Genomic DNA, 288,358 nt, shown 5'->3' on the forward strand with positions numbered 1-288,358 from the left:
AAAACAAAGGGGCATGATCTCCCTGATATATGACTGTTAACAAAGGGAGATGGAGAGACAGTAGAGACCAAGTCTGTGAACACTGTATATGTGCTTGATACATTGTATACTGCATATGGGTCTACCTGACCTAGACAAGGGATGGGAAAACAGGTTGTAAGATATCACAAGAAATGTACACACTGCCCTACTATGTAACTGCACCCTCTTTGCACAGCACCTTGTAAAAAAAAATTTATGTTCAATTGATAATAAAAAAAATTAAAAAAAAAAAAGGGGGGGAGAAGACTGTTTCCACTTATTTTCCTAAGCTATTATTCTCCTCTCTCTGGACCTGAGAAGCAAAAAATCTAGAATACAAAGGAGTAGCTTCTTTTTATCTCTTCTGGGTTAGCAAATGCTTCCCTTTCTCTGGAGTAGTGAAAGCCAAGGGTTAGCCTGATAGGAGGAGGGGGGAGTGTTTTAAGGTAGCCATATTAATGTCTTCTCTCTGCCCTTCACTATCTCTATGTGGTGCTTTCCCCCAAACAACTAATCTATCACAGAAATTTCTCAAACTCTCTAGTGCTTTGTTTCCACTTATAAATCTCTGACTGCCATTTGTGGTCCATATAACAAGTTTTTGGACTAGATTAAGAAAGTAAGCAGTGGAGGAAGCCTACTGGGTACTGTGGTAGGTCTTGAGCTGGTAATAACATTCACAGTCTCTGGTCCCTACAGGAGTTTAAAGTCTGATGAAAAGCCTCATTCATACCTGCCCTAAACTAAGTCTTTCTCCTGTGTTCTTTCATGGTAATGCCACTAATAACTACCTATGGGCAACTCCAGAAATTTGCAAGCCTTCTTCCTCCTTTTACTAACTCCTCCATACCAAGTCTACTGTTGTTGCCTCTCCAGTACATCTCAAAGGCATTCTTCTTCTCCATTCTAGTTGTCAAAAGTCTGGCTCTGGATACTCTCATTCTTCCTCTAGTCCTTGACTTTCCAGCCACTATATCATCTATCTCAATCGAACCCAATAAATTCCCTCAATCCCCATAATCTACAGAAAACTACTAGCTGACACTATTTCTTTGCATCTAACCTTGCTCACTTTCAGCCTTAACTCTTTTTTTCTTTACTTTTTTTTTCCTTTATTGTCAAAGTGTGGGACAGGGAGGCTACAAATTCATATGAAAGGCAGTGCTCTTGCCACCCATTTCTTCTACTTTAGCAAGGCCCTCCGTGTGGCTCTTCTATAGGCTACTATGTTGTTCCATGCCACTGACCTCTCCTAGCTGACTCCAGTTACTGTTTGGGAAACATCTACCCCAGCCCTGATGCATCCACAAATATACTGGTATCTTGGCTGTGTGTTTGTATTCTCTCATGGTGGGTAACTTCTTGCCTCTTTTACTAGTCTGCAAATTCCTTAAAGGCCCAAACCAGGCCTTGTTCATCTCTGTGTCCTGTGTGCCTAGAACAGAGTAGGAGCATGGCTTGTGTCAGGTGCTATTTTAAGACCTTTCACATATCAGCTTAGTCCTCATGATATTGTATGAGGAAAGCATTTCTATGGTGTCCATTTCACAGTTAAAGACAGAAAGGAATTAAGAAGCTTGCCCAAAGATATTCCTGGCAGAAAGTAGCAGAACTGAGATTGAAACTCAAGCAATCAAGCTCCAAGTATGGCTCTTAATCACAGTGTTCGTTTGTCAGATTTGCTCCTTTCCTCTCCAATTACTACCATCCTGTCTGGCACTCATATCTTCCTTCAGGCCAGATGACCATAGCCGCTTCCTGACTTGCATCTTTGATTTTATTATCTCTCTCCTTTGGGGGGTCTCAAGGTTTACCTACTAGATATTATTGTTATTATTATTATTATTTTTTTTTTTTTTGGCCAGTCCTGGGGCTTGGCTCAGGGCCTGAACACTGTCCCTGGCTTCTTTGCTCAAGGCTAGCACTCTGCCACTCCAGCCACAGAGCCACTTCTGGCTGCTTTCTGTATATGTGGTGCTGGGGAATTGAACCCAGGGCTTCATGAATACGAGGCAAGCACTCTTGCCACTAGGCCATATCCCCAGCCCTACCTACTAGATATTATTGCTTACATTTAAAAGACAGGAATAATGCAGGTTCCAATGAGGTATGTCCAACTTTGAGGACTCTGCCAGCTCTATAGAGCCTGGTGATCTTGGGCAAGTCACTTAAATCCCTCCTACCCGCAAGTGTCAGATTCCTCATTCATAAAATGCAGATAATAAATAATAGTAGTTAACTCATGGTGAGAGCTACTTTGATAACACAACCTTGCTTAACACACATTAAGTGCTCAATGATTATGAGCAATTAAAGTTTACAATTCACATCCAGGAAAGCTACAGCATATCTAACACAAGTTGGCTAATCACCTTGGACAAAATGCTTTCTGGAAGTTCTTGAATCATTGCTGAGAGGAATTTACCATACCTAGCTCCTTATTTGTTCCTCTGAGGTGTTCTCTATTGGGAAACATACAGTGTGAAAAAACTGAGCAATCATTTGCAGAATGTTCTGCAAAAGAAAAATATACTTCATCTAGTGTTAGGTGTACAGAATCTTGAGGCTGTGCTCTGTCCAAGCTGTGTGGTCACTCACAGGGGATCATGAAACCTCTCTGAACTCATTTTCTCACTTACAAAATAGGATGGATATAAATGACTTTCCCACAGGGGTATGGAGAGGATGCACCAACACCTTTCAACACAGGCCTTGACCAAAAGTTGTGTAGCCACTTCAAGATCAGATAACATGTGTGAATTGCTATACTCTAAATCGAGGGTAAGATTTATAAATCAAGTACTAAAAGAAAAGGATTATGCAAACCAGGCAAGAACACTTACTTTCCCAAAAAGCTCATTGTCCTCCTACCTTGGATTGAATCAGCTCCAACTTCTTCAGGCTCAAGGGGCAGGCAAGACCCGACCGGCCCAACCACCCCGGGGCCCCGCCCATGGGCCAGAGCCCCGCCCCATTATCCCTAGAGCCCCGCCCCCAACGTCGCGCGACTCCTTGCCCAAGTCCCGCCGGCGAGGGGGAGGGCCCAGCCTCGATCACGTGAGCGCAGGTGCGGAAGTAGAGCTGCGGGTCGCGTGCGTGATTGGTGAAGACAGTGAGCCCGTAGGCGGAATCAGACCTACGAACGTGCTGGGAGGAGCCGAGGGTGGAGGCTGCCGCTGGGGCCGGGCGCTGGAGTCCGGGGCTCGGCCTGCTGTGCTGACCGAGTGCTGGACCTTCGGTTCTCCGGACAGCCCCGCTGCGTGCGCCAGCTGCTCACCGTCTCCTAAGCCGAGGCGCCGGCTGCTGTAGGAGGCCGGTGGGCAGGCCGAGGGAGGCTAGGAGGGCGCGGGCGCCCCGAGCTCGGAGCAGCGGAGGCGGCCGGGGGCCGGGACGCCATGTCCATGGAGGACCCATTCTTTGTGGTGAAAGGGTGAGCGTGGGTCGTGGGCTCCTGCTTGAGGAGGAGGCGGCAGTCGGGGGAGGAGAGGCAAGTTGAGGCTGGGAAGGGGACCGGGGAGAAGGCTTATGCTTGAGGGCCACGACCCTGCGCCCGGCGACCTCCAGTCCTACCTGGGCCGTGACACCCGTGCCTCATCCAAACCCTTGGGGTCGGCGCGCCGCGAACTACTTATTTGGGGGCCGAGAGGGGTGTTCCGCAGCTCTGCAGGTGGGGGGGTAGGGCTGGGGCTGCCTTCGAGCCAGGGACCCGCTTCGAAGGAGGGCTAGCAGCCTCTGGGCAGGAAAAGGGAAATGACCCTCCTGAGCTTTGTAGTTGGCGTGGATAGGGGTGCGTTCCATTGTCCATTGAGTTGGGAGCGCTCGCCCAGGGACTGGCGAGACCACAACATGCCCGGAGGCGTCGGAGCGCGTTTGCAGGGAGTCGCGCGGGGGCGGGTGTGGATCCGGGGAGACCCGGGCACAGGGCACCCAGGGCCGGCTCGGTCCAGCGGGGGAGTTTTCAACTGAGTAATGTGAGGGGAGGAAAGCAAGCCCTTCCTTCATACTCGGTGCTGATGTTGGAAGGAAAACAAAATGAACCCAGCCAAGCCAAACTTACCTCGGCTTTCCACGAGCAGCCGGGATTTTCCCACAGTGCCAAAGGAAATGAGTTGTTTCTCTTTTAACTCCTTGATTTCAGACACAAATATGGGACAGTTTTTCGCCACTTCTTATTTTACCTTTCAGAATGGAACTGTCATAATTTTCCTTGGGAACTCTCCCTGACTCCATCTTTGATTGCCCGATTGTTGGAAACTTCATTAGGATTTAGTTCTATCAGCTTTGTAGCCATTACACACAAATGCCATGAAAATTAATTTTGATACTGCCACTCAACTTCTACTAACTTGTCAGTTTTGAATGTCAAACCAATGTCAATAATCTGAAAACACCCAAGTTCCCAGAAGATAAGTACTAATAAACGATAAGATGTCCCTTGCTTTCAGAGCTAGTTACCACTCACTAGCTTCTTCGTGTAGGAGTAAAATCTGAACAGTTGTAAGGGTGTTTATTTTTATAGTTAAGGGTTTGTAGTAAAACATTTCCCTAGAAAAGCTTTTATCTTTATCTTGTAGATTTACTAGTAATGTGTGGTTCCTCATCTGGAAAAATGTGGCATTTATTAGAAGCATGATCTAGCAGTTAATTTTTTAGATCAAAAGTTGTATGTTTTCCTTTTGAATGCAAGGGCTTATTTTGTTTTGTTTTTGGTGTGTGTGCATGCACATGTGCAAGCCAGTATTGGAACTTGAATACAAGGCCTATCACTTTTGCTCCTCTTTTGTCCATTCAGCTGAGGCTCCACCACTTGAGCCATACCTCCAATTCTTGCTTTTTGGTGGTTAATTGGAGATAAGAATTTTGCCTATTTGTCTGCCCAAGCTGTCTTCCAATGTAGATACTCAGATTTCAGCCTCCTAGGTAACTAGGATTATAGATGCTAGAACTGAACTGAATGGAATGTCTTTAAAAAAAAAATTGCTTACAAAGGTAATCTTAGGTAGAGGTGAACAGAGATACCAAAACATTTTTTGTTTGACTTGGAGTGGAATTTGTGAAAACCCTCTGCCATCTTCACATTATTTTTCCTGATAGTGTCCAGCACAGTCAGTCTACTAATGCTTGCTTACTGATTAGGTATCACTGCAGCATAGGGACACTTAATGGTGTTTTAGTTGACTTTTATGTTGTTTTACCTCATGTCTCTTAAGATGCCTGAAGGAAGAAATTTTCATTATTTTTTTGCTGTAGAAAGGTAAAATTAGCTTCGTTGGTGTCTTCAGCTGTTTGTATGATGGCATATTTGGAGAAGACATGTACTTCAGTTTATTAAAAGTATTGGAAACTCATTGTACAATGTAGACAAAAATAAAGTGCCTAAATATGGCCTTAAGCTAGGAATTTATTGTCTATGATCTGAAAAAAAGACTCAGAATTAAGTAGAAAGGACAAGCAGTAAATAAGTGCTGTAGTGAATGCTATAGATGGTAAACATCCCAGGAGTTAAGAGCAAGGCAGCTCCTTAGGAATTTGTTATGATGGGGAAAGCTTTGGGAGCTGGTAATAGGTTTTGAAGATAGACAAAATAAAAAGAAATGGATGAAATTAATTTTAAAGTTTTCAGTAGGTTCACAATTTATTTCAAGTAGAGATTACTACTGGAGGTATGTATCAGTGGCTCAGCCTGTAATCCTAGCTACTCAGAAGGCTGAGATCTGGAGGATGGTGGTAGGAAAAAGCCAAGAAGCCGGTCTAGGCAGAAAACTTTACTAGATTAGCAAAAAGCTTGGCTGGAGGTGTGGCTCAAGTGGTAGAATGCTAGCTGAGCAAGTGTGAATCCCTGAGTTCAAACTCTGGAACCCACCCCCTTAAAATAAACTATTAATGAATAGTGATTTTGTGCCAACTTTTCAAAATCTATTATGTTATTTTACACTTACATTTCCTTTTAATTTATATGTTAGAATTCAGAATGCATTGATCTGTACTTAAGAGTTCATCAAACTTAACAGTTGAAAAGGCCAATTCATATACCCCAATTGTTGTAAATGTAATGATTTCCTGGCCACTAAATTCTGCGTCAACTTTTAAGTTAAATTCTAGTTTCTTAGTCACATTAGCCACATTTTAAGTCAGTAGTGGTATGTAGCTTCCCATGGTACAGCATAGTGTAGATCCAAGCAGGTATCACCTGCTTAATACTATGGTTGCCTGTTGCCTAAGGAGTAAAATGCAAGCACTTCATTACTTCCCCATGAAGCACCTTCCTAGGCCTAAACGTTCTTCTCATTGTACCTGCCCTGGCTTCAGTGCTCCAGCATTGCCAGTCTCCACTCAGTGATTTTGCCTATGGTGCTGAATGGGTCTTCATGGACCTACACTGTGTAATTCGCCTCAGTCTTCAGGAAGCTGTGTAAAGCCCCTCCATTGCCTGCAGGAAGCACTTCCTGGGGCACCTGTAACACATTTTTGTGCTGCTTCCTTTGTTGTCTTTCATTATTAGACTATAAGCTATTTGTTTTTCCTGCATTTCTAGCCTAATGCCTTGAGTGTATTGTGCAAACATTGAACACTCACTGTAGATTATAGTGATAAAGGAGATGCTTAGTGGGTGGGACCACCATCAGCAGAGACTATGGACATTGGGTGTTTAGAAATCACGAAGGAGAGCAGCCCAGGGGAGCAAGTTTACTGGGGGAAGCCAGAATAATAGGTAAAGGGATTAATCTCCTGGACCAGGCTTTGTGTGCTAAGGAAATACTTTATATGGAGTTTCATGTTGTGTGGACAGCCAGATGATGTGAAGAACACTATACAGATAGGTGAAGAGTTATGTGATTTGGCACATAAGGATACTTGAATAAAACTAGCAGGGCTTCAATCTGGTCCTTAAGGCAAGTATCTTCTCATTACAGTGGTATAAGATAAGGGCTCTATCAGGTAGGGGAACAGCTGACCCGAAGACTAGAACCAGGAATGAGTAAAGTGAGGATGGGAAGAAGACCTGGCAACTGAAACAGAATTTGTTTTAGTGGGAAATCAGGTTGGATATTGAAGTTGGCCAATTTGGGCTGCAGAAAGCATGAGGAGGGATTGGAAAGACTGGTCTAAGAGTTTAAATTTAATCAGGGTCTTACTGTTAGACTTATTTTAAATAGTCACATGAGGACTCAAACCCAAATCTTCTGATTTCACAAAGAAAATGGATTTGTCTGGAGATTGCAAAAGTGAGGTTAAATGGATCTTGGTCATAGAAAGCTTCTGATAGTCAGGGTCAGAAGAACTTGAGGTAAGCTGTTAAGATGTATGAACCCCAGGTCTTTCTTCTGTGTTGTGAGTATAGTCGAGATTATATTGAAAGTTTCTTCACATCTAAAAATCCAGTGACTGAGCTTAAGTAGGGGTTGTGCAAGATGGGAAGTAGAAAATGGAGTCAAAGATGACTTGTCTGCACAAGTTTTGAAACTTGGGAATTAGCAGTATTGGCTAAAATGAAGAAGAGAAGGAAGCATGTTTTCTTTTATGTTTGTTTGCTTATTTGAACACTACCTTACTTGTAGAAAGGATGTGGCTAGCTTGATCTTAGGTAAATGGAAAGTTCCTATAGGCAACCTGGAAGATAAAGGAAATAATCCTGTGTGAGTGATTAACATTGGAAATGCAGTTGTGGAGTCATTTACTTTTAAAGGTATTTGAAACCTGTGAATGCTCATGAGCCCAGGAAGAATGCAGGGGAAGTATTGGGATCAAGTGGAGGGAAAGAAAAAAAAATGGTAGGAAACTAGAATAAAACAGTGTCACAGAAAGAGAGGAAGTTAAAAAAAAAACAACAGATGTGATGAGTATTATGTCATGTACACAAGTTAAATGTCATTTGTGGCTGTAGTGTACTTTGTGGAAGCAGAGGGAAGCAGGGGTCAAAATTACATGATAATGTAGGTAATTAAGTAGAGACAAATCTGTTTTTTTTTTTTTGTTTGTTTTCCCTGACCATAGGAATACCTACCAAAAAATACCATAGTATAGTTAAATTTGGAAATGGTGGTAATATCGACAGAAAGGTATGTGTGTGTGGGGGGGGTTCTCTTTAAATAACAAAAATGTGAGATGAGGCATGGATGGGCTGTGGGTTAAATTTGTGAGGTAGGAGCCAGCCTTGGTGGATTGAGTGGAGGATGATGTGGTTGCAGAGGCTTGCAAAGCCTGGGTCTTTCAGGTTTCATCATTAGATTAGGAACCATCTGCCTCTACTAGCCTCTTAGATATCTGAGGACTAAGCCTCTAATATGAACCTTTAGGGGATCACACAACCATATCCAAACATAGTGGATGAGCTACTCCTTCCTGCTCTTCTTGGCAAACTTGATTAAATACAAAACTGATTTCATGGACATTTGCATATTGTCCTAGTGGCTAGTTAGGGCATGATGGAAAAGAGCAGTCACAGTGATTTTACCAAGACAGTGGCTCACTAGGAAAGCAGGTCTGTGTTACAAGTGATTCTGTGGGAATCGTGGTGGATCACATTGAAGGGCCTTCATTCTGATATTTAGTCTTTTAGAACACGTTGACTCTTGTAATTTTGACAGAGAGTGTTAAACTCCCTTGGAGTATTAACACTGGGACTCTTGTTAGCTGTGAAATGCTATAGGATTAAGACTGACTTTGGGCACATGTACAACAGAAAACCTGCTTGATTTAGTAATCTCTCCTTTAAGGACATGTAGGTCTATCTGGGTCAGGAGCTAAAACTATTTCCTCAAAAAGTGATTAGCAACCTCTCAATGAAATTTTCAAGATGTTAGTGGATAGATTCCTTATCAAGTTTTCTGACCTGAACTCTGCTCCTACATTTACTTCTGAATATCAGACTTTCATCATTTCTAGTACATTGTTGGAAGCAAAATGTACCCTATAGGGTGAAGAGGGACTAGCTTGAGATTTTAGCCTTTCTGGAACAACAGACAAATGGAAGCTGTTAAGTAACCAGCAGCTGCAGTTATTCACTTAGACTGAAGTGCTCCTCACAGAATGAAGTGCTCACATGGGCTGCCTGTGTGGGACAGAAAACAAAGATGGTGTGCATTTGTGGGAAATGTCTAACCAGTTTCAGGAGTATCTAGCTCCTGAAACACTTCCCTTGCCTTTCCTGAAAAAGTAGTGAAATGGAAATTGTGTTCACTCTCACAATTTCAAACAGATGGTCCAATTATATACTGTCATGTTTCGTGAATTGACTTATTTGAAATGTGATCCTCAGTGTTTATTCCAGGTGCTCACGGGTGGTTCTGAGTAGAGAAGAGTCTGGCACATTAGGTATGTCTTGTGGCTTCACACTCTACAGAATATTTGCTGTTGATCTTAGAGGTCCCTGATTGCTTCTGTCTGAACCCAGTGTATATCATCACTCTAACATTCAGCCTTTGAGGGCTCACCAATATGTCAGAAACTGAAAGGTTTCTTCTTTTTCTTTATTTTGGGACTTTAACTTGCTATTTGATGCTTTTGCTCATAGGCTGGTGCTCTACCACCAGAGCCATGCCTCCAATAACTTTTCTTCATTTTTATTAGTGTTCTTTTTTTCTTTTCTGGTACTTGAAATGTTGGAAGGAATAAGATGCCTGCAATTTCTATTTTAGAGCCATAGGCAGAACACACCTTGATCAGCTAGAACACATTTTTGTCCTTGCTATTTCAGAAGCATTGGTTAATATGTACGTGCATGTGTGCGCGTGCAAGTGTGTGTGTGTGTGCGTGTGCAGTTCTCTTAGTTTGGGAACAGTGAACATACTACCTTTATGGCCTAGCGGTAAGGGGAATGTTCTTAAGACCTTATAACTATATCAAATCTAAAAGCTTGTTAGATCATAGCACTCACAGGCCTTGTCTCATACTTTAAAAATATGATTTTATTATTATTTAGGTATTATACAGAGGGTTTCCATTTCATAAAGCAAATAATGAGTACATTTCCTTGCTTTTCCCCCGTTTCCCCACTCATCCTCACCCACAAGTTACACATTTCATTTTCTACATGGTATATACTGTGTCCATATAGCCCCCCCCAAGCAAAAACAAACACCACCACCACCACCAACAACAACAACAAAAGACCCCATGCTTTCATTTCTTGGAATTTGTTTTGATAATAGTATTTTAAATGTTCAGAGGAGTTACACCTTTGTGTTCCTCCTGTGAGGTATCCTCCTTTGTCTCTCTGTGTGCGAATGCCTAGAGTCCTATATAGGTTATCATGTCCAGTTATATTTTAGATCTAGCTTCCATGTATGAGAGCAAACGTGTTGTTTCTCTGAACTTGGCTTACCTCACTTAACATGATTTGTTCTAGGTCCACCCATTTTCCTGCAAATGACATAATCCTATTCTTTCTAGTGGATAAGTAAAATTTCATCGTGTATATGTACACATTTTATTGATCCATTCATCTATTGTAGGGTGTCTGGGCTGTTTCTATAACTTGACTATTGTGAATAGTGCAGTAGTAAACATGGATGTGCAAGTGTTTTTTTATAGTATCCTGATACATAATGTTCTGGGTAGATGCCCAAGTTTGTCTTAAAAAATAAAAATGTTAATCAGTTATATAGCATTGCTTAATCCAGGAAAGTAGATATATTTAAGGCTAAAAATATAAAATGTAAATAGATTTAGAACCCTAAATCTTCTAGATTAAAATGTCTCAGATTAAAGTATTTAATCTATAAACACAAGCTATATAAGAGTCATTTTCCTTTTACCTTTCACACCCCAAGAAAAGAATGGTAGTACTAGGGCATTTTCCTCAAAATATAAATTATCAATTCAAAAAATTTAAAGTTATTTTAAAGATGTGGTACAGAGGCATTATAGTTACATCAGTCAGGTAAAGAGTACATTTCTTTTTGGACATTGTCACCCCTTCCCTCACTTTCTCCCAGTTTTCCCCTTCCATCCCCACCCACAAGTTGCATAGTTCATTATCAGTTTAATGTCTAATGAGTACCACTGATGCATTTGTTCACCCTGAATATAAATTTTTATCAACACTAAATGGAAGCAATGGGAATGTTAAGTGCCCTTTAGTTAATTTGTAGAATTGTTTCTTTGTATTTTAAAAATATATAGTCCAGTCATAGAAAAATTAAGTTTGTCTTTAAATAAATGTTATATTATGGCTACTTAAATAATGATTCCCCTCACTCCCAGGTACTGGTGTTTGAACTCAGGCCTCTAGCTTGCTAGTACTTCAGCTTCACCTCCAGCTGAGAATATAATAGTCTGTGTATTTGAATTTTCATACTTGTCCATGGTGAACTTTCTTCTGTGGGAATGGTGGTTGCTGAGGGTGGTGTATGACTATAATGTTAGCTTAAGTCATGCACTAACTGATTGGGAATTGTCATGTGTGACTTCTCCTTTTCTTCACTTTGATTGCAGAGAGGTACAGAAGGCAGTCAACACTGCCCAGGGACTGTTTCAGAGATGGACGGAGCTCCTCCAGGACCCCTCTGTGGCAACAAGGGAAGAAATCGACTGGACCACAAACGAATTGAGAAACAATCTGCGTAGCATAGAGTGGGATCTGGAGGACCTTGATGAAACTATCAATATCCTTTTCTGTGCCTGTCTGTGCTGCTTGGGGTATATACCAAATGAACAAGCTTTACCCATAGGTCTCAAGTACATAGATGATGCATTTCCTTTTTTACTCTCTTGCTGTTGCTCCTATTTGCATCATGGCACACGCACAAATTTTTTCCAGTGAGCTAAGATAGCGTAGCCTATTTCCACAGTGCATGACACATCCTCCAGTACAGAGGCAGCATAGTTGGTGGTCTGACTTTGACCATGGAGAATAGACAATTGATGTTCAGATGCTGACTCTAACACCAACAGGTAAAAACAGTTTTTCTCTCTACTTACAGTCAGAAAAGTTTTTCTGATAGCACATGTGTGTGACTATATACCCCCACCTCCCCAAGCAGACACCAGGTGGGAGTCCTACAATTCAATTTCATTTTGGCACTGGCTTCCTGGAGATAGCATCAGATTCCATAGGAGCCAAGACTACTCCCAATTTAAATGCTACTTACAAGTCCTAGGGTCAGAACTCATGCTTTTCATCTTCTTCCCTCAGATTTGATTGATTTGCTAGAACAGCTCACAGAACTCAGGGAGACACATTATTGATGTTCCCATTTATTATAAAGGCAGATAAAAGAGATGCTTAGGATAAGGTGTGGGAAAATAGACAAAGGTAATGCCTTTTGAAGTACCATCATCTACCATCTTCACAAGTTCAGCTAGCTATCTTGAAGCTCCTATTATATTACTCTATCCATTTGGGGTTTTATGGGAACTTTATTACTTAGGCATGATTGATTTTTATCATTGGGCATTTAACCCCTTCCCTCCCTAGAGGTAGGAAGTAGGCTGAGGCTAAAAGTTCCTACCCTCCAATCACATGGTTGATTCCTCTGGTGAGCAGACCCCATCTTGAGGTGCTCTATGAGGTCCTAGGCCACAGTTGTTACCTCATTAGCATATAGAATGACCCTTACCACTTAGAGATTCCAAGTGTTTTAGGAACTATGTACCTGGAACAGGGACTGGAACCAAATACACATTTATTACAGAATCACAACCAGTTACTATGTGGCTTTGAGCACATTGCTGGACCTCTCTACTTCAGTAGAAAATTAGGATAACCAGAGTACCTACTCCATAGGTATTCTTGTACTCTCTTGTTCATGGGTACAGAGAGTTACATATGTAAAGAGCTTAGAATGGTGGCATGGCACATAATAAACTTCTAGAAAACTTTCAGCAGTTGTGCTGGGGTGTAGCTCAGTGGTACAGCATTTATCCAGCCTAATATACAAGGCCCTGTAGTCCATCCCCAGTATTAGTCATTATCACATAGATTAATATTATACATACTGATATACTATTGACCAGTGTTATCCATAGTTAGAGAACAAACAAAAATATTTTGGGTGTTAAGAAGTGATGTTAAAATTCTACTCCATTGGAGAGTTATCTTGTACTGGGAAACTATTGAGTAAAAGTGAGTTATGCTATTGACTTTTTAAATAAAGTCCAGTAACCTTACTGACGAATTAGATCTGTTGGAAGCAGAATTATGTGGGCTCTTTTCAACTAAAAAATTAACCAAAACATTAAATGGAAGATATGCCAATTGCACGTCTGCCTTGTGTCATTGTTTTCCATAAATGAAACAAAACATCAAGGAACCCACTAGTTAGCACAGGTTAATATGCAGTTGATGGCTAGCGCTTACTTGCTAAAGGTACCCCAAGTACCTTCTAGGTTATTAAAAGCAAGTGTGTTACATAAAACATAGGAGGTGATAGATCAAAATCAGTTATGTTCAGATACTCCCCTTGAGACAGAAGGGAATTAATCAAGATTGGGGAAGATAAAAAACAAAACTGTGAGGACCAAGTATGGTGGTATAAGCCCATTGTCTCAGCAGTCAGGAGGATGTGGCACGAGGATCACAAGCTCCAAGCCAGTCTGAATTATGTAGTTATTTGTCACAAACAAAAGAAATGATGAGCTAAAGTTTTAAGAGATACTCATTTATTCACTAAACATTTTTTTTTTTGTTGGTTGTAGGGCCTGAACTCAGGTCCTGAGTATATAGTCCCTGAGCTCCCCTGAGCTCCTCTGCTCAAGGTTGCCTCTCTATCAGTTTTAGCCGCAGCTCCATTTCTGCTTTTTGAGTGGTTAATTGGAGATAAATGTCTCATGGGGACTTTTCTGCCTGGGCTGGCTTTGGACTGCGATCCTCAGATCTCAGCCTCCTGAGTAGCTAGGCTTATAGGTGTGAGTGACCAGTGCCTGGCAAACATTTCTTTAGTGTACTATTTGCCAGGTTTTTTGCTGGATTACTAAGATTAGGTTAGTAAATTACATAGTATACTAGATGTCATGGAACTTAGGGTGGAAAAGAGATATTAAGTAGTAATACATATATAACTGTAGACTATGCAGTTTTTCTAGTATCTTACTACCTAAAGTTCAGACTAGGATTGAAGATAGCTTCCCTGAAGGTTTGATGTTTCTGGTGGAAGGGAGTATTTCGAAATGAAAATTGAAAATGGCTTGTAAACACTGTCATGAATCAGAAGACAAGTGTTGGTAGGTCAGGGAGAACCTGACTTTCCTGTGACCAGAGGCCATGACTTTGTAATAAATACAGTAAGTAGGAGCATGTGTGTGTGTATATGTGTTGGGGATTTAACTCAGGGCTTTGGGTATGTTAGGCAAGCAATCTACCACTGAGCTATATCCTGACCACCACCCCCTTCTCTCTTTTTATTTATTTTTCTGTTGGTTGTCGCACGCTTGAACTCAGGGCCTAGGCCCTGTCCATGAACCTCTTTGTACTCAAGGCTAACGTTCTACCACTTGAGCCACAGAGCCACTTCCAGTTTTTGAGTGGTTAATTGGTGATAAGAGTCTCATGGGGACTTTTCTGCCTGGACTGACTTTGAACCTCAATCCTCAGATCTCAGCCCCCTGAGTAGCTAGGATTATGGGCATGAGTCACCAGTGCCTAGCTACCCTTGGTTTTTTGAGACAAGGTCTTGCCCTGTAGCTCAGGCTAGCCTAGAACTTGCTGTCCTTCCTCTGAATCCTAAGTACTGGAATTACAGGTGTATGCCATCACGCCTGGCTAGCTAGCAGAAGCTATTTCTTAACTGGGAAGACTATCTCCTTTGTCTTGGAGTGAAGGAATTTTCACATTGTTTTGGGCAGAGAAAGTTTGGAAATGTTTAGTGTCAAATGCCTTTGTTTTCAGAAAGTTTGGGCCAGCTTTTACTGAAGGCATGTAAAACATTCTGTGGTTTAATTATTTGTTGTTAGGCTTTTGATTGTGGAATTGCTTAGCCTTGACTTTTGACCCACGCATAGTTGAAGCAAATCCTAGAAAATTCAACCTTGATGCAACTGAATTGAGTATAAGAAAAGCCTTCATTACAAGTACTCGACAAATCGTCAGGGTAAGAAATATGATCTTACTGTGTTACCTGTGTAAGAAAAGGCCAAATTTCTTAGAATTCTTTCCTGTAATGGTAAACTAGTAGGTCAAGTTCCAGGCCACATTTTAGTATGAATTGAATGCCAGTTTTCCACAAACAACTCTGATTGAAAAAAACAAAAAGAATGTTTTTAGTATTGTCTGGCGTATTAAGAGAAAAAATAAAACAAACTACTGGCTGTGGAAAGCTCGTTATAGTGTATGATTTCTTGAACGAGTAAGTAATCTTTTCCTTGGTATACTTTATTTCTGGATAAAATGAAGAATTGCTGTTGCAGAAGACATTTGATTGATGGATAGATGGATGCTGTGTTCTGAACAGTGCAGCCCTCCTGGTATGGATAGTGGGTGCTTCTCCCATCTGAGTTGCTTCTGGAACTCTTGCAATCTATGTTATTGCCACTGTCATATACAACTTGACAGCTTCTCAGAACTTATCTAGAACAAGCATCTATCAATATGGGAAAAACCCAACACACACACATAAAACATTGTAGTTGATAGAATCTTTAGTCCCCAATTTAAAAAAAATGCATTTATTATTAAAAATATATGAGAATATAGTTTAAATAAAATCTTGCATCATTAAGATATGTTTTGTATTCTGAAATTATATGGCCAAGCTATTTGATTAGCATAACTAGATGTAAGAGAACCAGATGTCTTTAACATATGTACTAGAAAGCAGCCTCTTTGAATAAAAAGACTTGGGATCAGACCAGTGCTAACATATGGCAGGAACCTTGGTATGTACTTGCCAAAGATTTGCTATCGTGTGATTTCCTCTTGAAGTATTTAAAATGCTAGGTTATCATTGAACTTTACACATTGTTTGTTTAATTCAGTAGTTGTATTTCTGTGTACTTGCACCTAAATTGTTTATAACTAAACCCACATGACAGAAACCTTTCTGACTTCTGGTACCCTCATCTAGGAAGTGAGTGTTTGGATTAGACTCTCCTAATATTTAGCCAGTTCAAAATGCTGGTCTGGTAAGCCCTGTTGTTAGATGACACCTTTTGTACAGTGACTAATTTCCTGGGGTTGTTTTTGATGAATATGGTTTTCTTTCCTTCCTCTTTGTAATAAGTTTTCAGAAAGATGCCACTGTCAGTTGTAATATTTAGTGGTGACTTGCAGTCTATGCAAATACTCTTTTCCCTTCCTGCCTGCCTTCCTTTCTTTCTTGTGCCAGTTCTGGGCTTGAACTCAGGGTTGGGGTGCTGTTATTGCACTTTTGTGCTCAAGGCTAGCACTGTACCACTTGAGCCACAGTTCTACTTCTAGTTTTTGGGTGGTTAAATGGTGATAAGATTCTCAGACTTTCCTGCTCAGGCTGCCTTTGAAACACAATCCTCAGACCTCAGTCTCCTGGTTAGCTAGGATTACAGGTCACTAGTGCCTGGCTTGAAAAGGTTTCAAAAGTCCATTTGTAATAAGGAAACAGCAATGGAACGGTGTCACATTTCTTCTAGAAATCTTGGTTGTGATGACAGAGGTATTGGTGATCATGGCAAAGAAGCAAGATTTCCTTTTCTGGATGAAAATGCCCTACCACTGTGGGTAAAGGCCTGTGGAATTGGTGAAAAATTATTTCTACGTCTTACAGGTTTGGAACTTGGTCTTACAGCCTCCACTTTTATGCCAAAATGGGCCATGCAGTTTGGATCCAGAATTGCAAAAGTGGCAAAAAACAAACAAAACAAAACGAAAAAGCATCTGATAAATGTAGAAGGTTCCAGATTGCTTTTGAGAAAACTTTTCCTTTGAAATGTTATTAAACCATACTATGATCTGAATATCAGTTATATAAAAATAAAGTACTCTTTTCTTATTATTGTTTAAAAAATACATTCATAGAAATATATATATATATATATATATATATATATATATTTTTTTTTTTTTTTTTTGGCCAGTCCTGGGGCTTGGACTCAGGGCCTGAGCGCTGTCCTTGGCTTCTTTTTGCTCAAGGCTAGTACTCTGCCACTTGAGCCACAGCGTCACTTCTGGCCGTTTTCTGTATATATGTGGTGCTGAGGAATTGAACCCAGGGCCTCATGTAAACGAGGCAAGCACTCTTGCCACTAGGCCATATCCCCAGCCCCTCATAGAAATATTTTAACTCAAGTCATTACATAAAAATTTTGCTATATTTCTAGACTGGCCACTACTGGCCAGTTATGAGGTAATAGTATTTAACAACTCTTGCTGATTTGACTTAAATAAATTTTAATTGAAAGTGCAATAAAAGAAAAGAAAGTAGCAGTGATGCTAATGCGATTAAAAATAAAAAGAAGAAAATACCATCTACTGACTGCAGTGTTGCTTCATTCAGCTGAACAGTGTTTGTACAGGTAGCTCTAGGTTCTAGATGGAGGTGATTGATAGGAGAGGGGTCAGGAAGTTAGCAGCTGTGGAAAATAAGACAATCCAAATTCAAATTTGGTTTTTAAACTTTGCAGGTTTATATAAACCCTCTCATTTAATACTGTTTCAGAATTTTTTTTTTTTTTGTCAATTGTGAGGCTTGAACTCAGGGCCTGGGCACTATCCCTGAGCCTCTTTGTGCTTAAGGCTGGAGCTGTACCACTTGAGCCACAGCACCACTCTGGTTTTTGTGTGGTTAATTCGAGATAAGACTCTCACGAGGACTTTTCTGCCCAGGCTACCTTCAAACTGTGATCCTCAGATCTCAGTTTTCTGAGTAGCTAGGATTACAGGTGTGAGCCACCAGTGCCTGGCATTGCTTCAGAATTTTGATCTACTGTATTTTGAAAATATTATATGCCAACTGTGAGCTGTTAGGCAAAGAAATAAATCATCCTCTAGTGTGACCACCATTTTTGTGTGTGACAGTATTGGGGTTTGAACTAAGAGCTTTACACACTTGCTAAGCAGGTATTCTACTGCTTGCATCACACCTCCAGACCTTTTTGCTGTAGTTACTTTTGATCTAAGGTCTTTCCTCTTGCCGGGTGAGCCTGGACTGTGGATCTCCTATTTATGTTTCCCACAACAGGTAGGATACAGTTATATGCCCCATATTCATCTTGTTTTGTTGATATGGAAGTGGGGGAAGTGTCTCTCAAACTTTTGCACCAGTTGGCCTGGAACTTCTATTCTCCTGTTCTCAGCCTCCCAGGAAAGTGGGATGACAGGTGTGTGCCACTACATCTAGCTCTTGGTTGAGATGGCATCTCAGATGTTTTGCCTGGACTGGCCTTGAACCAAGATCCTCTTCATCTCCATTTCCCAAGTAGTTAGGATTATGGGCCTGGTGGCTGGTTTTTTGTGATTTCTTGATTAATACTAATTGGCCGTGGGCTTAGTAAGCCTCACTTGTTTAAAGAGCCTTCTGTTCTGTGTGTTTTTCTAAGAATCTTTTAAGATGTACAGTTTATATGAAATTTTGCTGGAAGTTTACTGAAGAAAGCAAAATATTCTAGTTTTGTGTAAATGGAGCTATAGAACCAAAAATCAAGAAGTCGCCATAAAATACGACTCTTCTGCCAAAAGGACAGCAAATGTTCTAACCAGGACATTTATACTTTACCTCCATCTTCCATGCACACACACACACACGTAATACGTATATGTGTATAATATATATAGAGATAGCTGGGTATCTCTCTTCTATCTTATCTACCCATAAATAAATCAAACACAGGGCATTGCATGTGCTAGGCAAACATGCTACCATGAAGCAGAACAATGAATAAGGAAGCAGGAAAGCTGAGTTACAGATTTAGCTATGACCCTAAGAAATTTCAATCCATGACAAGTCATTTATCCTCCCTGGATGTTTGTTTTGTCAATGAAATTTTTCTTGTTAACATTCTTTCTCTTTATTTTAACTTCCAAAATAAATCAAACTATACCTACATCTCCCTACAAAACCAAACTGTTTCACATCAAAACTTTTTTTTTTATTAGTGGTACTGGGTTTGAACTCAGCCTCAAGTTTGCTAGACTGGTACTCTACCACTTGAACCATGTCCCCAGCACTTTGGTTTTAGTTATTTTGGGGATAGGGTCTGGCATTTGTGCTTGGCTACTGCTGGCAGAGATAGGTCTCTCAAACTTTTTGCCTGGGCTGGCCTTAAATCTTGATCCTCTTATTTTTGCCTTGCAAGTAGCTGGGAGTTATAGGTGTGAGCTAGCATTTCCAACCACACACACGCGCGTACAGAGAGGTTACAGTTTCATACGTTAGGCATTGGATAAGAATAAACGTTTTATTAAAGTAATGCATGCTCATTAAGCAATTAGTAAAATTCTATAAGATGAAAAAAGAAACTAATATCCAAATATAATGCTTTGTTGTAATTTTTTAGTCATTTTCCTCTCGGTACAATCAGGGCATGCTTGACAGGCTACTCTGAAGCTACAGCTGTAGGTCACCTTTATATTTTCTTTTTTGCTGATATGAGAGTTTGAACTCAGGGCTTCACCACTTGAGCAAGTGCTCTAGCTCTGTTTTATGCAGGTTATTTTGGAGATGGTTCGTGGACTTTTCTGCCTCGGCTGGCTTTAAACTGTGATCCTCTGGGTCTCAGCCTCCTGAGTAGCTAGGATTATTTAATTATATGCCTTTCTAAATTTTTTTAATGAAAAATAATTTATACTTACTATTTTTTAAAATGCTGAAAATTGTAATGTGTTTGAAAGGTGTCCCTCTATTCTGTAATTTGCTCCCTAAAAATAATCACTGTCAATGCATTTCGAACTATTTTGTGGACATTGAAATAACATCAATTCTTAAAAAGAAGTGACATGATATTCTATAATTTTTTTCCTGTGAAAATGCATATGGTAAACTATGGGAGGCTGAGGTAGGAGAATACTGAGCTTCAGGCTATTCTTGGCTATGTAGTTGAGACCCCCATCTCAAAAATAAAAAATGTATTTTGAACATGGTCTTATATTCATACAGATATATACAGAGCAACACTCAATAGTAGAAAGTGTGAACCATTTATGTTTTGTAAAAATTTCTAATATTCACATAAAAATAGAAATAAATGAATCAAATATAATTTATTTGACCTAATATATCCAAACAATTATCTGAACATTCAGACAGCATAAGAAATATTGATGAGAAGCTAAAATTTGTTTTGGCCCTTTAAGGATTCTAGGAACCAGGCGCCAGTGGTTCACACCTGTAATCCTAGCTATTCAGGAAGCTGAGGGTCCCAGTTCAAAGTCAGCCCCGGCAAAAAAGTCCTTTTGTCTCCAGTTAACCACCAGAAAACTAGAAGTGGTGCTGTGGCCTAAAGTAGTAGAGTGTTGTTAGCCCTGAGCAAAAGGGCTCAGGGACAGCACCCCTGCCTAGTTTAAGCACTATAACTGACAAAAATAAATAAATAAATAAATTCTAGGGGCTGGAGATATGGCTCAAATAGAATACTAGCCTTGCATACACAAAGTCCTGATTTCAAACACCAGTATTCAGGGAAAACAACAACAACAAAAATGTAAAGTCTGGCATGTGTTTTACACTTAAGCACACCTGAATTCAGATGTGAATTTTTCACTGGAAATATTTAACCTATATTTAGAATCATAAGACAATTGAAAAAGTTGGTTTACAAACTCAATTTTCTTAGCTACACTTAAAATTTTTTAGTAAGTGAATATATGTTTCAGCTAATTAAAATAAATGGATTCAGTTCCTTGGTTGTACTGACCCTATTCTAAGTGCTCAGTAGCTATGGTTGTTTGTTGTGGCTGTTCTTGGGCCTGGAAGCTTTAGGTATACTTCCATATGATGTTTGCTTGCCTGGTTTCTGTGTTGTTGACTGCTGTTAATCATTCTTTATGTACTATCTCTTAATCACCACTGTGCTTCTATGAGATACTACCTAAATGTGTAGAAGTAATAGAGAAATGGGATCATTTTGTCCATCTTAACACAGCTATTAAAAAATGTTGTGAAGTCTTGAACCTAGACTGTATGAATGACCCTAATGGCGTGAAGTCTTTTACAAGAAAGACCATATGAATGATCCTAATGGCTTCTCTAATCTGGGTCTGCTATGATTTAGTTATTGACCTAGCAGTCAAAAACTGTACTTCAGCCAGGTGCCAGTGGCTTGTGGCTATCATCCTAGTGATATCAGTAAGAGGCAGAGATCTGAGGTTAGTCTCTTATATCCAGTTAACCAGCAAGAATCTGGAACTGGAGTGTGGCCCAAGTGTTAGAATGCCAGGAAGGAGCAAAAAGCCAACCAAGTGTGCAAGCCCCTGTACTATAAATAAATAAATCCATACTTCAGTGACCAACTTTGAGTGTAATCTAGATTTTTCTAAGTATCTAGCAAGTCGCTGTGTGCTGTCTGTCTTTATAGAGCTTGTCCCTAAACCATAGTATCTAATAGGTATCATGTTGTTCGGTTTTTACTATAAATTGTTATTCCTTTATTTTGGCATGGTGTTTATTGCTACTTTTCTTGTATATTTTAAATGGCAGAAGGTTTTGTTAATTGCATCATAAAAAGTTAGTCCCAGACTGGGGTGCCTGTAGCTCATACCTGTAATACTAACTATTCAGGGAGCTGAGTTGTGAGGATTGAGGTTCAAAGCCAGCCAGAGAGGAAATGTTCATGAGATTTTTATCTTCAATCATCTACCAAAATGTCAGAAATAGAGCTGCGGCTCAAATGGTAGAGTGCTAGATTTGAACAATAAATCTCAAGAGTCAGTATGAACCCTAGGATTGTCATAAACTAAAAACAATCTTGGTGGGTCTAAATGAGGCCTAGAGAGTGTGGCATTTTTAACAGCTCCTCACGTGTCTTGACTCAGGTAAATCATCATGTGGGCTCTAAGGGGACTGGTACTATACTATCTTTCACTGCTGTGTACCTGGCATATAATAGACACAGGAAGTATTTGCTAATTGAGTGATTGAGTGCTTTGAAAGTAGAAGCAAAGGGGCTGGGAATATGGCCTAGTGGCAAGAGTGCTTGCTTCATATACATGAAGCCCTGGGTTTGATTCCTCAGCAACACCTATATAGAAAAGGCCAGAAGTAGCGTTGTGGCTCAAGTGATAGAGTGCTAGCTTTGAGCAAAAAAAAAAGCCAGGGACAGTGCTCAGGCCCTGAGTCCTCCAAGCCCCAGGACTGGCAAAAAAAAAAAAAAAAAGTAGTAGCAAAGTGTTTATTATTCAGACTTACCACAAAAGGAATTATAAAAGTCACCATACTGTCTGACCTTGCATTCACTTGTCATGGATCTTGGAAGTCCAAAAATTGAGTATCTTAACATTTGCATTGATAAAAATATAGAGTCCTTGCCAACAAAATGGGGCAAAGTATCTCAGTACCTTTTTATTTAAAGAAAACAATTGCATTGGAATTATGTACTTTAAATCATTTTCTAGTATATCAGATTGTGATTAAATGTGAGAAGCTAAATAGCTATAATACTCTAGAAAGTGTTTGCTTCAGATTATGTAATAGAACTGTTCCTATAAAACTTTTTTCTGGATACCTCTGGAAATCTTTTTGTTTAAAAGGAGAAAATAGTAAATGATATATATTTTGCTATTGTATGAATATTAGCCATGGTTTTCTTCTAAGGATTTTTTTTTTTACTTGTTTTCTGGTCTTGTTTGTCTACTAGGACATGAAGGACCAGATGTCAACTTCATCCGTACAGGCATTAACTGAAAGGAAAAATAGACAGGTAAGAAAACATTGCAATAGTGGTAGTTACAAAACCAATTGGTGTAAACCAACCATACAACTCGTGGGGGGAGGGAACTGAAGAAGGGGGAAAAATGAGGGAGGAGGTAACAACCTGGATAAGAAATGTACTTGCCTTACATATGAAACTGTAACTGCTCTATACTTCACTTTGACAAGAAGAGAAAAATAAATTTTAAAAAATGAAAACAGTATCTGCCAAACCTCCCTCCCTCCTTCCTTCTCTCCCTTCCTCCCTTCCTTCTTTTCTCTTTCTCTCTCTTTTGATCTCTTTTCCGGTCTCTTTCTCTCTTTCATCCTCTCTCTCTCCTTCACCCCTCCCTCCTTCCCTCCCTCTCTCCCTCCCTTCCTTTCCCTTCCCTTCGTCCCTCCCTCCCTCCCTCCCTCCCTCCCTCCCTCCCTCCCTCCCTCCCTCCCTCCCTCCCTCCCTCCCTCCCTCCCTTCCTTTCTTTCATAGGGCATTGCTGTGTATCCCAGGCTGGTCTTAAAGTGGTCATATTCCTGCTGCAGCTTTGATTATAGGTGTGCAGTACATGTCTGGCCCAGAATATAAATATCTGTCCGAATAAATACATAGCTAGGTATTTGGAGTTTTAAAATGCTGACCATTTTACTGGTGTTTGACCCAGGGCCTAGACACTGTTCCTTGAGCTTTTTTTTTTTTTCCTTGTCAGTCATGGGGCTTGAACTCTGGGCCTGGATGCTGTCCCTAAGTGCTCTTGCTCCAAGCTTTACTACTTTAACCTGCAGCTCCACTTCTGGTTTTTTAGTGGTTAATTGGAGATAAGAATCTTCTTATCTACCTCTTTTGCTTTTATTGTTTTGAACAGTACAGCTAGGAAGAGCCATTGGCTAGCTCATCCTATGTGGCTCTTACTCTTGAAGGTAAGTAGTAAATGCCTGTAGCTGGCTGGTTTGGGAATTTCTTTGTTGTTTGCATTTGACCACTAAAGTAGTTATGACAGTAAGGTAGGTAACATTTGTCCTCTATTACTAATAATATGGATGCTTTATTCTCTAGATGGTGTAGTTAAGGTAACAAGGAAAGTAAGTATATACATTGCCCTTCCAAGTTTAGCTTGGAATCTCATTTTAGGCCATGAAGGAAATATCATAGAGCCTCAAGTTTCAAGGAGTAGTAGGACCCAGGGTTCTCTAGACATTCAAGAGGGCAGAGTTGTTTTAGTGCCAGGTCTCAGGTGCTGGTAGTCTAGCATGCAGTATCCTCTCTTCCATTGTGACAGATGCTTAGAGTCATACTGATAACTTCTAAGCAATTTCACTATAAAATCTAGGTGATTCTTAAAAGCGTAATACATGTCCCCCATAAGTGTACACCTGGCTGAGATAGGGACACATAGACTTTGAAGGAGCCCCAGTTTGCTATCAGCATCCTAACTCTACCTTCTTTTTGACCCTGAAGAAAGTGTCATGAGGCCCCTGTGTTCATCATGAAGTCCTTGGACTTCAGCAGGATCTTTTCAGTTTTGACACAAACAAAGGCTAAATCAGGGTAGAGCTGCCCACAAAAAGCTTGGATCTGTTTTTCCCAAGAGATAGTTTCATCTAGCCTTTTGACAGGACTGAGGCCCAGAGCTGCTTGGAGCTCTCATTAAGAAGAACTTCTGGGCTGGGAATATGGCCTAGTGGCAAGAGTGCTTGCCCGTATACATGAAGCCCTAGGTTTGATTCCTCAACACCACGTATAGAGAGAAAGGCCCGAAGTGGCACTGTGGCTCAAGTCGGCAGAGTGCTAGCCTTGAGCAAAAACAAGCCAAGTTGGTCAGGCTTTTAAATGTACCAGAGATAAACATGCTTGGGCCAGGCATGGTGGCTCACACCTGTCCTCCCAGGAGGAGTTATAGATAGGAAGATTGCAGTCCAAGGCCAGGCTTTGGCAAAAACACAAGACCCTGTTTGAAAAGTGACTGAATCTAAGAAGGATAGGGAGTGTGGCTCATGGGGTAGAGCATCTGCTTGGCAAGTGTGAGGCTCTGAGTTAAAACCCCAGTACCACTACCACCAACAAAAGGAAAGCTGTGCCTTTACTTTGTTGAGTTTTGGGAAACTGTACAGCAAAGAGTCTTGAACAAGAGTCTTCTTGATCTTGTCTTGGTACAGGACTGCCATGAGCAATCATTTGGCCAGTTAGAAAGGTGGGATCCTACTTCAGATCATTTGCCAGCACTGAGCGTTCACATGTTGGTCTGCCTCTTATATGAAGAAAATGGTCAAAAACCTGACTTCTGAGTTCATGTTTAGGAACCCCAGGCTTAGCCTGTGGGATCTCTGATGGAAATACGTGATATCAAGGCTGGCCCAGTTCTTCAGATCAGGCACTAATGGTCTTACCTGACTGGGATAGCAATCCTCTTTTAACTCTAGGAAGCCTGTAGCCTTCACTTTTTCCCTTGCATGAGGGGCTATTAATGAACCTTGCCATTCTAGGAATACTTCTGCCCACCCCAGAACCTTCAAACTTTGCTGGATCTTCCTTCAGTAAGACTCCAGATCTGTTTGACTAGGCCCTTGGGTCCCTGACCTGCGTTCAAGGGTTCTAGGAAGAGCTATTCTAAGGAGTGAGTACTTTTAAATTGTTAAGTGACATATAGGTCAGTGTTTGTTGATTAATATAAACATTCATTTGCATTTTAAGAGGACAAAGCCATTGGGAGGGCCTAGAGAAGGCCCTTCCTGGCATTCCTTAAGTTGGACCATCCAGTGTACCAACCTACACTTCCACATAGCCTGCTGGTCAGGTTATGAGAAGTGTGAGCACTGTTTGCGTCAGTTCAGAGATCATACCTGTTTGTTGCCCCTGTTTCTGTTTGCCCTTTCTCACACAGGCACTGCTGGGAGACAGTAGCAACCAGAACTGGAGCACTGGAATGACACATCAGTATGGACACCTTGATCGCGAACTGCAGCTAGCCAATTCCCATTTCATCGAGGAGCAGCAGGCACAGCAGCAGGTACCCTGAGAATAGCTAGCCAAGGATGGGAGGTGGGGTGGGATACCTCCTCTCATTCCTTCTCTAGCTGGGGGATTCATTGCCTAATGACAGTGAGTTAGGTCAGAGCTTATGCATTACAATGATTACTGTATAATGATTACATACATGAAAAGTTTTAAAATGTTTAGAAAAAAACACATTTGATGATAATCTCAGAAAAAGCAGAGCTGACATCAAAAGTGACAGACAATGCTAAGAATGATTTTTAAAATGCAAACAGTATTTTTTCTCCAACATCTTATTTGTATGCCCTGTTGTTTTTTTTCCAACATAGATACTCTCAGAAAGATTGAGTCCTTGTTCATTTTGTTGAAAATCATTATTTTAGTCAGTTACATGTAAAAATGATTGCTTTGTAGAGGTTGAGTTGTAAAAGGAAAGTGAAGGTATTATGTGCTACTACTTTTAATGTGAAATCATAATAGTAAAAGGAGCTAGTGATAATATCTCTGAGGATTTGAAGTCAGCTGCTTGTTGAAACTCCTTAGATTCTGTCCTTTATGTATATATACAGGTTATGGGTTCTTTTGTTCTAGTTCTTTAACATGTCTGCCTAAGAAATTGTTGGTTCAAATTGCTGTTAACCAAGCAAAAAAAAAAATATAGAAAATGAGTGAGATGCAACACAATGAAAAATAAACATTTATTTAATAGTAGTTGTCTTTGAGGTCACCTATTACCATGGGGCCTCCTAGGTTGTCCTTGAGAAAGAAGAAAAAGACCCTTATGTGTATAATTTTCCCATACAACCAGAAATTTGCCAGGCTCTCCTGCATTTAAACTGTGGCACTGTTTATGGACTGAGACCTTGACCTTGGCAGTAGGCTTTCCTCTTCCCAAACATCCCCGTGACTCAGTCATCTGCATGTGTGCTTTCAGCCATTGTCTGCTCCCTCATTGGACCTCAGCCAACCAGAGTAAATCTCTCTTGGTGGTTCCAAGTCCTGCTGACTGTTCACAAGTTGGATCAGCAGGAGATATTGGTAGCTTGACAGTCCAGCCTTTTGAGCAGTGTGTTCGCAGAGGCAACGGTCTGGTCCTTTGATTTCTGGGCTTTGCTTCTGAATGTGAATTGTCCCAAGCTGGCAAAGAAACTAGCAGCTGCTAAAATGCTGGGCTTGGAACCAGGTAAGATGGATTTTAATTGCTTATTTCCGTCTCTCTGGCACCAGTTGATTGTGGAACAGCAGGATGAGCAGTTGGAGCTGGTCTCTGGCAGCATTGGGGTGCTGAAGAACATGTCCCAGCGCATTGGAGGGGAGCTGGAGGAACAGGCAGTGTGAGTATTGAGATGCCCTTCTCTCTGCAGTACATCTGAGGAGAAAAATCACCTCAAGACCCCTAAAAGCCTTAGTAGTTACATGGCTAGTAAAACTCAAAACTATTTTATGTGTGGCTGCAGTTTTTATTCTGATATATAGACTAGCCTCCCCAAACGAGCAGATGTATTGAATAAAATTCACAACAGGGTTTAGGCAAGGTTTTCTTAGTATTTTTGAATACCTCCTAGAACAGATAGAAAACTCCTCTAAGACAATAGTGAAGCATAATTAAGAATGAAAATGTGCTGAATGCTAGTGGCTTATACCTATAATCCTAGTTCTTCAGGAGGATAACATCTGAAAATTGTGGTTTGACCCCAGAAAGTGCATGAGACTCTTCCTTCCAACTAACTACCAAAAAGCCAGAAGTAGAGCTATGGCTTAAGTAGTAGAATTCCAACCTTGAGTGAAAAAAAAAGCTAAGGGACAGACAGTGCCCAAGCCCTGAGTTCAAGTTCCATTGCTGGCACATAAAATTTTTGCCCTAAGAGAATAGACGGGCATAGAACCTGTGAAGCTCATGCTAGGAGCTACCTTAACTGTATCATCCCATAAGTCCTGCTACATTCAATAGAACTCTGCTTTTATCTTTAATTATAGCTTTATGAAAAAGCTTAGAAATTTAAAATTTATCTTCCTTTATGCTCTAAAGTATGATAGCAAAAGTTGTTTTTTTTAAACTTGGTTGCTGGAACTGAAATTCAGTTCAGTATTTCTCATTCATGCTTGGCTTACTTGCTCATGGCTGGTGCTCTACCAACTGAATCATGCCTCCAGTCTATCATTTTATTTTTTAGAGTTGGGGTCTCACAAACTTGCCTGGACTGTCTTGGAATCATGATCTTTCAAGTCGCAACCTTCTCAATAGCTAGTATTAGAGGTAATTGGATATTTGCTTAAGGCTAGCACTCTATTACTTGAGGGACAGCGCTGCTTCTGACTTTCTGTGTATGTGGTACCGAGGAATTGAACCCAGTGCTTCATGCATGCTAGGCAAGCATTCTACCACTAAAGCCATATTCCCAACCCAAAACAGAATCCTTTTATTTTTTTCCAAAGCTGAGTACGGAACTCGGGGCTTTGCGCTTGTCAGGCAGGCGCTCTTCCACTGAGCTAAATCCCCAGCCCCAGATTTCTTAAATGCTGCCATACAATATTATCTTACAGCTTTTTTTTTCTGGAAAAAATATGGTAGTTCACCAGTATTGTTCAGAAACTCCCCTGTCCAATCTTATATTCATTGTTACACATTTATTTACTCATTAAATTTTATTGACAAGGTGATTTACAGAGGGGGTGCAGTTTCATAATAAGGTAGTGAGTACATTTCTTGTCGTATTTGTTACACCCTTCCTCATTTTTCTTTTCCCTCCCTAGTTCAGATAAGCATATATACAATATCTAGTGTACCAAAATTATATACAGTGACCACAGGGGGTATGTCAAAGGAAATTCACTTGTACATTAAACATAACAACAACAATAAAATCCTCCTGTTTCCATTTCTTGGAGTTCATTTTGCTTAGCCTCATCTTATATAATCAAATGTACATGGCTGTTGAGCTATTGTGATTGTCTGACAGGTCTATCCTAGACCTTTTTGTGTTTATTTAGTAATTGTTTGGTTTTAGAGACATAATGTAAAGTCACTGACCAAAACATTTGGAAATACCATTTGAAAAGAAGTTTGTTATTTTACAGACATGATCTCTACTATTCTACACACACACACACACACACACACCCAACAACATATCAGGGAGACCATGCACCTTTGTTCTCTGACATATTCATTTATTATAAATTCTTACTGGATATATGTTCTACATTAGCCCTGGGGATATAGAAATAGGGTAGACACTGTCTCTGCCATTCATAGAATTCACCATTTAGTGGGTAGAGTAGACATTATAGAAATGAAGGCTAGTGGTTACATGATAATGAAGCTGAGGGCCACTGTCTCTATGGTAGAAGAAGTGCTGCTGCCTGGAGAGCTCTGACTTGCCTAGGTTCCCCAAGAAAGGGAGATTTAACTGAAGCCTGCAGGAAGTGTAGGAGATAGCCAGGAGACAAGAGCCAGTATTTGTGTAAGGAGGTAGTCATGGGATGGATACCAGGAGGGAGAAAGAGTACCTGTGAAGACCTGTGAGTGCAGAAGTACACAGAGCAGAAAAGCCCATGTGTCTCTAGCATGGGAGCCAAGGGTCAGACAGAAGTCCAAGTAAGGAGGCAGAGAACAGACCATGTGAAAGGCCTTGTCAATATGGGTAAGGAGGCAGGACTTTTTCTTCTAAGTGTGATGAGAGACCAGGAAAGGTGGTATAAGGGGTAATGGCATGATCAGGTATTGAAAAGGCCTATTCTGGCTGGTTTGAGATTGTTTACAAGAGTAGATCTAGGCAAAGATACCAAGTAAGAAGCTGTATAGCAGATGTGCAGGTTTAGTTTCTGTCTAAAATGAGTTCTGTTCATGCTGAGATAGGAAGTAATTAAAGGCTTGTTATACTCTAGGCAAAGCAGCCAGATCATAGAGAAAGGCTAAGTGACTGGCAGTGGTAAATTGAGCTTGGTGCAGTGACTTACATCTGTAATCCTAGCTACTTGGGAGGTGGAAGACAGAGGATCACAGTTCAAGGCCAGCCTAAGTGAAAAGTTCACAAGACTATCTCAGCCAATAAAAGCTAGGTGAGGAAGCATGTGCCTGTCATCCTATGTGGGAAGTGTAAATAGGCCAGGCTAGATGTAAATTCAGTACCCTACCAAAAAAATAAAACAAAATGGGCAGGGAGTGTGACTCAGTCTGTCTAGAAAGGACAGGCCTGAATTCAAATATCAGTACTGCGAAAGAAAGAAAAAGAAGGGAGGGAGGGAGGGAGGGAGGGAGGGAGGGAGGGAGGGAGGGAGGGAGGGAGGGAGGGAGGGAGTGAGGGAGGGAAAGAAAAAAGAAAACTCAATATCTTTATCTTCACTTCCTCTAAAACCTAAAGGGATTTTTTTTAAGGCATAAAACTTATGAGGACATAGATCATGGAATAAAAAACAATGCTTGCAACATTTTAGATTCTGGAAAGCAGGTAGATGACTGATTATGGACTCAACAGGCCAAAAAAAGCTGAATTTTCAACCAGCAGTTGACCAATGAACTCTGCTTTACACCACGAATGCCCTTACCTGTGGCTAGCTCTTCTTCAGTTCTCTTAAAGTAAATGCTGAATAATTGATCTAGTCTATATCAGAGGGAAGTGGGAAGGATGCAGAGGTAGGAATCAGTGCTGCATTACTGGGTTAAGTCTAGATAAAAGTTGAGGTGCTGAGTTGCAAGTGGTACTTCTAAAAATGGAGAAAGTACTCCTGAAAGAACATTTCATGGAAAAAAAAAAGAGCACTTGCTCTAAGGAACAGAAAACAGCTATGGTTTTTCATAAAAAGTGTTGTAGAACAATTTCTCTTGTTAAACTAGGTGTATATATAAAAAGGAAAGGAAAAAGTATGAGTCTTTTATCTACACCCTTGCTGACCAGTATAAATCGCCACTAGTCACATGGGACTGTTGAGCAAGTGGAGTGTGGCCAATCTGAGCGAGGGTGTGCCTCAGAAGTACAATGCACACTGAGGCTAGTTGCCAGTGGCTCACTCCTGCAATCCTGGCTGCTCAGAGGGTGAGATCTGAGGTTCAGAGCCGGTCTGGGCAGCAAGTTGTGTAACACTCTTATCTCCAGTCACCAAAAGTTGGAAGAGGAGCTGTGTGTGTGTGTGTGTGTGTGTGTGTGTGTGTGTGTGTGTGTGTGTGTTCAAGTGGTAGAACACTAGACTAGCCTGGAGTGAAAAATCTCAGGGACAGCACCCAGGCCCTCAGTTCAAGCCCCAGGACCAGCACATACACACACACACACACAATTTAGATGTGATAAAAGATTCAAGGGCAGCTTATTAATAATTTTTGTATTTACATTAAAACATTTTTTATATATTGAACCAAATAAATTGAAATGTTAATTTTCACCTTTTGTTTTAAATGCAGCTGCTAGAAAATATAAAATGGTGTATGTGTGCATTGTCTTCTTGTTGTTCAGTGCTGAATTAGAATGGGCTTGGGAGCTTGGTTTTAACGTGGGTGTCCTTGGCTAAGGTTGAGTGACATGCCTGTTTTGTCCTCAGTAAGAAAAGTCATAGCCAGCACACAAAGGTAGCTCTTGTTCATAGTGTTTGGCCCTGCCTGTGGAGGCCCGCCAGCTGCAGGCCCAAAATGCTGCCAAGATCTCAGATGAACTAAAGATATTTTAATTTGAAAACTCAGGTAAGGAACAAAGATTTATTTATGTAGTTGTCAGTGTGGAGTTTATTTAATAATTGGAGGGTCCAAATCCTGTGAGACTATCACGTGTCCTTTGTGGGCACACATCAAGACCAGCAGTTTTTGGCTGACAGTGACACTATCAGAGTGAATAAAGCCATTGTTTGTAGTAAGACCCTGGTACTAATTGGTGTGTTAATTCTAGCTCCAAAGTAATCACGCATTACTGAAAAGTTGCAAAGTCTAGAATGTGCAGTGATTTATGAAACCAGCACTGCTGGAATGCTAGTACAGTATTTTGGTGTTTTCTTTCCCAACTGTGTACTAGGCAGCAAACAGTGGAAGCTGCCTGAGGCAGATCTCAAAGAAACGTTGCTTCTGAGATGAGGAGATGCACACACACTCAGGCTTTTCCTAGAGGATAAACCTAGAGACTGAATCTGTTAAAGTACTTTCCTAACTCGCATTTGCAGAGTGCTTTTCTCTTAAGGCTCACCCCACGAAGGGAGTTGAGCTCATAGGCTTGCCCTACTTGACAAGGAGTTGTAGGGTGCTTTGTTCAAGGAAGCAAGTGGCAAAGCCAGTCTGTCTGTCTTCAGTGCTTACTTTCTGTTGAGCTTCACTACCACTGCATTGGTTATATGTTGCAATCCTGAAGTCTAGGAGGCTCTGTGACCTGAGTTATATTGTTAATTTGCAGCAAACTCGTGTTGGAGTAAAAAGTGTTGGAGTAAAAACCACTTGAACTGACTGCAGCTCAATTCTTCATAGGTCTTCCTGCAGGACTATAAATATGTTTGACATTTGATTGTCCCAGGTTTTACTGTGGATATTAATGCATAGCGTGTGTAACTTAAAAAATGTCCAGAATCCCAAAACCAAAAACATATCTTGTCCTATGATGTTTGGTTAAGAGATGAGGCTCTGAATCCAATGTTACTTCTTTTATGTTTGCTAAAATAGAGGCCTAGATCCTGACTTACTCTCATAGCCAGTGCATTGCTGAGGCTCTTCTTACCACCTTCCTTCCCTGTCTGCTTCTCTTTCTAGCATGCTGGACGATTTCTCTCATGAGTTGGAGAGCACTCAGTCCCGGCTGGACAGTGTGATGAAGAAACTTGCGAAAGTCTCTCACATGACCAGTGGTATGTATGTTAACTGTTGAGAATTTGTACATAGGTCTGAAACACCACAGGGTCCTTGCCTGTGGGACATTTGTTTGAGCTGTGTCAGGATTCGAGAATGGAGGACTGGTGTGTAGACACCTGAATTTCTGCCTGCAGCCTTGACTTGGAAAGGGTCTGTGTTCCCACCATATTTGGTAGTTTTTCTCCCAGTGGAGCAACTCTCTTTGCGACTGTAACATCTCTTTTTACTTTTTTTTCCTGTTTCTTTGCCAAAATAACTTACTTAAAGCAATAATTAAGAAGCTAATTGTTTTTTTTCCTTCAAAATAAGATAGCTTTGTAGGTTTATTTTAAATTGTTCTATTCAAACCCACAGTGCAATGTCTTAACAAATTTGTACTAGACTAAGGGTGAAGAAGTAACAATTTTCAGATTACTGTATGGAAAGATATGTTCCATTGACTCCTTTCCCTCTGGCTGGTTGTTTCACATAATCAGTCAAGGTTCAACCCAAAACACAATGTTTTTGTCATTTTCCTACCATAAGAATGTTAAGAATTTTAGTTACAATATACTACCTCCCCTATTACATGGAAATTAATAGTGGTGGGGTGGTGTATGTGTATATGTATGTGTGTATGCTAATCCTGGGGCTTGAACTCTGGGCTTGGACACTGTTTCTGAGCTTTTATGCTTAAGGCTAGCACTCTGCCACTTGAACCACAGCTCCACTTCCTGTTTTTTGCTGGTTGATTAGAGATAAGAATCTCATGAACTTTCTTGCTGAGGCTGGCTTGATCCTCAGATTTTCTGAGTAACTAGGATTACAGAAGTGAGCCACCAAAGCCCAGCATTTTTAAATTTTAAAAATATTTTTCTTCCTGCCAGGCATTATTGACTAAGGCCTATAATCCTAGCTATTCAGGATGTGAGATCTGAGGATCACTGTTCACAGCCAGCCAGGACAGATAAATTTGAGAACCTTTCAACTCACAAAAAGCTGGAAATGGAGGTGTAACTCAAGTGGTATAATGCTGCCTGGAGCAGAAAAAAAACCTAAGGGACAGTCCCCAGGCCCTGAGTTCAGGCCCTAGTACCTTCACCAAAAAAAAAAAAAAAAAAAGCAAAACAAAAATAAGAAAAACAACAAAAGTCCCACCCTCATATCTCTTCTCCCTTTAGTGGTGGTGGTTTGATGGAATGAGGAACTGAAATTGCCCTTGAGGTAATTTGAGTGTTCTTAAACTTAACATAGACCTCCTCTTCCCATTGAGAGTTCCCCTTCCTTCCTTCCTTCCTTCCTTCCTTCCTTCCTTCCTTCCTTCCTTCCTTCCTTCCTTCCTTCCTTCCTTCCTTCCTTTTCCTTCCTTCCTCTCTTTTTCTTTTTTTTTTTTTGCCAGTCCTGGGCCTTGGACTGAGGGCCTGAGCACTCTCCCTGGCTTCTTTTTGCTCAAAGCTAGCACTCTGTCACTTGAGCCACAGTGCCATTTCTGGCCGTTTTCTGTAAATGTGGTGCTGGGGAATCGAACCCAGGGCTTCATGTATATGAGGCAAGCACTCTTGCCACTAGGCCGTATTCCCAGCCCGAGAGTTCCCATTTCTTGACCCTCATTCTTCTGCTCTGCTCCTACCATCAGGTGTACATAACATGCAAGATTTAAATAGAATTGCACTTTTTTTTCCAGTCCTGGGACTTGAACTCAGGAAGGACCTGGGCACTGTCCAAGCTTCTTTTGCTCAGGGTTAGCCCTCTACCACTTGAACCACAGCATAACTGCTTATGTGGGAGAGGAATCGAACCCAGGGCCTCATGCATGCTATGCAAGCACTCTACCACTAAGCCACATTCCCAGCCCTTTTTCAGCATGACTAGATGGGTAAGGCTCTGGGTTCATAAGCTGGGGAAAAACCTCTCATCGATTCCTACCTTGAGAGGTCCTTGGAACTTCATAAATATTTTAAAAATATTGTAAAGCAACAAATGGCCTGACCAGACAAAGGACACATCAAATCCAAAAGCAAGGGAAGCTTATATCTAGAGCTAGTTCCTTATTTCCAGGGCAGGTAGCTCTTTGCTTTAGCAGACTTCCTTTCCTGAAACTACAACAGTATGGGAAGCAGGCACCAGCTTAGCTCATCTTTCACATGCTTGCAAAAAGGTTTGCTAGGTCTTCTGTCTGGTTCCTTGTGTTCTTTCTCTTTCATCCAACCCCTGTACCTTAAAAGAAATGTTTTGATGAAGTATTGTTTATGTAATCTTGTTAAACAGCAAGCTTCTCACTAGAGTCTGTATCCTTCGTGAAGTCAAGTATCTACTTCATCACCAGTTGTGTTGAAGACCAAGGGAACAAAGATATATTGTGTCTGTTTCCCAGCATTTGAGTGTGAATGATTTAGGAAAGTACTTGCATTGTGATAAGCACCTCCATGTGTGTAAGTAGCACTGAGGCTTGCTTATGCTTTATTCTACTTTCTCCTAAAGGAAGTTTGGAGAGCAAAGTAAGAACTTTGCTTACATTTGTTTATGAGAAAGAGCCAGGAAACCGCAGTTAGCCTGAAAGGCCCGCATTTGGGACAGGTTGCCTATGTTTTCATTTTGCTACCTAAAAGAATAATGCTTTGTGCCTCTTCCTGTTGGGAGTATCTGCTTCAATCTGTTGACCAGGCTGTTTATTGTTGTCTCTGTTCTACTTCTTGTTTAAAAAACTAGTATTTTTAATCTTTTAAGTAGTAGATGCCATTCATCAAAGTAATACATGAATACAATGAATCTTGATCAGTGTCGCCCCTTTCATCATTTTCCCCTTTCCTCCCAACCATACACTTTCCTCCCATCTCCACCCTTCCCTCAGTTTTCTCCGCCCCCCCCCTTTGGTCTTGAGAGGGGTTGACATTTCATAAGTCAGATAATGAGCACATTTCTTTTTGGTCCATATCACCCCCTCCTTTGTTCCTTCAATTTTCTTAATTTTGTAGGATATGCACTGAATTCTATGATTGCATTCTCTCCTTCCCCCTCTTGATTGTCCTCTCTAACTTTTGATTAAGTTCACTGCTTTGTCCTCAGACCTGTGCTTAAAGGAAGGCTGTGCAAACACCAGAGTTTGATTAAGCAGTAATAAGCACACACCACAGCGATTGAGTGGCAGGGCCTTCTTTCCTCCTTTTCCCTTGGCTGGCTGCTTCAGTAAAAATCAATAAAGACTTCTGTGAATAACCCAAGAGACACTAATTTTTTATTATTATTAATTTACTTTATAGAGGTGATCTGCAGAGGGATTCATGTGTCAGGTAATGAGTACATTTCCTTTCGTATGCCTTCTGTTCCCTCATTTTCTCCCAGTCCCTACTTCTTATTTCTACCCACAAGTTGTATAGTTCACTTTCATCAGTGTCAAGTGAGCTCTACTACTGCACTTTTCCACCCTTTTCCCCTTGAGTTCTGTACCCTCCCCCCAACCCTTCTGGTGATGTACACTTGAATACACCATATGTAAGATGAAGAAGACAGAACTATCAAAAACTAAAATCTGAAAAAAGCAAGCAAGCAAGGAAGAAAAAAGAGGTCTCTTGCTTCCATATTTTAGAATTCATTTTAGTATGTATATTTTTTATATAAATATGAAGAGGCACTTAGGCATTGTGCCTTTGTGTTTCTAAGAGTATTCTCTTTTGGAAGAGACACTAATTTTGTCATTTTTTTCTAAGAAATATTCTTTTAGGGTTACTGATACATTGTTTTAAATCCTCTTTCCCACATTCTGTGGCTCTTTTCTTTTTAGGGAACAAATATATTTTGAGAGGGAGAAGATGGGGAAGGGAAGATGGGAAAGGGGAGAGGGGAAAGAGAGAGAGAGTTATGACTACTGCAGTTCTTTGGTACCCCTCTGACTTTTTGAGGTAGCTCCTGAGCTTAGAAAGGTGGTTTAAACCTGGGAATATAGCATGTGTTTACTATGCAATAGGCCCTGGGTTCTATCCCTGACACCAAAACAAAATTAATTAAACAGAAAACACCTGTTTAAAGCTTTTCACAAAAGCCTTGTGGTTAGTACTCATTTCTTCCATGCTTGATACAGGAAGTACTGGGGAGGAGCCTGCTAAGGCACACCTTCAGGCTTCCTAGTTCATGCCTCTCAGAAGCAGCTTACTACTTCCTAGGAAAATGGCTTTTAAAGGCACCCCCCCCCCCCGCCCATGCTGTGCTTGATTGTGCAACACTGGGTTCCACTTGACGAACCCCTCCTAAAGCAAGTTGCAGAAGACAAATGCCGGGGGGTAGTAGTAGATTTGTAGAGGCTGACAGAAAGCCTAAAAGTAGACATTTAAATCAGTACTGGAAATCGCACTTGAGAATGGTGGGATGTGCAGAAATATTGGTGGGGAGGCAGGGTCAGGGATGTATATGAAGTATGTGTGAGGTTGGGGGAGAGAGGGAAGGAAGTAATTAATTACCTTCTCTCTTTTTGCCTAGAGGAATATGAACTGTTTTAATGAGTGTTTTTAAATTACTGAAAATGCTTTTAAAAAACATTTGGTTCTGGTCCTGGAGCTTGAACTCAGGGCCTGGGTATTGTCCCTGAACTTTTGTGCTCAAGACTAGTGGTCTACCACTTGAGCCACAGCTCCACTTCTGCCTTTTTGGTGGTTAATTACAGATAAGAGTCTCATTGACTTTCCTGTCTAGGCTGCCTTTGAACCATGATACCCCAGATCTCAGCCTCTTGAGTAGCTAGGATTTTAGACACTAGAATTATAGCTGATGGTACCTGGCTTGCTTGGCTTCCCTGGCTTTCCTCCCTCCCTCCCTGTCTCCTTCCCTCCTTTCCTTCCTTCTTTTTCTCTTTCCTTCCCTCTCTCCCTCCCTCCCCCCTCTTTTTTTCACTTTATTGTTTTAGAGCATTTTTAGATTGATAGCAAAACTAAGGAGGAAAGCACAGGACTTCCCATATAACTCCTCTCCTCATTGTCACCCCTACTTGTCTCCTCCAGTTGACATCTAACACTGCAGTTAAAGTCTGTACTTTAGGGTTCATTCTTAGTGTTCATTCTGTAGGTTTTGACAAAAAATTGACTATGTCTTCCATCATACTATAATACAGAATAGGCTCTTAAGAATTCTTTTTCTCTTAATTTTTTTGGATTGATGTATATTGTTTGTACATATTGGTAAAGTATAGATGCTTTGATTCACTTTACCTAGTGATCAACTCAGGGAGGGTAATTAGCATATTCAGTACCTTAAAGGTTTATCTTTTTTTTATGGTGAGTACATTCAGAATCTTCTCCTGACTGTTTTGACATATGTAATTCTTTTTATTAATTATATTCACCTCCAATGTAACCTAAAACAGCAGAACTTAATTCCTGGCTGCAAGCTACGATTGTCCCTCTTTACCAATCTCTTCCTGTCCTTTTCTCTCTCCCCTTCTTTCTTCCTACTTTCTCCTCTTTCCTATCTCCTTTCCTCCAGTTGCTAGTAACCCCCGTTCTCTGTTCAGCTTTTCTGAGATTAGCTCTTAAAAACTCTACATATGAGGAGATCATGTGGTGGTTACCTTTCTGTGCCTAACTTAACAGAATGTCCTCTTTCACTGACACTGTTGAAAATGACAGGATTTCCTGTCTTTATGGCTGAATAGTAATCCACCATGCACATGTGCCACATTTTCTTTGTATTTCAGTTGGTGGAGATTTAAACTCAGTCTATATCTTACTTTTGAACATTGCCACAATGAACATGGGAATATGTGTCTTTTTTACCATGTTGATTTCATTTCCTTTCTACCCACAAGTGTGATTACTGGGTTATAGAGGTTGTGTGTTTGTCATTGTTTTCAGAACCTCAACTATTTTGCATGGTTGCTCTACTCATTTATATCCTGCAAAGTAGCCTTGGTTCTTGTTGATCTTTCTGATCACAGCTGTCCCCATTGGGGTGTGGTGGGACAACAGGAATAGGTCAGCCCACCTCATTGTGAAGTCATTTGTTGTTTTGGGGGTTGTTTTTTTAAAAATTATAGCTTGAATTTCATTTTTGTTCATCCCTCCCTTTCTAAGCCCTGGCAACCACTGATCCAAACATGTTACTCTTTCTGTAGTTTTTTTTTTTTTTGTCTTTTCCAATATGCATATAGTTGGAGTCATAGAATGTGGAGTCTTTTCAAATTGGCTTATCTCAGTAGTGCATGTGAGTTACCTCCAAACTTTCTCTTGGCTTGGTAGCTGATTTCTCTTCTAGTACTGAATAATATTCCATTATCTGAATATACTAGTTTGTCAGTCATTTTCCCATATCTCTGAGTTCTAAGACCTTTACTAGATAGGACCAAATCCTATGTATTCTGCAATTTACAGTACACATATACCTCTTAGAATGTTTATTAGTTATAGTGAAAGATCAACAACAGTCAGTAGAACAATTATAACTATATTCAGCAATGAAAGTTGTATGAATGCAGTCTCAAAATATTCCTCAAGACGTATTACTGTACTGTTTGTTGTCTTTCTTATGCTTACATGAGAAGATGAAGTGAGGTAGATGACATCGGCATTGTGAAGTATGACTTGTCTCCTGTGCAGGGGTTACTTGAACATGTGTTGTGATACCGTTGGGTCCCATCACCAAAGTGGCACTCAAGTGACTTAGGGTGATTAGCACATACAGGGTAGATACAGTAGATAAAGGATGATTCACATTCTAAACTGGATGGAGTAGGATGGTGTGAGATTTCATCATGTCACTCAGAACAGTGTTCATTTTTGGAATCTTCTGTTGAGCATTTTCAGACCCCAGTGGACTTTAGTTATCTGAAACTAGAGGAACAGAGAGGAAAGCCATGGATGAGTAGGGCTGCTCTATTTATCCATTCTCCCACCAGAGGACATCTTGATTACTTTCAAGTTTTGGCAATTCTGAACAAAGCTGCTATCAATGTCCATGTGCGTATTTTTGTTCATTTGATTAACAGGAAACATGACTGCTTGATGGTTATGATTAGGATATGTAGTTTCATAAGAAAGCACTGAATTGTTTTCTCAAATGGCCACACCAGTTTGCATTTCCATTAGGAGTTTCTGTCACTGTACTTCCTTCACCAGAATTTAGCATCTCAGTGTTTTTGTCTTTAGCTATTCTATTTACTCAAGGCTGGCACTCTACCTCTTGAGCTACTTCCTCTAAGACATATGATATGGAACTTTTTTTTGTTTGTCTACTTGACATCTGTTTACCTTTGATGAGGTATTTGTTAGGCCTTTTGCTCATTTTATTAATGTTGAATTTTTAAAGTTCTTTGTGTAATTTAGGTAAGTCGTTTATCAGATGTATCTTTTGCAAATAGTTTATCTGAATGTGGTGTGTGTGTGTGTGTGTGTAGCGATGGTATCAGTTATTACTTTTGTGAATAGTGTCTTTGGTGCTATCTTAACAGTCCTCACTAATACCCATACAGGGGAGTCAGAATGTGGCAGGGTGGTTATTTCTCATCTCCCAGACTAATTAGGCTCAGATTAAACCCATACACTTACACGGTAGTAAAATTGTTTCCCTGGCAGGTTGGTCTTGTTAGGAGCAGAATGCCCTGGCATAGACCTGTCCACACTGAGCCTCCAGTAGTTCACCAATTACCGTTTAGGTTTCCCTAACCCAGCACTGGTTCTGAGTTGTTTTTTGTTTTTTGTTTTTGCCAGTCCTGGCTTGGACTCCAGGCCTGAACACTGTCTCTGGCTTCTTTTGTTCAAGGCTAGCACTCGACCACTTGGACCACAGCGCCACTTGTGGCCGTTTTCTGTATATGTGGTGCTGGAGAATTGAACCTAGGGCTTCATGTATATGAGGTAGGCACTCTTTGCCACTAGGCCATATCCCCAGCCCCAGCACTGGATCTGGTTGGGTTTTTTTGTTTTTTTTTTGTTTGTTTGTTTGTTTTTTGCCAGTCCTGGTCCTTGGACTCAGGGCCTGAGCACTGTCCCTGGCTTCTTTTTGCTCAAGGCTAGCACTCTGCCACTTGAGCCACAGTGCCACTTCTGGCCATTTTCTGTGTATGTGGTGCTGGGGAATCAAGTATATGAGGCAGGCACTCTTGCCACTAGGCCATATCCCCAGCCCCCCAGCACTGGATCTGAAAGGTGGGAGTTGTTTGGGTGTTGGGGGTTCACCAGTTGTTTTCTCCATTATTAAAGACAACAGTTCATCCTGTGGCCTTCCTTCTTTGATGGCTCTAAGAGGAATTTGTTAGGTTTTTTGTTTACTTAGCTTTTTATTTGTTAAGATAGAGTGATAACTTCCTAAGATCTTTCCATGCCAAGCAGGAAACTAGAAGTCCAGTTTATTTATTTAAATATTTTTATTATCTTTAAGTAATTGTACAAATGTGTTGCCATTCACTGAAGCAGTTTATGAATACATTGCATCTTGATCAGTGTCACCCCTTTTAACATTCTCATACACCCCTCTCACTCCACCCCTTCCCTCACTTTTCTTAAGTTTTAGGTTATGCATCGATTTTTTTTTGCCATTTAGCAAAGCAATTTATGTATATAATACATCTCAATCTGTGTCATCCCTTTAACATCTTCACCCTGCTTCTACCCACCCAAGTCCAGTATAGTTAAAGAAATGAAACAATGCTAGACATAAAAATTCTTGACCACTGAAGTTACACTTAGTTGGACCAGCAGCAAATGTTATCTGTGGTAGGGTTCTCTGCCTTCCCACACCCTTTGCAGCCGTCCTACTTCAGAAAAGGGAGGGAAAGACTTGGGATCTGATTCCTAGCCACAAAGTTACTAGAAGAAATTCTGGTGTCCCTGAAACAGACAAGATCATCTCATTACTGCAATTTGGAGGCCATTCTCTTGGCCAGTTTGAAGAATTTGATAATCCATTTATGAAGTCCACGTTTTGCTTTATGGAGAGTTTTACTATCATTTTGTTTTTTTTTTGTTTTTGTTTTTGTTTTTTTTTTTTTGGCCAGTCCTGGGCCTTGGACTCAGGGCCTAAGCACTGTCCCTGGCTTCTTCCCGCTCAAGGCTAGCACTCTGCCACTTGAGCCACAGCGCCGCTTCTGGCCGTTTTCTGTATATGTGGTGCTGGGGAATCGAACCTAGGGCCTCGTGTATCCGAGGCAGGCACTCTTGCCACTAGGCTATATCCCCAGCCCCCATTTTGTTTTTTTTTTTTTTTATGCCAGACCTTCTTACAGTATGGCAGTAAAAGGTCTAAAATCTGTGGACTTCCAATAATGAATGAGTCCGCATTCCTTAATGCTTCTATTTAAATAGGTCTGCTATTCCTAGTAGTTCAACTTCATTTTCATAAGCTAGTGAAACTCTTCTATCAGTCTGTCCTTAGAGAAGACACTAGGATTCACCTGTAGGAATACTGCTTGTCTTTTCTATGTCTTCCCCGAGTTAAAGAGGCATCTTGCTGATTGCTGGTGTTCTCTGTGCATCAAGCTTGGGGTCTGTGTTATCTGACTCAAACCATAGTCATTTGAGGTGGCCTTGGAGTTAAGGGACTGCTGTCAGGATTGTGGGCTGAAGCAAGTTTCCCCAGGGCCTGTCTATGCCCTTCTGGCCTGTGGGGTCTCCCTACTGTCAGCCATTCAAAGGGACTCTTGCCATATTGTGTCCCTGTGCCTGCTGTTCGAAATCATTGGTAGACAGAAGGTTTCAGAAATGGCATTTGGCTTTCAGTTACAGATGAGCTGTATAAATCACTTTCACACTGTTACTGGTTAAGTCATCTTACCTGACCAGGTGTGACGTGGAATTGGCTCTCTCACTGGAGCTCCCCCTGCTGTTCATATCCTGAAGTGACCAGCAGTGGCTTTCATCTCTTTTCCACCTTTTTGTAGTGCCCATTGAGAAAAGAATGTGATCCTTGTTGAATTAAATGACTTGACTTTGGTGGGAGGTTAATGCAGACAGACTTTGATCTGTACTTCTAATGCCAGCACCTTTTCTTGGGGTTTACTAACAACCAGCAGAAAGCTGAGTTGCCTGGATTTTGATGAAAGCCTTGGGACTGAAAGCATGCACTTCGTATGAGGCACTTTTGTGGGGGGAACTGGTAGTTGGAAAAGTAAATGACAAGCAGACCAAGGGTAGAACAGTAGAGTACCAGGCATTGGCAGACTCAAGACCCTCTCTGCCCCTGTCATTTGCATTCTCTGTCCTTTTCTGCATCAGACATCTTGTGTGAGATCCCAAGTATCTATGTGTCTGGGAGTGCAGAGTCCTGGGAGGGTAAATCTTCATGTCTTGCCTTCCAGATCGCCGCCAGTGGTGTGCCATAGCCGTCCTCCTTGCAGTCCTGTTGGTCGTGGTGATTCTCTTCCTCACACTGTGACGTGCCTGCTGCGGGCTTCTGCGCGTGGACGGAGGGAAGAGGAGCAGCAAGCACACTCCATCCTCACATTCCTCTCGGAAATGTGCCTCCGTGCTGACCTTCCACAGTTGAGGCCACTCTTCTCTCCCAGTGCTGGAAGGGACGGCAGGAAGTGGAGAGATGACTGCACTCCTGCTTGCGTGACAGAGACAGCCTGCCACCTGCCTTGTCTTGAGGAAGACAACCTGCCACCTGCCTTGTCTTGAGGAAGACAGCCAGCCACTGCTTAGTCTTGCTGGACCTCCAGCCCTGAGGAGGGACTCTGAGTCATCCAGGTGAATTAGACCCACTAGTGTTCTGTTGCTCATCCTTTTGTTTCTGGCAGCTCTTTTCTTCTGTTCAGACAGGCGCTGCGGTCCCCTCAAACTTATCAAGAATTGGGGAGGCTGGGCATGTTCAGTTCCTTTTGCTGTAGGCTTCTTAGCTGGTCATTGGTGAGGACGAAGGCTCCTCACCAATTCTTGACAGGAAATGCAGTGTTCAGTTTTCAGGGATAAGAGCAGAGATTAAATTGCTTTTCCATGTGCACTTTTTTGGTGGTAGGAATGGCTACTGGGAAATGGTGAAGCACTGTGGGGCTCGGCACTGGCCACCTATGGCAATAATGGCCTGGAACCATGGAGAAGACGAGCAGAACCTGCAGTGACATAGTTCAGGGGAAGTTGGGGAAGTTGCTGGAGGTCAAGGCCAGACCTGCAGACTTCATGTTACTGTCCCAAGGCATTCCCCCCCAGTGGTGCGGCCTGTGGTTTAAGGTTGACCCTTAATTGTACCATTGCTGAACCGTGCAGTAGCACAGCAGATAGGTTGGGATCCTAGATCTCTCTCCTCTATACGCATTCCTGTGGCCCTGTGCAAGGGGGAGTGGTTAATGAGTTTACTGCATTTTTACAAATTCTTTCCTGACACAAAAAGGCTGATCTGGAGCAGACTTCACTTCTCCTGTGAGTAATGGCAAGGATGCATAAGTGAACTTGATTTTTTTGTTTCCTAAGATGACAGCTTGACCTTACCATCCATTCAAATAACTGAGCCAGTCTAAATTCAATGATAGATGCTTTAATTCAGTTTTGAGTAGTTGAAACTGCTGAGACACTGAACTTCAAGCTTCTGATGATTTGTAAATGCCTCAGATGTGCACATGTATATACGATATTTTTATAACTTCCCTGATACTAATGTAGTAGTTGGACCCAGAGCCAGAGCACGGCGATGAAGGCTGCCGTCTCTCCTCACCATCGTCTTTTGCACTTGGAAAGAGCAGCAATATCTGGACAGAGTTGGAATTTTGATTTTTCCTATCCTTGTCCTTTGTGTATTCCTTTAGCACGCTAACCTTTTTTTGTTGTTTTGTTGGTATTTCCTGTGGTTTTGTTTCTGGGTTTTGTTTTATTTTTTTTTCCAGTTTTTGTGATTTGCAATGATGTGCTTGCCTAGCTAACTTTCGAATTGCACTTTTTAATAAATATTTGTAACAATTTTTTTAAGAAGGATATTTTATCTTGCTTAGGATCATGGTAGGTAAGGAAATCTGCCTGTTGATGAAGGCGAAAGCAGATTTGTAAAACTGAAAGGATGGTTGACATCCATGTTTACACTGATGTTTGATACATAAATAAGTTATTTCTTTTCAAATCAGAAATAAAGTGAATACTCCAAAGGGCTTCAAATGTAGAGTACTAGGTTCTTTATGTTTTACAATGTCTATAGACATATACACACATGTATATATACATATATATATATAATATACGTATGTATGTTATTGTCTTCTATAAATTTAGACCAGAAATAGTCCTTAGATTTGCATTTAAAGTATAGACATCTTTTGTTACAGATAAATGTGGACCATATCTAAGTACTGTAATTCACACTCTACATTACAAGAAACAGTTTACCAGATCTCAAAGGATTAAAATTATCCCATTTAAAAGCCATGCTATTGTCCTGCCATTACCAGATTGTGTGTCATGTCGGCCTGTTTAGAATATGTCTAGTGATTACTGAGAAGATTCTCTCACCAGCTCACAGTCTAATTTTTGTGGCCCCCCTCCCAACCCCAGGCTGAATTTGTTTGAACTGTTTTGAATCTCATGTTCCTCTCATTTAAGGTATTTGCTAAATAGTGGCTGTTGTAGACTGGGCCAAAGCTAAACAGGGAACTATTCAGAGAAAGTCAGCTTCAAACATAGGTGTCCTTCCTATGGCCATCCCACTCCTGCCTGGGGCTGACTTAGTCCCGGCGTCTCCGTAGAGGGAGGGTTCATTTGAAGGCCCTTCCCCACTTGGGTTCAAGACTGGCAGCCAGAGAGAACATGCCAGGGGCCTACATTTATTTTTCAGGACAAATCCTTATTCCTCTGTGATCCAGAGGATATAAGTGGCCCCTTCACCCGCTGTGTCCTGGAATGGGGAGAAAGGAGAGACGACCCATACTGTTTCAGATTGCTCCTGATACCAGCTGCATTTTCCCCTGCCACCTTCTGTGCTGAGTCTCCTGTTCATCATTTTTAAAGAACTGGCAGAAACGGATGGATGACAGAGAGAGCTCAATGTATGTTTACTAGAACATTTTAACTGGTTGGGGTGGGGTGGGCAAGATAAGAAATGATCCATTGAGAGACTTTTGCCAGAGACTGAATCCAACTGGAAAACGAAAATACCTTTAGTTTTCAATCCTATATTTGGTTTTGTCTTTGTTTGGACTGAAAAAATCACAATGCTATGTATGCTTTGGACTTTTTGGCAAAAGGAATTACATTGTGTGTGTGTGTGTGTGTGTGTGTGTGTGTGTGTGTGTATAGAGAAAGATAGAGCTAGATAGGAGTATCTAACATAATTTCAGAATTTGTGCCAGTACTGGAGGGGAAACTTGGTAACTTGCCCATTATTCTCTGCTTTTAGCCAGAGTTAAACAGACTGATGGGTCTGGTAGCCAACAACTTGGCAACTTGCACTCCTTCTCACCTCGTGAGATTAAGGGCTGTGAAAAGAAATCTAGTCTTAACTCCAACAGAAATCTGTCTCTGTTAAGTGTCTTACCTTCTGTAAGTAAAGGTGGCAGAGCCAAAATTTTTCTTTCAGTTGTTTCCCTGGCTATAAAGTAAAACCATAGGGGCACCTATTTCCTCTTACTTTTTAAAAAAATTCATAGTATTTGAGTGATAGATAGGAATGTGTTTCAACTTAGTGGACTTCATATTGTTTACATCACAAGATGAATTTGTAAACAAAAGTAGGCTATCTGAAAAGCAAATTCTAAAATATGAAATGAACGACTTCTCATTTTTCTTGTCTTCCTCTTGCTGGCATCTCCTTCCCTTCCAAGTTATTAAAAAAGAATGTTCTGCCTGTGCCGGTGGCACATGCTAGAATCCTAGCTATCCTGAGGCCGAGACGTGGAGGATCTTGATACAAAGCCAGCCTGGGCAAGAAAAACCCATGAGTCTCTGCCAGATAACTAGAAAAAAGCAGGGCTAGCAGAATGGTTCAAGTGGTGGAGTACCAGTCGAGCAAGCATGAGGCTCTGAGTTAAAAGCATATTCTTTGCTCATCAAGAGTGGAGAGAAATAAAACCAAGGGATCCTACATGTATCAGCCTTCCTGTCACTGTGCACCCTCCCTAGGATCAGTTCCTGAAATCAGACCTCAGTCAGGGCCTTGCCAGGTTAGAGGAGAGAGTACTCACTCCTCTGGGAATTTTGCTTTGAGTAGGGTAAATGAGTTGACCTGGCTGGCCTGGTAAGAGCAGGTGGTCTTGCTTTAATGCTGAGCTATCCTTAGTCAGTTCCTACCCTTCAAAACATTCACTTACACTTAAAGTGGTCTTATTCCATGATGAGGACCACATTGGTCTCTTGTATGTAAACATGGATACCACTGTCCCATTTATTTGGTAATGCTCTCTGAGAAACTGCTCTCTGGTGTTGATGTAAAAAAAGAGTTAAGAGTGGAGTAGAACCACTCTTTGGGGCTGAATAGCACAGTATGGCAATGAGAGTCTCATGACTGAAACTTGGTGCTTGGTGATAGAGTGGGTAAAAGTCCGTAAGAGCAGGCCCGTGGTGAATCACCTTGTCAGGCTAGGACTCACCTCGTGTGGGCAGGCCTCTAGTTGGACAGGTATTCTGGACTTGGCCATTGGGAGCCACACATACTGTCACACATGTTAAGGTGCTTAAAGCTCTGACTTCTGTTATAGAACAAAGGTAGGTAGTTGCTAACTTGTGCTTAGCTCCTCACTACAGCTTGTGATGCTTCAAAACATTTTTTAATTGTTATTATAAAGGTGAAGTACAGAGGGATTACAGTTAAATAAATCAGGTAAAGAGTGCATTTCTTTTTTGACAGTATTACCTCTCCCCTCGTGCTCTCCTAGTTTTTCTCTCCCATTTTCCACCTTTATGATGTTTTTTGTTTTTTGTCTTTTTTTTTTTTTTTTTTTTACAAATCCCAAGGCTCTAAAAGTTACATGACACCCTGGTTAGGTTACTAACTGAATAGCCTTGGAAGTTCTTCATGTATTAGTCTTATCACTAACTTGGCTATCTAGGGAGGGCTGGAAAACAAAGAAAATGTTTCGCTCTGCTCTGAACTGACACCTTGGTGCCATTTGCATTTTGATAAAAGCTTTGTCCAGGAATGTTCTTCGCATGGCTGTGTAAATGTATATATATATATGCCCAGTGATGTTCCTGTTTGCCTGCCCTGCAAGAACATTTTGTGGACATGGTCTGCCAGTTGTAGCCAGGTCTTTATGTATTTTACCAATTTGTGTGTGTGTGTGTGCACGTACACTTGCCTGTGTATGCCAGTTCTGGGGCTTGAACTTGGGGCCTGGGCACTGTTCCTGAACTTATTTTGCTCAAGGGTAGAACTCTACTACTTGAGCCACATTTCCATCTCTGGCTTATTTTTGGTAGTGGGGATTAGAGTCTCACAGACTTTTCCACCCAAGCTGGCTTTAAGCTGTGATCCTCAGGTCTCAGCCTCCTGGGTAGCTAGGATTACAGGTGTGAGCCACTGGTGCCATGCTATTTTTTTACCACTTTTTAGGAGTGTGAGTCATTAAATCCAGAGGCTACTCATTTGTTCAGAGGATGCTGGGAATGTGATTGCCCAGCCTTGTTGTTTTCTGACCAAAACCTTGGGCCCTGTTCTCTGGCCTTGATGGCAGTCTAGAACCTGGCCTCAGTTAAGCTTTTTGTCAGCCTCAGGGTGGGACCAAGTCTGGTCTGTTCTTTCTAGCACAGCAGAAAGTAGACTGAGCTGAAGTTTTACCAGTGAGTAGCAAATGTCCCCCTGCAGCTGATGTCTGTCCTGGAAAGAATGGCTGTGGGATAAAGCAAGGAACACCAAAAGAGTCCTGCCAAGGAAATTTTGGGATTGCTTTTTTTTTTTTGGTGGGGGGGGGTGAGGTGGGGAGAGTGGGCATACTGGAAATTGAACCTAGAGCTTCACTGTTGCCAAGCACACACTCTGTCACATGCAGCCTCTGAAATTGCTTTTCTTCTTATTATTTTTTTATTTTAAAGCTCCCTGTAATTCTTAACTGCCCTGGGCTGGGCTCCCACTTTGCCCATCCCCATGTGAGGGGTGGCCTAGAAGCCATCTGCAAAGGGATAAAGCACCCAAACTGGAAGGGTTTTTTTGTTTGTTTGTTTTTTCCAGTGGAAGTAGGCTTTCCCTGGCTATTTATCAGAAATTAGTAAAATTCAGAAGTAGAATGTATGATACATAGCAAAACTCAGCAGGGATAAAGTGTCCTGCATATTTTTTTAAGGATAAACTTTACTGTACTAATTTTAAAGGGCACACTGACAGGATTAGGATTAAAACCGACACCTGGGTGACTTCCAGTGGTTCTTCTGCTCTACTTGTGAAGAATAGACAAAAGACCTAGAACTAGGAGTGCTGGCTGCAGTTGACTTTTGTTGACTTTATTTGTGGCTCATGGCTGTCCAGGGGTGTGTGGAACTAGGGGCAGCCACGTCATCATTTGGGAACTTGTTAGAACTGCACTCTGTCTTAAGGGTTCCAGTGTATGCTCAAGTTTGAGAACCACTGCTGCATTGTGATGACAGGAAAACATTACTTAAAAATGAAGTGTCCTCAAACTTGAAGACAACATACATTTGAAAACTTAAAAAAATACTTGTGTAGGGATTGGGGAAAGGATCCAAATGATAGAGCTCGTACTTAACAAGCATGAAGCCCTGAGTTCAAACTCCAGTAGTCGCCCCCCTCAAAAAAACAAAACATAAAACAAAACACCTACCCATCCTCAAAGTGGTCATTTTAGGCCCTGAATGCTTTTGGTAATGTTTCTTACTTTTGCTCTTGAAATCAAGTTACTACTGTATAAAAGAAGAATGTTCAGTATTAAAAAGAAACAGAGATCGTAAGTGTTGTCCTGGGTACTTTGTTGGTGCTTCTCATTCTTGTATTTAGTTGTTTTCACACCTCTTCCTATCCCCAGTTCACCCCCACTAATAAATTTTGACATATACATCTGCCTGGGGGTGGGAAAATTAACAGCTGCTGGAAGATCAGGATTGTGAATTGTTCTTTCTCTGGCTACAAGCTACCAGCTACAAGCTATTTATTTGAGTACAGAGGTTTGAACTCCAGGTTGTGAACTTGGTAGGCAGACTATACCACTTGCACCATTCCCCTAAGCCTTCTTGCTTTATTTTTTTCAAAGTCTCAAGGGTTATGCCTGGGGCTGGCCTTGGACTGTGTTCCTCTTAAATTCTACCTCCCACATAGCTTGGATTATAAACGGGTGCCAAAACACCTGACCAGCTACATGAATTCTTAAACCCCAAACGAAACATATCACATATTGAAAATAGCTTACAGGCCAGAGTTTCCCTTGGGACAAGGAGGGAGAGGGAGCAGAGTGACTAGGACAAAAGGGAATCTGTTCTACCTTTCACTAACAAACTGGCCTTTGGGAAGAGCTCATCAGCTTGTACAAGGTGTAGTCTTTTCAAAATTTGGATCTAGCTTTTTTTATTTTCAGTCATGGGACTTGAACTCAGGGCCTGGGCATTGTCCCTGAGCTCTTTTGTTCAAGACTAGTGCTCTACCACTTTGAGCCACAGTTCCATTTCTGGTTTTCTGATGGCTGATTGGAAATAAAAGTCTCACAGACTTTTCTGCCCAGGCTGGCTTCGAACCATGGTCCTCAGAGCTTAGCCTCCTGAGTAGCTAGGATTACAGACATGAGCCACCAGCACCCAGCTTCTAGCTAATGTTCATTGAGAATCTAATTTGCTGGCAGGTGTTTAACCAGGACTGTGGGGAGATCAGTTTTCTAGAACTGTGGATCCATGTCTGACTCAGCTCCCTGAAGAGAATAAAGATGCTAGTCTGACTTCAGTGTTGGCAGTGAGCTCAGTGTGTCACTGAGATTTCCTCCTCACCTGAGACAGGAAAGCACACACCGAGGAGAGGAAGGGCATCACAACAGCTCTGAGGATGAGTTGAAGATGGAGACCTTGGACTAGAAGTGTCTAAGATAAAGCATGGGCATGGGTTGCTTTGGACTTGACCGTGTTTGAAACCCTTTAAGCCAACTGCAGAATCAAGAAATCTAGTCCAGGAACAGACTGGCCTCACTGGTAACATATTTTTAGAAACTTTGTTTATAAGCAGGCTTTTTATTCAGTAAGCCAAGAAAGGCCTGGAGACGGAGGCACCCAACATGGAAGCTTCTACCATGGCCTGCATTCCTTGTCCCTAATTTAGTGCCAGACTTGGAGGTTGGTGAGCTCCAGGAGCACAGGCCTGGGACTGGCTCTCCTGAAAAGGCTTTCTTGTCCCTAGGTGGAGTAGGGCCTCCTTCTGTGGGCTTTCATTGTGACCACTGGCACACTGACTCATCTTTCTTCACAGCTATAGCTCTCTGTATTCTGGGGATATGGCCACCCTAAGGGCTATATCCTAAGGGCCTGGCCAGAGCTATAAGGACAGATCTGTGTGGTGAATGGGAGCCTAGGCCTAGGCTGCAGAAGGGGAGACAATGACAGGCCTAGTGGACAGCTGAGCATCCACAGGAGGACCCCCTGAATGCCCTCCAGGATTAGAGGGCAGCTGGTAAGCCCTGGCTCTGTGGGCCTAGTATCTGAGCCAGTCCCAGCAGTCCCTTCCTCAGGGCCCAACACTGCGACCTGGCCAAAGCCACAGCCTGGGAGAGCTGGGCAGAGCTGCTTGCCAAGGAAGGCGGTTGCCACTTCTAAGCAGGTGCTCTGGCTCCATGAGAAAGAAGAGGGAGGAATGGACTTGGACAGCACCAGAACTGGCCTGGGGGCTCAGGGTGGGAAATGACTTGTGCTGATGCACTGGGTGGCTGTTTTTTTTTTTTGTTTGTTTGTTTTGTTTTTTAATGTAGGATTTTGTTTTGTTTTGTTTTGCCAGTCCTGGAGCTTGAACTCAGGGCCTGAGCACTGTCCCTGGCTTCTTTTTGCTCCAGGCTAGCACTCTACCACTTGAGCCACAGTGCCACTTCTGGCTTTTTCTATATATGTGGTGCCAAGGAATCAAACCCAGGGCTTCATGTATATGAGGTGAGCACTTTACCACTAGGCCATACTCCCAGCCCCCATGGGATGGTTATTGCCAGGTAAGTCTGATGGATAATTCAGGCTCCACACCCTTATCTCACATACCTTTCTGCATGCCCCTTACAATATTGGGATAACCTACAAATGGGTTGGAAATAATGCTATGATCTGCCTTGGGCCAGGATGGTGGGAGCTCCCACCCCATTTTCTTGGGCAGCGGCTGAGGGCAAAGTGCCGAAGGACCCTTAAGAACGGGAGAGTGCAGGCTGGGAGTCTCAGACTGCTGGGTCTGAATCCTGCTTCTTGTATCCTGTGCATCCCAGACTCCTCACTGGACCCTGGAGGTAAGTACTGTAGTGTACCCCCAGATGCAGGGACTCCAACAGCGCCTGGGAATCTGTGCAGAGCAGGTAAGCAGCAAGGGTGGGCACAACTTAGGTATTCCTGAATTTCCAGCTTAACCTTGATTTCCCAAATTCAAGTGGTGCCTGCTATCTCAAGTCTGGGGATGCTTGCTAGGAGCCACTACCCCCACCTTCCACTTCCTCTGCCCATGTGGGCGGGGCTCCAGGGGTCATCCTTCCAACTTTACCCTTCAGGCCAGCTGCAGCCCCTGTGCAGAGCATGCCCGTTTCCTGCACCTTTTAGCACTGCAGGGGCAGTATTTGCTGTTCTTCCCAGAGAAAGTGGGGCGTTTTCATCTGAGCCTCTGCCTCCAAATTGTGTGTGTTGAGCACCCAGGTCCCCAGGACCTTCTGTCTGACCTCAGGCTCTAACCAGCCCTATGTCAGAGTAATGACCTTGGCACCAAGACCCAAGCTCAGGGAAGCAGGAGCCCTCCCACCACCCCGCCTGGTGGTGGTGGGGCAGCACCCACCTAACACCCGCCTCCTGAGAATGGGGGAGGTACAGCCTGGGACCTGCCCTACCCACAGAGCTCCCCCCCACCTTGGAGTGCAGCACAGACTTGTAGCTTGCTGAGAACTTGCTCCTGGCAGGGTACAGTCATCCGCAGGTCCCAGCTAGGTCCCAGCACCCGCCATCCTGCAGACTGTCCTCCCACAGATCGGCTGTATCTGGCACATGGAGGCGCTCTCCCCTTTCTCCTGCCCCTCCACGACTGAAGAGAGGTGGTTTAAAAGTGGCATCAGACCATGATAACCCCAATTCTGTAGGTAGCTTTGAACTCTTTCCTCCCTTTCCTCCCAAGGATCTGAGATTGACGCACCCTTGTTCAAAGCTAGTACTTTGCTGCCCATGTGGATCCAGTGTCAGGTGCCTTCTATAAGGAAGCCCGCGCCTTTGCATGGGCTGTGTATTTCCTGTGCCCAAGTGTCCTCGCTGTTGTTCCAGGCCCCTCATTCTACAAAACCTGGCGCAGCCACCCCCCTTCTCCCTCTAACCAACACCACCTCCCTCTGGCCCCCACAGCTGGGCGGGTTGCCCCAGTCCCTCTGCTGCACAGCCCTGGAGGGATATGTTGCTGTTAGGTTGTGTGCGTGTGCGTGAGTGCGTGTGTGTGTGTGTGTGTGTAGCCAGTCTTCCTCATACCCTCCAGTGCTTGCACATCTTCCGGCCTTAGGACTCTCCCCAGGCTTCTGCCTTTTTACCCCAGCCATGACGCCAACCCCCGAGTTCTCCCAGCCTCCCCCTGCCCGGTCCCAGGCCTCCAAGGACTAGTGAAGTGCAAGTGAACCCACAATTCAGCAACTCACACTGGGAGAAGGTTCGGCTTTGCATTTTAATAACTTAAGACTGACACATGGCCGTGCACTTGTGCAGCGTCCCGGGCCCTGGTCAGTGTCCAAGCAGGATGGCCGTCCCCATTCTCTTGTGGCCTCCCTGCTGCCTGCCTGCCCACCCACAGCTGCCACCAGGGAGGTCTGGACAGGAATCTGCAGCTGGGGCTCAACCAGACACCAGCTGCAGCTCTGTCTCCATGCTGGACAGGAGAACAAAGGCCAGGCTAGGCTGTGGCAGCCCCGGCCTCCACAGGGGCAGAGGCACAGCGCAGGGCTGGGCTGACCTCCCACCGCCTTGGACCTGGCCACCTCCGCTGTGCTCCCCTGAAACCAGCTAGAGTTTCTCCCCTACCCCCACATCTTTACACAGCACAAAAATTTCCTAGAAATTCTTAAAATTCTGGCCACCACATCAGGTCTCTTAGACGTTCTCACTGCCGGAAGGAGCACAAAACTCTAGTCGGGCCACACATCCTGATGTGTGCTTCCTGTGACTAAGGGCTGAGGACACAATGCCCCATCTGAAAAAAGGTGTCAAGGAGGTGTGTGGGAGGGAGGAGAGCCATGGCTCGGGTTCTGGAGTGCTGGAGGCCCAGGGCCTTTTTAAAGTAGGGGGGAGGACATACAGGTGAGGATCAGCCAAAGGACCTGCTGGACCCTTCCTCCAGCGAGAAAGAGGTAACTCAATGTCACAACCTGGGTCATCTGAGGAGCAGAGTTGTTTTCTCCCCTTTCCCCTGTTCTGCATAAATTAATGCTCTCTGGTGATCAATCAACAACGCTGTCAACAGCCTTAGAGCCTGGATGCCAGGCTCTGCGTTTCTGGCCCACAAAGCAGCAGTGCGCAGGGTGTTCCCCAGGCAACCTCCCACCCTGGGGGCAGGGGCAGGGGTAACAGTGAGGGGAGGCCACCCCTGGGTCACCGAGGGCCAGGCCTGTGTCTAAGGACGCGGATTGACAAGCTCTCTGAGTGGGCCAGGAGCTCCTTAATGTGAGCCAGACCCAGCCCGGCCACCTTGGCCCCATTCACCTCCAGGATCTCGTCCCCCACCCCGAGCAGTCCGGAGTACAGCTTGGCAGTGTCCAGGTCAGCCATCTCCTGCACGTAGAGCCCTGGGAAAGAGGGGAATGGGAGTGAGACCCGCAGCAGAGCCGCCAGCTTTGCAGCTGGGAGCCAGGGCTGGGGAGGGGGGCAGTGCGAGGGGAAGGGGGGAGGAGAGTGCACTTAGGGCACAATCACATGCCACAGCTGGCCTTGGAGAGGTAGCATGTCTCCAATCTTACCTCCTCCTGAGATGAGCTTTTATTGTACTACAGAAAGAAAAAAATGTGTGTGTGTGTTGGTGCTAGGGCTTGAACTTGGAGCCCGGACACTGTCCCTTAGCATTTTGGCTCTAGGCTAGCACTCTATCACTGGAGCTACTGCTTTTCTTCTGTCCTTTTGGTGGTTAGTTGGAGATAAGAGTCTCACAGGTTTTCCTGCTTGGCCTAGCTCTGAACTGGGACCCACACATCTCAGTCTGAGTAGCTTGGATTACATACACGAACCAATAGCACCTGACTGAAAAACCATGTTTAAAAATGAAGAAAAAGGGCTGGGTGCTGGTAGATCACACTGGTAATCCTAGCTACTCAGGAGGCTGAGATCTGAGGATCATAGTTCAAAGCCAGCCTAGGCAGGAAAGTCTATGAGACTCTCAAATTAACCACTAGAAAACTGGAAGGGGCGCTGTGCTTAAGTGGTAGAGCATTAGCCTTGAGCTGAAGAGTTCAGAGGCAGCGCCCAGGCCCAGGGTTCAAGCCCCACGACAAACTAGAGGAGGAGGAAGAGGGTGGGCTGGGGTCTGTGTCTTTGGAGTAGAGGGAAGTGGCTGAAGTCATGTAGTTTACCTCACAGAATTGTGCAGAACTGGCCCTCACCCTAACCTTCTTCCCATATGTAGGTCCTTACTTGGGATTTGGAAGCATCTACACTAAAGCCAAGGAAAAATAAAAATTCTGCCCGCCTATGTGAAGGTGGCTAATGTTCTTTCACTCCACCTCCCCACCCCAGGTGGAGAAAGTGCTGAGCAAGTCTGTTTCTCAGTGTCAGGCTCCCAGGGAGCCCTTGTCTGTGGGGTACTGGGCTGGCTTCCCCAGGTCACTGCTGGCTGCTGCCTGCCAGCCGCTCCTCCTGGCACAGGCTCGTCCAGGGCCAGCGGGAGCCCTGCTGCCACGTTGCCATGCCCCCTGCTGAATGAGCACCAGGGTCTGGAAGTGGAAGGCACCTGCTACAGGGCTGTAGAGAAAGGTGTGTGTGGCCAACCTTCCTGTGGCCACATTACTGGGAGATCCCAGGGACAGCTTGGTGCAACACCTCACTACCTTCCAGGTTCTCTGGCTGAGAGAGCTGAAGCAGCTTCCCCCACAGCACTCCCCCCTCCCCCCCCCCCCCCCCCCCCCGTGCTTAGCAAGGACCCAAAAGGCTCTTCTCTGGGGACTCCACCTCTCTGGCCTGAAAGCACTCCTGGGCCTTGGATAGGGCAGTTTATCCTTGTTCGCCTGCCCCCAGAGCCCAGTTCAGCTCAGCCCTGGTCCTGACAGAAAGCAGGCTTCTTGGAACTTGGGGTCTGCAAGTGAAGTGGAATATGAGCCCCCTTCACTGAGGCATCTGAAGCTTTGTGCCCATTGGGCAAATCTGGGCTGTGTAGGCATTTCCTGCTCTGGTCTGAGGTGTGGACCTCCCTTCCTTTGTTTCTTGGCCAAGCCAAGCCCATTGAGCAAGTCTTAGTCACCCCCTGACCAAGCCTGCCTTTCACCCTGGCTGCACAGGGCTCTTGTGCAGGCCTTGCCCTGTCCTTTCCTCCTCCCTCTCATGTGTCAGCTGCCAGTCTGTGCTGGTGGTATGGGGGGGAAAGGGAAGGGAGCAAGAAAGGAAGGTGGGAATAATGATGAAATCTCAAAGAATGCAGCCAGCCAGACCAGACACTGACGTCACTGGGGCCATTCTGAGGAGACCTGGGTGGGTTTTTCAGCCGAAAGTCATGGCAGGAATGTGACAGCAAGAGTGCTCTTGTATGCACTGATTGTGTGCTGGAGATGGCCTTCAGGAAGGATGCACCTTCTCTGTGTTGTAGTAAACTAAAAGGCAAAGCCTGCTGTTCTCATAGTTTGCTCAGACTCACTTGGATGTGATGGCCTACACAGTCCAACATTTCAGCAGAGCCAGGAGACATGAGCTTGGCTGCGGGAGGACAGCGTGTGAGGGACAGTAGCAATGCCGCTCCATGTGGGGGACCCTGTATGATATTGGGAGTGCCACCTGGGCAGGGCCAACCCAGTGAGAAGTGGCCAGGGAGGAAGATGAGGACAGAACCCAAGAAGCCCTTGGTCATTACAAATGCCACATATCAGAGTCCGTGACAGGTGTGGGGAAGGGGCCCACTACATACAAAGGGAATATCGAGGGGTGTTAGGGGACATGGGGCAATGCCACATTGTGTTTGGCATCATGCCAGATGAATGCAGATCACACTGGTCCCTGCCTGGAGTTCTGTTCCTCAAGTACACCTTCTCCTTCCTCTGCACCTTGCCTCAGAGGCGCTGGGACACACACCTGCCATCTCTCTCTGACTCCAGAGGGCCAGGCTGCCTTGGCCTTCGAGAAGGCTAAAGGAGGAGGCAGTGGCTGACTCCCTGGGGAGCACTGGACAACATTCCCAGTGCCGTCTCCCTGCACAGACTGACATGTAGCCCTCCCCAGCCCCAGGCCAGGGAGACCCTACCTTCCTCTCTCACTCATTTCCAGCCCATCTGCAAGCTCAATCAAAACCATGTGGAGAAGAGCCAGAATGTACCCCCCTCCCCACCTCCTCAGCCACCCCGTCCAGACCACCATCAGCTCTCCTGGATTTGGCAGTCACCTTAGAACCAGTCCTTGATGCCATCTTTGTCCCATTGTGTATAATCTATACAGCAGCCCACATCCCTGTTCCACTGTAAACAAGAGAATGCCACGGCCCTGCTGTTGAGCCCTCCCGTGGCCCCCATGGCTCTGAGAAGGTCACAGTCCCCAAGGAGAGCACAGAGTGCTGCCTTTCTGAGCTCCACTCCCGGCCTGAGCTCCACTCCCGGCCTGACCTCTATGCACTTCCTCCAGCAGAACAAGCCCATCTCTCTCAGGGCCTTTGCACTTGCTGTTCCCTCTACCGGAACCACTCTCCCCATCTCCCATGACTCCTCCCTTCCTCCTTCCATCTCCATCTCTGCTCAAGCGTCACCTTGAAAAATACTGTTTCTACCATTTGCCATACCTGCTTTATTTATATTCAATTTTTGTATTGTTTACACTCTTTCATATATGTGTTGTATAATACATAAGGCAAATGTGTTGTAGAGATAGCTTAGGCACCGTTGCTGGATGTATGTTCTGCTCTATATGCTGCAGTAACCCTCAATATCTACAACATGCAGTGGGTGCTCAGTATATGTATTTGCAGAGACAATGAGTGATTGGACAGACTTGCCAATTCCTGCTGTGGTCTGCAGACCTGACACCAAGCAGGACTAATTCTAAGCTAAACAACTTTGGCCTAGTAGAGAAAATCATAGGACTCAGCCCCTAGGTCTGGTTGCACAGGCTCCAGAGGAGTCCTTCTGTGTCTTTTCTCCTGCTACCACCCCAGCAAACCCCAAACCTGCCTTCCTTCCCTACTCATCCTGACAATGGGTGGGGTTTCTTGTCTTCGGTTGCATTCTTGGCCACAACCCTGAGTAAAAGCCAGGAAAGTGAGAGTGTCCAGACAGGGCAGGAATGAGAACTGGCTAAGGTATAGAATAAGGAGAAGAGCTAACTCCTCTTCCCTACCACTGCCAAACCCCGAGCAGGGAGCCATGTGAACATAACTCCCTGAGCTGACTGAGGGAGGAAGCAGGGCTGTGGCCAGGTCACACAGACAGGCAGGCACACTCGACATGCCCAGACAGAGAAGCTGGAGGAAGGAACCTTTGCAACACATGGACCACATCAAAGGGAAAGCCAAGAGGCAAGCACAGACAATTTCTCTCTGCTTCCCTCAGAAAAGGTGGCCTTCCCAGATTCTGATTTCAAGATGTCATCCGTCAGCAGGAGAGCACTGGAGTCCAACCTGCCAACTCTGCCTCTCCACCCGCCCTCGCCTCCCACAGCTGCAGTGGCCTGGGGCAAAGTCTGGCTGCTGCAGGTATGGGCTTCTGTGTCTTGATACCTGGGGAAAAGCCTGCTCCCTGGGAGTTGGGAGATGGGTGAGGGGAGAAGGCTAGTGCTGCAACTGAGAGGCTGGCCCATAGCTCAGCCAGAGATCAGAACAAACTAAGCATGTTCCAGAGGCTCTGCTGGGCTTTGCTGAGGAAGGGGAGGGCATACCTGAGTCTCCATGCCCGTTCCCATAAGCCACGCAGAAGCCAAAAGTGCCCTCACGGGGGCGCTGCAACTGCAACTGGTTCGTGCCATCTGGGAACACCTCTGCCACCCGGCCCACTGTGCGAGCCAGGCTGGGGGCGCCCACATCCTCCACGCTGAGGGTTCTCCGGGGAGGGCCCTTGGCTGACCTGTGGAGGAAACCAGAGAGAGACATATTGAGGACACAGGATTGGGCATCAGATCTAGCCTTTTCCTGGCTTTAAGACAATGATGCCTCAGACTTAAGAGTCTGGTGCCAGAGTTGGGGTTCTGACAGCCAGCAAAAACAACACCCTGGGGTGCAGAGGGGTGCATTTGCTTAAGGCTTCTCCACTCTGCTACAGGACCAGAGCACTCCCCCCCACCAAGAGCAGTAGTTCTTCAATTTTATTTTACTTTTTAGTAAGATCTGAGGGAAACTCTAATGTCTTATAACATTTCCAAGGAATGGCTGTTCTGAAGTTGATCCATGGAGCGCTGGATAAGAGCAACTAAGAGGGGCTCTGAAAAGAGCTGACAGGTCAAGGGGATCCTTGGGGGTGGGGGTGGGGGTCTTAATGTTGATTTCAAGATGTATCAGCCATCAAAAGGAGAGCACAGCAAACCTGCTAGCTCTTCCCTCTCTGGCAACCTCACACCTTCTCAATGCTCACCACACAGGCAAGGGCAGCTCCTGTGCCATCTTGTGTATCCATACATGGGATTTATTGAAGGAGCGGCCCAGGTGGCCTCACTCTTAAAGGGACCTGTTTAGGGCCAGATGCTATGGTTGGAGTTATAGCGCTACTGCTATTCTGAGTTTCGCCTTCATGCTATTTGTGCCCACACTTACCTGACAGGTGTGTTGGGGTCCCCTGACTCCTCTACCAGGTAGACACTGGACCGGTCTCCCTTGCTGCTCAGCAGAGAATGGAAGTTCTGAAAAGAGGGCGTTTTATGATGTTTGTGTGAGGGTGACACCTGGTGGCCACAGTTCAGTATTGCAGGGGAGAAAAGCCCCATTGGGAAGGGGTTGACTGAAGACCATGAACCTGAGAGCCCTCTAAGAGATCAAAAGTGCAAGCTCTGGTCACCAAATCTGAGTGCTTGGCAGGACTAACTCCACAAGATAAGACTACAGAGGTTATCCAAAATATCAGGCACTGGGGGTCTCACACTACCTAGGCTGGGGGTCTACTGCTAAGATACACTTTCAACTCCATTTTTTACTATTTATTTTTAGTATAGTGTCTCTCTCTTCTGGCCTGAGTAGGCTTCCTGTTGTTGCTGGGATCATAGGCATACCATGGTGTCTGCTACCTGTTGGGGACTCTGTTTTGGCCTTGGTGGGGGAAGGGCGCCAAGAGTGAAACGCTGCCCTTCCCCCAGCCCTGGGACAATGTGGGAGGGAGCCCCTCCCACCTTCCGGCCTCAACCGGAAAAGAAGCCCCCCGCCCCTGGGGAGCGAACACGTGCATGCCACCATGATGGGGTTGTCCCGCCCACAAAGGAAGTTTCATGACATCACCTGATGGACATGGTCTTTAGCCTATGACTGGCCCTTTGGCCAGCCCCCTTTCTTTCCCGCCATTACCTCTATATAAGTCCCTTTCCCTATTAAAGATTTTGAGACGCATTCCACCATTGCGGCATTTCCCTGAAGTCTTCTTCCTGCGTCAGTAGGGGCTGGCAGGGAAGGGGATTTCGGCATCCCACTCCAGCTTAGAGCAGTCTGGTAATGGCTCAGGCATTTCCCTGGGAGATGAAGGGGAAAGGGTCCTCAGAGGCCCGACACATTCTCCCTGGGAAATTGGGGAGAAGGGGATCCATCAGATCCCGACAGCTACCTTTCTACTGGAGACAGAATTTCCGACTTTTCTGCCCACACTGGCCTAGAACCGAAATTCTCCATATCTCAGCTTCCATGCAGCTAGGATTACAAGCACAAAGCACCAACTCCTCACTCTTAGCCTCTCTTGGGTGGTGGCTTTCTGTCTGTTTACTTAGCTTAAACTGCCAATAAGCCTCTGTATGACATGGACAGTGTCACTTTCCTCAATATGTTTATGGTGAATAAATGCATCTGAAGCTCTAATGGCAATAAGTCAAGGTGCCACTGCTCAGACAATAGACAAACCTAAGTCCATGAGAAGACTGGATCTCAAGGTCAGCATGCTGCCTTTTTCCCTAGCTTGCCATCTGCATCTGCTTCTTCACCTTCCACTCATTGGCTGCCAGGTATTTATTGAGCACCAACCATATTGTAGGTGCTATCCTTTGTAAAGGCAAGCACTGACTTTCACTGCGTTTTATTCCCTCTGCATCCTGAGAAATGAAAAGCTACTATACCCCAGGCCACAGTCACCTGCCTTATTCTTCCCAGGGCAGGGGCCAATATCAGAAGAGACACAGGACTTGGAAACTGCTGAAACCGAACAGGGTTTCCAGAGGCCTAGTTGAGTTGGTTGGTTGGCTTGCTAGCCCTGGCACAGTGGGGGAAGAACTTTAGCTTCTAGCATTCACCTACTCATTCATTCAGTGTGTACTGAGTGCTCACTGTACTAAATGTAGCTACTGTAATAGGTGTTACAAGTATAACAATCTCACTCCAGTGAGGGGAGAGAGATGAAGTCAATTAAAATGTTGTGACAGGCTCCACAAAGGAGGGAAGCACAGGGTGAGATAGTATTACAGTAGAGAGGGGCCATGATAGAGGTCAGAGGGTAGAGTGGTGGGAGACCCATTCAGGGCAAGATCCACTTGGGTAGTGATAACTGATTGTATAACTGCAGGGAAGTCTACCATAACCAAGGTTGAGAGTAACAGAGTGATGAGAGATGAAAGCAGATAGATCCTAGAACTCTGGCAATACCAGTCTCAACTTGATTCTGAGTGTGCTAAATGACTAAGGACTGGCATCTAGCATGGATTCAGCCAGATTTACAGATCAGAAAGAATGTGGTGGCAAGGAAGCCTGTCAACAGTCACTGAAGTAATCTAGGTATAAAGTGACTTGTTCCTGGACTGAGAGCGGCACTATGGCGATAGAGAGGAAGCATTCTCCAGGGACTTGGCTGAGGTAGCAAAGTTGGAGGAGGGGAGGGAGGATGAGCCCAGGCCTAAGAACAGAACTGAGGGGAACTTCCTCCTGGTCCTGGATCCAGGGAGCCTGTCTCATGGGTCAACTCTGATCAGCACTGCCTCTCTTTTCACCCTTTCTCCCATGGGCTACACAATTGCTGGCATCACCACCCCTAGCCTGGGGCCCTGAGGACTCACCAGATGCAAGGATTGTAATGATGGGACCCTCTTCACTTTAGGGGTGCTGGTATGTGACACTGGGCCCGGCGCCATGGGCTGCAGCTGCTCCATACTGTGGCTCCGAGCTCTGCCAATCTTGGGCTGGGAAGTGTGGCCCAAGGCTGAGAAAAGTTTTTTCAGCCCCAGGGCAGAGACAATGCTGTTGCTCCTTTTCTTTTTCCCATCAGAAGGAACAGCTGAGGGTGGTCTGGACTCTGCTCTGGCCCCTGGTGGTGTTCTGTAACACAAGGGTGGTTATGAGGTGGCTGGAGACTGCCAGGAGGGAGGTAAGAGAAGACTGCATCCATTGGGCCTCAGACGAGCCCGTGCCAATGCCTCCTGGGAGGATCTGCAAGCAGGCTGGGGATGTGGACTCTGCCAGGTGCTCTCTTCTAGGGAGAATAGCTCAGCAAGTCCCTTCCAAATACACAGCCAGGAGGTCACTCACTCATTCACTCACTCATTCATCCAGTATTTTTCAAGAGCCTGTTGTATGCCAGGCCTAGGTATGTGGTATCAAGGACAAATAAGGTTATTATCCTCGGGAACTTAACAACACACCAGTACACAGAGGAGGAAAAGCATCCGTGACTGGCAGGTGAGGTGAAGCAGAGACTGACCAGGCATTTGTTGTACATAATGACCAAGGAAGGCAATCTTTTAGCTAAGGGCCTAGTGACAAGCAGGATCCAGGCTGGGAAGCCTGCAGTTAAGACCTGCAGATGCAGGGAGCAGCCTGTGGTGCCTTGGCCAGAGCAGGCTGGGCCAGGCCACAGGGCCTTGTACATGGAAGGAAGAGGGACAGAGGCACAAGATGAGACAAGACAGGCAGGTAGAGGTGGGCAGATTACATGGAATGCAGGCAGCCACAGTATAAGGGCTTTAAATTCTACTTGGAGTAGAAAACTCATTGCAGGGCTGTATGCAGGAGAATGCCATTGCTTACTTAAGGTGACACCATTCACTATTGAATGGGGAAGGAATGAAGAAATGAATGGGGAAATGAGTGAAGGCAGGGGCAACAGGGGAGTGAAGATGGGGGGTGGTGGCAATGGATGAGAGCAGAGGCAGGAGAGGACTTGCCAGTGGAGAGTAGAGGGAGCAGGTCTGGGGCCCGAGTACCATGAGGACCATGGTGTAGGGAGGAGACATGGGAGAAGCACTCTAGAGCTTGTGTTGTTGATACCCACGGGAGATGTCCAGTCTGCACTGGCCAGATGAACCTGGAGTTGTGGTGAGCACACAAGGCTGGAGAGAAGCTAGCTGGTGGCACAGGAGGCCGTGGGCAACATCTGGTCACTGGGCGTGTTATATGGCAGGAGCGAGAAGGCCCTGGCCAGAGCACTGGGCTCTCTGTGGCTGAGGTCAGCTGAAGGAGGTCATCAGGGCAAAGTCTCAGGTTCCCCCCACCCCCACATGTCCCCTGGGGAATGAAGCAGAAGGGAAACAGTCTTCTTTATGACTGTTGTACATTTCCAAGCCCAGAATCAGGAGCAGGTCCTCCCATTAGGAAATCTCCCTGGAGCACCTTGGGTTCTGAGACCAGTGGCTGAGGCTTCAGTGACTGAGTAACTAGTCACATCAGATACAAAGAACTAGGAAAGGGGTGTTGGAGTACCTAGACATTGTCTAATAGCCTTTAGAAGAGGGATCTAGGGGGGTCTTTCCCCACCCAGAACAGTCCACTGTGGTTTGGGCTCTTCTGTCACTTACCCAGGTGGCACATGTCCTCCAGAGCTAGGCTCCAACCTCTGCAGAACTCCTTCCAGTTCCTGACTGGACGCAGGCTCCTCTGGGGCCAGGGAGAGGGAGAGGGTGATGCCTGTGGAGTTGATGGTGGCAACATCTGAGCCTGGAGCACCCTGGAGTCCTCCTGCAACAGCCACAGCATCCCTCCTGTGTCAGACTGACCATCTGCACAGGCCATGGTGGGGGAAAGGGACATTCTCAGATTCAGAAGCAGGAGAGCAGGGAAATTTGGAGAAGGTGGCAGCCCCAAGAAGCAGTGGATGATGGTGGGTAGCCTCAGATGATCAAGGCTAAGGGCCTATCCCTGAGTGTCCTGCTCTCTGCACTGAAAACCAACAACTGATCAGCTCTTCTGGACTGCAGGAACCCTATCACCCAGCACGACACAGTGGATCAATAAGCTGCTGGTATTGCTCGTAATAACCCGTGCCCACTAGGATTAAGGGACAATTGGGAACAGAAGAAAATTTGGTGAGCCTGGGAAAGGAAGCCAATGTTGATTCTTCAGAGCTTTAACAACAACCACGACTTTGGGAACACTTGTGTATGCTAGACGATGAGTTAAACCCCTGCAGAGATGGCCAACTACATTCCTGTGGGACAGGTGCTAAGATGGTCCTCACTCACAGAGGGAGTTGGTGACTCACCCCCAGCCTCTCAGCTAAGGAGAGAAATCTTACCTATGCTCTGTCCCAGGCCTCAACTGCCCATTATCACCTGGTGTCAGAATAGAAGCCGTGCAGGAAGTGCTTAAGGGCAAGCCAGCTTCCAATCCCATTTAGGAATCCTAGCTGAGGTTGGAACAGGAAGAGACCACCACTGAAGTCTCTTCAAGGCTTATGTGACCATACACTGTGTGTGTGTGTGTGTGTGTGTGTGTGTGTGTGTGTGTGTGTGTGTGTGTGTGGGGGGGAGAGGGGACATCCACATCCTTCCCAAGCCATTTATGAGCTATCATTTCTCTATCTTCTCCCCCTCCACAGTTCCCAAGAAGCAAGAACCAAGGCCCACTAAGCAAGAATGTGTGGGGTGGGGCAGCTGTGTCTGTCCCGGAGGTCACCTGAGATACAGCAGTGGAAAGCAAAGTCTGGATCTGCCAGTCCCTAGAGTCTGCCCATAACATGAGGATCCTTTCCAAGCATAAAGAGCTTAGAAATATTCTACCCCATCAGCAGCTTTGTTTGCTGGAACCTTCCAGCAGCCAGCAAGGAGGGAATTCTGGGAGGGCTCAGACCATAGAGCAGCTCCTTTCTTTAGAAGTTCTGCCTCTGTGCTTTCTAGGCAGCAGGTCTGTTTAGCTACCAGAAAGTCTCAAGGGCAAGGTTGCTACTAAAGTAATTCACTTATGCCATTGCCCACAGAACCGGAAACAAGGCTCTCAATCAATACTGAAAGCATAAGTGCATGGCACAAACTGAAGATGTTGGAGGGGAAAGGCCCTAGCTATGTGATGACTGAGCATTTATAGTAGATCCTGGAGTTGCTGCATCTCCTAATTTATAGGAGTCAAATCCCCATAAAGCCAGTCTTCCAGCAGCCATTAAAGTTGGCATTTGCCTATATACTTCAGTAGGAGGGCATCACCTGGCCTTCCCTACTATAGCCCTACCTGCTCCAGGGGGGAATCAGTTAATCTGGCTGGCTGAGTCTGAATCATATATCCAGACTGCCTCCACTGGCTCCCTGACAGCTGTCAATGCTCTGAGGGCTCCTAGGGGCTGCTGGGAATGGTGTGTGGCCGTGGGTGAGGGCCAGTGGTAATCGTTACCATTAACACTGCTCTCCAGGGGCAGCTGGGGATCCTGGCTGCAGGGGCTCCTCTCTGCCCTGCTTTTATGGACAGCTGTTTTCTGGGGCTGAGGAAGGTGGTTGTTGGTAGATGGGTCCAGTCGTGGGTGCTTGACCTGAGGTCTGCAGGCCTGAGCCTGAGTCAGACTGAGAACCACAGTTCCTGGAGGAGACTGAGACAGGGTGAGATCCACAGGCTGTGCTTGGCCCCTTGGCCTGCGGGGTCCAGCCAGGGCTGACTTCCTGTGAGACACAGGGCAGGTGGTTTTCCTTGGAGGGGGAGGGGTTGGCATCCAGCCTTCAGGAGAGAGGAAAGCAGTTAGCTGCTGGGCTGGCAGCGGGGCAGAGGACTGTGTGTGGCTCTGTGACAGGGAAGAAGCAGAGACAATTTCCAGAGACTTGTGACTTTCTGTACCTTGGTCTGGTCTGCCCGGCCCTGAGGGCCCAAGGTTCATGGAAAGTGTTCTTGTGGCACAGGCTGTCTTGCATGGAGTCTGGTCCACAGGGTTTGTTCGGTGATTTCCAAGCTGTGGTTTAGGTCTCTCAGACCCCAGGGAAGCCTTCTGAGGTTTCAGAACAGGGGGCTTAGAAACAGCATCTTCTCTCAGAAACTCAGTCCCCTTCAGAGTGTGACCTCTCTCTCCTTCCACCTCATCTCCCTTCTCTACATCATCAATCTCAGGCAGGTGAGGTTGGGCCTGAAGGTCCCAGGGCAGCTCCATCTTCACCTTCCTGGGCCACCTGTGACTTTGCTGCCTGGGACTATTACTTTGGCTCAGCCCACCTGTCCTGCTGAGCTGAGAGGTCCCCACCTCTTTGCTGTCCAGGGCACAGTCTCCCTCCTCAGGGCAGGTGGCAGTGTCCCCAATGTGTGTTTCCCGGATCCATTCTGTGTGGATCCCTGGCTGGGCAGGGATGAATGAGAATGGGGAGCTCAAGCCATGGGAATTTGGGGGCTCTGGCAGCATTCCCTGCACCCCCTCAGCAACCTGGACCCCCTGGGGTCTCCTCAAGTTGGAGGCTGCCTTCGCCTCAGCCGAGTGACCCTCTTGAAGACAGCTGCCACAGGCTGGACACTTCCTGTCACTGTCCCACACAGGTGGTGGCCCTGGGTGGTGAGTGACATCCAAGTCCCGGCGAACATAGTGGGCGAGGTCAGGCTTGGAGCGCAGGGGTCCCTGGCCCACCTTCTGCAGCACGGTGCTCAGCGCCCGCCGCTGGCGCTGCTGTAGCCGCTCCAGGTAGCGGACCTCGGCCTCGTTGGCAGACTCATCCTCGAATCGGACATGCGATACGGGGCTGCCCCGCCTGGGCCCCTGCCCACCGCTGGACGCCTCGCTGGAGGAGTCACTCACAGTCCCATTCTGGAGGCCATCGCTGCAGGTCACCCTGGGGTCCTGGGCTGGGCTTCTCAGGTCATCCCTGAAGAAGAGACAGAAAGATGTGAAGCAGGCGCGCCCTCTCCTGGGACTCATCCTGCTCTGCCCTCCCCATCCTGGGATCCACTCTCTCAGGGTGCTGTGTGGCAGCCACACAGTTACCCCAAATCAGGCTCTTGGGGAGACACATGGTAAACCACAGTGGCTTACAAGCCCACCACAACTCCCAGGCTCAGCAAAACAAACATGAACTATGGTGTGGGCTTCCCTGTGCTACCTGGCTCAGCATGCTACGGTAAAATACTATGCTATGGCCAGAAGGAAGACACCAAAGACCCTACATGTTAGGAGTGTGTGTTGTGCTGTGTGTGTGGTGTCTGCAAGTGATGTGTGTGATATGTTCATGTGTGCTGTTTGTTCATTGTGTAGATTGTTGTGTGGTGTCTGATGTGTGCCATATGTGGTGTATGGGGTATGTTTATATTGCATATATTATGTGTGTATACAATGTATGGGGTACAGTGTGTGCTGTGTGTATGTGTGTTATGTGCAGTACATAATGTGTGTTGTGTGTCATGAATTGTGTGTAGTGTGTGTGGCATGTGTGAGATGTGTGAGTGTTAGAGAAAAGTGATCAGAACATCTTACATTTCTGGACACATCAGCCCTCTCCCCGGATACACATCTATGGATTCAACCAACTAAGAAGTGAAAATATTTGAGAAAGAAATTGCATCTGTACTGACCACGTAGGCTTCAGTCTTGGCATTCTTCTCTAAACAACACCATACAGCAACTAGTACATGGCATTTATGTTGTATCAGTTTGAGCAATCTGGCAGTGATTCAACTGATATGGGAGGATGTGCACAGCTTATAGGCAAATACTACACCCTGATTATATCAGGAGCTTAAACACATGGGTCTTGGTGTCTAAGTAACAACTGTTGGTGCTAGATAGCCCTCATAAGAGGAGGGTATTTGAATGCTCACAGGGGGCTTTGTGAGCCTTGAAGTCAGGGTTTCTGAGTATTCTTGACCTACAGTTTCCACCCAGGACTCCTAATCACCTTACTTAGACAGAAATTCAGACTAAAGGACATTCAGCAGTCACCCTTGGACTTGAAGCGTGTGTGTGTGTGTGTGTGTGTGTGTGTGTGTGTGTGTGTGTGTGTGTCCATATGTGATCATATGGACACATAATCTCACTGTACAGGCTGTCCTCAAACTTGGAATCCTCTGGATTTTCCTCTTAAATGCTTTAAAATTATAGGCATGTACAACTGTGTCCAGCTTTGAACTCTGAGTCTTAATTGGCCCAACCTCCACCACCACCACCATTACCCATACACAGCCTGCTTCACACATTCGCATCCTCTGGCTATAAGGGCATTGCTGTGCTGGGGAACTTCACATCCACCATTAGCTTTTGCTCAGGGGCACACAAGTCCTCCTTAGCTCCAGAAGCCTCTTCCCACTCACAAACCACACACCAGGAGCCTTGGAGCCAGGAGGCAGGAGTTTCAGGCCACTACACAAGTAGGTCCAGGCTATAGACCATGTCCTGTCAGAGGCCACCTAAACAAGGCCCATACTTCTCTACTCCTTTCTCTCCAGCAAGCTCCCCACCACTCTACTAGGAAATGTGTGGATTCACATTGTTTCCCTCATTTATCTACCTGCCTCCAGTCTGTGGGTTCTCCTGGGACCCAGCTGGCATCAACTTCCCCTCCTCCCTGCAAGAGAGCACAGGATTGCAGTGATGGGTTTTGAGGTGATAATGCAGGCCCTCCACATGCCTCTCCAGCTATGTGTTCCCTCACCCAACACTCACTCACTCAAAGGCCCCAGGCTTCTGACTCCATCCCCTTTATGGTAACCCTCCTGTCATCATTTCTTGAAATCTTCCTTCATAACCTGCCTGCCTTGGATGCCCACTTATTAAAACTTAGCTGCGTGTGATGGTTAATGTTATGTATCAACACCACACAGACTATCAAACATTATTCAGGATGTTTCTACACAGATGCTATTTTTAGACAAGATTAACATTTAAATGGGTGGAGTCTGAATATAGCAGACTACCCTTCATAATATGCTGAGCCTCATTCTATCAGTTGAAGGCCTTAAAGAGAACAAAGACTGACACCACTGAGCAGAATAGAATTCTGTCAGCCGATGTGTTAGGACTTGAACTTTTTCTTGAGCCTCCTGACTTACCCTACAGGGTTTGGATTTGCCACATCTCCACAAGTGTGTGAGCCAATTTCTTAAAATAGGACTCTATATATCCTATTGATTATGTATAGATTTTGTGTGTATGTTTCCCTGGATGCCCTAACTAATGCCCTACAACCGGGTCTTCCCTCCTCTGAACACCTGCACCGTGCATCTGTCATCATAGACTCAGATGTTAGGGCTGAGGGGCCACTCAGAAGTAGTCACTATGCTCCTAGGAAGAAGAAATACTCTGTTAAGCAGAAGCTTAGGTCCCTGTCACCAGCCAGGATCACCCAACACAAGTGGGAGGTGTCCCACAGAAGAGGGGACAGTTGCCAGCCAGGATCACCCAACACCAGCCCAATGGGACATGACTCAGAAGCCCAGCTGGAGGGCTAGGTGATAAGAATAAGAAAAAATAAATCTCCGTTTTCAAGGTGGTCCACTAACAGAATCTAGTCCCATGGGCTGCAGCAGTACCCTTAGCAAGATGGTGAATTGAGCCATCCCAGAAAGTACTCCAAAGGGAGAAATAACATATTGTCCTAAAAATAGAAGTAAAGGGAAGCTAAGCATATAAGGTGTCTTCAACCCAATAACCCAGACCAAAACACTGTCGTCCCCCCCCCCCCCTCCTAACAGTGTTGGCAAGAGTGGAAAGGAGCAGGGAGGGGGAACTTTGGAGACCGAGTGTAGGAGGCAGCTAAGCAGCCCACGGCTCCCAGAGCTGCTGAACTTCTCAAGAGAGGCCTGGCAGAGGCCCCAGGAGCCACCCCTGGAGGACAGATTCTTCTCTGAGTTAGGGCCTTTTCTATAGCCCTGAAGTTGTGTGGCCTTCACCAGGAGCCTCCTTTCTAAAGCCTCTCTTTCCATGACAAGGCTGTATGTGCATGAGCTCTGCAATCTCACACAGCCACTAGGCACACACAACAATATCACTTACTGCCACTCTCCCAGGCTTATTCTGACCATAGATAGGTGCTGCCCCGTGGTGATTAGGAGCACCAATTTAAGCATGCTCATCCCCCAAATGGCAAGATCTCACACTTGTTGGAGCTGCTGGGTTCCTAATGTTTATTTGTGATTCACTTCTAGAAAACATAGCTACCTCTACTTCCACTTGTATTCAGGCTTGCTCAGCTGCTTCCAATAAGGCCGAGAATAAAGAGGGCCTTCCAGAGCCTGCTTCCCTCATAGCTCTATAACCTGCTCTTTGGAAGGCAGGATGCATCGGAGATGGGGTAGAGGCTCTTGCATTGAGCAGAAAGGCCTGCATGATATCACCATACTAACTCTGCCTGGCTCTCCAGGGTGATTTGATGGGGCATAACCTTTAGAGGCAGCTGCAGCAAGCCATCTGCTGTGAATTTCTCAGCTATACTCTCTGAGGATTCACCAGGGCTGCCAAGTCATAGTAATTCTTTTCTGGACACAGCAGCTGTTAAAGTGGGTCACCTTGCATTTTTACAGCATTTCTACAACCAGGAAGAAAGGAACCTATTTTGCCATAGTGACTAGAGTAGTGGTGAGATGCTGGACTGATTTAGAGGAGAGGGAGAGAAAGCCTGAGAGGACACTGATTCAAAGGAAGTCTGTTTTGTAGATCATCTTTATGTGTGGATCCCCAGTCAGTCTCATAGCATGAGAGGGGACATGAGAGTTCCTTGGAAGTCTAAGGCTTCTAGCCATGCATATGTGAAGAAGAGCAGTCCACACGCCTCAAGGAAGCCATGCCATTGCAAGCCAGTTCACTCTGTCCAGAGAGAGAGAGAGAGAGAGAGAGAGAGAGAGAGAGAGAGAGAGAACAAAAGAAAGGATTTAGGGTCTCCTGAACCCCTCCTCTTAAGGGTTACAGTGACACCGAACATAGACCTCTGTTTAAATGGAGTCATATCAAGGGTTAAATATAGGTCCTTAGCCTTTAGTGAGTAGGCTCAGGGCAGGGAATGGTGGTACATGCCTATAATCCCAGCCACTTGGCAGAAAGAGGGATAAAAATCACAGACTGAGCCCAACCCTGGCAAAAGCACAAAATCCTTCCTGAAAAGAAAAAACAATTGAAAATAAAGCTGGAGCCCTGGCTTGAATCACAGAGCACTTGGTCTATGCACATGCACCATGCACAAGACCCTAGTACCCCCCAAAAAAAGCTCAGCATCCCCTATAAAAGAGCATATGGTCCAGTTTTACTAAGTCCAGTTTTACCTGTGCCACGTAGTGATGGCAACAGGCAGCTCTAGCCTGTTCACTGTGCCTAAGAGCCACAGGCCTTGCTAGCTACAAAGGTGGACCTGCTCAGGCCTGGAAAGATCTGAAATGGTCCAGCAGCCTTACCTCAAGGCCCAGGAGTGTGACCAGAGCTCTGTGTGCTGGAGAACTCTTTCATAAGTGGCTCTCTAGGTGTATACAGAGGGGGCAGGTGATGAGGGCAGGGTGTCTTCTCAAGGGCAGTCATGTGACGTGCTGGTCTGAAGGCTCTTGAACCTGTTCTCTGTCCTTTCATCCCTGATGACTCAGCCTTGTGGCTCCAGCATCATACAATTAGGGTAAGACTCAGTCTCCATCTCTGATGTCACTCTGAAGCCCTGATTCCAATGACCTGGTGGGTACCTACAGGGGCTGCTCTGGGGCTTCTCTCCTCCAAAGCCTGTCCCTCTCGTAGGCATCATCCTTTGGCCAGGGCTCCACTAGACACCCTGATGCAAGTTGGAACCTCGGTCTCTGTTCTGGATGCTCCCGGATGCTTCTGGCTGCTCTATTTCTCATGTTCCCCCACAGATGGATAATGAAATGCTGCATAACTAGAGCTGACAGTACTACCACACTCATAATGTCCAGAGTACTGTTCTAAGTACCTTTCATATATTAGATTATATAAACATCATGATGGCTCTGTAAAATGGGCACTATCATAGTCCCTATTCTGTGGATAAGGAAAAGGGGAGCACAAAGACTTCTGGAAGGCATACAGCTAATGAGATACACAGCCAGAAGTAAACCCAGACAGACTGAGTCCAGGTCTCAGTCCTTCTTGGCTATCTTGTTCTTGGTTTGGGGGGCTCTCTGAGAAGTTCCCACATCCCCTTACTTGTACCTTTCACCAGGACATGACAACAACCTCCTCCCACCCCATTCTTCTGGATTCAACACAACCTGCAGCCAGAATAGCTTTATGGAAATGCAGATGTGATTATGCAGTCAACCTGTCTCATGGGGAGTCTTCTGTGGCTCCAGACGATTACAGGAGACATCTAAGTGGTCTAGAAGAGGCTGCCATTAGCTCCAGCCTCCACTCCCCTCATCCTGTGATGCTGCTTCTCATGGCTTTCATCTCTAGGATGCTCACTGCCTCCAGGTGTCCGTGGATATGCACATCTTTTTCAAGCTCCAACTGAGAAGCCACCTCCTTTTGGGATCCCCACCTATCCTTTCCAGGCAGCATGATAGGTTTCTATGTGTGGTCTTCCCCTCATACAACACAATCCACAGAGCCACATAGTTGTCTTCCTAGACACCAGGATCTCTATGCCCCCTAGGAACTCAGATGACATTTCATCTTTGGATCTCAATTCCTAACACCTAACAGTCCCCTTTGTAAAGGGCTGTTGATGGATTAAATGATCACAGCAAGTGCTTGACATGGAAAACATATATAAACACCGAAGGAAGAAGAGAACAGCGGCATTTTGGCTAGATTTCACCTATTTCCTGCTACTGGTCCTTCCCTGCCCTGGCCCTTCCAGGCCAGCCTGGCTCAGGCCTAACTCACCGGATGCCCTGAGCAACGGTGGGCACAAGGTCATGGCTGGCACGGAGGGGCCGGGTCTTGGCCTTCATGCGGGCATGTTGCAGCAGATGCTTAGCTTCTTTATGCTTGGCGCTCAGCACGGGCTCCGGCTTGGAACCAAAGGTCCTGCAGGGTGGTGCACAGGCCAGGGAGGGAGGGGAAAGGATTAGAAGAAAATAACATGGATTAGAAGGGCTTTAACAGTGTCAGTCATGGGCTATGCCAGGAAAAGCCCTGCATGTGCAGTCTTCCCCTCTGGCTCGTGCTCTAAAGGGTCCCCAAATGGGGTCTGGGGCCTAGAGAATGGAGGGAGGAGCTGGTCCTGCCTTGCACATCTGCTAAAGGACTAGAGGGGAGACCCCAGGAGGATCTAGAGAGGGTAGAGGAGTCTCCAGATTATTCTATTGTTCCTTCCCTGGGCAGACAGTGGGAGTTACCTGGGAGGAGGAGGAAGGGAAGGGCCTAGGGTTATGGGGCTGGGCCTGTGCCCAGACAGATGGTCTTTCAGTGTAGACCTCCCTGCCTCCTTCTGTCTCTCGGCACCCACAATCCCACTCCAGCAACACACTGCCACCCCTGGCTCCCATTGCAGAAGGAATCTGGGAGCTGCCCATCAAACTTCCCATCTTTGCAGGGAATGACATTTTTATAAATCCTGGTGCTTTCTTGCCTGAGTCCCCATCCAAACCTGTCAGGCACCAGCTCAGGGCTCACAGGCTCAGCGCTGAGAGAAATGAAGCTGGACCCAACCCAAGTGAGCAAATGGCTCGATTTTCATAATAATAAGGGTCCTCTAGCAACCCGAACAGATGCGCTGCCTCCCTGGCCAGGCCAGAGCTACAGAAATGACAGTGCCCCTTTCCAAAGCTGTCTACCGGACGGTGCCACACCACCTGCACTGGGCTACGGCAACAATGCCGCCCGTGCCTCCCTCTAATGGGCAGTGCTCTCTGTGGAGCTCGCTCTCCCTGGCCAGGCTGGCCAAGGGCAGGTGTTCGCTCCGCTTGACAGATGAGGGTGTCCAGTGCTGAGAGGAATGTTGGCACACTGCTCAAGGTCGAACATCAGTTGAGAGCACAGCAGAGCAGATAACAGCCAGCCCTGCCGCCTCCAGCATCACCCCATGGCCTCTCCCCTCCCTCCCTGCCTCCCGGCAAAGGCAGAGGATGTCAGGTACACTCTTTGATGTAACCATACAGTTTTTGCTGTCACCTAGGCTGGGCTGTCAGGTACCAGAGACTCAATACAGCCTGGATCTCAGATCTGTGACCTCTACCAACTCCTCCCACCCCATCCCACTCCATACGCTCTTTGGGTGAAGGGGCCTTGGATGACCAGAAAATAAAGTACCAGGAAGCTTCCTAATGTCAGAGATGGATGTCAGTGGATAAGGGCACAACGCCGAGGCCTCCAGGGACAAGGGCTCCTTGAGACATCCTTGGACCCGCGCTGGGCAAGCAATTTTCTCTTTTATTTTCTTCTCATCATTTGCATCAAGCTGTGCTTTGTGCCAGAGTGGGGAAGGCTGCTAGCATAAAGGCACCATCTGTGCCTACAAACCCTGGCAGAGCCAGGCCTGGCTGAGGAAAGAGGAGGACTTGGTGAGGTGATGCAAAAGTGCATCTCCAGGCCCACTGCCGTTCCCCCTCCCCCCTCCAGGCCTCTTTGGCAGGAGAGGGTCCCCCACTCCCCCCACCCCACAGCTTCCAGAGCTCCTCCAAGAAGGCAGAGAACAGCTGTGCTCCCTGGGGCTCCGGCTCTCACAGCAGAGATAATGAGGTTACCAGCCCGGGAGAGGTGGCCCGGCAGCCGCGGGCCTCTGGCTGCTCGCCCTCACACTCAGAACCTTCCGGTGACAGCTGTGCTTCCCTGGCTGTCGCAGGGCATTTGTCACAAGGTCTGATGGGCAGGCAGGAGGGCCCCTAGGCAGCTGGCCAGATGCTGCCACCATCAGCCTTGCCTCAGGTTTTAAAGCCATTTTGCAGCTTTGCTGTTTCCTTTCCATTCCTTCTACTTAGAGCAGGGTTTTTTTTTTTTTTCTTCCTCATCAGCTTCTCTGCTTCAGTTTCTGGCAGAGAAAGCTGGTTTCTCCACTGATTAGAAAAGCAGGGTTTTTAAGTGCCTGGAGGCATCCACGTGGTAGCACACTGAGCAGGGAGGACAGTGGCAGTCCCCTTCACAGACTGCAGACAAGGCCAGCAGAGCACCACTCTAGTCATTGTGGCTCTGTTGGAAGGCTGAGGAGGGCCTGTAATTCTTCCAGGAAGAAGTGAATGTACTGTCATGGGATGCTGAGCCTGTCACTTCCCACCTTCCATCTGAGAAAGTCCAATCTGACCCTGGTCTCTGCCAAGGATAGAAAGCCCCAGATCTAGTCCCTACCTATCACAGATTACAATCCCACAATTCTAGCTTTCACAATTCCTCTGGAAATTTCCTAGAAGAGGTAGAGCAGGCACTGTACCATCAGGCAAAGGCAATTCCTACCTAAGAACAAACAATTCCTACTGCTATCTTGAAATCCTGCACTTCTGGGGCCCATTTGCTCTAGTGGGTGAGTGGCTCAGTGCTTTTCCTTCCCAGGCCTCAGTTTCCCCATCCGTAAGCAGGGGCCTTAGAAAGGGGAGAAGACTCTCACTTTCATCCTAGAAGGCTCAGTTTGGGGCCAGACAGCCTCTGGTGGAGGGTGGGGGGACTCAGAGGTTCCTACCTTGGGACTTCACACCACACAAGTCTGGCTCTCATGGGGTTGCAGATCCTACAAAGAGCTAATTGTTAAGGGAAACTAGAGGGCCACTTGCATGCACAAGCCATTCTTCTGCCTACCAGCCACCAGCATCCTAAGGACAAAGGGCAGAGTGTGTCCCCTCCCTCTCTGATCTCTCCATCAGTTCCTGGAGAAGGGACAGGCTTAACTCTGACTTCATTTCCCCTCACAGCCATGCAGGTCAGGAGAGCCATCATCCCTCTCCTAGCCGGGGGGGGGGGGGGGGGGGGGAGGGGTGGTCAAGGGGACAGAGTGAACTTTTCTGCAGACATCATAATCCTGGATTAAAACAATGAACTCCAGAAACTCTGAGTTTAACCCTTTCATCTTAGGTACAGCATTTGGGAAATGGGGAATAGGAGATATGTCTTTGATTCTACTATGCAGACAATTAAGAGAAAACAGATAGTATATAGAACACATGTGAGCCTCTTTCCTTAGCATTTGTCCCTTGTCTGTATATTTGAAAGCTGTATCTTTGTTGTTTGTCATGATTATTAAAGTAGTTGCACAAAGGGGTTACAATTCCATAAGTCAGGTTATGAGTACAATATAGAAGCTGTATATTTAAAGGACAAAGTTGCTGGGTGCTGGTGGCTCACACCTGTAATCCTACCTACTCAGGAAACTGAGATCTGAGGATCATGGTTCAAGGCCAAGCCAGGCAGTAAAGTCTATGAGACTCTTATCCACAATTAACCACCAGAAAACTGGAAGTGGAGCTGTGGCTCAAAGTGGTAGAGGGCTAACCTTGAGCAGAAAAAATTTAGGGACAGTGCCCAGGCCCCAGGTTCAAGTTCTACAACTCACAAAAAGAAAAGAAAAAGAGGAAAGTAAGAGGACAAAGTCCTCTTCCTGTCATATGGTGTGCAGCTTCCTGAGGGAAGGAAGAGAAGAAGTTGTGCCAGTAGTGCATTGTGGACCTGGGCTCACTGTAGTGCTTCTTTTCTTATGCACTGTCTTCCCAGGTCTGCAGACACTGGCAGGACAAAACTCAGAGTGGTGGTGCAGGGACAGCCTGCCTGAGTTCTGATCCCAGGGTGGTCACTTCCGAGCTGTGTTGCTCTGGCAGGTAACCACTTGACGATTAAGCCTCAGTTTCTTCATCTTCTAAATAAAGGCTGAGTTGTTAAGGTAAGAAGATGCCCTTAAAGGGCTTACTTAGCACAGCATTGGTCACTTTCTGAGCTTCTGTACCTGCTAGCATTTTAACTTATCACCAGTACTTTCACCCGTGCTCTGTTACATCACCCTTATCCTGTTAGTTAGAGCAAATGAGTTCCTACACATGAACTACAATCACTCCCTCAAATGACCAGACCATTCTGTTGTCTGCAAGGGGGAGGCATGTTTGGAAGTGACAAACTCTTCTGTTCAGCTAAAGAAAGCTTGCTAGGCTATCTGGAAAAGAGCCTTTTAAACGCCTTCATGGAAAAGGTGATTTCCACAGAACAGGGAAGGGAGCAGCCCAGCTGGAAGCAGAGGGAAATGGATGCCCAGCTGTAAACAACCCTTCTTTCTTCCTGGAGAAGGAAGACAGCAACCTTAGTAAGGGCTGCCAATAGGATCCAGCATTTAACGCCAGGTCTGGAGCCTTCTAAGGAAAGCAGAACAGCTTTGTCCCACCTTCCTAAAGAAGGCTGAGGAAGTCCTTGCTCAGAATCGGAGCTCAGTGTGTGGTGGAAGTGAGAGGTGGAAGCAGGTATCTGGGTGAGGGGGCAGAGGCCTGCTCAGCTCTGGAGGGGCAGGGGGAAGGCTTTTTCTTGGATTTCAGCCTAGTTGGGCCAGGGGAATGGCCTTCAGTAAATTAGCTTTCTTGAGTTACTTAACTGGTAAAGACTGGATGATGATTAAATGTATATGTGTGGTTTGAGTGTGAGTGTATCAGGGATGTGGCATAGGACATCTGAATGTTCCAAGTGGCACTGACTTTGTGTAGGGCTCGGGGTTAGCTTCCTTCTTTGTTAGGGCTCAGAACACTAGACATTGTAGGAACAAGTTAAGGCTAAATGTGATGTTTGTCTGGGAAAGGATAACAAGATTTCTTTTGTAGCTGCATAAAGGAAAGCTGTAGTGGGGCAGGATGGGGTAAGTGGGGGGTACCAGGACACGCGGGGCTCAGCCACTCTTATTTCGCCTTCCCTGGAGGCTGTTCAGTGATCTCTCTCACCTTGGGAATCCTAGAGCAGGGCGGGAGTGTTTCTCCTCATGTAGCCTAATACTAGATAATACCAGAAAATCCAGAACCTAACCAGTACCACAGAGTGGCCTCCAACCCCCATCACTGGGCTCCTTGACGCCATGGCAGCCCCCATTCCCAGAAAATATGATAATCCTGCAACGGGGAGGCTTGGGGAAGAAGGAAGACCATGTAAATATCAAATATACTCAAGTGTAGATTTCAACCTAAATCCCAGTGCTCTCCATAAGTGGCCTCAGGCCACCTTCCACCCTGTATCCTGTAGGACCATGCCTATATTCCTCCTCAGCTCTCCCGAGCACTTTTGCAGCTCTCACTCATCTGGAATGTCCTGTCTTGCTTCCATTCAGACCCTCACAAGCCCATACAGGCCCCAGCCCTTGGCGAACCCTCACCAGCTTCTTCCTGCCTTCCTGTGCCAGACCATTCCTCAGCTCCTGTTCCATGACCTGCACAGTTCCTCCCCGAGGAGGTCAAGGAGAAGAACTAGCTAAATAGGAACAGCATGGCTGTGGCCTGGCCAGCAGTGGGAATTGACACCAAAATTCCCATCTAACATTACATTCACACTTGTACACAGTGGAAGGTTCACATGAGAGCTCCAATTCGATACTGTGATATAACTGACATGCATTGGGTCTCTTTCTCCTCCTCTTCCCTTCAGGACACACAGCTCCTAAGACCCTTAGACTCTGTAGAGTGATCAACAAATCTTTTATATGCTAGGGAGGAAGGTAACTCAGCCACAGATGGCATGTTCTGTTTTTTCTTCGTCACTAGCATAGCACAGCACATCCTAAAAACCCTCTCCTCTCATTCCTCCCTACAGGCACACTCCAGGGTCTGAGGCTTCCCAGATCAGAATGGCCCAAGGCACGCGGTACAGCCTCTCAGTGGAGACTGCTAGCCTCAGGCTGCTCTGCATGCCTGGTATGCTACAACTGCAGGGTGTTCTATAGCTTCAGGGTGTCCCATAGCCACAGGGTTGTCCTATAGCTGTCTGTGTGTCTCATATAGCTGGAGCCAGCACTCTGATGACTTCTGCAGCTCATCTGGTTTCAAAGATTTTTTTGATCACGTCAAATCAATGTGGGATGCTACCACACTCTAATCCCAACATGGTTTCCAGAGCCTCAGGAAGGAAAGAGGCTGAGATAGCTATGGCCATTTTATCGAGATGAAAATTCTAGATCCAGAGCACCTGCACATAAGAAACAGCCACATGCTGTCGACAGTAGATGAGGACAGATGTGATCCAAGTATGATGCCCACTTCCTGGTCTTCCTGCTTGTCTCTCATGAGCTCAGTCCAGGCATCAACCAGATATCTTGTATGAGGACCTACCTCTTACATCATCCCCCCATCCCAAGCCCCACTGCCTGAGTTTCTTCAGAGACTTAGAATGAACTTTCCCCATGGAGTCTATCACCTACCCTTCACTGCCTATATCTAAAAATAAACTAGGCTGGGGAATGCAGTGGACCCCCCCACCCAGGTCCTCAGCCCAAGATGGGGAGAGGGATGGAAAGGACAGATTGTGGCACTGCAACATGATAATCAGAGCACAGGTTTTGAAGCCAGGTAGCCCCAAGTTTAAGTCCTGGCTCCAAATACCAGCCAAATCATGAGATCTCCCCCTAAAGAGGTTTCTGTCAGTGAACCAGGACCAACACATAAAGTTTGCCATTAGGATAAAATCAGAATGCAGGAACAGCACTTAGCACAGCAGCTGGCATATAATAAAAGCATAAATGAGCATGAAACCAGCAGCTGCATTTGTGACACTGGGAAGTACTGATCCTCTAGGGCTTTTTCTGCCCCTAAACAAGGAAGTCCCTGGGGGTTGAGAGTAGAGGTCTCCTCTGCCTCTGACCCTTAGCATGTAAGGTCCTGGATTCTCAATGGCTCCCAATGACAGCTGACTCCATGGGATCACCACAGGGCAAGCCCAAGGATTGGGCTTGCAGTCAGTGTCATTTCATAAACTTGTTACATTGCTGCATTACTATGTTGCAGAGCAGTAACAATCATGGGCATAATTAAGTACATGTTGAGTTAACTTGCTTATGATGGTTAGTTTTTTGCAACGTTCAATCACATAGATGCTAAGCTTAAATGAATGTAATACAACTATTTACCCCTCAAGCCCTGAGAAATTCTTCAGAGCTCACTTCCCCATGGAGAAGGCGCTGCCAGTGGCTGGACATAGCCGTAGAGCACTCCTCTGCCCTGGATCCCACCACCCCTTAGTACAGAGTCTAATTCAGGACCCTAGCCTCAAGTGGATCTCCCAGGGCATGCTTTACTCACAGATCTCTTGGGAAGTCGAGCTCTATAGAAGTAGCACCCCAAAATCATACCACTTACAGGAAAAACAGAGTCCCACAGGGTTCTGGGGCATTGTGGCATGGCTGTTACCTGAATCTGCCTATGTTATCTGTCTAACAGGGACCTGACCCTCACACTGACCTTATGTCTTTCTGTGCTGGTCATTCTAGGTGGGTATTTCGCTACATCTTTGAACCAAGATATCTCTCCTCTCTCCACATACATTCTTCTCTCTGTCTGTCTGTCTGTCTGTCTGTCTCTCTCTCTCTCTCTCACACACACACACACACACACACACACTACTTAATCTCTATGATGCAGCATCTGGCTTCTGATGGCTGGAAGTTTAGCTCATAGCCTAGAAGTCCCTGTCCTGAGGATTCTGCAGCAATGCTGTCTCATCATATGACTACAGGAAAGCCCCTTCCACCCTTACTTGAGGTCTCCTCTTTTAAAATGAGTGATTTTATTATTATTTTATTATCCAACATATAAGTCAGGCTTCTCCTTTCAACAGTGACCTCTGAACAAAGGCTGCACCTTCCTGAAGAGCCTTTTCCCCAAGGGATGGAGTAGGTAGGAGTGGGCAAAGCAACTTCAGGGCATGGGTCCCATCTCACAGCACACAGCCTCTGCCCAGGCCTCCACAGGGCAGGAGGTGGAGAGAGGACAGCTAGAGGGCCAAAATGGAATATCACTGCGGACCATGGTCCTTTCTGCAGTCAAATTCCTCCACAGTGGCAGAGTGAGAAAAGGACAAGAAATAATGAAAACAGTGGCTAAGGAGACAAGAGAGGAGACCAGATCAGAAATAAATAGAGACGAACATCCTTTTCTCCACCAGACCCTTAGCCAGTCAGAAGCTGAATTGCCTGACTCTGGGCAGCCCTAGCTTTGTTAAAGCAGGCTGTGGGATTGAAGCTGCCATAGTCTGAATGCTTATGTTCCCCCAAATTCACATGATAATATTAGGAGGAGGGGCTGGGGAAGCAACTTTCAACTTCATAAAAGGGACCCCAAAGAGTTTCCTTGCCCTTCCCACCATGTGAAGACAAGGTAAAAAAAATACCCTCTGTGTACCAGGAAACAGACTCTCACCAAACAAGGAATCTGTCCAGACATCAGCTTCCAGAACTGTGAGAATCACATTTCTGCTGCTTGTAAACACCCAACTATTGTATTTTGTCACAGCAGCCCAAGTATATTAGAACAGAGGCCTGCCCATGTTTTCTGGAGGGTAGGTCAAACAGAGTAGAATTTATGCAGGGAGCAGTTTGATCACAGAAAAGCAGCAATGTTGACCTCTGCTCTCAGCAGAAATCACAAGACTGTACAGAGGCTGACATCACCATGCAGCTGGGAAAGGGAGCCAGCTCCAGCCTCAGGGCCTCCTTCAGGCTTGTATAATAAGAGCTAAGAAAAGATGGAAGCTGCAGCTAACTTCTGTGTGGGTACCTGGGGTGGCTCAGGCCACCATAGTACCTTGAGTTTACTTCTCTTTCTTGTCTGGTTCAGTACAATGCCCAGGAAAAATAAGTGTCCTCTTCCTGTCCCTACACAGCCTGTCCAACTTCCCCAGACAGTGGTGGAGGAGCTAGGAGAAAGTCTATGGGTGTTACTGTAAGACTGCAGGTAAAATCCTTGGCTCTGACTCCAGCGCATGATTCTGATTACGGAAGTAATATGTGAAGCAAAACTTTACATTCATTCTCTTGTTTTAGCCTCATAACAATTCTATGTCATAACCAGACAGCTATTTTCAAATTTCAAGATAAAGAGACAGAAACCTAGGCAGAGGAGCAGGAAGTTGCAAGGCCCTTGGCACACCTCTGTGCCTGGTGGTTTTGCTCAAATAGCAGCAGCCTGGGGCACTGGGGTATCTGCTACTTTCTACAGGGTTTCAGGGTGATGATCTACAGTGGTCCTGTGCCCACCAACATAGAGTTTGCCTGTTTTGTGGCTTTTCAAGGTCTACTATTGTTCTGGTAAGGAGTGATTTTTAATATGAGGCAAGGAAGGAGGAAGAGAAAATGTGGCTCTGATCCCTTACCTGTTCAGGTCTGAGTCCTGTGGGGAGCGTCCTGAATCCCAGTCCCTGTCCCCTGCTGGTCGCTCTAGGGTCCAGAAAGAGACATCAAATGACATCAGAAACTAGGCTCTCAGCTGCCACTTAATGACCATCAAGTGAAGTTTGGGCCGCCATTTATTTTCCAGATAAATCCAACACCTTGCTGTGTCTCAGTCTGAGAAGTGCAGGCATAAGCTGTTACAATGGCTGAAATAGCTCTCAGGAGAGGAGTGATGAGTGAGCTCTTGAAGGAGGGCTGTCTCTTGAGAGTCTTTCTGGACACTCACACCTCCCAGCAGGGCCATGGTGGAGCATGGCCCAGCAGCCAGGACTGTCAGCATAATAGGATGCTCAGCCTCTGAAGAGAAGGGCTCTCTTCTGCTTGCATGCCAGAGGGTGATGAGGGCCACAGAGGGACAGGGGGGAAGAATACAAAACACCATTCTGGAAAGGGCTACAAAAAAAAAAAAAACCAGCACAGGAAAGAAGTCTTGGCAGCCTTTTCTTCAAAGTAGAGTCACCTCACACTGATCTGGAGGAATTAGTGTCTTTATGGCAGGCCTGCCTGTAAGGGGAGTCAATAACTTTGCCAGTGCCAACAATAAAAGGATACTCTGGTTATTTTGGTGACAGAGGACTCCTTTCTTGTTCCCCACCATAAGTGCCTCCTTCCCCTCTTTCCCTCCCCCTAGACCTTTGCTCGCCACCTCAGCTGGACTATAGTAAGCCTCACCTGATATACTTCCATCCAGGGAAGGAGTCCAGGCTGGGGTTGCCACCTTGGGGCAACTCTGTCCAGAGACCTTAAGCATCTCCTGCAGCAGAAGACGGTTCTTCTCTACTTGGTCAGACAGGGACAAGGCATTATCCCCTGGGCCCAGAGCCTGCAGCTCTCCAGCTCTCCAGAGTGTCCCCTGTGGGACTGTCCTGAGGTTTAAGTCCTTCTCAGAGGTCAAAGGTGTGCTGTCCAGATCTAGTGCCATAGACAGATGGTCTTCCAGGTGGTGCACCCTTCCTTTTGTCAGGTTGGGTATGCAGGAGACTTTACAAGGACTAGACCCTTCTGGCTGAGCTGGAGTAGTTCTGTGGATGAGGCTCTCTTGCAAAGAGCTGGGCCCTGAAAGCAGACTCTTCTCATGTTCACACAACATCCATACTGCTTCTGGAGGCCACGGACTCTGCCCATTCTGGCACTCAAGCCCAGGGGTGAGTGACCTGGATGGCCTAAGCACCCCATTCCTGGTGGGTTGGTTTTCATTGACACTGCTGTCAAGCTGCCCATCACTGGGGTTCTCGGCATGGGGGACCAGCACAGCATCTGGCAAGGGAGAGCCTTCGGGAAGGCTCTGGACTCCCCTGGCCTTGCCTTGTGGGCATTTGGATTTCTTAGGGGATGAACACTCATGGGAAAGGGGGCAGGGGCTGTCCCCCTGTTTATTTGCTGTCATCTCCTTCAAAGCTCTCACTTTAGACTCCAGAACAGAGGGCTTTTGCAGCTCCTGTGTTCTGGGAGGCTGAGGACTCATCCAGGTGGGAGTTCTGTCTTCCTGAGGGCATGGCCAGGGTCTTGGGAGGGCTCCATTATCCAGCTGTGGTACAGCTGATGTTACCTGCATGGGGCTGGCTGTTCTGCTCCAAGGCTTGGATTTTCTGCAGGAGAAAACAAAGATCCTGAGACTCCAGCACAAGCACCCAGGTGGCTTTAGCAACTTGCTTGGTTCCCAAAGTGCCTTGGTGTGGAACCATGCCCAGATGAGAGTAACCTGGAGATGGCAGTCTTCTAACTAATGTGAATGCAACTTTGAGAAGTCCTAATCATAGAGCAGTGCAAATATGTTATTATTAAATTTATTCTTCTGAATCTCTGTAGTGTTCTAGTCTCCTGTCTCTGCTTTACAGATGAGCAAAATGTATTCTCAACCATCAACCTGATGTCTGTAGGGACAAGAGTGAAAGTTAGGGTGGTTCTCCAATCCCTGGCCTCTTGCTTTGCTAGCCACTGCTCTGAGGAGGCTGTTACCATCCACTAATGGCTAACATGCTCTCTCTTGTTCTGGAGGGACTGTAGGAAAGGATCAGGCCACTTCTGTCCCTCCAGGGTCACCAGGCCCTGGCTGAACAAGCCTTAGAAGTCAGCATTATGGGTTGTGCTCAAAGGGAAATCACAATCAGTTACCAAGTCCTATCAGCTCTCTTGCTGGGCAGTCCTTTCACATGCTTTCAGTCTTTGTCAAATAATCCTGACACAACTCTGTCAGAGTGGCATTATTACCATCATTTTTCCAGATGGAAAAACAAATTTACAGAGATTGTGTCACAGGTGCTAAGGAGAAGCCCTGTGTGGAATAAAAAGCTTATAATAACCCCAGGGCTCTTGCAAAACACTCATGACTCCTCAGTCCCACCACCTCATTTAGAAGATGGGGCTGCTCAGTTCACATGGAGTAAGTGACTCCCCAGTATCACACAGCTTCTTCAGTAGCACAGCTGATATTAATGGCTTTGGAGAGGAGGAAAAGCTTGGCTTTTTACTCACCACAGTGTTGTTTGCCTGTATATCTACATGCTAGTGTTTTTCTTGTGCCACCTCTGAGGCTTGAACTCAGGGCCTGGGCACTGTGCCTTAGCTTTTTCACTGAAGGCTGGCACTCTACCACTTGAACAGCACCTCCACTTCCATCTTTTTGGTGGTTAGTTGGAGATAAGAATCTCACTAGCTTTGAACTCTGTTCTCAGCTTTCAGCCTCTTGAGTAGCTAGGTGGGGTGCTCCAGCATCTTAATACTTCCTCTTGTTCCCAAAGAAAGGGCTACTTAACATCACACACAGCTAGAAATGTCTCACTCACTTCAAGGAAACTCAGTATATTAACTACAAATTAGGAATTAATTATTCCCTTCACACAGTCATAAAGATTCACCATAAAATGTTTGGAAATGCCAAGTCCCTCTACAGTTGCTTGTTACAACTCAACTTATACATAATGTTTCAAGATAAAGCAAAACACACATATAATACAAAGTGTCACAGTCGTTTTAAGCCTGTGAAGTTTAAGAACTATCATTAGGATAGAAATCTTTTCCTTCATCAGTTAACCTAGGATGTACTGGGTTTCTCTTTGCTGTCCAGCTACCTCTTCCTCTCTTCCAAGATCCAAGCCAGAAAACAGGGCTAGGATGTAATAGGAGCATTTCAGTGATGGCTAAGCCCCTGTCCTGAGACCTTCAGGAATGAGATCGTCCCTTTAAAGTCCCCTGGGCAGTCTTCCCGGAAGACAGTTCTGATGGGCGCTTTCAGCTCCTATGATCCGGGCTGTAACTCAGAGTGGGAATGAAGATGGACGTGAAGGGCGGGCCTCCTCCTTGCCGTTTGGTGACCCGAGGAGGTCGGGTCCCCAGCAGCCGAGGTGCCTCCCTCCGCCCGGTAGCATGGCATACTCACGGAGGGCTGTGGCGGGCAGCTTCGGCCTCCATCCCCTCCATCCCTCTGAGAGGTGAGGCCGTCCTCCACCCTTCCCCTCTTGGGCCTGCGGAAGACTTCGGGGAGGGACTTCCAGCCCGGGATCCGGGTGGGTGAGAGTGAGGTCCGCAGGCCTCGCCCCTTGCCTGCCCGACACGGGGTCGCGATCTGGGGAGAGCGATGTGCGCAGCTTGGAGCGGGAGCGCACTGCTTTGCGTGGAAGAGGGAAACGCCGGCGGGGCGCCCTCCCGGGCCATCGCAGAGGAGTGGCGGAGCAAGAGGAGGGGCAGCGGAAGGGGCTGGAGGAACCAGGACCTCAGCCTCCCCACCCCCAGCCTCCTGGAGCTGTTTCTCCCCGACCGCCCCGGGGACAACCTAGCTACCCGCCCAGAGTTTGCGCCCAGCCTGGCCAGCCGCCCGGCGGGTGCCAGGGGATGGAGCTCAGCGGATCACCGGAGTTAGGCAGAAGTTAAGGCCGCCCTTTGTTTATACTAGTTTTCCGGAGGAGTCTAAAGATTTCTCTGTGGGGCTGTCCCCATGCTTTCCTCCAAATCAAGGTCACTGGCTCCCGTGGTGAGGTGGCACTTAGGGTAACCCTGAGTGAACAAGGGTCCCCCCATCCTGTCTGCCAAACCGAGAGCCCACCCCTCATTTAGGGTAGCTAGGAACTAGTTTTCAAGATCCCGGCGAGTCTGGAGCTGGGAGGATAAGTAAAAGGCTTTACCTGTAGCAGTGGTCCAAACCAATGTGTCTTTATTCACCCGAGATGTGGCCAAGTCTATTTCCAAACCTATTTTCCCACAAAAGACAGCGAAAATAAGAGAGGAGTCAGAACATTTCAGACAGCTCTGCAGAGACTATGCCTTCTTTTCTTCTGCAAGTGAGCCTCACACAAAGCAAAGGGTAGTTGTGCTCCTGCACCAAGATCATCCTCAAGATGGCCAGGTTAGCAACCGAAAGTGCTCTGTCTGTGTAGTGCATGGAGCAAAAGGTGCTTCCAGAAGGGTTTGGCTTTCCTTGAGTGAGAAGGCTTGCTCTGCAGAAGGTGCAAGGGGACATTCTGGTAGGTCTGAAGACTTGAAAACTGCCAGTAGCCTCACCTGAGATGATCTAGGCAAGCCTGGTGTAAGGGAACAGATCCAAAGTCACATAGCTCTGGGGACTGGTGGTCTAGAGTCTGGGTACTTTCCTTTGTGTGCCCAAAGCAAGTAGTTCTCCAACAGAGTATGTAGGCTGTGTTTATCAGTACTGACATATCATGGCCTAACAACAGTACCATCCTCGGCAGGCATTCCAACACCTTTGTTATCTCATTGCACTTCACTCTATGGGCAGGCGCTGTGGTCTCTCTCCTTCCTATAGATGAGGAAGCTGAATTTAGGTCAGCACTTCAGAACACAGTTAGTAAGCTCCATGTCTGCCAGACAGTGCTTTTCCCCAGCAGCTGCATATCCTACAAGAAAGGTTTAGGTAAGTTTTGTTGTTTGTCTTAAATAAAATAATTTGTGAAAGGGGCTGGGAATATGGCCTAGTGGCAAGAGTGCTTGCCTCATATACATGAAGCCCTGGGTTCAATTCCCCAGCACCACATATATAAAAAATGGCCAGAAGTGGCGCTGTGGGTCAAGTGGTAGAGTGCCAGCCTTGAGCGAAAAGAAGCCAGGGACAGTGCTCAGGCCCTGAGTCCAAGGCCCAGGACTGGCAAAAAAAAAATAATAATAATTTGTGAAAAAAACATGAAGTACTGTGACACTCAAAATATCAGGCTGGCCCTTTCTTTCTGGATCCTGCCAGTCTCTCCTCTTCTGTAAAATCCTGAAAAAAAAAAAAAAAAGATCCTTCCTGTCCCCCAGGGGCAAACATCAGACCTTTGGACAAAGCTGCTGCTGCTGGGGTGGGGGGTGGGGGGCTCCAAAGCACCTCATATCAGATCTCAAATCTTTACAACCCTGAAAACTATGAACCCTATTGCTTCACTTTAGAGTAAAGAAATCTGGATTACAGAGAGGTGAAATGACTAGCCCAAAGCCACGTTGCTAGTACAGCTAGACTCTGAATCAAATTCTGCCTGACTCCAAGGTTCTGTCTTGCTTTTTTTCAGAAGCAGCTCTGAACGCAGATTTCTCCATGACCCCAGTAGTCACTCTTCCCAGAAGTTAATGATCTGTAAGGCAGGTTTCTGAAAATTCCAGCAGAGGTTTAATGTTTAAACCTCCAAAGGTCCCTCCCCACATCTTATGAGATACAAATAATCACCTTCAGTTTACTCATTGAATTTGTGACTTTGTGTGGAGGGACAGGAAGTACCCTTAAGAGACACCAAAAGCAAATCCCTAAGAAGCATCTTAACATATATTATAACTACCATGACACCTATATGTCAGAGGGACTAACTTCTATTTTTTTCTCCCCCTCCCCCCTACTAACTTCTATTTTGTTCCACAGATATTTGCTGAACTCTTTGATATCAGGGATAGGAAAAGGTGTGTGTGTGTGTGTGTGTGTGTGTGTGTGTGTGTGTGTGTATTTCAACTCAGAGCCTTGTGTTCTTGATTGGCCTTTTAAGCTCAAAGCTGGTGCTCTACCACTTAAGACATACCTCCACTTCCATGGGGAACAAAAATTAATACATAGGCCCTGCCCTTAACATTCTGACCAAAGTTGAACAGGGCTTGGCAGACACATAAACCTGGTATGTTCCCTCTTGACCAGGTAGTCTAGGGAGGTGTACCTTGGTCATAGGAAGAGCTGAATTGAAGAGTATGTGTTGGATGGGAAGAGGCAGAGGGGGTGGGAGGCATTTCAGGCTGATAATAGCATCAGCTCAACAAGGTAAAGCTCATCTACACAGCATGGAGAGAAGCTGCCTTGTGAAACTGAAACTCACAAAGTTCTGGTGAGAGCAGAGGCTGCAGCAGGAGTGCTGTGGGCCTTATTGAGTGCCTCAGGGGTCTGGTGGAGGGGCCTGCTGAAGGAACCTGGACTCCATCCTGAGGAGAAAGTCCCTGGTGGGTGGCCTTTCCCATAGCCTGGTACATTTCTGGACTAGAACATTACTTTTAATCTGTTTCATTACTACGTTTGGGCAAAAATCTAGGAGGGAAAAAAAAAATCCCGTGATAAATAGTGATGATGTAGCCCTTTCCTCCATTTGAATTCGAACAACTAAGGAAAGTCATGATTCCCAGAAGCTTCTTTGACTTTCTCTGGATGACGCACAACCCCTCTCTCCCAGCTTCCCTACTGGGCTCTGATCCCTCAGAGTAGGATATGAAATTGGGTTTCACATAGGATGAAAGGAGAGGTGAGAGTTCACATGTAGAGTCAGGTGAGACAGCAAGGGGTGGGATGGACACCTCTTTCAGGTCAGCACAGACTGCTGGCACTCATCCAACCCAAACCCCACATTTCCCTTTAGTTCCGGTCTTGATGAAGCAAGGAGGCAGCTGACCCCAGCAGTAGCTCCGGAAGTGATTCACAGCCCCACAGCCTTCCCTCCGGCCTTCATCTTTTCTTTGTGGCTATGGAGCAAGAGATGTTGGGTCCCATCACTGCCAGGGCTTTGTGCCTGGATTTGTCCCCTCTCTCCCTCTCCTTCCTTGGGATTGATTGCTAGGCCTGAATGGATCCTTGAGATGCAGGCAACAGGACAATTTCAAGATCTTCCCCCACAGTGGAGACTCTTAGGCCTTAAGATGTGGGAGGGTTCAGGCATCTGTTTCCTAACAAGCTTGCCAGGTGGTATGAGGCAGGCAGTTTGGGAAGCACAGGTCCTCAGTTCAGAAACTCCTTCCTGAGATGCCTGGATCTTATTAATTTTTCATGAACACTGACACTGCACCACACACATATATCATACCTAGTTGTTTCTGGCTCCCTGCACATGATTCTGGTTTATTATCACTGTGGCCCAGGCCATGAGAGACCCTCCTTCTCTCCATACACATTGATACCCTGTGTCTACTGCATCCTACTCTATTCACATGGTGAAACATTCACTGCTAATGTGATGGGTTAGGAATGGGGTCGTGGGATGTAACTGGGTCATGAGAAAGCCTTCTCCCCCATGATGGTGTTAGTGGCTTTGTCAGAAGAGACACCAGAGGGCTTTCTCTCTCCCAGAATCCCCATCCTAGTTGTGAAGGCAGAGCGGGAAGTTTGCTGCCTTCAAGCCAGGAAGAATTCTCACTACCCTGACTGCCTGGCACACGGTGTTGGAGTTCAGTTTCCTGAACTGTGGAAAAGGTATGTCTGCTGGTCAAACCCCTCTGAGCCTGTGGTATCTTTTGTATTGGCTATTTGAGCTGCAGAAAACACCTCCCCGCTGCAGTGAGGCATGTCTTCCCAGAGGTTCTGCACTCAGTTCTCATGTGCCCTTCTCTCAGGGATGTCAGCCACCACCCCAGCCAGCCTTCATGGCAGATACCATGGTCCCCTATATACCAGAGGCTTCTTGAGAGCAGCACTACACCTGAGTCTGTGTCTCTGGTTGCTAACTTGTGCCAGGTGCACAAAGGTATTGAGCAAATGTCAAATGGGTAAATGAAGGACAAACTCCACACTGGGTAAGGATGAGACTTTACTAAACTACTAAGGGAAGAGGAGGCCCTGCTTGCTAAAAGAATTCAAATTACCTCCAAAGGTTTTGGTTTAGCCTGCCCCAGGCCCGGTGAGAAAGGCAGTCCATGGCAGAGCTGGGGCTAGTGCTAGGTATCCTGACTAACCCCAGCATACACCTGGATGAACATCAAGGCTTCCTACTCTTGCTCCACCTTCTTTTCCCCCCAAATATTACCGATCATGGATGATGATGTGAGCCATTCCCACTAGCTCTGAGCCTAGAAATTCGGAGGTAAAATAGCTATTAGATACCATGAGAAAGGGTGGGGGAGCAAAGAGAACACAGAGAGAGTTGCAGTCAGCAACTTGACAACTGGGCACCTTCATGAAGTCAGCAGCTACTATTTTCTTATTACACCTTCCTACATACCCCATGTCCATGGGGCTCTCCCATTCTACAGGGGCTGGATTCTGCAAAGACCCAAGGAAAACAGAAATGTAGTTTTTACCTGCTCAGGGCCGGCTTGCTCTGCCCCCCGGGCTGCCAGGCAGGGAGCCCACTGGAATAGCACCGGACCTACCGCGATTTTAACCCCCTGCCTTTCATGCTGCTCAACCTGATGGACAAGGGCTGCCAGGCCTCTGTTTCGGTGGGGGACTTTTCATGTCATAATCCTAATCAGAGGGAAATGCCTGGGATTAGGAAAACATGTTAATACTCTTCCTCTTATCCTAGCAGCTGCTCAGTGTGAGGCTGCTGGCAATATGAAGAGAGGGTGTCTGACCTTCAGTTGTCTGACAATAAGATTTTGGTGGAGAATGGTAAAGACTAAAGTCACTTTTGGATCTTGAGAGAAGACAGGAATGTTCAGTATTATATTGATAGATATGAGAAACTATGAAAAGCTATATCAATGTGATTCACATACTAGTAAAACACTATAAATATTTCAAGGGAAGTAAAAATGATTCAATTTTTGAACAAAATTAAACAGTGCCAATAAGTCTTTCTTTCTTTCTTTTTTTGGCCAGTCCTGGGCCTTGAACTCAGGGCCTGAGCACTGTCCTGGCTTCTTTTTGCTCAAGGCTAGCACTCTGCCACTTGAGCCACAGCGCCACTTCTGGCCATTTTCTATATATGTGGTGCTGAGGAATTGAACCCAGGGCCTCATGTATATGAGGCAAGCACTCTTGCCACTAGGCCATATTCCTAGTACCAAGTCTCTCTTAACATAATAAAATACATTCTCTCAAACCCAGCAATTAACATGTTTAAAATGGTACAACTCTAGTACAATCCCATCAAAGATAAGGATGGAATAGGGATGATTTATATCACCTTACCTGCAACCATCTATGGATTACATTATTAAATTATTGTTATATTATTTTTTATATATTATTATTAAAAAGGATTTTGCAGATTTTGACCAAAACCTATGGTTTTCACCAAACATGGTCAATAAGTAAATGTTTCATAAACAATGAACTTAAATTCCTACCTGCATACATGCAGCCATGTGGGTATGAAGAAACTCTTAGTTCTGCATTATCATGTGTTAAAATCATTGTGTGATCATGCAGTGTTTCCCTGCTCTTCATTTTGTGCCAACCTGATTCCCCAAAAGTAAATGATGCCCTCAAAGTCAGGTAAAAGTTAAGTTACATTTAAGTAATAAAGTGAAAGTTTTAGGTTTGCTAGAGGGCAGCTTGTCTTACGCAAATGTTGGGTATATGTTTTATATCTTTACACAAAACATTAAAAAATACTTGGAGCCATGTGCTAGTGGCTTATGCTAATAATCCTAGCTACTCAGGAGTCTGCGATCTGAAAATGGAGGTTCAGAGGCAGCCTGGGCAGACAGACAAATCCAAGAGACTCTTATCTCCAGTTAACCAGTACAAACCTGAAAATGGAGGTGTGGCTCAAGTGGTTGAGGGCCAGCTGCAAGCAAGGGCATAAAGCCCTCAGTCCAAGTCCTAGTACCAGCACAAACAAACATAGAAACCATGTTCAGAAAAGGAAAACAAAACAAAACAACTCTATCATATATACAACCTCTCTCAGCTGGTGTTCTTCCTCACCTCTGACTTCTCATCTTTTCTGCCTTCCCATCTGCCCTCAGGGCTCTGACTCCAGCTCCCAAAGCGCAGATTCCTGGAGGAACATTGTCTAATTACAGGATGTTTGTGCCACCATCCCTGCATGCGGAAGGCTCCTACTCTACTGCCTCAGGCTTCTTCTCAGTGGCGCCTCCATGCCTGGGGTTACTCAACTGAATATTTCTATGTGTTTGGGCACACTGACATATTAGAAAGTGAAGTGGTCTTCTTCCCCTCTCCATGAACGGTGTCATCCAACACCCAAAGCCACACCCAAAACTCCCTCCCTCAGCCTTTATAGAGCGTGAGTGATGTTGCCCCTTTCAGTTAGGAGCCCGGGCTTCAGTTCAGAGTTCAGTTCAGATCCTCCACAGTGCTGACTCTGCCTCCTACATGTTCTTTCAGCCTTCAGAATGCTCTGTCCTGATGCTGTTAGCCTTTCTGTTCTTCGTGTGGTGTTGGGTTGGAACCAGTCTCAGACATCCTAAGCAAACATTCTGTCACTGAACTACATCTCTACCCTCCCAACTCCCACACCATCTCCTAAAACCTCAGGCTGGTGAAAGCCTTCCTAGCTCATAGTCATGGCCACTGAAATGCCTTCTCCACTTAAACTCACAACACTGAAACCTCAGTCTGGTTTCCCTAATTCCCACCCTTTTACACCTTGAGTTCACCCCATGCTCCATTCTCATCAGCTGCTTGCATACTTGGGGATAGTGTGGGTTTGGTTCCAGGTTACAGCAATAAAGCAAATGTCAAAGTAAGGTAAGTCACACAATCTTCCTGGCTTCCCAGTACACATAAACATTTTGTATTAACTCTCCATAAGCTTATTAAATCTGCAATAGCATTATGTCTAAAAGTGTGCATACCTTCACATTGCAGTGCTAAACAATGCAATAATCGTTAGGAAGCTGTGATGTTTTTGCTGCCTTGATGTGGTCTGCTATTAAATGGGTGGTTGTAGCAATTTCTGCAGACAACAGTGAAGTTTGCTGCAACTGGCTTCCTTTCACAAAAATATTCTCTATAGCGTGAGATAACTGCAGTTCTAAAGGTGAAATCAGAGCACTGGTGGCTCATGCCTGTAAGCCTACTCAGGAGGCTGAGATCTGAAGCACAGTGGTTTGAAATCAACCTGGGCAGACAAATCTGAGAAATTCTTCTTTCCAACTAACCAGCAAAAAGCCAACAGTGGAGGTGCATGTACCTCAGTTGGGTTGAGCACCAGCCTTGAATGAAAAGGAAAGCAAGATTGTGAAGTCCAGATTTTAAGCCCCAGTACTGTCACTAAGTAAATAAATGGAACCAATTGTCTCAAATTTTGCATTTACTGCCCAAATTGTGTAATATTATAAACTCTTTGTTGTCATTTAAACAATGTTCACAGTATCTTCACCAGGAATGGAGTCTCTTAATAAATGGATTTCTTTCCTCATCCTTTCATTCATCCGTTGAACAGGAAACTACAGCAATGCAGCCACAACTTTGGGCTTCACTTCAAATTCTAGTTCTCTTGCTGTTTCCACCACATCTTTTTTTTTTTTTTTTTTTTGCCAGTCCTGGGCCTTGGACTCAGGGCCTGAGCACCATCCCTGGCTTCTTCCCGCTCAAGGCTAGCACTCAGCCACCTGAGCCACAGAGCCCCTTCTGGCCGTTTTCCATATATTTGGTGCTGGGGAATTGAACCGAGAGCTTCATGTGTAGGAGGCAAGCACTCTTGCCACTAGGCCATATTCCCAGCCCTGTTTCCACCACATCTGCAGTGACTTCTCTTCCTCATCCTCTTGTCACCAAGAGGTTTAAACTGAGGACTGAGTTCAAACAAGGGTTTGAACTAAGGACTTTCCACTTGCTAGACAGGTTTACACTTGTACACACTCCAATCCATGCAATGACTTCTTCTACTAGGTCTTGAACCCTTCAAAGTCATCCACAAAGGGGGCAGGGAGATCAACTGCTTCCTAAATCTTGCCCAGGTTGCTACTTGGACCTCCGCCTATGAATGTACTTCACGGTATTGAGATGAAGGATTCTTCCCAGAGGTTTAATTTTCTCTGCTCAGGTCCTTCAGACTATGGATGGCAGCTGTAGCCATATGAAATGTTTCTTAAATAACAAGGCTGGAAAGGATAGGTTAGTTCCTAATTCATAATTCATGTGATGTTGAACAGAAGCATAAAAGCAACATTCTTTTTTGCACATTTCCATGAGAGCTCTTGGGCAACCAGCTGTGTCAACAAGAGGCCATCTTTGGAATCCTTTGAGGTGCAGTCTCAGCAGTGGGCTTAAAATAGTAAAGCATGTTGTAGACAGATGTGGTACTATTCAGGCTTTGGTGATCCACTGACAGAACATAGGCAGACGAGGAGGCTGAGGGTCTTTCCTAAGGGCTGTGGGACTGTCAGGCTGCTCAGAGAGCCTTGATTTCAATTTAAATTCACAGGGTGCTTTTACCATTAATACAAGAGCCTCTGTCCTCTGAAGCTTTAAGCTAAACATTGACTTCTCTTCTCTAGGTATGAAAGCAGCAACATCTGCTCTTCTCTCCCAGATGCTGGGAAATATATGTGTATATACATCTTCTTCACCCATTCTTTAGTTGATGGGCAGCTAGGCTGATTTTTTTTAACTTAACTGTCATGGATAATGCTGCTATAAACATGATTGTTCAGGTATCTCTATTGTATGCTGACTCTTGATTAGGTCAAGTGTATCCCTAGGAGTGGTATAGCCAGACTTACATTTACTTTTTTTTTTTTTTTTTTTTTTTTTTTTGCCAGTCCTGGGCTTTGGACTCAGGGCCTGAGCACTGTCCCTGGCTTCTTCCTGCTCAAGGCTAGCACTCCGCCACTTGAGCCACAGCGCCGCTTCTGGCCGTTTTCTGTATATGTGGTGCTGGGGAATCGAACCTAGGGCCTCGTGTATCCGAGGCAGGCACTCTTGCCACTAGGCTATATCCCCAGCCCCTACATTTACTTTTTTGAGGAAACTTTGTACTCATTTCAATAGTGGCTAGTTTGCATTTTTACCAACTGTCTAGTGGATTCCTTTCCCCCTACATGCTCACCATCATTTGCTAGTTTTTGTTTCCTCAATGATAGCCATTCTGACTGGGGTGAGACGGAATCTCAGTATTAACTTTTTTTTTCATTGCGCTGATGGATAAAAAGGCTAAACATTTGAAAATGTATTTCTTGACTTTTCATACTTCTTTTGAGATCTGCCTATTCAGTTCATTTGCCCATTTATTAATTGGGTTATTTTTTCTTCAGATGTTCAGTTTTTTAGTTCTTTATTTATTCTGGGTATTAATCCTTGAGTAAAATCTAACTCTGCAGTCTGAATTTCTGTCTGATCTGTCCACTGATGAAGTGTGGATGGATGTAAAAGTCCCCAGCTATTATAGTATTGGAGCATATCTCTCTTTCCCTGTTGGCTTATTCATATTTGCTTTTAATATCTGGGTGGTCTAATATTGGGCACATATTTAGACTTTCTTTTTGAGGTGACCCTTTATCATTATAGACTTTCTTCTCTACTTTTATTGCTTCTGTTTAAAGTATACTTTAAATATGGCTATTCTTGCTTTCTTTTGTATTCCATTTGCATAAAATAACTTAATATATCTTATATCTTTTTTTTTTTTTTTGGCCAGTCCTGGGCCTTGGACTCAGGGCCTGAGCACTGTCCCTGGCTTCCTTTTGCTCAAGGCTAGTACTCTGCCACTTGAGCCACAGCACCACTTCTGGCCATTTTCTGTATATGTGGTGCTGGGGAATCGAACCCAGGGCCTCATGTATACGAGGCAAGCTCTCTTGCCACTAGGCCATATCCACAGCCCCTATATCTTATATCTTAAGCCAATGTGTATTCTTAGAGTTGAAGCCAGTTTCTTGTAAGCACCATATAGTCAGGTCTTGTTTTTGTTTTTCTTTAAAAATATTCAGTCACCTGGTGCCTATTAATTGGAGAACTTAATATGTTGATGTTCAAGGTAATGCTATGGTCTACTGCATCCATTAAGTAATTTGTTTTCTAGTTTTATTATATCTTTTCTTTCTTTCCCCTTCTGTGGTTAAGACCTTTTGTGGTTAAGGAATTTACTCCAGTAGTTTGGTTCATTATTCCTATTATACATTTTTCTTGGTGGTTATCATGCAATTACAAAAACATTTGGATTACAAAACCATTTTGAAATAATATCAATTTAACATGATCATAAAAATAATAAAAACAAAAGAAAATGAGAAGTTATATCTAAAATCTCTTCACTTAGTCTCCATGCCACCTCTCAGAATTTTTGATGTCCCATTTTACATCTTTCCATATTGGATAGCTGTCCAACATATTTATCTTAATTTTCATATCATGCTATTAACTAATGCACCATATTTTGAATATTGTAACATTCTTAAGTTTTGTTTTTGCACTGACCCTGAACTTTTCTGCTCAAGGCTAGTGTTCTCCCATTCTGAGCCAGAGCTCCACTCTAGTGGTTGATTGGAAAAAAGAATCTCACAGACTTTCCTGTCTGGGCTGGCTTTGAACATCAGCCCTCAGATCTCAGCCTCTTGATTAGCTAGGATGACAGGTGTGAGCTTCTGGCACCCAGCTGGCATTTCTTGAACAATAGGTCTGGTAGAGATATGGTCTCTCAGTTATTGCATGGGAATATTTAATACCTACTTCATTTCATTTGTAATTCCAGCTTTGTTAAATATAGCAAAAAGGAAAAAAATTCATCTGCCATGTAGATAAGGCTAGCTTTAAACTTGTGATCCTTCTGCTTCAGCTTTCTGAGAATGCAGATGTGTACCACATGACTGACTGCATCCATTTATTTCTCCAATACTGTGAAAACCTTATGGCACTATCTCCTAGACTGTAAAGCTACTGCTGAAAAGTCTGCCATCAGCTGAACTAGAACCAGTCTTGTTTCTGTTCTCTGGTAGGCTTGAGAATCTTTTTTTTTTTGGCCAGTCCTGGGGCTTGGACTCAGGGCCTAAGCACTGTCCCTGGCTTCTTTTTGCTCAAGGCTAGCACTCTGCCACTCGAATCACAGCGCCATTTTCTATATATGTGGTGCTGGGGAATTGAACCCAGGGCCTCATGTATACGGGGCAAGCACTCTTGCCACTAGGCCATATCCCCAGCTCAGGCTTGAGAATCTTCATTCTTCTCCTTTGATAGCCTGATTTTGCCTTGGGGTAGATTTGGTTACTTTGATTGGTGACCTTAGACTTCCTTTAATCTAGATATCTGTACCCTTTTCTGGGTTTGGAGGAATTTTCTGTTATTTCTGGTTTTTGGTTTTTTTTTTTTTTTTTGCCAGTCCTGGGGCTTGAACTCAGGGCCTGAGCACTGTCCCTGGCTTTTTGCTCAAATCTAGCACTCTACCACTTGAGCCACAGTGCCACTTCTGGCTTTTTTCTATATATGTGGTACTGAGGAATCGAATCCAGGGCTTCATGTATACGAGGCGAGAACCTTAGCTATAACTGGCCCGATATGTTTTAGAAATTAGTTTTTTTTTTTTTGGCTAGTCATGGGGCTTGGACTCAGGGCCTGAGCACTGGTCCCTGGCTTCTTTTTGCTCAAGGCTAGCACTCTGCCACTTGAGCCACAGCGCCACTTCTGGCCATTTTCTGTATATGTGGTGCTGGGGAATCGAACCCAGGGCCTCATGTTTACGAGGCAAGCTCTCTTGCCACTAGGCCATATCCCCAGCCCCTCACAAATTTTTTTGTTTGATTTGCTCTAGCATTAATGCCTTTTTAAAATTCTGCAAAATGTATTTTTCAGCTCAAGAATTTCTCTGATCTTTCTTTATGCTTCACTGTTAAGAGTACTGAACATCCCACTGTTTTATTAAAACAGCCATTTAAAATTGTGATCTGTTTTTCTCAAACTGATTATGCTTAGGTCCATTTTTGCCAGCTTATTAGTTAAGGTCATGTTTTCCTGAAAGCTTGTCATACTTGCTGTGATGTCATGTGGGTAATGAAAGATCAGGTATTTATTCCAGTTTTTTTCTTTTTTTCTTTTTGCCAGTCCTATGGCTTGAACTCAGGGCCTGGGTGCTATCTTTGAGCTGAGCCGCTTTGTGCTAAGGCTACCACTCTATCCCTTGAAACACAGCACTTCCAGCTTTTTCTGGATAGTTTACTGGAGACGAGTCTTACAGACTTCTCTACTCTGGCTGGCTTTGAACAGCAATCCTCAGATCTCAGCCTCCTGAGTAGCTAGGATTGCATGTGAACTGGCTCCCAACTATTCATTTTCTTAATCTGGCTCCCTGCTTGTCTTTTCTTAATTTCTAAAGTGATTGCTTATTTTCTCCAGGCCTGTAGTCAGTTACATTCATTATTTAGTTTCATTCATTTCTGAGTTAGTGTCCAGGTCTGGATTTATAGGAAGTCAGCTGCTGGTGTGTTCCCACTGTGTAAGTACCAGAAGGTACTTTAAGCCCAGATTGATCCCAGTACAAATCTGTTGGTGTATTGTTCAGAAAGAATTAGGAGAGTATGGAGGAAGAATTAGTCTTCCCTCTCAAGCCTCTTCTTGGGCATGGGGTAGGTTCATATGCTTCTTCCAGTTACCAGCTCGTGGCATTCTGTCCAACTGTGGGGGGACACTATGAGTGGAACAGAGGCATTTTTATGTGGCATTTGATACCAATACCATTTGTTGTCACCTTTGCCCAAAACACCAAGGTCGTATTGATAAAGGATGTCTACTACTGAGATGGACTTGTGGTCCAAGGCCTCTGCAATCTGCAACTGTGATGGTCTCTGGAATATTAATGCATCAGGACTGGGGCCACATATCTTGCTCTGGCACTCGGGAAGTTCCTGAGGCTCTGTATGCAGATAGGTCTGGATATAGGGTAGTAGGATTTGGTTTCAGTAGCCCAGCACTTAGTTCTTCAGGCAGATTTGTTTATGCAACCCTGTTATTTCCACAACAGGGTCTTTTGAAATACTATCAGGTTGAGGTAGGGAGAAGGTAGTCATTTTGTTTAAGCTGAGTCACATAGCTAAGGAGACTAACAGTTCAGAAGTCCAGACTGTAGTTGACAGTAACGTAGACCATCACAAGTCCATTCAGTTGTGACGCATGTCTGTCAGGTGCTGGGGCAGTTCTAGAATTCTATCTGTGAGCACTTGCCTGTGATAGTGTGCTTGAGGTTTGGGGTGGCAAGACACCGCAACACCAAGGCTGAAGCTAAGTTGGGCTAAGTTGAGCTATCTCTGAGTCTGTACATCTTGTGAGGAGGGTGGTGTGCCTGGGACTCACTCCAGGCTGAGAGACTATGTAGGCAAAAACTTGAGTCTGCTCTTCTGGTACACAGGCCTCTAGCCAAAATTGGAGCAGACTACGAGGATCTGTCTTTTGAGTTGTGGCTGGTGTATACAGCCTTCAGTTGCTACCAAGGGTAGGGTCTCATTGCAGTGGGCTTGCATTAAGCTCTGAGACACAGCAATGTATTAGCTTTTGTGCTTTGTTCCTCAGAAAGTAGTCTTACTCTCTGCTCCTTGAAATTAAGAGGGTGGACACCCTCTGAGCAGTGGCAGTTTCAGTGGCTTTGTCCATGGGCACTGATGCAGTGGAAAGGCTTGTAGGGCTCTGCCCAGCACTGGATTTCACTGTGGCAGGCCTGCCACTGAATTATAGGCCTAAATCCCAGACATAACAGGACTTAAGAAAAGGTTCCCTCCCCCAACTTCATGAGTCCAAGGCCAGTCTATGATATGTAGCAAGACAAAAATCAATCAATGAGTGGATCAAAAAATGTGGTACCTATAAACAATGGAATTTTATACCACCACTAGAAAGAATTATGTCATTTGCAGGGAAGTGGATGGACCTAAACAAATTACGTTAAGTGAGGTAGGCCAAGTTCAGATAGAGAAACAGCACATGTTTTCTCTCATATGTAGAAGATAGACCTAAAATATACTAGGACATGATAAATTATAAAGGACTCTAGACATTCATACACAGTGAGACCAAAGGAGGATACTCTTAGGGGAGAAAATCATAAAGGCACAATGTCTATGTGCCTCTGATCACACAAAATAGTATTTATTGAAATGAACTCCAGGAAATGGAAACAAGAAGTTATTTCTCTTGGTTACTATTTTTGCTTTCCTTTTTATCCTGTTTTTAATTTACCTGTCTTTGGGAGGGTAAAGGGCAGGCACAGAAATGGAGGGACAAAGGGTAAACAAATGCGAAAGTGGTACTTAAGATAGGCACTATATTGAAAATGAACTATACAACTTCTGGGTAGGGATGGGAGGGAAGAACTGAGAACAAGTGAAGGAAGGAGTGACTGTCCAAACAGAAATGTACTCTGTGTAATTGTAACCTCTCTATACATTGCCTTGATAATAAAAATGAAGCAAAAACAAACCCAAAAACTAAAACAAAAAATCAAAAAGAAAATGGAGAAATCAGAATACACTTTAATATCTGATTTGGAAGGGGTGGTTGTATCTAACTTGATAAAGAAAAATCAGCTTGCCTTGGGGTGCTGACACCTATAGGATCTGGCTTTTTACTTGCCAGTGTTTCAGAAAATTTGCCAGTACTTTAGAAAAACTTACATTCTTGTTGCTCTGAAATTAGTGATAATGAAAACAAATTCAAGTAAAAACTTAAAGTAATTTACACAGTAAATTAAGAAAAAAATACCAGAACTTCACAATTAGCTTAAGGGAAAAAGTGGGAAACTAGAAGTAGTTGATCAGATAGTATAAGATTGGCCATTATTTTCATAACCTCTGAAAAAATTCTGTTACTCATAAAAGGATTATTAAAAGTCATGCACCAGTGGCTCATGCCTGTAATCTTAGGAGATCTGAGGGTTGCAGTTCAAAGCTAGTCCAGGCAGGAAAGTTTGTGAGACTTTTGTCTCTAATTAAACACCAAAAAAGGTGAAAGTAGAGTTGTGGCCCAAATGGTAAAGCACTAGCCTTGAGCACAAGAAGTCAGGGACAGCATCCAGACTCTGAGTTCAAAGCTCTAGGATTGCCGAGTGTATACACACACACACACACACACACACACACACAATATTATTCAAAGTCCAAGAAGTCTGGATATATCTAAGGTAAGAAGGGAATGGGCTCCAAAGACATGTAGGACTGTGATAGCTTTAAGTTGTTGTTTCTGGTTGATGTTTTTGTTTTGTTTTTGCCAGTCCTGGGGCTTGGAATCAGGACCTGAGCACTCTCCCTGGCTTCTTTTTTGCTCAAGGCTAGCACTCTACCCCTTGAGCCACAGCACCACTTCCAGCTTTTCTGTTTGTGTTACCGAGGAATCAAACCCAGGGTTTTATGCATGCTAGGCAAGCACTCTACCGCTGTCACATTCCCAGCCCCTAAGTTTTTTTGTTTTTTTGTTTTTAAATAAACAAAATGAGATGGCTCACAGACTCACCTGTAATTGTAATACCATTTGCTCATGCCTGTAAATCCCAAATGTTCAGGAAGCTGAAATCTGGAAGATAATGGTTCAAAATCAGCCTGAGCAGAAAAGTCCACTAGACTCCATCTCCAAAATAACCAACAAGAAGTAGGGCTGGAAGATTGGCTCTGGCAGTACAGTGCTACCTGAATAGGTGTAAGGCCCTGAGTTCAAACTCCAGTAAGGCAAAAAACCAAACCAAAACACAAAAAAACACAGGCCTGAAAATGTTGTGTTAACAAATTATAGATAGAGGTGTTGAGCATCTATTGACTCATATATATTTATAGCCTATCTTGACTTTGGCTTGTTTAGCCTACACAGAACAGACATCATGGCATTAAAATACAGTAAAAAGGCTTTAATGCTTTAGCGAATAAACTACTTTTCTCTTTTCATTTCTAGTCAGCCCTGCTCTCCAACATGTAATGAGAAACATCATTTCTAAAATCTGAGATTCTTTGTGTGCGAAAAATACAAAGGATTTGCTACATCTATCTCACTACTTTAAATTCACACCTCAGGTGTAACCTACAGAAAAAGGTCACTTATTTTTTTAACTTAGTGAAATAATCTGAAAAATTTACTTCTGTACTCTATTTGTGCTAGACCCATATACTAGGTTAGTTCTAAGGGGAATCAAGTCCAGGAACCCAAGAAACTCAGAGAAGAAAAAACACACAAACCATTCACCAGTGACAAAAGAGCCAGCAAACTGTTGGAAAACAGAGAGCTTATAATAATGAAAAAAGGACAGTTTTGTAATCAATCACTTGTTTTCTTTTAAAAACACATAACCACATTAACTTTTTGCTTTATACAACCATCTAGAAACTATAAAACAGTACCACATTGTGCATTTAGCCTACTCATCAAGAAGGGAACTCCACGTCATAAGAATTCTACCCATATTAAGAAGGAAGGAGACAGCGAATAGCATAGTCACAGATACAACATAAGTCCAAGCAAAATTATCAGTTCTTTGACGTCATCTTTTCCATTTATCAGAGTGGAGAGTAAGAAAGCCAGGGAGAAAAAAGGGGGAAAGAATCACCCACAGAGGACTAAACACAATCCATAGTTACTTTCCACAACTATAGCGCAGTTTCATAGCATAGTATTATTTGACCAACACAGTGTGAAGGGGCGTATGTGTGTGAAGGAAACTTGAGCAGAGGGAGAGAGTTTGAAAAGAAAAAATGGCTTCACCCTATTCCCTCCTAAATACTCTTCAATGATACAAGCTTCTGTGCTAGTCCATAAAATGGCAAGAAACTAATATTCACAATGTGATAAAGCTAAAGAGATTTGTTCTTTTTGTAGCTGAAATGCAGTTCACAACTGTATCTTATAGTTCAAAAGAATTGCAATGTCAGGAGCAATTACTCCTTAGAGATTTCCCCACAATCCTTCCCTACTCTTTGCTTGGTGGCACTGCTATGGACAATCTGGAAATTACAGACTGGGAATTCAGTGATAAATATTAAGGGACAGTGAGATGGAATCCTGCTTTTTCTAAAAGTCCACATCTTTTTGGTAGTACTGAAGGCTGTACTAATGATTTCTGGTGGTAGAAAGGAAATAGTGTTTAGTCAAGTAACTGGTTTGAAGGTGTTTAAGATGACACTGTAGTTAGCACACATAGTGAATTCAAGGCAAACAATAGGTTAGTTTTGATTGTCCTCCTCAAGTGGATGGCACCATACAGAAAACTGAAGGTAGCACTTAATTGATAAAAGTAAGTCAAAGGTTGCTACAAGGAAACATACTGCAGTTGAAATTTAGTGTAATGACTCTCCTTGCTTCAGGGAAAACTCATCTTGTTCCTCTCACTTCCTCTTCCACTTTTAGGAAGAAAATATATTCTAGGTTGTTTCAGAGACACAACTCACTGCCAAGAGTCTGACAGTTTATCATGAGTAATATCAATCAGCAGGCCCTTCTCCATTGACAAAAAAGCTTATTTATATTACCTTTAGTTCTCCCAAAACTAATGAGATTCTTCAATTTTCTAGTATTTAATGATCATGATTAATGTTGGTTAGACTGTTGATGTGTAATAATGAAGAACATAAAACTTCTTATGCTATATTATAATCAACTCTAACCCACATTGCCATGTGCTCTCACACGGTATAGACTTAAAATTGCAATGCAGAAAGTTGGAACCTTTTTAAGATTTAGTATCAAGGCTGATATTTGGAAGTTATGTACGTTATGTATATACCTTCTATGCGCATACATATGTACTTTCTATGAAGTAGAAAGGTATATCTGTTACAGTAATTTACAAAACCACTGCCTATGATTTAGCAAACGACAGGCAAAAAGAGAAAGAGGAGGAGGAGGAGGAGGAAGAGGAGGAGGGGAGGGAAGAAAGGAGGGAGGGAGGAAGGGAGAGGGAGGGAGGGAGGAAGGGAGGAAGAAAGGGAGGGAATCAAGTAGATGTGATTCATCCTCCTTTACCCAACTTTTCCAAATGTCCTACCAGAATTTCTATTTTGACCTGAACATTACTGATCTCTGTAATGACACTGGCTTGTTACATTCAGGAAAAGTATGGTGATTTTTGTAGTTAAGAAAACTAAAGGGGCTGGGGATATGGCCTAGTGGCAAGAGTGCTCACCTTGTATACATGAGGCCCTGGGTTCAATTCCCCAGCACCACATATACAGAAAATGGCCAGAAGTGGCGCTGTGGCTCAAGTGGCAGAGTGCTAGCCTTGAGCAAGAAGAAGCCAGGGACAGTGCTCAAGCCCTGAGTCCAAGCACCAGGACTGGCCAAAAAAAAAAAAAAAAGAAAACTAAAAATTGAATTTTTTTAAAATCTAAGAAGCCATTTTAATTTTTAAAATCTAAATGTTACGTAATAAGTACATACTTTTTGAGTTAGGTAAATTTTATGCAAACTAGTAAAAGAATAACAACTTGATATATGATTAAAAAATAAAAGTGCAATCACTTTAGAGAATCCTAAGCTTCTAAATAAAATGTTAGAGATATACTCTTTTCTTTAGAATGTAAGGTAAAGTAGTGGGGAAAAAATGATCGGAACATCAAGGCAGCTTTCTCCACAACATAATGAGGGAGAGCGGTCTGGAGAGGCATCACTGACATGTCACTGAGCTCACATACTTTTCTAATGGCCCTGCATCTATTTCTCAAGGTCCAATGTCTTCCACTCTTCTCTGTTATGTCCAAAATTATCTTTTTACTTTTCAACCATGTGTCTGCCAATTTCCTGCCTGTGAGTCAGTACTATTCTTACCTTAGTTACCTGTTCAGAAATGAGTGAGCTTGTAAATGTACTTGATCTAATGATGGCAGAAAGCTATCATATATGAACAAGTTCAGTAGGAGCTCAGTTGAAACAACAGAAAAGCTATTTTGAGTCATGGATCCTAGGCCTCAATTTTCCTTCTTTGATGGCTAGTATAGGTTACAATGACTGCTGGTTTCTGAGTCTGAAGTGAAGTTTGCCTAAAGAGTCTAATGACAGGCAGTCTTAAATGTGTCTTAAAAAAATAATGCCTAGCCTCCCCAAAAATCATTTTCTAATTTCTCTGCATATACAAGTGCTTTCATACTAACATGAAGCTAAAAAACAAATTTTATTCTTTGTTTAGACTTTCTTATTCCTCTGGGGATATGTATTTGTCTTTTCTTTTTTGGTAGTGGGGATCGAACCCAGGATGTTGCACTTGCTATGCAAGTGCTTTGCCACTGAGCTACATCCCAGCCCTTGGGGGATACTTTAACTGGTATTAAAAATGGAGTAGTTCTCAAAAACACTAAATTTCTATACCTAAAATGAGATAGTTTATACTTTTTTTTTTTTTTGGCCAGTCCTGGGCCTTGGACTCAGGGCCTGAGCACTGTCCCTGGCTTCTTCCCGCTCAAGGCTAGCACTCTGCCACTTGAGCCACAGCGCCGCTTCTGGCCGTTTCCTGTATATGTGGTGCTGGGGAATCGAACCTAGGGCCTCGGGTATACCGAGGCAGGCACTCTTGCCACTAGGCTATATCCCCAGCCCTATACTTTTAATTAAACTGTAAGAATAGAACTATTAAGAGTTTCAGTATAGAGGAGTCTCCAGTAAAATTTTAGGCAGGCTGTAACATTCACAAGTACTAGGCACAGAAAAGCTGGAAAAGATGTATTACTTTTTTTTATGAGGGAAAAATGTAAATGTATTACTTTGTCTTCCAAACACTTTTGATGAAGAAAGCCATTTTTCTCATTAGTTTTAAGAGGAAAGAAATGGATGTTTAAATAGGCATTTGAGCCTTTGTGGTAAGCTGAAAGTTCATAAGCCTTATTTCTGGGCAGCCTATATGGCAACAGGACAAATACACCAGAAAAATTTTTTATTATTCATGAAAAAAGAATACTGATGGGGCCTAGAGGAGAAAGACCAAACTAGCCATTACTAAAGTAAAAATCAAAGGAGTTGGAATACCAGCAGTTACAGCTGTAAGACCCTGTCTGGGCTATTATCTAGATTCACTAACAGAGAATGGAGATGGCTCTAGATACACAGTACCAGCAATTTTGTTCAAGAAATGACTGGCCACTGGACCACTCCATATACTAATAATTACTGCTACTAGACTAGTGATATCTCCCCCATATAGTTTTTTTTTTTTTTTTTTTTTGGCCAGTCCTGGGCCTTGGACTCAGGGCCTGAGCACCATCCCTGGCTTCTTCCCGCTCAAGGCTAGCACTCTGCTACCTGAGCCACAGCACCCCTTCTGACCATTTTCCATATATGTGGTGCTGGGGAATCGAACCGAGAGCCTCATGTGTAAGAGGCAAGCACTCTTGCCACTAGGCCATATTCCCAGCCTCCCCCATATAGTTTTAAAATTAAAAAAACTGGAACAGTTAGGGGAAAAATTCTGAAGTAGAAATAATGTAACTTTTTATCTACTAAAGGTTTTGTAGTAGACTGTCACCACTGATTATTAGATAGGGTTCAATTTATTTAAAATGAAGAAAAAGTAAACATTTGCTCTTCTGTTTTGAGAAAGGGATTACTTGGTAAAACAAATGATGGCAAAGAAGCCATAAAGTTGTATGATTTTTCAAGAAAAAGAACATTTCAGTTCATAAAGGGAACAAGTTTTAGAAGCTTATCAGAATAAAAATGTACAAAACTCCTTTTAAAAAATAAAAATTCATCAGTAACAGGGAATGAAGTTTTATGATATGCAGGAGGTCTGATGACAAAAAGCCTTAATAGGTATCTTTCTAGTTAGTTGTTCCTTTGTCTAAAAATAAATGTAAATGTCAGAAGTAAATTTTACTTTCATGAATCTACTGATGTTTGACTTAGGAACTTCATTTGGGTCTTGAGTGGGAAATAAAAGGCTACTTTTTCTGAATATTTTAATTTTGGTAGATTATATATTTCTCAGCATTTGAGACTGTACCTAGGGCCTTGAATTTTCTTGGCAAATCTTTCCACTACTGAACTACACTCCACCATGAAATGCTAAATTTCATGGACATCTTAGGAGGAAAAGGAATGAGAAAAGGAAGTGAGAAATGGCATTGCATACAGACCATAACTGTCTGATGAATATATGTATGTGACTATATGTATGTATGTATGTATGTATATGTTTTTATGTATGACCAAGTTTAGATGGCAACATTTTAATTCAGGTTTCTACTATGCCAGGACATAAAACTCAACGTTCATCTCTCAAAACTGCTGGCAAAAACTGCTAAAAGGTCTTTTGTATTATTATAATATGAAGGAGGACGGACTAGACTTGTTATACACACTCAACAATATATGGTTCCCCACAATGGACTTTAAATTTGATCAAATTCTGGCTTCAGTGGGTAAGAGCAAAGGAAAAACTACCTACTATGAGTGTGAAGAATCTCCGAAATAGCTTTGTCATTCAACTCAGAGTTAGTATTATATTACAATTCCCTACATGCTGAAGCATAGTAAGGCATAATTTTAGTTGTTATGGCTGGAATGTGGGCAAACATAGTCCACATCTATTTCTAAAAACACTAAGTACCAGAACCTCTTACATGAATTTCAACTAGTAGTATAGAAGCATGAGGGATGCTTTATTATGAGAGATGCTCAGGACTCTAAAGCAGCAGCAACTTAAAAATTTAGTAATAACACTTTGGCTTAAAATTAGAAAAAGTCAAACTGGTGCAGGTTGTATCCTGAAAGAGGTATGTGGGACTCATAAATGCCATCCAACAGTAGTTTCCCCCATCTTCTTTCATTGTTATCACTATCATTGCACAGGAGTTTTATCATTCTTTTATGGTTAAGTTTCATAAATAATGAGAAAACCATATGTAACAAATACATCATATTTTTCACCCCCCAACAACCCTCCCCCAAATAAGAAAAGTTAAATCAAATTAAAAAGTAGCTTCATGAATGAAGGTACTGCTCTAAGTTGCACTTTTCCTGCAAGTGCAGCCAGTGCCTTTGTGCTGGGTATGAAGGAAAGGAAAGGAAAAAATTCTCCACATAAACTGACAAAAAATTAAAAACCAATGTCCGGTTTCAACCAGTCAAAACTGGCCAAGCAGAAGCTGAAAGACATCTCCACACTATCCCATCAGAGGGTCCTTTCAATGCCTGTTCTGTTCTTCATCTTGATAGATATCTGTGTCCTTGTGATTGTAAACAATCCATAAGATACTATGTTTTTGTTTCTTAAAACATCCTCTAATTGGCAAAATGAAGTAAATATTTGTTTTAAAAATAGAAAATTAAGATTAAACCAGAAGAAAAGAAAAGAAACACAGTGAGCTTGTTTGGAGTCCATAGGATCCGATCTGGAAGAGCTCGGAAAATGTGTTTTGTTTTTTCTCCTGTTTTCAGCTGGAAAAAGGTACTAGAGGTTGCATTGGTCGAGGAAAGAATTGTAGAGTAGGAAAACCAAGATGTTAATCTAGACTTCAGAGAATTCAAGTGTTAGCTTCATCATCTGTGTCTTCTATCAATACCTTAGTGTCACGAGTCTTGGATCTAGGGGTAATAAGAGGGAAAAAACACAGTTCATTACTAAAATATAAACATCTTCATAGAAGTAGGTATATTTCCAATCTTACAACCATCAAACATTCTAAACAAGCATTATCTACTACACCAGATTAACTATTTCTGGAGTTTATACTCAATTTCAGGTATCACCAGAAAAACTCTATGGGGAAGGTAACAAGCATAAGTCAAGTTTAACAGAATAGTAATCTGGAATAGGAAGATTTGCATTGCTGCAGGCATAGCTCAATCAGTAAAGTGCTTACTTAAAAAGCATAGGGCCTGAATTTGAACCTAAATATCACCAAAAAAAGATGTAAATTAGAGTACTGACTTTGACTGATGTATCACTCTTGGAATACCCATTTCCATACCTGTAAAGAAGGAATACCTATTTCACTTACTTATCCTTTCACCTTACAGACTGTGCCTATCAATCAAGTGAGGAAATGGGTACAAAAAGCATCAATAAGGCATAAAGCAAACATAAGGAATTATGATGAACAAAACAACACTACTGGAACTATGCCGGAAAACTAGGGGAGAGTTAGCAAATATAAGTTCTAAGGAGAGGTATGACAGTTGTCTATCTTCAAATAGTTGGCAAAGCATAATAAAGAAGAGGAGGCTCATTACAATTTAATGAAAAAGCATGAGTATATAATAAAATTATTAATTAAATCACAATAGGGTATATTTAAGCCAACAACAGAACTTACTACCACTGTATCCGACAATAAAAATTCAGTAGGTGTCTCATATAGTTACAGACTTCATTATTACTGTTAATTGGCCATAAGAACAAAATGATCATCTGTGGAAAGATGCTGTGAAAGACATTCTTGTACTGGATAAAAAATGAGATTAGGCACCTTCCTATGTTTGTACCTACAGAATCTCTGTAATCTTATCTGAGTATATTGGAAACCGTGTTTACTGGTATTGGAAGTAGGAAATTCAAAGGGAATACCATATTCGAGAGACACAGGGTAAAAAAAGAGAAATAACTACAAAAGCAATACTTGCAAAACTCTTTGGCGTAAGTGAACTGAACACCTGGGGGGGGAGGGAAAGGGGGGGAGGGAGGGAGGCATGAGGGACAAGGCAACAAACAGTACAAGAAATGTATCCAATGCCCAACGTATGATACTGTAACCACTCTGTACGTCAGTTTGATAATAAAAATTTGAGAAAGAAAAAAAAAAAATTGATGTAGAAAAAGAAAAAAAATGTTAAAGGAAATATATTTTAATATCATGAAAAGTGCAATGGTATATTTAAAAGAAGAATGGGTCTGAAAAAAAGCTATAAAGTATTGTTTCCTTTTCATTTCACGAAGATGATAATTTATTATCAGATAAATTCTAATGTACATGTGATTTGCTTACATATTGTTAACTTAGAAAGGAAAGCTGTCACTAACATATTGTGTGTCAGATATAATTTCCGGTATTTTATAAAATAAAAATAGCAATATACAAGAAAAAAAAAATGAGATTAGGTAATGTTAACATATCCTGCAACTTATGAGCCCCATGAGATGAAAGCAGTATTTCATGAGATGGGAATCATTATTCTTGACAGAAGGGGGAAGCTGACATTCACAGAGTTAAAGGATGTGCTAAAGGTTGCATAAATCATAAAGTTAGAGCTCAGAGTCAACTCTTCTCATTTTAGATTTCTTTACTACCTTTGTTACAACTTGCTCTACTCTAAATATTTTCTTTTGGTTGCAGTCAGTTATCCAGTATTTTTACTAAACACCTGAAATTGAAGATAATTGCTTAAAAACCTCCTAGTTTCTAAAACAGAAAGTGTGATTAGACTTCCCTCTGCTGGTAAGTCACAAAGATTGCACTTTGAAAATCAAGAGCTAAGAGATTGCACATCATGTAAAACATTTTCTTTCAGGCCTTTGTGGTACCTTGATGAGCCTTACAGAAATAGAAGCTATACATATCCACCTGTGTTTTTCTACCCCAACCCTTTTACCCTTTTAAACTTTACTTCCTACGTATAAAGCAGCTTTGACTCTCTTCCTACTGATTTTCTTGATCACCCTGCCTTTTATTTATGTGTTTATCTCTTTGCAAGGTTCCTGCTCTTTGCTTTTATTTTCAGAGAACTTCGAAATTTCTAAGGCTTTGGAAAATTTTATTCTATTAAAAAAGAGGAGCAGCTGGGTGCTGGTGGCTCATGCCTGAAATCACAGCTACTCAGGAGGCTGAGATCTGAGGATCACAGTTTGAAGCCAGCCTGAGCAGGAACATCATTGAGACTCTCATCTCCATTTAATCACAGAAAAGAACCAGAAATGGAGCTGTAACTCAAGTGGTAGAGCCCTAGACTTCAGCAAAAGGTGCTCAGGGAAAGCACCTAGGCCTAAAGTTCAAGCCCTAGGTCTGGCAAAACAACAACAGAGCTTCCCCCCCCCCCACACCCCCCCACACCTTTTAAATGCCTCTTTAGACTAATCTGAATGTTTACTGTCCCATACTACAATCATTTTCCAACTAGTCTCAGGCCTTCCATTTTCCCTCTTAACATATTTTTCACAGTGCCAGTAAAACTACTTCCTGTCTACAAGAATAAGTTTATACTTCTCATTCTTTGGCAATCATACTTCATCTACCCAACCAACTTTTTCTCACTATAGCTCTAATCACATGAATTTCCTTTTTGCCTTTCATTTCCACCTTTATAGTCTTTACTGAGCTTCTGGCCTAATAATTCCTTCAAAAAACTGCTCATGTCCAACTGAAGCCTCCTCCTTTATTCCTATTAGGCTAGCCATTGTTTTTAAATTTCAAATGAGGTTAGCATATACTCTACATTTATTATTAATTTTAAAAACAGATAGTCAACATTGTTATATATTATTATATTAATATCTATAATAAAATGTTATAGGTACTTAATAATACTCAGTAATACAAGCTCTTTTTGTAAAGGAACTGGCATGATCTGATACAATAATGAATTTAGTCCTGCTAATCATTCTATGAGGAGGAGCTATATTAATTTTAATTTCCAGAAGAGGGATAGAATTTAAGAGAATTGTCAACGATTACATAGATGACCGGATTTCTAAAGTTAATAACTTGAAGACTATTTTCAGTGAAACATATTCAAGCAAATCATCCAATAAATATTTTCCCCAGTGTAAACTTTTAATGCCCAATTAGTAAGTAATGACTTGAATGACATTTATTTTATGTATTCATTAAAGTGTAAATTGGATCATATGAAATTTCTGTTTCTTACATAGGTAAATAATGGTGAAAAAAAACAGCAATTGCGTTTGGTTCAATCTAAAAGCTTCTTGGATTAAATGTTACTAAATATAAAAACCCTTAGAGAATTAGAAGCTATACACACTGAGAAGCAAGGCGAGGCCGGCGCAGGGATATGCTCTGGTTATACTTCCATGACCGATTCTTCTGGCGGTTTCGAACCCCATCTTCTTGGTCCATCATCTGCTCAAGAAGTGTCTGATCATCTGCATTCAGTGGGGCCACAGAGATGTCCCGCACAGCACGGAATTCACCACAGTTATTTAGATGTTCATTCTCCAGGCGGAAGAAGTTCCACACAAAACGCCTTGTAGAGCAAACACACTCATCAGAACTATGAATATACAATTAGTATTATCTATGAACCTCCCAGAGTATCAGATTTCAATTCATGGAAACACAAGCAATTAAAGTCTAGAATATGAAAATGAAATAGAGAAAGATGAAGTAGGGATGAGGGTAGGAAAACAAAAGTGGACTCATAGAATGTGGTTTTATAAAGTTCTATTATTTCACCTTATCCAATAAGTATTTACTGAATATCTACTGCAAGGGAAGAAAGCACTGCATGAAACAGACAAAGCCTTCTTTGCCTTTATTTTTGTGGTAGAGACAATAAGAAATAACTTATTTGATGTAAAGTGTTCTGAAGAAATAAATCTGGAAAGGGCAGAGAGTATGCTATCATAAGACTGGTTGGGGAAAGTGTCTCTGAAAAGATGGCATCTAGCAAAAATCTGAATGATACAAAGAAATAAGTCAGGTAAAACCCCTGGAGAAAAATAGAAAAGAAAATATTGAGAAAAAAACAGAAGACAAAAATGACTTGGTATCTTGAAAACCAAGGCGATGGGGCTGGAGTAAAACAAGTGAGGTTAAAATCCAGAAGATGGATAGACAGAGGAGGGTCCATCTACAGGGGCTTCTAAACCATATATTTCAAGTGTGATGGAAAACAATGGAAATGAAGAATTTTGATTTACATTAAAAAGATCATTCTATCGACTAAACAGTGAATAGATAAAAGGAGAAAAGAACAGTTGAAGATGAATTAGAAGGGTGGTATAGTAGTCTGGACAAGTATGGTGACCAAGCCAAACATGATTTTAAAGAGGTAATAAGAAGCCAAGAGAAACTAGAGATTTACTTATGAAGATGAAGCTGACAGAATTTACTCACATGGGATGTCAGTGGCCTTCAGGTTTTTAGTCTGAGTGAACGGTGATACCATTTACTAAACTGGAGCCGTAAGGGTTGTACCCTATTAGATATCTAAGTAGAGAAGTCAGTATTGATGGACATTATGAGTCTGCAAGTTCAAGGGAGAAAGAGTTTGATGCTGCAGACAGCATAAGGACAATATTTTGAGTCGATTTATGGATAACGTAATTGGAAAAGAGGAGAGAAAGGTTAGGCCACGGAGTGCTCCAACACGTAAAAGTTGGGAAGAAGAAGAATTAAAGGAATTGAAAAGGAAAAGCTGGTGAGATAGGAAAATGTAGTTTCTGATGAGTCAAGTGAAAAAAGTGGTTTGTTGAGAGATAAAGGAAGGTAACTCTAGAGACCTGAACACAGGATTTAGTAAAACAGACAACATAAAATAAGAGCTTTATCTCCGGGAGACTGTCTAGATTCAATTCATGAATTCATCACTTATGAGCTGAAAAGACCATGAATGAGTTACTTAGCTTATACTTCAGTGTCATCAGTAACACAGAATAATGGAATGTTCATCATATATAATAAAATTGTTATGAGAATTCAATAACTTAAAAATAACTATAGTTTTAGGACAGTGATACATACATAAATAGTAGTATGTAGTATTTATTCTATTATGATTATAGACTATGAATAAGATGATACAGTTTGAGTATCAGTAACAAATACTATTTCTAAACAGTATTTCTGAATAGTATTCCTACGGAAAATAGGGGACAAACATTAAAGAGAGTGAGAGATAGCAAGTGTAGACAATTTTGGAAAAGGTCTGCTATAAAGGACAGCATAAAGATATCTGGGCAATAGTTTGAGGGGAAAGTCGTTTCAAAGTAAGAAGTTTTTTTTTATGACAGAACATTTGATTCTATCATTAAGCAAATTATTTGCTTAAAAAAGTAAAAACCAAGCTTTTTTTAAAACTAGGATTTATTTTTCCTTCCTCTTCTCTTTTTTGAAATTTATAGAGTAGTACATTAAAGAGAAGGAAGTGGATGGGAAATGCTGGTGGATGGAGGGACTAGGTCCTAGATCAGGATGTTCAGAAAAGTAAAGTGAAGAAGGGGTACAAGTGGTCTAGAGAGAGTATGGCTAACAAGTATGTTGTGTTCTAGGGTCATTCTTTACTTTTTATGGTTATATTTATAGCTTCTTTCATATTTTATAAAGGAGTGTTTCCTCATTTTGACTAAAGAAGAATACTATATATCTACTGGAAAATATTTATCATTTCATTTGTGAGATATTTGCAATGGATTAAGAGTTCTAAGTAGGCTGTCATTTCTTTCATTAAGATTTCATTTTAAGGGGCTGGGGATATAGCCTAGTGGCAAGAGTGCCTGCCTCGGATACACGAGGCCCTAGGTTCGATTCCCCAGCACCACATATACAGAAAACGGCCAGAAGCGGCGCTGTGGCTCAAGTGGCAGAGTGCTAGCCTTGAGCGGGAAGAAGCCAGGGACAGTGCTCAGGCCCTGAGTCCAAGGCCCAGGACTGGCCAAAAAAAAAAAAAAAAAAAAAAGATTTCATTTTAAATTGCTGTTGTGAAGTCACTGTCAGGGAAACTTCTTTCTTGCTTAAAAAATAAGCATTTTAATTAATTATAACATACATATGGTAAAAGAAAATCTTAAGTATAGAATTTCATAAGGTATCATATGATGAACACCTTGTATGGCTACAACCCAGACATAGGAAATATACGATCATATGCTGAAAGCTACCTTTTGGGACCCATCCCGAGAGTTTATTGATTTACCTCTAATATTTAGTTCTTTAATCCACCTGGACTTGATTTTGCATATGGTATTCAGAAGGAGCTGTAAGTTTTACGTTTTCATATGGATGCAGTTGACTCATGTTCTCTCCACTGTTATTTCTGTCATGAATTAGGCAATGTCAACATATATGTAGGCCTGTTTCTAGGGTATTTTGTCTATTCTCTTACTAACCAGTACACTAATGGTATGATCAGTCTGTGTTGTTTAAATCTTTCAACTTTGTTATTTTCAGGATAGTTTTTGACTGTTTTCTTTCTTTCTTTGGGGGGAGAGTGCACCAATCCTGGGGCTTGAACTCAGAGCCTTGGCACTTACCTTGAGCTTTTTTGCTCAAGGCTGGTGCTTTACCACTTCAGCCACAGTTCCACTTTCAGCTTTTTGGTGGCTAACTGGAGGTAAGAGGCTCATGGACTTTCTTGTCCACTCTGGCTTTGAATCGTGATCCTCAGATCTCAGCCTCCCGAGGAGCCAGGATTAGTCAGCAAGGACAAGACTTATTCTCAGACTCTTGCGCACATTGTGATAGGTAACAAAGCATTAGTTCTGAGAGCCTCAGAATCACTTTGAGAATTTGATAAGCACAGATTGCTGAGCCTGCATCCTGACTGTGCTGGATTAGTTAGGGCTGAGTTGGGCTTGTGGATTTGCATTTCAAGTCTCCAAGTGACATTGGTGCCATTCTTCTAGGCTCCTCACTTTGAGTCTCATGGGTGCTCTTGCCTGGGCTGGCTTCCTGAGGAACTACGATTACAGGTATGAGACACTAGTGCTTTTTAGTTTTGGCTAGTCTTGCTCTTTTATGTTTCCATAGAAAAGTATTCTTTATGTTTCAATAGAACACGGAACTGGCTTTTTGATTTTTACACACATATACATATATCTTTCATTAGATTTATTCCCAGGTATTTGATATAGTCTGGTGCTACTCAAAATACATTTTTTAAAATTTCCTTTTCTACTTGTGACTGTTTTAAAACAATTTATAGTTATATCCATCTTATAACCATCAATCAAAGTATTTGTAAAATCTTCTTTCTTTTGGTGGTATTGAGGTTTGAACTTGGAGCTACTAGGCAGGTGCTCTACTGCTTGTGCCATGTACCAGCCCTTTTTTTGCTATGCTTTTTGAACAGGGTCTCACATTTTTTGCTTTGGCTAGCCTTGGATCACAATCTCCCTCCTTTACAGCTTTCTATGTAGCTGGGAGTATAGTTGTGCTATACAAGCCTGGTTTGTTGAGCTGAAGGGTCTTTTGCTAGGGTTGGCCTTAGGCTGTAGTTAAAGAATTAGGCTACCATGCCTGGCCTGTTAAAAAAAAAAAAAAGGAAACAAAAGGAAGAAAAGAAAGAGGAAGATGAGGAAGAAATCTTTTAAAATTTGAGACTTTGTGTACAGCTCAACATATAAGTAGCAGTTTATGGATGCAGTGCTTCACATATATGTCTGAATCTTTCAAATTTTATGCATATGCAATCATATATCATCAGTGAATAGTTTTATTTTTCCTCTCTAATCACATTTTCCCCCTCACTGAACCAGCTATACTTTGTATCATGATGCTAAATACAAGAGAGCAGAAATTTTTGCCAATCTTTATCCTAATCTCAAGCAATCTTCCTGCTTCAGTCTGCAGATGAAGATTATAGGTATGTAACACCTTGCCTGACCAGGCACAGAATTTTAACAATGGCCTTTGCTACAAACATTAAAGTCCTTCCCTTTATTAATTAATGTGGTAAATTATACAAATTAATTTATGAATGTTAAATTTTGTATTTCTAGAATGAATCCAACTTGTGATACAGCTAGATTCACTGGCTAATGTTTTGCTGAGGATTTTTTTTGTTTCTTTTAGTTATAAAACTTTTATTATTTTAGCAACCATATGTGTGTACATTGTAGGAGTATGGAAAATACAAACAAGTAGAAGAAAAAAATCATTCATAATCCCACCACTGAGATTGTACTTTTTGTCTTTCATTCTTCACAAAGTTTTACATGTATAGATGTAATATTTATACAAATGTACTATTAACTTTCAAAAATATGGTATTTACATATTTCTTAGTAACTTCATTTTAAATCCTATCAGAAACCACTTTTTTTTCTTACAAATCAGTAAAGCTCTCCTTTGAAAAGATTTGTAGATTGATTCCAACTACAATAAACAATGAACTGTAGGTAACAAGAGGTACATCTAAAACTACTAAGAATAAGAGGTTAAAAAGATGGGCAAAGGGCTGGGATATAGCCTAGTGGCAAGAGTGCCTGCCTCGGATACACGAGGCCCTAGGTTCGATTCCCCAGCACCACATATACAGAAAACGGCCAGAAGCGGCGCTGTGGCTCAAGTGGCAGAGTGCTAGCCTTGAGCGGGAAGAAGCCAGGGACAGTGCTCAGGCCCTGAGTCCAAGGCCCAGGACTGGCAAAAAAAAAAAAAAAAAAAGATGGGCAAAGATTTATCAGGAAAATGCTAAAAAAAAGAGAGAAAAAAGCTATATGGCAATGTTAATACCAGATAAAATAGACATCAAGGTAAGCTACATTAAGTAGGGGTGAGGATGGTTTCGATTAACCTTCCAATGCATCACAATAAGTTTGTTTCTCACTCTCCTTATCTCATCTATCTCATCCACTTCTCTAAACATATCTTCATTGCTTAAATGCCTGTTACGTATGTCTTCTTTAAACTCCTGGAGAGATTTAATTAGCCTTTCTCTAAAGGTTTCTTCTGCATTCTCCTCCTTCTCTGGCTCTTCCTCCTCTTCTGGCTTCTCCTCAGGCTTTGGCTCATTCTCATTTTCTGGATTTCCTTCCACTTCTTTTTTTTTTTTTTTTTTTTTTTTTTTTTTTTTTTGCCAGTCCTGGGCCTTGGACTCAGGGCCTGAGCACTGTCCCTGGCTTCCTTTTGCTCAAGGCTAGCACTCTGCCACTTGAGCCACAGCGCCACTTCTGGCCGTTTTCCATATATGTGGTACTGGGGAATTGAACCCAGGGCTTCATGTATATGAGGCAAGCTCTTTTGCCACTAGGCCATATTCCCAGCCCTCCTTCCACTTCTTGACAGGGTTTTATATTGTCTCTGCTTTTTATCTTTTTTTCCTGTCTAATCGTTGCAAATACATGTAGTGATCTGAGCGGTTTCCCAGCCGTTTCTTTCTCTTACTTTCCTATTTCCCAGCCTTGGGCAGTGCTAAGCACAGACCTGTAAAATCCCAGCAAGCTGACTCCTCCTTCCTCTGGTTTCCCCCACCTCCACCTCCAACTGCCTGGCTAAAGAAACCTGGTACCCAGACAGGAACAAGGACCAGACTCTGCTGAGGATTTTTGTAACTATGTTACAAGACAGATTGGTTTTCTTGGCATGTCCTTGTAGGTTTAGGTAACAAAGTCATGCTAACCATATAAAACTGGGAAATGTTCCTTGCTCTTGAACTGTTCTGGGAAATAAATAATAATTAGACTTGAAAAATGTGGAAGAATTTCCAAGACCTAGAGTTTCTTTTTTGTGGAAAGTATTTTAATATGGATTTACTTTATTTTATTCTGTCTTTACTGGCTTGGTATACCAGACTATTTGGGAATTTGACTATTCCATCTACAAACTTAAATTTACTGGCATAAAGCTGTTTAGAAATTGTCTCTGTGATTTAAAAACATAGTGGTGTGTGTGTGTCTGTGTGCGCGCGCACTTGAACTCAGGGCCTGTACACTGTGAGCTTTTTCGCTCAAGGCTAGTAACACTGAGCCACAGTTCTACTTCTGGTTTTTTGGAGGTAATAAGTCTCATGAACTACCTGGGCTGGCTTCACCTCAATCCTCATATTTCAGCCTTCTGAGTAGCTAGGATTTACAGGCATGAGCCAATAGCATCCAGCATCTTTAGGTTTTATTTGTTTTGGTGTCAGGGAGAGGTCTTGTGTATGCTGGCCAAATACTTTACAACTGAGCTAGAATGTCCTACCTTCTTTAGGATTCTTTTTTTTTTTTGTCAGTCGTGGGGCTTGGACTCAGGCCTGGGCACTGTCCCTGAGCTTCTTTTTGCTCAAGGCTAGCATTCTACCACTTGAGCCACAGTGCCACTTCTGGATTTTCCTGTGTATGTGGTACTGAGGAATGGAACCCAGGGCTTCATGCATGCTAGGCAAGCACTCTACCACTAAACCATATTCCCAGCCTGGTTTTGTCAGTTTTCTCTATTGTATGTTTATTTTCTATTCCATAAATTTCTGTTCTTTTATTTTCTTCTTTCTTTTAGGTTTAATTTTCTATTCTAAAAATCTTTTTTAATTTATTGAGCTATATACTTTTTTAGTATGAACATTTAGGGTTAAATGTTTCTCATGGCATTTAGCTACATTCTACATTTTCTTTTCACCCTACTTTCAACTGCACTGGAATCTCAAATTTAACTTAGGAGTTATTAGACATATATTGACTATATTTTAAGTATGTGGGAATTTTTAGTTTATCTTTCTTGATTTTAATCCTATGAAATTTGTTGGGACTAGTATGATACAATATATGGTAAATTTTAGTGTTCTGTATGTATTTAAAATAATGTGTTTGTTTATGGATGCAATGCTCTACAAAGGTAAATTAGGTCAAATTGGTTAGATATTTGTTGACCTATTACTAAAGGAAATGTTAAAACCTTCCACTAAAAGTGTGAATTAATCTACTTTTAGCATTGTTAACTTTTGCTTTACATAGTTTCAAGGTATGTTACTGGATGCATAAAGAACTGGCAATAACTACTGAACCTTCCATGGTGGGTAAATTACTGTAGTAAAGAAGTAGCTTTAGGATGCTGTTCATCTTGGGATTCCTGCTTTCCCTTCGATTTTATGTTGATAAGTCAAGCTGTTGATACTTTTAGGAAGACTTTAAATACAAAAATAGGAACAAAATTGCAACAATTAATTCTTACAAGGTTTTAATTTTGGTACCTAGATTTCTTTTTGATAGTATTAGAATTGAATTCAGTACTTCAGGCTTGTTAGGCTGGTACTCTACTGCTCAAACTATACCTCTAGCCCCTTTCTGTTTTGGTTATTTTTAAGGACTCACTTTATGGTTAGGCCTTTCCTGGCTGGAACCTCCCACTTGCTCTTTCCCAAGTCACTAGGGTTAACAGGAATGTAACACCGCCTAGCCATTGGTTGAGTAAAGTCTCCTGAACTTTTATGTTTGGGCTAGCCTTGAAAATGCAGCCTTCCAAGTAGGTAGGACTATCAGCCTGAATGTTCCAAGCCTTTTTAACTCTCAATTTCCTCTTATAATTCTCAATGGTTCCCCTTTCTTAAAAACTTAGAAATCATTAATAGTTATTTTAACTTTGCAAGCATTAATTTCCAAGTCATTTAAGTAAGATTTTCTAACTCAAAGACTGATGAGAAGTTTGAGGAAAATTTAAGCTTATCAACTATGTTGTAATTTATTATAATTAAAGGATTGAGTATGTTTTAGGTAAAAAGAATATGATAAACTTTTCAATGCTTTACTTACCGGAAAACTTCAAGGGGGGCAAAGACAGTTGCAATGATGTCCCCAACGTGAGACAACTTAGTCGTAGAGGTAATTGAGATTTGGATAGTCCAAGCAAAGCGCAATATGATGTCCTCTATGATGGCACAGTAGTAGTAAGCCTAAGGAACAATAAATAAATTGAGTATGCTTCCCATCACTTTTCTCACAAATAAACTTATCTATAAACAGTAAGATACACATGTCCCATCAAGTGAATCAAGAGGGAAAAAGCTACATTCTAGCTTTACAGAGTATATATATTTTAGGAAGATATAAAATTATTTCTTTTAATGGTCCAACATTCAAAATGAAGAAATACTGTCAGTAATTATTTAACATATATACTTCAGTCTTATATTGTATATGAAATTCTCTTCTAGGGCCCAGAAATACAAGCTAAAAGAGAACCTTGATCACTTTAGATTACATTTTAGCAGGAACATGATATGCTAATGACTAAATAACATTAGTGAATATTAACAGATTTACTGACTGTACTATTTGCACTCATTTTTTCAAATTGCCTTACGCTTGCCCTTTGATGTTAGTATTAAGCAAAGCTTAGATTTCCGGGGGGGGGGGGGGAGGAGGAATGAAGAAGGTAACAAATTGTACAAGAAATGTATCCACTGCCTTATGTATAAACTGTAACTCCTCTGTACACTTTGACAATAAATAGTAATTATTCAGAAAAAAGCTTAGATTTCACAAATATGGTTGGAATTAAGAAATATTCTAAATATATATATGTATATATATATATATATATTTTAACAGAGGAAGAAGGCACTCAACAAATACTTGCAGGGACTAGATCCAGGATTTAGTAATACAGTTAGTTTACTTGGCTTCTCACCCCAGTCCTGGGGCTTGGACTCAGGGCCTGGGCACTGTCCCTAGCTTCTTTTTGTTCAAGGCTAGCACTCTGCCACTTAAGCCACAGCGCCACTTCTGGCCATTTTCTATATATGTGGTGCTGCGGAATTGAACCCAGGGCCTCATGTATACAAGGCAAGCACTCTTGCCACTAGGCTATATGCCCAGCCCGGCTTCTCACTCTTAAACATACAAACTGCCAATTGACCTTGAGATTCAAGGATATGCTCATGAAAAATTCTACCCTTCTCTTCCCTTCCCTTTTTCCTTTCCAGAGGGGAGGAATGAACTCTGAACTAAACCCCCAATCCCCCCAAAATTATTTCTTTAATAAACATTTAAATGCTGAGACAATTCTAGGAACTAGAACTGTTGTATACTACTATGTACTAAGATTTAACATTTAAGTGAACAATGTATTAGTCATTTTTAGAAAGCTATTAAGAGAAAAGCAACAATATTCTTGTGATCTTTTCTTCATTGCCTAGAAACATTTTCAAAATTTGTACTTACTATACTATTTATCCTCCATATTTTAAATAATATGTTCTGTCCTATTTTTATTAGTCAATTTTAGACAACAGCCTGACTGATTACTATAGATTTTGTGAATACTGAATAGATTTTAATACACACAAAGACTTGACTGCTCCCTTCTCTCATCCTTTCAATATAATGATAATGCATTTTTAGAAAAATCCATGTTTAGTGTACTTATTATAAGTCCGAAGTGAAGAACTACAACTTTTTAAGTCTATCCATAGTTAACTAGCATGGAAGCTGTCAAAAAAATCCCAGGAGGAATACATATGACTTAAAATCAAGAGAAAGAGAAAATGTTGTTCAAATATGGAGTAACAAAAATGGCTAATTAACCTGAGATGTAGTGGTCAATATCATGAACTACCAATTTCTAGGAACTGATCCTAAGGTTCATACTGCTATACAACTACTTTTGAATGAAGTAACTGAACTCCAAAAATTTTTCACTTTAAAAAAATTATCTTTAAGCAGTTGTCCAAAGGAATTGCCATTTAACAAAGTAGTTAAAGAATACCATGTATCTAGATCAATATTATCCATTTCCACATGTTCATCCATCCCTCTCCAACCCACAATTTCCTTTACTCTTCAACATATACTGAATTCTTGACTGCATTCTCCCTCTCTTCTCCTTTTCTTACTTTTTAAACTGGATGATTTCCCCCTCACCTCCAATATTTCCCTCTTTAAAACTCAGTGATGCAGTGATTCAGCAAAACATTTTTCTTATAAATTTGAAAATTATAAGGTAGGAAAGTATGTACTTTATTTCTGAGGTCCATGATAATATGTAGCAAAAAAGAAACTGACTAAAATATCCTTTTATTATCATTATGTAGAAATCAATAAATCTGAAGTGTTTAAAAGATAATGGATTAACATTTACAGTTACAAAAAATTCACCTAAGCATATCATAATTAGAAACAAATATATTACAGCTTTCAATGTAGCGAGAATACAATAAGGAACAATAAAAAACATATTTTGTGGTAAGTACAAAAGGCCGTTTTTAACTTAACTCATGCCTACTCTTTATTGATGCTGTATTTCATTCTTTGTATTCACTTTATTACTTTTCTTCAGTCTTCAAACTTGGAAAGAGCTTTCTCTACCTAACAAGTAAGCATTACCAAGTTACATATTGCCAAATATAATTTTAAGTTGGGCAATGGTGGCTTACACCTATGACCCTAGTTATTTAGGAGGCTGAGATCTAATGCTGCAGTTTGAAGATAGTCTAGGCAAGGAAGTCTTGTGAGACTTATCTCCAATTACCCAACAAAAAAGCTGGAAGTGGAGGTGTGGTTCAAGTGCTAGAGTGCCAACTTTGAATGAAAAAGCTAAGGGACAATGTCCAGGCACTGAGTTCAAGCTCTAGTAAGGAACAATCAATCAATCAAAATATAATTTTAAGGTACTAGGGACATTTTGATATAATATATAAAATATTAACTAATTACCAATCCATACTTTATTACCCATAATACAATTTAGATCTCAGAATATATTATGACAATCTAGTCTGACATCTTTAACCTTTTAGAATCCGCCATAGTCTGGCTGCCTACAGACACATAGCTAGTTAGAGACACAGCAGACTAAATTTACATATTAGAATTCTTAGTTCATTGTTTCTTTCAAAGTCTAGTCACAAAATGTATCCTTTATTAATGCATCTGAAAGTACAGACACTTTTAATCTTTTGACTTTAAATTCAGCCTCTATCCTTTTAGTTACAGGAAGAAAAATTCTAAAATAATTATTACCTATAATTTATAATTATATAATCTATATTTTCTGGTTGGCACTTGATTGTAACAAATACTGGTTGAATTAAACAAAAGCAGAAACCCATGTACACAAGCAGTCAGGTATTCTCTTTCCATTAGTCAAATAGGTGTGCATTCATTCCATATTCATTAACCACTACTTAACTATGCCCAAACAGACCATTACAACTTAGGAATTGCAGTAATGGAAACTTGCATAGGTAAAAAGGACTAATAGGAATGGCAAATGTGCTGAAAAAATTTAGAAAGATTTCTTAAAAATATATTATTCTTCTAGTTTTTTTTTTGTTAATTAACTTCTATTTGTTATAGAGGAAGATTTCACTGTTACTTTTCCACATGTTTACAATATATTCCAATCAATGTCACTGACTGTTCTAGTTTTTTTTTATTATACTGTATTGGAATTCATTTATCTATTTAGAATATAATTTATGACCTCCTGGAGAAACACAATTTATTTTGCTTATATTTCAAATAATACCTATACATATTATATACCTAATACATTTTTGCTGATCTGATTCTGTGGGCAAATATTCTTCTAATTTTACTAGGTTAATATAATTAGGAACTAGAGACAAATAAGTTTTTTTTTGTTTTTGCCTTTTTTTTCCCCCCCTGGTCATGAGGCTTGAACTCCGGGCCTGGGCTGTGTCCCTGAGCTCTTCAGCACAAGGCTATTGCTCTACCACTTTTGAGTCATAGCGCCACTTCCAGTTTTCTAGTGGTTAACTGGAGTTAAGAGTTTCAAGGACTTTGCTGCCGGGGCTAGCTTTGAATCATGATCCTCCAATCTCAGCCTCCTTTGTAGCTAGGATTACAGGTGTGAGCCACCAGTGCCCAGCTGTGTTTGTTTTTTAAATGCAAACATCTTATACATACTTTTTGAGGGTATACAATCTCTTCCCGGAGGAAAGTGTTTTCTCCAGCATTCTTATCGAATAGACCCCAGTCCATCTTTAGATCCCAGATGAGGGTATAGCAGGAACTGATGACACAAAAGACGATCCACAAGTAAAAGAACACGTTAGTGTCAGAGTGTTTTTGTTCTGAAGAAAAGGGAAAAGGAAAAGAGAAAGTTACTAGACTTAGGTGAAATTCTTCATTAAATAAAACTAATTTAAAATGCTTTTTAAACAATGGTCCACAAGAGAAATAAGGCTTTTCTAAAACAAATCCTTCTAAGGATCATTATCTAAAAGGTTAAATAATGAATATGATTTCCTTGAGATCTAAAATAATCATCAAACTTAAATTGAAACAAGAAATGTAATCCCTACCACATATATGTAATGGTAACCCCTCTGTATATCACCTTCACAATGAAATTAAAATAAACTTTTATTGAATATATGATATTTTTACAAATGTGAATTTACAATTTTAGAGGTGCTATATCGAATACATAAACATCTAAACAACTTTAATGGATGTTTTCTGAACATTCTAAGAAATGTCATTAAAATTTCCACCATCAGGTGGCAGCTTAGGGTAAAAGATGGTAAAATTGTGGAACCATCACTAACAAAGAATGTGGTGTATTTGCTTCATTCAAGAAATTTTTGAGATGTTTTTAGTTTATAACAACATTTTCTTCATGCACTTAGATATTCTCAGTATTAATTGTGAAGACAATCCAACAATTGTAGATAGAATGCCAGAAAACAGCAGACACATGAGGAATTTAGTTTTAATGAAAGATGTAACTCATAAACTGACATGCTGAATTGAAGCCCCTTATGAGACTAAAGATAATACAAAGAAATTTTAAAAACTGAATTAAAAAGTAAAATAAAAAGCAAATTTCTTGAGTTCACAAAATAAAGCATGATATTTTACTTCTTTTAGAAGGTGTTTATTGATACAAAGGTCTAAGTTTGTTTTATGCTGAGAACACATATTTCTGGCTTCCTTTTGAGAACACATTAAGTACAAATAAAAACTGTAAATGTAGTTATAGATTTGTACATTATACTCTAGTGAACTATAAAGTATCTATAATTATAAAGTAATAAATATATAACTACATTTATTATAAATGATTTTAAATAAATAATTATTGATTACCAATGTGGCTATATATGTGCTCTGGTTATAAGTGCTTCATATAGTCTCTGAAATTCATCTCTCATAAGTTTCAGACTCATTATAATAAGTGCTCTAAGTGGAAGATATAGGTATCACTGTTGAAATTACCTGTACTGTAAGGGAAAAATGGTATACAACATCTAATACAAAAAAAATTTATGTTTTGGTTAGTTTTTCAAATGTACTAAAAGGGAGGGCCATCTCAGACACCATTTATACCTTTCCTATTAATATAAACAAGTGCTCATCACTTTGAGATTATTAGCATGTTAAAGGGCAATATGATTCAAAGGTAATTGCCATGTATAATCTAATGAGATTCATGATGATAAATCTGAACTCAAAGTGAAGTATAAACAAAGAGGTATAAGGACATCAAGGAGAATGGGATCGTTCCCAGAAATAGGAAATAATATTTGAGTTAGTTATAGAAAAAGAAATAGTACTGCAAAAGACAGGCAGATGAGGTGAGGTCATACAAGGCTGAAATAAAATAATGAAAAGGTGTGAGTTGGAAAGCATAAGGTATGTTGGAAAAGCTGTAAATCATCTATACCTAGAAGAAGTGACATACAGAGTAAGGATACCGAGGTAATGAGGCTGGAAAGGACATTTTAGATCTTACTGTGGAATGCCTTTTTGGGTCTCAGGATCAAATCTGTGTTTTGGAATGTTGACTGGTTGGCAGGTTATTTAATCAGAATTTCTTAGTTTGTTGCAAAAAGTAGATAGTGCTGGGTACCAGTGGCTCATCCCTGTAATCCTAGGCTACCTAGGCGGCTGAGATCTGAAGATCATGGTTCAAGCCAGTCCAGGCAGGAAAGTCCAGGAGACTCTGATCTGATAAAGTGCTACCCTTGAGCAAAAAATATCAGGGACAGAGCCTAGATCCTGAGTTCAAGTCCTAGGACTGTGAGTACACACATACACAATATACAACACACACACACACACACACACACACACACACACACGATAATTCAGAACTCCAGTATCAATTAAACTACACAAATATATAACTATAATTTATATGTTTATATATATTCATCTTATCTTTATGATGTGTACTATATATACTTATTTTTTCAACTCTAAACTCAATGTTATCATTTTATTATCCTAAAATTGGCTAACAGGTATATGATTCAGCAAAAACTACAAATCAGTGGTGCCTCTACCCATACATGAGAAATGGTTTTTAAGCATACATCACTTAAAAGCATATTCTCTTAGAAAGTCGATGGGAGGAAAATGCCACTGGTATTTTTTTAAATGGCCCACAAGTCCAAAAAAATTCTTTATCAAAAGCTTACTGGAGCTGAGTGATGGTGGCTCATACTTGTAATCCTAGCTACTCAGGAGGCTTAAATCTGATGAGGATTGTGGTCCAAAGCCAGTCAAAGCAGAAAAATCTGTGAGACCTACCTCCAATTAATCAGCAAAAAGTCAGAAGTGGAGGTGTGGTTCAAGTGGTAGAGTGGCTTCCCTGAGTAAAAAAAAATCTAAAAAACAGTGCAAGGCTCTAAATTCAAGTCCTATTACCAGACAATAAAAAAGCATATTGGGTTGAATATTTATATTAAAACATCAGATACTAAGTCTGAGTAAATAGCATCATTCAGTAATGAGCATCATGGTTGTTACATTCTAATGCAATGAGTAAATTTTACAAAAAAAAGGATTTTCAGCAATTTATTAATAATTCATTCTTTACAGTGTTGGAAATGTAACTCTGTGAAAAGCCCTTGCCCAACATGCCTAAGACTCTTGGGTTTGAATCCCAGCTCTCCCCTCTCCTTTCTCCCTTCCCTCTTCTCTTTTTCTTTTCTTTCTTCCCCTCCCAAACAAAATCCACTCTTCTCATTTCTGAAAACAAGCTAACTGAACTGTTAATATTAGCAACATTCAGAATGTTTATATATGTAATCTATTCTACATATATGACTTGAACTTTCTAATATATTGTTTGCTAGTAAAAGTAAGATTACAAGAACAGAGCAATATAAACATTCTATAGGAGTTAACAAAGTAAATATTTCTCAGGAGAATAGGTAATACAAAATCTTAATTCTGAAAGCTAATTTTCTTTTCTCCTTTCCTGATCACTGAATAATTGAGTGTAAATGAACATATAAAAGGAGATGGTAAAAAGTCAAATAAAAAGTTAATAATGCATATTTTCTAGTATTCCTAGACTAAGTCTTGTTCTTAAAATGATACAAGTGTTTCCCTCTTTACTCAGCCTATATTATCTGTATTATTCTACAAAATTTCTATGAAACATGTATGAAGATGTATTGAAGTTTAAGTAAATAATAAATATTCTTATAGAATAATTCAGTGATATTTTATCTTATGGAACCCAATGACTAGCAAATATCTGGCATATCATGTACAATTAGGTCTCATTTTAATTACTACCCTCATTTGATCTTTCCCAGCTCCCAAATGAAGAAAATGCCTTCTTGCTGAAATCATTTGCTTCATTGGTATTCTGAGGATAGACTGAAAAGATATTATCACTTTAGGCAAGCAATTATATCTTATTCTCTCTTGGCTAACCTCAGTAGTCTACTTTAGTGATGTTCAGAATCACAGAAAATCAAGTGATTATTATTCTACCCTAACCTTCTATGTATCATGCATCTGCCAGCCACATTAGAAGCATAATTCATACTGAACATGTTTACGGTAATGACGTCTACTGAATCTAAAACAAAGAAAAATACACTCCTTAAGAGTTTTATACAGTATGTTTCTTTCAGGAAAGCTATCTTAAAAAGGAAAAAAGTCAGGAGAGAAAGTGAACAATTTTCACCTAAATTGTTTTCTTTTCACATAAAATAGTTCAACTGCTAATTATTTGCTAGTTTTTAATTTAAATTTAAATAACAAAATAAAAAATAGAGTGAACGCTGTTCTCAAGGTCCAAACCTATAGAGTAAGCTGAATTATGACTGAGCTTAGCATCTAGCAAATATACAGGTGCTCTCCAGTGTATGATTCTTTAACTTACAGATTTATTTATTTATTGATTGATTGATTGATTGCCAGTCTTGGGCCTTGGACTCAGGGCCTGAGCACTGTCGCTGGCTTCCTTTTGCTCAAGGCTAGCACTCTGCCACTTGAGCCATAGTGCCACTTCTGGCTTTTTCTATCTATGTGGTGTTGAGGAGCTGAACCCAGGGCTTCATGTATATGAGGCAAGCACTCATGCCACTAGGCCGTAATCCCAGTCCTTTTTTAAACTTTACAATAATGTAAAAGCCATATGCATTCAAAAGAAACCTATACTTTGAATTTTGATCTGTTCTCTGATGAGCAATATGCAATATAATACTCTAGTGGTGATAGGCTATAGCAGCAAGCATGTCAGTCATGAGCTTACAAATTTAAACAGTGTGCTGTACTGCTAAGCTTATCACATTTGATAGGTTAAGTGTATTAAACACATTAAAAAAATTGACAGTCCTTGGGACTGGCCGTGGCCTTGTGCTTGCTAGGCAGGTACTGTACCACCTGAGTCATACCTCTAACTCTCTTATGGGTTGGTTATTTATAAGCAGTCTTGCTCGGATGAGCTACAATCCTTCTAACTTGTGCTTCTGTGTCACTAGGCATGACAAGTATATGCCTCTAGGACCAGACAGTGGTTGAGATATAGGGGTCTCATAAACTTCCTTTGCCTGAGCTGGCTTCAAACTATGATTTCTCCAATCTCAGGTTCCCAAGGAGCTAATTATCGGCTTTGGGCCACCCTGTCTAGCCTTCAATTTTTGCTTAGCATATTTTTAACGTACGGGATTTATCAGGATGAAGCCCTATCCTAAGTCAAGGTGCATCAGTAAATATTCCCTTGACCTTATTTTAGCTAGCATGCAAAATCATATGTATTACCCCTCCTAGGTGATTACCATCTTTACCCTGAGGGTAGGCACTGCAGACATTATTATTCCCATTTTACTGAATACTGGATACTGAAGGTCAGAGAGATAGAAAAAATACCAGATTTGAAGTGAGAGGATCTGACCTTGGATGTAGATTATGCCACTTTTCCAACTTACGCTTACGAAAAATCCACTCTCTTAAAATTTCGAGCCCAAATGGAACTCATTAGATTTTAAGAGAAAGGAAGAACCAGAAGAAATAGGAATAGTCATCCAGGAAAGGCTTTTGTTTGTCTGTTGGTCATGAGGCTTGAACTCGGGGCCTGAGTGCTGTCCCTGAGATTTTTTGCTCAAGACTAGCACTCTACTACTTTGAGTCTCAGTGCCACTTCCGGTTTTCCAGTGGTAAATTGGAAATGAGTCTCATGGCTATCCCTGTCAGGCAGGCTTCTAACTATGATCCTCAGATCTCTGCATCCTTGCTAGGATTACAGTACAGGTGTGAGCCACTGGAACCTGGCCCAGGAAAGTGTTTGTAGTGATGTTTCTGAGTACATCTTAACTTTAAAAAGAAAGAGTTTCATAAAATTCCATGAAATAAGCAAGACATGTAAACTTACAGATCCAAAAAGTTGAGCAAACCCCAAACAGTATAAATTCAAAGACATCATTGCCAAAATACATTATGATTAAACTTCTGAAAAGTTTAAAATACATTATGATAAAACTTCTGAATTTCCTCTTTTAAAAAATGTGCCTGTGGGGTTTGAACTCAGGGCTTTTCATTCTTCCTTAGTTTTTTTTGCTAAAGGTTGATGCCCTACCATGTGAGCCATATTTGCACTTCTGGCTTATTACTGGTTCACTGGAGATTGAAGAGTCTGTCTGTCCAGGCTGGCTCAGAACATAGCCTACTGAGTAGGTAGGATTTTTGACCTTCTTACACTGGAACTCAGTGCCTGGCTTGGAAAAACATCTTGAAAGCATCTAAAAACCCTCCACCTTACCTGTTTGGTAAAACAGTTTGAATCATAGGAGATTTCACATCAGAAATACTTTGGAGGCAATAAGGAAGTAGTACAATATTTATTAAGTGCTGGGGAAAAAGAACTATTAATTCTAGGACCTCATAACAAGAGAAAGTGACCTAAGACAGTCTCAGATAAAGGAAACTGAGATAATTTCCCAAAAAACTTACTGTGAAACAATTGTGAAAGTTTTCTCAATGGAAAAAGATAAAATAAGAAAGATTGGGAAATTTAGAAGGGGGAAAAACAGGGTTGTGACTAAACTGGCACTGCCTAAGAAACATGAGACCTTGAATTTAAGCCCTAGTACCAAAAGTAAAAAGGACATAGTAAGCAAATGTATGAGTAAATCCAATGGGATTTTCTTCGTTCAATTCTAGTTGCTTTGTTTTTTGTTTTTTTCCAGACTTGAGGACGGAACTCCAAGCCTTGCATTTGCCAGGCAAATGCTTTTCTTCTGAGCTAAATACCCAATACCTCCATTCTAAATTATGCTTAATTATTGAAGTGAAAATTGTAATACTTCCTGATAGAATTGTTTTATTTTTTGAGACAGGGTCTACTAAGTTTAGCCCAGGCTGGCACTGAATTCATGATTCTTGGGCCTCAGCCTCAGGAGTGCTAGAGTTGTACGCAAGTATCAACATGCACAACTTAATATGATTTTAATGTATATAGAGAAAATATTTAATGTAAAAATATTATAAATGGGGATAAAGGTGATATCAGTCACCCAAACTGATAAAATGATGATACTAGGAGACTGGTTATGTATATACAACATAATATTTATAACAGCCACTAGGAAAGCTACATGAAACAATCTACTAAAAACATTATATAAAATCAAAACAGAACTATACATATTTAAGCAAAACATTAAATCAAATAAAAAGAAAATAAAAGAACAAATAAGAAAAGTGATGTATCTAAGACCTAACATTCAATAATTATATTAAATGTCAATGGTCTTAGTATGCAAGTTAAAAGACAGAAATTTGGGAAGCACAGGTAGAAAGATTGTAACCCAGGTTGGCCTGGGAAAAACCAGAAGCCTTTATTTGAAAAATAAAACAAAAAACAACTGGGAGCATACCTCAGGTGGTAGAGTTCCTTACCTACTAGTAAGAGCAAGGCCCTGAATTCAAATTCAAGAATTGGGGCTGGGGATATGGCCTAGTGGCAAGAGAGCCTGCCTCGTATACATGAGGCCCTGGGTTCGATTCCCCAGCACCACATATACAGAAAACGGCCAGAAGTGGCGCTGTGGCTCAAGTGGCAGAGTGCTAGCCTTGAGCAAAAGGAAGCCAGGGACAGTGCTCAGGCCCTGAGTCCAAGGCCCAGGACTGGCCAAAAAAAAAAAAAAAAAAAGAATTGGCTTCCCCACTCAAGGCAAGAAACTGATCAAGTGAATTACAAAATAATACAGAACTGGGGATATAGCTTAGTGGTAAAACTCTGGCCTTCCATGTAGAGGGCCTTGAGTTTGACCCAGCACTGGAAAAAGAAAAAGAAAAAAAAAAAAGCCCAAACTTTAGAAACTACATTCTGCCTATATAGCATAAGTTGAAAGCAAAAGAATTAAAAAAAATAGGTACAATGCAAATGTACTACTAAAGTATCCTTCTGAGAGAAGAAAAATTACTAGAGACAGAAAGGGATATGATAACAAAGAGCCAATTCATAAAGATGCAGCAATTATAGTTTGTGTGTACCAGAACAACAGGGCAGCAAAATATATAAAGAAAAACCAATAGAAGTCAAAGGAAAAACAGACAAATCTATAGTGAGGGTTGTAGATATCTACACTCCTCTTCAATAATTAGTAGAAGTAAAAATAAGCGAAACAAGAAACATGATACTACAACCCAATAGCATCTAATCAATACTCACAGATCATTCTATGGAACAACAGCAGAATATACTTGTCAGATACTGATGAAGCATATACTGAGTTAGAACAAATCACTGACAACAAATTAAAATAATTCAAATCAGAATCTCTTTGACCATACAGTGGGCTTAAATTAGATATACAAAAAGATGGCAAGGAAAAATCCACACAACTGAGAAGTAGCCAACACTGTTTTCTAAATAATTCATAGACCAATAAAAAAGAGATAAGAAAATATTGAATTGAATGAAAAGAAATCATATCTTCAAAATTTGTGGGGCATAACCAAAGTAATGCTAAGTGGAACACTTATAGAATTAAATGATTATATTAAAAGAGAAGTCGCAAAGAACTGAAGTCCTCATCTTAAAGAAAAATCTAGGAATAAAGACCAAAATTAAACCAAAACAAGCAAGAGGAAGGAGATAATAGAGAACAGATATCAATAAAATTGAAAAACTGAAAAATTGAAAAATAAAACAATGAAACAGAAAGCTGAATCCTTGTGGTGATAAAATTGACAAAACTCCAGCAAGTTTGAGAGAGAAAACATGTAAGGTTGGATACCAGTGGTTCATATCTATAATCCTAGCTACTGGGGAGGCAGAGACAGATCTGTGTTAAAAGCCAGCCTATGGGGACTGGGAATATGGCCTAGTGGTAAAGTACTTGCCTTGTATACTTGAAGCCCTGGGTTTGATTTCTCAGCACCAAACATATAGAAAAAGCTGGAAGTGGTGCTGTGGCTCAAGTGGTAGAGTGCTAGCCTTGAGCAAAAAGAAGCCAGGGACAGTGCTCAGGCCCTGAGTTCAAGCCCCAGGACTGGGAAAGAAAGAAAGAAAAAGAAAAGAAAAGAAAAGAAAAGCCGGCCTAGATAGAAAAGTTCATGAGGTCTTTTCTCAACCCATAGTTGGGTGCAGTGGTGTGCATCTACCATCTTAAAAGCTATATGGGAGGTGCAGGTTGGGGAGATTGTGGTTCTAGGCTAGCATGGGCAGGTAAGTGTATGAAACTCCATCTCTAAAATAAGCAGCAAAAAACAGCAGGTAGGGCTGGGAATATGGCCTAGTGGCAAGAGTGCTTGCCTGGTATACATGAGTCCCTGGGTTCAATTCCCCAGTGCCACATATACAGAAAACGGCCAGAAGTGGCACTGTGGCTCAAGTGGCAGAGTGCTAGCCTTGAGCAAAAAGAAGCCAGGGACAGAGTCCAAGGCCCAGGACTGGCAAAAAAACCCAAAATCAAACCAAACAACAACAACAAAACAGCAGGTAGCAGCCAGTATCCTATCCTACCTTCGATACTTCCTTATAGTCATTTTCTGTTCTATGCTTCTCAGCCAACCTCTGGGCTATAAACTCTCACTTGCTCATGCTATATTTGGAATTGTGCTCACTTCTATACTGAGGTCACTTTTCTTCAATTGCAATATTACTGAATAAATAAATGCCATCCTAAACTAGCTCTGGTTTTAATACCTCTGATGCTGCGAATAACAATAACAATAATTTGTGTTAAATGCTTAAAATAGTATCTGACCCATAGAAATATCCCATATTTATTAGGTTTTGATAATACTATAATTCTTTAATTTTATAGATATTTTACATTACTTTTTGGCAAGCTACTATATACTATTTACTATAAGCAAACTGCTTTTCTATTTCTGGATACTCATTAGATTTCAGTTTTTCACTGTGTAATGCCATGAAAAAAGTTATAGAAAAGTCTAAAGATATGAATGATTTTAAGATTTTTAACAAAATTACCAAATTGATGAGTTGTCCCTTCATTAACAATTAACAATTCCTTCAATAAATACTATTTTAATTTGAATTTATATTAATGAAGTGAAATATTGTCCATGTTTATCACTTATTTTTACTTATCTTCAAAATTATGTTTATGTCCACCACCAATTAAAAAAATATTCATTGTTTCTTGGCTTCCATGGCAAGAGTTATTACTTCTTTTCCTTACTGATGCTGGGTTTGGTTATCTGCTTTAGATTCTAAAAGGGCAAACTTCTTCGTGAGCTGATCATGTGACTTGCTTTGGTTGAGAAGCTAGCAGTTACGAAACAAGCAGAGGCTTTAAATGGGGTCCCGGAATGAACTCACATGGCACAGACTCAAACCCAATCTGCAATGAAGAACCAAACCTGGCTAAAATAGAGGACAGAAACAGTGCTATCCACATGAGTCCAGTCTAGTTCAATCAATTCCCAAATGACCTGAGGTAAATAAATAAGAATAAACTACCATTGTTTTAAATTACTGAGTTTTATACTGATTTACTTTGTAGCAATAGTTGACTGTATAGCTTATTGTATTATAAGCTATAAAACTGATGGAACGATTCAATATTAAGCTCTTTAGAGAACCATAATGGCTCTTAGCAGAATTTTAAGGCCTGAGAGTACATTTGCCTGAACATTGTTTTCTTCTTTTTGCTGAAAATGTCCACATGCAATAATGTTTGCTTCTTTTCATCATTCTGATATAAAACTATATATAAGTTAAAAACTTTAAAAATTTTAAGCAACTGTCTTCAATTTTCTTTCCAATCAAATTATTCTTTAAGTTGAATTCACAAGTAATTTTAGACTTCATTTCTTTTAAGAATCACAAATGCTCTCCTAACTTTGCAGTAATAAAACAGTAGACTCTTAGCTGAGTACCACTGGCTCATGCCTGTAATCTTAGTTACTTGGGAGGCTGTGATCAGAAAGATTAAAGTTTGAGGTCAGCCAGGCATACACAAAAACACCCTTTTCAACCAATAGCTAGACACACTGGTGAATGCCTGATACTCTAGCCATGTGGGAGGCTGAGATCAAGAGGATCACAATTTTAGGCCAGTTGGAGCAGAAAAGTCTGCAAGATTCAACCTCAATGAAAGAAGCTGGCTGCGGTGGTACATGCCTGACATCCAGGTATAGTAGCAAGTGAAAAATAAGGATCATGATCCAGGTGCCATTAAGGAAGGAAAGGATACCATGCCTCAAAAATAGCACTCATGGGGGCTGGGGATATAGCCTAGTGGCAAGAGTGCCTGCCTCGGATACACGAGGCCCTAGGTTCGATTCCCCAGCACCACATATACAGAAAACGGCCAGAAGCGGCGCTGTGGCTCAAGTGGCAGAGTGCTAGCCTTGAGCAGGAAGAAGCCAGGGACAGTGCTCAGGCCCTGAGTCCAAGGCCCAGGACTGGCCAAAAAAAAAAAAAAAAAAATAGCACTCATGGCATTTAGTTATGTGAAAAATGACCTATGTAACTGTGGGCAGGGATGAGATGGGGAAACTGAGGGAAAGCAAAGAAAAGGGTGACATAGTCCCAAAACAGATATGTTCTCATTGCTTGACTTATGAAATAGTAACTACTCTGTAAAATATCTTAATAATAACAATAAAATTATTTAACAATAACAACTAGTACAAGCTGTGCATGGTGCTTCACACTGTAATCCAAGCTACTTAAGAGGATGAGATATAGGCATTGTGGTTCAAAGCCAGCCCAGGCAAGAAAGTCTGACACTTATTTCCAATAAACTACTACTACTACTACAAAAAAAAAAGCCTGTACAGGCAGAAAAGTATGTGAGACTGTTACTGTCAATTAGCCAGCAAAAAGCCAGAAGTGGAGGTGTGGTTCAAGTGGTAGAGCTTCAGCCTTGCTTGAGTAAGAGTCTCAAACCCTGAAAGGGCTAGAAGTATGGCTGAACAGCAGAGGTCCTGAACACAAACCCCAATACTGTAAAAAACAACAATAAAACAAAGTAGATTTTCTTTAAACTTCATAGATTTTTGTGCATGAGTGTTTCAAAAGGAACAGGAGTTATACAGAAATGCTGATCACATCTTCTTGTTGGAAGAGCAATTGAGAAATCAAAGGTGACTAGAGAAAAGAAAACAAAAATGCTATCAGAGAGAAAAGTATATATGCTACTTTTTCCAAGTTACTTTCTTCAAGTAACAAAGGAGATAAGAAGAAAATTTAACTTTTTAAGAACTACTTAAGGTTAGATACAATTTAAAATTAGCATAATGCCAAGCAGATAAAAGCCACTCAAGAAAATTTACTGAATTAAAGTTAAATTAAAAATTAGAAAAACTCAGTATCTGACTTTTGGCTGTATAGTATCAGCAAGTTGTAAATCAATACTGTGAAAAAAATTTTTTTGGTGCCAGTCATGGGGGCTTAAATTCTGGGCCCGGGCGCTGTCCTTGAGCTTTTTTGCTCAGGGTTAATGCACTTTCACTTGAGCCACAGCTCCACTTCTGGCTTTTGGTGGTTAATTAGACGTAAGAGTCTCACAAACTTTCCCATACAGGCTGGCTTCAAACTGCAATCCTCAGATTGTAGCCTCCTAAGTAGTTAGGATTATTAACTAGCATGAGTCATTGGGGCCAGCTTTCAAAATCAGTCTTAAAAGAATCAATTTTATCTGCATTATTAGGTTATGATAATTATAGCAGAACATATCAAGTAGAAACAGTTAAAGTTTTAAACTATTTTCTATAGTAAGGCAAAAATGGGAACATTTATCCAAATGAGTTTTTTTAAATTATACATACTATCTTTTAATGTTAACAGGGCAAAAATTTCTCCAGAGCATTACAAAACAATTGCCATTCCATTATAATGTAAAAATATAAAATTTGGAATTGCGTCTATTATACGGAGTAGAAAGGAAGCACATCAGTACTACATGTACTTCCTTGAAACGATGCAACTATTGCATTGGAGGCACTGAACTACTGCTGAGAAAACCTCATTAGAAAGCACAGCACACTCCTTACTGAATATTAAGGAAGAAGGGATCTAGAAGGGATCTGGGCACCAACCACTTAGACAAATGAATTCTAAGTGCACAGAATCTGTTTTTATCCAAGCATTTAAAAAACTTTAATAGTGAATGCTTTTTAGCAAATGCTACCAAAACAACCTAAAGGAAAATACAGAGCATTTTTAAAATGAATTTTCACCCTCCATATAGTAAAGAGAATAGCATAGTGCTAAATCCACTAAGAAAAAAATGAAAAGTAGAAAATCTAGTGATTTTCTTTCCCTCAACAACTGGTTAGAAACAACAACATAATGGACCTTTTCTGTTATTGTACCTCCCACCAGCTTTTCCTTGCCAAAGCCAAAACACCTCAAGGGCAAAAAAAACACCGCTTAAAACACTTTCCTGCCTCCTGTGATCCTAATGCCAACAAAATACTTATAGGAGTTGGCTTCAAATTTAGCCCTGTAATGAAATACAAATTCTTAAATAAAAGGCTGGATATAAGCTAAAACCTGTTTCTAAAAATCAATGATATAAAATAAAATATATTGAAATGTTTTAAATGAGCTGTTCTTTCAGTACAACCAACAAGGGTTGGCTGCAATGTTATCATGCTTAGTATAACATGGGTTGGCTAAACCTCTTCCCTAGCCTTCCAAAAAAAGTATTCCAGGTGTAGAGTTAACTCTTTTTTTTTTTTTTCTTGCCAGTCCTGGGGCTTGGACTCAGGGCCTGAGCACTATCCCTGGCTTCTTTTTGCTCAAGGCTAGCACTCTGCCACTTGAGCCACAGCGCCACTTCTGGCCATATTCTGTATATGTGATGCTGGGACTCATGTATACCAGGCAAGCACTCTTGCCACTAGGCCATATCTGCAGCCCCCTTGGAGTTAACTCTTATGCTTCCATTTTAATGTACAGCAGCATAATATAATACCAAATTTGAGAGACACAGGGTAAAAAAAGACAAACAACTACAAAAGCAATACTTGCAAAACTGGTGTAAGTGAACTGAACACCTGGGGGGGGGGGGGAGGGAAAGGGGGAGGAGGGAGGGGGGTATGAGGGACAAGGTAACAAACAGTACAAGAAATGTATCCAATGCCTAATGTATGAAACTGTAACCTCTCTGTACATCAGTTTGATGATAAAAATTTGGAAAAAAAATCATGCAGCATAATATAACAATCTGTAACACATATTGAGAATGTCTTTTAATGTAATGCTGTTACTATGGTAACCCTTGCAGGTTAGTTCTTTGAAAAGACTCAGCCTGGGGGGGGAAGGGAAGGGGGGAGGGGGGGTATGAGCGACAAGGTAACAAACAGTACAAGAAATGTATCCAATGCCTAACTTATGAAACTGTAACCTCTCTGTACATCAGTTTGATAATAAAAATTTGAAAATTTTTAAAAAAAGACTCAGATCTCTGAATCTGACAAGGTTATCTTACTTTTATTGTCTTCCTTATAAAATTTATCCTTTGCAATTTCATACACATTCAGTTTAAGAAAGAACCTACCTAGTTAACCATATGGAATTTATTCTTTTGATTCAGTGGTTATTTCTCAACTGTGTTAACTAGTATCTTTTCTATTGGAATCCTGTCCAAAAATAATTTGTACAACTCGGGGGAAGGTAGGAGAAAAACAGAGGAGGAGGTAACATGATAAGAAATGTACTCAATGCCTTATATATGAAACTGTAACCCCTCTGTACATTACTTTGACAATAAATAAATAAATAAATAGAAATAAATTTGTTTTATCACTCAATGTCATGTTTTCTACCAATAGTCCCTCTTGAGTTCTTTCTCATTTTTCTTCTGTCCTAAGCTTTTTGATAGAAAAATTTGTGATATATGTAATATGTGCAACATTTAAAAAATTTTAGGGACATAATTGAAATATAAAACTAATGAACCCTTTAAAATTTTTTCTGACCATGAGTACATGCATTGTGTTTTTTTGTTTTGTTTTGTTTTTGGCCAGTCCTAGGCCATAAACTCAGGGCCTGAGCACTGTCCCTGGCTTCTTTTTGGCTCAAGGCTAGCACTCTGCCACTTGAGCCACAGCGCCACTTCTGGCCATTTTCTGTATATGTGGTGCTGAGGAACCGAACCCAGGGCCTCATGTATACGAGGCAAGCACTCTTGCCACTAGGCCATATTCCCAGCCCATGCATTGTGTTTAATAGGTAAGCAATTATATTTCTTGAGCAAAAAGGCCAAACCATTTCTTTTTCCTTTGTCTTCCTCCTTTTTCCTTTTCTCTGGCAGAACTGGGCCCTGACCTCAGGGCTTCACACACTCACTTAAGACTTTCTGCTGAAGGCTGAAGCTCTAAAACTTGATCCACACCTTCACTTCTGGCTTTTTGCTGGTTAACTGGAGATAAGAGTCTCTCAGATTTATGTGCCCTGGCTAAATTTGAACCTTGATCTTAGATCTCAGTATCTCAAGTAGGGAGGATTATAGGCATGAGACAAATGTGCTGGTCCAAAAACATTTCCAATTGAACATTCCTAACAGATACTTGCATTATACAACCTCCAACCCTCAGTGATCATAACAGTTTCTCTTAAAGACTCATCAACAAAGGAAACTATTTAATTTCAGTATACATTCCATTTAGTAGCACATTAGAATCAACAAGGTGATTTCATTTGCACTCCTTTACTTAATCATTACAACATATCTGTGAAGTAAACAAACAGGTACTGGTATCCCCACTTTTTAAGATGTGGCTTTGTGTGAAGCATACGCAACAACAAAAGAGCTCCAGGGTGAAAGATGTGGGAAATGTGGTCACTTCTACCACTCAAATTATATAGGTAGGCTATAACTCAGTTACGTATAGTAACTGCCTGGCATGCACAAAGGTTCTGAGATCCCTCTTCCAGTGCTGTATGTATACATATACAGACATGCACATGCATGTGTGTACTGCAAAGTCTTGAACAAGGAATATAATGAGATAACCAGAACCTTTCTGGACCTAATTATTACAATAGGAGGTAGTATAGATGTCATCCCTTGGAAATCTTCTCTAAACCCTTCGTCCTGTGGCCTGAAGATTGGATTAGAAACTTACTTGTGCTGTGGGCCTTTTTTTTTTTTTTGCCAGTCCTAGGGCTTGGGAATCACGGCCTGAGCACTGTCCCTAGCTTCTTTTTGCTCAAGGCTAGCACTCTACCTCTTGAGCCACGACACCATTTTTGGCCTTTTCTGTTTATTTGGTGTTGAGGAATGTGGGCTTCCTGCATGCTAGGCAAGCACTCTACCTGCTAAATCACATTCCAAGCTCCAAGCTCTGTGGGCCTTTTTGATATCTTGCTTTTTTCTTTGTATTCTATTTTAAAGCCCTTTGTAAAAATGTAAAAAAAAAAAAAGCACATAAATAAAATTTACTTTGCACCCATATCTAAGTGTGTGGTTCACTATCCACATTGTTCTACAACCAATTAAAATAGTTTACTTGTCTGTTTTCTCTATTAACTTATAAATTTGTGAAGGCAAGAACTATTTTGGGACATACTGAGAAAGAAATCAGAAAACAATCCCATTCACAACAGCCGCAAAAGCAAGTCAAACCCAAAACAAAAACAAAAAAGTAGGAATAAATTTAACCAAGGAGCTCAGAGACCTTTATAATAGAAACTATGTAAATAACCATGAAGAAATTCAAGACACCAGGGCTTTCTATGTTCTTAGATCTGGCAGAATTAATATTGTGAAATGGCCACATTACCAAAGCAAACTACAAATTTAATACAATCTCCATCCAAATTCTAATGACATTCTTTATATAAATAGAAAAAAATCCTAAAATTCATGTGTTCTACTGGACCAAATCTCAATGCTTACTAAAATGCCTTGATCTTTCATGACCAACAGACACATTTTATATAATTAAAAAATTTTGTAACAATAAGACTCCTGTAAAACTAAAACATTCCTTTTACAAAAATTACTGAAATTTCAACTCAACTATTTAAAAATAACTAAACAATGACTTCAGTTAGTAACATTTCTTTATCAACTACAGATGAGCAAGTTATGTCTAAGGGGTGGGCTGATATCCTCTATAAAACAAAGAAGGAATGCATTTTAGAAAAAGGAAGTGTGATTATTGATTGACAGTTCATGGAAAAAGGTTAAAAATTCAAAAGGGGTGACTGCATGTGGCCCAGAACTTAAAAGCTTTTTTTCTTTCCAATAGAAGAGCACTTGCAAGTAATAACAGGTTGCCATGGAGATGAGAACCTAGAGGGATCAGAGAACTGAATTTGCAGTTAAATGGGCTGGAAACAACCCTTACTAGTTGGTAAAGGAAAGAGATTAAAAATATACTTGATGCCAGAGGGAATCTTGTTCACCTAGCTATTTCCCAACCCTATTAATGAACAAAGAAGTCTAAAAATGGAAATGAAAACCCAAAGCATACATAGACTGAACTCACTGAACATAATTCCAGATTTCAAACATTATCATAATCCTTCCTATTATGGATTATGCTTCTTTTCAAAATACTTGCCAGTATTCTGAGACTACATTGTTTTCAAGAAAAAACTGAGCAGACTCAAATTTTAGTGGAAGACCATGACAAATGAAAAATAACGAGGGTAAGAACAGCCTGAAGTAATACCAATCTAGGTGGTAAAAAAAAAATCTCTTCATAGTCAGTCATAGGATACCTTTGTGAGTGCTGTAAAGAGCTGCAAACGTCACCATGAAGAAAGTTGTGGAATATTTCCCAGCATTAACTAAATGAGGAAAGGCCCTTTTTGTGTCACGGTATCGGCGCAGGCACTGGATGAACCGAAGCCAAGCAGGAATGCACTGAACAATGGCTCGCACACCATACGTATATTTGTTGCAAATTTTTGTTTCTGTGAAGATTTCAAAGAAAGAAGAAAAAAACACAAACAAACACACTTGGGTTTACATTACGTAAGTCACAAGTATAACTGTTAGCAACTCTTAAGAGGCCTGTATTTTAGACTTTCTTTCTTGCAAATACTTGTATTCACAAGCTTTTGAATGGTTGACAAGCTATTAATAAAGAGTAAGTTAAAAGAAACTAGTTGGAAAAAAATTCCTTAGAATTCTGAATAGATGTCCTAGAATCACTTTTTTTTGGGGGGGGCAGTCCTGGGACTTGGACTCAGGGCCTGAACACTGTCCCTGGCTTCTTTTTGCTCAAGGCTAGCACTCTACCTCTTGAGCCACAGCGCCACTTCTGGCTTTTTCTGTTTATGTGGTGCAAAGGAATCAAACCCAGGGCTTTGTGCATGCTAGGCAAGCACTCTACCACTAAGTCACATTCTCAGCCCCATAGAATCACTTTCTTTTGAATATGATAAGACTATAAGCAAAAGAAAATGAGCATGCTAATCAAAGGAGAATAGAATTGGTTTGTTCCATAATTTAAAGCACCTGAAAAATCTACAAATATAACATTACAATTTCATTAGTTCCAAATTACTATAATATACCGAAGAAAGTATTTAAGTTCCTTTCTTTTTCTTAAACCAAGCATAGTTTACTTTCTTTGAACTCTGGTTATATATCATGACAAATCTAAACAGAGTTGTGATCCACTGGCACTCATTCAAAATGTACCAGCACAGGCTTTAATGGTTTTTTTTTTTTTTTTGGCCAGTCCTGGGCCTTGGACTCAGGGCCTGAGCACTGTCCCTGGCTTCCTTTTGCTCAAGGCTAGCACTCTGCCACTTGAGCCACAGTGCCACTTCTGGCCGTTTTCTGTATATGTGGTGCTGGGGAATCGAACCCAGGGCCTCATGTATACGAGGCAAGCTCTCTTGCCACTAGGCCATATCCCCAGCCCGGCTTTAATGTATTTTGAGACAGGATCTTGATTTGTAGCCCAGGCTGGCCTGGAACTTCTGACTCCTTCTGCTTTAGTCTCTAAAGTGCTTGGATTACCAATGAGTTGCCATTCTGCCTAGCTTATCATTAACTTTTGCTAGTCAGATGATATAGTATCTATATTAAATTGCTGTCACAAAGGCAATATTACTTAATAATATAATTCCAGGCATAAAGTAAAGGTGGGACAAAGAACTAAAAACAAAAGGTCTCAATCAAGTAAGTATTAAAAGGAACCTTTCATGACTTTCACAAAGTACTTGATCTGAACTAAACTGTACATATGATCATTATATTTATATAATACTGCAGAAAAATTCTGTGATGATAAATTACTGGCATTATAGCATTGCACTATAACTACTAGATATTTTGTTTCAAATTTTTATTATCAAACTGATGTACAGAGAGGTTACAGTTTCATACGTTAGGCATTGGATACATTTCTTGTACTGTTTGTTACCTTGTCCCTCATACCCCCCTCTAGATATTTTTTTTTTTAAAGTGTTAGAATCTTTTTTAAGTTAAGTTGTAAAGCTCTTGGCAAATGGATGGCTAAACTCATAACATGATTTAAAAGTCAAATTTCAGAATCAGATTGTTAACAGAATGCCAAGCATTCTGTAATGTAATATTATTGGATGAATTTTCACCATGACTTTAACTTTCCTAGTTATCATTCTCAATATTTCTTGGTTTACACTGACAATTTAGTAGTGTGAATGCAAATTTATACTCTACCTGCATTTGGCAACAGGTCCTTATTTTCATCCCATTTGAGCTCAAAACTGTAGAAGCAGATCATATATTCCAGGTCCATTAGTATCACTGACAGGCTGTTTAGCTGATCAGCTAGCCAGAAATCAGCAAAGCCTACTTTATGGAATGGGGCTGTAAATACTCGAAACTGAAAGAAAAAGTCAGCCAACACAGAAACAAAAGAAGTTATACTATTTGTATATTTTGTGTCTGATCATTCAGCATGATTGCCTTTGGGAGTAAAATGAGACTAATGAGCTAATCATTGACAAAAACAAGCAACAGTGGCTAGGTTGAGAATTAATAGTGAAGGAAGTTGAATGTGTAAATAAGGAAATAAAGTAAGGTGATAGGAATAACTGCAGTTGAAAAAATAGAAAGATGAGAGGAGAGAAGACTTAAAGACAAGAGCAAAAGAAGAGTAAGCACTGAAGGGAGAACTACTGAAAGGAAATCTAATTTAGGCTGTAAATTGGCTAGACACAAGAGTATTATGATCTAGATATTCTAGAATATTTTCCTATCATAGTTAACTAAACACAAAGCTTGTGTTTGTCTGCAAAGAAAAGCTAAGAATGATATATCATCTCATACATTTTATTCTAAAAAACTGGCTTCTGTTTCACTAATGTCATGATAATAATTTCTTCCTGTTGTTCTGAAAACAATAATAAATATATTAAAGTTGAATGTAATGACCACTATTTCATGTAGTATATTTTTCTTAGGGCTCAAGTATGCTTTAACTCAATTGTTAGAATTCTAAATGTAGGTACTATACATATTTCCCTTGTAAATAAACTCATCCCTAGCTATTCAGTGGAAGTCTAAGAACAGAAATCCTGACACTGCAAAGAAAACCAGATTAGAGTCTAATGTTATCATCATAAATATACTTAAGATGTGAAGATTGTCTTGATAAACCTGTGTGAAGATGGTATGAAAGCAGCTTTTATTTTCACTCTATCAGACTCCCTCATATTATACGAGAAATGTACTGAAAGAATTTTGTCTAAGGAGTAGCGTGTCATTGAGTATACTCAGTGGACAAATTTAATTTGAGAGTCTATAAAAACTCTCCTTTTAGACTTGACTTGTTCTTTCTATTCTTTCACTAAATGGTTTTCTGGGTGAAAGTGTGTCTTTGATCTCTGAAAGTGACACAATGAAGGCTCTGAGACATTGTTTTTCTACAGGCAGTATATTTTGGCTCCATGCTTCATTCTATTGATAACTCTCATACTCTTTCTGTGGGTCCAACAAGCCAGAGAGTTAAGTTCTGGATAATGCATACTTTTTTGGGTAGAGAAGGAGGGGGAATGGCTACAGTAGGATGTTAATCAATAAATGTAAGTGAATACAGATAAACAGTCAAGATAACCTTTAAATTTCTACTTTTTAGACTTGTGAATAAATATATCTTTTCCAAAATCAACTTTTATATTTTACTAATTTGATCCACTAGATCAAAGTTAAATATTTAAAATAAAGTGACCAACAAGCCTAACTGATAATTATTAGAGCTTAAAAGTATAGTTTATTGAAATCAGGTACCAGTAGCTTATGCCTAGATACTTGGGGGGCTGAGAGTTGGAGGACTGAGGTTTGAGGCCAAACCCACAGAGAAAAATTCTTGGGACCTTCTCTCAACCAATCTGGGTACAGTGACATGAGCCTGTCAACCAAAGCTGGATAGGAGGCTGAGAAAGGGAGGATTGCAGCTGTAGGTCAACAAGGTCAGAAAAGTCCATAAGATCCCATCTCAATGGAGGGAAGATAGATGTATTAGCATGATGCTGTCATCTTAGCAATGATGAGAAGCCTTAAATAGGCATAAAGTAGCCCAGGTCTTACCACTAAGCAGGAAGCAAAACTCTAATTTAAAAATAACCAGCATAAAACAGGACTTAAGAGGCATGACTTAGGGGTAGAGTACTTGCTTAGCAAGTGCAAGGCCCTCAATTCAAACATATACTATTAGGTAAAATGAAGGAAGAAATGGGATTTATTACAGTCAAGAACAAAAATTAAGCTCCAAATTAAACTCAGAGATATAGCAAGATATTTCTACCACTTTCCTAAAATAAAATGTTATAATCTGCATAACAAAATAATGGGTGATGTAAAACTCACTTTATTTCCTGGCCACTTTATAGGTCATTTTAAGAGGGAAAATGCTACACAAAAGTTTCTGGACTTACCAGCAGCTTAAGGAGCCAAAACCGAGACTTATAATAAAAGGTTTTGGTGGGGTTGATAAGAAAGAAGACCATAAATCCATAAAGGGCAAGTGGATACACATATGTGGGGATGACACTAATTGGAGCAAAGAAGCATGCCAAAAGGCTCAGGCACCACAATATCCCCAGGAATCCAGCAATCTGGTAAAGGATAGGGAAGTAAAAAGAAGAAAGAAAATTAGTTTTATTTTTATCACTAAGGAGTTTCGTTAATAAACAAAGATAAGCAAAATGATTAGTAATAAGTCAATAATTCTCTTCTAGTAGTTCAATTTCAGTACTTATTAAACCTACTATACAACTAAGGCAAACAATATTCATAGGATTTTATGTCTTGCTTTGGTTACCTCAAAAAGATGTTGATGAGACAAATTGCTTCTTGGATTAAGTTCAAAGATGAGCACATGATTTACTCCAGCCTGTCTCCAACCATATGTGTTGATGCCCAGTAGAAAAAGGAATTCAATCAGAAGAAAGCCACCACGATAGATTCTTATCAAGGGCCATATACTTCTATCTGTTTCAAGTTTAAAGACAGCTGAAAGAAAATTTATGGGTTAGTTATAAAATTCATGATATTACTTTTAATTACTTTCTCATTTTCTAAGACCTGGCCCTGGCATAGTATTTTTCATAAATTAAACCTATAGGGCTGGGATATGGCCTAGTGGCAAGAGTGCTTGCCTCGTATACATGAGGCCCTGGGTTCAATTCTCCAGCACCACATATACAGAAAACGGCCAGAAGTGGCACTGTGGCTCAAGTGGCAGAGTGCTAGCCTTGAGCAAAAAGAAGCCAGGGACAGTGCTCAGGCCCTGAGTCCAAGGCCCAGGACTGGCCAAAAAAAAACAACCTATACCTATATTATTTCAACTTGCCTCCAGATTCTTTTTGCATTTACTCTGCAGAATGTCATTAGAGCAATTTTCCTCAAACTTGGCTTTTAGCATGTTATTCCACTGCTCTATTTTTTCTTAGATTATAGTGAAGAATGCTGAAATGGCTTAAGATCACAATGTTTGACAAGAAATGTACTCACTGCTTTATGTATGTAACTGTAACCCCTCTGCACATCACCTTGACAATAGAATTCAATTAAAAAAAGATCAGTTATGTCAGCTGGGGATTTCTGAAATAATACAATCTCTTTGGTTGTTTTCTTTTCCATTAAACTAGATACAACAGTATCTAATTCACAGAGGTGTAAAAATTAAGAGAGAAAAATAAGCCAATGTGAAAACGTAAGTGTCACACAAATAGCAACAGTTATTTATAGTAAGCTTACAATGTGCTAAACATTATTCTAAGTGTTGCTTATAATTCATTTAATTAATAAAATTACTGTGTGAACTAAAAAATATTGTCTATTTTGATTCATAAGGAAACTAAAGCACAGAGGTTTAGTAACTTGCCCAGTTAGCTACCTACTACAGGGCTAAGTCAGACAGTTTTGCTCCAAAGTTCATATTATCAAGTATTGTTTTGGATGCAACTGTTCACTAGCACCATCATTCTATGGCTCTACTATAATAATAATTTTTTTGAGATATTGTTTCATCTTCTGCCCATACTAGCCTGGACCAGAATCTTCTGGCTCTCAGACACCCAAGTAGTTAGGATTACAGTGAAAAGCCACCCATACCAGGCTTAGCTTTCCTATAATTAAAATGTTCAAATACCTTAGCTTCACAAATTCAAGTTCTTGACAATCTAATCTCTAGTAATTTTAAATTTAATTAAAAATTATTTAAATTAATTTTTTACTTTATTATTTTTAATTAATCTTAATTTTCCCCCTTTTGGTGCCTTTACTAGAATTTGAATTCAAGGCCTCATGTTCTTCCCAGGCTTTCTCTGCTCAAGGTTGGTGCTGTACCAGTGAGCCACACCTCCAATTCTGCCTTTTCACTAGACAGATGAAAATAAAAGTCTCCTGGATCTGTCTGTCCAGGATGGCTTTGAAGTGGGATTCTCAGATCTCAACTTCCTGAGTAGCTAGGATTACAGGGGTGAGCCATCAGTGCCTGATTGTGATTTATCTTCTATTTCCTGTGTTTTGCTAGGACTTACAATATTTCTTATTGGAATATGCAAGCTCTTAGGCATAGGAACCAGGTCTTCCTGTATTGCTATACTCTTCCTTCCCTCCCTTTTTTTAATAAGAAAAAGAAAGAACATATACCAAATGCCTAAACTAATGTTTGGCCAATTATGAGTATTAAGCATATTTAGGTCACATGATCAGGAAAAACTTTCAGGAAACACATTTGCTAAGATCTCAGGGAAACAGAAACAAAACCACTGGAATATTAGAAGACCCTAGGTAGACAGAAAGTACAAAGGGCCCTAGGAAAGAAGGTCAAGGTCATTATGACTAGAATGGCCAAGAGGTAAATTGGGAGAGCTTTCCAGTTGCAGATTAGATAGGATTTTTATAGTACTTCTTTAAGATTTAAGCTTTTATTGTGATGTATAACTCAGTGGAAAGAAGTACTTTCCATTATTACAGCTGGATTTAAACTTAATGTGTTCAGATTTGGAAAGCATGTCAAATGAAAGTGCTCTCCAAATCACTGTACCCGATTTTACTTCTATCTTCCCATCCATTTTAATATTTACATGGTATTCTGTTGTATAGGGGTAATTAAAAATACATATGCATATATATTTACAACTATGGTCAAGGATGTCTATAGATAAAATTGTTTAAAGTGATATTTAACATTTTTATATATATTACTAAATTATTTTCAAAAAAGCTTGCAACCGTATTCTTACCTTTAGTTTGTATAAGTGCCTATGTCTCACCTTTAACCAACTGTAAATGACTAAAGACAGTGCAATATGATATAGATAGATAGATAGATAGATAGATAGATAGATAGATAGATAGATAGATAGATAGATAAAAGAATCTATAAGATAGCCAAGTTAAAAATCTTCATGAAGGGGCTGGGGATATGGCCTAGTGGCAAGAGTGCTTGCCTCGTATACATGAGGCCCTGGTTCGATTCCCCAGCACCACATATACAGAAAATGGCTAGAAGTGGCGCTGTGGCTCAAGTGGTAGAGTGCTAGCCTTGAGCAAGAAGAAGCCAGGGACAGTGCTCAGGCCCTGAGTCCAAGCCCCAGGACTGGCCAAAAAAAAAAAAAAAAACTTCATGAAATTAAATTATGGAATACACAATTTATCAGACAAATTACTAGACACTGGGCCATGTCTCCTGAGAAACCAAAGCAATTAAACACATAACTTTTTATGTGAATGCTCAAAAAAAAATCATGCTTGTACATGTATTAATTAGTACTGCTGCATTCCTCCTCACCCTCAACACTGAGGCCCTGCTGGGACATAAATAAGGGTCTGCTGGGTTTAATGGTATTGACCCTACCCCTCCATAACAGGCAAAAAGATAAAACAAAAAAGGTTCGGAGGTAAGAAAATCCCATGCATAACATTAAACACATAAATCACACACATAAAAAAATCCACCAGTGTATCACAAAATAGTCTATACTAAACAAAACCCTTTGCGCTGAATAAAAAAAAAGACCTTTTTTATTAATTCACGTGAAAATATAGTTTATATTTTTCTGATTTTTTAATGAAGGTGATGATGTTATTACTTGTAATTAAATGATATGTAGAAAACACAAATAGCAAAAAATAGAAACAAAAATCAAAAAAACAAATATTTAAAATCTCAGGTTCCTCCAGGCAAATAGTTTCAACTAGAGAGCTAGTAACCAAAATATCCTTCAACAATCTATTTAATTATAATTATAACTGTGTAATAATTTATTATAAAACTAAACTGTTCATTGGAGTTTGCAAAGGAGTATGATTTAGAAATAGGTATTATGTTTTAGACTTTCAGTGTAATCATAATGAATGCACAAGATGCTGTCTTCGATTGTATTATTTTTTTATTTCATGTTCCTTAACAGGGCCAGGTATGTATAACGGATGATCAAGAAATAATTTTCACAACTCATGATAGTTCATAATTGTTCTCCACACTTGTCTTGGAAATTAAAGAATGCCACTGACAAATGAGTAAGAGTGTTTTTCATACAGAATAACCTCTACTACCTTACACCACATATTCACAACTACATATATGCTTTACTTATACTTCTCATATGATTCTATGAGCTGGTCTCAAAGCTAGCTTTTTCCATAACACCTATTTCACTCCAGGTAAATTTACCACCTTACTCTTTCATAAGCCACTCCTTCCCTCCTTAAAGCTTACCCTTACCCTAGGCTCACTAAAATTTCTTTGCTCATCTGTTTCCTTTTCAGAAAATACATTTCATTCCATTAATATCTAGCTTAAACATCATTTCTTGCATCAAGTCTTCCCTGATAGTCTCATTTAAAAGTGCTTGGCTGCAACTGGGTACCAGTGGCTCATGCTTGTAATCTTAGCTACTGAGGAGGCCGAGATTTAAGAATCATGATTTGAAGCCAGGCCAAGGCAGAAAAGTCTGAGAGACGCTTATCTCCAATAAACTACTTAGAAAAAGCCAGAAGTGGTGCTGTAGCACAACTGGTAGAGCACAGCCCTGAGCAAAAAGAGGCTCAGAGTACCCAGGCCCTGAGTTCAAGCAGCAGGGCAGAGCAGGGGAGGGGAGAGAAAGGGAGGGAAGGAAGGGAGGGAAGGCAAAAGGGAAGGGAAGGAAAGGCAAAAGGGAAGGGAAGAGGAGGGGATGGAGGGGAAAGAAAGGAAAAAGGAAAGGGAAGGGAAAGGGTGGGGAGGGGTTGGGAGGGGAGGGAGGAGAGGAAAGGAAAGGAAAAGAAAAAAGTGCTAAGTTGTTCCTTTGAACTGCTTAAAACATTTAATACCTTCTACTTCAAAGTATATCATTATTATTATTATTATTGTGTTAATCTTCCTAATATAATACTTTGTAAGAAAAGAAATTTTCTTTTCTATCTTTTTTTTCTTTTGGCCAGTCCTGGGCCTTGGACTCAGGGCCTGAGCACTGTCCCTGGCCTCTTCTTGCTCAAGGCTAGCACTCTGCCACTTGAGCCACAGCGCCCCCTGGCCGTTTTCCATATATGTGGTGCTGGGGAATCGAACCGAGAGCTTCATGTGTAGGAGGCTCCCAGCCCCTTTCTTTTCTATCTTAATGCTCAGCAGCTAGCTCAATAATGTAGATCTATCTTTGTGCTGTAGTCTATGAATTCTATATCAGTATGCTATATTTACCCTAAAGAAACAGAGCTAGATTAATATCCATCCGATCACAGATTACGTATAAAAATGTTGTATCATAAGCTTAGGGTAGATAATATATTAGAGTTAATTCTTAACAACTCATGGGAAGGAGAACTATGACACAAAAACATACTTTGTTGATAGGTAAAGTTCATATACTCTCTGAAAGCTATCACAACTTGGGTTATAGTTTCATAATACATAACTGAAACTGTTAGGGAGAATAATTATGAAATTTAATGAGTTGTGAAAATTTTTTCTTGATCATCTGTTATACATACCTGGCCCTGTTAAGGAACATGAAATATAAAATAATACAATTGAAGACAGCATCTTGTGCATTCATTATGATTACACTGAAAGTCTAAAACATAATACCTATTTCTAAATCATACTCCTTTGCAAACTCCAATGAACAGTTTAATTTTATAATAAATTATTACACAGTTATAATTATAATTAGATAGATTGTTGAAGGATATTTTGGTTACTGGCTCTCTAGTTGAAAGTATTTGCCTGGAGGAATATGAGATTTTAGATAATATTTGTTTTTTGATTTTTGTTTCTATTTTTTATTTTTTGCTATTTGTGTTTTCTACATATCATTTAATTTCATCTTTCTTCTTTTCCATCTATTTAAATGTCCCTAACATTTTCTGAGTTTTTGTGTTCCATACAGTGTTCTAACAATGAAGATGGACTGGGGAACAGAAAAGACAAAAGCCTAAGCAGCAAAATTTACACTGTAGTAGGAAAACAGAGATAAATATGTAATTTATTTTAATTATTTTAGGGTAGGGTATCAGTTGACCAGGTAAGGTCTACTGAAAAAGCAGTATATGAAGAGGGAATCTAAATGAATGGACAAAGTAAGCTACTTAGAGAGCTTGGGAAAGATACCACTGCAAGTACCTTAGATAAAAAAGAACTTGGAATTTTCAAAGAACAGTAGGTAAAACTGAGTGAGTGTAGGGGAGGATGACAGGTTATAAAGCAAGAAAGGCCCATGGGGACAATATCCTACCATATTTTATAGGCCATTGTAAAATATTTGGATTGTATTGTAAGAGAAACTGGGAATGGATTTCAAACAGAAGAGTAACATGATCTAATTTACATTAAAACAAACAAAACACCATAGGTTTATGGTTATACAAGGAAGTAACAGTAGATTCAAGGAAATAAGCTCAGGGGAAAAAAAAAAACTTTGCTTAGAGGTACTAGTGGAGGTAGCGAGAAGCAGTTAGATTTAGATAATTTGAATAGACAGCAACAGGATTTGCCTGTGGATTAGTGATGAGTGAGGTTTTAGGTTAAATCTTAAATGTTCCCTAAAAGCTCATGTGTTAAAAACTTTGTTCTCAGATGATGGTTCCATTAGCATATTTAGAAACTTTAGCAGGAAGTAGGGTCTAGTTGGAAAAGTAGGTCATTGGGGATATGCCATAATATGGTTTAATGTGAACCAAACTCCTTCCTAATTTTCTCTTTTCCAGCCACCATGAGTTTGGCTCCACCATTTGCTCCCCATTACAATGTTCTGGCCACACCTAACATGACAGGACCAAGCCATGGGCTGAAACCTTGAGTCAAAATAAACATTTCCTCCTTTAAGATGCTAATCTCAGATATTTTGTCACAGTGATGGAAATCTGACTAACATCAGGGAAAACAGAAGCTAAAAGGTTTCAGCCTAAGAAACTGGGCAACAGGTGATAGCACAGAAAAAGGGCCTGTTTGGGGTTAGAAAATGAAGAGTTGGGGCTGGGAATATGGCCTAGTGGCAAGAGTGCTTGCCTTGTATACACAAAGCCCTGGGTTCGATCCCTACCACCACATATATAGAAAACGGACATAAGTGGCGCTGTGGCTCAAGTGGCAGAGTGCTAGCCGCCTTGAGCAAAAAGAAGCCAGGGGCAGTGCTCAGGCCCTGAGTTTAAGGCCCGGGAATGGCCAAAAAAGAAAGAAAATAAAGAGTTCTTTTTTTCCATGTAAGTGTGGGGTGCCTACTGAATAGTCACATAGCCAATTAGTCCTTAACATATCAATGGTATTCATAGCAATAGGTTAAAGTAAGACTACCTACACAGGAAATAAATAATAGTAGAGATGTAAGGACTGAATCTAATGGGACTCCTCAACATTTCTTTATCACAAAAAAAGAGTATAGCTAGTGAAAGACACTGGAAAAAATCCACAGGCAAAATTTACTAGGAAAGCCAACTTAAGAAAATATTTTAAGAAGCAGTGATAAACAATGTAAAATGCTATTGCGAGGTTGGTAAAAATTTTTTAGAGAAATTTAGTAAGACTATACTTTCCTTACCATTTCATTATTTCTTGGTATTGAGACTATCACTGCGCTTAGCACTCTTTTCTACCCTCTTTCTAAAGTTTTAACTTGTATATTACATAAACAAGTTTCTTAAAACTATGTATCAAAGCAGTTATAAATAGTTCTGGAAAAGGCTAAGAGGATTTCCAATAAGCAAAGTAAATGAGTTTTGGCAAATGAGTTTTGGTGAATAAATTGCATAAGGTTTATTTATCATCATCTATGATTAAAATGCCTAAAATTCTTGAATTCAAAGAAGTCTGAAGAAACTGAAGTTAAAACTAAAAAATGAAGAATAAGAGGTCAATGATTAAAAGTGTAATTATACTCAAAGGCAAAAGAGAAAAATAGCTGGGTACTGGTGGCTCATTCTGTAATGCTAGCTACTCAGGAGGCTGAGATCTGATGATCATGGTTCAAAGCCAGAACAGGTAGGAAACTCTATGAGACTCTTATGTCCAATAAGCTACTCAGAAAAATACAGAAGTAAAACTGTGGCTCAAGTGGTAGAGTGCTAGCCTTGAGCAAAAAGAAGCTCAAGGACAGACCCCAGGCCTTGAGTTCAAGCCCCAGGACCAGCACAAAAACAAAACAAGTAAGAGACAAATAACCAACCTACAAACAAAAAAATTAGCCCTGACAAATTTCTTTCAATATTTTTGGTAGAAGAATGCTTGATTTTTTTGTACCCTGGGGCAGAATATGACACAGGCTATTAATTAGGATAAATTATTTCAAAAAATTTAAACTACTTACCTGCAAGCACAAGGGTAATATTTAGTACAATGAATATTCCACAAAATAGGCCAACTCTAAAAGTAGTCCATGCTGGTGCAGGCTGTGGACCAAAACACAGCATTTTGAGTATAAGGCAATATCAACTACATCTAGCATATGCTATGATAAGCAGTATAAGCTTCAACAATCCATAAAAATAGCCAGTGGAAGAAAAAAAATGGGGCTGAATACACAATTTGCAACAGTGAGAACAGAACAAGGAAACCTCTTAGGGATGCTGTTTTAAATGGAAGGAGGAAGAGTATGATATGTGAAATTGAAGTGTAAACTGTATAGGTAAGTGACAACTCCTCCCCTGTGTAACGATTATAAGCCAATAAAAATAAATACAAAAGGAACCTATGAAACTGTAATAGTGTTTCATGATCCAAAAACTCTTTTTTTGGTGACAGGGTCTTGTTTATTTCTAAGTAGTCCAGGATATCTATGTAGTCCAGGCTGTCCTTGAACTTGTGATCTTCTTGTTCAGTCTCCCCAGTGCTGGGATTCTGCCACCATGTCTTGCAATGATCTGGATGTTTATAAGTCTGAATCACAGAATTATCCATGAACTATATCCTATAAACTAGAATAGAGTTGCCAGTTATTTTATAAAAATCTAACCTGAATCATGAAATAAATAGGATTATAAACTTTTTTTTTTTTTTTTTTGGCCAGTCCTGGGCCTTGGACTCAGGGCCCGAGCACCATCCCTGGCTTCTTCCCACTCAAGGCTAGCACTCTGCCACTTGAGCCACAGCGCCGCTTCTGGCCGTTTTCTGTATATGTGGTACTGGGGAATCGAACCTAGGGCCTCGTGTATCTGAGGCAGGCACTCTTGCCACTAGGCTATATCCCCAGCCCAGGATTATAATCTTAAGACATCTAATTGTGCATACATTAATGACTTTTTTATAGCAGAGAATTTAAAAAAATTTTATTAATTAAATTTTGTTGACAAGGTGTTGTGCAAAAGGGGCACAGTTACATGATAAAGCAGTAAGTACATTTCTTGTGATATCTTACACCCTCGTTTTTCTTTCCCTTCCCTAGTCAGGTAGGCATATATACAATACCCAGTGTACCAAAATCATATACAGTAACCATGTAGCGTAAGCCAAAGGAGATTCACCTAGTACTTTAAATGTAACGTCAACAGTAGAATCCCCCTTTTTCTCTTGGAGTTGTTTTTGCTTCTCCTCATCTTATATGATCATATGTACATAGCTGTTGAGCTATTATAGCAGAGAATTTAAATGCAATTTTACCTTTTACAACATATACATCTCTAATTTTTATTTTACTTTCCTGCCTGGGCTAGCTTCAAGCCACAACACACCTGCAGCCTTCTGAGTAGTTAGGATTACAGGTGTTAACCAATGATACATCTTCCCCTCTCCTCTTTCCCCCCAATTCCTGGGGCTTGAACTCTGGACCTTCTTTGGTGCTGACCGTGAGCCTCTTTGTGCTCAAGGATAGCACTCTATCACTTGAGCCATAGTGCCATTCCCGGCTTTTTCTGAGTAGTTTATTGGAGATAATAGTCTGATGGAGTTTCCTGACTGGGCCAGCTTTGAACTGTAATCCTCAGATGTCAGTTTTCTAAGTAGCTAAGACTACAGGTTTACTGGGGCCTGGACATCTATACATTTTTAAGTAAATATTTAATTGGAGTTTATATGTTTGGTATTATGAATAATTAGACACAATGGTAAAAATAACATTTCTTTTCTGATACTGCCTATGATATTATACTGGGATGATTTAAATGAATTTTTCAAGATATACTAATGTACCTTTAGTATAATATGCTACAATTTTTAGAGTTTGAGGCCAGCCTGGGCATAAAAGTTTGTTAGACTTCATCACAACCAATGGCTAGGCATGGTGGTGTATGCCTGTCACCCCAAGCTACAGGAGAAGCACAATGGCTGGCTGCAATAGCATGTGCCTGTAATCCAAGAAATAAAGGGAAGAACAAAATGGGAAGAACAAGAGTCCCTATTTAAAAAATAACCAACACAAAAAGGTGCTGGAAAAGGTGCTGGAGGCATGGCTCCAGTGGTAAAGGTTATTGGAATCATATGGTACATACTTTTTTTTTGTGATACTGGGGTTTGAACTCAGAACCTCACATTCACATTGGTTAGGCTGGGGCTCTATTACTTAAGCCATGCCTTAGCCCTGCTTTTTTTTGTCGGTTGTTGGTTGTGGGACTTGAACTCAAGGGCGTGGGTACTGTGTCTCTGAGCCTCGTTGTGCTCAAGGCTAGTGCTCTACCACTTGAGCCATAGCATCACTTCCAGTTTTTGAATGGTTAACTGGAGACAGAGTCTCAGGGAGACTTTTCTGCCTCAGCTGGCTTTGAACCATGATCTTCAGATCTCAGCTTCCTGAGTAGCTAGGATTACAGGAATAAGCCATCAGCACCAGCTTCAGCCCTGCTTTTTGTTGGTTATTTTAGAGATGGAGTCTAGTAAACTATTTTGCCTGAACTGGCCTTGCACAATAATACTCTGGATTACAGCCTTCTAATTAGTTAAGATACAAGCAAGAAAAACTGGTATTTGGTTTAATATGCACTGTTTGATTTTGTTGTTGTTTTCTTTTTAAAATCTGCCTCAGGGTAAATATTTTACAAGACATCTGGGCTGTTGCATGTATTTACAGATACTGCCGAGTAGTATTTCATTGTACAGATATACTGCAAATATTTTATCCCTTTCCTACAATGGACATTTAAGTTATTTTTAGTTGTACACTATTATGAATAAAATTGCTTTAAACCTTATATGGATATATGCTGAAATGGTCTTGGTAAATAGCTGGGAATGTGATAGCTAGTCATATAGTAGGTGCATATTTAACTTTTTAGGAAACTTCCTACCTATTTACTAATGTGGACATTTCATTTTATATGTTACAAGTAGTGCAGGAAATAAGAGTTCCAATTCCTTCAACAGTTAGCATGATGAATCATTCAAATCTGTCTCACTGTGTTTTTCATTCGCATGCCTCTACTGTTTAATGATATTAAATACCTAAGTTGCATGCTGAGTTTCCATCTGTACATTTTTCATGAAGCTCAAGTCCTTCCCATTGTTAAATTGGGTCATTTTTTGAGTAACAGAATTCTTTATAAAGTCATTTGTCAGATATTTTTTGTAATATTTTCTCCTAACCCAACGTTTTCTTCTCACTCTCTTAACAGGACCTTTCAACTAGATGTTTTTAATTTGGATGAAGTGATTCTGATAAAGTTATTTCTAAGAAATCTCCAAATAATCCAAAGATAGTGATGACTTCCATATTTTCTTCTTGAAAATGTTAGCTTTAGATTTTACTTAGATATATGATGTGAGAAATATGGAAAAGCTTTTTTTTTGGAATATGGAATTTAATTGTTCCAGCACCATTTTTAAAAGTGTTCTTCTTTCTTTACCTACTTGTTTTGTATATATGTATTGAAAAACAAGTGTCCAAAAATACTTAAATACTTTAGACTGTTATTGGACTCTATTCCACAGAAATATCTGCCTATTTTATACTAATATCACACTGTCTTTATTAGCTTTAATAATAACCTAGATAATGTTAACTTTTAAAGTTAGCTGTTCCAAAATTGTTTGGGCCTATTCTTGGTCCTTTTCATTTCCATGTAAATATTTTTAGTTTTCTTTTTTTATGCCAGTCCTGGGGCTTGGACTCAGGACCTAGGCACTGTCCCTGAGCTTCTTTTTTGCTCAAGGCTAGCACTCTACCACTTGAGCCAGAGTGCCAATTCCAGCTTTTTCTGTTTATGTGGTACTGAGGAATCAAACCCAGGGCTTCATGCATGTTAGGCAAGCACTCTACCACTAAGCCACATTCCCAGCCCCTACTTTACACGTCACGCATGCACATGTGCACGCACGTGCACAGGCACACACACACACACACACAAAATGGTTGAGAATTTTTAATAGGACTGCGTTGTAGCTATAAATCAACTTTAGAAATAAAGTATTATAAATATTGGATTAACAATACACCATGAACATGATGAGTCTTATTTATGTAGTCATTAATTTATTTTAGCAATATTTATTTTTCATTGTCTTTCATGTGTTGTCAGAATTATTACTAAACATTTCATATTTTGATGGTCTTATGAGCAGCATTATTGAAAAGGTTTTGATTTCTAATTGTTCTTGCTGAAATACAGGTATACAAATAATTTTGTAAACTTACACTCTAATTTGATTGGCAACCCTACCAGACCTCTTATCTTAATGGCTCAATGAATTTTCTCCATAGATCATCAGTACATAGGCAGATAAATCTCATAGTTTTGTACTTTACAATAAATAAGATAAATAATATTTTTAGACAGTCTTGTTATGTAGCTCAGTCTGACCTTGAACTCTTGATCTTCCTAACTCAAGTTTCCTGAGTACTAATATTATAAGCACTTGCCACTACATTTGGTTCTTGACATCTAGTTAAAAAAAAACCAACAACTAGACTAATAATAGTAGCAAGTACTTATAAATTTTGGCTTAATTTTTTATGATAATGAAGTTGGCCACCAGCTAGATTGTGTTATTATGTAAGTAAAATTATTAAGTAGAGAAAAGCCAAGAAACCTATATAATCAAACACTAACCTGAGCAGCTCCCAGAGGGGGTACACGTAATCGTTTCATAGCCTTTTGTCTGTCACCATCTTCAAGTTCATTGGTCACCACAGCCTAGAAAACAAATTATTAAATTCTGATATTATAAATAACTCTATACTAAAAAGGTATATACGTATATGCATATAATTTATATGTATATACATAGCTTTTACATATATGTATACATATATGCCCTAAATATAAATGTATATAAAAACAAAAAAATCATGAATTCAAAGATATCACCTATTTACAAAAGGTAAACAGAAAGGAAGATCTTTGTCTTTAAAAATAATATATTAGTATGAAATATATGGTAAATAGAATATACCATAAATAAATAGTTACTGTACCTCAGTTTCAGAGATGAGCTGATTGATTTTCTTGCACGTATAGAATGGGGCCACTTCTACATGAGCCACTCTCCAATCTGCTCCACGAGATGTTTCCAGAATCTTGTCATGCTTTTTAAGGATTTTTCGAAACCCTGTAAAATTCAGATTCTATAGAAAGAAAAGAGAAAAACATTATTAATTTCTACCATCATTAAAGAGGATGAAACACAATAAGCACTAAGCCTTGACAAAGCTGAATAAAGACTCAGTACCTAAGAAAACAACAGAATTTTTACAAAAGAATTCACTGTTGAACAGACAAAACTCTTGTTATCACTCAGAACATTTCCATTTCCATTTTATTATTACACTCTTCCAAAAATAGCTTCTATTATTGTACTGCATTAGTCAAAAGAACTTTTATGTATATCTTTTTGCATTTACAATGCACTAACACATTTATGTGGTTCTTTCCTTTGGGGAGGTAATCATGTATGTACCTGCAAGAAAACTTCAGTTTGGTTAACTTTCATTTCCTTTCCATTCATCTAAGTTTGGAGATAGGATCATGAAAGAGAGTCAATAGAAGTGATCATATCTGCAAGGTCAGCTAAAAATGAAAAGTATGTTTTTCTTCAATGATTCCATTTTTTTAGGAAGTTTTACTATTGATTAGGAGTTCTTACATGGCCAACAATGGTTTAGTAGACACATACGTTTTATCTTTATCCAAAACTACCACAGCTTCTTTTAAAAATAGGAAGCAAAACAGTACAAGAAATGTATCAAATGCCCAACGTATGAAACTGTAACCTCTCTGTACATCAGTTTGATAATAAAAATTTGAGAAAAAAAATACCTTAAGAGTAAAAAAAAGGAAGCAAACTGTTACTTCCTGAGTCAAAGGATAGCCCTTGAATACTGTACAAACTAATCTCCAAAAATAGAAGTTTTTTGCATATTGGCAACTCACACCTGTAAACCTATCAAAGTTGAGATCCAGAGGATCATATTCAAAGCCAGCATGAGAAAAAAAAGTCTATGAGATTCCATAACCCTAGCTACTTAGGAGGCTGAGATTTGAGGATCACAGTTCCAAATCAGCGTGGGCAGGAAAGTCTGTGAGACTCATATCTTCACTAAACTACCAAAAAAGTTGGAAATGGAGTTGGAGTGGTAGAGCAATAGCCTGGAGCAAAAGAAGCTCAGGGCCAGTGCGCCCAGGCCCTGGGGAAAAAAAAACAAAACACAAAACACAAGAAAAACCCAACAATTAAAAAAAACAACCACAGTGAAAAGCTAGGCTGGAGGTGTGCCTCAAGTATAGAGTACCAACAGAGCAAGTAAACAGAGCCAGCAAAAAGCACTGAGTTCAAAATCTCATACCAATCACCCCTCCATCAACCCCAAAATATTGACAGGGCACAGAGGCTGAAAACATCCTAGCTACTTGAGAAGTGGAGATGTGGAAGACCAACTTGAGCAAAAAATGTTGCCAAGTTTTTGGTTTTTTTTTTCCTTTTTGCTGTTTTTTGCTCTTTCCTTTTCATTCTGTTTGTTCATTTTTATGTCGTTGGAAGCTTAAGGGGAGGCACAGAAATGGGGCAAAGGGTGAACAAATGTAGCAATGGTACTCACAAATGAACTATACAACCTATGGGTGAGGATGAGAGTGAAAAACTGGGGAAAGCAAGGGAAGGGGTGACACTGTCCAAAAAGAAATGTACTCTTTACTTGACTTATGTAATTGTAACCATTCTGTACATCACTTTTATAATAACAATTAAAAAAAGAAGACTGACTCTCAACCAATGGCTGGGTAAAGTGCTATATGCCTAAAATTCTGACTATGCAGGGACTCACATTGAAAAAAGGGGGATCATGGTCAAGACCAGCCCCAGAAAAATGTTGATGAAACTGTATTTAAAACAATGGCTAAGTGTACTGGCATATGACTACCATCCTAGCTAAGGGAAAGCACAAATAAGAAAATCATAAACAGGTTAGCCCAGGCATGAAGCCAGACTCTTCTCTTAAGAAAGACCAACGCAAGCTAGGTGCCAGTGGTCCATGTTTGTAATCCTAGCTACTCAGGAGGCTGAGATCTGAAGGTCCTGGTTTAAAGCCAGCCTGGGCCAGAAAGTCTGTGAGATTCTTATCTCCAATTAATCACCAGAAAACTGGAAGCAGCACTGTGGCTGAAATGGAAGAGCAATAGCCTTGAGCTGGAGTTCAGGGATAGCACCCAGACCAAGAGTTCAAGACCCATGACTGACAAAAAAAAATAATAATAAAGAAAGAAAGAAAATGAAAGACCAATGCAAAAGGAGCTGATGGGGTGGCTCAAGTGAAATAGAGGATTTTGCCTAGCAAGCATGAGGCATGGAGTTTAAACTTTAGTACTGCCAAAAATAAAAAATAATAAACAAAAAATTAAACACTTGTCAAATTTGGTGCATAGTTTTGGCCAATTAAAAAAAACACAAAAGGCCCCAAGAACCCCAACACTAAAATACAGACTCCAAGAATAAAGATATGTTAGCTTCTTTTTCCTTTTGAAACACTTGGGCTCCTTGGCACAGGACGGAAACTCTTAATATATTTCAAGATAATTCTACTTCTTAGAATTTCTCTATTATTTTAAAAGAACACTGTTTAGGTTAAGTACCTGATAGTTCTGCAGCAGGATAAGACTGAGGTAGAACTCACTGAATGCCAGTTTAAGGTCTTTAATATTCCTATGTTGGACACGTTCTTCATGTGACAGGTGGAAGACTGGCTTTCTGCGTTGTCGCAATGTAGTAACACCAGTGGTTTCTTTCTGTGCATCCAGTGACGACTGAAGCTCATTCTGAAGTGTAGCAAACCTGCGTTGAGCCTCTGCAAGCTTTTCTATAAGAAATAAAAAAATAGGAGCACCAAAAAAGTTAAAAAAAAGAAAGAAAAAAACAACAAAAAAGCTAGTAAAAAGATATGAGGGCATGGTCAAGTGGTAGAACAACTGCCTAGCAAGCACAGGGCCTGAGTTCAAATACTACAACTGAGAAAAAAAAAAAGATATAAGCTGATAATGAGTTCTTACTAACTTCTGAGTGTTTACTAATTATGCTAGTTTGCTATTCTAGAATTTCTAGGAAGAATGTTACATGTACTATTCAGAACCCCACAAGACTATTAGCCTAGGTTTGAATAGCAGAAAGTTGGTTTATAGACTCACCCTACAGCAAATTTCTTAGTTCCAGAATGTAGTAGGCCAAAGTAGGAGAACAAAACTGATTCTGACCCTGAGGTAAGGAACAGGGATAAGTGGAAGGTGCTGTTCCTTTTCATTATCAAATGAATGGTGGTAATGGTATTTTGTTTTGTTTTTCTTTTGGACATTTTTTGTCTTTTGGGAGGAGCAAAGAGAAATACAGAAAGGGAGGGAAGAAGGATGAACAAATGCAGTCATGGCATTCAGTATACATGATTTGGGAAATGAAGTACACAACTTGTAGGCAGGGACAGGAGGGAGAAACTGGGGTAAAGTGAAGGCAGGGGTTACATTGTCCAAAAAATGTACTCATAACTGATTTATTAAATGGTAACCCCTCTATACAACACTTTAATAAAAAAAAACTATAAATGTTCATACTACCAGAAACACAGAAGATAAAGAATATTGGGTGTAATAACTATAACACATTGCCAGATACTTAAAAAAGACAAGGGTAGTACTGCTATCTATATCACACTGTTATTTAACTAATCTGTTTATTTTGTGCAGAAGTTAGATAAATCTTGGAAAATGAGGATTTAATTGTAAATCTAATCAGAAGTTCTCTAAGATGACAGTCTTCCAGATGTGGTATCATCACTGGGACAAATCAATATAGTACTCTAGCACCTGGTATGCAGCTACATATTTAATCATATAGGAATTCAACTATAAACTTAATAATATAGCTACTCAATAGCCAGCAGAGTTCAGCACTGATCCTCAGATATGGTCCCAGTCCACTGGGACTGGTTAGATAGGCAACTAGGAGAAGTTTGTATTCGATGTCTTCTATAAGTAGAAGAGAGACATTGACCTCTCTAGAATACTTGTATTTGTGATATGGATGTGCTTTCCCACCCATACACTTCTGCTAGTACTACCATCTTCAGGGTTGCCTTATCCACTATTACAGTATTTCACATAGATTTATTTATTTATTTATCATCATTCATTACATAGCAAAGGCAACAGGCAATGGATTCATATCAACAGAGACTTACTAAAGTTGAGTTTGGGAGATAAAACTCTGAAAGTGTTATTTTGTTTGTTTTTACTGTTCTGGGGCTTGAACTCAGGGCCTGGGCACTGTTCCTGAGCTTTAATGCTCAAGGCTAGTGCTCTACCAGTTGAGCCATAGCTCCAATTACAACTTTTTTTTGGGGGGGGAGGAGTAGTTTACTGGAGTCTTGTAAGAGTCTCCTGAACTTTCCTGCCCCGGCTGGCTTCTAACCATGATCGCAGATGTCAGCCTCCTGAATTGCTAGGATTACAGGAGTGAGCCACTGATGCCTAGCTGAAAGTGCTATTTTACAGGGTACAACAAGGAGATCATTATATGGTGATAGCTCTACCATAAACCCAATATACAAACCCAGGAATCAAGCGATGGAAGCAGAAGTGGCTCCTCTAATTTGTATGCCTAATAATCACTGGCATAATTTTGGTTTTTCATCCTACAATGTGAACTCTGTCTGTCGGTTAGTTCTCAATCAGATAGCTCTAGTAAATTGGAAGGTGAGATATCTACCTGGCCATTTGGGTATCCTCATAGCATAGATCCAAAAGGCAAAGAAGTTTACTGGTTAAAGTGATTGATTCTTTTCTAAAGCAAAAGTACTTTGCTAAAACACAATAGGAACAAGGAATATTATGCCTGGAAACTAGGGAATATGACTTGTACTTGGTATTACTAGGTAATTCTTTACATTTTACACAGGATTTTAGTATATTAAAGTGAAATGTTGCCAGGATTTCTTTCCATTTTTCCACACTGTCAGAAACAGAACACATTTCTTCAAACTCACATTGAAATTGATGGGATTTTATCTAAGTTCTCAGAGTTCTTTTTATACAAGTTATACAACTGTGTCTTAATTCAAAACGGCACAGAAATTGCTGGTTCTTTCTTAGGTCATGATACATTTTTGTATAAGTATTTTTTCTTTCAAACAAGTATTTATGTCCCTGCTACTAGGTAACCATCTGAAAAGTGTTAATAATATAACACATATATGTAATGGAAAACGGAATTGATTCGAAGTCAACTATGTTACACTGCTAATTAAGAAACCAAAATAGTATATATGAGTGATCAAAAAAGAAAAAAAATTTTTTTTCAGTCCTGGGGCTTGGGCCTGAGCACTGTCCCTGGCTTCTTTTTGCTCAAGGCTAGCACTCTGCCACTTGATCCACGGTGCCCCTTCTGGCCGTTTTCTGTATATGTGGTGCTGGGGAATTGAACCAAGGGCTTCATGTATATGAGGCAAGCACTCTTGCCACTAGGCCATACCCCCAGCCCCGAGTGATCAAATTTCATACTGTTAAGGAACTAATATATAAATTTACTTAGTTTCTATTTCCATAATCAGAGAACTATACATTCATTTGCTTTTCTGATTACATGCATTTGAAAATGTAAGAAGTCCAAGAAAATGGAAGGAAGGATTCCCTATGTGCCAGTGGTAAGTCAAGACACAAACGCCTTTCTATCTGGTAAGTTCCGTACTCATTTTGAAAAACTAACCTTAAATACTGATTTCTATATAAAGCCTTTCTTACCTAACAACTCTCTCAGGCACAATTTGAAGTTTGCTCCTGAGAGTTTTCCTAGAGCCATCTATACCCATGCATATAACACTCTATAATTTCTCCTTTACATGTTTCCTTCATTAACTGAGCTTTATAAAGGTAATAATTTTGTAATCTTTACCTGTGGTTTTTTATAGTGAAATTTTAATAGCTTTTTGAGGTATAACTTATATACCATAAAATTCAACTACTGTTAGCTTACAATTTAATGAGTATTTGGTCTGTTTATAGGGTTGCACAATTCATCACCACAATCTAACTATGGCACATTTTTATCACTCCATATACTTCCATTATGGCTAATGACTGTTAAGTCTTCACTTCTACTTCCAATCTTTTTTTTTTTTGGCCAGTCCTGGGGCTTGGACTCAGGGCCTGAGCACTGTCCCTGGCTTCTTTTTTTGCTCAAGGCTAGCACTCTGCCACTTGATCCACAGCGCCACTTCTGGCCGTCTTCTGTATATGTGGTGCTGGGGAATTGAACCCAGGGCTTCATGTATACAAGGCAAGCACTCTTGCCACTAGGCCATATTCCCAGCCCCTCTACTTCCAATCTTAAGCAACCACATATCTACCTGTTGTCTCTACAGATTTGTATTTTATGGATATTTCATATAAATATAATAATGTAATCGTTTGTGCTAATTCCTTTATTTAGCATAGTGATTTTGAGGTTCATTCATTTTGTAGCAGAGCTTTCCAACAGTATCCCACTGTGTGATATATAGCACATTTGTTTAAATATTCATCAAGTAGTAGACATTTAGATTGTTTCAAGCTTTTTTCCCCCCCTGTCTATCCTGGAGCTTGAACTCAGGGCCTAGGCTCTGTCCTTGAGCTTTTTGGCTCAAGGCTACTAGTGCTATACCACTTGAGAGTAGTTTATTGAAGATAAGAGTGTCATGGACTTTCCTGCCCAAGCAGGCTATGAACCACGATCCTCAGATCTCAGCCTCCTGAGTAGCTAGGATTACAGGCAAAAGCCACCAGTGGCTGGCTTTGAGCTTCTTTTTAAACTACACAAATAAAGCTGCTATTAAAATCCTCATACAAATTGTGTGGGCTATCATCACTTTTATATCACAAAAAAGCTGGCATATAAAGATGGTCCCTGACTTACAATAACATGCACACATGCACTGACTTTATGATGAGGAATGATACACATCCAGTAGAAACTGAAATTTTGACCTTACCTCTCTCTCACCAGCAATATGTGCTATTTCTGTAATACTAGTCGGCAGCAGTCACAGCTCCCAATCAGCCACACAAACAACAAAAGTTGTTTAAAACATGTTTTACTATAAAAATTGGTTTTGTGGGGGCTGGGAAGGTGGCTTAGTGGAAGAGGGCTTGCCTAACATGCACAAAGCCCTGGGTTTTATTCTTCAGCACCACATAAACAAAAAGCTGGAAGTGGCACTATGGCTTAAGAAGTAGAGTGCTAGCCTTGAGCAAAAAGAAGCCAGGGACCGTGCTCAGGCCCTGAGTCCCAAGCCCCCCAGACTGGCAAACAATAAATAAATAAATAAATAAAATAGGTTTCGTGTTATAATTTTGGCCAATATAAGTGTAGCATAATGTTCTTAGCACATTTAAGGTGGACAAGGCTAAGTTATGGGGTTGGTGGTGGGTTAGGTATATTAAATGCAATTTAAACTTGGGATATTTTCAACTTAAAATAAGTTTATTGAAAAGTAACCCATTTTTAGTTGAGAAGCACCTGTAGTAGATTTAATGTGCATTTATTGAATAAAAGAACAAATGGGAAAATGTGCATAGTAATTCACAAAAACAAAAAGATATAAAAACTTCCACTTATTTTGTTACTTTCTTTAAACTTGTGATTCTTTTCTTAAAGTCCTAACTATATAGAGTAGCATATGAGGATCCCTGAAGACAGATAAGGGATCAAATCACATAAAACATACGTTATTTGAAAAAGTCACATTCAACGTTATAACAGTTAAGGTAACCGCTTTTTTATATACAGGTTTAAAAAGGATGACAAACATTACTTTGGACCAGGTGTCCAACTCTATTTGGCAATAATAACACTTTTCCATATCCAGATCAAAAAACTCAAACATACTGAAGTATATACAAAAATTGGAAAAAAGGTGAGAGAGAGTATGTGTGTGTGTGTGTGTATGTAAACTGTACTTTGAAGCTGGGCATCAGTGGCACACGCCTAGCTACACAGGAGGCTGAGATCTGAGGATTGCAGATCTAAGCCAGACCAGGTAGGAAAAGTCTGAGAGATTCTTACTTCAGTTAACCACAAAAAGCAGAAAGTGGACCTGTGACTCAAGTGATAGAGCACTAGCCTTGAGCAAAACAGCTTAAGGACAATGCCTAAACCCAAGTTCAAGCCTCAATACTCTAACCAAAAAGAGAAAAAAAAGTACTTTGATCCATGAATGCAAATCTGTAAACTTAGAAAAAGAAAAACAAATGTAAAGTAATTTTATGTGCCCCTCAAAGACTTCAAATGCGAATTAGCAAAACTGGGCCCCAGTGGTTTGTGTCTGTAACATAGCTACTTGGGAGGTTGACAACAGGAGGATCATAGACCCATATGAACCCTCTTCTCAACTTGTAACTGGGTTCAGTGGTGCATATATATCATCCCAAGCTACATGGGAGGCTGGGACTTATGGAACAGCCAGGGCAGAAAAGTCTGTGAGGCTCCTTCTTCAAAGAAGGGAATCTGGATGCAGTGATATATGCCTGTAATTCCAGAAAGACAGAAAGCCTACAACAGGCAGGGAGTTACTCAGGGTCAGCCACAAAGGGAGCTAGCCTAGAACACCAGTGAAAAACAGGGTTGGAGGTATGGCTCAGCAATAGGCCCTAGGTTCAAAGCTCTGTTACTGACAAAAAAAAAAAAAAAAAGAGGGGGGAAAAAAAGCTTAACAAGATCTTTTTTCTTCTACCAAATACACCTATTTTTGCAAGAAGAATAAATATTATATTGTTATACAATTGAAGGAATTTTCCTGTCTAGTCCCATGGTTTGAATGCTGGGCGGTCCCTGAGCTTTTTGTGCCCAAGGCTAGAGCTCTACCACTTGAACCACACAGTACCACTTCTAGTTTTTTGGTAGTTAATTGGAGATAAGAGACTCATGGATTTTCCTGCCCAAGCTGGCTTCAAACGGGGAACCTCAGATCTGTGCTTCTTTGAGTATCTAGGATTATAGGCATGAGACACCAGCAACTGACATGCAAGAATTTTTTTTTCAGTAACTATTTTTATTGTTTGCATTTATTGCAATATTATAATCTTCTTGATTTAATTTATGGACCTCAGTGTTAACTCAGATATAAAGTAAACTTACATGAAAGCTGGCCCATCATAGATAATTCAAGATAGTAAATTTTGTTATACTGTATTACTTCATCTGGAATTTTTACCAGCTGAAATTATATACCTCAAAGACCAAAAAGAACACGCTAAATCATGTCTTAGTAATTTTTCTGCCCCAAGAATCCTCCTTTTCCTTTCTAAAAATTTAAATTGAATTTATGATTCCAGTTGAAGAAAATCACTATTTTTATTGGCATATATTAATCATATAAAGTAATAGCTCCTATTATGACATTTTTATATACAAACATAACATACTTTGATCATATTCACTCTTTCTATAACCACCTGTATCTTTTTTCCCCCTTATCCTCTTCCATACACTAACGGTCCCCTTGTATATTTTTACCTTTCCATTCCTCCCAAAATTCTACATGAGATAAAAACATGTGATAGTTGTGAGTCTGGCTTACTTTACTTAACAAGATGAATCTCCAGTTTTGTCCATTTTCCAGAAAAGACATGAATTTCATTCTTATGGCTGAACAATACTCCATTGTATAAGTGTGTATACCAATATCTATATCTACATATCTCATTTTCTTTATCTGTTCATTGTTCAATAAGCATGTAGGCTGATTAGCCACTTAGTTATTGTGAACAATGCTGCAATAAAATAGATAACTTGTATGTTGAAGTATATTCTTTTGGATATATGTCAAGAAATGATACAGCAGGATCCTATTTACTAATTTTAATAGTGGCTAGACTATGGGATTATCTCACTGTTTTCTTCTTCAGTGAGTTCATTAATGACATATAGTAAAGTTATTTGTTTATATGCTGACTTAGTACCCTGCTACTTAATGGAAGTGTTTACCGGATTAATTAATAGTCTTTAGGTGGTCATGAGGATCTTTCAAGTATAAAATCATATCCACAAAGAGATATTACCCTTCCCTAAGGCTCTTGCTAAGATTTTAAGAACCATATTGTGGTACAGAAAGTCGACATCTTTCTTTTTTCCTATCTTACAGCAATATGCTTTTACTTTATTTCCTACCCTGGGCTGTCTTTGAACTGCAATCCTCAGATCTCAGCTTCCTGAGTACCTAGGTTACAGGTGTGACCCATCAATGCCCAGCCATTTTAAGTTTTTATTATGTTGTGTAGGTCCTTGTATTTCTAGATTCTCCAGGTCTTTTATTGTGAAGAAATACTGAATTTTATCAAAGGCTTTTCTGTATCTCCTGTGTGTACATAGCAGTACTGGGGCTTGAACTCAGGTCCTAGAGCTCTTGTTCAGCTTTTTCCACTTAGGCTGGTGCTCAATCCCTTGAGCCATGTCTCCAACCTTTTTCTGCATCTACTGTGATGATGTAATGATGTTCTTGATTTTATTAGGTATCAGACATTTATTGATTTTAAGTATTCTTGCACTGATGGAATGACATTAATCATAGTCTATGCCTTTTGTAATGTATTAGTAGATTTGGTTTGCAAATGCTTTGAGAATTTCTATATCTATGTTCATCAAGGGTATTAGGACTCGCCTCCTTTCTAAAACTATTCTCTCATGATCTCCAATTTTGAAAGATTTTTGCCTATGAAGATAAATAAATGACCATTTCCTACTAAATTAAAACACCCAATAAAAAAAGTAAAAAATAGGGCTGGGGATATAGCCTAGTGGCAAGAGTGCCTGCCTCGGATACACGAGGCCCTAGGTTCGATTCCCCAGCACCACATATACAGAAAACGGCCAGAAGCGGCGCTGTGGCTCAAGTGGCAGAGTGCTAGCCTTGAGCGGGAAGAAGCCAGGGACAGTGCTCAGGCCCTGAGTCCAAGGCCCAGGACTGGCCAAAAAAAAAAAAAAAAAGTAAAAAATACCTGTAATCCTACTTACTCATGAGGCCAAGATTGGGAGGATTACTATTTGAGGCTTGCCCAAAAGTCTATGAGAAAACATCTCCAAAGTAACCAGCAAAAATCAGGACTAGAGGCATGGTTCTAATAGTAGAGCACTAGCCAAGCAAACAAGCTGAAGAATATGAGAATTCAAATCCCACAACTATGTAGAAATAAATAAAAATAAAATAACCTACACAGGCTCCTGAATACTGAACAATATTACTACTCTTAAACAAGTGATCACTATGGAAATCAGTATGGTAGGTCCTCAAAAAACTAAAAATATAACTACCATTGGATTCTGCTATACCATTCCTGAGTACATATCAAAAGGAATGTACATTGGCATACAATTGAGATAGCTGCATATTTATGTTTACTGCAGCACTATTTTAATAGGGAAGTAAACAGAAACAGCCTAAGTGCCCAGCAGGTGAGAAGGGGATAAAAAAAATAATATACACGCACACACACACACGCGCGCACACACACACTTATTTAGCCATGAAGAAGAATGAAATTATGTCCTCTGTAAGAAAATGGGTACAATATTGGAGATCATAAAGTTAAGCAAAATATGCCAGACTCAGAAAGGCAAATATTTCAAGTCTTTGCTCATATTAGGAAATCTAGACCTTAATAGAAATGATATGAGCTGAGTGCCGGTGGCTCAGCCCTAAAATCTTAGCTACCCCAGAACCTGAGAACTGAGGATCATGGTTTAAAGCCAGACTAGGCAGCCAAATCTGAGACTTATCTACAATTAAGAAGTAGAGGTGTAGCTCAAATAATAAAGAGTGCTAGCAATGGGCAAAAAAAGAGAAAACAATAATACAAGGCTCTATGTTCAAACCAAGTTATCAGTTCTCCTGTCAAATGACAAGAATGTAAAAGGGGTACACTTTGGAAGGAGGAACCAACTAGGAGAAAAGGTAAAGCAAAGGGTGAGACAGAGATAAATATGATCCAAGTACTTCATAAGCATGCATAAAATAGTATAATGAAATCATTAAAGTTGTAAAAGAAGAAAAGGGGGAGGAGTGGAAAGAAGGTAAAAAGGAGTAACAGTGAGGGAGAATATGATCAAAGTACACTGTATGTGTATGTGTATGGAGATATGGCAAACCATCTCTTATATGTTAAATGTATGCTTAAACATAACCAGGGAGAATTATGAAAATGGTGACATCAATCAAGATGTATTATACTTATAAAATGAACTGTTGAATGGTAACTCCTTTGTATAACTCTTTAAAGATAATAAAAATATAATTTAAAGGAAGAACACAAGCAGAATCCTAAGAGGGTTGTAAATAAATGTGCTTGTTTTTCAGCTAAATAGATGAAGGCCTAGGAAGGTTAAACAGTAAAATCTTCAACAATAACAACAAAAAACAATCAAAAAAATTTAAGGTTCAAGATTCAAGGCTGGGAATATGGCCTAGTGGCAAGAGTGCTTGCCTCATATACATGAAACCCTGGGTTTGATTCCTCAGCACCACATATATAGAAAAGGCCAGAAGTGGTGCTGTGGCTCGAGTGGTAGAGTGCTAGCCTTGAGCAAAAAAAGAAGCCAAGAACAGTGCTCAGGCCCCGAGTTCAAGCCCCAGGACCAGCAAAAAATAATAATAAAAAATTCAAAATAAGGGGCTGGGAATATGGCCTAGTGGCAAGAAAGCTTGCCTCCTATACATGAAACCCTGGGTTCGATTCCCCAGCACCACATATATAGAAAACAGCCAGAAGTGGCGCTGTGGCTCAAGTGGCAGAGTGCTAGCCTTGAGCAAAAGGAAGCCAGGGACAGTGCTCAGGCCCCAAGTTCAAGGCCCAGGACTGGCAAAAAAAATCAAAATAATAGCTGATGACAGAATTGCCACTTAATTCTGTTTTGTTTGGCTTTTTTAAAGTATGATTAGGAACAAATGTAGCAGTTGACAATGAGCTATATAACTTGGGGGAAGGGGGACAGGAGGGAAAAACTGGAAGAAAAGGAGGGAATAGGGGGCACTGTTCAAAAGGAAATGCATTCATTAACTGACACATGTAATTGTAACCTCTTTGTACATCACTTTTACAAAAATGATTTTTAAAAAATTAAAAGAAAATAGACCTGATAAAGCACATATTATTGGAGAGGCATTTAAGGTTTTTTGTTGTTGTTGTTGTTGTTTTGGCCAGTCCTGGTGCTTGAACTCAGGGCCTGAGCACTGTCCCTGACTTCTTTTTGCTCAAGGCTAGCACTCTGCCAACTTGAGCCACAGTGCCACTTCTGGCCTTTTCTATATATGTGGTGCTGAGGAACAGAGCCTAGGGCTTCATGTATATGAGGCAAGCACTCTTGCCACTAGGCCATATTCCCAGCCCCCATTTAAGGTCTTAGTCAACAACATATGTCACTTTCCTCTGTACAACTACATAAAAGATAATTTTAAAAATAAAAAACATGTTACTTTAAAACTGACCATTTTTAGAAAACGTAATTTGTGATATATATATGTATATGTATATATATGTATGTATGTGTGTGTATGTATATATATATATATATATATATATATATGTAGATAGAGGCAGGTTAATAAGCCTAACATCTCTACCTGCTAGCATAAGATGTAATCTCAGTACTCAAGAGGCCTCAGGCAAAAGGATCCATGGTTCATGTCAATCTAGGCTACAAAGCTATATTCTGTCTTTTTATTTTAAGTTTAACTTGCCTCTGTAGTGTTTATGGTTTTTCATATACGGTCCTATCTGAGGATTGTAGTTTTTCAGGCAACCTGCTGTAGAGAAGGGCTAAATAAGGAGATAAATGATACTATTTAAAACCAAGTGCCAAATTCTATTTCTGCCAATCCTATCTTCAAATTACCTATCTCTTCCTGACCTGGCAAAAAAAGTCAGTCTGCAGACTATCAAGTTGTATGTACTCTAATGGTCCTGCCAATACACACAGAGAGGTTATTAAACCACAGTATCCAAATTTTTAATAACAGCTAGACTAAAATTATTTTTGAGAAGTGACCTAGTGTAAGGTTTCATTTTTCAACCTGAGTGTAGAAACCCAATATGGGGTCATGAAACTAATTTAGTAGATTATAACCAACATGTTAAAGAAAGATCAAACACAAATTGAAAAGTATGAGCACTAGAAAACATTATAAGTAGGTAAGATAACATTGTCTCATGAAAAAATAAACTATTTGAATAGATGTATATTCACATAGTTTCATACAAACATACCTAAAGCATACACATCTATATATGTATGTACTGGGTCATAATGTACATGTATTTATTATTTTACCTTTAAGTAGTTGTACAAAGGAGTTGCCACTCAATAAAGGAGTTTATGAATAAAATGCACCTTCAATGTCACCATTTTCATTATTTTCTCCTATCCAAACCAATGCCACTCCTTCTCTCAATTTTCTTAATTTTGTAGGATATGCCTTGAATTTTACTCTACTTCCTCTCTTCATTCATTTATTCTCCTCTCCTTGGCTCTAACTCTCCTCTTGAGTACCCGTTTCCTGATGTTTATTTTGTTGGAGTGTGAGTTAGACTTTCTAAGGAATTATACCATTTGAGGTCTCCCTTGAATCTATCATATTTTGGTTAATATGTTTATGTATACTTGGATAGAATCCAGAAGTGCTGACTTATATATTTAGATTGATATATTTAGAAGTTAATTCTAATTTCCACATATGTTTATACATCCTTTGTCAAACTAGTCCTGACTAGTTTCACTTAACATGATTTTTTCCAGGTTCTTTCATTTCTTTGCGAATGATGCAGTATCATTCTTTCTAATGCATGAGTAAAATTCCATTGTGTATAATATACCACATTTTCTTGATCTAGTCATCTGTTGAGAGATATCTGGGCTCCTTCCATACCTTGGTTATAGTAAATAGTGATGCAATGAGCACGGTTGTATAGGCAGCCTTACTGTATCTTAGTCTGTAATCTTTTGGATAGCCCAAGAGTGTAATTGTTGGATCATAGGATAGTTCTATGTTTAGTTTTTTGAGAAACCTCCATAATGCTTTCCAAGGTAGTTGAACAAGTTTACATTATTTCTTATGATAACTCAAAATACAAAAATGACTTATTCCTAAAAAGTTATTTTTGTTTGTGAGTCAAGAACCATTATCTCTGTGAAATCAATCATCCATTTAGAATTAGGATCAGAGATTCTTCCAAAAAAAAATCACAGTGAAAGAAAATGCCAATAAACTTGATCCTATATATCTTGTATATATATATATATATATATTTCTTGTATATTTTCAGTCTTTGATTGTATCTAATAATCTTTTCTTAACCTAGGCTCTTTCTAATGTAAATACATTCCTTTCTCAACTACTTTATTTTTCCCCCCTCTCTTTTTCTTTTTTTGTACCATGGTTTGAACTCAAGGACTTACATTCTCTGGGCTTGTTTGCTGGCCTTGGCTTGTCTGGCTCTCTAGCACTAGAGCTATACCGATAGCCTGGCTTTTTGTTGGTTACTTTTGTTGGAGACAGAATCTCGTGGGATGTTTTTTGTTAGTTACTTTTGTTGGAGATGAAATATCTTAAGAAATCTCTTTTCTGCCTTGACTAATCTCAGCCTCCTAATAAGTAGCAAGTATTAAAGGCATGAACTACTGGCTCCTCCAGGCCGTTCCCCTCACGCCTCCCCATCTACATTGCTAGATCCTATTTATCCTTCTACCTTCTAATTGTAGAACTTATGTTTGTCCTTTGAACATTGTAATTTCTCTTGCACATTTTTGCCCTAAAGAAGATATACATTGATTGGTATGCTTTTAAATCATATTTCTATTTTTTTCTCTGTATTTTAGGTACTTGTAATCTAGGGAAAAGGCATACATGTACACCATAACCTTTCATGGTTCTATACCTGTATACTATTCTCTATGCCTAGCAATAAGTCCAGATATAAATAAAAAAATTAGGAGAATAGAATTTAAAAGTTTTCTTATTTACTTTTTGTTTGAAAGGATGGCTTGCCAAAAGACTGGTCCAGTAAAAAAGGGCCATAAGAAAATTTATTCAAAATTAATCTCTTAGTTAATCATTACTGGAGCAAAGCCTGTCAGAGTTGAATCTGGTCAGTAATTATAGAGATTTGACATAGAATGAAGGATATCTATTCTACAAAAACTGAAGGAAAATAAATAAGGGTGAGAGTATCTGTAGGCATTTGAGGAAGGAGTGGCATATATGCATGGTATTATATATAAACAAGAGTTGGTTGTTTTTATTTCAAAGCAAGTGGTATGATGAGCATAATGGGAAAAATCATGAGGTTAAAGAATTTTGAAGAAAGGGTAGGGAATGTAGCTCAGTGGCATAGCACTTGCCTAGAATGCTTAAGGTCTTGGATTTGATCCCCAGCACTGCAAAAACAAAACAGAAAGGGAGGAAGGGGAAGAACTCAAGACAGGTGCTGGTGACTCAGGCCTGTAATTTTAGTTACTCAGAAGGCTGAGACCTGAGGATAATAGTTCAAAGCCAGCTCAGGCAGGAAAGTCCATAAGCTTCTTATCTCCAATAACTACCAGAAAACTGAGTGGAGCTGTGGCTCAAAGTCGTAGAGCACTAGCCTTGAGCATAAAAGTTCAGGCACTGAGTTTAAGCCCCATGACCACCACCAACAACTACAAAAACAAAAATGAATTCAGAAGAAGACGCTTTAAAGAATAGGGAGGAAAAAAAATCTAATAAGGACCCAAAGGCAGTTTAAAGCAATGAATTTATAAAGGTTCCAATTTGTCCTGCTGTTATCTAAGCAGTCAATGGGAGTAATAACTGGAATGGAGGTAAAGGGATTGAAAACCTAAGAGATAAAATAGTTAAATGAGGAAAAAGTAATTCTGGGACAGGCATGAGTGACTGAAATAAAATGAAGGAAATAAGGAACATGAACTCTGTGAGATGAAAAAACAGATGTTAAAGGAATAGGTGAGTAAAAATGAAAAGATGGGATAGAGGCTGGCCATGGTTGCACATAACTCCAATCTCAGTTACTCTGGAGACAAAGATAGGCAAGAAAGTGCTCCAGGCAAAAATGCACTGGGCCCTATTTCAAAAACAACTGAAGCCAAAAATGGCTGGGGCATAGCTTAAGTAGTAGAATGCCTGCTCAGCATGAGTTACCCCCGAATTCAAACCTCAGTACTAAAAACAACAACAACAAAAATACCGGAACACATGGCTTAGAGAGTATTTCAGAGAAGAGCAATCTTAGGCAAGGAGTATGGCTATCATAATATTAGACTAAAACAAGGGCAATTAAGTTATCCAAGGTAAAACAAAAAACTGATAAAGTAAATTTAGATTGGGAGCCAGGAGTCTAAATTTTCAATCAACAACCAAGAGTTCAATAGGTACAAATAGGGATTATAGAGTAGAATGCATTAATTTATACTGGATCTTAGGAGAAGATTCATTTTGCAAAAATACTGACTCAGATGGACAATGGTATCTATAAGATCACTGCCTCTTGCCTTTTTTTGTTGGCTTATTTGTTTTTTGCTAGTATGGTCTAAGCTTACTCATGGCCTAAGCACTGTCCATTAGCTTTTATGTTCGAGGCTGGCATTCTACTATTTTAGCCACAGCTCCACTTCCAGCTATAATTGGAGATAAGAGTCTCACAGACTTGTCTGAGCTGGCTTTGAACCACAATCCTCAGATCCCAGCCTTCTGAGTAGCTAGGATTACAAGCACAAACCAATGGCACCTGGCTAAGCCTCTTGCTTTTTTGACAGCAACTTTTCATTGATTTTTGTCCCTCTCTATCTCCTATTTCCCACTGTAACATAAGTTTTCATTGTGAGACATCTCAGTAAGGTGCTTCCAGTAGATATAAAAACCCTAGGGGAAAAAAATCATTCTCTGAAAAAGAAGCCATGAAACTATTCATGCTTAGACTAAAACACACTAGAGTATTTAGTTTATGATTATGCTAGTATTAAGATTATGGTATTTCTAAAATGTTCACCAACAGATGAAGAGTATATATTCAATAATTACAAATAATATAAAACTAAATATCTAGGCTGGGAATGTGGTTTAGTGGTAGAGTGCTTGCCTAGCATGCATGAAGCCCTGGGTTCGATTTCTCGGGACCACATAAACAGAAAAGGCCAGAAGTGGTGCTGTGGCTCAAGTAGTAGGGCTCTAGCCTTGAGCAGAGAGGCTCAGGGACAGTGCCCAGTCCCAGGACTGGCAAAAAACAAACAAACAAGCTAAAATATCCTCTAATTTAATAACAGTGTATAAGTAGTATGAATGTAATTTTCATACTAAATATAAAAAGAAAAATCTAAAAAGTAATTCTAGGCCTTTTACATTAAATAAAGTTATAGAGTAAAATTTGGTCATTCATTGCTACAGTGTGTCCACTCCAAAAATCACAGCGCAGATTAATCCCCATGATAAGGTATTAAGTGGGAAGAGACTTTATCTAATTACAGTGTTAGAAGCAGTGCCATTAGAAGGTGATTAGGATAGATAAAAGTTATCAGAATGGAGCCCCAGGACTAAAGACTAAGGGAGAGAGAGACTAGAAGACATGTGGGTGGCTCCCACTTTTCAAAGTGATGCTCTGTCAAACCATTACTAAATAAACATAAAAAGGTCTAGAATAGACTTATCAGAGGATCACAATAGCTCCACAGCTATGTACATATGACTATATAAGATGAGGCTAAGCAAAATGAATTCCAAGAGACGGAAACAGGAGGATTTTATTGTTGTCGTTATGTTTAATGTATTAGATGAATTTCCTATGGCGTACCCACTGTGGTTACTATATATGATTTTGGTACACTGGATATTGTATATGTGCTTATCTGAACTAGGGAAGGGAAATAAAAATGAGGGAGGGTGTAAAAAATAAGACAAGAAATGTACTCACTACTTTATTATGTAACTGTACCCCCTCTTTACAACACCTTGTCAATAAAATTTAATTTAAAAAAAAACACAAAAAACCCACAAAGTGATGCTTTCTATTGTCTCAGAACTCTGCTAGTAAGAAGGCCATTAACAGATATAGTTGTTTTACTTTGGACCTCCAGAAACAAACCACTTTTCTTGAAAACCTACCTAATATGTGGTATTATTGCATTATTAACAATGGAAAACAGACAAATCTATTACTGAGTAAGTAATAAATTATTGCATCCAAAAGGCATTTTAGTTATTAGGATGTAAATTCAGCAATGTGATACTGATTACATGTAAGGTTTTTCCACAATCTGAAGAAAATGTACCTCTGAATCTAATTAGATTTGCTTTGATTCTATTTTCATAAGACTGAGGATCAACTAGATATCAAAGGAATGGTGATACCTAAGGTAGTGTTCTAGAGCAGAGTTTTTGAGGGGTTTTTTTCATTATGAAGCTACTGCTTACTAGTCTATATCTGTACATTTCAACATAGAGACAAAATAAACAGAAGTTCTAATATTTTTCTCTCACACTGTAGAGCATTTTGTAAGTGCCACTCTGGAGCCAATGCTCTGGAGGGTTATAGGTAAGAGTGTTCTAGGCAATGAATAGGCATAATATTAGTCTAAGTCGTAATCTGGAGTTCTATGACAAAACCAAGCTTCTCACTCTTGATGTCCTACAAGAAAATCTAATAATATGAAGCTTAATAAACACTGAGGTACTAGGAGAACTCTTATCCCAGCTAAACAAAATATTCCTTTACTGTAGTATAACAAGGAAAGCAAAACCTTAATACTAGTAAGTTTAAAAATGACATTACAGAATTTACTCTGTCCTAGTAGCAGAGATTGTCTTTTAATATAACTACTTACCTGAATAAAATGTGTTGATTTTGGCAAGTTCCTTTTCACAGGTTTGGAAAAATTTTTCTTCAAACTTGGCAAAATACCTCTTTACTGTGTCCTCATCTGTAACTGAAAAGTAAGAAAACCAATGTTTAAATTTAATACAGAGGCTAATTTTACTGTTAGAACCATTTCAGTGGTCAAGATGACAAATGCATGTATTTCTTTATTCCTTTATCTTTCTATTGATTTTATTTTCTTTCTAAAATTTCTTTATTGTTATTACAAAGGTGATGTACAGAGGGGTGCATGTATTTTTGAAGAAAATGAAATATGAACCATATTAAGAGATTAACCAAAAATCTCTTCATAGGAACACAAACTTTTAATTGAATGACACTAAATCTCTACTGTAATAAAATAACTCATGTTGAGAAATGTTCTAAGACTTCAGAAGAAGAAAAATGTTCTATAGATAGAGGTAAACAAGGAAGGTTCAAGGTGCTGGCAGTTGAGCTGTGAGACTCTGGGTCTGGGTGTTCTCCCTTAGCTCTTCAGCCCTACCACTTGAGCCACAGCACCACTTTGTTTTTCTTCAGTTTTCTGGTTGTTTACTGGAGAAAAGTCTCACAGACTTTCATGCCTGTGCTGGCTTTGAACCACGATCCTCAGATCTTAGTCTCCTGAGTAGCTAGGATTACAGGTGTGAGCCACTGGCACGCAGCTGCAACTAAACTTAAGAAAGTTTGGGGAAGGAAAAACCCAGCAGCTCTCAGAGGTATGAAGACATGAATGTATGGTACTCTTTTGGAAAAAAATCAGGTTGATTTTGTTAAATGTTAAATTTCTATCTACTCATTTTTACTTTAACTGTATCAGATACAGAGAAAAGCACAAATGGGTTTAGATGCTCTCAAAGCTTCAGAAGCTTGATAGGTAATATAAATAAATTGAGCAAGTGGATGACTGTGAGAAGATAAATGTAACTATCACCTCTAGCATGAATGGTATGACTTCTGACAAACTGGATTAAGTCCAGTTGCTGCCCTGTGGAGACATGGGTAGGGCTAGCTTGTAAGATTTTCCTATTTTTCCAGACCATAAACCCTATATGGACAAATGAATATATTTTTCTACAGGCTAGATCCAATCTGCAGTATTATAATCTACAAAGTATAAATTTAAATTCAGAAGACTTAACTCTAAAGGGCTATGTTTCTTCTCAAAGTGAGATGCCATCAGATCCCCTTCCATAACATCCTCCAGATATTATTCATAGTACGAAACAATTCTATTTCTGGATACTTGAGTACTTTTAAGCTTGAAAAGTATACATGTATAGGTTTATTTCTACTACCCAGATCCATCAAATCGAAGAACGGAAATAACATTTCCCTAAGAAATATGCATATACATATATATGCAAATTCATAGCACTAAAAATATTTTTAAAAACCACCAAGAGCTTAAAGTTCTAAAAAGGATGTCAAATCTATTTGTGTAATTTGAATAAAATAAATGTGAAACAAAATAAACTTGCCCCAATTTTTACTTGTAATATACATCTTTGTTATTTCATTCATTTTAGGTCTGCACAGATAATGCAGAATAGTCTAGTAATTTTGTAAAAATAAAGCAAAACAACAAACATGATCACTTTAAGCTCCTCAGGTAAACTTAGCAATTTATGTACAATAAGGCTACTGGACGCATAAAGCAAAACCCCCCAGCTTTTTAAAAAGGCTGATCTTAAGAAAGGTCTGTGGTCACATATAGCTATAGGTAATTTAAAATAAGGAATGTGAAAGATTGTTTTACTTAACTACTTACTTTTTATATTTTTATTTTATTTCCTATTGTCAACAAAACCAAACCTAAAAATCAAAACATAGGCTTAGTCCCATTTACTCTGCTTTCCTAATACCAAACTTCATTCATAAAAAGTGATAAGTAAAGTTCAGCAGAGTAATTTAAGCATAGCCTCTTATCTTAAAATAACTTATAGATTACCATTAATGATAATTTGTAACAATAATATATATTAAGGTTTAGAAGCTGCACATTCCACAACTACATATTACCAAGAAAATGGAGACAAAAATTCTCAGGCCTTGGAGAAATTAAAACTTTAGCTATTAAAGAATGGGCATTCGACCCTTGAATCAGTCTCGTATTTTTATTGTCCTCATTATGTGTAAGATCATTATACGTAAGACCAGCAGTCTACTACTTAGCTTTCTAATTCACATAAAATTTAACAGCCATGAATCAAAAGGGTTCAGTAAACCCTCTTTGGCTTACTAGAGCAAACAGAGAAAAAAACAAAATAAAACAAAAAATAAAGCTATAAAAAAGAAATTAAATCAAAGATAACATTTTTGTCCTGTCAGATGGAAAAGGTCTGATAAACTACTAGATCTGCAAGTATTTTATTGGATAAAAAAATTAGAAAAAAAACACACCAGAAAGAACAGTATACAAAAACAAATCTGAATAAATGTGGACATTCAGATTAAGATAAAAAGGTCTTCAACTCACTGATAAAAAATGAGTTATACAAGAAGTCATTCTTATGTACTACACAAAATACAGAAAAGGTAAACAATGATTGATACTTTCACAAAATAAAATGTTTCCATTCTGTAAGATAGTATAAACAAGGTTTTTTTTAAAAAAAAAAAAAAGGAGTACACATGGAAAATACATATTTGCAGTTTTCTGAAACACAAAAGACTCAAATGCAAAACATACTTCAAAATATTTTTACAAATCAAATTTAAACTATATTCAATTTCATAAGAAAATGGGAGGATCCAAACAATTCTCAGAAAAAGGAATAACAAATGGCCAACAAAGAAATACTAGGATATCCAACACCCAGATGTCATTTAAATACAACTTAAAAAAAAAAACAGACTAATATTTAAATACAACTACTTAATAAAAATGAAATGCTTTTAAAAATCAAAAATAAAATACAATTCAACCACCATAACTGAAAAGATTTTACGTTGCTAACATTTTGACAATGATGAGGGTAAATGAATAAAGATAATTTGGAGTAAATATTCAAAAATTCAGTATTTTCAATGCTACATGTAAGAAATACATTATAAAAATACCTCTGGGAGTGGAGGTATGGCTCCAGTGGTAAAGTGTCATCTTTGAGCAAAAAACCTAAGGACAGTACTCAGGCCCTGAATTTAAGTCCGAGTACCAGGACAGACAGACAGACAGACACACACACACACACACACACACACACATACACACACACACACACACCGCCCAAATCTCTGTACAAATGAATATTTACATACCACTGCTTTCAATAGTAATCAAGAAAACAAACTGATGGTCAATAAAGAGGAGTAGTTAAGTGAATTGTAATACAATCATATAATACTGTAGTCTAATCCAATGCATGAGCGGTGTATGTACTGACATCCTCTTCTGAGACTGAATGATTCAGGTCTCAGGGATGAATCTCCTCAAAAGACTTTCCAATGATCCAAGGCATGCAAGCAGAGGGGAGCTGTGGGAGGAGCCCCTTGGTCCTGCTTCTGGCTATACCCCTTCCCCAACCCCAACAAAAAATGAAGAAGTTTGATTGAAAAAACTAAACACCATAATCATGACACTATAGCAGTCATTCTTAAAAATTATATATAAATATCATAGTATGTACAAAAATCTCCAGAACTTAGGAGGAAAAGAATTAAAATACACAGCATGATTCCACTTATGAAAAAAAATATATAAGCTAATATTCTCTATAGCTTCACAAAAAAGGGATTGAAAAGAGGCTACCAAATGTTAGCTGTGGATGGTTCCTTTAAAAAAGGAGTAGGCTCAAAGGTACAATGCCTATATACATCTGATCATATAAATAATATTTATTAAAATGAACTCCAAGAAATGGAAAGAAGAGGTTTTTACTTCATTGCTCTGTTTGCTTTCTGTATTGTTTGTTGATTTATCTGTCTTTGGGAGGATGGAGAGGCAAAAGGTGAACAAATGGAACAGTGATACTCACTAGATACTACGTTGAAAACGAACTACAAAACTTGTGAGTGGGGATACGAGGGAAAAACTGGGAGAAAGCAAGGGAAAGGGTGATGTTGTCCAAAAAGAAATGTACTCATTGCCTGGCTTATATAACTGTATCCTCTCTGCAAATCACCTTTATAATAACAATAAAAAACTTTAAGGGGAAAAAATAAAAGAGCAGTAGGTATGAAATGGAGTCTCATTTTTTGTTACCTACAATTACTATATTGTTTGAAATGTAATACAATGAATGATATTCATGTATATACGATAGGCATTATACAAATAAAGGACCTTATTAACAAGAAGAAAAAAGGGAAACCTGTCACATTTAAACCTTTACATTATATATAGTAAGAAGCTAATATAGTTAGTTGAAAATAATTTTTCAGAATGTAGAGGTACAGAATAAATCCTTTATTTCATTACACAAGTTGGTAAAATGCCCATTTACAGAACATCAACGTTTCTTGTAAGATACTTCCTATAACCTCCCTGCTAATGTAAGAAAAGTTATTCTGAATTTGAGAACCAAAGAATCTCAGCATTCAAAATCCAACTACCACATCTTATTTTGCATCTATAAAAACACCGAGGTACACAGAGTCTATAGATAGCATGAGTTTCCCCTCCAGCAACAATATTATCAAAAAGACAAATGAAAACTACAGACTAGGAGAAAATTCTTTGTTTGAAACCTTGTTTCTGAATAGGGACTAGTAGCTAGATAACAATAAAAAAAGACAACTTTCAAACTTGGGTGAAGGATCTGAACAGACATTTCTCCTAAGAAAACTTAGGAGTGTCCTCTAAGCACAGGAAAGACTTTCAGCACCATCAAGTTTCAGTGACATATCAAAACCACAATAAAATCCTACCCCATAGTCAGTAGTTATCACTATATCATAGATATTAACAAGTGGCCTCTGATACAGTGCAAGTAAGAAAGTAAAAAAAGGGACAGCAACTTTGTAAAATAGTTTGCCAGTTCCTCAAAATATGTAATTACTGTAAGATTCAACAATTCTACTTCCAAGTTGTCACCTAATAGATGACTACCCTTTCTGGCAAACTAAGAGACTGTCACAGGGTTGGGATGGTGCGTGGCTCAAGTACATTTGGCTGACAAGGGTAAGGCCCTGAATTCAAGCCTCAGTTCCCCTCCCACACATACATACTACCTCTCTTTGGTAGATGATATTTAATCTAAAAGATAAAGGATGACAAAACAGAGGGAACAGCATTTTAGGAAAGGGGCTATGGGATGACTGAGGAACTAAAAGAAGCTCACAATGTAACCAACAAACAGTGGTAAGATGAGATAAAGTTATGGAGATAGACAACAATCCTTCCATATACAAAGGCCAGGTTAAGAAGTTTGTATTTTATTCTATATGCAATAAAACTTACAGAAAATTGTTTTTGCTATTCAGGGTCTTTTATTGTTCCATATGAATTTTTGGATTGTTGCCTCTATTTCATTAAAGAATGGTGTTGGGATATTGATGGGTATTGCATTGAATTTGTAGATAGCCCTCGGTAGCATTGCCCTTTTCATGTTAATCCTCCCAACCCAGGAGGATGGAAGGCTATCCCACTTCTGCTTTAATTTCCTTTTTCAGGTTTTTAAAGTTTTCATCATAGAGGTCTTTCACTTCTTTGGTTAAGTTTATTCCTAGGCATTTTAGGGTGTTTGTTTTTTTTTTTAAAGCTATTGCAAAATGAGTTACTTTCCTCATTTCAGCCTTAATCTTCACACATTGTTGACATACAGAAAAACCATTTTTTTGTGGATTAATTTTACATCCTGCTACTTTGCCAAAGTTTTGAATCAGCTCAAGTAATTTGGGAATGGAGACTATGGGGCTCTTTAAATACAGGATCGTGTCATCTGCAAAGAGGGAGAGAGTTTTATTTCATCCTTCCCTAATTGGATCCCCTTTATAAAATGTTGCATCTTGCCTTATTGCTCTGGCTAGGAATTCTAGTATTATATTGATGAGAAGTAGAAAGAGGGGACATCCTTGTCTCACTCCTGATTTTAAAGGAAATGGCTTTTAACTTTTTGCCATTAAGTATAATGCTAGCTGTAGGTTTGTCATACAATGCCTTTCTTATATTCAAGAATGTTCATAAGGGGCTGGGGATATAGCCTAGTGGCAAGAGTGCCTGCCTCGGATACACGAGGCCCTAGGTTCGATTCCCCAGCACCACATATACAGAAAACGGCCAGAAGCGGCGCTGTGGCTCAAGTGGCAGAGTGCTAGCCTTGAGCGGGAAGAAGCCAGGGACAGTGCTCAGGCCCTGAGTCCAAGGCCCAGGACTGGCCAAAAAAAAAAAAAAAAAAAGAATGTTCATGGATTCCTAGTTTCTCCATCACAATTGAGTGTTGGATCTTGTCTAATGCCTTTTCTGCATCTATGAAAATGATCATGTGGTTCTTGTCCTTATTCCAATTGATGTGATGGATCACATTAATTAATTATATGGTATATATACACAATGGAATTCTATGCTTCTATCAGAAAGAATGGCATTGCCCCATTCATAAGAAAATGGAAAAACTTAGGGAAAAAAGCATACTAAGTGAAGTGAGGCAGACCCAAAGAAACATAAACTCTATAGTTTCCCTTATTGATAATTGTTAGTACATGTCTAGGATAGTCCAAGCAGATAATCACAATAGCTCAGTAGCTATGTACATATGATCACTTAAGAAGACGCTAAGAGAGGCTGGGGATATGGCCTAGTGGCAAGAGTGCCTGCCTCGGATACACGAGGCCCTAGGTTCGATTCCCCAGCACCACATATACAGAAAACGGCCAGAAGCGGCGCTGTGGCTCAAGTGGCAGAGTGCTAGCCTTGAGTGGGAAGAAGCCAGGGACGGTGCTCGGGCCCTGAGTCCAAGGCCCAGGACTGGCAAAAAAAAAAAAAAAAAGAAGACGCTAAGAGAAATGATATCCAAAATGTGGAAACAAGTTATCATTGATGTTGTTATTTTCAATGTACTATGTGAAATTATTTCTTTTTTCTTCTGTTCATCTTCCCTATGATTTAGCCCCTGTTGTCACTGTATTTGATTCTGGTACCTGGGTATTTTATATATGTCTGCCTGAAGTAGGGAAGGGTAAATGGTGAGACAAAGGGTAAAAGGTAAACCAATGAAACAGCAATACTTAAAAGACAATATGCTGTAAATTAATTGTACAACTTGGCGGGGGGGGGTTGGGGAGGGGGAAAGGTACAAGAAAAATGAGGGAGGGGGGTAACAAGTTGGACAAGAAATGTACTCATTACCTAAAAGAGAAAAACTGACAGAAGAATCTTAAGTACTCAGTGTATAAATAGTTCCAGTTTCACTAAAAGATCATTTAAAATTGTGCTGCTGAGGAAATTACGGATGCAGATGAAGAACAATTCTAATTCTATCTTTAATCAAGTTTTGGAATAAGGTTGTGAACAGAATTAAATTGACTTTTTTTTCCCCATAGTAGTAGTTCTAAATGTTAAGCCATGTTTGCTGCCCAGGGGACATCTGGCAATGTCTGAAAACATTTCTGGATGTACAAAGTAGACATCTGAGAGACTGTTACTAATCTAATGGGTAGAAGCCCAAAATACTACAAATATTCTTTAATGTCTGGAATAGCAATTCCTTCTTGGTTCCTGGCCTGTCCAAATAAAGTTACCCAATCCAAAATATCAGTAGTACCAAAGGTGAAAAGGTCAGCCTTAAGAGGAATCTTGAGGGACAAAGGGTGAACAAATACAGCAATGGTACTAACTAGACACTATGTCAAAGATGAACTATACAACTTGTGGGTGGGGACAGGAGGAAAAAACTGGGAGAGAGTGAAGGAAGGAGTGACACTGTCCAAAAAGAAATGTACTCATTGATAGCCTTGAACAAAAGAAGCTCAGGGACAGTGCCAAGGCCCTGATTTCAAGCCCCAGGACTGGCAAAAAAGAAAAAAAAAAAAAAAAAGAAATGTACTCGCTATCCCTGATTTAAGTAACTATAACACCTCTGTATATCGCCTTTATAATAATAATTAAACATTTAAAAGAGGAGCCTTATTATACTACTACACAGAATTAACTCTATGGAAAAAGGGACATGATTTACTATGTTTCCAAAATTTGTATATGAGAATATAATCTTTCTTGTGGGCAAGGTAGAAAATGATAGAGAGAAGATGGGGTAAGGGATAGACTATTGGCCAAATCTCTACTAACAATATTCTGTGGACTACTCAGTTCAGAGGTATCAATGGTTATGAAAGTACCACGGCTACCTTTCTAGCTACATTCTAATAAATTCCACACATAATCATTTATATGAATTCTGAGTTTCTCCTTCTTATAAGACATAAAAGCTGATGAATAAAAGCTAAATATCTGAGTATGTCCCATTAAATAAAGAAAGACTATTTAGTATTACTGGTTTCATCATTTTAAGAAAAATGTTTTTTTTCTTGAAGAGTGTAAATTTACAAACCAGGGATAACTAACTTGAAATTCAATTTCTTTCCAGATACTACCACATCAACAGATGGATAATTAAATAAAGCATATGGCAAATAAGACTGTGAAGATAAAAAATGTAATTTTGAATCATTGGTGTAGTAATGCTGAATATTAAGTCCCTTCTAAGCACCAAGCAATATGGCTAGTGTAGAGAGACATAAGCAGCATACGCATAAACCCTGCCCTCTGAAATCTACTTAAGATAAAACTTCAAATAATTACAGAAATATACAAACAGAAATATCGATTTTGAAGAAAACATAAAGATGGAAAAAATAATCAGTAAGACTTTATCTAGTCAGTAAGGACTGGAGGAAGAGAAGGTGTAGGAGTCTCTTAAGTATCTTTTGAGATGAAATATCAAGGATAGGTAGGCATTTCTTTGAGTAGTAGAAGTGGCCCAAGTGGCAGGAACAGCATATAACAACATGCTACTGGAAAAACAAAAGAGATGTTATATGTGAATAACTAAATAAAGTTCTATGTAATAGGAGTGAGCAAACAGTAGTGGCTGTTAAAGCTAAAAGGCAAGCACAATCAGTTGGGCACTGTAGAATAAAGGTCTGGTCTTCTTTCTAATACCAATGAAATTTCTTTGAAGGATATTAAGCAGGGGTATAGTAAAGTGAGGGCATTTGAACAGGCAATCTCTAAATCTCCTAACTTCAAATTTCCTATTCTGCTAATTTCAAAAAAACAATTCTGAGTCCAACTTTTATCCTAAGAGATTTTCACCAACCAATTATTTCAAATATTCTCAGAACACACAAATACATACACACAAACATTTTAATATGCACTAGTGATATGTAAGTGAAATAAAATTAATCTCAATAGCTGTGATACAAGCTAATTATTATCCCAAAGAATATTTACCTAGTATCTGATCTGCTAGGCAATGAATACCAATAAACAAAAACATCAACAAATAATTCAAACAAGGGTGTAATTCAATGGTAAGGTGAGTTATATGTGCCAGTCAGTGACTTTCAAATGATGCTGGCTCTTATAGCCTCTAAACAAATTCTACGTTACTATATTGCATATTTTCAATTATGAAAAAAAATTTAACACAGTCAAATCGTTATAAACAATGTAGCTTCTGATGCACTATAATTAAAACGACATGATTTAAAATGATAAAGTAATTTGGTAAATGCCATTATCAAATATCAAATAAGTTTATTACCAATAAATTTGTATCACTCTCTTTTGTGAACTTATATTTTCATTTTACTTAGGTAACAGAATTTATTCTATTTTTAGGTCTTAAAGTCACTTATTAAACATCCTATCTTACTTTCTAGTTACTAAATATACATATAAGTTAAATTTTCAATATAAACACTTTTCTAATGCTAATAATTTATTTAGGTATCAAAATTTCTTCTTATTGAGAATGCAGAATGCACTGCATTCCATCAACATATTTATAAGTATTAAACACAAAGTGTTACTAGGAATTTGAAAATAAATTTCATTTAAATTGACAGAGCTTCTTCCACCAATTAGTTTATTCATCAACAAAGTACCATTATTACTAAAATGGTATATATGACACTATTGCTAGAATGATAAATATTCATTGTCTTCTAGAATGTTACGAAGACTGTAGAATGAGATAACAAAAATAAAAAGACCATATAGTCAGGCACTGTGCTACTGACTAGGGATACAGTGACCAGGAAGACAAATTTAGACTTGTACTTTTGAGAGAAAGCAGATACTAAACACATAATTACAAGAGAAACGGAGTAATGAAAATACACAATGCAAGTAAGCATTACATCATAAAACATGAATTTATTATTTTAAAATAAAGGTCAAACAAGCCTTTCTCAGGAAGTAACACTTCAGCTAACTTATAATGACGAAACTAAGGTATATGGGGAAGAAGGAGGTAACAGTTAAAGTTGAGAGCATGGCTGATTTGACAGGAAATCCAATACTGCTGAACCATACCAAATGAAAGTACTTAAAAAAAATGAGACTAAAGAGAATGGGATATGCCTGGGGCACTTTTTAATAAGTTGAAGATGAATACTAACACTTTCATTTCTAGACATAAAAGAGACTGAACAATCAAAGGTAACTTTCATACTACAGAAAATCTAAAGATGCTCGTTTTTCTCTCTCCTCCCAAATTCCTATATTGAAGCGCTCATCTCAATATAATACAACTTGGAAATGTGCCTCCATGAGTTAATAATGTTCAGATGAGGTATTGGTAGTGAAGTTCTCATGATGGAACTGAAAAAGAGAGAGGGACATGAAATTTCTCCGTATGTACAAACCAAAGAAATAACATTTGAAGTAACAGCCAGGAACCTCATTGGAACCTCATGATTTTGGACCATCCTAATTTTGGATTTCCAGTTTCTAGAACCATGAAAAATAAACGCCTGTTGTTTAAGCCATCCGATATAAGGTAATTTGTTGTAGTAGCAACCTGAGCTAAGCCACCAACTCTAAATACGTAACTAAAAGAAAGCAAGGGAAATTTTCAGAGGTCAAAAACATGAGAGAATATACAATAGAATATATGAATAGAAATATAGAGAGAAAATATGCACTGAAGCAAAAGCCAAGGATGACACCAGAGAGATGCTGACTAATGAAACAAAAACTATTCAAATTACAAAATGATTGTACATAAACATAGTAAGCAAACTCAAAAAAAAAAATCTGGGGGGCTGGGAACATGGCCTAGTGGGGGTTCGATTCCCCAGCACCACATATATAGAAAATGGCCAGAAGTGGCACTGTGGCTCAAGTGGCAGAGTGCTAGCCTTGAACAAAGAGAAACCAGGGAGAGTGCTTAGGCCCTGAGTCCAAGGCCCAGGACTGGCCAAAAAAAAAAAAAAGTTTGTAAAAAATATGAATATAGATAGATGTTATTTGCAGTAGATAATTTTTCTGAAAGTAATTCCATGGCCCTACTGTTGGAAGCAGTGAAGTTGACCTATTTTTTTTCTTCCCAATTTATCTAGGTGTTCTGTTCATTCAATTTTGTGTGTTATACTGCTCTTCAATAAATCCTCCTCCTTTTGAACAAATCCAACTGATAGTTATTTCTATACCTAAAGTATAAGTAGAGGAACATCACATCAATGAAGGTAAATTAATTTCTACCTAAATCTATGGTATCTGTCACCAAGTGAATCATACCTTGTGTTTGGGGAGGGGGGCATGATTAAAATTAACTCCTATGTTTAAACTATTTTATTTTACAACGTAAAAGCTTATAAGCAAAGGAGTAATTGATTAGTATTAATGTAATTCTCTTCATGTGATATAGCTATTGTATTGTAGTATTTGACTCACAGCCTGGTGACAGCGCCTCAGCTTAGTAGGCTGAGATCCAGAGGATTGCAGTTTGAAGACAACCCAGACAGAAAAGTTCATGGGACTCCAACTCAAAATGACGAACAAAACCAGGATTGGAAACAAGGTTTAGGTGGTAGAGCACCAGTTGATGAAGCAAGCTGAGCAAGTGCAAGGTCCTGAGTTCATAACCCAATACTCCTTCCTCCAGATCAAACCTTTAGTTTCAGATAGGAGGTATTTAATCCTACTTTGGCTTTGTCAATGTCAAAGTAATCATTTGTTCTTTACAAAACAAAAGGATATGCTATATGTACTAAGGGCTATAAATCTGCATCCTCACTGACACTTTCCTAAGAAATTTGATCTTTTCTTTAGTGTTTAAAAAGCATCAGATTAAGAAAAATAGGAAACAATGATTTCTAGGAAACAAAAGAATAGGAATTCTCCTTTAGAAAAAGGCAAAAACTGTGCAAATGAAAATTCCTAAAACATGGACATTTTAAATAGCGATTCCTAACAAAACTACAAGGAATTCTTTTTGAAATTAAGGTAAAATGTTAGATTCTGCAAATTGTCTTTGTTGTTGTTGTTGGTGGTGGTTGTGGGGCTTAAACTCAGGGTCTGGGTGCTGTCCCTGAGCATTTTTGCTCAAGGGTAGTCCTCTACCACTCTGAGCCATAATGGTGGTTTACTGAAGATAAGAGTCCCAACGGCCTTTCCTCCCAAGCTGGCTCCTAACCGTAATCCTCAGATCTTGGCCTCCCTAGTATTACAGATATGAGCCATCAGTGATCAACTAGCTTTTTCCTAAAACATTTAAACTGGTTCATTTATCTTAAATAAAGTTAAGACCTAATGCTTCCAAATACTAAAATCTCTAAGAGAAGGAGATTATGACAGTAAAATGCCAAGAACTAATTAGAATAGACAAACTGGAAGTGACAACACTCATTGGTTATTAGTCATTTTGAAAGTTTTGCCTTTTTATTAAATATGTTAATTGTTATTAGAAAGGTGATATACAAAGGGGTTACTGTTTCATAAGTCAGGTAATGAGTACATTTCTTTTGGGGCAATGTCATCACTTCCTTTGCTCTCTCCCAGTTTTTCCCTCCCATTCCTGTCCACAAATTGTATAGTTCATTTTCAACATAGTGTCTACTGACTAAGTGTTGCATCTTTGAGCTTACTGAAATATTTAATTATAGAAGTTTTATTCACAAAAGGAAGTAAACTTCTTTGCTTTGGAAAGAGTCAGAGTATTGCTATAAACAATAGTTCAGAGCCTTTAAGACAGTGAGAAATAGCTCATTACTAGAAAGGAATCTGACATTTGAAGAGGGCAGAACAGATTCTGTGAGAAGAGCTTTGAATCCTTATAGAAAAGTTTATGTGTTCCTAATATGTACTAGCTCTACATTTTGTATTTTAAAAAAATTTGCCAAAGGATAGTATGCCTAAATTATACAAGATAAAATTGTTAATGATTATGATTTCATTACACAAAATCTTCATAAAAATCCTTTCTCACAAAAAGAATTGCATAAATGTAATCACAGTTAACATTTCTAATGTAAATTCAGGTGGCATTTTCCCCAAGAATTACAATAGAAGCGAATGCCACTGTAGGGATTGAGGGTTTCATACAGAAACATCTTTTCTGTCTATTTACTGTATACATGAATCTTTGAATGACAAAGATCCTCCTCTACTTAGTAATAACATAAGGTCTCTACAACTTAAACAATCCTTGAACAAAACTCTATAGCAATTCTAGGTTTCAGACTAAATCTCTACTAACTTTACTTTTTATTAGCTTTTATTATAAGAAAGGAGGAATTTCATTGTTACATCTCCATACTCACTAATCTTTAAAAAAGAAAAAGGTGCAGCCAGCAACCAGTGGCTGCTCATGCCTTTAGTCCTACCTACTAAGTAAAAGCCTGAGAAGGATGAGTCTTCCAGACAGAATGGAGAGAAAATGTTGTACTTTCTTGTACTCTCCTGAAATAAGTCTGCTGATCTTTTAGTTCACTCTCTGCTCATTCTTTATCTTGACACTCTCATGACTCAGTTTACTTACACTAGGGAAGGTGAGATCTGAGGACTGAGGTCTAAAGGTAGCATAGGAAAAGTAATCTAAAAGACTGGAGGCATGCTTCAAATGATAGCACCATTCATGAGTGAAAAGGCTGAATGAGGGCAGGAGGCCAGGAGTTCAAGCCCAAGCAGTACCAGAATACACAAAAAAGTAAAATTAAAAATAAAGTTTCTTGTACTAAGAGTATAAACCTTTGGTATTAAAAATTATCACTAATCCTAACATTATAACAATTTAAGCACTATTTTGATTTTTTCTGTAAATAAACATGTATGTGGTATATAGAATTACAATGATTTGTATGTGGCTTATATACTTTTATGTAATATTAGGAACACTTCACCATGTCACTATACAGCCTTTAAATTTTTATGGCATCTTGTTTTTTTATTTTTAAAAAATATTTTGGAAATACTGGGGTATGAATTTAGGTTCTCAAGCGTTTGAATTTAGGTTCTCAAGCTTGCAAAGCAGATACTCTATCACTTCAGCCATGGTGTCACTTCAAGAAAATTTAAATTCTATATTCAGTCTATTAATAGTAAGCTATATAAATGCAACCAGCTAAAGTCTATCTCAGAGGTATTTTGTTTTGTTCCTTTATTCTACAGCCTCAAATTTCTACTCCCAAGAATTTATTGTCCACTTGAAGAGTATGTTAGAAATATGAAGAAAATCAGATTGTTGAAATGGTAAAACTCACAGGAGTCAGACATTGAAAGTTCACAAAAAGGTGTACAAACTTGAAAACAGGGTCAGATGGACCCTGATCTGAAATTCTGAAGATGAAGTTAGAAGAAAATAGAAAAGACACAGGTAAATTAAAGAAACAGCTCATATAACTAACTTGGAAAAGAATACTGAAATCAGCTTATAGGAACAAATTGGTAAAAAGATTAAATTGGCAGAGCTGAGGCAAATGTAAAGAACACACAGAATTTGGTGGGCTGTCTTGTGGCTGTACACATTTATTGAGCCAGTCCACATAGGTTTATACAAGTACTTTATGAACTGACTCTACATCTGCAGCACTGCTAGAAGGTTAAAGGAAGTAAGGTTTAGGACAGTTCTTGTTACACAGAAAATTCTCCATAAATACTGATGCTAAAGAAAAGCCTGGAAACTAGATTACTGGGTTTGATTTGATGTAACACTAGGAATCTAATTTAGATACTTACAAAGTTGTAACTGTTAAAAGAAATCTTTAAATTCCTAAGAGAGAATGCTCTTAAGCCAGTGTTGGATAGAAGTGAAAGGTAAAGTCAAGAGCACTGAAACAGACTAAATACTGAAGGATTTAGAGGAAAATGGCTTACACATATGCAGCAGCAAATTAGAAGATGGCTCCAAAAAGCCTACAGTTGACTGGCCCTGGATATATACTGCCAATGTATTTAGCAAGTGCACTGTTGTTGAATCAAGACCCAGTTTGCCAGATACAAGTAGGGAAGGAGGGAAAAACTGGGAGAGAGCAAGGGAAACATAGCTCAAAAGAACGAAGCCCTCGGTTCAATTCCCCAACACCACATATGTATCAAAAGGCCAGAAGTGGCGCTGTGGCTCTAGTGGCCGAGTGCTAGCCTTGAGCAAAAAGAAGCCAGGAACGGTGCTCAGGCCCTGAGTTCAAGGCCCAGGACTGGCAAAAAAAAAAAAAAAGAAAAAGAAAAAAAGAATTGTACTCATTAGTTACTACCTGACTCATGTAACTGTAACCCCTCTCTATATCAACTATACAATAACAATACAATTTTTTTAAAAAGACACTTGCCAGTAAAAATGTGAGTGTGTTAAGGGAAGGCAATAACATCTATTGTGATTCTATTATGTGCCAAATATTATGGAAGAGAAAATTGCAAGCTTAGAGGTTATCCTACTTATTTTAGGCAACAGGAAATAAATGGAGATCTAATCTTAAACCTAAGTTTAAAGAGCTAATTCTTTCCACTATTCCTAGACTGTAGCAATACAAGAGTAGTGAGAGAAAGAACTGCTTCCTCACAATGGATCTGCTGATCGGTTCTCCTGATTATGTTGTAGTTTCCAATCACTGCAATCATCTCCTTTGTATATTATTTGTTTATTCAAAATTGAACCATCCTTGAAAGTTATTCCTTTACAAAATATGTGATTCCACTGATAATCTTAGAACTTTAAATGCCTAAGATGTTATCAGATAGGAAACTAATTTTAGAGATTAAAAAGGTAGAAGAAATACAATATGGTCAATGTCATATTATTAGTTTATATAATCTGATTTGCATTACCGTGCTTAATAGAAAACCTTCAACATTCACAAGGAAGAATTTATTAAGAAAATGAGGTGTTAAGCCATATACTGAACACCTTTCTGTGCAATTATACTATACATTGCTTAGTTTAGGTGAAGCAAAAATAGAACAACTTAAGTAGTGCAAAGCAATCATTTTAGGCAAGAACAACATATTTACAATATCTAATTGTATACTTTACTAAAAAACAATGTTGAGCTTGACTAAATGCAAAATATAGAAACAACTATAGGAGAAATGTAAAATACAGACAGCAGCTATAGAAAAAAGACCAAAATAAATAATATCAAGAGACAAAACAGAATACAGTAAAAATGATAAGCACAGAAATGCAATGGATTATTTGGATTATGAAAACTTTTATGTTTACAAATTGGAAAACCTAGATTAAAAACCCGACATATTTCTGGATACATATGAGCTGTCAACATTTTCTCAAGAACACGCACACACACAATATACTTGAATAGTCCAATAACAGACTATGAGATTGAATGCCTAATAAAAAGTCCCCCAACAAAGCAAAGTCCAGGACTTGTAGGCTTCTTGGGTGAATCTTATCAAACATAAAAGAACTATGTGAATTCTTTCAAACTATTTCAAAAAACCTGAAAGACAGAGAACTCCAACAAACTTATTCTGTGAGGGCAGCATTACTCTGCCACTTAAAGCAATAAGGAACAACAGTAATAAAGCTATGTGACAATAGCCCTAACAAACAAATTTTCTTTCTCTTTGTTATCTTTTAGTAGGATAAAAGGATCACTATTGAACATATCAGCTTATAAGTACAATCTATCTTGATTCATATCACTCCTTTTATCATTCTCCTCTATCCCTCCCATCCCAACCCAACTCAATCCCTTTCTTCATTTTTCCTAGTGTCCTAGTGTCATTAAAGTTATAATCATTCTGCCCCTTCATCTCATCTGTCTGCCCCTCTCCCTTTAACCTCTTCCACTCACATCTCAAGTACCAGCTCTTTGATATTCATTTGGTTGGACTATGAGTTAGTTTTTCTAACACTATCCGAATATACCATCCCTGAGCTTTTTTGCTCAAGGCTAGCACTCTAGCACTTTGAGCCACAGCTCCAGGGACTATCCTGTCTGGACTGGCTTAGAACTGCGATTCTCAGATCTCAGACTCCTGAGTAACTAGGATTAAAGGCATGAGCTATTACCACCTGGCTAACATACATCTTTTACCTCCCTAGGCCTAACTTTACTTAACATAATTTTTTCCAGGTCCATTTATTTCTTTGCAAATGATGTAATATCATTCTACCTAATAGATGAGCAAAACTCCATTGTGTATATATACCACTTTTTCTGGTCATATTCTTCTAAAGCACTCTTATTTTTTCTTTACATGCTAAACACACTTGTAATGATGTATTTATTATGTAATTATTGACTCCATGAAGATAAGGCAAGTGAATAGTTTGTTCATTACCATCTCTAATAGCATTAAGGACCACAGGAACTTATGACTGGTTGCTGTATAACTTGAGAGGGAACAAACTCTGGAGATATGAAAACAAGGCTATGTAACCACATAATAATAATAACGAAGAAGGTTTTAGACAAAGCACAGCAAGTGAAATGAACACCTTAAAGTTCTTAAAATATTTTATTATAATGTGGATTTCAAACTTTCAAATAATTAGAATTCAAAGGAATATAAAATGAAGTTATTCAGAAGTTAATCTATTCTTTATTTTCTTATTTAGATATCTGTTTTTAAAACTGTACTGCTTCAGAGTTACTGAATGTTAACTACCATATTATAAATGAAGGGAAGTTACTAGAGTTCAAATTAAGAGAACGTTGAATTGATCACAGCTTTCATCATTACCACAATCTATAAAATATTAAATGTAGTTATTACACACAAATCAAGTACAATCACTCACTACATGCTACTGTTTTCAATTGACAATGGAAAACATATGCCATGGTAGTTCCTTAAGATTATAATGAAGTTTAAAAATTCTTACCACCTAGTGATGTCAAAGGAGACAAAAATATCCTGGATAATGGCACTGCTTACAAATTTATGGTAATCTTAATGTAAACAAGCTGTTTATACTGCCAATCACATGAAGGTACAGCAATACAATCATGTACAATACATAATACTTGATGATAACCAGTGTCTATAGCTTGCTGGTTTGTGATTCATGTATTTATACTGTTCTCATCATTATACTATAGACCACACCTCCTACTTATTAAAAATATTTACTTAAAAAAATAAGCTATGTTATGTCATCAGTAGCCTTACACTGTCTTCTGAGTTCATCAAGAGGCCCTATCAGGTGAATGACATATACTATCTTTTTTTTAAGTATATGATAAGACGTTTTTAAAGATTATCTAGAGAAATGCTTCTAAAAAGTATAACTGTCATTAAAAGACATGAATATACTATAAGATCTAGTATAACAGTATTACTTGGTAAAAGTTATTTAAAATACTTGAAATAAAAATTCTGAACAGGGCTGGAATGTGGCTTAGTGGTAAAGTGCTTGCCTAGCATGCATGAAGCCATGGGCTCGGTCCTCAGTACCATATAAACAGAAAAAGCCGGAAGTGGTACTGTGGCTCAAGTAGTAGAGGGTTAGCCTTGAGCAAAAGAAAGAAGCTTAGACCCTGAGTTCAAGCCCTAGGACTGGCAAAAAGAAAAGCTGAACAATATACTTAAAAAATTAAGTTCAATTCTGTCCTCCCAAACAAATTAACAAATGCTGCCTGTTTTTGTTGGAATACATGTCACTTCATGGAATTGTTTAGCTAATATTTTCTGTCTTATAAAATCTGCTGTTAATTGGAAATCAATTCTTGGTAAGTCTAAACAAGTTAAATTTCTAGAGAAAAGCATAATGTAATACTCAAATCTGATTAAAACCATTTTTAAAAGCCACTACTTGATCAGTTTTCAAACAGACTTGGATTATTAAATACAGAACAGTCTGTCTGACAATATGTATTTCTAAACAGAAGTGTATTTTTGTGCTTCAAAAGACATTATTCAGCTGAGCGCTAGTGGCTTACACTTGTAATCCTGAGTATTGGAAGCTGAGATCTGAGAATCACAATTCAAATCCAGTCAAGGAAGAAAAGTCTGTGATATTCTTATCTCCAAACCACCAAAGAAACAGAAGTGCAGATGTGGCTTAAGTGGCAGAGCACTAGCCTTCAGCATAAAAGGTCAAGGACTACAGCCAGATCTTGAGTTCAAGCTCCAGGATTGGCATACATACAAAAAAGCATTATTCAAGAGAGCCAGAAAAACATATTAGACATTAATTGCCCTAAGAGTAGTCAAGGGAACTAATCTTATTGACTACAGTCTATTTCAAAATAGACTATCTGGGTCACAACATATTTTTGTTGTGGATAAGACAATGGGCTCTATGGTACATTTCACTATTGTGACAACTCAGAATTCTTAAGTATGCATCTGCATCTCCCTATATCCCCCTATCTTCACTGTAGATTCTTTCTATTATAATCCACCACCTAATATGATGAAGTCTCTAAAATCTTTATCTCTACTCTCTCACTTACAAGGCTCCAGACTGATACATCTGCTTTTGGCTATCTCATATGCACCTTAAATTCAACATGTCCAAAACTGAATTCAGCAACCTGAAAGTATCATGGTTAGAAGCAAAGGCTCTGGAATAAAGAATCTTTGGGTTGAAATAATGACCCTGTCACTTTCTTACTTATGTATCTGACCCTGAAAAACATATTCCAATTCTCCTTTGGAAATGTCAATGATCTGTAAAATGAAAATAATTCTAATTGTCTTGAAAGGACTGCTATGAAAATCGAATGAAGTAATATATGTAAAGCACTTAGCACAATATGTCATACACAGGAAACCATCAAATTACCAGCTATTATAAATAGCATCATCAGGGCTGGGAATATGGCCTAATGGCAAGAGTGCTTGCTTCATATACATGAAGCCCTGGGTTCACAAGAGTGCTTGCTTCATATACTGAAGCCCTGGGTTCACCCAGCATCACATATGTAGAAAATGGCCAGAAGAGGCGCTGTAACTCAAGTGGCAGAGTGCTAGCCTTGAGCAAAAAGAAGCCAGGGACAGTGCTCAAGCCCTGAGTCCAAGACCCAGGACTGGCAAAAACAAAACAACAACAACAAAAAAAACCCCACATCATTTCCCACAGCCTCTTCAATTGCAACTTCTATGTTTGGTTTCTCTAACTCAGATGCCTAAACCAGCAACCAAAAGCCTAAGCAAGAAATCTGAGAGTTATCCTTCACTTCTTTCTTATTTTACCAAGTTAAAGTCTTCCCTAGATTCTTTGAACAGTTTTAAAATCTGACCAGTGCTCTTTATACTTACAAACTCCACCTCAATTTAGGCACTCTTCTTGTTATATTAACATATATTCTCAACTGTCTTCCTTGTTTCCAAATTTAGCCTTTCTAATCAATTGCTGCCCAAACACCCACTGAAATCCCTTAATCTCACTCTCTGTTAAGTGACTTATTCTGTGCACATCTCTCCTTTGTAGCCTGTCTGTATCTATCAAACCTGTGTTTACTGAAAGGATAAGCAACACATCTGCAAATTTACAACTTAACTTATACTTAGAAAAAACAAAACTTGTCAATTACACGTTATGCCTGTTTTATACATAATAGTTCATTATGATGTGTTTCTAAAGTACTTAATTTTTATAAGTTTACTTAAAATTACTATCTAGTAGCAAAACAGTGAGAAAAATAAGCTTTTCAGAAATCATACTAATATTTCAGCATGTTACTTAAAACACAAATTATGAGAAAATAAATCAGTTCAGAGTAAAAACCATGTCAAGACCCAGAAAGTTATTTTTATTTGATACATTTTTGAAAACAAATGTTTTATTTCAGAAATCCAAAATATATGATTAAAAATCTTTAAAAGAGCCATGTATCAGTGTCTATAACCCTAGCTACTCAGCAGGCTAAGACCAGAAGGACACTGGTTTGAAGCCAACCCACACAGAAAAACCTGAGAAACTTAATCCCCAATTAACCAGTTTCTTTTTTTAATGATCTTTTTATTATATTAATTTATTTGCTATTCCTGGGGACTGAACACTGTCCCTGGCTTCTTTTTGCTCAAGGCTAGCGCTCTACCACTTAAGCCACAGAGTCCCCTCTGGCTTTTTCTATATTTGTGGTGCTGAGAAATCGAACCCAGGGCTTCATGTATATGAGGCAAGCACTCTTGCCACTAGGCCATATTCCCAGCCCCAACATTTTGTTTCTAACAGATGTCAAATAATGCTATATTTCCTCAAAATGTAAAATATCTCATTGGGACTCTTGTGTTACCCCCTCTGAGTAGCTAAGGTATAATGTTATCAACACTGACTTGATCCTGTTAAAGAATGAGAAAAGGTGAGTGACAAGGACAAAACAAGTAGCAGTAAGAAAGGAGGAGAATTAGTTCACCATTTAACTAATTCAGCAGTGATGCTCACTAGACACTGTCTTGAGAAAATGAACTATATAACTTGTGGGGGAGGGAGAAAGGAGTGAAGAGGTGACATCATTCAGAAAGAAATGTACTCATTACCTGACTTAAGTAACTGTTATCACCTTTACAATAAAAGGGGGGGGGGGGAAGAAAGGGAATGAAAGACATAAAGGAAGAGCAAGCATATAATCAAGAAGTATGGGGAGCAAGCATGGGATCAAGGAGAGCTTATAGACGAGAAAATAATAATGGCAAAGATAAAGAAACACAGATACATGGCTAAGAATGATGGGCACAACAGGAGACACAGAAAGACAAACAGGGAGAGATAAAATGATGAACGTGGAAACAACGAACAGTTCGACCAAAAGGCAAGGATGGCAAGAAATGACTAATCAACAGTCAAGGAGGCAGAAATGCAGATTGAAAGCAGGGACAATTGGAAGACTAACAGGAGAAAGAGTGAGTCAGAATTAGTAAAACCACCAGACAAAAAGGGAGACTGTCAGACCAAACAGGCAAGGACAATGCAGACAGCATAACTGAGAAGGGATAGAAAAAAGAAAGACCAAAAGGTGGTAGGCAAACATGAGAAAGGGGGGAAAGAGGCCAGAAGAAACAAACTCAGGAAGGATGGAAAGGCCAATCCTTTTTACCAGGCAGAATAGGGATTATAGTCATTGTTTCTTTATTTAGAAGCATAGTCCCAACAGTCCACCAGAACATGAAAATGAAGAGAAATTATCCAAAACACTATTAATGACACTGAGCTCTGTACAACCAGGAACTTTTCTGGCTAGAGGGGAGTCTCTCTCTCTCTCCTCTCATTCTGTGCATGTCTGTCCATCTCTGCAGATATAATCTGTAGTCTCTTCAGATATTAGATATTAATATTCTCAGGAAGAATTCCACTGAGCTTTATATGCTTCCAAGCATTTCTGCTCTAATGATTCAATATAATGTGCCAATATAACCACATAAAATCACGTAAGAATCAGTTCAAAAAGAGGAAATTATTAAATTCTAATGCATTATGTAATGTCTTTGACATACCAGTTACACATCTGCTTTCACTGTGTTTCTAAGACCAGCACTAGTTTAGTTCTTAAAAAAGCTTTTAATTAAAATCTTAAAACTTAGTACAGTAATATATAGAAGAGTAACACAATTAACCTCAACATGTCCAGTACAGTAATATATAGAAGAGTAACACAATTAACCTCAACATGTTCAATGCTGAGCTCCAAGAATCAATTTTTGTTGAATATCAAGATTATATCTTACCTAAACTTTCCAGCATGGAGCTCAAAATTAAAGATTTTAGAAACAGTCTATTCAGAAAATAAGAATCAAGTTATTACCTTCATTTTTCTAAACCAACATTACATTAAGATTGTGATCAGATCAGATTACATTACATTTAAATAACAATACCTAGTAAGGAAACATTGTAGATACTGTTGACTATCCTAAAAAAGCAATAATAATTTTTTAAAAGTTGGTCTCTATTTTTTTTCAACCTCATTTCTTGGTACGCAGTATATAGGATTTGAGATTATTTTTCTTAGCCTACAGCTTGATATATTTAGATCATCATATTTATTCACCTCTTGAATTCTGATACTCCCAAATATTAGCATTTTGGTTTTGCCAGCTCATGAAGTTGTTGATTCTGAATAGGATACTACTATCAGCAATCTCATAAAAACAATAATTAAGCCAGGTGCCAGTGACTCAAACCTGTAATCCTAGCTGCTGTGGAGGCTGAGATCTGAGCATCATGGGTCAGAGCCAGCTTGAGCAGGAAAGTTTGTGAGACTCTTTATACCCACTTAACCACCAAAAAGGCCAGAAGTGGACTTGTGGTTCAAGTGGCCAGAGCACTAGCCTGGAGCACAAAAGTTTATAGACACTCCCTAGGTGATAAGAGTTTAAGCTCTGGTATCAGCACACACAAACACACAAAAAACTCTAATGATTAAAATGATTAGAACAGTTAATGCACAGAAAAAAATAGCAACAGGAAAACTGTCGTTTTCTGTGTTTACAGAGACAGATAAAAATAATCTTATAGTGGTGCCAGCGGCTCACATATATAATCCTAGCTACTCAAGAGGCTGAGATCTGAGGATGCTGGTTTGCAGCCTGCTGAAGCAAAGTCTCAGACTCTTATCTCCAATAAACTACATTAAAGATCCAGAAGAGGAACTGTGGCTCAACTGGTAGAGCACTAGCCTTGAGCAAAAACAAGTTCAGGGACAGTGCCCAGGCCCTGATTTCAAACCTCAGGACTGGTACAATAAATAAATAAAATCTTACAATAGAAATTACTTTATTCTACATTAGTCTTTGTAAAAGGAAAGCATGAAATCAGCTGTTTTATTTTCTTGTAATGACCAAAAGATTCTTTTGTGAAGAGTCTAACAAGGACATATTTTATAATGAGACAGCAACTGTGGAACAATAGAAACTCCCAAATACGTTTAACCATACTACTTTTCAATGCCTTCTTTCAGAGTACAGCCATTTCAATATCAAATAAGATTCATGTGCCTCGAGTGTATATGCAGAATTAATTGCATGTGTGATAACATTTCAATATAAATTCAATTTCCTTTTCCAATTTCACTGACTGCACCTTTGGTAACATGCACATTTAAGGTCAAATTCTTATCAAGAGCCACAAATTGGTACTCATTCTCCTAGGTGATAAACAATATTTCACCTCTCAACCTTCACTAAGAAAATGAATTTTAATCAATATTGATTCCCTACTCTCAACACTGGAATTGTAGAAAGCTAGATTTGTGGTTGTCATGCCTAAGAATCCTAATTAAATCTTAAAAAAATGATCACATTTCAGCTACAGTACACTTTTTCAAATCCAAAAGTGTACTTGTAAGCTTCAAAGAATGAAGCATTTATCTTTAAATATATACATGTATGTGTAAGTATATCTGCATGTATTTCTTTTCAATGAAAAGGCCTAAGACAGTGAATATGCCAACAGCAATGATATTTTCAAAGCAATGTCCAGTTTGTGGCTTCTAAACAAAGTAAGACTTCCTGGTAAGCATAAAAAAAAAAAAAAAACCAAGAGTACTTGGTAAAATAGTTTCAGGTCCCAGACTAGAAACAGATATCAGTCTAGGAAAGTTGATAACACCAGTTAGAAAAAATATCAAAGACTAGCATGGTTATTTCTTAGGACTGGGGAAAATGAAGAAGCTCGCACTGTCCAAGGTTGAGAAGTTCATCATTAATAGGGATTAAAGTGCTCTGGACCATGCATAGCAAATATATTTAAATATATGAGCTGATTCAAATACTTTTCATAAATTTCACTGGCCATCTTTGGAAAATATTAAAGAATCAATATTATTTTGAAAACTGTAAAAAGGGGAAAACAAATATTTATCCACTTTTCCTATATATCTTGTATCTAAGAATTATTAGCTGACAAAGTTTCTCTTTATAAAATTCTGCTAACCCGGTTCCAGTGACTCACCTCTATGATCCTAACTCTTCAGGAGGCTGCAGTTCAAAGCCAGTTTGGGCAGACAAATCCAACAGACTTTTATTACCAATTAACCAGCAAAAAACTGAAGTAGAGGTGTGGTTCAAGTGGTAGAGTGCCAACCAAGCAAGAAAAGCCAAATGAGGGTACCAGGCTCTGAGTTCAAACCTCAGTATCAGGCTAACAGACATATGAACATTAAAATATAATCATTTTTAAACTTTAATTAATCACTGTAATGCTAAGTAGTAATCATTATAGCTAGTAACATTACAGAGAAACAATTTTGTGTGTGTGTGTGTATGTGGGTATGTGTTTATATACTCAAAATACACACATCCCTCCTAATGGAAATACACACCAGCACACACACAGATTTAGCTAAGCACTAGATTAAAAAAATATATATTTGTTCTACCAAATACAACAGTAACACCAACAATACTAGTCACTAACAATAATAATCTTCTTGGGGGGGGGTCAGTTTGGGGGCTTTAACTCTGGGCCTGGGTGCTGTCTCTGAGCTCTTCAGCTCAAGGCCAGTGCTCTACCACTTGAGCCACAGTTCCATTTTTGGTTTTCTGGTTATTAATTGGAGATAAGAGTCTCCTGGACTTTCCTGCCACAGCTGGTTTTGAACCACAATCCTCAGATCTTAGCCTCCTGAGTAGCTAGGATTACAGGTATGAGGCAATGGCACTCAGCAAGAACAATCATTTTTAAAGGAAAACTGAAAATAAAAAAGGTTGGAGGAAAAAATATATATCTGCTCTGAAAAATAGATCCTTCTCAGATGGTCTATGCTGCAAAACATAGTAGACTTCATGGCTTCTGAACACTTGCTTGATATTGTAGATAATATGAATGAAGATCAGACTATTTCATTTTAACTGTAACCAATTTAACTATATTTAACTGATGAGTACAATACTGGATTGTACTACTACAGATCAATAAAAAATAAAAGTCCTATTAATCACAATATTTTGTATGATTGACTATAGTTGGGTCTCTATTCAAACTAATAAATCTTAAGATATATTTTTAAAAATTAGGAAAACGGGGAACTTCATAAGAATTGTGAAAAAGCAAGCTCCTGTTTTAATCCATCAAGTTTTAGTAAACTGTTCTAAAAGCCATGGGAAACTACTTTGAGGAATTATCTATTTTTTACATCATTGACTACTTTTTAAAAAATAATTTTAATGTATCCAATGCCTAACTTATGAAACTGTAACCTCTCTGTACATCAGTTTGATAATAAAAATTTGAATAAAAAAATAATTTTAAATTATTTTTTGGCTGTAATAATTAATTTGAGAGAAGGAACTGTTAGGAAGCAGAGTAGTGCTGAAAAGCTGCTCAATGATCATAACTTCTAGCTATCTTGTTTATTCTTCATTGAACACCTAAAATAGTCTTATCCAAAAGAAAACAAAGCAGCCCAAAGAGGAATTTCTCTTATTTTAAATTTTGCCAACTTTAACCTTTAACCATTTTTGTAGTTTTCTAATGGTTATTATAGGAAATTCTAGCTGAAGTAATCAGATTAATTCAACTGGTATGCTAACTGTTGCTCTACCATATAGGATTTACACCAGTAATTTATGTAATTTAATATTTTGTAGTTGTTCTTTCTCAACTTCACATCCTTCTCTCAGACTTAATTTTTAAAAAAGGAACAATACTACGAATAATTCTCAAGGGAAAATTATAAAGTCTTATGGTACATTAAGTATTCTTTGGTGTCAAAAAGAAAAGATTAAAAACCTGTATTCAAACCATTTCATTTCCTCAAGCCTTCCATCTATAAGCTTCTGAAATGTGTATTTTTTTTATAATTTTACTACCAATTTGTGATTATCAATTGTCAAAGAATGAACAACAAATTACATCTAATTCTTTTTCAGATAAAGATAAGAATATTTCCTCTGCTCAAATAATGTTCTTCAGAAGCAGCCCTTTTCTATTAGTGAATTAAATTAAGGTTGGTAGATTCCTTAAATACACAGTCCTTTTAAGCGGAATAGGATAATACCTACCATCTGGTACGTGACACAGGACAGATACATATGCTTTTCATTGACTGCCTATGGTCATCTGACTAAACTGATAATATTGTAGGATAGTATAATGGCACTTGGCAGAAAAAAAAGTTCTCCACTTCTGCTTTAAGGTAATAATCTTTTTATCTATAAGCTGTCATTTCCATACTACAAATAAGCTTTTCCAAAATAAACATGAAACAGGAATCAATAATGCATACACTTAAATCCATCATATGACTCTGAATACCAATTAGGCCTTTTCATGCTTTCTAAAAGAAACAAAAATTAATCTTGTTGGATGAAATGGTTCACACCTATAATCCTAGCTACTCAGGAGGCTGAGATCAGGAGGGTCATAATTTGAAGACAGTTTGGGCAAAAAATTCTCAAGACCACGTCAATCAATTAAAAAGGCTGAGTACGGTGGTTCACACCTATCATCCTAGCTACAGGGGAAGTATATTAAATAGGAGGATTGCATTCTATGCTAACTTCAGCAAAAATCAAGACCCTATATAAACAATAAGAAAAGCAAAAGGAGTTGAGAATGTAGCTCAAGTGGTTGAGCACCTGCCTATTAGCAAGTGTAGGCACTGAGTTCAAACCCATGTACCATGAATAAAATGACAATTATCTTGATGGTTTGGCTCTTGTTTCAACTTGCATTATTAGCCATCTCTATCTCTTCATGACTCTCAAACTATGGCTACAGTAGCTAAAAATAATTTTAGCATTTCATTTTAGGGATTACTGTAAATTACTGTCATTTAGGGGTTAAATATATTAGTCCTCTGGTTTAGTTATCTCATGCAACATTACCCCAAGCAGAAGTATTTTTGAAAATAGATTATAAATGGGCAAGACTCCAACTAATAAAACAACACTAAAACAGAAAAGCTAGGAAAGCTATTCTTTGCAATTGCCCACCTAAAAATCTAACAATATAAAACTTTCCCCATTACAAATATCAAACTGTTTTATTTCTAGGTCAAAAAAACTCATGTAAATAATTTAGGAGATAATGATACAGCCTACGCAATGAAACTAGGAGAAGGGGACAAAACTACAAATAATGTAAAAAAGTAATATATGTAGTGAATGCACATTTGACAGCAATCCTACACATATAAAAAGTACTTCATAAATTTTAGAAATATAATCCAACATTTTAGTGCCCAGAACTTAGAAAAAAAGCAACCTCATATCTGTTAAAACAACCAAGATCTAGGGACAGAGATGAGGCAAAAGAAAATGCCTAAAGCGGACCCTGTCCATTCAAGCATATAATCACAATGAATTATTTACAAATATACTTTCATCTTCAATGTCACTAAGAGCTCAATTCTAAGGAGCTTATAAAAAGTGTTAACACATCTGCTAACCAAGAGAGTCTAAGCCAAAATGTTCTAACAAAAATTGTACACAAAACTGGGAAGGATATGGGGAGACTAAGATAATGTCATTAATTGTATCCATTCATTTTAGAAAATCAGATAGCTGTATCAAGCTAACAGAATCAGAGTTGTGTTGAGCTAAGGTTGGCCAAGCGTATTATTCCTCACTGAGAGGAAAGTATCATAAAATAGTGAAAAGCAAAATGTAAAAGGAAGCCTACCAAACAGAAAGTCTTTATATTTTAATTAACAAGTACAGAAAAACTTATTTCACAGAATACATATAAAAAATCTTCTAACAATTCACAATTAATCTTTCAAATCTCTACTTTTTTAATTTTCTATTTATTGGTATTATAAAAGTAATGTACAGAAAGGTTACTGTTTCATATTTCATGTTTTTCACATGTGCAAAAAGAAAGAAAAGGCCAGACATAGTAGCCCACATATGTAATCCTAGCTGAGTCAAGAGGATAAATTTGTAGACAGTATAAGCTACATATCAAGATTCTGTCTTAAACAGTATTTGTTGAGAGAAGAATGAAGTGATAAGCTAGATGTTGGTGGCGCGTATCTGTAATCCTAGCTACTCAGGAGGCTGAGATCTGAGGATCACAGTTCAAAGCCAGCCTGAGCAGGAAAATCTGTCTTATCTCCAATTAACCACAAGACAAACTTGAAGTGGAGTATGGTTCAAAGTGGTAGAGCACTAGCCTTGAGCAAAAGTGCTCAGGGATAGCACCCAGGCCCTTAGTTAAGCACTACAACTGACAAAATATTAATGATAAGAAGAAATGTACTAACTACCGTACAAATGTAACTGTAACCACTCTGTACATCACTTGGACAATAAAATTAAATTTAAAAAGAGTGCTTGTGGGCTGGGAATGTGGCTTAGTGGTAGAGTGCTTGCCTTGCATACACGAAGCCCTGGGTTCAACTCCTCAGCACCACATATACAGAAAAGGACAGAAGTGGCGCGGTGGTGCAAGTGGTAGAGTGCTAGCCTTGAGCAAAAAGAAGCCAGGGACAGTGCTCAGGCCCTGAGTTCAAGCACCAGACCTGGCCAATAAAAAAAAAAAAAGTTTGCCTAGTTCAAATCCCAATTTAAAAAAAAAAAAAGAAAAGTATTTATTACAGAGCACTGTGGCTCACAGTTTTAAATCCAGCTACTTGGAGACAAAGACTGGGAAGTTAGAATTTTGAGGCCAGCAGGGGGCAAAAATTTAGCAAAATTCAAATCTCAACAAATAATCCAGGAGTAGTGATACATACTTATCACAGTTACATGGAAGGTGTAAGACTGGATGATCACAGCCCAAAAGTAGGCTAGGGAAAAAGAAAGAAATGCTAACTGAAAAAAAAACAAGACCAAATGGCTAAAGGCTTCAAGTGATAAAAAAGCTTGCTGGCAAGTATAACGTCCAAAGTTCAAATGTGAATACTGCCAAAACAAAGAACAGAAAATGACAAAACAGAGTAATAATAAAATAAAAAAGTGATAAAATAAAATGTGACTGAGTCACTTTAAATGGAGTATTCAGGAGGTCTCTAGAAGAGCAAAGACATGAAACAATCCAGTCATTCTCAAGAGATGGAGCTTTGACTCTCAAAACCCTAATGTGAACACAAGCTTGGCTTGATATAGAAAGGAAGAAACAGAAGGTGAGATTCTAGACTTTAAAGCAGATGAAGAATTTTTAGGTTATAGTAATTTCAAAATTATATCCTTACATTTTAAGAAGCTGTCTTATAAACTCTTAAAAAAAATAAAACCTGCTTTAGATAATATTTACCACACAAAACCAGTAGTCTTCATGAGGGCCCAAGAAAAATTTTCTTAAATTTCACATTCAGAAAAAGCTGACCTTTCCAGGGGCGCTGGTGTAAATTTATCTCATGTGAATTTAGGAATTATTTTTTCTTCTACCCTCTGAACTTGAAAAACGTCAAAGCTGAATTTAAAATGAACTGTTAAAAAGCAACTGTTGGAGAGAAAGATGGCGCTGAAAGAATAGGGAGGCACCCTGACTCGCACCAACTGAATAGCGAGCTGGGAACTCCAACACCCAACACCCCATCAAGAACCCAGCAAAACCAGCATCCAGAAGCAGTGGAGAAACGCAGGAAAACAAAAAGGAGCAAAAAAGAAGAACAGAAAACCTACACGGAGCCGGAGATTCTCCGGGGCACCTCCCCCCACCAGCCGACCCTGGGCCAGGCTGGGAAAGGAGAACCCGGCAATCAGCAGACAGGCTGCCAGGAGCGCAGAATTCATATAGCGGGAGACCCCACGGACACAAGGCAAGGTGCTGACCAAGACACACACCGGCAGCGACGAGAAGTTCGGGTGCACACCGGGTTCGGACAAGGGAACCCAACGTGGCAGAAAGAGGGAACCGGGGAAGCCACCACGACACTTCGCCAACCCCTGAAGGGCCAACGGCTGGGCGGGACACACACACAAAGCAGCAAAAGTGAGTCCCCCATTATCCCCTCCCCCAACGGGAGACCAGCTATCAGAGACCCAAGCCCGACAAAGAAGGTAGATCTCCCTCCCTCCCCCTCCCCACCCCCGAGGAAACAAAGAACCCCCAAATCAGGTGGGAAGCTCCCATCAGGTGCTGGGAAGCCAGTTTAGCAGGGGAAGGGTGGAACAGCCCCAAGCCCCCACAGGTTCCTGAACTGGCAGAACCGGCCCCGCCCCCTTCCCAACAGGGGCCAGGGGACGGCCTGCAGTGCAAGCCCCACCCGAGGCACCTGGACCTCGCAGACTCTTACAACTAAAATCACAGGCGCTGGTGGGCAATACCAGCCCAGCAGGGTCACCTGAGCCTGATCACGTCCCCCCCTCGCAGCAGAGGCGAGGTCTGAGGGTGCCAAGCCACACCCAGACAGTCGATCCCACTAGGCCCCACACATACCGCCTCCCCCAACGGACTTGCGGGAGGGCGCAAGCACAACCCAACAACCCAGGACTCGCTCTGGGAGGCATATCCCGCTAAAGTGCATGTTGTAGTGGACAACAGCGCACAGGAGGGCGGGGCCCCCGGCGACAGCGCCCGCTCTGGTAGGCGTACCCTGCACTGGTGGGCGGGGCCACAGCGGCAGCACCTGCTGCCATAGATACACCTACACAGGAGGGAGAAAAGAGCTACAAACCAAACCTGAGAAGCCATCCACAGATTTCCAGATGCACAAATCACAAAGAAACATAACTCAGTTCATCACAGGGCAAGCCAACTCGCCAGCTCCAAAAAGCAGCACGACTGAAGAGGAGATGGAGACTAAAAAAGCAAATGAGGCCATGTTAACAGGAATGATCGAAAGCGTCAGAAATGAAATCAGAAAACAATTCCAGGAGTTTAGAGCGGAAATCTGGAAGGACACCCAGGAAGCCAAGAAAGAAATGGAAGCAAAAATGGATACAATGCAAGCCTCATTTAAAGAAATGGAAGCAAAAATGGATACAATGCAAGCTGCCTTTAAAGAAAATCTCCACATCCTGAGAATTGAAATGCATGAAAAAATAGATTTAAAATACAACTCTTTAAAGGAAGAAATTTCCACGATCAGAGCTGATATGACAACCATAAATAGCTCTCTGACATCCATAAACTCCGCAATTGAAACCATAACACAAAGAGTGGACCATATAGAATCCAGAATCTCTCGCCTGGACGATGAAGCAGCTGACAACAACCAGAAAATGACCACACTCCAAGAAAAGGTGAAGCGTCAGGGAAGAATAATCCAGGAACTAATGGACAAAGACAAGAGATATAATCTGCGCATAATTGGAATAGAAGAAGGAGCCGAATACCAGAACAGAGGGCTTAATCATGTTCTCAATAAAGTTATTACAGAAAACTTCCCCAATCTCACAGGGGACCCCATCCAGGTAACCGAAGCCTATAGGACACCTGGCAGGCCAGACCCCAGGAAAACCACCCTAAGGCACATAATATTCAAGACTACAGACCTCAGGATTAAAAAGCAAAATCTGAATTCAGCCAAAGCGAAGAAGGAAACTTTTTTCAATGGGAAGAGGACTCGAATAACATCCGACTTATCCACACAAACTTACCAAGCTCGAAGTGAGTGGAAAAACACCATCCAAGTACTTCAGAATAACAATTTACAACCTCGGATCAAATATCCAGTGAAATTGGAGTTCACATTCGAAGGGAGAACCAGATCTTTCCACACCAAAGAGGAGCTAAAGGAGTATGTGAATAAAAAACCAGCCCTACAGCGAATATTAAGAGGGGAAGCCCACCCAACAGAGATCGTAAAAGACACACAGACAGAATCAGAAAGAAACTTCAATAGCCAAAGTCCAGCAGAAAGACCAGCTCACTAAAGACAAGAAGAAGAAAAAAGAGGAAAAAACAGCCCACCAAGAAAATGGAAGGAGAAAAAAACACCCTTATCCTTGATCTCTTTAAATATAAATGGCTTAAACTCCCCAATTAAGAGGAGCAGACTGGCAGAATGGATTCGCAAACAAAAAGTTGACATCTGCTGTCTACAAGAGACCCACCTTACAGCAAGGGACAAAAACAGGCTTCGAATGATAGGATGGACCAAGATCTACCAAGCAAATGCACCCACCAAAACGGCAGGTGTAGTCATTCTGATCTCAGACAAGCTGGACTTCTCTTTAAAGTCCACTCAAAAAGACAAAGAAGGACACTACATATTAATACAAGGAAAAATCCAGAATCAAGAAATCACGGTGATAAATGTATACTCACCGAACAAAAGAGGCCCGACATATGTCAAGCAAATTCTCACAGAATTACAGAGCAAGACAGATGCAAACACAATCATAGTGGGTGACTTTAATACTCCTCTCTCTCCAAGAGACAGATCCAACACCCAGAGGATTAGTAAGGGAGCTGAGGACCTAAATAACACCATTTCCCAAATGGATCTAACAGACCTATATAGAACCTTTCACCCTACAGAGACCCAATACACCTTCTTTTCAGCAGCCCATGGATCATATTCCAAAATAGACCACGTCATGGGCTGGGGATATAGCCTAGTGGCAAGAGTGCCTGCCTCGGATACACGAGGCCCTAGGTTCGATTCCCCAGCACCACGTATACAGAAAACGGCCAGAAGCGGCGCTGTGGCTCAAGTGGCAGAGTGCTAGCCTTGAGCGGGAAGAAGCCAGGGACAGTGCTCAGACCCTGAGTCCAAGGCCCAGGACTGGCCAAAAAAAAAAAAAAAAAACAAAATAGACCACGTCATAGCCCACACAAAGAACCTCAGCAAATACAAAAGTATTGACGTCATCCCATGTATTATATCTGATCACAGTGGATTAAAGGTAACCCTCAACAACAAAGGAAACCACAGACACTATACACACTCTTGGAGGCTAAACCCCATGCTGCTAACCAACACTTGGGCCACATACCAAATTAAAGATGAAATCAACGAATTCATAAGCCACAATGACAATGAAAACACATCACAAAGAAACCTATGGGACACAGCTAAGGAAGTACTGAGGGGCAAGATCATTGCACTCAGCACCCACATTAAAAGAATGGAAGCAGAGCAGGTGAATACCCTCACGATGAAACTAAAACAACTGGAGAAACAAGAAATGACAGAATCTAAAACGACTAGGAGGGGAGAGATCACAAAGATTAAAGAAGAGATAAATCTGATTGAAAATAGAAAGACTATTCAACAAATAAATAAGACTAAAAGCTGGTTCTTTGAAAAAATAAACAAAATTGACAGACCCCTTGCAAGACTTACAAAAAAAAGAAGAGAAGAGACTCATATACGTAAAATCAGGGACTCCACTGGAAAAATTACAACAAGTACACACGATATTCAAACAGTCATAAGGAGCTATTTCCAAAACCTCTACTCAGCAAAAAACAATAATTTTACAGAAATGAATCAATTCTTAGAGAAGTACAAACTGCCCAAACTGAACCAAGAAGAAATAAATCAACTAAATAAACCAATAACTTACGGTGAGATACAGGAGGTAATCAAGAACCTCCCTACTAAGAAAAGCCCAGGTCCAGATGGATTCACCAACGAATTCTACAAAACCTTTAGTGAGGAGCTAATACCAATACTCCTCAAACTCTTCCGTGAAATAGAAACAGAGGGAGAAATCCCAAACTCATTCTACTACTCATTCAAGCTAATATCATACTCATTCCCAAACCAGGCAAAGACCCAACAAAAAAAGAGAACTACAGACCAATATCACTAATGAACACAGACGCAAAGCTCCTCAATAAAATATTAGCTAACAGGATCCAGAAACTGATCAAGAAAATCATACATCATGACCAAGTAGGCTTCATCCCTCAGTCACAAGGATGGTTCAACATCCATAAATCAATCAACGTAATTCACCACATAAACAGATCTAAAATTAAGAATTACATTGTTATCTCAGTCGATGCCCAAAAAGCCTTTGACAAAATACAACATCCATACCTATTAAAAGCTTTGGAGAGAACAGGAATAGATGGAACATTCCTCAAAACAATAAAAGCCATATACAACAGACCAACTGCTAATATCATATTAAATGGAGAGAAACTTAAATCATTCCCCCTAAACTCAGGAACAAGACAAGGACGCCCACTCTCCCCACTTCTGTTCAACATAGTGCTGGAATCCCTAGCCATAGCAATAAGGCAAGAGGAGGACATCAAAGGGATCCACATCGGCAAGGAAGAAATCAAGTTATCCCTATTTGCAGACTACATTATCTTATATCTGATGGACCCAAAAAACTCAGTACCCAAACTCCTACACCTAATAAACCAATTTGGCAAAGTAGCAGGATACAAAATCAATCCACAAAAGTCAGCAGCTTTTCTGTACACTAGCAATAGACAAACAGAAGAGGAAATTATGGAAATAATTCCATTTACAGTAGCCAAAAAAAGAATAAAGTACCTAGGGATCAACTTAACCAAGGACGTGAAGGACCTATTCAATGAAAACTACAAAAATCTAATAAGGGAAATCAAAGAAGACACAAGGAGATGGAAAGACCTCCCATGCTCATGGGTAGGCAGAATCAATATAGTGAAAATGGCCATATTGCCCAAATTGTTATACAAATTCAATGCAATACTTATCAAAATCCCAGCCACATTCTTCACTGAAATAGAGAAACCAATCCATAAATTCATATGGAACAGCAAAAAACCTAGAATAGCCAAAGCAATTCTAGGCAAAAAAAATAGTGCAGGAGGTATCACAATACCAGACTTCAAGCTCTACTACAAGGCCATCGTAACAAAAACAGCATGGTATTGGTATAAAAACAGATCTGAAGACCAGTGGATTAGAATTGAAGACCCAGAAATAAAACCGCACTCTTACAGCCAACTGATATTCGACAAAGGAGCTAAAGACATACAATGGAATAAACATAGCCTCTTCAACTACTGGTGCTGGGAGAACTGGGCAGCCATATGCAGAAAACTCAAAGTAGACCCAAGCCTATCACCATGCACCAAGATCAACTCAAAATGGATCAAGGACCTCAACATCAGACCTGAATCCTTGAAACTACTGAAGGACAGAGTAGGAAAGACACTAGAATTTATAGGCACAGGAAGGAACTTCCTGAATAGAGTCCCAGGGGCACAACAAATAGGGGAAAGACTCAACAAATGGGACTACTACAAATTAAAAAGTTTCTGCACAGCTAAGATCATAGCCACCAAAATAGAAAGACAGCTAACCATATGGGAAAGGATATTTACCAGCACAGCAACAGACAAAGGCCTGATATCGGTCATCTACAGAGAACTCAAAAAACTAAGCCCCTCCAAGCCCAATAAACCTATTAGGAAATGGGCAAAAGAGCTAAAGAGAGACTTCACAAGAGAAGATATAAAAATGGCAAAGAAACACATGAGGAAATGCTCAACATCCCTGCTAGTAAAGGAAATGCAAATAAAAACAACCCTGAGATACCACCTCACCCCAGTTAGAATGGCCTATACTCTGAACTCAGGAAACAACAAATGCTGGAGGGGCTGTGGGGAAAGAGGAACCCTTCTCCATTGCTGGTGGGAGTGCAAATTAGTACAACCACTTTGGAGAACAGTATGGAGGTTTCTCAAAAAGCTCAATATAGACCTACCCTATGACCCAGCCATACCACTCCTAGGCATCTATCCTAAACAGCAAAACCCAAGATATCAAAAAGACATTTGTACTTCCATGTTTATCGCGGCACAATTCACAATAGCCAAAATTTGGAAACAACCCAGATGCCCCTCCACAGACGAATGGATCCAAAAAATATGGTACTCATACACAATGGAATACTACATAGCGATTAGGGATGGTGAAATATTGTTATTCGCAGGGAAATGGTCAGAACTCGAACAAATAATGTTGAGTGAGACAAGCCTAGAACACAGAAAACAAAGGGGCATGATCTCCCTGATATGACTGTTAACAAAGGGAGACGGAGAGACAGTAGAGACCAAGTCTGTGAACACTGTATATTGCATATGTGTCTACCTGACCTAGACAAGGGATGGAAAAACAGGTTGCAAGATATCACAAGAAATGTACACACTGCCCTACTATGTAACTGCACCCTCTTTGCACAACACCCTGTACAAAAATTTATGTTCAATTAATAAAAAAAAAAGCAACTGTTAAAAATCTTATATCAGATCTATTTTCTTGCCAAATAAAAAACATTTTTGAGGTATTTGAGTTTGATCCTAGACTCTAGAGCAAGCTCTCTACCACTTGGACCATATCTTTTTATTTTTGTATTTGGTTTTATTTTGCTGGGCAAGGCTGGAATTCTTTAACTCTCCAGTCTCTGCCTCCAGAGTAGCTGGAATTAAAGATATATACCAGCATGTCCAGCTAAATAAACTTTTTACTTAAAAAATTGCTTGATTTATAGAAAAATAGCATAAAATAGTAGATCTTCCACATATCTTTGACCCAGTTTCTTCTATCATCAAGATCTTACATAAGTATTATGTATTTATCATAATTAATGACATAATTAACAAAATCTATAATTTACTCAGATTTCCTCTTTTTATCTGATGCTCGTTTTCTCTCATGGCATCTATTCTATGCATTAAATTTACTTTAGTTTTATCTTAACATTCCATGCATACTTTTCCTTATTTTAAGTTCCCTGAGTTTAAATATTGGTAATATGTTATATCAAATTCCATAAATCTTTCCCAATAGTCCTTGAAACTACCTAACTTAAAAAAATAGTATAGACTAGTTGAAAAATACAATTAGCTTTTTCCAATAAGTTAAATAACCTAGTATTACGTAAAACTTTTAAAAATTATTATACAATTTAAAAAATAGAGATTCAAGAAAATACACAATTAAAACTTTTTCCAAGCCAGCACCATAGGTTCACACTTGTAATCTTAGCTTTGGGGGATGTTGAAAACAAAAGGATCACAATTCCAAAACAATCAGGGCAAAAAAGTTCACCAGATCCCTTTCTCAACACATAGCTAGTAGGTTCAAAGCTATACACCTGTCATCCTAAACTACATGGGAGTCTGAATGAGAGGATTTCAGTTCCATGCTAACATAGGCAAAAAAAAAAAAAAAAGCCCAGAATACTGTATCAAAATGGAAAGAAGCTGGGCATGGTTATATACGCTAGTCATCCCAGCTAGCACTGGAAGCCAAAAACAGGGAGGTAGTGGTGAAGAACACACTTAGGCAGGAAGAACTTAACCTCAAAGATAATCAGCCTCAGCCAGGTGCCAATTACTCACACTTGTGATCCTAGTTACTGAGAAGGCTGAGATCTGAGGATTGTGGTTCAAAGCCAACCAAGCCAGGAAAGTCTATGATACTCTTAATTCCAATTAACCAACAGGAAGCTGGAAGTATAGCTCAAGAGGTAGAACACTAGCCTTGAGCAAAAAAGCTCAGGGACAGTGTCCAGGCCCTGAGTTTAGGCCCTAGGGGCAGCACACACACACAAAATAATATTTTTTAAAAAGATAAAAATCAGTCTCCCAAAAAGCAAATGTCAAAAAAAATTTAAAAAGCAAAATGCAATATACTTAACGGAAGTGATAAAGTAAAAAGTGAGACAAAGGTGCAACAAACTATGTGCATCTAATCACATAAAATAATATTTATGAAAATGAACACCAGGAAATGGAAACAAGAGGACTCTATCTTCTACAGTTTCTACCACCTCCCAAAATAGCATCACCAGTTTAAGACCAAGATTTTACATATGAGTACTCTGGAGGACACATCATATCCTAGCCTTAATAGATGATATAAAGACATAATATAAGATCCATCATAGAGTAAATTTGAGCTAGACAAACAAGTAGATTTAAATATAAAATAATCACACCATCAAAAGCAAAAAGACTACCTGGCACCAGTGGCTCATATCTATAATCCTAGCTACTCAGGAGGCTGAGATCTAAGGATTGTGTGTGGTTTGAAGCCATCCCAGGCAGTAAAGTCCTTGAGATTCTTATCTCCAATTAAGCACCAAAAAAGCTCCAAATGGAGCTGTGGCTCAAGTTGTGGAGTGCTAGCCTTAAGCAAAAGAACTCAGGTACATCACCCAGGCCCTGAGTTCAAGCTCCAGGGCCAGCACTAAAACAAAGGAAAAAGACCTACTCAAAGGAAAAGATCGTATTTGTTTTATATTTTGAAGTTTAAAATTTTTCTTTTACTGTAACTAAATCGGAAGATTTGTCTTACCTTCCACAGAAGGCGCCTGGTCTTGAGCTGAATACAGCATATCCTTGAAAGCCTATCAAAAAGAAAGAAAAGCAACAAAGGAAATCATTAAATAAATTTTATATTGAAAGTGTTCAAGTTAGATGATACTTTTTCAATATTCAACTACTAAATTTAGTTAACCTAATTTAGAATTTAGTGAAATACTTCAATTAATTTTCAAAATCCATCTATTACTGTCTAATCCTTAGGATGAGAGTTAATTTATACACTTCTAAAATTACACAGCAAGTGGCACAAGAATAGGCCAAAATGAACCCACAGACCTATATAGTCACCTAATATTTCATAGAGAAACCAAGAAGAAAGACAACCCTTCAACAACTGGTGCTGGCAAAACTGGCAGAAAACTGAAGTTAGATTCTTATATATCACCCTGCACCAGAATCAATTCCAAATGGATCAAAGACCTTAATGTAAGGCCAGATACCATGAAAATATTATAGGAAAGGATAGGGAAACTACTAGGGCTCCTAAGAACAGGTCAAAACTTCCTAAATAAAGACTCAGGATCACAACAAATAAAGACTGTATAAATGAGAATGCATCAAACTGAAGAGCTTCTGCATGTCAAAAGACATAGCTAAAAAGATAAACAGCCCACAGAATGGGAGATCTTTACTAGCTATGTATCAGACAAGGGCCTCATATCTAAAATAAGTATACTTGAGATGGAAAACTTAACCCCCCCAAAACAAATCCTCAAAGAAACAACAACCCAATTAATAAATGACTTAAAGATTTAAAGAGAGACGTCTCAGAAATAGAATGGCCAATAGACACAAGAAGAAATGTTCAACATCTCTGGCCATAACAGAAATGTAAATCAAAACAACATTGAGATTCTACCTCATCCCAGTTAGAAGGGCCTCATCAAAAAAAATTAACAATAACAGATGCTAGGGTATGTGTCTAAAAGGGAATGCTACAACACGCTGGTAGGAATGTAAACTTGTTCAACCACTCTGGAGAGCAGTATGGAAGTTCCTCAAAAGACTAAATATACATCTTCCCTATGACCCAGCAGTTCCACTCCTTGGCATTTATCTAATTGACCACAAAACAGGCCACACTAAAGCCACCAGCACATTGCAGGAATGTGCTGTATCACCAAGATATGGAATCAACCCAGAGGCTCCTAAGTGGACAAATGGATCAAGAAAATGAGGTATATATGCACAATGGAATTCTATGCTTCCATAAGAAAGAATGATATTGCCTCATTTGTAAGGAAATGGAAAACTTGGGGAAAACTGTGCAAAGTAAGCCAGACCCAAAGAAAAACAGGTTGCATTGTTTCCCTCATTTGTAATAACTGGAATGTGCCTATAAATCCATAAGTAAACACAATGGATGATAACAGACAAAAAAATTACACTTGGACATGGGAAGTTAAACGGGATTCTACACAGTCACACAGTGAGACCAAAGGAGGATATTCTTAGGAGATGATCACAAAGGATCAATAGCTGAACTCCAAGAAATGGAAACAAGAGGTTTTTTATTTTATTTCTGTGATTTTTTTTGTTTTTCCCCTTTGTCATTGTTTTTGATTTACGTACTTTTCATCTTGTATGTAAGTTTATCTGATTTGGGGAGAGTAAAGAGAAGCACAGAAATAGTGGGACAAAGGGAAAATTAATTCAGCAGAGATACTCACTAGACTGTTGAAAATCAACTATACAACTTGGGGGTGAGGAGGTCGAGAGGGAAAAATTAGGGAGAAAATGAGGGGAGGGATGACACTGTTCAGAAGAAATTTACTCATTACCTGACCTATGTAACTGTACATCACCTCTACAATAAAATTTAAAAATAGTAATAAAGTGAAACTACACAGCACTAAGAAAAGAATTTTTAAAAATCACCAGAAAGAGCATAAACTCTCTGAATTACAACAAGGGAAAAAAAGAGGAACAAATATTCTAGAGAAATACACTAGAACACTACATACATTTTTTTTTTAAGAGAGAAAGAGAATACACTCGTAAGTTTGTTTATTGGGCATCTGGAGAGCCATTTGATACCAATGTCAGCCCTCACTTTCCAGTTGTCCCCTGAGAGGCAAAATATCACCCCTCCTCAAAACCACTAGCCAACGGTTATTCAAGCATTATAAATATCAAAAAGGAAAAGTAAACCTCCAGGGTAACCTATTCATCTTTCAAAAGAATATTCACAAAGAGTAATTATATTCTTCCCCAGTGAATTCAGTACTTACTTAGGGTTAGTGATTGGCCTGCTAGTGCCATGACTGACAAAATTTAACAATACAGTAAAAGATATCTAACAGGGTGCTGGTGGCTCATCCCTGTAATACTAGCAACTTAGGAGGCTGAGACCTGAGGATCCTGGGTTCAAAGCCAGTTTGGGCAGAAAAGTCTATGAGATTCTTATCTCCAATCACCAATTAAAATGATTTAGTCAATCATGCTTGTGTACTCACAACTCCATTAAATCCCTTGAACACCAAGACTCATGTAGCTTCTAGACTGGTGAATACATCAATGTGTTAAGAAGGGCATAGAAAACCTGTGTCATCCCAATCCTCATAGTTTGCATTATGCATCTCATCTTCTAAGGCTATTTCTAAGTTATGTGCTTTATAATGAATTTGTAATACTAAGCATAGTTATTTCCCAAGTTCTGTGGTCCTTTTAGCAAATTATCAAACCTGAGGGACAGTCTTGCAATTAACCAGGCAGAAGTCTTGGTAACCTGGCACCCTATTTGTACCTGGCATCTTAAGTGGGAGATTCATGTGGAACCCTTAACCTATGTATGCCGTCTGTGCTAACCCCAGGTAGTGTCAGAACTTAATTAACTGAATGTGCGCGCACACACACTAAATGTCAGCTGAGTTCAAGCTCCAGGACTAGTGTGCGCATGCGCACACGCGGCACGCACACACACACACCACACACACCTGCAAAAGGTCAGCACCAAGGCCTTGCATTCAATCTCAGTACAAGCAATGAAAGGAGGGCAGAGGAGGAAGGGGAACAGGAAGAGGAGCCCTACCCCAGCACCAGGGGGCAGGGGGAAGAAGGAAGGAGGAAAGGAAGGGGAGAGGGAAGTGGGGGAGGAAAGGGGAAAGGAAGGAAAAGAGAAAAGAAAAGGAAGCAAAGAAGAAAGTAAAAAGGAAACAAAAGGGAAAGAAAAGGAAAGAGGAAAGGAAAAAGGGAAAAACAGTAGGGAAAAGGGAAGGGGAAGTAAAGAAAAGGGAAAAAGGGAAGGGAGAAGGAAAGGGAGAAGGGAGAAGGAAAGGTAAATGTGACCAAAGTCAGGAGCCTCTTTTGAGAAAAATACTTAATATGATCTTTGTAACTTTAGTTGTCTCAAAGATCACTAACTTCCAGGTTAAAATAAAGTTTCCCAAAAGAAATTCCAGATTAAAATACAAAGTATTCCAGAAGATCTCATTATTTTAGATTTGAATTTTATACCAAAGTCCTACTTAACTACAGAGTTCAGGTGTGGATATTTCAGAAGTGTAACCAGATTGCTGAAAACAGAACAAATTTCTAGAAGGAAAAAAATTAATGTAAGGAGAATGAAACACATAAATCTATCCACAAAATAGTTTGGGAAATAAATCTTGGAAAAGTAGTATCAGAGACTCAAATGCATGAGTGAAATTTTGCTACCTCTGGGTATAATAGAAATGTCTACCATATATGATCAAGGATTTTTGAGAAATCAATTACTAGCAGAGTGACTTGTGTACAGCAAAAGTTCAAGAAACAGTTCTTTTTTTTTTTTGGCCAGTCCTGGGCCTTGAACTCAGGGCCTGAGCACTGTCCCTGGCTTCCTTTTGCTCAAGGCTAGCACTCTGCCACTTGAGCCACAGTGCCACTTCTGGCCATTTTCTGTATATGTGGTGCTGGGGAATTGGACCCAGGGCCTCATGTATACGAGGCAAGCTCTCTTGCCACTAGGCCATATCCCCAGCCCAAGAAACAGTTCTTGAATGTAAGAGTTTCTTTTCTGGAAAAGATGAATGATAATTAACAGCATGAAATAAAATATCTGACATGTAACAAAAATGAGTTAAATTTATAAAAGCAAAACTTACCATTAAGCTTTAAAATATAAATTAAGCCAGGTATTGTGGCTGGTGCTTGCAAATCAATCTACTCAGAAGGCAGTGATCATGAGGATAATGATTTGAGGCCAGCCAGAAAAAAAAGTTAGCAAAAACCTATCGAAATAAACAAGTCAAGCATGGTAGAACACTACTCCTCTAAGCTTTGCAGGCAAAAGCATGAGACCCTATCAGAAAAAGGACCATGGCAAAAATTAAAAATAAATAAATAAATACATGCATACATAGATCATGGTCAGGGGTGGGCCCTGGTCAAAAACATGAGATCTATCAAAAAAAGTAACCAAAAGTAAAATAGTTAGGAGTTGGCTCAAGTTATAGAGCTCCTAGGAACATGGGAGCTGAGATGAAATTCTCAGTATTGCACCCCTTCCAATGAACACCACACACACACACACACACACAAACACATTTTTATAAAAAGAAAAAAGTTTTATATAAAGTAAAATAAGTTCATTTTAATAAAGACAAATGTTAATATAGTTATAGAAGCAATTTTTGCTTCTTACTATTTCATCCTGTCATTCCCACTGATCCCTCCCTGCCCCCAAGCCTATTAAAAGACCATTTTAAGGCTGAACATAGTGATAAACCCAGCTTCAAGGGAGGCAGAGCCTGGGACCAGCCTAGGGAAAAGAATGAGATTCCATCAGAAAAGTAGAGGTGTGCTCCATGGCTCACACCTGTAATCCTAGCTACTCAGGAGGCGGAGATCTGAAGATCGTGGTTCAAACCCAGCCTGAGCCGGAAAGTCTGTGAGACTCTTATTTTCATCCAATTAAGCACCAGAAAACTGGAAGTGGTGCTGTGACTCAAGTGGTAACACACTATCCTTGAGCTGGGCATCCAGGCCCAGAGTTCAAAAGCCCCACAACTAACAATGGGGGGAAAAAAACTACCAGACAAAAAGGGCAAGTGATGTGGTTCAAGTGGTAAAGAACACTAGTCCCTGAGTTCAAACCCTAGTACTACAAAAAAGAAAGAAAGAAAGAAAGAAAGAAAGAAAGAAAGAAAGAAAGAAAGAAAGAAAGAAGAAAAGACAACTGGGTAGGAATACATCACAAAGTGTTAAATACACCTCAATCTGTTTGGATGATTTGAGGAGGATAGCAGTTGTTGGGGCTTGTCATTTTTTGCAGTATTGAGGGTGGAACGCCAAGGCCTCACACGCGTCAGGTAAGTATCTTTTCACTTAACTATGCCCCATCCTTAGTTCTTAATAGTTTATTATAAAGTGACATAGTTTTATCTAGAGCCAGTATAGACCAAGAAGCATAAGCAGTGCTAGTTTATAAAATGGCCATCTAGATGATCTAGAATATGAATAGCTATATAAGAATTTTCAGATAATTACTGATAAGAGCATACAATGTCTTTAATTCTTATAGGAAACATATAGACTCCTAAAAATATATATGCGATCCCAGTTTGAGTATGCTTTAAATAACAAAGTTACTTTAACTATACTATTCAATTTTTTTAAAAGTTTGAATTTTATAAAACATATACAAATAGAATATAGTTCTAACTTAACATGGCTGCTCTTTAGCGTAGTAGTAGCTATTCATTCCTTACCCCTAAAAGTTCGGATGTGGGTGTGTAATTTCATGGACCAAGTTGCATGCAACTTATAAGAGCAAACATAGGCAAAAGAACTGTTGCCCTCCAAATGAGACCGTATTTGAAAATTAACAGAAGCCAGAAGGGCTAGAGACATGATAGCTCAAGTGGTAAAGTGCCTTTGTGCTACCTAGCAAGCACAAAGGCCTGAGTTCAAGCACTAGTACACTCTGTTCCCCGCAAAAGAAAATTTCAACTAAGTTGTAAAAGCAACATATAATCAAAATATATATGGCAAAGTTTCAAAATTGTTATAGTCCAATATAGGCAGTATTAACATTATCTTAAAAAGAAAAGGAAACAGAACAAAACAAAATAGAGGACTGTATTTAAAAAAATAAGGAAAGGAAAATCTCAAAATAATCATAGTACTTCCAGCATATCTTAGGAAAACAGATATTCCACCAGGATTCTGACCCATCCAAATATCAATCACCACAGGACCTTGGCCATTAAGGCCAAGTATTAAATAAGTGAATCATTAACTCTCTATTTGCAATTACATGCTCAGTCAGGCAACCTCCTTGTAATAATTTATCTTTTCTTAGCTTGGAGAGGAGAAAAGGAAACAATTTGGTGACAAGGCAAACCTATTTTAGCGTGTGAACTCTAGGTACAATTCTCAATTTAGTAGTTTGTCTCCCTGTGAACTGAACAACATTCAGTCCTTCACTCTGAATTTCACCAAAGCCCCATCAATTCAGCCATTAAAAAAAAAACAAATTTTGATCAGAACATAGGCAAAGTAAATTTATAAAGGTTAAAGACTACTGTTTATAATGGCAACCAGTGAAATGGTGTTCTCAAACAATGTGCTGACTTCAAAAGACAACTTTCATATAAATGCCATTGCACTTACTCATCCTTGTAGCAAACATCCTGATAGTTCTGGCTACTATCAAATTTTTCAAAAATCTGTCCTCCATCTTTCTACCTTAGTGGACGTAACAAAGGTCTTAGCTCATATCTTAACTCTACTACAAACTATTTGTCTGGCTTTGAACAGTTACTTATATGGAGAATATTTTTTGCTTAAAAATGCAGTAAAAACCTACATCAACATGCCTATATTATAAAGATCACATGAGCTACTTCAATAAATATGTGTGCTAAATATACTAAACGTGACAATGTGCTAGATGGTATATGACCAGTATCTACTACCTTCCTGACACACAATTAGTATTCAATTTTATAATTCCTAATTTAAAATGTCACTAAGAATATCATTCTTTTATATGCTTCAAGCTCATGAATTAAAAACTGAAAAAATGTAATTTTAAGACAGTTTGATTTCAAGTGTGAAATTACATATAAAATGGTTAAAATATTCATTCAAGCCTTCATTAATTATCTTTGGCTGTATATTTGGCTTTCTTGTCTTTGATCTTGAACCTCCAAAACCTAAATTATATATCATACTTTGCACTGATTCCACTCTCCCGTCTCTTCTTTACAAATTTTTATGAGTACCTTGGGGCTGGGGATATAGCCTAGTGGCAAGAGCGCTTGCCTCGTATACATGAAGCCCTGGGTTCAATTCCCCAGCACCACATATACAGAAAATGGCCAGAAGTGTGACTCAAGTGGCAGAGTGCTGGCCTTGAGCAAAAAGAACCCAGAGACAGTGCTCAGGCCCTGAGTCCAAGGCCCAGGACTGGCAAAAAAAAAAAAAAAAAAAAAAAACCCTCCCAAGACTACGGAGGCTGAAGTAGGAGGATCACAAGTTGGAGTCCAGTCTATACAGCAAGTTGAAGCAAGTGTAACCTATATGGAGAGAACCCTGTCTCTAATTAAATGAGTAATTAACTAATTTTAAAAATAAAATCTTTATGGTTCACACTTAGGAAAAGGTTTAAACTCATTAGGATGATGCTCTTGGACTTTACCCTTTGAACCTCACTCCCCACCCCGACTGCTTACAACTTCACAGCTGGCAAGCTATTCAGCAATATACTAAAACTATATCCTATTAATTACATCTGGATAGTATCACCTAGGCCTGTATTCAGTATTTACTCTTTCTGCCTGTTTAGGCCCCCAGTGTCCTTACCCCTCACAACAATGTGATAAAATCATACTCAATCTCTAGTATTCTATTCAAACCCCACCAGCATAGATCCTTCCAATATAAATGCCTTTGCTGTTCAAGGAAAAATCAATTTCCCATTTCTCTGTAACATAATTATAGTATACTATGATTAAAAGGCCACCCAAGTTAATAGCATCTCTAAGGGAAGGACTAAGCCTCACTCGTTATATGTGTCCAGCACCTACATCACCACCAGCCTATATGAATGCCACTGTGTAATATCATGTTAAGATACGTGTGAAAGAAGATACATGTGTATTTGCTTTTTGGTTCTACAACTTGCTAGCTATGTGACCTCGGGAAAACTACTCAGCATAAAATTCAGTATCTTCTGATAACAAGGATAACAAAACCTTAGAGGATGCAAAATAAATGTAAAACACCTAACAGACTAGAGTACCCAATAATATTAGCTATTGTTATCATCACTGTTTTGTTTTAAAAGCAGGACTTCCTGAATACCTAAAAATAAGTTTAATAACATTGTGATTTTCTCTATATACACTTGCCTTGCATGTCTTGGCAACTTAGATTATATAAGATGGAGATGTATTTCATGTAACATATGTAACCTATGCTACCATTCAACACAGATATGTTAGGAGGAATGGACAATTCTCTACCTTGATTTTTCCTTTCATTGCTACCTAACTCCCTCCAGCCTTACTACAATTGTACATCCTGTTTCCTCACTGGAGATGGGTTTTTACTAATGACCATACTGAAATGGAGCATTGGCTAACTTCATGTAGATGACTAAACAATAACATCATAATGGCTAGTCTCATAATTTACTCAGTCTTTTCGCTGGCATACAAAAGAACCACTGTAGGTTGTTAATGTGATCTAATAGATTAGATTCAGATAAATGTATTGGTTCAGAGTATCTGAATGATCATTAACTAGAATATTTAAGTACCTACTAGCTCTTACAAAGAATATTCATTCCTAAAACTAAGTAAAATTAAAACAAAAAAGAAATGCTTATAAAGCAGTGGTAACTCTTAGTAAAGCACAACAGTGAGCAGAATGAATTACTTTAATGCCAAATTCTGTATAAGCTAGTTAGTTTTAAGAAGTCTGAAAAAATATCTTTGCATGCATGCGCACATGCTCCAGTTCTGCGGCTTGAATTCAGGGCTTGGACTCTGTCCCTGAACTTGTTTGCTCAAGGCAAGCAGTCTACCACTTGGCCACAGCTCCACCACCAGCTTTTCTGGTAGTTAATTGGACTTAAGACTTAAAGAGTCTCATGGACTTTCCTCCCTGGGCTGGCTTTGAATGGTGATTCTCAGGTATCAGCCTCCTGAATAGTTAGGATTATAGGTATGAGCCACCAGCACCCAAGTAAAGAAGTTTGTAAAGTTCTAAAACAAATCCTAAGATTAAATGTTAAAATTTCATCATAAAATTGAAAAGAATTAAAATCAGATATCTGGAGCTCCCATAGTGCTTCGCGAGTGGCGGGCATGATAACAAATCCTGAGCGTCCGCACTCGGGTTCGGGTCGGCCCTGTGGGGACTCCAAGGTGGTGAGTGGGAGGTTCTGCGAGATGGGCCCCGCTGCGGTCTGTGGTCTGGTTGGGCGGCACAATGTCGCTTTTCCGGGGCGTATGGGGCGCGCTGAGTGCGCTGGAAAGATCTGGAGCGGAGCTGTGCACTGGCTGTGGGAGTCGTCTGTGCACACCTTTCAGTTTTGTGTGTTTTCCAAGATGGTTTTCATCCAACTTGAATAGTTATCCAAAGAAACCTATGACTTCCTACCTTCGATTTTCTAAAGAACAGCTACCAGCATTTAGAGCTCAGAACCCCGATGTGAAAAATAAAGAACTAATTCGAAAAATTGCAGAGGTATGGAGGGGACTTCCTGAGTCAAAGAAAAAAAAAAACATATAAAGATGCTTACAAGGCAGACTGGAAAATATACAAAAAGGAAATGAGCAGAATGCAAGAACAGCTTACTCCAAGTCAGTTGCTGTCTTTGGAAAAAGAACTCAAACAATAAAGTTTGAAAAGGAAATCAATAATGAAAAAGAGGGAGTTAACATCTCTTGGAAAACCAAAGAAAACTCGTTCAGCTTACAACATTTTTATAGCAGAGAATTTTCAAGAAAACACAGGTGGTTCACCTAAGAAGAGGTTGAGGATTTTAAATGACATGTGGAAAGATATGCTTGTTTCTCAAAAGGAGGTATATTATCAACTTTCTCAAGATGATAAAATTTGTTATGAGGCTGAAATTAAATCTTGGGAAGAACGAATGATACAAGTCGGAAGAACTGATCTTTTACGTCAAAACAGGAAAGTACAACCTCTAAAGCTGCCACTGAGAATCTAGACTTAGAAGAAAACTGAATTGTGTTCATGATGGTTAGGCACAAGAAGCCAATTAGGTCTCAGAAACTAGCATTGTAACGTTAGAACACAGATAAAATTGGTAAACATTTTATATTCAATTCCTTTTTCTTTAGCCTATGCCTGCCAGTTGAACACATTTTGTATTAGTATTTGTAAAACCCAAACAGATGAAGGTCATGAAAAATTTTGTGTTTATAAGGACCACAGAGGGTCAAAATCTTTCATGCAAATCTAGCAGGGAATCATTTTACCTTTGATAAAGGAACATCAGACTGTGAAGTTTTTTATACTGGATGCTGATTGTGTATAGGATATTCTTGCCTCCCTGTGGAGGCAGGGGCTTGTTTCCAAACTTTTCAATACTGTAGAAGCCACGGTGTTCTCTGATACAACTGTGCCATTAAAAAAAAAAAAATGCAGGGGCTGGGGATATAGCCTAGTGGCAAGAGTGCCTGCCTCGGATACACGAGGCCCTAGGTTCGATTCCCCAGCACCACATATACAGAAAACGGCCAGAAGCGGCGCTGTGGCTCAAGTGGCGGAGTGCTAGCCTTGAGCGGGAAGAAGCCAGGGACAGTGCTCAGGCCCTGAGTCCAAGGCCCAGGACTGGCAAAAAAAAAAAAAAAAAAGAATGCAGCCAGAACTCATATCTGAGTAAACTCTTAATTCCTAGGTATAATCCATACATACTCAGAGTTGATGGCTGTACATGCAAGCACTGGTTTCAGTAACAATTTTTTTATAAAAAGAACTGAGAGATTTATAACCCATTTTCTCATTGTCTTTTTCTTTTACTAAAGTAAAAACGAATTATGTACTAGATCTATGCATATTTTATATAGTATAGAACAAAAATTTTAATATTTCAAAAAAATAAAATAAAATCATATATCTACTAAAATCTAAACCACACGGACATACTTAAGAATGCACATGTGAATTTTACCTCAATTAAAAAATATAAAGAGGGGCTGGGGATATAGCCTAGTGGCAAGAGTGCCTGCCTCGGATACACGAGGCCCTAGGTTCGATTCCCCAGCACCACATATACAGAAAACGGCCAGAAGCGGTGCTGTGGCTCAAGTGGCAGAGTGCTAGCCTTGAGCGGGAAGAAGCCAGGGACAGTGCTCAGGCCCTGAGTCCAAGGCCCAGGACTGGCCAAAAAAAATAAATAAATAAATAAAATAAAGAGAGGGCTGGGGATATGGCCTAGTGGCAAGAGTGCTTGCCTCGTATACATGAGGCCCTGGGTTCAATTCCCCAGCACCACATATACAGAAAATGGCCAGAAGGGGCGCTGCTGCTCAAGTGTCAGAGTGCTAGCCTTGAGCAAAAAGAAGCCAGGGACAGTGCTCAGGCCGAGTCCAAGCCCCAGGACTGGCCAAAAAAAAAAAAAAAAAAATATATATATATATATATATATATATAAAGAGAGTGGTGCTGTGGCTCAAGGGTAGAGTGCTAGCCTTGAGCATAAAGAGACTCAGGGACAGTGCCCAGACGCCAAGTTCAAGCCCCACAACTGACAAAAAATTAAACAAATAAATAAAAAAGGACTGTGGATGTGGCTCAAATAGTAGAAGCACAAGGTCCCAAGTTCAACCTCTAATACCATAAGAAAAAAATTAAATAGATAGAAGACACTGACTCTCACTATAACTGAAATGAGTGTCACAAATGACAAGGATAACTAATTTACTTCACACCCACATAATTGTTTTCACTTGGTTTTCTTCCTACTTATTAAAGCAAAAAAATAAAAGAAAAACCCACTGAAAAGAGATGAGCAAAAAACAAAAAAAAATTACTTTCTAAGAAACCCTACACTGGATCCCCTACAAAGAAAACTTTGAGGTTCTTTTTTTCTAGCATAAATACTGTTAACCACACATTATCTAAAGCTTTTAAGCTCTCTAGAAGAAAAAAACTTTAATAACTAATATAGTTTTTACTATGTGCCAAGAACTGATCTAAAGATTTTCATATTTTGACTCATTTAATCTTCATAAAATCCTATAAATATTGTACTATGACTATTCTCATCTAACAGACAAGAAAACTGAAGCACAGAAAAGTTAAGAGACCTGCCTAAAACTACTCAGCCAGTAAGTTGGAGGACCCGGGACATGAATCTAAGCAATCTTGCTTTTTATAGGGGTTTATTCTCTGTATGCATTATTAACATACTAGCATGTGATATAAATTAATGAGCAATAAAATAAGTCAGGATGATTGTGTTAATTCAGCCCTTAACAAAGCTGAGTTGAGTCACTTAACCTCTCTGATCTATTTCCCACTTAAATAAACAGGAAATTAGGCTATTTGTAAAGTTCCTTAAAGGTCAAATACAAACATTCTATGATATACAAACTAGGAACCAAATGCCACAGCTGTAGAACAGCAAAAACTACATCTACTTTTACCTTTCTCTTTTCACCCTTATCATTGTTAACTCATTTTTTTTTTAGTGATCATCTTCCTAAGATTCTCTACCAGCTACTTGCTCAGTAATAGTTATGAAAATCTTGAAGGAAATATAAATTAACAGAGGTAAGTTCTATCTTACTGACCACATGCTATGACCTTCAAAACCTTGCAGACTGAGACCTGGGACTAAAAATACACCAGCCATTACTTCATCATGCTACCTAACAGGTGCTGTAGAACAAGTCAGTGGTGCTCAAGAATAGGTCAGAACAGGCCTAAATACTTGTAATTATAAATGGATGAGTTTACTCTTCATAAAGCGTATCCTGCAGGAATTAAGAGCACAGGCTCTTACAATCTCATCTCTGGTATCCATAATTAGCAATGTAGTAGTTATTTCAGTATCCCCATCTATAAGCAGTGTTAACTACCTATCTAAATAGCTTGCTATTAGGAGAAATGATTTTGACATGTTTATCACAGTACCTGACATAGTAAGCCTTCAAAAACTAACAGCTACTGCTGTTGCCACTACTACACCACTGTTGTTATTTACGGTACAAATGCAAGAGTTCCAAATTCTGACAGTTGATTTTAATTTTTAGTCCTATTTTCTAAGTGTACAATCTTGAGCAAACTGCTAATTCCTCTAAGTTTGAGTTGGCTCAAGTAACACGGAGACAATATCCATCTTGCAAAACTGTTGTTAAGACTAAATGATATAACAATGTAAAGCAGCTAACATCAGGTACCTGCTCAATGAATGTTCTTTTCTAAAACAAGCTGACCACATTCCTACTAAATAATTAAAAGAGAGAACTAGGGATCAAGATAAAATCCAGGGAAGACAATTTTCTTTAAGCCTTTTACTATGGGGCAAATGCCAGAAATCCTCATCCTATAGATTCCTTATCCTCTTAGGTGATTCCTAAGACTATAGAGCCTCCCTCCACCCCCCACCCCTAGGACATTTCCAAACTTTCTGAAAGAAGTCCTATACTCTAAGGCAGAAACTGTACCAAGTGGTCCAGGTACTTTAGAGAGCCTCAAGACCCTGAACCCAAGAGGTTCAAAATTATTTTCTTATCACAACTTTGCTTTTTTCTGCAGCATAGAAGGCACTTTTCTAGATGCTACATATAATGAAATGCAAAGCCAGGTGCTGGTGGCTTATACCTGTAATCCTAGCTACTCAAGGGACGGAGATCTGAAGAGCCTGACTCAAAGCCAGCCCCGGCAGGTAAGGCCATGAGACTTATCTCCTATCAACCTCCAGAAAATCAGAAGTGGTCCTATGGCTCAAAGTAGTAAAGTGCTAGCCTTGAGCAAAAGGGCTCAGGGTCAGAGTTCAAACCCTATGACTGACAAAAATCATAAATAAGTAAATAAATAAAATAAACAAAATGTCATGTCTCAAATAGCTAATACATGATGTACTTTTAAACATTTCTCAGTTTTAATGTCAATAGGTAATGAAATCCCAATAATTTTTTAAAGTTTCAAGTAGTCCTAATTTAGAAAGTTTGAGAACTATTGCTCTAAGCTATTAAAAATAAATACTAAAAAAATAAAGCCCACAAAGCCACAAGCTATCACAACTTTACCAATTTAGTCTAGGTTAAGTAATTCACACAATAATCAAACAACTTTCCATTTTCCTCTGTAACTATACTACAATCCTTCAATCTTAAAAAAAAAAAATCCCCACTTCTTCACTATTATTATTATTTGTACTAGGGCTTGAACTCTAGACTTTGCCTGCTTGCTCTACTTTTTTGCTAACAGCTGGTACTCTTACCACTTGAAGCCATGTTTCCGGTTCCAGCTTTTATTTGTCAGTGATGGGGCTTGAACTCTGGGCCTGGGTGCTGTTCCCGAGCTCTTCAGCTCAAGGCTAGCGCTATACCACTTGAGCCATAGCACCACTTCCAGTTTCCTGATGGTTAATTGGAGATAAGAGTCTCAGGGACTTTCCTACATGGGCTGGCTTTGAACCTCGATCCTCAGATCTCAGCCTCCTGAATAGCTAGGATTACAGGCCTGAGCCTCTGGCACAGGGCCAGTTCCAGCTTTTTACTGATTAATTGAAGATAAGAATCTCAAGGTTATCTGCCTGGGCCGGCTTTGAACTTCAATCCTCAGATTTCAACCTCAGAAGTAGTTAGGATTCTAAGTGTGAGGCACTGCTATATGGCCTTTCTCCTTATTTCTGACCTAAGGTCTTTAAAATACTGTGGATTAACAATCAACATACTAACCTCATTACAGAGAATACAAAAATAGTTATGTCCACAGAAGATTATTTTTATAATTGGCCTCTAGCAAGTAAGCAAATTTTAAAATATTTTTTAACTGATCAGTCCTTATAAAGATACCACATATGGTTAGTAATACAAAAAAAAAAGATAGCTAAATTTCAGTCAAATTAAACAAGTTATACCTAAAGCTATCTAAGTATCATTTACAGAAGTGATGCGAATTTAGAACTAGGTCCCAAGTTCCCCATCCAAGAAGCCTGCCTTTCTACAATCATGTTCAATTTCTGCAAACATTAATGTTGACAGAAATACAAAACCATGCACATGCACGTACATTTCCCCCCTCTATTTTAAAGGTAATAAAAGAGCTAACATTCAAACCTTTCTGCCTCTAGCAAACCCAACAAATATTTGTTGAATGAATTTTGTTAAGGTACTTATTCATGAGCTTTGTCTACTTAGCTTCTTTTAGCATTTACTAGGTAAGAAAAGACTCAAAAAAGCAAATGTGCTGTGTAAGTATCCTAGTGATTTTTTTTTCCTGGAGACTTTTGACATACTCTCAATCCCAAAGGCCAGTGCAATAAAGTAACTATACCACAGCTTTGGTTAATCTGTATAATTTGGGCTTCAAATTTTTAATGATATACTTAACCCCCCCAAATTACCATACATCTCTAATATATATGTGTATATGTATTTATACTTAAAGCATATCAATTTACAATTGGATACACTATAAAACCAAATTTTTTAAATTATAAGTTTTTTAAAAAGCCAAATGTCTACAGCTAACACCTGTAATTCTAACTACTCAGGAGTCCAAATCCACTCCAGGCAGAAAAGTCCTCAAGACTCTATTTCCTAAATAACCAGCAAAAAGCCAGGCTACAGGCATGGTTCAAGTGGTAAAGCTCCGGAGCAAGCGAGCTGAGTGAACCTAAGGTCTTGATTCAAATACCAGTAGTAAAGGAGAAAAAAGTCTTAAGAAGACAAGGGAAATGATGACAGTATTTTTACTTTTCACTTAGGAAAGACTTTGAACTAGGAAATTATCACAATATTTCAAAGTCTAGCTCAATGTTCAGGATTCAGTTAATTTGCAACTTAATAATGGATATACTCTGAAAAACAGACAAAAAAAGTATATTTTGGGTGAATTTAACTGTGAAAGACAGTAGAGGTAAAAATCTATTTCAAAGTTGCCTAAATAATTTTGAAAATTATGTCAAATTTATCAAGTCTATATGTGTTATTTTATCTGTAATTTGGCTCATCAAAAGCCAGTATTAGAGGTCAATGTCAGCTGTCAGTTTCTGTTGTTCACCTGTGCTTATACTATTGATATTATTGCTACAGCATCTTTACAACGCCTAGTCACATCCATGTTGTAAAGGTTAATTTTTTAAATAAATAATATTTATATGTTAATTTAACTAGGCACTCAGAACTGCTAAAAACTAACAAACAAGAAAATAACTGGCAGTCCTCTTTTCCTCAGAATACTGTGATCTCCTTAGCAAACATACTACATTAATCCAATTATTAAGTATTACTAAAATTGTATTTCTTCCTTTTCATATGCATGAAATAAATGAAATCAGCAGTTTTCATATGATCTTGTCTTGCTCTATGGAGGCTTAGGGTGTACTGTTTTTGGGCTTATGACTCAAATAAACCTGAAACTCCTACCTAGGATAACTCAATCACTTTCAAGTACCTTCCAGATTAGGACCAATTTTCTATAGTCACTCCAGGTCACAAAAGATTCTTAGATTCTTAAGATCTAGGCCCAAAAGCTGAACTGAAGGATGGATGGACAATTTTAATTTTACCAGTTTACTCACCCTAACATACTTTTTACAAAAATAATGAAGAACAGTTATAGCTTCCTGTCTCTGCAAAATTTCTTATTTAAAATATCTGTAAATACCAGGTATCTCACTGACATAATCACTTAAAGTGTTACATTAAATATAATACACTGTACTTTAAAGTGCCTTAAAAAAAAAAAGTGTGGTTTGTGCCCCATCGGGTGGCCAAACTGGAAATTTCAAACAAGTTCCAGCAAGGCAAGTTAACCCTAGCTAATCAACATAATACCTTTGAGAAATTGAAGCCTGCAACACAGTGTTCTCATGGGAGAGTCCTATAAATGAAAATCATAATGTTGTGGCAATGTTTCCTTAAGAATAAGGGTTTACACAGCATTTCTCCTTTTCCAATACTTGCAACAACAACAAAAAAATCCATGACCATCACTTTTTATCTATTCAAGTTAAATAAAAATGTTTTATAGCTGGAAGTACTGATACCAAACAAGTGGCTTAGCTTCTTGCACCTTAGTTTCCTTGCCTGGAAAACTAAGGAGACAGATAATCTTCCAATACTTTTTTTTTGTTTTCATTTTTGTTGGTTGTGGGGCTTGAACTCAGGGCCTGGGTGCTGCCCCTGAGCTTTTCACTCACTAGTGCTCTACTACTTTGAACCACAGCTCCACTTTCGTCTCTTAATACTCTTTCCACCCTATAATTCTGTAATTCAGAGATCTCATTTTAGTAATATACAAAACTGTATATCCATTAAAGAAAACCATTCCTGGCTTTCAAAGAAACAAAGGCTCTGACTGAACACACACACACACACACACACACACACACACACCCCTGCAGCCTAAGGCAGCTAATATATTTGCTTTCTTTGGCTACTTTTCTATGAAATATTAACATGATTGTACCTGAATATTTGGATGAAACTGGTCTAAACCAGTTTTGAATGATCTATTACAAGGCTCTAAAATATACAATAACTGATTCCAAATCACTGATGTCCTATTTTGTATGTTGAGATTCACTCTCAAATAGATTATTGGAAACAGGCATAGTCTGCTCACTTGTGTTTATTCTTTGTAAAGCCTATTCACAAAACCATCTTTATGTGGTTTCTTAATGTTAATCTATTCTTTGCTGCCTTTAAGCTTTATGAAGATTGAATCCATGAATTCTACAGTTTAAGTGAGATAAAATTATATAGTGTAAACAAAAGTTTCAGCTTCTATCTAAAGCTCTACTTAATGCAAATAATATGCATATGGTAAAATGACAAAAAAAAAGCTGAACAGTTCACATTATTTCACAATATTAGAAAACAGCCTAGGCTAGAAATCATGAGTAATATAAAAAAATTCATCACTAATGCTTGAAAAACAAATCCAAGTGTCTACTAAACAGTGTTTTAAGAACACTATCTTTATATATGTGAAAGTACATATCACTTGCATTGTGAGAAGGATCTTTTCCCTAGCAAAGGCTAACAATTCTACAGATGTCCTTTTTCCTTAAAGTTTTTAAGCAGCTAACTTCCCAGGACCCCAAATGCTTTTACCCAAACCTCTTAATTATTTTTAAAGGAATACCACCAACTCTTTAGAAATAATACACAGCACAAAGACTTCAACCCTAAGCAAATTTCTTTAATGGTTCCATCTTGACAAAAAGAAATACCCCTTGTTTTTAATTTTGCCTATAAATGAGTTTGTCTAGGACAAGAAGATACATAATAGAGACTCTTTGCAGAACCAAATTTCAATTAATCTAAATATGAATTTTTCAAAAAGTAATTTATAATTGGCCTGAGAAAGACAATGCAGTTACACATAAGCTCAGGAATTCTGTCCCTCTGTGAACAACCTAGAGTAATCATTTAGGGACAGAATCTAAATGGACTATGTGATTGAGGAGTCCCAGAGTCACTGTGGTTACTCTAGCCACAAAACTGACATTACAAATCAAGGGTTAATTGCATTTTCAAACTAAATCTTATGCTTTCCTTTCAGCCCTACATATTTCAAATTAATTCTATGAAATCGTCAAGTGTTGAAATACTTAAAGTGAATCATAGCATGTACCCAGCCACTATTATTTCTGCCCAAATCAAGATCTCATGCTATATAACAAGAATAAGATGTGCTTCAGGATGCTGTCCTTCAATTCCTCCATCAAGATCTGGCAGTGGTGCTGAAAATTACTACTAGAAAAAAAACACAACAATATCCTTCTTTCAATAAAACCCATCATCTGGATTCTAGCCAAGGTTTTAAAACTGACCAAATGTTATTAGAAGCAATAAATCAATGACTCTACAAGCTGGAATGTTAGAACCTTTTCTTACAAAATGTGGCCACAAAACACTAGAAGAAAATTAAGTGACGAGAATTAAATCTAGGCCATTCATTTCTGCTAATAATTAAATACTGTATATTTGTCTGACAATCTCAAGATTCTGTTTTACCTACCTACATCCTTTATCCATCAATTATTACATCAACTAAATGTATAAATAAACTCACTGCTTTTTCCTAAACATCACTAAACTTACATAGAAATTAGAGAATTAAAATAGCTTAATTCCTAAAAAATCTAACGTGAGTGTATGCTCATATTGATTTTATACTCTTTGTTACTGCACAGAAGGTGGACATGAATTCCTGGAGGTTACAGATAAAGTCAGTCTTTCTCTATCCAGAAGCTGAATTGCTAGCTATTGAGAATAACCTACTGCAATGCTTAAAGTCCTTCAAGTATCTTACCTTCCAAATACATAAATTGTGCATTATCTTTACTTTTCCCTGAATTGATATAAGGTTCCTTATCACTAGAAAATACCCTCAAGGAGCTGTTGCCACAGAAACTGGAATGGAAGGGAGAGCATGATTTGTTATACCCAGGTAAGGTACTGTGTTTACAATGTAATGATTTCTCCCTAGCTAACAAAAACTTAGAAGGCAAAAAAAAAAAAAAACAACCCTGAATTTTTAAAGTAATTATCTTGTCTCCTTCCCCTCCATTCAAAAAACAGAAGCGCCTAAACCAAAGATGTGTGCTCACTCTCTATACCTCATGTAATCAGTTAAAAAAAGAATAGTCACTGCCTTATCAAACCAGGATCGTTGACTGTAAGACATCTGCAAATTAGAACCTGGGAGTTTGTGATAGACATTTAAGCCAAGTTTAAAATTCTGCTACACAATCTTTGTCAACAGTGTGAACAAGTGGGGCAAAGCCGAAGGGTTGGATGGAAAGAAAAAAAAAAATCACCGGGGAGACTTAGCTCGTAGGAGCAGGAACCCTGACGAGAGGTGAGCAGAGAGAAACAAGCCCTAACCTTGGCGAGGGGGGCGCTCGCCCGGGGTGGGGACGCGGGTCAGGGTGAGCCGGGAGGATTAACCCGGAGCTGCCGCTACCCCAGACTGCACCCGACTCCCGAACCTGCAGTTCAGGCCCCCACCTCCACGCCCGAACCCTGGTCCCGGCCCGGCCCCGGCTCCGGCGGTGCCCTTCCTCTGCCGCCGCCGCCCGCATATCCGTTACCCTGGCGGCAGCGGGCTGCGGGGGAGGGGAAGGACGGCGCGGCCGGTGAGGGCCGGCCGCGGCGGCGGCCGCGGGGATGCCGCAGTGGCTCCCCGAGGGCGGCGGGACAAAGTCCGCCCGGCTGCCGAAGGCTGCGGGAACGGAAGGCGGCGGAGGTTGGGACCGGCGAGCAAGTTGCCCCGAGCCCCGGCCGCCGCCGGTACCTCATACTGGATGTACTGCTTCCTCCACTCGGGAGTGATGTGCGCGGAGAGGTGCTCGGCGAACTTCATCCTGCTGGGTCCCCCTCACTCCCACACGAGTCCAGCAGCTACAGGCGGCGGCGGCGGCAACAGCGACTCCGACTCCTCCCCACATGGGCCCCGGCGCGGCGCTGCGCTTCTCTCCTCCTCCGCCGCCGCCGAGGTCTCCTCAGAGTCGCCCTCCCGCCATCTTCCTCCTCCTTTCCATCGCCCCGCCCCGCTCCCGCCCCTAGACGTCATCGCCATGGTAACCGCCTACGCCGCCCGGCGAGGGGGCAGGGTGGAGGGCGGGGCTTGGTGACGGTCTTAATTCTCCGCCCCCTCTGGGCTGGACGTACTGTAAGCGCCTCCCCTGACCTTTTCCGTTTGGCTTCTTGTTGGCCTACAGCTGGTCTCCACCGCCGGCCTGGGGAAGCAGCAGTGTTGTTACTGTAATTAATATTAATACTATAGCAACAGTATTCCACACAAGACGAGAGAACTGTGCAAATATTGTTTTCCATTAATATGTAGCCTTCATAAAATCTGTAAGAATGGATCAGCATTCATCTAGCTTGAGCAGTTAAGATAGTTAAGACCCAAATACATTTAAAGGAACTGTATTTCGCACGCTCTAGGTGCTCAATAAATGCTTGTTAAACTTAAAGAGTCAGTGCCAGAAAAGGCATACTGTTTCTAAATTTCAGTGTAATAATCTAGTGTCTCTGACTACCAGAAAGGCCAGTAACTTGGATCAAAACCAAGACTGACACTACCAATTGAGCTGTGTGAGAGGACTGGGGACAACGGTTGGGAATAAAGCCATGCTGGGAGGAAAAAGAAGTGTAGTAATACATTGACTTCCAATGAAACCAGAAATGGTCCCAGAATCCACCAGACAGAAGTGTTCTGGGGAACACAGAGATCACTCCCACTATATGGTTCGGGCGTTGGGGACTGACTGACCTAGTGAACATTATTTGAGACAGAATCCCAGGTACCGCCCTGGGTGGAGGAGCCCTGGATAATATAATAGCTGACATTTATTGAGCACTTACTGTTCCTGTACCAAGCAGTGTTCTAAACTCCTTTACATATACTTGAAATTTACTAAGCTACAGTATCAATCTCTGCCCTTTTCTCCTCTTTCTCCACTACCTCTTCCATGTATTTTCCCATTCCTCTCCCTTAAACTCATTCTAGTAGGGATTCAGTAATTGTTTTCTCAGGAGAGAGATGAGGCATGATGGCAAATAGGTATAAGTCTGATTCTTCTGATTCTTGCTGCTCAAAGCCTCAACCTCTTCTGGAAGGGCAATCATAATCAAAGAAAGAAAAAAAGGAGGAGAAAGACAGGACTCCTTTCAGCCTGACACCTCTCTGCTCACCATAAAATTTCCCCTCTTCTGGAGGTATATAATTGCCAGGAGAACAACACAGCAGAGGGACTATAACAAAACAGAGGGACTACACTTGGTGGCAACCCTTGTAGACCACAGTACCATGATCTCACAGTGCAGCTCTCCATGCCTTAATTATGTACAAGATTCTGGAATTTTGGCCCAGATCAGGGGGAAAGGAAATCTTCAATATTAGCTCTCAGGGCTGGGGATATAGCCTAGTGGCAAGAGTGCCTGCCTCGGATACACGAGGCCCTAGGTTCGATTCCCCAGCACCACATATACAGAAAACGGCCAGAAGCGGCGCTGTGGCTCAAGTGGCAGAGTGCTAGCCTTGAGCGGGAAGAAGCCAGGGACAGTGCTCAGGCCCTGAGTCCAAGGCCCAGGACTGGCCAAAAAAAAAAAAAAAAAGAATCAATATTAGCTCTCAGTCAAGTTCTTAGTCTTTTTCTTGCCTAATCCATACACGTTGATTTAAAAAGAATTTTTCTTATTTCTAGAAACCTTTCAGATATTTCACTAACATCATGGTATTTGTTAAACACCTTCTCTCTGAAGAACATCATGCCAGTTACTATGAAAGATTATCTGAATATTTTTGCTCTGAACCAGAAGGGCCTCCTGATCAGACTTCCTTTCATGAATAGGCAAATAATTCTTCATTTAACAAAACACTATTGAGCACTATAATATTCCAGTCATGCCACTTTGGAAATGAAGGATAGCTAAAATACACAAAATTGCTTTTTCTTAGAGGAAATCACACTCCAGTCAAAATGATGAACAGATAGGCCAATAGCTAGACTACATACTGTAGTTAGTGTTTGTATAAGGAAACAAGCACCCAAGTGACCAGAAAGTAAAGGATGGTGTCACAGAGAAGGTGACTTTGAAATCTAGTCTTAGCAAAAAAGAAAGATGTCAGGGTTGTTACAGAAAGACACAGACATTATCTGAAGATAATATTCTTTCTAGACAACATGTCTGCTGCTCAGTAAAAATCTCCCTACTCAGTCTTTCTCCTTTTATATCACCTCACTCCCCTCACTGTAGACACTAATCATTTGTATTAGATCATCAGCTCCTAGAAGAAAAAAATGTTCATTGTCTAATTTTCTAACCTTAGCATAGACCCTGGCATTCAGACATTCAGTAAGTGTTGAAGGAAGGAAAGAAAGGAAGGAGGGAAAGACAGAAGAAAGAGGCAGGCCACAAGCAGAGATGTCAGGAAATGAAGTTAAGATGGAAAGACTTGATCACGACAACATGGAGTCTTTGAAGAAGTGTAAGTGGTGACTAACTTGTGTGGGAAAACAGTACATATAGTGTAGCTTTCAACTTTTGAACAATCCAGGAATAGACAGACCTGAATTAAACATCAACTCTGGCATTTACAAGCTATGTGACCTTGGTCAAAGTACATTAGCTCTTTAAGGCCCATTTCTTTAGAGATTAAAATGTTTCCCTCCCTCACAGATTATTTTGAAGAGTGAATGAGATTCTGTCTATAAATTATTTAGCATGATATCTGGTTCCTGGTTTATCACTCAATAACTGACAGCCTCTCAAAATCCTCTGTCAGAGCAGAAACAAACTCAAGACTAATTTATCAACAAGCACTTAGTATGTGCTTGTAGTAGTTTAAGAGTTTCACAAATGAAAATTTATTTAGTCCTCACAAAAATTCTATGTAATAGCTACCATCATCACCTTTATTTAGAACTAAGTAAACTCATAAAGAGAGGATAAGCATCTTGCACAAGAACACGCATGTAGTAAGTGGCAGACCTAGGTTTGAACTCAGCAGTCTACCTCGGAGTCCTTTCTCTGAGCACTACATTATATTACACTTGGTACAACAACTCAAGCCAGGCATGGAAGTAGAAGAAGAGGGACATGACTGTAATGACTGAGTAGATGGCACCACCATGAAATGAGACAAGGAATCTAAGCAGAGAGCAGATTTTGGAATTGTTGGATATTTTGGGATCTATGGGACATGTATTACTCCAGTTAGATCCAGAGTTCTAGAAAGAAATTAAAACTAAAGGCTGGGATCCACTCACACTGAAGTAGTAATTATATCTGGCAAATATGCTGAGGGAGAGAACATATTGTGAAATGGAAAGGAGGCCAAGGGAACATGCTGGTGTGAGCCTAAATGAAGAGGATGGGTCAAGGAAGGAGGCCAAGATGTGGTCAGAGTAGATGGCAAGACAATTAGGACAGAGTAATGTCAAGGAAACCATAAAAAGATGTACATTTTATAAAGGAGGCAGCAATCAATAAGTCAAATGTCATAGAGAAGTTGAGCAGGGTGACTTAAAAACCACTGGTTTTAGTGAGTAGGGAGTCATTAATAATCTCAGGAAGAATGATTTCCAGAGCATGACCATTTGCAGAAGTCTGTTCAGTGAGCAGCATTTTGTTTTAGTAGATCTTGAATTGTATTTATTCTGGCTACATGTTGTACAGTGACAAGGAGTAAGAATTTAATATTATACTCAGCAATCTATCTAGAAATTGATAAGTGCTGATTCTAAAAGCTTTATACTTATCACACATAATTCTAAGTTTTAAAACAGTTATACTTACCACAAAGTACTGTTTTAGAACTTAGAACTATGTGTGATAAATATAAAGTCAAACTGTTTTTTTTTTTGTTTTTTTTTTTTTTTTTTTTCCAGTCCTGGGCCTTGGACTCAGGGCCTGAGCACTGCCCCTGGCTTCTTCCCGCTCAAGGCTAGCACTCTGCCACTTGAGCCACAGCGCCGCTTCTGGCCGTTTTCTGTATATGTGGTGCTGGGGAATCGAACCTAGGGCCTCGTGTATCCGAGGCAGGCACTCTTGCCGCTAGGCTATATCCCCAGCCCCAAACTGTTGTTTTTTTTAAAAAAAATCAAGACTAGTGATCATGTAGAAAGGTGCAGAACTAACCTTCAGAGAAATCAAGTCTTAAGGTAACCCTGTTGAAGCTGAATAAGCTATGGTGGCACACGAGAAAAAAATCATGTTCAATGTACGACCAAGACTCACACTTCTGTGAGGCCTAGTCCAACTTTAAAATGTGATGCACTTATGGGCCCAATACGAATTCAGTAGATCTGCTTCAGATGGTCCATGATTCCCTTAAAATTACATGAAAAACTTTACATGTTTTGGGGAGTGGATCAAGTGATAGTACATGGCTCTGATTTCAAACCCAATACAACCACCAAAAAAAAAAAAGAATGAAAAACTTTTTTTTAATGTTATTTGAGAACAGAAGCACCAGGACACTAACTTTTCCACTTAAAAAAGGAAAGAAAAAAGAATTTAAAATAAAGTTTCAAACCATTTAATTCTATGATTCTCAAAATACTTTCATTTTGACACACTTTAAGTATATTTTTATTATATAAAAAGTATACTATTTTTGTTTATATTATAAAGATGTTGTACAGAGGATTACAGTTATATAAGTCAGGTAAAGAGAATTTTTTTTGGACAATGCTTGGCTATATTTTTAAAGAGTAAAGATACTGTCACAAAAGATAAGCATTAGTGGTCTGGGGATGTAGAGGAACAGTGTCTGCTTGGCATGCACAAAACCAAGATCTGGGTTCAATTCCCACCACTAAAAACAAAAGAAAACAAAACAAACATTTATAATATCCATTCATTTGTTCAACAAATATTTCCTAAGCACCAGGTACTGTGGGTAGAGCAGTAACTAAAAGTCCTTGACCTCATGGAGCTTACTGTCAAATGGGAGAATACAGACAATAAAGAAGCCTGTATGCAATAGGTTAGATGGAAGACATGACTGGAGAAAAATAAAACAGGGTGTGGATAGAAAGAATACCTAATGATTTTATAAAGGGTAGTCAGGAAAGGCCTCGCTGACAGGTGAGCTTTAATCAGAGGTCTGAAAGAAGGAAGGGAGAAAACTATGTAAATACCAGGTGGAGTTGGGAATAGAAGTTGGATGTAGGAGTCAAAGCAGAGTAACCAACAAGTGCTAAAGCCCTAAGACTAGAATATGCTGATAGCGTTGGAGGAACAGCAAAAATGCCAGTGTCAGTGTGGCTAAAGCCACACAGAGAGAAAGGGGAAGGGGGGTTCACACAGAGAGTTGGGAGCCATATTGCTTCTGCCAGGGTAACAACTTGGGCTCAGAGTAAATTAAGGCCTTACAAGGTCTTTATTTTTCACTTTTGGTGTTTTGGAGTTTTGGAATAGATGTGATAATGACTACTTTTCTTCTGGGCATTTAAAAATTGTGGTAATTACATATAATATATATTTTGCTATTTCAATCATTTTAGTGTACAATTCAATGGTACATTCATAGTGTTGTACAGCCAATACTGCTGTCCATTTTTAAGAATGCATTAAACATCCCTAACTGAAAACTCTATGTCAATTAAACAATAACTCTCCACTCTTCCTTTCCCTAGCACCTGCCAATCACCATTCCACTTTCTAAGTCTATGAATTTGCTCATTTTGGATACTTCATAAGTATGACACTATATAATATTTGTCCTTTTGTATTTGGCATATTTCACTTAGCACAGTCTTTTCAAGGTTTTTCTGTATTGCAGTCTATGTTAGAATTAGCATTCCTTGGTTTTTATACATTTATTTTTGTCAGTATTGGGATTTGAGCTCAGGGCCATGTGCTTGCTAGGCAGGCTGTCTACCACTTGAGCCACAGCCCAACCCTTTTGGCTTTACATTTCAAAATGGTTCTCTCTTTGTGCCTGAGTGGACCTGGATGTGACCTTTCAGTTCACATTTCCTGAATAGTTGGAATAACTATTTCTCATTGGTTGAAATGGAATCTCAAAAACATTTTAGCCTGGGTAGGCCTGAAAACTTGATCCTTCTGATCCAGCCTCCTAAGTAACTAGGATTATAGACATGCACCAGAATACTTACCTAAAATTGCATTCCTTTTAAAAGTGGGATAGAATTCTATTGTATGTGTGTATAAACTGTTACCATCTATCTTGGTGAAAAACATTTGAGTTGTTTCTGCCTTTTGATTATGTTGAACAATGCTTCTATGAGCATTGTATTCTGCTTAAGTATACAAGTAGCTGCTTAATTCTCTGCTATAAATTCTTGTGGGCATATATCTAGCAGTGGGATTGTTGAACCATACAGTGTTCCTGTGATATTTTCTTTAGTGATATCATCCGTCAGATAAATCATACATTTTTCTGCTATGTGGAAATAGTGTTCAGAGCAAGCAACAAAGGAGCAGCATGTCTAAGTTTCCTAGGACTGCCTTAATAAAATAACACCAACTGGATACTGAATGCAATGAAAATTTCTCTCTGGGCGGGGGAATATGGCCTAGTGGCAAGAGTGCTTGCCTTGTATACATGAGGCCCTGGGTTCAATTCCCCAGCACCACATAAACAGAAAATGGCCAGAAGTGGCGCTGTGGCTCAAGTGGCAGAGTGCTAGCCTTGAGCAAAAAGAAGCCAGGGACAGTGCTCAGGCCCTGAGTTCAAGTCCCAGGACTGGCCAATAAATAAATAAATAAATAAATAAATAAATAAATAAATAAATAAATAGGAAAATTTCTCTCCCAAGTTTTGAGAGTACAAGTCCAAAATCAAGCTTTCAGCAGGATTGTCCCCTCTCAAAGGCTCTGGTGAAAATCTGTTCCATATCTTTCTCTGTGCTTCTATTGTCACTGGAAATCTTTGGTGTTTCTTGGCTTCCTGCTGTGTAATTCCATCTCTGTCTCCATTGGCACATGGTGTCCTGCCTAGATCTGTTTTCTCATCTCCTAAGGATACCAGGCTTACTGTATTAGAACTCACTGTCACACAGTTTGAGTGCATGATGACTTGATAACTCTTTCTCCAAATAAGATCACATTCCCAGGTGCTAAGAGTAGGATTTCAGCCCATCCTTTTGAGGGATACATACCCACCCACCCACACTGAGGGAAAAAAAACTGTAAAGACACTATTGAAAGAATCCGAAAGAGAGGTTATGGTTGTTTGGATCCGGAGGTAAACTGTGAAGTGATTTTAGAAAATGAATATATATATATATATATATATATATATATATATATATATATATTTTGAAGGTAGAGCAAACAGGATTTGCTGGTGGATTAGATGTGGGGTATGAGTAAAAGAGAAGCATCAAGGATGATTCTGGGGTCTTTCCTGAGTAGAAGGTTAGGAGTGGAAACTATTACAGAAGGAGCCAGTTTTCAGTATGGGATGGGACTTAACAGTTTATGTTTGGATGTGCTATATTAATGTAGTCGAACATCTACACTGAAATGTTCAATAGGCACCTTAGAGTCAAGATCCACAGAGAATTTTGGATGGAAAGGAAATTTACATGTTAACAGAATAAAAAATGATATTTAAAAGCTCTGAGTCTCTATGACATCACCTAGAGAATAAGTGCAGACAGAAATAAAGAGAAGAATCTGAAGATCTCCCTGTAATCTTGCTGCAATATTCTTGAGCTTAATAGTTGGAAAGATTAGGAAAAATCCATAAAGGAGAGATGAGGGAGAGAAAAAGGGAGTCAATACAGTGAGAATTTATCATTCCTTCAGGAAACATTTCTATAAATGAGAGTGAAGTGATAAAGTGAGCATTGCATTAGAATATAATAATAGGATGTTTTTAAGCTGGAAGAAATAATGGCATGTATAGAGTCTGATGAGAATGATTCAATGTAGGAAGAAAAAAATGATTATACAGGAAAGAAAGGAGACATAAATTTTCTCTACATAATACCAGGCATAAAATATTGGTGCATTTGAAGAGAGAGACAAGATCAAGGATGTTCGAAATGGCTCCTTTGCATTGAAGATTTCAAGTGATTGTTTTCTTCCTTGAGCTTTTCTGTGCTGCTTTTAGTTTTTATAAAGTTCATTTATCCAATCCAGAAAAAAAGAGTTCTATTATAATCCATGATATGCAATGTCTGTGAAAGTGTTCCTGCAGATTTGATATTGCAAGTCACAGAGAAAAGGCCAGTAGAACTATAACACGATGCTCTCTTCAGCTCTGCTTCTCAATGAGTATCACTGAGAAAGAAGAGCAATATCTGAGGAGATTTTTTTTTTTTTTTGCCAGTCCTGGGCCTTGGACTCAGGGCTTGAGCACTGTCCCTGGCTTCTTTTTGCTCAGAGTTAGCACTCTGCCACTTGAGCCACAGTGCCACTTCTGGCCATTTTCTATATATGTGGTGCTGGGGTATCGAACCCAGGGCTTCATGTATATGAGGCAAGCACTCTTGCCACTAGGCCATATTCCCAGCCCTCTGAGGAGATTTTGAATCAGTTATTTTGCCATTATAATTGTTCAACGAAGAGATGCCTATGGAGCATAAGATAAAACAAGGTTCAATGGATAACTCTAGTAGTTAGCTCATCTCCACAATTTAACTTTTCTTTTTATGAGAACTCTAAAATGAGCTCTAAACTCCAGACTTGGAAGCTTAAGTAGGAATCCAGAGAAAGAAGAATAACACAGACAAAGGGAGGGATCGATCCTTCAAAGGAGAGACCTGACATCATTTGAGAACAAAGTAAGGATGATAATAATAATAATTAAGGCTAATACAGCTGTGGTTGGGAGAGAAAAGTAGGAAATTTACATGTAAAGTCTCTTTCCTCAGTAAAGGAGACAAGTCCATTTGCTTGGAGAAATGGGAACAAAGTTGGGAAAGAAGTATGCCAGCAGTCCTTAGAAACCCCTGAGGGTGGAAACTATGGAATCATCTGAGTGGTCAAGGGCAGGAATTGAGCAAAAGGATTGATCCAAGGTTAGGAATCAAAGAAACTGCTTCAGGACAAATAGACAACTAGGTAGTGGGATCCTTCATCTCTTACATCTTGATGGGAGGTAAGACTATCTCCAACTAGGCATAAAACTCCTTAACAAGAAGCATGGGGCCTAGATTTGGCCAAACAGATGCTCCTGCCAGGGTTTTGCCTCATGCAGAAGTACGTAACAACGTGACAATAGGTAGACCCATCTTCTCAATGGCCAAAACAGGTTAAAGACCCCAGCAGCAAAAATGTACAACTGTCCAAAATTGATCACCAAAGAGTACTCCCTGACTCTTTCCTCAGATGAACTTGAATTTTCCTTAGCTTCTGCATTTTTTTTCCTCTTAGATTTGTTTACCTGCTTTCACATTGATACTGTGAGCTACTCAAAGCCATCCAATAAAATCTTTTTCTGTTTCAGGTAACTAGTGTCAGATTTTCCTATTTGTAGCCAAGAGCCCTGAATGGTCATGAAGATTAAGAAATTTGTTCATGGTTGTGATTGAGAAGTTACTCAATAATTAGATACACAAAATGATTTTTTATGGATGTCAGTCAATCCCTTTCATCAGCCAGTCAGGGACCTGGACAGAGAGCTCATGAATAAAATGGCCATCTAGCAGGGATTGGGAATATGAAAGGAGGGGTTCCCCATCACCCAGCCTTGTTCTGTAGGTGGTGATTATCTATCCTGATAATAAGGATTGTTTCTTTTTCTTTTCTTTTCTTTTTTTTTTTTTTTTTTTTGCCAGTCCTGGGGCTTGGACACAGGGTCTGAGCACTATCCCTGGTTTCTTTTTGCTCAAGGCTAACACTCTGCCTCTTCAGCCACAGTGCCACTTCTGGCCATTTTCTATATATGTGGTGCTGAGGAATCGAACCCAAGATTTCATGTATATGAGGCAAGCATTCTTGCCACTAGGCCATATTCCCAGCCCCTATCCTGACAATAAGAAGAACCAGTGCCTAGTCCCAAACATATGGCCATTTAGAAACAGATATGTGGTAGTAGGGTAATCACATTGATCTCTTTCCATCATGGGGTTGACATGAGAGAGGCAGTAACTTATCCTCACCAGAATACTGGTTTCTAGATATGGATTTGCCTTTTCTACCAGTAATACGTGAATGCCTATAATTTCCATTCAATATCACTTGTACAAAATGAGGGGAAGAAGAAGAGCTTCATTGCAATCTCACCACATCTCTTTATGTACAAGTATGAGCCTTTGTAGAATGGTGGAATAATTGAAGACTCAGTGATGGTATGAATAAGGAGAACACTCTCAGAAGTTGGAATACTGTGCTATGGAACGAGATAGTACTCTAACCAGTAGCCAGTATACAGTGCTGCTTCTCCTAGTCATATTGCAGGAGTCTAGACATGAAGGAGTTGAATGGTAGTAACACCTTCCATTAGTATAGGTCAGTACAGTTTGTTTCTCTTGGCTTTTACCTGTTTAGGAGGCTTAAGAGCCTGGGAAATATGGCTCTCACCCTAGGATTCAACAAGGGTTTCAGCGAAAATTGATAGCCATTTGGCTGATATGATGGTTCAGTCAATAAGTAAAAAGGAATTCCTTGTTGCACTAATTGGTCTTGATTTTCAAGACAAAGCATATGAGAATCAAATGGGTGGGATGAATAGATTGGGCCTAAAACCAAGGGAGATCTACAAGACATCCCTTATGCTCCTCCATCCAGGGATGAAAGTTAATTACATGTGTACCAGCTCCATAGTAATAGGATCATCAAGGACTTAACAACCCTTAAAATGTGCTGGGAGTGTGTTTCAAGTGGTAGAGTACTTTCCTAGCAAGCTCAAAGCCCTGAGTTCAAACTTTGAAACCTCCAAATGAATAAACATAATAAAATAAAGTGAGCCTTGATCAGGTAAAGATTTGTCAGGTAAAGATTTAGCAGATGTTGCAGGTGAAGTACTGGTTTAAGATTTCTAAAAAGGAATATGAAATAGGAATAACACAAAATTAAAAATACCAACTTTGGATTTGGGACCAGATGCAGAAGTAAGTTCTGTATGATCTGCCCTAATTTTCTTCTTTGCTTTGTGATGTATGCAATAACAGATTGCCTTTGCTCCTTCTTTCATCTTTCTCTAAGCTGTTTTGTTTTGTTTGTGGTGCTAAGAATGGAATCAAAAGTATCAGGGACGATAGGCAAACTCTCTCCCCACTGAGCCGCATCCTCAGCCCTCTAGCTTTGTATATTACTGGACTGGAGGTGGTAAGCTTAATTTTCAACATATGAAGATGATCTTATAACTAATTCAGAAGCTGAATCAACATCTTCAGTGGAGCCAGGAGTTCCCTTCAAAGTCTCCCTGGTTCCTCAGACAGTAGTCTACCCTTTTTTTTTTTTTTTTTTTTTTGGCCAGTCCTGGGCCTTGGACTCAGGGCCTGAGCACTGTCCCTGGCTTCTTCCCGCTCAAGGCTAGCACTCTGCCACTTGAGCCATAGCGCCGCTTCTGGCCGTTTTCTGTATATGTGGTGCTGGGGAATCGAACCTAGGGCCTCGTGTATCCGAGGCAGGCACTCTTGCCACTAGGCTATATCCCCAGCCAGTAGTCTACCCTTTTAACCCTTCTAATGAATTTGTAAGCACCTAATTTTCTATATACAGCCCTTCTTCATATTGCTAGTGGTGTTTTTCTGTTATCTGCTTGGAAGCCCTGACCAAAGAGAAAACAAAACAACCCTGCAAAGAATGAAAAGGTGTAAGACAGGGTTATTTTGTTATTGAATCAAAATGACTAGGGAATAGTGATTTAAATAATTTGTTTAGGTTACTAAAAGAACTTTCTAGTTTTTGTTTTTTTTAATTTGGGCAATAAAGATTGCTTCAGGCCATGATGTAGTTCACTTTAACATGTCTTTGTCTTTTATTAGTCTCACAGATGTTTTGATCAAAGAAGAAAAATCACTGTTTTCTGCCAAAGCTTCAAAGTTGGAAAAATAACCTTTCCTAAATTGCCTTTAGCTCCTGAGGGACAAGAATCATGCCTGTCTTACTCACTCTCAACAGTACTTAACATAGAAATATAAATATAAACATAGCAATATAAATATAAATATAAACCTGACAATATTAATACATGGGCTTTTTTTCCATGGGCTTTAACCATGACAATTTTGGAGTCCACACAGATCCATGTTTGTCATTAAAATATATCATCAGAATATAGTCTACTCCAATGCTTAGAATGGTTGGAAATAAGATAGATTCTTTAAAAAGGAAATGTCTGAAGAATCTAGAGGGAGTTGGGAGTTTGGGGGAAATGGGATCAAAGTTGCCAATGGTATCCCAAAGTTACACAAGACTCTTGGTACTCAGTTGCAAGTAGGTCTAATAAAAAAATTTCCCAGTATGAAAAACAAAGTTAGCCTTGGGGGAAATAGCAAGGCTCTTGATTTAATTCCTAATAGAAGAAAGTAGAAAAAAAGAAAAGAAAAGAGGAAGGGAGAGGAGAGAAGGAAGAGATTCTTGACTTTAATTTTATAATGTTTTCTTAATTATTAAATTAATTGTATATAATTGAGAATGGACAGAAACTGTAAAGAAACACACACATCTCATCATACAGTAAGTAATCCTATTAACATTTTGGGCTTACTTTTGCCCAAACAAACTTCTTTTGAAGTTTGGAAAAGTGGGCAGTTTAAAGCAGAAATGTCCTCTTTTGTTTAGTGTAGTCTCTGATATCAGATACAGATCTTAGAGGCAAGATCCCTCCCCCTTCACAGAACACATCTACAAACTGTTTGTGGACATTACTGAATTGGATATTAAGTAGTCTCTATCTCCACAATGGGGGAAAGAGCTCCTTTGCATGCCAGACTGATATTAGAAAAAAAACAGTTAGAGAAGTCCAGCATGTCCTTCTTACCAGTTTTTAGTGCATACCAGCTCACATCTTTTCAACTGTATCATGAGAGCCAGGATCTGAGTGGGAAGGTAGAGAAGTGCCTGGGAAGAATCAGTTAGATCTGGGGAGATAGTAAGAAGGGTATGGCTATTTAAAGGAGAGTTTGCTAGGGTGACTAAAAGTATGTACAGAGTACATACAGATTTGGGTGTTTATCGGGCAGGTGTATTTCAAAGATAACTCCTGCAGATTTTTGCCAGTGAGTGTCAAGGAAGAAACAAGAAATGGATAAGGACACAACAAGCAGGACACTGACTATATAAGAAACACAAATGCAAGCATGGTGACAGACACCTGTAATCCCAGCTAGTCAGGAGCCAGGTATCAGGAGGATCATGCTTCAAAGCCAATCTGGGCAAAAAGAAAGGAAGCCAGAATACATTCAATCAATAGACCAGGCCTAGTGGCTCACATCTGTGATTCTAATGATACCAGAGGCTGGGATTAGGAGGATTGTGGTCTGAAACTTGCAAATTCCCTCCCCCCCACAAGGGGTAGAAGGAATGAGAGACCCTTCCTGCCTGAAAAATAAAGCCAAAAGGGGATGAAAGTGTGGCTTGTTTTAGAGCTCCTTCCTGGCAAACACAGGCCCCGGAGTGCAAACCCCAGTATCACCAACAATCAAACAAAAAATATTATTTCTTCGTTCTGATGTCTGTGTATCTCTGAAACATGGATTCTGATGACAGTCTTAAAGAATACCACTTATATACTTCCTGAAATCCTGAAATGGACCACACACCCTCAGGCAAAGCAGGCACTGAAATGAAAGGCAACTTCTCCATTTGCAGGTGAATTTTCTGGCTTGGTACTGCATCTTTGCACAGCATTGGAACTGAATCTCCTATGCTAAACAAGTGATTCATTTCCAGGTTGTTTGGATTAGCACCCAAAGAATTCATGGATCTATATGTGTTAATGATTTCTTCTCATACTCCTCTAGAAAGACACTCACTGACTCTGTCACCAAAATGTCTCGACTCTGTTCCTTCTCCCTGCCAACACAGCACTGTGACCATCTTCTCTCACCTCAAATGTGCTAACAACTTCCCAGCTGGTCTACCTCCTCCACTATCTACAGTCATAAGAATGATCTTTTAAAGAACAAGTCTGACTGCACCTTTCTTCTGTTTAACATCCTTTGATATTTCCTATGACACATGTGGTAGAATTGAGACTCCTTGCCATGGCTATCCAAGGAACTGGCCCTTGTTCTTCATCCTCTTCATCTTTTCTCACCTTCTTTCTAATTCACTATGCTACTACTTCACTAGTCTTTTTTTTTCCAGTTTCTATAAGGCATAAGCACTTTTCTACCTCAAAGCTTTTGTTTACACTATTCTTCACAAGATGTTATTCTTCTTTCCTTCCCATCCATCCTTGAGATTCCAAATGGTCACAGACCATCCCTGCCCATAGCATTCCATATATTCCTTTTACAGTTCTTCTTAAATTTTATGGATATATATTTATTTATAAGACTCTTATCAGATAGTAGATTTAGCAAAAGTATAGATCTTTGCTTCTGCTCTGTCCCCTAGTGTCTGGAACAGTACCTGAAACACAGTAGACACTTAGTATTTCTTGAATGGAGTGGATAGATAATCTATGTTTGAAAAAATTTTTAAAGAAGTAGTGAATGAAAAAATAGCTTTTTTGTGCCAGTTTTTTGCTAGTGAGGAAACATAAGAAATAATATTTGAAGGTAGGCTAAATAAATGACTTTAGATTGCTCTCTTGGGTGGGAAGAAAGACATCACACCTAGAGGCAAGTGATCCAAGAGGATCAAAGACAGCTAGGTATAATTACAGTCAACCCTTTTCATGTTGTGGTGAAAGTGGAAACTGTCATAGTGAGGAGTAAGTACAAACATTTATAATTACTTTAATTATAGGGGTACTCACAAGAAGAAGAAATCAAAACACACTATAGCTGAATATTACTGGCTATGGTTGTGTTTTTCACAGTCAGAGGATGTGATTGGCTAAATGGGGTTGTGGACTGGAATTGAACATCTTGGTGGATTTAGCAAGCTTGGAAAGAGAAGGAAAGTCAAGATGGGCATAGAAAAAGTCCCCACTCAAGAGCAGAAGAAGGGCTGGGTGTAGTGACTCATGCCAGTAATCTCAGTTACTTTAAAAGAGGAGATTAGGATTATAGTTCCAGGACAAGCCAAACAAAGAGTCAGTGTGACTCCATTTAAATAAACAGGCTTTGTGTAGTGGTTCTTACCTGTCATTCCAGCTACATAGGAGGATTGAAGTCTGAGGTCCTGGGCAAAAACTAAGGCAGAACAAAAAGGGTTGGTTTAAGAGTCAGAGCACCCACCTAACAAGTGCAAAGTCCTAAATTCAAAACATAGTACTACCTAAAATAAAAATAATAAAATGCATCAATTGTGTATTACCTATCTTTAGCTGCAAACACATTAAGTAGCACAACTTGACAGTTATTAATGATAAGCCTTATGTTTTGATTAAATTTTGAACAAAATTAATCCCAGAGCATGTACTAGGAAGTCATAGCTTGGCTTGAGAAGCTAAGTTGCATTCACTCTAAGATTCTGGTTGACTTTTTCAGACATGTCTGGGTATTACAGAAACTTTATTTATACCTAGGGGCACCATAATAGCCATCAGACCAGGGGAAAGAGAGATGAGGCTTGCAAGTTTGTTTCAAGGACTCTGGCTCAAGTTTATTGTCAACAGAAGAATCATGAAGGTCCAAACAGTGTTTGATTGTCCTTAAGGCCAGCTGAGTTTAGGAAGCTGGACAGGCAGAGGTGTGGTCAGGAAGGAAACACAATACAGAGCACTGCTTTGTAGCCTACAAACTCAGTGGGGGATGCACAGGTGCAGGTCAAGTGGCAATGTGGGAAATGTGAGAGTTCAAAATGGACACAGCAGACTTCCCTCCCCTCATTGCTAGATCAGAGAGTGAGCATCTCAGGCACCAAGTACAGTGGCCTCAAGGAGAATCCAGCATGCTTGGTGAACATTGTTTCTCTGTGGCTTCCCTATGTATAGTTTTTATTGTATGTTTGCGTTATGTTTTCTTTTTGTGGTACTGTGATTTGAACTCAGTACTTCCTGCACTTGCTGGACAAGCACTCTACGGCTTGGGTCATGCTCCTAGCCCATTTCTTGTTTTATATTTTGGGGTTGAGTATCATCTTTTTCCCTGAGTCCAGCCTTGAACCATGATATGCCTACCTATATCTACCTGTAGTTGAAATGCCAGGCATGTACCGTTAGGTCCAGATTGTTTGGTTGAGTGGCATCTTGCAAAGTTTTTTTGCTCAGGTTCCTTGAACTGTAATCTTCCCAATATCTACCTGTGGAGTGGCTAGGATTACAAAGATAAGCCACTGTACCTGGTCTTTCTTTGCAGATTTTGAAGCATTTGGGGCAATAAATTGACCATGGCAGAAGCATTAGAGATGTTCCTGTAACACATCAAAACAGGAAAGGAGATATGCATGTGAAAATAAAGAATACTAGTTTGAGATTGTCCAGCAGCCACCATTCTGGGCACACCTTCAGAGCTAATTGAGGAATTGGATATGGGTTAACTTGTGTGCCCTAGAAAAGGAGACCTTACCCCTAGAATCTCCAGATGAGGCCTTATTTGGAAATCAGGTCAAGTTAGGGTGAGGCCTTTAGTGTGGATCTAATTGAATGTTACCAGTGTCCTTATAAGAACTGAGAAATGCCATTCCAAGACAGATGGACAGGAAGAATGCCATGTGACAGTGGAGGCAGCTATTGGAGTGACTCAACTGCAAGCCAAAGGATGCCATGAATCATCAGCTACCATTAGAAACTAGTCAGAGGCAAGGAAAAAGCTCTTCTACAGGCTTCAGAGAAGAGTGGGCTCTTCTGACATCTGATTTCAGACTTGGAGCCTCTAGAACCAGGAGACAACCTTGTGTTGTTTAAGCCACTCTGTGGGAGTGTAAATAGCAGGTCTATGAAACTGGAGAAGAATTTGAGTTTTTCAAGAGTGACTAGTTCAGAGCTAGAGAGGTATACATGGTCTTTTGTTATTTTTACCCTAATTTCCTCAGGGATTTGGGAGGTCAGAGAAACACAACTTATGTGTAAAATCATAGAAATGAACATATCACATATCAGAGATAGGCATGGTGGTATCTATAATCCCTGCACTCAGCAAAATGAGGATCACAAAGGATTGCCTAGGCTATGTAGTGAGATCCTATCAAAAGAGATGGGGGAAGAGACAGGGAAGGGAAGAGGAATGAATGGAGGGAAAGAGAAAATGAGAGAGAGAGAGAGGAAGGAGAGAGAGAGAGGAGGGATGGAAGGAAGGAGGAGGGGAGGGAGGGAGGGAGGGAGGGAGGGGAAGAAAAGGAAAGAAGGCAGGCAGGTGAACTGTGAGCATTCCTAGCATGGAAAAAGACAAGATTTTAGAAAAGTTTCCTGAAATCTCATCATCAGCTATATGTATCCTATATTTTTTCTGTTACTTGGACTAAAGAGCTTCCCTACATGCTTCCTAGTCCAAATTCTCTTTCCTCCCTCCTTCCCTCTCTTCCTTCTTCTCCCCTTCCCTAATCCTTCTTTCCTCCCTCTCTTCTTCCCTCCATTCTTTACTCCCTTCCTCCCTTCTATTTCTTCCTTCCAGATCAGTGCTATAAACTCAGTGTCTCCATCTTACTAGGCACACCTCTAGCACTCAAATATTCTTTTTAAAAGAAAATCCTTTCTTCTTCTTCACAAATCTAATCCATAATCAATTGTAGTTAATACCCTGCCCATTCATACATTGTGTCTCTTCTTGACCAAACAAATCTGATAGCATCACTGTCCTGCTTCAACCCTCTTGATGATTTCCTGCTGCTCTACAGATAAAGAAAATGTTTTACAATCCTTTCCCCATGGCTGGGTCCCCCCACCCCCAACCCAGATTGTATCAGCCATAGTTTCATTTCTACCTCATATTCTTTACGAGCTACATGCTATGCCCTTTGCCAGAGAGTAGCTCTGAATTCTTCATTGTCTTCTTTAAAGAATCAACATTATATAATGTTTACTATCTACAGAGCATCTAGAAACTCATTTACCCGGACAACAGTTAGGTTATACTGCTGTTCTCCCCATATAAAGATAAGGAAATGGCATACAGAAGTTAAGTGACTTGCTCACTGTTACAAGGAAAGTAGTAACAGGACTTGAACCAAGGACTTGAACCAAGAACCCTGGCTCACCTCACTGTGCATTCAACTCAATCTGTTCTCTCTCCCTCAGAGTCTTAGCCCCAATGTTCATCTCACCTTCATTCACTCACTTCCCATAGTTCCTTCATGTCTCAGGGCAAACATCCTTTCCTCGAGGTCAGATCTCCTTGCTGTGTGTCACATCTTCCTAGCCTTTCTTGACCATAATCTAAGATCTCCCTTGTCTTGTTGACCATATGTTCCATGATATCAGTATATATCTGTTTTATTCACATCTACACTCTTACTTCTTACTAAAGCCTTACACATAGTATGTGCTCATTAAGTTTTTGATATTTTTTTTCTGGTGGTACTGGGGTTTGAATTTAAGACTTCATGCTGGCTTAGCTTGTTTGGCTGGCACTCTACCCCTTAATCCATGCCTCCAGTCCATCACTTATCAGGTTATTTTAAAGATGGAGTATCACAGATTTTTCTGCCTAGGCTACATTCAAGCTTCTCTCCTTTGGATCTCATCCTCCTGGATAGCTAGGATAATAGGAATGAGCCACAGGCACCAGGTTTCATTCAGTATTTCTTGATAGAATAAAAGAATGAATAGATACTAATCACCTTGAAGAAATGCTATGTATTTAGGACATATAACAAAATACCTGTCTCATGATATATACTTGATTAATTTTTATTTGATATTGTGCTCAGGAAATGACAGGGAGTCATTTGATTAGTGTCAAGGGTTTGAAGAGAGGCTTTGGCAAATGATCCAAGTTTGTATAACAAACAAGCACAGCATAGCATGACAGGAGGAATTACCAGCATTATATAATCTTGCAAAGACAAATATTAGCATTTTGAAATCCCTCCTTTCTCAGCCCAAGATGGTTTTGAATTTTTCTTTAATCACACCATCCAACTGTTATAGCAGACTTGAGCAAAGTGTAAATCTGTGAACTCTGGGGACCTTGGGGTAATTGAAGCCATGCACTAATGACCCAGGTAAAAACAAAGATCAATTGTGGTTACTCTCTGTAACACAAACAGCTACAACCTCCCTACTCAAGAGAGGTCTGCCTATCTAAAAATCTAATCTTGATGAGCACAATTGAAGATTTCCTATTCCTATCTGCTTTGGCAAAAGTAAGTAATTTATTATCCTCAAAAGGCTTCCTGAACACTGGGTTAATCCCTTTAAAAGGATACATCTGGACACCCTAACTTTGTTACAATTCCTGACTTGAACACTACCTGGTACATATATATATATATATATTTTTTTCTCTGCCAAACTGTGTGGTGCCAGAGAGTCTAGAGACAGCAGTCAGCAAGCCAGGTTCAAATCATTGTTTCTTTGAGGCTATATTTTGGTAGCCACAGCAACAGCAGGCTCAGTCTTCAAGGAGCATATACTTCTGTCACCCTTGAGTGACCTCAGAAAGAAGTGGAACACCCTCCAGGGGAAATAAAAGGCACATCACTGGCCTATTTGGAGGGTCTTCTGAGAAGGGATTTGGTAAAATCCAAGGTATTGCCAACATATAGAATCAAGCCAAATGAACCCTGCATAGACCAGAACCACAGGAGACTGCATTAACTGACCGAAATGACCAGCATTAGCAAGCTGCTTTATTCCAACCCTTTTTGTAAAATCACATTCCTGCCAACTGAAGGGTAGTGATTGTATGGGACTCTTGTCATAGGATCAGCGTCTTTGGTCCTATTTTCACACCACAAGAGACATCTCTCCTTCTACAATGCTCTGAATTCTGGCTAGTTCTTAATTACATTTGCCACCAAGAACCAGTTAATGAAGGGATATTTCGTGGCCTTCGGGAGAAACCTCACACTCAGCAACCAAGGAACTGAAAGCACTGACCTCAAGGCAGTCTCCACACTGGCCTCCTGCTGATGCATATTTCAAAGGTTTTCAGGTTTGAAAGCCAGGATTACCTTCACAAATGAAAAATTGAACAAGCAAAAGCATTTAGTGGCATGTGATTACAGTTCCGATGTATTTGAAAAGGCTTCTTGACTTAACCAGAGGCAGAAATTCAAAATACCATAGAAACAATTATCCAGTATTTTTTCAAGATTTAAAGTATAGGATATATTGATCCCTGCCTAAGATTTCTCGACATCATACTATGCATATATCAACCTACTGAAAAATTATGTTTATTGAAAAATATTTAATAGCTTCAGGGGAATTCAATATCCAACCACTTCCAAAATAGGCTGCTGGTTTTATCTAAGTAGGATCTCACATAGTAGTTTTTTTAAATTTCAGTTGAAGGTAGTCTTTCAAATATTTCAAACCTTTTACATATGAGAAAAATTATTAGGACAGAAAGCAAAAGAAATTGGTGTTGTCTTTAGCACTAAAAATAAATTTAGCCAGTTTATTGAGATCATGGCATTGTACTAGCTGGTATTTGTCAAAATGCATTAATTGTGGCTGGGTTCCAGTGGCTCATGCCTGTTTTCTAGCATCTCAGGAGGCTGAGACTGGAGGTTTATGGTTTAAAGAAAACCCAGGAAGAAAATTCTGTGAGATCTGATCTCCAATTAACCAGCAAAATTCTGGACTGGAGACAGAGTCAAGTGACAGAACACCAGTTGTGGGCCAAAAGGTCAAATGACAATGAGAGGTCCTAAGTTCACGCCCTGGAACCAACACACACACACACACACACACACACACACACACACACACACACACACACACACACACACACCATTGGGTACTTAGAGTATTCCAGATGCCTCTCCAAATGAAAAGACCACACATACAGTCTTCATCTGCCAGGAAAATCAGATAATTACTGTGTAATATGGCAAACAGTATGGGAGTACAATATAAACTACCTGTAGTAAATGTATAGGTATATAAATGAAGAAATAAATTAGCATGGGCATTTATTTCCAGAGCATCAAAAATTACCATAGAGAACAGACAGTAAAAGCATTGTTTGCAGCAAAAATGGGATAGAGAATAATTTTAAATAGAGAACACTTCAGGAAGATTATAGGGTAAACATATATTTATTTATTATCCTTTGTAGTTGCACAAAGGCATTTTAATTCATGTCAGTTCAGGAACACAATGCATCTTGATCAATGTCACCCCTTCCATCATTTCCCCCACATCTCTCCTAACCCTACCCATCCCTTCAAGTTACCTGGTTCCATTTGCACATATAGACACTATTTTGACTGTATTTGCCCACATTCCTCAATTCATTTGTCTACCTCCTTTCCTCCTAAGCCACATCCTTCTCTTTCAAAACATCTTTCAGCTTCCTGGTGTTCATTTCACTGAACTGTCAATTAATTGTTCAAAGGAATTATACCATTGGAACCCAGCTTTACATATGTCATACTTTAGCCAGTTTGATTGCGTCTATATGCATATGGCCTTGTATATATGTTTTCATATATGAAGATAAGCATATTTTAGATGAAGGATTACAAAAGAAATCAGAAAAACTAAGTTCCACAGTTTATTTTTAATGTGTTGATAAAATTAGACAAACATGAGAGACTTATGACAGTAAAGAGCTCAATTGCATAATACCAGATAAACAACGGGACAGGAATTACATTGTTACATGCGAGTTCATTACTCAAACTCTTCTATTGGATTTGTGTCTATATTTGATTATCATGGCATTCCCATATTAATTCCTCCATTGTTGCTATAATTAACTATATTCACTACTGAAATTACTATAATGGTAGCAACCAAGTGAAGATAGTGGGAAGTGTTATAATGCAAAATCAGACCAATTCAAGCCTTGAAAATGCAACATAATATCCATTTTCACTGCAAAAGGAACAAACCTCTCAGTTGTCACTCCCTCAGAAGAAAGATTGAAATGTTTATTCATTAAAACTTTTCAAGAAGTAACTTCTAAGGGCTCAAAGCCAATGCCAAGGAAAAGAAAGAAAATAAAGTTGCTCAAAAATATGGCAAGGTTTTGGTCTGAAGAAACCACGTGTTATAATAGATAAGATATTCAGGAAGTGTCTAATATGATCAGAATTTTCTTTGTCACCTAGATCTCTGTAGCCTCATCACTAAAACTGGGAAAATAGTACATCTACATGTCTGATAAGAGTATATGCTTTTGAATAAAGTATTATTTAATAAACATTTGAAAACATTGCGAAAATATAAAGACTGTATTAAAAGGTTTTGAAGATTTGAATAACAAAGTTCCAACATGACAGAATTTTTTGTCTTTAAAGAATATAATTCCTTTATGTTAAGGACATAAAAGGACATGATTAGTCTAACAATTTAAAAACTAATAGAACTGAAATAATAGAAACACAGATGCATCTATCTTTAATTCCAGGGAACTTTGTTTCCCTGGATTTTTCCTTTATTCCCTCATTAGCCTTTCCATGATATTTTCATAAATGTATCTATTTCTTGACTTCCTTTAAAATAGTTTGATGATCAGATCTTAATTAAAAATCTGAATGAAAAAAGTATTACAAACTTGTTCTTTCCTCTAAGGAAGTCTGGCCTTGTTTCTGCCAAGAACATCTAGAAGTTGTTAAAAATAGCACAGTTCTTTATTTGGACTCAATTGACTTGTACTTCTGTGGACCTGTCAAAATGTTAAATAATGAATTTTTATCTCTGAATAGATTCTTCCTTGCCCAAGATACAGTTCAAAAGCATGTTTGAGATGAGTCATTGAACTGGAATAATTTTCCTTTAGATTGCTAGAGTCATTGAGGTGAGGTGGGGGGGAGGAAGAAACCATGTGAGTAGTTTTCCATGTATCTAGGGTCCAATATCTCAAATGTTTTCCTGGGCTTTGGTATCACACGGCAATTTATTTTAAAATATAGGCACATTTTCCTTTCTTCTTCTCCTTGTCCCTTCCTCTTTAGCAGTGCAAGGCAGGCTCATCTGCGATGACCAAAGTGTCTGTCAATGTCCCTTGTGCTTGTGTGTCATTAAGCATATGCGAGGGAAGCAATGCAGAGGGCCAACCCCCTGCTTTCCATCCTGACCTTTTAACAACCATCACACTGACAATAATAATAAACGTTATTAAGAACAATCAAAACAGCCATGTGCACAGTACAAAGGTACAACCTCTCTCTAGCTATGTAGAGCTGAAGCCAAATAGCCACCCACACATTTGCTGCTATTAGCTGGGGAAGAAAGGAAATGTGGCTTTGCCTGGAAGATGCAAGGAGGGAGAGACTGAGGCAAATGAGGGGAAGAGGCAGAATCCTGTGTTCCACAGGAGTGTTCCAGCTGAGAAAATCATTTCTCACCCCCAGTAAGGAGCATGTGAACCACAGAAACAGATAGGAGAGAGTGCTGTCCATGACCTCTGCAAATTCAGAACATTCATCAGGAGAGGGCAGAAGCCTGCATGAAAATCTCATGTTCTATTATTTTGGTAAAGGAGACAGTTAAAAAAAAAGTATAGCAGTATAGCCAACGTTGCAACCATTCACCTGTTTTGCTGTTGTATATTTCATAGATCCTCTGCTAGGGAAATTTGATCAATATATTAGATTCCTGGCAGGAAGATGCTATCAGGCAAAGCATGTATGCTTTGACACAGCTCAATTTCCATCCATCCAAGGTGGTATTGATTTTTCTCTCACAGAAGTGCACACACACATACTAAGAGGACCTACCGAGGGTGGGGGTTGGGCAGGCACTTTATTCAAGAATAAATAGCTCTGTCATTCCTTAAATGCATTCAAAACACCCTCTGGCTTGGTGATATAATATTTGGATGAGCTATATAAACTCCTTACATCAGAAATAAATCAATGGCTAATGAGTAAAACTTAATATTTCTAGGCTCACTCTTTGAATGTTAAAAATTTTATCAGAGTCAGAAACATTTCTGAAATGTGTCCCTCCTTGAAATTCTGTTCCACAGTTGCTTCACATGAAGTGCTTTCCTGGAGCCATAGCTTCCTAACATGATATCGAATTCATTCTGTCATTAGATCACAGCCTTCTCATCTAACACCTGCCGATAGATTAAGACTTCCTTTACCTCTCCATTGTTTCCTTCTATATTTCCATCTGTCTCTTTCTAACTTTGACCACAGTAGCAGTCACTGAATGTGCTCAAAGAAATATTTCCAGTTGTTCATCCTCTGGAATGAGGCTCAGATTCTACTTCCTGATCCTTCTGTGTCTGGGTGGGACTGTCAACAGTTCTAGACAATGAGTTGTGAGCAGAAGAGAAAGTGTCTGACTGAGTTTTAGATGCCAATGAGAAACTGTCTAGTGATTACCAAGATGATGGCTGCTCATCAGCCTGAGAACTTGAAGGATCATGAGAACAGGGTCCACTCATCACTGTGATGGACCCCGAGGGAAGACATCAGCAGCAGACCTCTCATGAGGGCCTTAAACAAGCAGGCTAACATATAATATGTGAAAAGGAAACAAGAAAGTGGTGGGGCTATGAGGAAGAGGGACAAAGACAAAGCCCCCAGGCATGGTCTAATCTAGGAAATGGCTACCTGCTAGAAGTCACCCACATTTGTATTATTTAGCTCTGTTTTACTCTCTTTCTAAAAATATAGAGACTCCACTTTTTCCCATAGACCTTATCCATATATAAGCTCTACTTTATACTCCCCTAACTATTCTCTTCTACTCTGTTTCTAACCCTAACTATTCTCTTCATCTCTGTTTCTAAATTTTATGCAATTCTAAATTAGACGTGGTTGCAAAGTACATTGTAAAGTACAAAAGCATATGTATTTTTCATTGAAAAATGGCTTACACCTAAAATTCTACCTACTCAGGAGGCTGAGATCTGTGGACCAAGGTTCAAAACCAGCATTAGCACATAAATCCATAAGACTAATTAGCCAGCCAAAGGCCAAAGTGGAGATGTGGCTCAAGTGATAGAGTACCCCTTGAATAAAAGAGCCAATGAGAGCTTGAGGTCCTGAGTTCAAGCCCCAGTACCAGCACAAAAACAAACAAATAAAAATAAAATATTATAATTTCAACTATATGATTTTTCTTTCAATCAAAATTTCCAAATATATATGCACACAGTTCCATTTGTAGGTGTACAAAAAGAGTTCCAATTTTGTACCTTTTATTAAGATAATCTGAAAAAAATGAATAGAATATCATCTGAATAGAATGTAAACTGATGTAGCAAACAGGTAGTGATCCCATGTATATGTTTGTATATAAGACACTGATACAAACAAATAGATTAGGTTAAAATAGAGAACACTATAATACATGAATAGATGTCCCTTGTGGACATTTTATAAATTTTTATTCTACCTAAGTTCAAGTCTTAGTTCTGGAAAAGAAAAAGACTCATGCCTGTAATCCTAGCTACTTTGAGGATCATGGTTCAAAGTCATCCCAGTCAGGAAAGTCCATGATACTCTTATCTCCAATTAACCAGCAAAAAGCTGGAAGTGGAGCTGTGGCTCAAGTGGTAGAGCACTAGCCTTGAGCAAAAACCAGTCATGGACAGTGCTCAGACCCTGAGTTGGAGCCCTGGGACTGGCACCAAGAAAGGAAGAAAGAAGAGAGGGGGGAGGAGGCAAGGAAAATAGTAAATGAAAGAATAAAAGGAAAAACATAAAAAAGTATGAGGAAAAAACATAAAAAGTATAAAAGGAAAAACATAGTATGTTTTTAAGCTTTTGAGCTAGGGAAGCCTTCCAAAATAAAGCATAAACCTTAACAGCATAAAGTTAAATATTGACATGTCAGAATTTTTAACAACTAAGAGCTTTAATATGTCAAAATATATCATTAACAAAATTAAAGGCAAGAACCAAAGTTAGATAAATGACTTTCAAAATATATAGCAAATGTGTGTGGCAGAAAAGAGTAGGGAAGAAAGGAAAGATGTAAGGAAGGAAGGCAAGTAGACAATAATTCCAAGAATTGGTCAAGGTTTACAGAAATAGACATTCTTCTTGTTAGAATAACTTTATCACAGACAGTTAACAATACCTTTCAAAACTATCAATATGAGTACTCCCAAAAATCTACTTCTAAGAATCGAATCTGAAGAATATTGATATATAATATCAATATTTATTGAACATATGGCATGTGTAAAGTCCCCAGTGACTGCTCCATTCATGTTAACAGACTTTGTAAGTTAAGTTCTGGTCTCTTCCCATTTTATGGATGAGGAAACAAAGGCACAGACAGGCTAAGCAAGTTGCTCAGCTTAACAGGGTCAAAAAGTGGATATTAAATGGCTCAGGTACAGCATGTGTTCCTTATTGTACTTGTCTCCTTCAAAGATATATGCATAAAGATACTTGTTTCATTATTATTTATAATAGATAAAAAGATAAATAGAACATAAACATTGCCAGGTACCATTGGCTCAAGCCTGTAATCCTAACTACATGGGAGATTGAGGTTAGAAGGGTCAAGTTTCCAGGCAATCCCAAGCATACACACAAGACATCTTCTCAACCAGTAGCTGCACACAATGGCAAGTTCCTGTTATTTTAGCTATGTGAGAGGCTGCGATTGGGAGGATATTGGTTCCAGGCCAGCCTAGGAGGAAAGTCCATGAGACTGTCTCTCAACAGAAGAAGCTGGGTGTAGTGGTGCATGCTAATAATCTCAGCTATCACTAGGAAGCATAAACTAGGTAGATTGTGGTCCAGGTACACACCAGGAGTGGAAGGAAGACCCTATTTCAAACCAGTGTCAAAGGGGCTGGAAGAATAGATACAGTGCCTAACAATAGAGCATCTGCCTAGCAAGCATGAGACTCTGAATTCATACCCCACTACCACACACACACACACACACACACACACACACACACACACACACACCAGATATATTTTGATTATAAACTGTTATGTAGTAATTTAAAAGAAAGCACCATACAAAACACCATAGACTATTCATTATAGCAAGTAAAATCAATGTCATTCAGCTGATGAATGGATAAACAAAATGTGGCATCCCCATACAATGGGTATTATCCATCAATAAGAAGTAATAAAGTATGGCTCTATGTTCATATACCAACATGTGTGAAGCTTGAAAACAGGCTAAATAAAAGCAGCCAGATACAAAAGGCAATGAACTGCATGCTTCAGTTTACATGAAATGATATCCAGAGAGACAGAGTAATTTAGTGGTTGCCAGTATATTAAAGGTGCAGAAGAATTAGGACGACCTACTGACAGGTACAAGGTGTTATGTTGATTTTTATGTGTTAACTTGACTAAAGTTAAGCAATTCCTAGACAGCTAGTAGAAACATTATTTCAGTCTGTGAGTCTGTGAAGGTGTCTCTAGAAGAGATTAGCATGTGAGTCAGTAGACCGAGTGAAGAGGATGTGTTTTACCAAAATGAGCAGACATCATCCAATCCATTTAAGGCTAGATACAGAAAGAAAAAAAATGACTGAATAAGAGAGACTCTCATCTCTTTCCCTCCCCCGGCCCCCTCCTTGAGTTGAAATATCCATCTCCTCTCCTCTCAGACTTTGGAGCTCCTAGTTTGGGGTCCTTTGGACTCTGGGATTTACACAATGAAACCTGCTCCACTCCTCAGTTCCCAGGCCTTTGGCCTCAAGACTGACTTAAACTACTGGTCGTCCTGGTTCTCTGCTTACAAACAACAGATTGGGGGACTTCTCAGCCTCCATCTGTGATTCTGTGAGCCAATTCCCACAGTAAATTCACTCTTGTCTTGAGCCAAATATCGGCTCTAAGATGTTTGGATTCCCTAACAGGCCACTCTCCTTCTTTGCCTTGTTGCCAAAGTTACTCACAGCTCCACCTTTCAGACCATATTTTAGACAAGACAGTAAAAATAGCCACAAATTTACACACATTCCCAAATCACAAACTTAAGGGAAAAGGGTTATCAACCCAGCTTTTGCTTAATTTTGACCTTTTCAGTTTGTTTGTTTTATCCATGCATGATCAGTTACATGGGCATTACAGCTGAATGGAATCATAAAATAATTCTTGGACAAAGAAGATAATTGGCCAGACAGTTCAATTTTTTGCTTAATACATTGAAATCTCATTTCAGGAAGCATGCCATCCTGAAATAATTTATTTTCCTTTCATCATGTACATAATCTCTCAGCTCTCTTTTCATTAAATGTTGCTGGCCCTGTGCAGACAGTGGGGGAGAGAGAGAGACAGAGACAAAGACAGAGACAGAGACAGAGAGACAGAGACAGAGACAGAGAGAGAGGCAATTGCCCTGGGAATTCAGGGTTGCCAAGGTACACATCCATTTATAGTGTAGGTAGGTATGCATCCAGATCAGCATGTAATAAACAGCAAAGGAAGCTGCAGTATCCTCAGGGCCCAAGCTGTAGAGGAACTTTGGATCTGAGCAGCTGCAGAGCTGCCACTCTCAAGAAAGTGGATACACAGTCAAGGAAAGGGGATCAAGTCCCTTTGGTCCTGGCTTGCTTTCTTCCTTGTTGGAGGAACGTGGTATCTCTTGGTGGTAGAGATCAGGTTCCTCAAACAGAACACTCATGCATATTATAATACTTTATTCCTAATGACCACAGTAGTTGTGCCTTCAGCCCCTGAACATTCATAGACAACTCAGCATAGGGGTTCAGCCAGATTGCTGGGAATGATGCTCAGAGTTGTGCTGACCTGACTGTTCAGTATTGTCTATAGGTACTGGGTCCAGAGGCCTGTTGCAAAGTGGCCGGCATGATCCTAGCCTGCTGTAACTGTGGATAGCCCAGCCTGTGGTCTTCTCCACGTGAAGCCTAGCCTAGACACAAATGCATTGCACAAAGCCACATGCTCACCCTCCACTGGAAAAAATGGGCAGCCTGGGTCATGAGGACCATGAGAATTTCAGGTGTAGTAGGACACAGATGGAGTCTCCCTTGGGGTTCAAGATGGACAGAACTACTGTGTAGCAGGCAAGGATACAGGCATTGATCATGTAAAATAGTAATTCCTCCATAGAATCTACTATTCAGCTCTCAATTTCCTGCTTGTTGCCTGAAGAGCATATATTTCCTTTCACATATGAGAGAGATGAGTTGTAGGAATGTTAAATCTCCTCCATTTGGACCCCTCTAGTATCCCGTGGACAGTGCATCTGGCCCCTGGGCTAGAACCAAGGCAAGTTCTAGCATCACTGGCCATAACTACCAGGACTTAAGGTCTGCTTGGATCATCAGAGATGGCTTTCATGGGCTGCAGCACTGCAGGAGAGAATCACTCATTACAGCAGACACTGCTATGAGTGTCCCACCTCCAGCTTCCACCAAACCTCACAGTGTCACCCAGTGACACTGTGTGCAGCTTAGTTCACTTTCTTTTCTCCTCAGTGACCACCCAAACCTTCCCAAGCCATCAAAGCTCTTGCCTAATTTGCAAAGCCTTCACTCTCAGGGAGCATGTCACTACTTACCATGCCCAATAGCATCTTCTTTCCTCTTCTCCTATGGTGAGGTTTTCCCTTCCACTGGTCAAGGCCTCCACCTGTATCCTTGATACCCTTTCACTTACCCAGGATACTTGTCCCTTCAATCTTTCTTCCCTTCTTTTATTTGGGACATCATTTAGTGGTCTTTTCCTTACGGTCTTGCTCAGAATGAAACCCCTTTTCCATCATGTGCTCTATTTATCCCTTTATGGGCTAATTCTGCTTGGAACTTGGGTAAGTAAGAGATACTAATGAGTTCAGAGGCCAGAGCCTAGATGCACATGGCTCTACCTCAGATCATGGAATTAAAAGGGAAAGAGAGGTAAGCCAGGTGAAATAGGATGACAGAGACAAGTGCAACACTGTACCTATCCAAAATACTCTAGGCAAAGGTGGAAAAATTGGATAGGAGTTTAAGGATCTATAAGTAGGAAAAGAAAACAAAGCCAAAAGTTTCAGGAGGCTGTGTGAGAGCCAGAGTAGAAAGCTATCTCAGTGCTGATGGCTGGAATGCAGCTTCCATTGCTAGGTTCAGGTAGCCTTTTCCATGGTTGGAGAGGGAGGATTTAAAGAGACCATGCCTGTCTACATACTTCCTCCTCTGCCAATCACCTTAGCCAATTATCACTGCTCTACATCCTTAATTCAAGTTCATTAAAAAAAAAAACCCATTGCAATTCAAATGCCACCTTTCCCTTCCTATGAACACTTCCTGGAAAAGAGTCTTTATGTTGATCTGCACTCTGGGTGCCCTTCTGTGTGTTTCTCCTTCTAGTTAGATGCCTAGTGTGCATTTCGTGCCTTTCAGGTTTGTGCCAAGTTCTTCCAACCACAAATAACATTATTGTTAACTTTTAAATCTAGGAATCTAGTCTCCACTGTGTCCTGGGTGTGAAACTCACATCTGAGCTGTTCCACCCTGAGGTCACCCAAATGCTGCTTGTGTCTACCTTGTTGTTCCAGTGTATAGTGAAGCAAATGGAAGAGTGGTAATTACTGTAGGATAAGGAAAGGAAAAGTAATGAGCAGCCAGCTAAAACCAAACTGCCAGATCAACTCATTTCAAAACATCTAGAAAAGTGGATTTTTGAGTGAGCTCTCCATAAAAAGATGAATATTTAAGGTGTTAAATATGTTAATTATTGCAGATTGATCAGTACACAATTTATGCATGTGCTGAATATATGTACTCCATATTCTAGCCATAAATATGTATGATTATTATGTGGCAATAAAAAGCATTTTTTAAAAGATATAACAATGAAAATATAAGTTAAACACTGTGCTTTTAGCTTCTTTCTGAAATGTTTACACACTTCAAACCCTGCTGTGTTAGATAACTAACTTAAGACATCCTCTTTCCTGACTATGGGACCAGACCAAGCATAGACTTGGGTAAAAAAAACTGTCACTTTGGAGTGCTGACATTATAGAACTCATTCTGAAAGTAGGTAAGTATATTCTTTTTCTTCAATTGGCAAATTCTTTCATTCTATTACTCTGATTTCCTCTGAAAGAGACTTTTCTTTCTTTTTCATTTCCTTTCTTTCTCTCTTTCTTTCTTTCTTTCTTTTTTTTTTTTGATGCTGGTACTGGGACTTGAACTCTGAGCTTTGTACTCTTGCTTAGCTTTTTCACTCAAGGATGGTACTTCCACTTCTGGCTTTTTGCTAGCTAACTGGAGATAAGGTTCTCATATTTGTCTGTCCAGTCTGGCTTCAAACCACAATTCTCAAATCTCAGCTTCCATAGCTAGTATTATAGGCATGACCATTGGTGCCTGGCTGAGAGAGAATCAAAATTAGCCTAGCTAAACTTTATGTGCTTGACTGGCTAAATGGATCATCTTGGATTCTTGGATTATTTTGCATAACCTTCTACATCAGTGATCACTAAAGTACACCGGGTTAAAAAACTAAGACTCAAAAAGGTTAAGTGATCTATTCAAAATTGAAATGCAAGTATGGTGGGAGTGGGGGCATCCAGAGAGTTGAACCTAAGGCAAGTCCTTAAAGACTATGTCATTTCTACTACATCACAATAAAATAATTCTGAAACCATAGGGGGGAAAGTATACTAAATTTGATTTAATTAATTAAACCATATATCAACAATTTGACATCACACACTACTAACATCTGAAATATTCTAGCTAAAGGTTGCTGTTTTTTTCATCTGAGGATCCAGACTATGAAACCAAAATTAGTATACTTCTGTAACAATTCTGGAATTTAAAAAAGTTCTTTAAGCAGATTAAAAATAAATTTTATTTATTTTTAAACAAGTTTATTTTTAATAGAAAATACAGAAAATTTTTACAGTATTTGTCCTTTTCCTGTATCATGAGAAGCACATATATTTTATTTATTTTTATTTTTATTTTTATTTTTTGGCCAGTCCTGGGGCTTGGACTCAGGGCCTGAGCACTGTCCCTGGCTTCTTTTTACTCTGCCACTTGAGCCACAGCGCCACTTCTGGCCATTTTCTGTATATGTGGTGCTGGGGAATTGAACCCAGGGCCTCATGTATACGAGGCAAGCGCTCTTGCCACTAGGCCATATCCCCAGCCCCACATATATTTTATTTATTAATATATAAGTGGACTGTCTGTACCTCATGTGCTATTCATGTTCCACTGGGAAATTATTTATTATTGCATTTGATTATCTCAGCCAGTTTTTGATATGCCTAGGAAATCAATCCAATCATTCGGAGTAACTTTATTTTGCATCCCACTTCGCTTTGAGACTAGAAAAGTAACAGATGCTCATTGTAGAAAAGGCAAATCTTAAAGCTGTCTTAGAAAGTAAAAAGGCCTGACCACCCACCCCCAGACTAACAGCTATTAATAATGTGATATATAGTCCTTCAGCTTTCTTCTATTCACATACTAGCACATATTATATTTATACATATTTTATATAAATGGGATCTGCCATGCATACTATTTGGCAATTTTTGTTTGCTTGTTTTTGTCTTAACAGCTTAGCCATCTTTGTTAGTGTTTATAGACTGATCTCAGCTTTCAGATAGCTTTTGACAAAGGAAAACATCCATTTCACAGAAACGAAATGCATATGCAGTATTTTGCCAACACACGCCTTCATTAAAGCAAGGTTTAGTTAGGAAAGTGGGGCTATTGCTCCTTCTTATATCTATTACTACTCCTGGAGGCAGAAATCAAAGTAGATGAATAGTTGCTGCTATAAAACAGTAAATTATTTTTAAGGAACTCAGGCTTTGCAAAATAATTGGGAAATTGTATCTACTTTTTGAATTAACGGCCAATGGGCAGAGCTGAAAAGAATGTTTGGAAAATCCCCTCCCATGGAGCTGTCTTCAGGTGCTGAAGTGCAGGGCTCCAGGCACTGCCAACAGCTTGCCATCAGCTAGAAACACACTTCCCAACACCTCAGCACTGATCTGTTAAAGCCTCTCATTTAGTGAGAAACACAAGACAGATGATTCAGTGTGCCTTGCAATTCATTAGTCCATCAAGGGCTTTCTTCCTGAGCCTGAGATACACAGAAAAAAGAATGTAATCCCAAGGAGCAAGCAACAAAGGGCTCTGCCAGAGGGATGGGAACACACACAGACAAAATGGAAATGGGCTTTTCCTTTCCCATTTGGAACGAACAGTTGTCCCTTGAACTCACACAGATTTTCACCAAGAATTGCAAAATAAGGGTGGGTTTTTTTTTCCCCCTGCTGTCTTGGAAATGGGAAATGACATGTTCTTATTCCCATTGATAGTCTACACTCACAGAAGGCAGTATGTCTATTACCTCAGATTTGAAGTGTCCACAAAGAACCAAAAACGCAGGCTGAGGCTTGCTAGAATTTTACACTCAAGAGAATACATCTTCCAGGTGAGCCACAAAAAAATCAACATATGTTAAGGAAGTTCTGAAATCTGATCTGTTCCACCCCAGCCATGGATTTCAGAAAATTGAATCTACTGCATTCTTTTTGGTGCTTTCATGTAATTTCTGAGCTTACAGAGAACCCATGAAATTAGATCTATTTTTTGTGATGCTGTCCTATTACTATTACTATTTTTCATATCCTCCTCTTTCCATCTTCTTTGTATATATGTATGAGTGTGTGTGTGTGTGTGTGTGTGTGTGTGTGTGTGCATGCTGTGTACTGGGGATTGAATTCAGGATGCTCTCCTATCACTTGGCTCTTTCACATGAGGCTGACACTCCATCACTTGTGCCACAGCTCCACTTCCAGCTTTTTGCTGGCTAATTGGAGGTAAGAGTCTTGCAGATTTTTCTACCTGGTTTGACTTCAAACTGTGATCCTTAGATCTCAGCCTCTTGAGTAGCTAGGATTATAAGTATGAGCAACCAGCACCTGGCACCATTTTATAAGAAAATTTGAGATCTACCTATGCTTGGTTTAGGAATCCCTCTTTTTCAGCTGAGAAATTTACTAGTGTGACATATTTACAAATTAATTTTTCCTTCTTCTCCCCAACTCTTTTGTTTACTGTGATTAACACAAGATTTGATTTGTTGCTGAGAGATTCCTGTATTTTCTTGTAATACTGTGAGAGTAATAAAGTGGGTTGGAAGGATAGTAAGAGAATATTGGAAATGCCCTAAGATATTTTCAGAGCTGTTTTTAAATTGTAGTGACTGCATTCTTATTAATAATGTCTACTAATGCTTATTAGAATGAATAATTGTACTACTTTCCTCAGGACAATCTTGGTTTATGCTCGTGGTCCTAGAATAATAATAGTACTTTCTTAAAAGTGGTCTGGTTTGAATGTTAAATTATGTGGTCACTTTATAAATCATACACGACAGTATTTTGCCTTCACAATGGCAAATGACTCCACAATGGTATGTTAACTGTACATTAAACAATGACATTTTTGTCTAAACTTTAATTATACATTTCATTCATCCTAGAAATTGCCCTTCTAGGATTCTATTCTACAGACATTCTCTTGCCATAAGTAGAACATGTACACAAACACACATACAAGAATACTTAGTGAAAACTATGGGCTGGGAATGTAGCTCAAGCAGTAGAGTTATACACCAAGGAAGTGAGAGGCCCAGAGTTTAAACCCTAGTACTGGCAAGAAAACAAAAGAATATTTAGTGAAAACTAGAAAGCGATCTGATACATTAAACACAGTGAAATCCTGTGTAACTATTATCAAAGAAAATGCTAGATCTATTTGAGGTAATGATATAATTTTTATTTTTGTAAGGCTAATTTATTTTTTAAATATTTGTTTATTTGAAGAGATGATAAAGGGCTTTCAGTTTACTTGGCTTTCTTGTTCATGGCTGGCACTTGAGCCACACTCCCACACTCCAGCCCAGCTTCTTGCCAGTTATTTATAGATAGAACATCCCAAATTCCATCTTTTTGGCCCAGGTTGGCTTCAAACCTTGACTCCCTAGGTCTTTGCCTCTAGAGTAACTAGTTTTACAGGCATGAGCCACTGGAGCCCAGCTCAAGACATTTTTAAATAAAAAAAAAGTTGTGGAAATACACACTTTAAAATTTTAAAAATGTTGTAGAAATATATATATATATATAGCACAGCAGGCCATGGCTGGCTCCCTAAAGCCTTTAGCTTCACTCATAATCTCCTCCAGCTCCCACCCCTAAAATCATGCCAAGTCAACATCAACCTAGATCTTAACTGCTTACCATGAAAAATGCAAGCTACTTGCTATGTCTCCCATCATACCAGATTGCCTCCTCTAAGCTTCTCGAATATAGAAATACTAGAGATGCCATGATCTATAAAATATTCTACATGTAATATGCATGTTGGGAGAAGATTCAAAAGCTGTTGACTGTGAGTGCTTCTGGGAAGGGAATATTTTTAATTTCTGTACTTTTATTTTAAAGCTAAGTACATATTGCTTATACTTTTAAAAATTAGTTTTAAAGGAATATCTTCATGGTTAGTTTACTAAATACAAAAGGAGATACACATGCACATATAAATGTATTTTAAAGGTGGCTCTAGGAACCTTTATTGAAAGAAAAAGCTTAGGCAGGCCTCTGGCATTTTTCCTGAAATATACTTGGGAGTGGATATGTCATGTCCTACAGTTATCTCCCAATTACCAGGATAATTGAAGAAAAGAATAGCTTGAGGAAATAAGGTTGAAATGTACCTTTTCGTTTCCAACATATTCATGACCAATTTAACCCAATCAGTTGCACAGATACATTAATGATTTCCTCTTCAAAAGTAGGCTATAAACATGAATCAAGGACTAAAAAGGAATGACTGGCTTTTATTTTTCCCCTTTCATTGCTCTGAGCTAGCTCGTAGGACAACTCTAAACCCAAAAGAACTAACAACAGAGGAATGATTGAGTAAAATTAACAGGTCAGATTGTACCATTACCATTGTCAAGAGTTACAAAATGTTTTTTTCCACTTAATATTGCTTATAGAGTTGAATAAAGAAGAAGAACAAAAAGCCTGATACAAAAAAATATATATGTATGGTGTGGGTGGCCCATATCTGTAATCCCAGATATTCAGAGGCTGAAATCTAAGGATCACAGTTCAAAGTCAGACCTGGGAATGAATCAGCAAAACAAAAAATTTGGAAGTGGAGGTTGGCTCAAGTGGTAGAGCACCAACATAAGTGAAAAGCTAAGGGACAATGCCCAATCTCTTAGTTCAAGCCTCATACTAATACAAAACCAAAACCAAACCAAACAAACAAAAAGCCCTTAAACATCTAGAATTGGAGCACACACACACCCGCGCCCCCTTGAACTTCATTTAGGCACTTGGTTAGTCATTATCATTGAAGACTTCCATCCACAGGTTCCCTCCTGTCTCTCCACCCTCCACCCATCTCCCCTTCAGTCCTGGCAGGGGGACGGAAGCCCTTTTTCATTTATTTTCTCCTCAAGTCTCTTTTAGGGATCAATCTGTCTTATTTGGTTTCTCCACTGTCACATATCTCCACTGAGACACCCTAAGCAGATAAGGTTATGCCTTCCTTTGGTTGTAGGGAAAACTGATTCACAATCTTACCTGCAGCATCAGTTCCTGACACACTAAATGGCACATAAAAGGTATTAATATGTTTACTTAATGACTACACCTAAAAGTGTTTAAATCTCTGTCTCTACTCCTAATTCATGGGGAAGGGAAGAAAAGCCACAAAAAACCCTCAGAATACTTACTCAGGTCCCCTGGGGGAAGGGATTCCCTGGTCAGGACAAGGGCAGCCTTGTTTTGGCATTGGTTACAAACATGTTTTGTATCGGCTGGTTGGCTAGAGTTCAAAAGCTGGTGTATTCCCGCCACTGTTCAGTATTAGTTTGAAGTGCTTTTTTGCAAATGCTTCACATTGCAGTTTCCCTAATCTTCCTTTTTTCTTTTCCTGGGAAATTGGAATAGATCTTTGGAACTAATGGTGTGAGACCACGTGCATTCCACATACATCTATTGTTATTTGTTGGCTTAACCCGGCACATTCTGGATAAGCAGGCTTAGGAGACACAGCGATTCATGTCATTTTCTCTGTAACCAGGGTGACCTGAGTACTTCAGGCTGGGAGGAAATTGGTTTCTTATGCTCTTGCTTTGTAGCTTCAACAGCAGATGGGTCTGGGTACCATCTCTGCATCCATCAACATGACTGAATTAGTTGCTGCTCTATCTGATATTAATAGCGATGGTGTCTGGCGACAGGAAACCTCTGCTTGGCTAAAAGAGGTTGTGACCTACTTGCACGTGGTTCTAATGTGAGTGTGAAACTCTACATTTACTATAGCTTTAACATCACCAATTAGAGACACAATAGCATGAACTAGGTAACCTCTAAAAACCCAGTGAATCTGAAGCTATTAACTATTCAAATGTTATGAATGAACTTAATAGATATGGGATCCATTTCTAACATCTGACTGCTATCTATTGGGGAAGCCAGCACTTGGATGGACATCGTGAAAATGGGACAATATAGAAAAACTCGAGAGAAAGTAACCTGAAAGCACAATATTGGTTAGGAAAGACCATATACCTCCAAGCAGTGAGTGATAGAGAAATGTGCAGAATAGAACTCTGAAAGACAGAATCAGAAGTGCCCTCAACTGTGTGTAAACTGGTCCCTGATTTTGTGATTTCCTAGTTCAGTAAGGTGAGTGAGATAAGGGGGAACCTGAAGAAAACACTCGCAGTGGGAAACAGGCAAGATGGGTAAAAAGAAGGCTTAATGATTTCCAACTCTGTGTGTGTGTGTGTGTGTGTGTGTGTGTGTGTGTGTGTGTGTGTGTTTCAAAGTACTATATGTGTAGAAAACTAGAAAATATTTTTTACCGGCACAAAAGATCTAACAAAACAACCAAAGCCAAGGTAATTCCACACACATTCCTCCCTTCCAGATAACAATCTTCACCATTTGGGTTCTATATGCTTCTAGTGTTTTATCTGTGTGCAGACTCACATGTTTGCAGACCTCTTTTTTTTTTAAACAATATAAATGATAGCTTTCTACAGACACTGTCCTGGAGCCTGGCACAGAATAGCTTGAAATGTTCTAGTGAGTAAGTGTGAGGGATAGTTTTCTATGTTTCTGGGGTCTGTACAGTTGTCCTACCCACTCCACCTGACTGGCTGCAGGAAGCTGATCTCATGGAGACTGGCCCAGGAGCCTTTTGTTCATTGACAGGAAAAATGGCTCCGCTTAAAATAATGACAAGGCTCAGCTTTATACATTACTTTGCATATATTTTCTTTCTAAGTATGAGAGGCTTTTAAGTAAGCATGTAGCATAAAATGAAATAGATTGATTAATGTAGCCTACAGCCTAACATTCAAGGCATCCTATTTGTGAAATGAAACCATATAATCACAGCCTGGAGTCAGAAAGCCGACTCTGCACATGGAGAGCAAGACTGAGCCCTGCGGAAGGAGACATTCAGTCACAGTATACACAAAGGTCCTAGCCCTGTGACTTCTTTTTCAGTTTTTTGTTTCAAGCTGTTTAATTTTTTTTGAGACAGAAGTCCAGGATGTTCTTGGACTCGCAATATTCTTGTCTCTGTTTCCATCCAGAGTGCTGGAATTACAGGTATGTACCTCCATGCTGGCAAGTTTCATACTTTTGAGACTGACCAGTGGGTCTGAATTTCTACTGTCCTACTCTCCTACTTCACTTAACATTGTCTAAACTTGGTCCTTACCACATATGGATTAGTGTTCCCTGTGTGCTCCCTTCAACTCCTTACTTACAAATGGTGATGAAAGGAACACTTTCTTCTTTCCCTCCCTCCCTGCCTCCCTGCCTCCCTCCCTCCCTCCTTTCCTCTTTCTTCTTTCTTTCTTTCTTTCTTTCTTTCTCTTTCCCTCCCTCCCTTCCTCCCTCCCATCCTTCCTTCCTTCCTTCCTTCCTTCCTTCCTTCCTTCCTTCCTTCCTTCTTTCTTTCTTTCTTTCTTTCTTTCTTTCTTTCTTTCTTTCTTTCTTTCTTCTTCTTCTTCTTCTTCCTTCCTTCCTTCCTTCCTTCCTTCCTTCCTTCCTTCCTTCCTTCCTTCCTTTCTTTCTTTCTTTCTTTCTTCTCTTCTTTCTTTCTTTCTTTCTTTCTTTCTTTCTTTCTTTCTTTCTTTCTTTCTTTCTTTCTCTGGAGTTTAAACTCAGGACCTCTGGCTCACTAAGCAGGTACTATACTGCTTGAACCACAGAACTTTTTTTTCTTGTTTCCATTTCCTGAATTCACTTTGATAAATATTATTTTAAATGATGAGAAGCACAGAGCCATTGCACCTTTGTGTTCTTTTCCTAAGAGCTATACACTTTTTTTGTTGCTATTTTTCAGGTAAGGTGTTGGGATCTTGTTTGTTTATTTTGTTTTTTTATGCTGATTTGGGGCTTGAACTCAGGGCCTAGGTGCCCTGAGCTTTTTTACTCAAGGCTAGTTCTCTACCACTTGAGCCACAGCGCCACTTCTCACTTTTTGCTGGTTAATTGGAGATAAAAGTCTCATGGACTTTCCTGCCCTGGCTGGCCTTGAATTGAAATCTTCAGATCTCAGCCTCCTGAGTAGCTTTGATTTCAGGTGTGAGCTACCAGCACCTGTCAGGACTTGGATTTTGTCAGATATCTACACTTCCCTTATAGCAGGGATCACAGGCACAATGCCTGGCTTATTGACTGAGATAAGGTCCCACCAACTTTTTGCATGGATTGGTCTCTAACCATGAACCTCCAGATCTCTGCCTCCTGAGTACCTGGGATTACAGGTGTGAACTACCTTGGCCATTGTTCCTGGCTAGTTAATTAGGTGAACTTACTGATGTGAATATATCTATCATTCCTGTTACCTATCATGATGTAACAAGCAACCCCAATATTAGTATTCTAAAACAATCACCATTGTCCTGTGCTTATAGATTCAGACAGCGTATACCAGTTTTGTTCTGCCCTGTGATATATAGTACTTAATGTGACTGAAGTGGCTGGGGACTAGACAGCTGGAATAGGAATGTATCTTCCATTTTCAAATCTCTTTCTTTGCATACTCAGTGCCCTGGTCTGCAATGCTGAAGAACTGGCTCTGCAGAGACTGACCTGGGTGTGGTCTCCCTACATCATGACCTCAAGGCAGTCACGATTCTTGCATGGTGGTTCAAGGCTTCAGATGCTAACTAGTATTTCCAGAAGCAAGGTAGAAGAAAGCCTGTGGCCTCTTATGATCCTGCCTAGGAAATCACAAATTCATTTCTACTCTATTCCATTGCTCAAAGCAGTCAGAAGATCACATGGATTCCAGGAATGGGAATATGAACTCCACCTTTGAGAAAGAAAATATCAAAGAGAATCAGTAGCTGTGTTTCAAAATGTCTACCCAGCTACTTAGACATATCTTCTAAATTTTTATACACATAAAAGACAATTTTGAAGGATATATACCAAGTTGCCCAAGTTGAGAGGAAAGAAGATATTTACTCTTTTGCTTTATACTTCCAAAGGAGGGAATAAAAAAGAAAATCCTGGTCAACTTATGGATTTGTTTCATTTTCTAAAGAAAATATCTTCTTCCTCTTCTTTTTTTCTTTCTCCTTCTGCTTCTGCTTCCACCCCCTCCTCTTTCTATTTTATAAGGCCTTCAAGGACTAAGGATAGTATAATAAGTCCTAAATCAGTATGTTTAAAAACAGAAGTACTATTTCATCTAGCTAGATGCAGGGCATACAAAGAGACTGAGATATGGGGTCTGTCAATATATGCCCATTTCCTACCTTCAAGCCATAGAGAAAGTATAGAAAAGCTCTTTGGAGCTGGGCACTGTTGGGCCATGCCTCTATCTTAGATACTCAGAAGACTAAGATCTGAGAATTGAGGTTTGAAGACAGCCAGGCAGGAAAGTTCATGAGACTCTTGTCTCCAGTTAACCACCAAAAGTAGAGGTGTGGCTCAAGTAGTATAGCACTAGCTGTCAATGAAAAGGCTAAGTGAGAGCCTGAGGCCCTGAATTTAAGCTCCAGTACCAGCACACACAAACATGCCCCCCCCCAACCAAATGTCATTTCTTACTACAGCTATAAGGTGTCCAGTACATTCAATAAATCTGCTCTAGTTTTCTGTGCATTTTTGATTTCCTAATTTTTGTATTTTGGGGTGCTTTTGGGGTTTTTTGCCAGTCCTGGGCCTTGGACTCAGGGCCTGAGCACTGTCCCTGGCTTCTTTTTGCTCAAGGCTAGCACTCTGCCACTTGAGCCACAGCACCACTTCTGGCCGTTTTCTGTATATGTGGTGCTGGGGAATTGAACCCAGGGCTTCATGTATAGGAGACAAGCACTCTTGCCACTAGGCCATATCCCCAGCCCGATTTCCTAATTTTTGGAACACACATTTCTTTTAATTATTTAAATGGAATATACATTGCTTATTATTTAAATGCAGTCTAATCATATTACTTATGTGCTTAACACCTTTTGATGCCTTTGTATTGTCTTCTAGATCAAAGCTAATGTGGCTTATAGGCATATCATGACTGACTTCTCTAGCCTCCTCTCCCAGCTTCCCTTTCCCAGCTATGTGTCATAGTCCAACAGTAGAGACACAAAGGTACCAAATTCATCATGGTTTCCAGTGCCTCTCTTCAGCTCAGAATGTTGCTTTGGAATATCTGAGCACCCTTCATCTGTACCCATCTGAGGGCTGGCAACCTTCAGCTCAAGTACCATCTTTGCAGGCCAACCATCAGTCAAGGGGGTTCCATTAGTGAGAGACTGGGATTTTCAGTTGATATTTCCTGTACTTGAAATCAAGTAACATGGTCAATACTATGCTTCAGTTCTCCACACAAATCAGCACACAAATGGTGGTTGGGGTTCACATAGTGTTAAGAAGCAAAGAAAGCCAGGAAGGATTTTTTTTCTGTTATTAATCTTGAAAATTACCTAAGGGGCTAAGTGCTTTGTGTTTTGCTAATGCAAGGCAGAGTACTAGTGAATGAATGGTTTGGAAGATAACCCTCAATATTGCCAGAGCAACAATCTGCCCTTGAAATTTGCTTTTCAGTTCAAGTAAAAGTGAGCACTGTTTGAGTAGTTCAATGATCAAGCCTGCAGCAAGGGTAGATTGTTGCTCTGTTCTGATTTGATCTCAGTAAAACTGCTCCTTAGTCTTGCCCTGGTCTGAAATGCTGAAGAACTGGCTCAGCCTTGTTGTTTTCTTCCCTGAGTCTGGTTTCCTACTTAGAGAATGTGATCATAACCAGGGTGATGGACACAAAATTTCTTGGATGTGAATAAATGATTCAGAAGCCACATATGTTGAAAATGTTGAATCATGTGAAGTTTTGGTAACTGATCATTTTGCTTAGAAGCTTCTGACACACTTGTATCACATTCCTTTTTTTATTTTTTTATTTCAATCTAATAAAACACATTAGGGTTTCTTTGTTGTGCTTTATTTCTTTTGTTTGGCAGCAAGCCACTGTTTCCTTATTAAATAAAAGGTTATTTTCCTAGTCAGAATCAGCTGCTGATGTAGTAGACTTCACTTGTAACATGATTTAGATTGGCCTTTTGATACCCTGTTAAAATGAACAGGCAATCATGAATTTCTCAGATTGGGAAGATTGTAATACTTCATATTTGTAATATATATAAAGGGTTACATATAGTCTGGATCTTAAAGATACACATAATTGTCTGAATTTGGCAAAAACCTGTGAGGAAAGAATTCTGTTTATCTTAAAGATTTTATAAATGATAGCCAGGAGAAGCAGAACACATCTATAATCCCAGCTACTTGAGAGGTGGAGATGGAAGGCTGTCAATCAGTAACTTAGTGAGAGAGTACTTTTTTCAGCTAGCTTTGCAGTTTCCCAGCCTGTGCAGAAAGGCAAGTCCCTATCTGAAAAACAAACTAAAAGCAAAAGGATTGGAAGTGTAACTTAATGAGAGAATACTTGCCTAACTAATGTAAATGCCCAAACAGAAAGATTTTATAGACGAAGAAAAAAAGAACCAGTAAGTCTAGGTGGTTTGTCTGAAATTACAGTGTAAGTCATTCTAGGTCCAGGCCTGAGCTAACTCTGCCAACACCATAGCTTTCTTTATCACAGTTAGTACATGTCAATAGATAAGGTCATTAATAACCAACTTTATAATTGCTTGAGGTTAAGAGTTCAGAACAAAATCAACAGTGGCCATATCTCCTAGAAGACTACTCTAAAACCCTCCCAGGAGGCTCATAGGTCCATGTTAGGTGTCTAGGAAAAGTAAAATTTATACTAAGAATTCACGTGCTGTTTTTCTTGAAGCCTGCAGAATCTTTGACTACAATTATTCTGATGGCATATTAAAAAAACATGCTTTGTATCTCTAATCAATAGCCACACTCTCCCCTCCGCTCCCCCCCCCCCTTTTTTTTAACCTTGGCAGCAGAGCTTAGCCAATGACATATTGGAAAGAGATATATAAATCCTTAGAAAGCTTCTTGTAGCTTATCCCCTGTGATAAATTTCCAGGACAGTAAGGAGGATTTTCATTACGGAGAATTTGACATTAATTTATTTACTCTAGTTATTTATTCTTGCTTTTATTTAAAGATGAAGGATGGCTTTTAAGTATAATAGATAGAATTCAAACTCCTTTTCTGCCATTTTTAAATTTTTATTCATTATTTTTTAACAAAATTAATGACTGAACTCAAGTTCTTATAAGGTAGATGATGTAGCACTTGAGCCACTCTTAGGCTTCTTTTTTGCTTCTTTTTCCCACATGCTCCCAAATCCATGCCTCTGACCTAGGCTGTGATTTTCCCTACTTATATTCCTGTGTCACTGGGGATGACAGGTTCCCAATACTGCTCCCAGCCATTGCACTTCTTCCATAACTGGGGTAGCAGGCATGTGCCACTGTGCCCAGCCATTGGTTGAAATCAAGACTTACAAACTTCTTCTAGCCCAGGTTGGCCTTGAATTGCTATCCCCTGATCTCTGCCTCCCAAGTAGTTAGGATTACAGGTTCGAGCCACCACACGTGATTTGTCCTGCTGATTACTAGCCACAAGCTTGGGCCAGTTGCTTAGTTTCTTTTTATTCTTTCTTGTCAGTAGTAGGGTTTGAATTCTGGGCCTGGGCTCTGTCCTTGACCTTTTTAGCTCAAGGCTAGCGCTCTACCACTTTGAGCTACAGAACTACTTGTGGTTTTCTGGTGGTTAATTGGAGATAAGAGTCTCACAGGGATCTTCCTACCCAGTCTGGCTTTGAATCTCCAGCCTCAGATCTCAGCCTTCCAAGTATCTAGGATTACAGGCATGATTCACCAGCACCCAGCATTAGTTTCTTGAGCCTTAGTTTCCTCATTTATCAAATTAGTCATGACATGCATAGGGATTATGAACATTTCTCGTTGGCTAGTCCCCTAATTCCCACTGGGGATCCTCCTCCACTAGTCTCTATCCTCTTAGTCCAGAAATGTAGTGCATGATTCAAGCCAGACTCTTCAAAGTTGCTGGCCATGACGCCACTTCAAAGCTGAGCATCTGGGCATATCTAATCAAAGTGCAACTAGGCAGTCAGGAGGAAGCTGAATGCTATACCTGAGAGCTGTTCTCTGTTTGCTTCTGAGATAGAGATGCTGAAAGACTGTCTGGCTGGAGTAGCTGCAGCCACCTGCCCCCACAGGGAACCTGAAAACAAAGCCAGCACTGACAGGAAGGTGGAGCCCAGCCAGGAGACAGAGAGACACAACGTTCTGATGACATTATTTTAGTCCAATCATATTTGAAGTCAACTCTGTGCCTAGACTTTCCAATTTATTGCAGGCCAATAAATGCCCTTGGTGAGATATCATTTGATTCAGATAAATAAAAACAATACTAAATTATATTCTACCTAAATGTGAGAGTTAACAAAACTAATGTATTATAAAATGCTCAACAAAATACCTAGCACATATTAAGTGCCAATAAAGGCTCAATAGATTGTGCTTCTGATGGAATTTGGCCTAGAAAAAAGGGGACGTTATGGCTATTTTTCAGGCATGGTCAAGAGTCAGTGTTAGTGATAGGTTGAATTCCAGGAATTGCATTCTCATAGATTCCAAGACGCTTCTCTACCTCCCAAAAATATCTCTCTCCATGGCACAGATAAGCCTAGATCTCAAAAATAGTTCATTATTTTCTTTAATACCTTTAAAAAGAAATGCCTTGTTTTGCCACAGCACCTGTGTGAATGAGCTCCTTAGTTCCATTCCTCAAGACAGATTTTGGTAGTGGCCTTGACATAGTAGAGTCTTCTGATTGCATTCTGATTGCATCCAGAGGATGCTTAGAGACTGAAATTCCAAGTTTTCCCCCAGATTCACTCTGGCTGTCTTTGCTAGACAAGTTTCAATCAGATTTCAAAGGGTACATCATTTTTTTAAAAGGGGGATATTTGGTTAAACTGACCCAGCCAGCCTTTTTAACAAGCCCAGTCTGTAATTCATTCTCCCTTCTCTGCCCAGGCAGCTTTAGATCCTGTCTTTAGCTGCAGATTTTGGACCACAAGGGTGATTGCAGCCAACAAGTAGCAGAAGCAGCCTGTGGGACAGAGCCAACCTTCCTCTAGCTAGGTGTGTATGAGGCAGGCATTTTGCTCACCCTGGAGTCCCAAGCTATAAAGGAGACGTCTGGAGACAAATAATGGAAATTCTGCCTAAGCTGAATACAGAGTAAATATTTCAACATTCTATCTGAGCAAGGACATACATACCCCTGGGTAAGAACTTGAGTCATGTTAAGAGAATAGGCAGAAGCCACATTGTCACCCAACATCAGGAGTCCCAGTTTAATCTTTCTTCCCTGCCTCACTTCATTTTACTTTTTTCTTCATGTGCAGTCCTTGTTTTCCTGATTTTCAACATTCATAGCACCCTCTGCCAACCCACCAAAGTCTCATTGTGTTAATATGAGTAGTTACCACCTCAGTGAGTAGAACCTTCATCTTGCGACTTCATAGACATTTTCTGCCTCTTTGCATTTCTTAGCCAACTCCTGTCAAGCAGCAAACCATCAAAGATTCCTTCACATAAATGCTCTGAGCCAGCCAGCATCTGCTGGGTCAGCACACAGAGCTCCAGAGACAATACCTGCCACTTCCTGAGCTGATGACTTGGGGGCAATGGAGCTTTCTCAAGAATTTAGAAAGAATCAGTTAGGTTTGAGTTTGGGTTTCATTTTGTACTAGGAAGAATATTTTGTAAACTATTATTGTTTTCTTTAAATAGTTGTACAAAGGGGTTTTGGAACCCCTTTGAATAATTACTTAAATATAGTTTTAAATTTTTAAAGTAAGATAAACCAAAGGAGTTTCACTTTAGTTGTGCATTTCCAGGCCATTTAAGTCACCCTTTCCATCATTTTCCCTCCCACCTTCATCTACCCCATTCCCCACCCATCCCCTCAAGTTTCCCAGTTTAGTTTTCATGTGTGTATATTGAGTATTATTCATGTATTGACTATTATTTCATGTGTGTATTATTGAGTATTCACTCCCCATTCCTCTTTTCATTTGTCTACCTTCCCTTAACCTTCACCTCCCATTAGTTAAGATATGTTTCAGCTTTTTTGTATTCCTGTTGAACTGCTTGATAATTGTTCAAAGGGGTTATGCCATGTAATCTTACTCCTGAATCTGCCATCCTTTAATCAGTTTGGTGTGTTTATAGGTATGGTAGAGCATAAGCTTTGTGTACATTAACATTAGTTATACCTAAGAACCTGTGCCACCTCAAATTATTTTGCATTTACTTTCCATGCTCAGGGATAAATTGAATTCTACACTTTTATCATTTTCTATCCTTTCCCTCTGTTATCCTTTTCCCTTTTCTTTGCCCTCTCTATTCTATTATTCGTTCCCTCTATATCTTGCTGCTATAGTTGAATAAAATGTTATACACATCCCCCAACTAGAATTAGCCCAATACAAATAAGTATTTCTAAGTGTCCCAACAACTATACAGTATGCATAAGACAATTTAACTGACAGCAAGAAAATGTATGTAAGATACCCAGGAGTAAAAGGTAACTATTTATCATAGATACCCTGGGAAGGAATACTATGAGACTAATCACATCAGGGTATTTTAGCTTCCTCAGTATCAGATTCCATGCAAGAAAGTATCATGCTCAAACTGATAGGCCGCCTGATTTCACTATTTAGAAATATATTTTATATGCTAAGAAATCTTTTTTTTCCTTTTTTTTTCAAATTTTTATTATCAAACTGATGTACAGAGAGGTTACAGTTTCATACGTTAGGCATTGGATACATTTCTTGTACTGTTTGTTACCCTGTCCCTCATACCCCCCACCCCCCTCCCCCTTACCCTTTCCCCCCTGAGGTGTTCAGTTCACTTACACCAAACAGTTTTGCAAGTATTGCTATTGTAGTTGTTTGTCTTTTTTTACCCCGTGTCTCTCAATTTTGGTATTCCCTTTCAATTTCCTAGTTCCAATACCAGTATACACGGTTTCCAATATACACAGATAAGATTACAGAGATAGTGTAGGTACAACCACAGGAAGGTGATACAAGAACATCATCAATAGTAGAAGCTACAGATACACATGGGACATTGAAAGTAGTTACAACTGTGATATAACAATTGTCTCCATAACATGGAGTTCATTTCACTTAGCATCGTCTTAGGTGTTCATAAGGGTATAGCTATTGGGCCTTGTGATGCTCTGCTATGAGTTGCCTAAACCTGTACTAATTATTCCCAATAAGGGAGACCATAGAGTCCATGTTTTTTTGGGTCTGGCTCACTTCACTTAGTATAATTTTTTCCAAGTCCTTCCATTTCCTTACAAATGGGACAATGTCATTCTTTCTGATAGAGGCATAAAATTCCATTGTGTATATGTACCACATTTTCCTGATCCATTCGTCTACTGAGGGGCATCTGGGTTGGTTCCAGATTTTCGCTATGACAAATTGTGCTGCAATGAATATTGTGCTGGTGGCATTACTGTGATTTTGTTTGTGGTCTTTTGGATAGATACCCAAAAGTGGGGCTGCTGGGTCATAGGGGAGTTCTATATTTAGCCTTCTGAGGAATCTCCATACTGCTTGCCAGAGTGGCTGAACCAGTTTACATTCCCACCAACAATGAAGTAGGGATCCCTTTTGGCCACATCCCCTCCAACAATTGTTATGGTTAGTTATGGTTAGTTTCATATGACATTCTTACTGGGGTGAGATGGAATCTCAATGTTGTTTTGATTTGCATTTCTTTTATGGCCAGTGATGTAGAGCATTTTTTCATATGTCTCCTGGCCATTCTCATTTCCTCATCAGAGAAGTCTCTTTGTAAGTCTTTAGCCCACTTGATGAGTGGGCTACAGAAATGAAAGGCTAAGAAATCTTTTTTTTTTTTTTTTTTTTTTGGCCAGTCCT

At 39.9% G+C, this 288,358-nt stretch overlaps 3 protein-coding genes and 1 pseudogene across 9 annotated transcripts; 2 read left to right on the forward strand and 2 right to left on the reverse strand.

Moving 5' to 3' along the window:
• The first annotated feature begins 3,173 nt into the window (after positions 1–3,173).
• Stx6 (syntaxin 6) lies at positions 3,174–44,616 on the forward strand. Its single transcript, XM_048357970.1, has 8 exons — positions 3,174–3,451; positions 11,458–11,627; positions 14,956–15,050; positions 22,720–22,782; positions 25,649–25,774; positions 26,989–27,095; positions 32,483–32,577; positions 42,837–44,616. Exons 1-8 carry the CDS (start codon positions 3,417–3,419, stop codon positions 42,911–42,913), a joined length of 768 nt encoding a protein of 255 aa, XP_048213927.1. The 5' UTR covers positions 3,174–3,416; the 3' UTR covers positions 42,914–44,616.
• A 9,246-nt stretch (positions 44,617–53,862) lies between these two features.
• Positions 53,863–87,205, reverse strand: Kiaa1614 (KIAA1614 ortholog). Of its 7 annotated transcripts, none has more exons than XM_048357965.1 (11): positions 87,003–87,205; positions 82,978–83,894; positions 82,227–82,290; positions 72,864–73,007; positions 68,554–68,610; positions 65,477–66,918; positions 63,673–63,829; positions 61,939–62,197; positions 59,513–59,598; positions 58,645–58,829; positions 53,863–54,374 (listed from the first exon to the last, which is right to left on the reverse strand). In XM_048357965.1, the coding sequence occupies exons 2-11, from the start codon at positions 83,858–83,860 to the stop codon at positions 54,181–54,183; spliced, it is 3,471 nt and encodes a 1,156-aa protein (XP_048213922.1). In that variant the 5' UTR covers positions 83,861–83,894; positions 87,003–87,205; the 3' UTR covers positions 53,863–54,180. The 7 variants fall into 7 exon arrangements, 6 of the variants coding, with proteins under 6 accessions (XP_048213922.1, XP_048213920.1, XP_048213921.1 ...); XM_048357963.1 differs by lacking the exon at positions 87,003–87,205 and adding an exon at positions 85,685–86,386; XR_007212638.1 differs by lacking the exons at positions 53,863–54,374; positions 87,003–87,205 and adding exons at positions 61,029–61,084; positions 85,685–86,386 and having other exon boundaries at positions 58,693–58,829.
• A 20,440-nt stretch (positions 87,206–107,645) lies between these two features.
• Positions 107,646–239,913, reverse strand: Xpr1 (xenotropic and polytropic retrovirus receptor 1). Its single transcript, XM_048357820.1, has 15 exons — positions 239,665–239,913; positions 219,194–219,245; positions 179,718–179,819; positions 162,476–162,699; positions 159,826–159,975; positions 159,461–159,544; positions 154,795–154,876; positions 146,826–147,016; positions 146,440–146,619; positions 144,221–144,386; positions 142,285–142,479; positions 124,785–124,951; positions 120,669–120,808; positions 112,247–112,468; positions 107,646–108,856 (listed from the first exon to the last, which is right to left on the reverse strand). Exons 1-15 carry the CDS (start codon positions 239,731–239,733, stop codon positions 108,796–108,798), a joined length of 2,085 nt encoding a protein of 694 aa, XP_048213777.1. The 5' UTR covers positions 239,734–239,913; the 3' UTR covers positions 107,646–108,795.
• On the forward strand, positions 228,643–229,402 carry LOC125359949 (annotated as a pseudogene).
• Positions 239,914–288,358: the final 48,445 nt, after the last annotated feature.

The sequence above is a fragment of the Perognathus longimembris genome, chromosome 11, assembly GCF_023159225.1.
Source record: "Perognathus longimembris pacificus isolate PPM17 chromosome 11, ASM2315922v1, whole genome shotgun sequence".
In the NCBI taxonomy this organism is placed as follows: domain Eukaryota; kingdom Metazoa; phylum Chordata; class Mammalia; order Rodentia; family Heteromyidae; genus Perognathus; species Perognathus longimembris.

What these genes read in the sequence shown, in the direction of transcription:
- Stx6 (XM_048357970.1), top strand. Translation starts at nt 3,417, where the DNA reads ATGTCCATGGAGGACCCATTCTTTGTGGTGAAAGG. An exon ending in GTACTCGACAAATCGTCAGG is followed by an intron (nt 15,051 to 22,719) that starts GTAAGAAATATG and finishes TTTGTCTACTAG; the next exon opens with GACATGAAGGACCAGATGTC. An exon ending in AGTCTCTCACATGACCAGTG is followed by an intron (nt 32,578 to 42,836) that starts GTATGTATGTTA and finishes CTTGCCTTCCAG; the next exon opens with ATCGCCGCCAGTGGTGTGCC.
- Kiaa1614 (XM_048357963.1), bottom strand. Translation starts at nt 85,959, where the DNA reads ATGGCCCGGGAGGGCGCCCCGCCGGCGTTTCCCTCTTCCACGCAAAGC. An exon ending in CCTGGATGGAAGTATATCAG is followed by an intron (nt 82,291 to 82,977) that starts GTGAGGCTTACT and finishes TCTGGACCCTAG; the next exon opens with AGCGACCAGCAGGGGACAGG. An exon ending in GGAGGACATGTGCCACCTGG is followed by an intron (nt 62,198 to 63,672) that starts GTAAGTGACAGA and finishes CTTGTGTTACAG; the next exon opens with AACACCACCAGGGGCCAGAG.
- Xpr1 (XM_048357820.1), bottom strand. Translation starts at nt 239,733, where the DNA reads ATGAAGTTCGCCGAGCACCTCTCCGCGCACATCACTCCCGAGTGGAGG. An exon ending in TATTACCCTTGTGCTTGCAG is followed by an intron (nt 147,017 to 154,794) that starts GTAAGTAGTTTA and finishes ATTTTCTTTCAG; the next exon opens with CTGTCTTTAAACTTGAAACA. An exon ending in TTTGGCTCCTTAAGCTGCTG is followed by an intron (nt 144,387 to 146,439) that starts GTAAGTCCAGAA and finishes TTTTTCTTTCAG; the next exon opens with TTTCGAGTATTTACAGCCCC.